The sequence below is a fragment of the Dicentrarchus labrax genome, unplaced genomic scaffold (assembly GCF_905237075.1).
Source record: "Dicentrarchus labrax unplaced genomic scaffold, dlabrax2021, whole genome shotgun sequence".
NCBI classification, from domain to species: Eukaryota; Metazoa; Chordata; class Actinopteri; family Moronidae; genus Dicentrarchus; species Dicentrarchus labrax.
In genome coordinates, this window is record NW_026136714.1 from 10,561,483 (window position 1) to 10,771,100 (window position 209,618).

General features: G+C 39.9%; 11 protein-coding genes across 29 annotated transcripts in view; 8 read left to right on the forward strand and 3 right to left on the reverse strand.

Moving 5' to 3' along the window:
* Positions 1-12,140: 12,140 nt before the first annotated feature.
* On the reverse strand, positions 12,141-21,382 carry rmi1 (RMI1, RecQ mediated genome instability 1, homolog (S. cerevisiae)). Of its 3 annotated transcripts, none has more exons than XM_051421620.1 (10): positions 20,481-21,382; positions 20,170-20,371; positions 19,663-19,875; positions 17,820-17,930; positions 16,887-17,036; positions 15,721-15,791; positions 15,477-15,600; positions 15,141-15,237; positions 14,714-14,903; positions 12,141-14,188 (listed from the first exon to the last, which is right to left on the reverse strand). In XM_051421620.1, exons 3-10 carry the CDS (start codon positions 19,822-19,824, stop codon positions 12,952-12,954), a joined length of 2,142 nt encoding a protein of 713 aa, XP_051277580.1. In that variant the 5' UTR covers positions 19,825-19,875; positions 20,170-20,371; positions 20,481-21,382; the 3' UTR covers positions 12,141-12,951. The 3 variants fall into 3 exon arrangements, with proteins under 3 accessions (XP_051277580.1, XP_051277579.1, XP_051277581.1); XM_051421619.1 differs by having other exon boundaries at positions 19,663-19,878; XM_051421621.1 differs by lacking the exons at positions 20,170-20,371; positions 20,481-21,382 and having other exon boundaries at positions 19,663-20,163.
* Positions 20,879-33,988, forward strand: hnrnpk (heterogeneous nuclear ribonucleoprotein K). Of its 2 annotated transcripts, none has more exons than XM_051421640.1 (17): positions 20,879-20,954; positions 21,883-21,956; positions 22,080-22,243; positions 22,703-22,800; positions 23,133-23,189; positions 24,134-24,177; positions 25,708-25,780; positions 25,951-26,064; positions 26,473-26,601; positions 26,894-27,225; positions 27,811-27,858; positions 29,659-29,698; positions 30,510-30,525; positions 30,841-30,873; positions 31,044-31,111; positions 31,599-31,768; positions 33,058-33,988. In XM_051421640.1, exons 3-17 carry the CDS (start codon positions 22,186-22,188, stop codon positions 33,086-33,088), a joined length of 1,311 nt encoding a protein of 436 aa, XP_051277600.1. In that variant the 5' UTR covers positions 20,879-20,954; positions 21,883-21,956; positions 22,080-22,185; the 3' UTR covers positions 33,089-33,988. The 2 variants fall into 2 exon arrangements, with proteins under 2 accessions (XP_051277600.1, XP_051277601.1); XM_051421641.1 differs by having other exon boundaries at positions 32,762-33,122.
* A 569-nt stretch (positions 33,989-34,557) lies between these two features.
* Positions 34,558-42,190, forward strand: qng1 (Q-nucleotide N-glycosylase 1). Of its 3 annotated transcripts, XM_051421652.1 has the most exons (7): positions 34,558-34,641; positions 36,054-36,247; positions 37,391-37,541; positions 39,134-39,246; positions 39,721-39,864; positions 41,238-41,451; positions 41,566-42,190. In XM_051421652.1, the coding sequence occupies exons 2-7, from the start codon at positions 36,062-36,064 to the stop codon at positions 41,793-41,795; spliced, it is 1,038 nt and encodes a 345-aa protein (XP_051277612.1). In that variant the 5' UTR covers positions 34,558-34,641; positions 36,054-36,061; the 3' UTR covers positions 41,796-42,190. The 3 variants fall into 3 exon arrangements, with proteins under 3 accessions (XP_051277612.1, XP_051277611.1, XP_051277613.1); XM_051421651.1 differs by lacking the exon at positions 34,558-34,641 and having other exon boundaries at positions 36,036-36,247; XM_051421653.1 differs by lacking the exon at positions 34,558-34,641 and having other exon boundaries at positions 36,037-36,247; positions 41,256-41,451.
* Positions 42,191-43,475: 1,285 nt separating this feature from the next.
* Positions 43,476-54,232, forward strand: LOC127375579 (kinesin-like protein KIF27). Its single transcript, XM_051421596.1, has 15 exons — positions 43,476-44,048; positions 44,436-44,636; positions 45,598-46,598; positions 46,990-47,133; positions 47,223-47,399; positions 47,558-47,769; positions 48,762-48,883; positions 49,007-49,144; positions 49,729-49,943; positions 50,463-50,525; positions 50,644-50,814; positions 50,922-51,110; positions 51,239-51,460; positions 52,088-52,286; positions 52,426-54,232. Exons 1-15 carry the CDS (start codon positions 43,748-43,750, stop codon positions 53,022-53,024), a joined length of 3,954 nt encoding a protein of 1,317 aa, XP_051277556.1. The 5' UTR covers positions 43,476-43,747; the 3' UTR covers positions 53,025-54,232.
* A 909-nt stretch (positions 54,233-55,141) lies between these two features.
* Positions 55,142-62,110, forward strand: gkap1 (G kinase anchoring protein 1). 5 transcript variants are annotated; one of them, XM_051421645.1, is made up of 12 exons: positions 55,142-55,305; positions 55,647-55,918; positions 57,051-57,209; positions 57,477-57,554; positions 58,232-58,370; positions 58,486-58,514; positions 58,697-58,858; positions 59,999-60,085; positions 60,726-60,789; positions 60,907-60,977; positions 61,088-61,165; positions 61,572-62,110. In XM_051421645.1, exons 2-12 carry the CDS (start codon positions 55,670-55,672, stop codon positions 61,611-61,613), a joined length of 1,158 nt encoding a protein of 385 aa, XP_051277605.1. In that variant the 5' UTR covers positions 55,142-55,305; positions 55,647-55,669; the 3' UTR covers positions 61,614-62,110. The 5 variants fall into 5 exon arrangements, with proteins under 5 accessions (XP_051277605.1, XP_051277608.1, XP_051277609.1 ...); XM_051421650.1 differs by having other exon boundaries at positions 55,152-55,317; XM_051421647.1 differs by having other exon boundaries at positions 55,163-55,218.
* Positions 62,111-62,619: 509 nt separating this feature from the next.
* On the forward strand, positions 62,620-71,032 carry LOC127375597 (ubiquilin-1-like). The gene is made up of 11 exons (XM_051421635.1): positions 62,620-63,002; positions 63,204-63,346; positions 64,978-65,075; positions 65,253-65,515; positions 65,628-65,861; positions 65,970-66,132; positions 66,376-66,497; positions 67,112-67,195; positions 67,404-67,519; positions 67,670-67,856; positions 68,787-71,032. The coding sequence occupies exons 1-11, from the start codon at positions 62,871-62,873 to the stop codon at positions 68,922-68,924; spliced, it is 1,680 nt and encodes a 559-aa protein (XP_051277595.1). The 5' UTR covers positions 62,620-62,870; the 3' UTR covers positions 68,925-71,032.
* Position 71,033: 1 nt separating this feature from the next.
* On the reverse strand, positions 71,034-78,338 carry LOC127375609 (probable gluconokinase). Its single transcript, XM_051421658.1, has 6 exons — positions 77,971-78,338; positions 77,784-77,863; positions 76,760-76,790; positions 76,572-76,658; positions 74,867-74,910; positions 71,034-74,304 (listed from the first exon to the last, which is right to left on the reverse strand). Exons 2-6 carry the CDS (start codon positions 77,819-77,821, stop codon positions 73,935-73,937), a joined length of 570 nt encoding a protein of 189 aa, XP_051277618.1. The 5' UTR covers positions 77,822-77,863; positions 77,971-78,338; the 3' UTR covers positions 71,034-73,934.
* A 504-nt stretch (positions 78,339-78,842) lies between these two features.
* On the forward strand, positions 78,843-135,856 carry frmd3 (FERM domain containing 3). 4 transcript variants are annotated; one of them, XM_051421625.1, is made up of 16 exons: positions 78,843-79,282; positions 95,041-95,145; positions 96,822-96,864; positions 100,746-100,827; positions 104,113-104,210; positions 107,104-107,227; positions 109,068-109,155; positions 111,043-111,131; positions 112,262-112,325; positions 112,749-112,784; positions 115,008-115,096; positions 117,257-117,331; positions 118,514-118,582; positions 118,836-118,960; positions 128,918-129,155; positions 130,387-135,856. In XM_051421625.1, the coding sequence occupies exons 1-16, from the start codon at positions 79,178-79,180 to the stop codon at positions 130,865-130,867; spliced, it is 1,911 nt and encodes a 636-aa protein (XP_051277585.1). In that variant the 5' UTR covers positions 78,843-79,177; the 3' UTR covers positions 130,868-135,856. The 4 variants fall into 4 exon arrangements, with proteins under 4 accessions (XP_051277585.1, XP_051277586.1, XP_051277587.1 ...); XM_051421626.1 differs by having other exon boundaries at positions 100,749-100,827; XM_051421627.1 differs by lacking the exon at positions 112,749-112,784 and having other exon boundaries at positions 78,844-79,282.
* A 218-nt stretch (positions 135,857-136,074) lies between these two features.
* On the forward strand, positions 136,075-145,201 carry LOC127375583 (F-box/LRR-repeat protein 2-like). Of its 3 annotated transcripts, none has more exons than XM_051421604.1 (15): positions 136,075-136,315; positions 136,500-138,087; positions 138,588-138,738; positions 138,940-139,097; positions 139,537-139,574; positions 139,750-139,897; positions 141,284-141,444; positions 142,098-142,252; positions 142,771-142,854; positions 143,062-143,128; positions 143,296-143,418; positions 143,549-143,676; positions 143,840-143,980; positions 144,183-144,290; positions 144,928-145,201. In XM_051421604.1, exons 2-15 carry the CDS (start codon positions 136,563-136,565, stop codon positions 145,022-145,024), a joined length of 3,084 nt encoding a protein of 1,027 aa, XP_051277564.1. In that variant the 5' UTR covers positions 136,075-136,315; positions 136,500-136,562; the 3' UTR covers positions 145,025-145,201. The 3 variants fall into 3 exon arrangements, with proteins under 3 accessions (XP_051277564.1, XP_051277565.1, XP_051277566.1); XM_051421605.1 differs by having other exon boundaries at positions 136,076-136,315; positions 143,864-143,980; XM_051421606.1 differs by lacking the exons at positions 136,075-136,315; positions 136,500-138,087; positions 138,588-138,738; ... (1 more) ...; positions 139,537-139,574; positions 139,750-139,897 and having other exon boundaries at positions 140,748-141,444.
* Positions 145,202-145,301: 100 nt separating this feature from the next.
* rasef (RAS and EF-hand domain containing) lies at positions 145,302-167,876 on the forward strand. Of its 3 annotated transcripts, none has more exons than XM_051421609.1 (18): positions 145,302-146,467; positions 147,634-147,963; positions 152,814-152,960; positions 154,532-154,622; positions 155,906-156,001; positions 156,922-156,999; positions 157,094-157,209; positions 158,296-158,364; positions 158,461-158,527; positions 159,014-159,102; positions 160,232-160,529; positions 161,424-161,564; positions 162,149-162,299; positions 162,517-162,598; positions 162,905-163,019; positions 164,636-164,743; positions 164,971-165,047; positions 165,959-167,876. In XM_051421609.1, exons 1-18 carry the CDS (start codon positions 146,154-146,156, stop codon positions 166,059-166,061), a joined length of 2,472 nt encoding a protein of 823 aa, XP_051277569.1. In that variant the 5' UTR covers positions 145,302-146,153; the 3' UTR covers positions 166,062-167,876. The 3 variants fall into 3 exon arrangements, with proteins under 3 accessions (XP_051277569.1, XP_051277570.1, XP_051277571.1); XM_051421610.1 differs by having other exon boundaries at positions 160,232-160,430; XM_051421611.1 differs by lacking the exon at positions 161,424-161,564.
* Positions 167,877-189,933: 22,057 nt separating this feature from the next.
* The window catches only part of LOC127375588 (transducin-like enhancer protein 1), a 21,255-nt gene continuing 1,570 nt past the window's right edge, over positions 189,934-209,618 (reverse strand). Inside the window, exons 3-20 of one of the 3 annotated variants that reach the window (XM_051421617.1) lie at positions 208,769-208,832; positions 207,932-207,976; positions 204,488-204,550; positions 204,271-204,345; positions 200,876-201,095; positions 200,529-200,545; positions 197,900-198,013; positions 197,630-197,683; positions 197,280-197,429; positions 197,023-197,161; positions 196,320-196,519; positions 194,637-194,713; positions 194,203-194,452; positions 193,726-193,973; positions 193,338-193,485; positions 193,064-193,214; positions 192,656-192,732; positions 189,934-192,141 (exon numbers count right to left, since the gene is read on the reverse strand). In XM_051421617.1, the coding sequence (XP_051277577.1) occupies positions 192,034-192,141; positions 192,656-192,732; positions 193,064-193,214; positions 193,338-193,485; positions 193,726-193,973; positions 194,203-194,452; positions 194,637-194,713; positions 196,320-196,519; positions 197,023-197,161; positions 197,280-197,429; positions 197,630-197,683; positions 197,900-198,013; positions 200,529-200,545; positions 200,876-201,095; positions 204,271-204,345; positions 204,488-204,550; positions 207,932-207,976; positions 208,769-208,832 (2,200 nt within the window). In that variant the 3' untranslated portion in view covers positions 189,934-192,033. Of the gene's footprint in view, positions 192,142-192,655; positions 192,733-193,063; positions 193,215-193,337; positions 193,486-193,725; positions 193,974-194,202; positions 194,453-194,636; positions 194,714-196,319; positions 196,520-197,022; positions 197,162-197,279; positions 197,430-197,629; positions 197,684-197,899; positions 198,014-200,528; positions 200,546-200,875; positions 201,096-204,240; positions 204,346-204,487; positions 204,551-207,931; positions 207,977-208,768; positions 208,833-209,618 lie in introns of all 3 variants that reach the window. The other 2 variants (XM_051421616.1, XM_051421614.1) reach the window with 2 other exon arrangements.

Consider the following 209,618-nt stretch of genomic DNA (forward strand, 5'->3'; position numbering starts at 1 on the left):
GCCTTTGAAAAGCTGAGTGTTTCAAATGTATTCTGCACACAAACTCATCAGAGGACTGTTCCTAAACCTATAGAGGCAATTAGATATTTGTGATTTAAATCTGGTGATTTTTGCTCTCTCTCCCTCTCATGCAAAGAATCGTGTGTTTTCGGTCTTGATCCAACACTCCTCCTTCCTTTTTTCTGTCCTTTTTTCATGTAGCTAGTTGGGTACCAAACTACTCATTACTCTAATTTAGTGAGCATGCCGCTCCCCTAATGGCCTTGGGGGCCCGAAGAATATCAAGTGCTGTTTAATTTTTTAATTCTATTCAGGCTTTACATTCGTGCCATCCCTCCACCAGCTCTTCTGTCCATCGTTCCATCAATTCGGATCCCATTTAGTGTCTTTCCACAAACAGCTACTAAAAGATGTCTTGTGGAGGAGGGGAAGGATGTGAGATTTAAAAGCATATCAAAGCACCATGTCTAGTCTCTGTATTTCATGCCGTCCGTTGTTCCAAGCATCCAACAAGTGTTTACGTGTTTTGCTGTTGTTCATGCTCTTCTGAATGTGTACTTATTTAACCCTATCGTTCACTGAATTAGACAGATCTCCATGGCGACAGAGGCAGCAGAGAGCAGGTGGAGGGCCCTTGAGGATGCATTAGGACCTTCTTGCGACGAGGGGATGCATCTTAGCTGTAAGCTAAACTGTGCATCAGGCCTGTCTCAAGGGCCAAGGCAGAGTTTGTTGGATCAGTGTGGAATCATCATCTCAATATTAGCTGCACTGAGAGCAATCTGAATGACCAGGTAACACGGAAACTTAAATGTAAAGCTGTAAAATTAAATTCAGTGAAGAAGAAAATTACATTGAAAGATACAGGGATTATTTTTTTGTAAAAAAAAAAGTTATTTGGTTTATTTATTTATTTTATGTCTTACATACATATAAAGTAGTTTCTAAGTAACTCTACATCAAGCACTATAAGCCTATAGCAGGGGTAATGACAGTGGAAGACAACAAGTCAGCGCCAGGCCCCAATGCAAGATGACCAATAAAAGTCTTCCCATCACAGTCAGATGAGACATGATACAATGTCAGTAGCAATTTAAAGAAGTGAAAGCATGCAGCTTTAAAACGTCCAGTGAAAGCAAAATGCACTGCACAATTGACACCCAAATTAAGTGAAAACAGATAGCCGTGCTATAAAATATAGTCATGAAAGCAAGGCTAAGACAGTTATAGACTAGACTACTTGAACAAATTGGTGTCAGAGCACCAGAAGAAATTAAAACGCACCTTCACACATATGACAAAACATAACCGGTGACAACGCACCTTCACACATATGAAAACATGATCTTATTAGTGACGGCGCACAATGATACATATGAAAAATTATGATGATCAGTGACGGTGAACCACATTAACATTACTGACAAAATGTTTAATGTCTGCGCAAAGGCATTATAAACACAAAACACAACTGTGTAGATTATTGTACAACATTAATGGACATGCTGTAGAAGTATGAGTCGATAAAGTGTTTTTATGTAAAAGTGTTTCATGTTATTGTATTGTTGTTGAAGGTGAATGACTTCAAGTGTGAGATGGAGACACAGCTCACTGACTTCTATAAATACCAATCACGATAACGTGTAATTTAATCGGCTGCATATGATGTCGGTTCAGCTCACGTCAATCAAGATTATAGCAACACTTTAGATACAAGTGATCTGGCCCCGAATTGCTGTGGGCCCTATGCAACTTAATGCTTATACGATACTTATACAATAGTTATGCCGCTGGGCAATGATAATTTGCTGGAGAAAGGGGACAAAAGAACATGAGAACATGAATTTACAGCTGAAAGAGCAACAAATGAGAAAACTATCATGGTGGTCAGCTCTATCTTCTGGAAAAATAATAGATATTACATGAGTATTGTCTTTCTAAAGCAGTAGATGGAGCATTAAATCAGTCTTCTTCTAAAACTAACATCTATTCCTTCTGCATGTTGGTCTGAAAATGACAGTAACTAACATTGGCTTGGTTAAAATCAAGAAAAAGGACAGACAACTAAATGAGTAATAGAGAGAGAATTTGAAAAACATGACACTGTAACAAAAATAAATGAAAAAGAGAGTCTGCATGGCAACAGAAACCAAATGACAAATCTGAATGAGACAGAAAAAAAGGAAAACTGGTTAAATTGAAACAGCCTTGATGCAGATAATGATATCAGTAAATTAGGGTATTTCGAGTGGGAGGGTGTGTGTCTAAAGACAGAAAGCAGTGAATACACATCTCATCATTGTGAGTACGTGTGTGTGTGTCAGGAGAGAAAATGCATGATATTTATAATAGATTCTTAACTAGTTTTTCGACCAGACAGATTGCCATTTGTGTACAAAGTACTTGTAAGAATAAAGTAATAGGGAAGAAACTCCCCTATAAGTGCCTGGAGTTGAAAAAATCTGATGAATCTTTAGGATTAATAGTTGCTTGTATGTATTTACAAATAAAATATGTTGTTGTTGTCTCGTAAAGGCCCATATGTGACTTTCAGAAAACCGTTGTAATGGTGGCACCAGTGCATAAATGTCACATCTTAAAATTAAATATCTATTAAAGTATTGGATACAATTTTAAGTAAGGAAGAACATTTGTATACATACATTGCATGCAGGTGCAAGACAAAATCAGTATCAACTGACTGACAATGTAATATATTATCTTTGGTATAGCTTCTTGTTGATAGTTGTCCACAGTCTTGATTTGTGTAGGTTAATAGTAAATTTTAATGTATGTGACTAACTACACCTGTCATCATGAGCCCTGCCTCATTGAGAGCATCTCAGTTCTGCACTGTACTGAGATTGTACGTAAAATGTCCTGTCACAGTTCCAGTTTTCCAAAAGCTGCTGGATTGGATGGAGCAGATGTGGTTGCTAGGTCAGCTACACTTTGTGGGCAGCGGAGGCTTAGGAGGTAGAGCAGGGCGTCCACCAATCAGAAGGTTGGTGGTTCGATCCTCAGCTCCTCCAGCTGCATGTTGAAGTGTCCCTGAGCAAGATACTGAACCCTAAATTGTTCTCAGTGCTGTGCTGTTTCTGTTTGAGATGGCCTTTGCGCTGTAGTGTAAAGCGCTTTGAGTGGTCAGAACAACAGTTTCTATTATTTAACTACATCAATTTTTTATTTAACCAGAAATCATGACAAATTAGCCCTAATTATAGTGAAGAACTAGACAGTTTTGTACAACAGATTAATTTAGATGTCTTGTCTAAACTTCTCTAATCCTTATTTAAAGTCTATCTTCGTGAAACTGCCTCCTGGGATCAAAACATTGTCCATTTAAATAAATTCGGGGTTTGGAGTCGTTACTCATTGAAACTGTACAAGCAATCAAATACTGCTTCAGATTTTCTGTCATCTATTTTCTTCAAACATCAAATCAACCAATGAGTCAAGCCTTTACTTACATATTTCATACAATAACTGCAGCTCAAACATAAATAAGAGAAATAGATGATGATATAAGTATATTCATGGTACAATTAAGACCTCTTCTCCCCCGACTTCTCCTGTCAGAAAACACCTCTCCTCTCTCCCTCAACCCCCTCTCAGCTTTGTCCATCATTGTTACCTCACCTTATAATTTCCTCCCTCCCCTTCCTCATTCTCCGTTCCCCCCCCCAACGTTGTATTTAGGCTTCATCAAATTGCATTTTTTTCTTCAGTAACAGATGATTGAATTGAGGAATGCTTCACCGTGAGGATGGGGAGGTGATTTCAAGGGGCTGCAAAAATATAAAAGGACAGCAAATGAATATAGAGACTGCAAAGTTACTTTACCGTTTACAATAGCTAATTATAGGATTGCAAACCCAAAAGTCAGCGTATTCATCCATGAGAGCAGACAGTGCTGATGCCTAATGTTTCATTTTTGGCCAGGCTTATGCAAACTGAGACTGAATATTTACTTGAAACCTTAAGAAAAACTGACACATCCCACCAAGCAGGAACATTTACCTGCGTTCTCCTTCTTCACTGTTGATTTAAAGGGGAAAAAAACCTAACCACTCCTGCTAATGTTAAAATTGAATAAATGCTCCATTAGATGCAAGATTAATTGTTTAACATTATGTGGAGCTCAATAAATAAATAAATAATACAATTAAGCAGCATTGGCGTCAATAGAAAAACAAACATGGTTATAGGACAAGACATTTGCAAGAGTGTGATAATGCATTCTAATGGACAAGCAATAGTTAGCAGCCAGCTGGACCATTTCTGATCAGGTCCATTAATAAGACTTGATAATGTCCCCATAGACATCCAAGACCTGTTTCTCATGTGTGTGAGTGTGCATAAATGAATGACTAATTTTGATTGTTTGTATAATTTTGTCTCCACAGGCAACATAACCCTGCTCTTTCCCAAGTGCTTCAGCTTATTTAGCTGTGTGTGTGTGTGTGTGTGTGTGTGTGTGTGTGTGTGTGTGTGGGGTGTGTGAGAGAGAGAGAGAGAGAGAGAGAGAGAGAGAGAAAGAGAGAGGGAGAGAGAGTGAGAGCATAACTACTTACAGTAAATACAATCACTGTGTACCCATAACCCCTGTTTCAGCTTTGGGTAACTGGGAAAGAGATGAAGAAAAGTTAGCACACACACACACACACACACACACACACACACACACGCATACACACACATAAAAATGCATTAGCACCCCACTGTTGCCAAAGAATGAGCCCACAATCTAAGAAAGAGCTGGAAAAACCAGTGTGGAAAACATTTTTTCAGATTGGCACCCAGGGTTTCTCACACATTTTCATGTCACTCACTGTCAGACATATTGGCATAGCAACAAAACCCCTTCAACAAGAACGTTTATTTTGTAGTATAAATGGGTCAATGTGGGATATTCGCCCTGGCTTTGTTAGTTTCTGCTTCCACGATGCATATACAGTGACTGAAGCGTTACTATAAATGTGTTATATGTTTAGGCTCCCTATACATTGTAGTTATTCCTTTATACCAATTAGCTACTGCAAACACTCACAGACATACATTTAAAGTATGATGGTTAATCTTAAAGATAACCTCAGATACGGAATAATAATTTGTGTCTGATATTTTTTCAATTACCTTGTCAAAAATTTTAATTATGTCTTTTTCTCCCTCATTAAAAAAAAATCTCTATGAATATGTATATATTTTTCTGTTCAAATGTGAAACTGGACACAACATTAAGTGCATTCCCAGCATTTGTGCACTGAATGTTTCATGTTTTTTTTAGCATAGTTGACAGTAAAGAGACAACCTAAAATGTTGCAGTTATATGGTATGCACTTTAACTTTCCAGCAGATGAATGTGAAAACAGACTTCTAGTGTTAAATTCTGCACGTACATCATTCTGCACAGTGAAGCTCAAACATCCAAGTGAAGTAAAAACAAGCAAAACATATTTTTTGAGTTGAGGGGGACCAAAGAGCAGAAATCTGCCTGATTGTCGACAGTGCCTGTCTGGAGTTAAGTTTGGTATAAACTGCTAAACATGTTTTAGCAGTGATGAACAAAACTACAGCCACAGATAAAACCTCTTGTAAATTCACTGCAAACTTCCACTGCCCACAAAACATGAACAGCTTTTTTAAATAACTAAATAATAACATTATAGTGAACATGTTTCTCAGCACGGATGCATTCCCTTTCAGTAGAAAAAAACAGTGACAAAAAATGTACGAAATACCTTTAACAAAGGAGAGCATGGTCTGTAATAAGATGCATGTTTTACACACATTAGTAATTTAATTTACCATCCCAGATACTACATGTAAGGAAATGTGGTGCAACATGCGGGGATGAGAGAAATAAATGAAAAAACAAATTACCTGTCAGTATTTTTGGACAATGCTATTTTTAGATCATTTGATTCTGGTGTTTGCTAACACAGGATCTGAATCCTTCACTCCCTGTACACGGATAACAATCTGGAGGTACGGTGCAACAAGGATTTTTTTGTATTTTAAAACACAATTATATACAGTGTGATAATGGTTAGCTGACAGATGCTGCATAATACTTTTAAGGCTTTTTCCATAGTTAATAGTCAAGCAAAATGGAGGAGAATGAAATACACAGAACATAAGTTTTTATAAACTAATACAGAGACTTAGACAGGGCAGAAAGCAAAGGAACCAGAATAGAGCGTATAGATTCAAGATTCAAGATTCAAGAAGCTTTATTTATCCCGAGGGAAATTACTTAGTATAAGAGAAAGAAGAAGGACAAATGACAGAAAGAGACACTGGAGGGTAAAGAGGAGATGAAAGCAGACAATAACCACACAATAACATAAGAGCGAAGGCTAGATGAACACTGTCTAGAGGTTTTTTTCTGTATGCCATTCACTACGGCAACAACACAGGCTGACACCAAACAGCCTTTCAGTCTGTGTGTGTGTGTGTGTGTGTGTGTGTGTGTGTGTGTGTGTGTGTGTGTGTGTGTGTGCGTGTGTGTGTGTGTGTGTGTGTGTGGATTCATGCTGATGAGAGGTCTGTCACTTCAACCTTTACTTCTCTGCCTGTCCTGTCTGTGCAAACGTGCGTAAAATACACTTCAGCATCCTCTCAGACACGAGCTAAAACATGACATTTTTGTATACGTTTTCTTTTTTTTTTCTGTACAGAAGCTCCTCATTCAGAGTCTCTCATTAACCTACATACCTCCTAATCTCTTCTGGTGGATCTCATTTCCCCTTAATTCCTTCTTGTCCCAATGGTTTCCTGATGGTGACCTTTCATTTCATATCCTGCTTCATGAATTAAAGACATTAACTCACACACACACAAACAGGTGCACACACTGATAAATTAACACCCTGTCGACATATACGGCAAATCACCAAAAGATCAACTGCGGTAATCTCCTTAATGAATAAAAACATAAGAGGAATTCAGTGCCAGTGTGTAAACTCTGAACAGCTGGCTGATGACTGCTTGACTGACTCAAAGTTCAAACAGCCACGTTGACCCGAGCAGAACAAACGTTTGACGCACTGGCTGTCATTTGTCTGTTTGTCTGTAGTCTTTTTCAGCCTGCGTATTCCCTTAATATCAACTGGGGGTACAGAACAAGGCTTCATGATGTTCAAGAGGTGTAAGGGCGCAGCAAAAGCACTCTGCACAGCTTGTCAAATTACCTTCCTAATGGCCAGCTTGTCAGGCTTCTTCGTCTCTGTGGAGAAAGAAAGGACAAGTGGGGGGGAGCGGTCCATTCTCTTCCTTGTCACAGCAAAAATCACTCATTCTTCTCTTTATGTGGTACCTTTGCTTTCCTTTCTTTTAAGTCCTGCTTCTCAAGTACATCCTGCTCGTATTCAAATGGTAGTAATGACTTGGTATGAGAGTAGGCTGCAGAGAGAGGCCAGCTGTATTGTGGGCCTGTCAATCGTTTGTCTGCACTCTTTCAGAGTTGCCTCACTGAGCTTTAATAGGTTTTCCCATTAAGTCTAGTTAACCATCATTCACCTGAGTCATCAGTAGGAGGTCAAAGACCTGGATTAATTGTTTCTCCTTAATTGCAAGATTACATCTTCAAATTCATTACTGTCTTTTCATATTTTACTCTACATACACTTTACACACACACACACACACACACACACACACACACACACACACACACACACACACACACACACTTTATTTCTGAATATTCCCTTACATCCATCATATCCATTCCTTGCCTCAGCCACCCGAGTTAAACACGCAGTATCAAGTGCATATTTTCCAAAGTTTCATTCTTTTTAGTACAAAATTACCTTTGACTATAAACCCCACTGCAGCTCAACAGGGAAACACTGTGCAGGGAACAGATAGAGGAAATGTAATACTAACAGGGGCAGATGTGTCTTTCATTGAAGCCTGTCACTTAATATGGACATAACATTTAATTTATTAATTCCCATTTTATATTATTATTCTATATTCTTATTAATTAATCTAAATTAATTAGTAAAATTTTGACAGCATCTGACACCAAACTGGTGTGGCCAGACATTTTTTACCCCTGCATACTAAAAAGACTTTAGACCCACTTAATTCGACAATTTACAATAAACTTAGAAAGGGATCTCTAGATGATCAATATGAAGAGGAGGAATGATTACAACAAGCACAAAATTATGACTTTTAATATGCGGATGTGATCTGGGCACCAACAGATATTTGAACAGGGGTTCTTGATGGCCTTTTAAAATGTGGCAACGTTATTGATCCTAACCCTTTGATGGCCATATTCATATTAAGTTACCCATGACTTAAAGATCAAAGCTAACCAAGCTATAGTTGTGGCCTTCTCTACACTGCTCGCTCAACAAATGATTCTCCTCAAATGGAAAGATACTGTGGCACCATCTCATAAAGGTTGGCTGTAGGTATAATGGTACAGCTTAAACTCAAACTGCTAACACTTATTGGTTCGACCAGGAGGTTTAATCTTAATTTCATTGTAATGTTGAGATACTTCCACTTTCCTGTTACTTTATACTTTTACTACACTGCATTTCAGAGGCAAATATTGTAGCCTTACTTTTAACTTTATTTCACAGCTTTTGTTGCTTTTCATATTCAGATTATTAATAGAAAATATAATATTATGTATTATTATTAATTAGGCTACCAAGCAGTGTATTTCCATCTTTACCAGCTGCAACATGATGCTTAGACATTAATGCATTAATAATTATAACACTATAATAAAACATATATATTATTCTGAAATGCTTTACTTTTTTTTTTTTACTGTATTGTTATTTTTACTTAAAGGTCCAGTGTGTAGGATTTAGTGGCATCCAGTGGTGTAATTGCAGATTGCAACTCCCTCGCTTCACCCTCCGCGTGCGAAGGAGAAACTACTGTTCTATAAAGCATCACTATGTAACATTTGGTATGAACTGCAATTTAGCAACCCCCTTTTTCAGAGTGCAATACCATTGTCGTAAGGACAGCTGTACACATGCATTGGTTATGATTACATTACTTATGAACGTCAATATCAAGCAAGTGCAACAAGACAAGGCGGAGCAAGCAGACCAGCTCACCGTCTGTCTGCAGCCTTTTATTTCACAAAGCTCTCGCTAACGACAAAAAGCAGCCTCAGATTTATTCTTGTTTGTAGGCTTCTCTCCCCTTTTCTCTTCCTAGTCTTTACATGTCTGCCATTATCTATGTCCGTAAAAGCTCCTGAGTTCGGTTACATTGCCCGCTCACCTGTCTCCACTATGACGTTGATCCAAAGCTCCCACTCACCAGTGTAAACACTAACACCCCCACGGTACTCTGAGCATCCAGCTAACAACAGCTACATTTCGCATGAGATACTTTATTGTCATCAGAACAGCTGAAAGTAATCAGAGGGAAAGTATTTTCTCCATAAATTATGAGCCAGTTTCACCAAAATCTGTGACATAGTTAGTGTTCTGTGACTTAGTGCCGTAAAGGTTTACGCTCTTGTCCTGACCCAAACACCAAAGTTATGTGTGTGATCAAAGATATTATGTGTGTGTTTGGCTGGAGTTAATTTTGGTTAAAAAAAAAAAAAGAACAGTAATAAAAATGTGTTAAGTCCTAATAAATAGAAATGTTGACACAATGTTGTTTTAATGGTCTTCCGTATAAAAGTACAATGACACCAAAAACTTTTGTTAGTCAAGATAAAAACTGCCTTAAAAACTTTGATATGAGCACAAAATGGATCCTCCCTTCATTTCTTTTCAAACCACAGTAATCATCCCCGCAGTAGCCCTCCATTCATCCATCCAGATGAGCCAAAACAAAGTAGGAAGGAACTTGATTGTTTCCTAAGTCCAAGTTCCTCATAATGTTCTATTCCTTTAATGATTCACATCCACAAGCCTCAGCAGGCCCACACGCCCACGCACACACACACACGTTAAGAGGTATGTTTTTGCCATGAAGAGAAACCATTTGCTCATTTTGATGGAGGCCTAAAAGAGAGGTTGAGCTGTCTAAGTGGATTTTTCATTACTAAATGCAATAGGGCAAAGAAAATTACAGCTGCTGCAGCAGGAGGGGTTTTAGGACTGCTCATGTAGTTTTTACATTGATATTTGTAATGACCAAATAGGTACAGTGCAGCTGTATGTGAGCATTAGAGAAATTAGCACAGTGCTCTCTCTCCCATGTGTGCGCTCTGTCCCTCCTGTCTCAGTCTCCTCCACTCGCCTGCCATCTGCAATTTGGAAAGGTACATCCAAACTCACAGGGGAATGAAAAAGCATATTTTTTCCCCTGTTGCCTCTCCGGACTGAGACAGAAGTGGAAGACTAACATCGAGGAAATAATATTGCAAATGGAAAGCTATTAGGGCAGTCGAGTACTTTCTCATGCTGCTTCTGGAATATGTCATTTATCATGTGCCACTGCATGACAAACTTTTAAAGACAAAATTTGTAATTTCCTCACAAGACTGTGTCGCCCAGCGTTTCAATGAACCCCAGATGACAGTGCACATGTAATACATTTATGAGGAAATGATGAAAGACTTAAGCTTCACAAGAGATCCCTTAGATAAGAATTCCTGCTGTAAGTGTTTGCTTTGTGTCAGCTGCACTGTATTTATCCCCTGTCCACTTCTGTCCTATTCATTTACTGGAACTAAAGCCTGTATTTATAGACGTAGTCAGATCCTTCACTTAAGTAAAATGTAAAAAGAAAAAAGACAGTAAGAGTAAATGAACATTTGTTGTTATCAGTAAAATATACTAATATATTAAAATATAAAACAAGAGAACTAGTCACTATGCAAAATGCCCCCTTTAAGTGTGTTTTATTATTTACCGTATAAACATTTATATATGTACATATATCAATATCATATAAATGTTACAGATGTTCAAGGTGGGGTTATTTTTAACTACTTTACATATTGCTGGTACTAAAATATTGAAATTTATTCATAATCATATGGTATGAGCTCATATAAATGTAAAATATGCAATGCATATAGCAACAGTTGGTAAAGTTGCCAAATAAACGTAGAAATACAAATCAAATATTTCCCTCTGACATATAGTGGAGTTGAAGTAAAACAATAAGTGTAAATATTCCCAGAATTACATGTATACAGTACTTGACTAAATGCACAATGTATACTATGATATATACTATCATGTAACATATTACTTTATCTTTAACATACCATCATACAGCTGGTTTTCTTTTTTTTTTGTATTTTCTCTTTTCTTCTTAGTTTCTTCTCTTCCCTACATTTCAACCTGACTGTAAACCTGTTGAACATGAAATAGAAACAACAAAATAAACACATTTGGGAGATTTTAGTATATAGCTACTCAACATATAGCCCGCAGTCCGCCTAATTACCAGATAAATACATTCAGTTTATACTGTATATAATGAGGTTTGACTGCAGCATCACTTCTGTACCCACTGAGACAGCACTCCCCTCATTTCATTTACTCTATCACCCAATATTTATTCCACTTGTATCTCCCCATGGGTTGCTTCTCTCCCCCACCCTCCATCGTAACCAGCCTCATTAGCACATAACAGGCTATCGACATGCATAGCAGGGTCCTGATTTAGACGTTCAACCTGATTAGCCCTTAATGATCTGAGATAAGCTACCTGAATGGAAGTGCACACAGTGGCATAACACAATAACATACACGCATGTGCCCTCCTGCATAAACACACAAATGTAAGCACACATACGTACTAACATACATTCCCCGTGGTACCTTTATTAGGCTGTCTTTTGCTCATTTTCACAATGAAGACATCGAAGTATGAAAGGCTGCCATCTAATTATACTGTATTATGGCAGACCAGACACAAATTAATTTGTGTTGTGCAAATCGTTGAGATGTTTCATCTTAAAGAGAGATTTTTAGCTCTACAGAGCTACAAGACCAGAGAATACTGCAAGGCTACTTTTAATTATCATTATGTGTGCTTAAACATTGCACATTCCATTTAATAAAACTATTACAAACCAAATGAAACACAGTGCAGCGGTCTAGTCTGTTGGGTTATTCACGTCATCTTGAGGAGTACAATACTCATTTGACAAGGAGAAATGGAAAGGTAAAATTAGCAGCGAGCTCTTACTTCAAGCATGTTTTATTGGTCAAAGAGAGCGAAAGAAAATTATAAAACCTTCAGAAACAATTTTTTTCAAAGTACAGTAAATACAGACAAACACCAAATGTGTGGTATATGTAATCATCAAAGACAAAAACATAGATGAGGCTCTATAATGAACAGAAATAATCGAAGCTCATGGTCTCTCCTTTATCTTCCTTTCCTCTCATTCTCCTCTGAGGGAGTTTATTAAAGACCCACGCTGCCCTTGGATATTCAATCATTTTTCAGTCAGAAGTAATGGATGTACTGAATGAATGCAAAGGCTGGCAATTCATTACAACAATCAGAATATGAACTATTTCTTTACCCCCATTCCCTTCTCTCATCCCACATGCTTCACTCTTCTCTTCACAGAGTTTTAAACGTTACATACAATTAAGGATAGATTGCATTTTTCCATCTTTAATCTGTTTACTTTGTCGGGAGTGACGCAGAAGAGATGAATGAAATCCTCTAATGAAAAATGACAGAATGTCACATTCACATATAGCAGATGGATGCATTGCAACACATTGATTGCTGATCATCAGACATCCAGTTCACACATTCTGCTCTCCAAATCTGAAGCAGAGGGGCAGGTTGATCACCAATCCTAAAAAACACCTTAGTTTCATCACAACGTTGTATGTTTAGGGCAATGCTGATATGCAATGTTATATTTGCCTCAGTTTCATTGGCAATTTTTCATTTTTCTGCTTAAGGGCAATATACTTCTCCACTGTCTGTAATCCTCTCATTATCACCCACATCCCCTCAACCAGTCCTCTGTGTTTATTTTCTCCTGTCTTTCACCCTCTGCTCCAGCTCCTGGAGTACTTTCTCATTGATGGGTTCTGCCTTGGTCACCACAGCTTTTCTGTCCTCTGGTTGGACCAGGATAGTCATAACGTAGCACATGTCCACCAGCTCTTCCTGACATCTCCTCATCCCAGTGTCCAGCTCACCTCTGCGGGCCGGGTCGCGCTTCAGAGCCCCCTTCTCCGCCACCGAGAAGCCCAGCAGGCCTGTAAGAACCTCATCGGACAGTTCCACGTCCAGGTAACCAGTTCCATCAGATATCGTAGCACAGACGCGCCAAAGGCCGCTGTTGCTGCTCAGCTTCCCCAAAAGAGTCACAATGAAAGCTTTGACATGGATCTTTGTGGTGTGGGGGTGTGGTTTGGACATCATCTCATCCAGCAAGCACAAATATGTAAACGGCGGAGAGGTCAGAGTGAGAGCAGGGACTGAGCTGTCACTCTGTGGATCTTTTTTAGCAGATACTCTATCAAATTCTGCAGCACTTGAGGTGTAGATTTGCCCCTGAGGTGTTACACTTCTTGATGAGTCGCTGCCAAGTCTGCGACATGAGCCTAAAGCTTCTGCTTTGTTGGTAGCGCTCTCTCTGTCTCTACATCCCTGTTGAACAGGGAGCTGATTTGGCCCTTCAATCCTCTCAGTTTGGAGTCTGTTAATTTCTACCTCTGCGAGAAAGCAGTCCATGTCTTCATCCATGAAATTACTCTCATCATTAGTAAGAAATTCTAATTCATGTGATGGCTCTAAAGCAGCAGGGGAAAAGAAGGGTGTGGAGGTTGCTGCAGATAACTGCCCCGTAGCTCCTTTAGTATAGCCTTGATAGTCTCTTTTCTCCGTGGGGGATCTGGAGTTGCTAGAACCGAGCCGTGACCCAGAGCCGTTCGAAGTTTGGGGTTTTGTTGCTTGGTTAGGATTTCCTGTTATCCTGCTGTTCTCCTGTGGCGTGCTTCTGTGACTGCTGTCCGTAACATTTGTACTTTCTTGAAAAATCACACTGTCACACAACTCATCCAGAGGAAGATCGTCATCAGGAAAGTCATCGTCTGCCATGTTGTGATCTGGGATCTCTGGCTGAATCAAGTGATCAGAAGGTAAGGGGTCAAAGAGGTCAGAATCCTCTTGTCCGTTACCGTGGCGACGACCTTGGGCTGAACCGCCTCTGTTGCTCTGGGTAAAATCACTTCTGTGAGAACGGACAGAGGCTTCACGTCTGCAAGAGAATAATGTTGGACTGAGTTAATTTAGCTTAAAACCCATTGTTGATGAAAAAAACACAAAATTCAAACACAGACCAGTTTCACAGACCAGGCCAGATCATTTTTTCCATGGTAGGAGTCAAACAAGGGGATCTAGAGAATTATATGTTAGATATCACTTAAAAGTGCTATGTCTTACCTTTGAAGTTGGTAAATTTGCAATAACTAACACCAGATAGCTGGTTTGAATTTTATATCAAATTAATGACCCGCCTTTAAAATCAAAACAGTCAAATTATGTAGCAATTTATTCTCATTTGTTTAGCTGCAAATGAACACCCAAATGAACACAATAAGTTTGTCAATATACTGTAGAATGAAAGTGCTAAATGCCTCCTAAAGTAGCTGAAAGATGAATGCTGACATTTTTCAGAAGACATTAAGCTGAAATTCAAAATGTCAAAGTATATTTGCCTGACGGTGAAAACTGAGGAGCTCCAGCATCAAAATGCCAAGACATCCTATTGTTAACCACCCACCTGGATGAGGCTGTAGACACAAGGCTCCTGACAAAGGAGCTTCTCGAGGATTGAGTGGAGGTCTCGCGGAGAGTCCCATAGCCACTGTCTCGAACAGGCCCAACCTGAACCCTTCCCACCTCTTCCTGGGCTTCCAGACTGGCCAACAACTCTGCGTCACCTAGTTCCAGATCCTCCACTTCCTGGTTGCCTAAGCAGAGAACATAAGGAGGCATGTCAGTCAAATAAAGAATAATATAAAGAAGAAAACAACAATTTAAGGCCTCAATTTACATTCTTAAACAGGCATTAATCTGTATGAAATCTAAATTTCTACTTAAATATACACCAAACTTTGTAGTAGTATTACAGTAGACATTCCATACTATCAGTGACCTTTGTAGCACATGATCCACTATTAAAGATACACAAATGATCATGAATATACCTTGTTGTACTGGTTGGGCCTCCTCGCCCTCCTGCTGCTGCTGCTGCTGCTGTTGCTGCTCCTCAGGAAGTCCCAGCGTCCTACACAGGACCCTGCCCTGTCAGAGTAGAACAGGAAATCACCACTTGATCTGTATAAATTATTGCATATACACTACTGTATAAGAACAGCTGGAATTATGTCTTTATTGTTGTTTCATAAGCAGGAAAAAAAAACACACACACACACACACACACACACACACACACACACACACACACACACACACACACACACACACACACAAAATATAAAACATGTATTGGTTCAATTTTAAAACAGAAACCAGCAGTTTACCTGGTTATTCCGGTCAACCAGGTCCTCGACCTCACCACCCAGGACTTTGATGTTGGACGGCCCCAGCAGAAGAACCCCAAGTCTGCAAACCATCTGCCCGTGCAACTGCAGCTTCACACCAGGCCTGAGGGTTAACGGAGAAAATCAATCATGTTAATATTCCAGAAACTGGCTGTTTTGATTTCATGACATCAACAACAGTCTAAAACACCACAGTTAAGTGTTTTACAGATCAGTTCCCAACCTGAGAGCTGTGCTGAGTGCAGGGATAGACTGATACTCCATGGCCTCCAAGCTCTGGACTCCATCTGTCACCTGTACAACAGAGACAGTGTATTTGCCTGAACAGGGATTGAATTATTACAGATTTACTTTCGCAAAATATTACAATGGAATTCAATTTCCAACATTATTGCTGCCTCAACCATGTTTCACTAAACTCTTTTAGGACATTTTTTAATTAGAATATATTAAAAATACAGAATATAAAATACATAAAAACTGACATGGAAACAGTGACATGCAGCTACTTGTTTTATCTAAGTCACACCTCCCAAAACTTTGCTTCTGGTTTAAACCTGGACCAAAAATTTAGAAGTAACTGTTTTGCATTATATATCCCGGCTGGCCTGAACTTATCTGAACATATCTGCTTTCTTACCCAGTGACTCCAGTGCATTTTAACTGCCATGGGTCTTTGCATCACATAACTTGCTCAAAAGGGAAAAACAGTAAAAAAGAAAAAGGAAAAAAAAGCCATTGCATCGTTTCTAAGCAACACCAGCACTATTCTTGAGAAACCATAGAGCAGTGACAAGTGTAATACTTAAGGTGAAAATTATAGTCCTGTGCCTTATATCCCAGCAATTTACTCTTTCATATGCTCTCAATGATTTCTACCTGTCCACTCAGATTCAGTTAGGAAGAGAAGCAGAAGTATTCTCTGTTCTACCCAACCAACACACAAAGATAAAGCCTCGTCGTAGATTAGGTTTAGACAGTTGACTGAGTCTAATTGTACACACTGGGAAATAGTGTGACACTGTATTTATAATGTAAAATAAACCATAGTCAAGTATAGCCTGTGTATAATGCTGTAACATAATTTTAACAAACTTTTTTTATTAACAATAATAAAAATACAGTTCCGTCCTTGATATGAAGAGTTTTCTACTAGACGTAGATCTCTAAAGGAAACCTTGCATACTTTTTTACTGCTATTTGTTGGGAGAGCATAAGTGGTAGGAAAAAATGTCTGCAATTTCTAAGACACACTCACAATGCTTTATTGAGTAGGTGTGCAGATGCAAAAGCCAGTAGTTCAAAATACACACACAAACACACTAATTAAAGTTAATCATAGATAGGAAGATTTTTATGCATCTACTACATTTCATAAATGCCTCTGACCTGCAATAGTAGCATTCGGGTTGGTCTGGTTTCCCAGGGCCTCTGCGTGGCCTGCGTGACTGCAGACTCTTCGTCATTTGGACAGTCTGTACCCCTCAACGCCTGCAGCTGAGTATACGCAGGCTGACTGATGTCCAGTAATGAGTCAACCTAAAACAGAATGGGGACTTTGGATATGATGCCTTTTCTTTGTATATTCCTTTTTTTAAACATCTAATGAAATAACACTTCAGTTATATTACAGTATCAGGAATATACAGTATTATAATTGAGAATTTCTTGAATTTCTAGTCATATTTGTGAGCTGAACATGCATCTTGTGGCTCCCATTATTGTATATTTGAACAAACTAACATTGAATTGCTGTCTCAGGGGTCGTGCTTTGTTGTACTCCAATCCTCTTTCCTTGAATTTGCACAACAACTCATATTTTTGCTACAACAGCTTGCTGTGTGATTTTCACTATTCTGTGTATCATTGGTCTATTGGATTATAATCTGTAACATGTAAAAGAACACATCAATTACAATAAAGTGAATAGGAGATATCTGAAGTGCCTTCAAATAAATATTTCCAAGATCTAGCTCCACAAACACACACAAACTACAATAAGAACAATATAAACTGATGCCTACAATAAACAAAAGCAATAGAAACATTCTGATTATTTCTTTGCTTGATTATTTTTACTGTTACATGATTTTTCTCATGTGTGTTCTGCTGTAGGTGTATATACTGTCCACAGCATACTGTTTGCTGTTTATATATGTAAGGTTTTTAGGGTGCCTTTTAGTATTAGGACAGACTTCTAGGCCAACTCTGGCTAATTTATCATTTGCTACTGATCAATCGGCTATTGTCCCAAACATAAAATCTAATAATAAACATGAGATCAAATATATAACATGAAATATATAATCAACAAGGCTGTACCTGGACACAGAAAGTGCCGCTGAGTTCAGTCTTCTGGGCCTGACTGAGCCCCTCAGGGAGAACAGGGTAATCCAGGTCCCTCAGGTCTGTCAACAGCCACTGGTCCAGCGCCTACAATTTCACATCAATCAGGGAGGCATATCTTACTGTAAGACCTATTTTATGACACCCTGTATTATTACACCTCTGTGACATGACATTAGTTACATTCACTTCCATGACATAAGTGGCCTTTACAATACACAACACAAAACAATATCATAGTGAGCGTATAAGAGCACACTACCCACACTTAGCTCTGGGTCTCATCCAATTTTGCCAATACAAAAATTTTAATTCTTCAAACAAACTTATTCAAAAAAATAGCTATAGACGTCACAGGCATAGTGACTCAGTAGTGTCCCTGCAGATTTTTGGTCATCCTTATCCTCATCGCTCAAAAAGTGCCTTTCAGTGATCTAGTGACCATGTGAGCCACTTGATCTGATTTCACTGTCTTGTTCCTGCAACCATCAGGATATCATATGTACCTTGAGAAATGACACATTATCCTGCAAAGACAGACTTTGGCCATGGAGGGACACAGCTGCTCGGCAACCATATTTAGGTACACTGTGGCGTAAAAAATTATGCGTAAATGCAGGAAAACATACCCCCACATGACGCCACCACCAGCTGGTACAGCTGACACTTGGCAGAATGGATTCATGCTGTTTACGCAAAAAAATTGCCTTGATATCTGCATGTTGGAACAGAAACCAGGATTTGTCAGACCAGGAGGTGTTCTTTCACTCCTCAATCGTCCACTTTTGCCGATCACTGCCCACAACAGTATGATCCTCTTGTTCTCAGCTGATGGTAGTACACAGTAGTCTTGGGCTTTTGTTGCCCGTCTGCTCCAGTGAGTTGTGCTTTCTGTGCGCTGCATATTTGTAGTTCGACAACATTTGTTTAGTAGGCCCACAGTGTGTATTGCATCTTTTGAGGTTACTTAGCATGCCAACTTAAATAAAACAGCTACTTAAATACTCTGGGTCGTTATGTCTCTTTTTGCATACAAGGATACTAGAATTTCCTTCCATATGATAAAGAAAAAAACCCATCTGTTGTGTTAAGGAGATTCTTCAGTTCAATCTGGTTTACTACTTCTATAGCGGTTCACCCTAAAGACCGGATCACTCGAGAGGGGTAAAGTGTCATACACCACACCACATATACCACAACACCGAATGCAGCAGCTGTGCATGGTGGCATCTAATGATTATTTTCATTATCGACCAATCTGTCGATTCTTTTTCTGATTAATCATTTAGTCTACGAAATATCAAAGAAAAAATCCGCAAATGTCTTATTTTGTTCAACTAACAGTCCAAAAATAAACATATATTTATCTAAATATTGTTTAAAACAGAGAAATGCAGCAAATGCTCACATTTTAAAATATAACAACAAACATTTGATATTTTTGCTTGATTTAAGGGCTTAAAAGAGTTTAAACACTATATAGGTTGAAACAGCAAGAAGATTGGACAAGAGAGTGAATGAACACTTATAAAAAGATCAGCTGTCTGTAACCACCAGGGGAAAAAAACAGTTACAGCATCAACTGGGAAGGGGTCAAAGGTCAGTGAATGGCTAAAGAAAGATCAAGGAGTCCATTTTGGAACAGAGACAGGAGTAACCATCTTCCCCTTCCATATACGACCACCTGTTATCACAAGACTTAAACTCCTTACTGAGGTCGTGTGATACTAACTGAGCTATTTCCATGACAGTTGAGCGAAGTCTAAGCTGTGATCATTTTGCATTCACCTGTGCAATTACAGTCCTACATCCTGCGTACCTGTTGGTTGATCTGCTGCTGTGACAGACGACCTGTTCCTCCCGCCTCTTCCTGCAGCCACTCCACGCAGGCCTCCAACCAGGCAAAGGGAACCTGGACGTGCCAGGAGGACTGCAGCCAGGCTTGGGTAGCACGCACCACGGCCTGGATATCAGGGGCCATCCTCCTCCTTTGTGTGTATTTCACTTTCTGCTATTTTATTTCCACTGTTACCTGCTTTTACATAAAGGCATCTGGTTAGTTGTTTTTTTTAAGCTGCTGCAGCCAAGTAATTGATTACTGAGTTTGAGTTATTCATCTTTAAATGCATTTATGGGTAATTCATCTACTCTGGATTACTCATTAGCAGTAAGACATTTAGTAAATTTAGCTTTCATTTGCGGACTGAATTGTTCCCATTTCCAATTATAATGCACCAGTATTAAAAAACCTAAACGGCAAAACAAGTGTCAAATGTCAGTGCTGTTGGTGTAGTATATACATTTAATTTAATTCATGGCAAAACACCTTGCAGTCCCTGAGGGCTTAAAGGGTCATCTTCTCTCTGTATGTCCGGAAGCACTTGACACCAAATCTTGTGGTGATTTATCGACAGGAGAGATTAGACTATTATGATAGAAGGACACATGATAATTGCTTTCTGATGTTGTTCTGTGATCATATCAGGATGGATAAGCCCTGTGGTTCTGCAAATGGTCACGTCTGGGCACTATGGAGGAGAGAGAAAGAGAGATTGAGTGAGGAAATACAGGCAGTATTATAAAAAAAACGGGACATAAAAATGTTAATGTTGAAGTAAGTGTTGTTATGAAGGTTACCTGAGAAGCAATGTCAGCAGTCTCATCCACGAAGTGTTGTGGAGAGCAGCCAAGGCGCCAAAGTTGACTCTACCAAAACTTATATAGCAATGTTGATGCTACTGTTACCTCAGATTTGTGCCCATACAACAGGACCAGATCATCTCTTTCATACAATGGCAGTTGTTAAACATAACAATTACAACTCCTTAGTCCTTACAAAGACACAAATTAACATTACCGCTGCAGATGACACCTTTTAAAAACAACAACTCTAACAGCCAGTAAAGTGGAATGTGTACCCGGAAACTGGGCTTAATCTTTCCGCTTTGGAAACGCCCCTGCTCGAGTGATTGACGTCTGTTCTAGCCAATTGCGACTCTCGCCTGTTTGATTTGCTCTCGGCTCAACCAATCAGCACACTTCAGCTCAACCAGTACATTTCCAGGTTAGGTAGAGAAGGAAGGGGACGAGCGAGGTGTTGTTGCACTGCAGGTTTGTGTTTTGACGATATTTTCTTTTTTCTGTGCCACATTTAGCCTAACGCAGTCGAGCTGAACGTATTAAAAAAAAAACACACGCTTTTAGTTGTGACTGCGCTGCTTATTTTGTGTCCACCGCAGCGCTGCCTCATTAGCTTGTCCTGCTAGCTCCCCTTGTGCTCAACCGAAATTATGGCAACATGGCGAAATTAGCTCGCCGCTAGCTCGAGTGACTCGGCCTGGTCTTTGTATTGACTGACTGGCGACATTTCACCAGCCCACTCGCGTTAGCCCGGGGATTACACCGCGATGCCTTCTCTCGTAATGCAATTCATAAAGTGCTTGTAGAGGAGTGCAGTCGATATTTTAACGCAGTCATCGAAAACCAAACGTCGTCGTAGCTTAACGCGTTTCCCTCCAGGCTAGTTAGCTTAGCTTAGCTCTCCCGGTGGCCAACGGTCGATGCGTTAGCTTCAGTTGAGCTAACGTTATCCCACTTTCGGTTTTGGTCATGGCACTGTTTAACTATTTATTTTCCGGCCTCAAATGATGTACTGCTTGGATTTGTCAGTGTGTCGTGTTATGTAGCGTTTGGTAGCATTTAGTCTTATGTCGGGTATCTTGTTAATATTATTCGTTAACGTGTTTTCCTTCATTACGAAACGCTACAAAATCCCTGTTTCTCTCTCCTCTAAACAAGCAGTTTAATGTTACGATGTGGTAGCTGGTAACATAATAATAATAATAATAATAACCTCTCCCCTTCGTATGATGATGGTGTTTAACATGTGTTGACCCGTGTTTAGTTGAATATCAACCGCAGATTAAATACAGTGTATGTGATCATAATCTGAGCGTCTCAAACTTTACCACTGAGCCTTTTTTATTTTCATATCAACGTTACGTTTCGATATTTCAACTAGCCTCTCCCTCTCCGACAGGTCGCAGCAGCTGTTTGGTCCTTGCTTATTTAGTTCCGCCTATCAACACGCCCTTGTGTCTGTAATAAATATCGGTGAGTGCCGGGTTTCTGCCACTTTTTCTTCACCATGTCATCCCTGGTTCTTGAATAGCCGGATCTCAAGCATGCAGTTTAAATTGTCTTGTTACTTTTTTCCACCTCTTACAATGCTGACAGACTACCACAGCTCACAGGGGCCAGTTTTCTGCTTCTCTCTCCCTGTTGCTGCCACCTGTTCCCCGGACCGAGGTGCCCAACACATCTCTTCCACTCTCAGAAGACCATGGAGACAGAAATTGAACAGCAAGAAGAAACTTCATTCAGCAACACAGAGACTAACGGTATAATTTTTTATATTTTTTGTCATGGTTAAAATGTTACGTTTATTAACAGGTTTTAACTAATCTATCTACATCAAAAATATCTCTTATGTTATAAAAAAGAGTGAGTGTTGTAGCAGATTACTTACAACTCTGATTTTGGAAATTAGATATTTATGATACAAACCTTTCACATAGTATTTTGTCTTCGAGGTTGATGTCCGAAATTGTGCGGTCAATTGTTAAGGATCTAAACCATGTATATTCATTTTTTTTCATTTTTTCATAGAAGCATTAAAAAAGTAGTTTTGCACACGGCAATCTATAGATTTATCTTATAATGTGAAAAACAGATTATTTCTCACAGTATTGCGATTGAGTGCTTCGCTGCTGTCTGTGGTCTTTTTGATTATTAAATATTATATTGCGGAAGGTGGGGGTATGCAGAGTTGTCAGTGCGTTTTTATCTCCTTATGCCAGGTAAGCGCCCTGCTGAGGATGCAGATGAGCAGAAATCATTTAAGCGCTCCAGGAACTCTGACGAGATGGTTGAGCTTCGCATCCTCCTGCAGAGCAAAGTAAATCAGCTCCCCGTTCATCTCACGTTTTATGTCGAACCTTTTACGTGATTGTTTGTATTTTTGTCTCTTTCTATTCTGCATGCGTTCAGTAAGACTGCCGATTTTTGTATTCCTTCCATTTTTCATGGTTTTCTTTTTGTTGCCCCAATCACATCTGTCTTTTCGAATAATTAAATGCCACCCTTTATTAGCGGTATTCATACATTTAATGAGATTTTCTGTATTTGTAATATTCTCTTGCACTGTCTGTTAATTGCAGTGCCAAAGTTCACATTTTCTCATTTATTTGTTATGTTTTCAGTCTTTCTAAGTATTCTCTGTATTCTCAGAATGCAGGAGCTGTAATTGGGAAGGGTGGCAAAAACATCAAAGCCCTTCGTACAGACGTGAGTACATCTATTTTATGCACCCAGAATTTAAATTTCGTTTCTAATTTTAATTTTGTATTCTTTATTTTTCCCTCCACTGGTGTTCAGCCTCTCAAAACTACCCAGTCTCCTCTATAGGACAGCAGTTCTTTTTACAAACATTTACCCTGGATAACTAATTTTAAATTTTGTTTTAGTATTTAGCAATGTGTTCTTCTATGTAAGCAAAGGGTGAGGTTAGCCTATGCCTGTGATATTAGCCTTCTGTTCATGAGATGTTCTGACAAACCATTTGGGGCTGGTTTTTATCTTTTTTTCTCACTCAGCTAAACTGGCCCCTGGACAAAAGTCCAATTTCCTGTCTGTTTCTCCATATTGATGATTTATTATAACAATGCTATTGTGGCAACACTGATGCTCTTGTTAATTTAAATTTATGGGCACAGTGCGGTGTTCACAAAGTCACCTGCAGCGCCAGCTAACATTTGTTAAGGCAACCTGAGCAATTCCTAATTCATTCAATGTCATTGCCTCTTTCTCTAGCCCTCCACAATTTGTTCTACCCCTCTTTCTCACTGTCTCTGGTCTATTCCCCAACATTGAACTCTTCATGTTCTTAATGTACCATTACCCATTTTCCAATGTTACATTTTCTCCTTTTCTCTCTTTGACAAACCAATCTCTGAGAGAATCAAATTAAAGTCACGTTTGAACAGTGTAGAGCCTGTATATTAAAAATGTATTCCTCTTCCCTCTCCCCTCTCCCTTGTTTATTATTTTACTGTTGACTTTTTTGCCCACTTCCTCCTCTGTTGCCCATGTTCTGGATGGCCCCTCCTGCGCCCGCCCACCTGACACCCTGGTTGGCCCTGTCCATAATCGTGCCCTGTCCCTAAATGGGCGCCTTACTTGATTGACATCTGTGCTCGAATGGCCCTGGCCCCTGCCCATGCCACGCCCAGTACAATGCCAGTGTGTCAGTCCCAGACAGCAGTGGGCCTGAGCGGTATGTCCCTAAGCTCCTCCCTCTCACTGCCTGACTACAGGTCAAACAAACAAGAAGAGATGAATAATAAATAGTCATCCTGCCTCTGTCAGGTCACTGTATTTTAACCTACCTGTTCTCACAGTATTGTAGCCTGAGTCAAAATGCCTAAATGCGTTCATGTCCAAATCTGCCTGTTGAGCCTGTAAAAGCCATGTCAACATCCTTTTATATGCCATTTTTAAAGTCACGTCAACATTGAAACATAGGCTGGTGTTGTCAGGGTTTTTCCACAATCTGCCACTGTCTTTTTAAATCTTTGCTATAATCTGTGCAATATGTCTGTGTTTTATGTCTTTAATTTTCATTGACGATTATCTATCCTCTTTATCTTTGGCGTTTTCACCTCCCTCCCCCCTCAGAGTGGATATACTGGTGTTCTGTTTTTTCTTTAGTTTCATAAGCTCACCTGCTTTTCGCACCATCCCATTCTTTCCTTGTGATGCCCCTCATTATACTGATAGACTCAGATCGTACATCCATTCTGAAACGCTAAAAGGCACGCTAGGATTCAATTTGTTTTTGTGTGTGTGTTTTTCCTTTCCTGTCTTCTGCTTCATCTGAATTTGGTTATTGACTGCTGGAGCTATTGAAAGTACAGATAATATCTCTGTCCCACCCATCTTTGCATTCTTTGGATTTATGTTTATCGCTTCTCCCATCCCCTTTAAAAAGCATCAACTCCAGTGGTGGCAAACTTCATTTTCCATGGTACAATCTGCTCTGTTACTTTTCCTCAGCAGCCTACCATTCTACTTCCATGTACAAACTGTGCTTAAGTTCTCTTGATCAGTAAATTCATTGTGATTATTTTATTACTAGGTGGGTGCAGACAACAAAATTTAATTTCAAATTTGTTGTATATATATGAAGCATCAAAATCGCCGTCCAAGCCAAATTTTTAAGTCAGGGCGCTTGGCAAATTATAAAATTGGAGAGAGAGTCTTCCCTGAGCTGTGTTGGGCACCTTATTTGGGGTCTTTGTAGTCAAAGTCTTTGTGGTGTGCATCCACCAAACTATGCTGTAGGACTTTAGAGTTCTCTCGGGCACTATTGGTGCTTATTCCTGCCAGATCCTCCTCAGGCTTCACCCTCCCCGTCTTTCCCCTTCAGTGGTCACCAAATGCAGTCACTTTTCTTTGGGTCCCTTTTTATTTTGTCTCTTTTCTTCCTTTCTCTGGACAAAAGACTTTTCATTGCATTGTTTGGGTACCAGCTTTTTTTCCAGTTACTGTGTTGAATTATCAATGACATACCATGAGAAGTTTAGAAAACACTGGATGTCAACAGTTCATTTAGCTGTGTTAGTCTCAATAGTGAGTTGGTTAAAAATGGGGTGTGACAGTTTATCTATGGCAAAAAAGGGGATGTCATGAATTCTCTGATCTGAAATGTTGTTCCCTCCCCCCTGGGATGCCCTGCTGGCTCCCCCAACGCCACCCTCTCTGCGTGGCTGTGCTCTGCTTTTTCACTGGTGGGTGAAATATGAAGCATCCTGAGTATCAGTGCCGACATCGAGACAGTTGGAGAAATCCTGCTGAAGATTATCCCAACACTGGAAGAGGTGAGGACGTGTCTTGTTTTCTTTCCCTTCATGTCAGTGGTGAATGTTAACAACTATCTGTTGTAAGTGTCTATTGTGTTGCAGAGATGCTTACTGTTCTATTTCTAAGTGTCTGGCTGAGAGCTAAATATATTATATCATAGAATTAACATGGAAAATGTCTTCCTCAGTACCAGCAGTACAATGGCATGGATTTTGACTGTGAGCTACGTCTGCTGATCCACCAGAGCCTGGCTGGCTCAATCATCGGGGTAAAGGGAGCCAAGATCAAGGAGCTCAGAGAGGTATGTTGATACAAGGGATGGGGATTGGATTTTTCTTTTTTGCAATTAAATCTGTTGCAAAGCAGTTTAGACTGAAATTTGTGAGTAATGTACAACATGCATTCCCACACAGCCTTCTGTCGCTGCCAGTTTTTCAGTTGTAACAAGAATAACTTCCTTAAAATGACTGGATTAAAGCCAGCTTGTGGTACCCAGGCCGGATATGATTTTTCTCGTCAATGTTTTGTTTTATATTATTTGTTGCATTCTTCTGGCTGTGTGGATATAGCAATAAAATGACATATCGATGTGATGTGTAAAATGTTTGGAGTTGGTTTTTCTACTGTAGAATCAGCTGCTGTATTATGTAGCAGCTTTTTCTTTTCCTGTGCCCCTCATGTGTTCCTCCTGTCTCTAATGCGTCTCCAGAACACAAAGACCAGCATCAAGCTGTTTCAGGAGTGTTGTCCTCAGTCGACAGACCGGGTGGTGCTGGTCGGCGGTAAAACGGAGAGGGTGGTAGAGTGCATCAAGACTATGCTGGAGCTCATTGCTGAAGTAAGTATCTTGTACAGAAGTTGAGACCTTTTTTTGTGATTTGAATTAATTCCTTTTCTGTTTTAAATGTAGCCTAGCTCAATGCAAAAGATCTCAGCAGCATGTCACGCTGCAGCTGCTTTCGAATTTCGCTGGAGATGCATCAGAACATCCTGTCCTCTCCTTTCAGAGATTTAGTTTTAAATTAGTACTACTGTATTGCAAGTAGATGCAAATGTATTCTCAGCACTTGTATATGTATTTCAAATGCCCTGAGCAGGTCAGTACATTTCCTTCTGTCCTCCTTTTTCAGGCTCCCATAAAGGGCCGTGCACAGCCCTATGACCCTAACTTCTATGACGAAACATATGAATACGGTGGTTTCACCGTGATGTTTGAAGAGAGGGGAGGCGGTCGCAGGCTTATGGGAGGGTTCCCCATGCGTGGGGCCAGGTCCAGCGGTGGAGACCGCGGGTTTGATAGAATGCCTTCAAGCAGAGGGGGCCGGGGACCCATGCCTCCCTCCCGCCGGGATTATGAAGAGATGAGTCCCCGCCGAGGTCCTCCTCCACCCCACCCAAGTAGGGTCACGAGGGGGAGTGGCCGTGGACGCAACATGCCCATGGGACACCCACACAGAGGAGGGTAAGATTGATGATGTACATTCTTTTCGTATTTTCTCCGATGTTTTCCTGCTTTGCTTATTTTATTCACTCATGGCCACTTCATTGAGTTTGTTGGTGTTTGTGATTTTTTTTTCCAGTCTTAAATTACAGTGGGCATGTTGTCTACACCTAGTGCAGATTAAAAAAAATGTGTTTTACTGAACATAATAGTGCTAAATGATTGCATGATCCCACTCATCAGTTTTAAGTTGAGAGTCCTCTTACTCCTCTTAACCTCTTGAGTTTAAGTGTTTGATATTTTAGACCTACTAGGCTCTGTTCAGTGCTAGAGCTCCTCTTCTTGCCTTTTTTTCCTGCTGCATATACAAAGTTTAATCTCTCTTCAGGTGCTTATTTTCCATTCAGGGGCATTCTTTTCAGAGATTACCTTACATTGTCGAATTCATAGGATAAACAGTCCAGTTAGTGCGTAATCCAGTGTCACATTGTGCACCCCTATGAACACATTTGTATTCATGATTATCATTCCATTAATTTTATGTGCTCATCAATGTGTGTCTGGGTGTGTTTGTGTGTCTTTTTCCCATCTCCATCTTGCCCACAGAGATGATCGTTACTATGACTCGTACCGTGGCTCTGATGACAGGTCAAAGTAAGTTTCTGTCCCTAAACCTTTGACTAAACCTCCTAACTTATCTTAACAGGGATACTTCCACATTCTTTTATTTTATGTTACTTGCACTTGCAACAATTCACAGAAGCAAAGATTCCTCATTGATACCATTGGGTGGTGCTTCCTCTAGAGTAGCAGTTTACCCTTTTGGTTTTGGTGAGGAATAAGTCATTTAGTAGTGTTGACAGGTGTTCAGCACCATTTCTATTCATAAATGTGACAAATGATTGGCCATGATGGATCAAAATTAAGTTGTAACTGTTGAGGTATTCCTATACATCCCACATCTCCCTGCCTTACTAATTTATTGTTGCATTTGTTTTTAAAATATAACTGGTTAGAACTTCTTCTCGTAGCTAGTGAGAAGAAAAAAAACCTCTTTTGCCCTCCTGTTTTATCCTTACCTCTTAATACTAACTACTGCCTTACAAATATCCATTGCTCAGTCAGTTTGCCTGTAGTACCCTAGCCTGCATTAGTCTCTTACCCTGATCCCCATTGACCCATTCACACTTATTTTGAGTGCTTTGTAAGGAACTGTAGTAGTAGTAATACTGTATGACCCTCTCTTCCCCGTGTTAATGCCCATCCAATGTGCTATTCATTCCCAGTATTTCCCAGGTTGAGAGAATGTGTTTGTGGTGGCGTGTATGAGGGTCATGTGCTGATGTGAAGCTGACATCCTTCTCTTGAGTCCCCACTTGAGCAAGCAGCATGCTTTTACACGCTGGCTTGTTATTAAATAAGTAATTTTACTAATGTGTACAGTAGGCTTGAGCCGACTACTTGGCTGAAACGAGTATCCAGTACAGATAATGTACATTTTACAATTATTGAATGAGTGGAATATTTGTACTTGTAAATATAGGAACAAAAAAACCCAAGCTCAATTCTTTATACATTTTAAAATATAACAACTTCAGATCAACCCATATCAGTTTCAGGCTTAAATAAACGATTTCCAGTTGCCCCACCCTTTCCGAGTACAGTACAGATACAAATACAGATAATTTAGTTGTCTGAATACATACAGATAACAGTGTACCCGCTCATCATCCTGTGCCCTAACAGATGCATAGGATGTATTGGGATCTAAAATTCTCTGCACTACTGAAAATCACAATAATGCGGTCATTACCGTACCTTAATGTCAGTTGTACACATGCAGATATTATTAATGTAAATCAGACTGTTATAATATATGCCTGATATTATTTGGTGAAAAACAATGTTAGGGTATCCTTGTGAGTTGATTTGATAATAAGGAGTTGATTTGATATTTATCTAAATTGGTGTCGTCCTTGCTCATGGCTGCAGAGAGACACTGCAACAAGTGATATGAAGTTATGTTAAGACTACAGTTTGACATGACATCCGTTCGTGTATGTATGAAGAGTATCAGATAAATCCAACACACATTTCTTGAGATAATTCCATAATTTGAGCTCAGTTTTGGGGGGAAAAAGCAGCAGCAGCCCTTGGCTCTGATCATCATCACCACCACCTGTCACTTCTCTCACTATAACACTGTCAGAGCTGTTCCTGTTACTGTGTGGGAAGATGGCTGAGAGGAAATGTGTTTATACTGTAATCTTGCTCAGCGTGTGTGTGCAGTTTGACCTAGACCAGAAATTTCCTTTGGAATGTTGTCAAGCTTTTTTTTTTTTGTAAGCATTTTCTATTTCTTTCCACCCCCACCCACATTTCTCTCTCTCTCTCTCTCTCTCTCTCTGTCTGTCTTTACCCCTCCCTCCCTCTATGGCACTCTTTCATCACCAGTGACAGAAGAGGCAGACCGGATCGCTATAGTGATAACATGGTTAGTGACCCTTTGCTAAATGCTCTCATTCTAGCAACTTATTGGGCGCCAGCATCCTCAGGCTAGCATACTGGTTGGACCTAGCACTAGCCAATATGCTTTGATTGTCCACTGCGTTGTAATGATAATAGAGATTAATTGACAATATAACCATAGCTGGTCAGTCATGTGCACATGCGTGTGCCACACACTCATCTGAGCCCTGGCCATGTAGCCAAGCTAGTTTTGGCATAGTGTAAGCCTTCCCACCAAATGACCATAATCACCACAGCCGGAGACACCCCATAATAATCAGCTATAATTGCCCTCTTACTGTGTACTTTTCACGGCCAGCCTGTTTTTCCTGCAAAGAGAGGGAGGATGTTGGGGGTGGGGAGGGTGGGGGTGGCCATGGTTGGTTGCTAGGCAATAATAACGCTTTGTTGACAGACTGGAAGGTCTCTCTCTCCCTCTCCCTTTCTCTCTCTCTCTGAGAGCTGGCAGGATACTGCCTGCCGTTGCTCAGCAACAGCTTTTTGAATTGCCTGTTGCCCTGGTGACAGCAGCAGCTGAATAGCAGGTGAAAATGGGGGCTGATGGAGATGCAAGGAGAGACGGGAAGGGGGGATGGAGGGAGGGAAGGAGGAGGAGTCTGGTTTATGGATGAAAACTGGGTGGCTTTTAGTTGAGTCTACTCCATGGATGAGGCTGCAGCATCGTCCATACATGTGTGCTTACAATTCTCCGTCCATTGATCCGGGATCTATAGAAGGATGAAAAGAATCGGCTGCACTGTATGTAACCCATTTGTGTTTCTGTTTGTGTTTTACAGAGCGGAGGAGGATATGGTAAGTACTAAGCCTTGTGTTTTTTATGTGTCATTATTATGGATGTTAATGTGTCTTAACGTTCGTCAGTGTGCAGGCCTTGGCCTTGGATGAAATTATATTTTACTTAAGTATCTGACAACAAATGTTAAAGATGGAACGAAGAAATAATTTCATATTATTCAGCACTTTTCTTCAGGAGGTCTGTTAAACATACCATACGTTTGAGATTAATATTGTGATGGGTCATTTGAATATTGGTAGTGTACAAATGTCACAGAAAAAAACGTAATGTTTATTATTGTGTCTGTGTTCCCTCTCGCTTTCTCTCCTCAGACAACAGTTCCTCCTGGGATAGCTACCAGTCAGGTGAGTCAAGTTTTTCAACGATCAATACGATTAGAAAAATTTGCTGAGCCATGTGTGATAATGTTTGCAGCCAGGTATTGATTTTCGGCGCTCTACTTACTTTCCTCTGTTTCTACACTCTGCTTTTTCCTTGCTTGTCTTCACCTCTCCCCCTCCCTCTTTGCCATCAGGTGGACGTGGCTCCTATAATGACATGGGCGGCCCTGTCATCACCACACAAGTGACGATCCCTAAAGATGTGAGTACATGACAGCAACTTCACATACAAACTGGCACACCAAAGCAAGATCAGTCTACGTCACCCCGTGTACTCTCATATCATAAGTAACATTCAGTCAGCCTACATTGCCATATGTGATCATGTTATCTACACTCTGATTATCCTTATATAAATGACATTTAGTCGTGTGTTCATCATATTCCATTATTTGTGTCATCAACTTAATGACTGGTACGATATTTGTACAGTCGTAGGGACCAATAAGTCTCCCACACGTGGACTTTTTCCATTGCACCCACACTAGACAAGGTCATAGAAGTCTTTCATTGTTGAGGCGTGTTTTTATTTATCATTTCTGTGCTTTTGTGTCTCTGTCTGCTCTTTGTGTCACATTTTTTAAGGTTCACACACACATTCCCAGTGCCTTAAATGTTTCTCTGCATGCTTTTCTTATTTTTCTTCCATCCCCACCCCTCTCGTTTTCTTCTCGGTACACCAACGACAGCTGGCTGGCTCTATCATTGGTAAGGGAGGCCAGCGGATCAAACAGATCCGCCACGAGTCTGGGGCCTCCATCAAGATCGATGAACCTCTGGAAGGTTCTGAGGACAGAATCATCACCATCGCTGGCACCCAGGATCAGATCCAGAACGCCCAGTTCCTTCTACAGAACAGGCAAGTTCTGACACAGCCTCATTGTATTAACACTAACTTTACCATCGTAAAGATGTAGAAATTCTTCATTCAGCACCCAAGTTATAGTTGAACCATTTATCCCATCAAATTGTGTTCATCAGGCCTACTAGCTTGAGTGGAACCTTTTGAAAACCTCTCTGAACTTGTTTTGTTGGCTCTTATTCTGGCCTCAGCTCATATCTGTTGGGTTGCATAAATAACGTTTTTATGATGCAACCGATCTTAGAAAGTGAAGACTTTTAAACTCATGCAAGCTCAAAAGAAGTAAACATATTTAGAAGATGCTTACTTTCCTTCCCTCTCTTTCCACCCACTGAATCAAACATATATATAGATTTTGTATTGTAAATGCATAATGTTTTTTTTCTGAAACTGCATCCTAATACTATTAAACCCACCAACTGTTGGGTTATGCATTTCTGTTGCCTGCTGTCTCTTCTTCACTAACCCCCTTCCTTTCTTCCCCGTGCAACCTGCAACTAGTTCAAACCTTCCTCTTGCATGAAATGGCTGTGAATGAGTAGGCAAACTTAATTCTTGTACATATTGCATAATGTTGTTTTTTTAAAAGGATCAATGTGATTGACATGTTTCTTTGACTGTCACATTTGTCCATTGAATATGATTGGTAGAAGAAAAAAAACAAAACATTTGCCATCAAAGCCGTTTCACTGTGAAGCAGGGAGTGGATTGATTCTTCCCCTGGCTGCTGCTGTGTGGAAGACTAGTGATTTTGTTGTTTTTAGTTAGATCAACCGACAACAAATCACAGTCTGCCAAATAGCACGGGCTCCTCCTCTTCTGTCTCCCTTGGCAACCAGTAGGCACGTATAATACACACTACTTCCTTGTTGATGCTATCCAAGCTTAGCACGAATGCTAATACAGCTGTAGACCTGCTCTCTTGAGTAGTGTAGTGTTGCCATGGTAACTAACCCTGCCTCCCTCTTCCTTCCTCTCCTCCTCCTTCAGTGTGCTGCACCTGCTTGGACACAAGGACTAACCACACCCCTCTTTCTCCCCCTCCCCTCCTCTTCCTTGCTCTCCTTCCGCCACTTATTTCACCTCTTCTTCTCTGCCTGTCTTTCTTACTCGCTGTCTGTCTCTCTTCCCGCTCTGCCTGCCCATCCTTTTCCTCCCAAGACTTCATCCTCCCACAGTTGCATAGCTATGTATTTATACTGTCATCGACTTGTGAATAGCATTTTTCTTCTTGTACATTTTTCTTCTTGTATATTTTATTTATTTTTCCACTCTTTTTATTTCAGTGTGAAGCAGTACTCTGGTCATTTGCTGTAGACCCAGGAGACTCAGATTGAAGCAGACTCAGATTGCCCCCCCCCCCCCCCACCCCCACCCAACTCCTTCAACCTTTCTGCCCCAGTCCAACAATATCCCCTTCAGACTATTATTCTGGATTGTGGGTGTCTTTTTTGAATTTTATTTTTGTATTTTTTAATGAAATAAATGTCCAACATTCCTGTGCATAAAAGAAAATGTAGATGTTCTGCATTTTTAAGAGTGTAGTCCATTAGTTTATCAGATATACTTTGCTTTTTTTTTTTTCTAACACTCACCTATATCAAAATATTCTTCAGTCTCCTGACAGACAAAAATAAACATAACCTTTATTTTTTGATGGTTTTGTTTTTTATGACTTGTATGTGTATGTTTGTGTCTCCGGTTTAAATCTGTCGTGTGTGTGTGTGTGTGTGTGTGTGTGTGTGTACGCGTGAGAGCATGTCAGTGTGTGGGTTGGTGTGCTTTCTGTTGTCTATATCGGTCCCTTCACACACAGTTGTACCACATTAACATTAGCAACATGCAGAATGTAAGCAATGTTTCTTTTCATATTGAACCATTTATGTTTTGTTTTTAGAGATGTGGAAAATTTTCCCCTTCAGAATGAATTTTGGGATGTTTAAGTTGGGACTCTGGTACACACAAAGATACAGGACAGTCCCACTAATTTGTAAGAATATTCATGGTAGTTGTGTGGTGAAATAAATCTGAATACGTGAAGCAACTCCTCACACATGGAAACATGTAGCTAGAAATTTGTTTTGACATTTTATTGGAGATTTGACAACTTGTATTGTCCTACAATTTCCTGTGCTCTACACTTGTTTGCTCTCCATGCTGTAGACTTCACATTGTCAAAATGTAAAATGAATAAAGATGGTGCCACTTTTTACTGAACCAGTCTGCATTTTTAATGAGTGAACTTAATGGATTGCTGATTGAACATTTTCTGTGCACTCACGGTAATCGGGCTAACAGTTGTGCGATTTATTTTTGGGCCATTTTATGCATGAAATTAGGACTAAAAATGATATGTTAATATAATTTACTGGACAAAGTGAGTTAGTTACGTGAAAAATAGCCATCACAAAAACCCAGAGGCAAGCTGCAAATTGTTTTGTCCACAGGCATTACATTATTACATTATTACTTCTTAACATTGAAGAAGCTGTATCTAAATAAATGACATTTATATATTATAATTAAATCTTTGCTTTAAAAAAAAACAAGTTATGGAAACCTGACAATCACTTACCTGTTTGTGTTAAACTTGAATTAATGCTCATTGGGTGTTAACTGGATACATTTGATTACTGACACTTATAAAATAAGACTAAAGACTATATATAATATAAAAAGTAATTTATACGCAGGAACGATACTGTATTTATAACGGCATGGATACTGTTTCCGGTTTCCTCTCCTGGCCTCTTGTGATTGGTCTATCAGCCTATGACGAGCACAGAACGGAGGCTCTGATTGGTCAACAGCTGGAAAAACAGGTAGCGGAAACACGACGAGCTTGCAGTATACTGTCCCTGTACTCATTGGTAAGTTCGGTTAAATTAATGTTTATGTACGAATAAAGTGGTACATCGTCGCTGAACACAAAGTTTGTGTTATAATTATATTTGCATTGTTGATTGACGGCGTGGAAAGCTCAGTAGCGTCGGTGTTATAGTGGAGAGAGAGAGAGAGAGCACCAGAGGGAGATAGGACGTGCACTTTGCTCGTAATAAAACGTAAAGACGTCTTATACCTGGGCTGGACGATGCTGCTATTTCCAAGAAAAAACACCCTGTTTTATTTCCCAGTGAAAAGTAAATGAAGCGACTCACCGCAGAAAGAGCAGAGAAAATGAGTTTCATTGAGTAGGCCACTGTGTTTGTGCGTCACAGTGTCCTATTATCAGTCTGATAGGAAATACATCATTAACACACTTCAGATTGATGGAGGAGAGGAGGCAGCTTTTAGAGGTTGACGGAGAGAAGGATGTAATTTAGTTCTTTTGGTTTTAATAATGGGGTTGGTCAGAGATGCTCCTGTGTGCAGGGCTTTTATGTTTGTGCTCTCTTTAGTACTTTTACAGTACCTACATGAGATGAGAGTGAAGTCAGACCCTAAAAAACACTGGAGAAGGCATGTAAGGTTTTTCTTTTAAAAAAAAAGAATTGTTCGTTATGTCTCTCTCATCTTGGTTATGTTTTGTTAATTGTGAATTACCTAATAAAGCAGGGACATCATCTTTAAAATGTCACTTCCCCTCGGAGATGTATGTAGGATATTGGTGTTTCAGTGTGAATAGGGCACAGACATTCACATCTGCCCCTGCACGCACGTACCCATGCATGCTCTTAGAAGCTGATCCTGAAGTCTGTAATGGATTTAGACTTCTTAAGGCAGGGGTCTCAAACTCAGATTGACTTGGAATCACTGCTGGTATTGTCATCTCATTGGAGGGGCCACTTCAGTGATCAATTACTACAAGAAATGTACAAAATAAATGCAAAAGAAAAATGCAAACAGCAGTTTCTACACATTTTCTTATCATCTTTGTTGTTTGCAGCCAAACAACATACAAAGGCCTTAAACTTGCTCTTCTTATCAACAGTTTCATGCATTTACATGAACCTTTGGAATGATTTTGCACTAAACTACCCTTTTAAATGTTATTTTTATATGAAGTGGATGTTTAAATGTATATGATACGAACGTAAAAAGTCTTGCAGCCCTGATTATTACATTTTTGACATAATGTCACAGGCTGGATGGATGGAGTGGATTTAGGGCTGGAAATGTTTGGTTTAAGGCGTATTTGCAAACTCACAAACATGAATGTGTATCTAAGAAAACATTAGTCATCTAGGGACTGCCGGGGAATGTGTTTGTTTGTATACATGCTCGTGTGCCTACCTGTTATACAAGTGTCCCGTCAGGTGTGTTTCCTCTGCATAAATTACAGCGTCCGTCATGGAGCCGCCTCTGTTTCCCCGTGAGTCTGGGCAGTTCATAGCAGAGCGGAGTCGCGATGTGTTTGTGGAGGAGGAGGGAGTGCAGAAGGTAGCAGAGATGCTCTACAGTCTCCGACACAGTGACGATCTGACCGCCAGTGGCTGGAAGAAGGCAAATCCGTTGGCTCCAGCGCCTACCTCTGACCAGGGGAGTCTGTCAACAGCTGGGACCACCCAGAGAACTAGAATATTTTTATAAATACACACATGTAGACAATCACACGGTACATAGAGCATGTTGTTCAGTGGCAACAGTAACACTGCATCAATGAGGTGATGACAGGTGATAATGATTCTATGGGCCAACTCTTCTCTTCATACAATCTTGAGTTAACAGTGAAACTTCAGATTGATTGAGTATTGTCTAATGTAGTCTGCTTTCTACATGCTTCAGATAGTTTGTAGATTATCACATAATCATTAGTAGTCAACTACTTTTGAGACGAACTTAATTCAGCCCGATAATTTGACTGAATTACTATGTAACTACTGTACTTAAGTACAAATTTGAGGCACTCGTACTTAACATTTTATGATACTTTATACCCATACTTTACTACATTTCAGATGGAAATATTGTACTTTTTACTCCACTACATTTATCTATCAGTACTAGTCACTTTGCTGATTAAGAGATGACATCAAAAAACATATGATACACCTATATGATACGATGCAGTACTGTTATGTGGTCTAAAATTGGATCCACAATGATGAAATACAATATTAAAATGCTTTCACATGTATTTGTTAGTGATATACTGAATAATAGAATATACTAGAATATTTTACACGCTTTTTATACTTTAAAGGACGCCATGTTTCTACAGTTGCCCACCCAAAAGGGACAAACCAAACACTGGCTCTAGATGGGGGTGTTCACAATATTTGCATGTTTCCTGGCCACCGTAGTTTCTCGTTCATGATTAAAAGGGGAGGGTGAAGCGACAGAGTTGCGATCTGCAACTACACCGCTAGATCCCACAAAATCTTACACACTGGACTTTTAAGTAAATAATCGGAATGTTTCTTCGACCACTGCATTTCAGTTTGGAAAATAACGTCATCACAGCTTAGACGTTAATTATAACTGGTTAAGACGTTTACTACAGACAAAGTATTTATTCAGGACAACATGGGGGGAATTGGACCATTTACCTTGAGCATCCTCTGTTTAGATCCCATGGTGGAAGACAGAAATGTACATCCCCAAATGTAGTTTTCACTGCTCAATTTAAGCATTTTGGTAGAACTCTCTTTTTTTCTGCTCTCTTGTTTTTCCACATAGCAGGCCCTGAACTGGGTGTTTGTGGTCGACACTATGAATTTCTCCTTTTGGCCAGAGGAAGAAACGCAACAGTGTGAGGTGACCTATAAAGGGACCACGTACACAGGCTATATGACCCTGTGTGCTGCCATCACCAGGGCCATGGAGGAAGGTGAGAGCATGTGTAGCACCAAATACACCAGAGTTTAGTTTATTGCTGGGTTAAAGGGGTGTTACAGCCATTTAATTAGTTCAAAAATAACATATTGTTTTGTTTAATAGTACATTGATTTAGCTTGCACTCAGCTCAGCTCCTCTCTCAGCTGTAAAGTTGAGTTGAAAACAGAAAACAAACCAGATTCTACCCAAAAAAAAGACAATCTGGGTGAAAGAAATGTCAGGATGAAGAAAAGGTAAGATGGTAATGTGTTAGATGACATTGTTGCCCTTTTTATAGATTTATCTTTTTTGTTAGCAGCTTCATCTCTGGAGAAAAAGACGTATATTCAAGCCCTATTTTATGTATCTTTTTGTTCTCCTTTTCTGTGTGCTTTTGTTGTGCACTCCTATTACCAATTATTGTGTATGTGCCCTTTACTTGAACTTGGACTGCTGGGAAATTGCTTGTAGCTCTGCATGCGCCTGTGAATCACTCATAATTAGCGTGAATGACTCCGGATATGAATCAATTATGTCTCATATGGAATAGTGCTCTCAATGTGTGGTCGCTGTGGCCTTTATAATTACAAGAGATTCTCTCAGAAAAGCACAGGTAGCTTTGCTCCAGAGTGTGAATCTCAAGGGTTGACAGCGTGAGATCAGAAAAAAATTGTGTCTTTTGAGCCTCTTGAGAGAACTGGCTACTGTGTAGTTATATTCCTGTTATTATACTACACTGTCATAATTTAGTTCCTTTGAGTGTCCTCTTTCTCTTTCTCTGTAGTATTTCCTGTCTAAAGATAACTCCTTCTAGCTGCTTCTCTTCTCCTCAGTGGTGGAATGTAACCAAGTGCATTTACTCAAGTACTGAACTTAGGTACAAATTTGAGGTACTTTACTTGAGCTTTACCATTTTATGCAAAGTTATAGTTAAAGTATAGTTCTACTTCACTACAGTAATAGACCTATAGTCTACCAAGTACTATAAAAAGCTTATAAAATTGTGTGCACATTAAGTATTTTACATTATTTTATATATATAAAATAGTATATAAGTAGTATAAAAAGTATGTAGTACATACAGAGTCTTATACAAGAACATTTTGCTGATATTGTTTACCTTTACTTAAAAAGTCCTTCAAGGATTTCAAGAGCTTTTCTTGTGATTGTTGTGACCTAAAATATCTGATTTCACAGCAGGTTTTCTAAGAAAATATTGTGCAATGTTTCTAGGTATTTTTTGCAATGAAACTGTGGAAGAAAGTGAAAATCCCAAAATAGTTTGCTTTCGAAGGTTTTGCATTTTCATTAGTTTACAATCACTTGAAATTGTTGTGTTTTCGCACCTTTAGAATTTTATCTCCTCTTCTATGGGGTCTGCCATGTTGAACCACCATCTTTCTACACTAGCCCAGAACTGACAAACCAAACACTGGCTGTAGATAGGGCCTTTAGACTTATTCAAATGGTTTCAATCTGCAACTTCACCGTTAGAGGCCACTGAATCCTACACACTGGCTACACAAAATTCTGCTTGTAAGGGGGTATTCTGAGACTTTTGGTATTTCTACTTTTACTGAATACTTCTTCTACCGCTGTCCACAGGTATACCCATCACTGATCCAAAGTACTTCTCTCAGATGAGCGTGGAGAAGTTGGCACACGTCCTTCGGTCAGACAATAAAACACCCATGCCCATGCTTCAGGAGCGCCACCAGGTCCCAACACTCTCATGTTAATGTCCCATATCTGTGGTACTAATCCACAAGTCAAACTTTACAAAACCATACTACTTGACTGCACATCCTTCACAGTACTTATATGTAACGGTGCTTTTTTAATTTAAAGACAAACAGATGTGGTGAGAAATACAAGATGTACCATCTCATCTCTCTAATCAATAAACTCAAGTCAATATAATACATGAGACACCAACCTTATATACCATGTTCCTTGACAGGTTATTTTATTCCTTTTTTACCACCTCTCTGCATTTATTTCCATATATACATTCATATACAAGACAAACTGATTTCAAAGCTCATATAATTATGATATCTATTAATGTTACATTACTGGCTGAACTCCATTCCCTTTATGATGAGTGTAAATTGAAAGTGTGCAGCTCTTAACCTCCTACTCATCATGAAAGTTAACTTTGAACACGTCACATACTGAATCTTCCTCACAAGGTGCTGACTGAAGGCGGCCGTGTGTTGCTGGAACACGGCGGAAGCTTCCGGAGTTTTATCAGCCGAGCCGGGAACGACGCCCAGAAGATGGTGGAACTGATCGTAGAGAAGATCCCATCCTATAGGGACGAAGCTACATATGAGGTTAGAGTTATAGAGGGTTGAGACAGTTTGGACAATTGTGGATAAAATTTCAGGTCTTCCAGTAAAGTTTTCCCACAAAACATCCTTGAAATTCTATATTTTTACTGCTTGACAAGCTCATGGATTAATGATTTCACATTTTTTGTTGTTTAGGTTTTATTTTGTCACCTATCTCACATGATTAAAACATTTAACACATCTCAGATAGTAAAATTATGTAGTAATGGATAGGCCAAGTCAAGTTCATTTATATAGCACATTTAAGACAGTGTGAGTGCAATGTGCTTCACACACAGCAAAAAGATAAAATAAAACATGAATACATTATAAAGTTATTTATCCCCTGCCCACCCACATATGCTGAAAAAGTGTGTGTGTGTGTGAGAGAGAGAGAGAGATAGACAGGAAGACAACCACTGAGATGGAGGCATTAGCCAGGCATAGTCCCGAGAGATGGGTTTTAAGCTTACTTTAAAAATGACAGCACAGTTGTGGTATTAAGTATTAGGTGATTTATAAACCATGAACAGTATTTTGAAATCAATTCTGTATTTTATCTGAAAGCCAGTGAAGTGATATAGAGTAGCATGTTCAGTTTTTCTTGTCGCAGTGAGTGCACTCTCAGGCCAGAGCCGCCGTACTGTCTTTGGGAAGTCTGGCAAGAAGAGCATTACGGTAGTCTAGCTTAGAGGGGATAAATGCATGAACCAGTTTTTTAGCGTCTGACTGAGACAAGATGGATTTAACTTTGGAAATATTTTTTGGTGGCAACATGCTGTCCCAGTATAGTATGCTTGTAATGTCACCTGTGAGGCTGCGTTCCGAATCCAAGATAACACCTAGATTTCAGCGAAATCAGTTTGGGGTGGGTCTCCTGTTTCTGACCTCAACTGCCTACCACAAGGATCTTTGGTCTTTGTTTAATTATCTATTGTCTATTATATATTACTATGTAAGCCAATTGTAACTTCCACAATATTTGGGGAAATAAATGCTTTAATTTTATGGAGTCAAAGTCATTGCTTGCTCCAGTTTTTCTCCAAAACTCATTGTGTATACAGTGAATGTAATGTACAATTGTGTGAAGACTTTGAATTCATAATCTTGTAAAAATATATACAATGTATAAAACATAGGAAATGCATGTGATCTGAGATAAATGTATGCATTTGGAGAACTTAAGATAAACTGTGATGTGAGAGTTCCATCTTCTGGCCAAAGACAGCGCAGCAAGATTTCTAAGTCTTCATATTATACAGTCAGCGAAGGAGTAAATTACTCTTTATTATGTTATCTTAGTTCGATAAAATCTGTCTAGTAATAAATAACAAAGGCTTAAGAACAAATGATCAAACAGCACATAAAGATTGTAGAAATGCTCTCTGTTTCAGGGGAAGAGAATCTCGTTCTACAAGCGAGCCCAGATCCTGGTGGCAGATTTCTGGGGCATCATGGAGGCCAGAGGAGAGGAAGACATCATTGACATTGACTGGCTCACCATGTTCGCAGACTACAGGGTCCCTCAGGTTCTCGTATACTTCGGAGCACTACGATACTCTGGCGCACTGATGCAGGCCCTGAAGAACGGTGAGACAGGAGTGTATGTGCACGTGTTTCTCTGGTCATAAAGAAATCAAACATTTAAAAATAGAAAGCCATAATCGCTCTGCATGCTATGTGTTTGTATCTTATTTCTCTCAGGCGAGCTGCTGAGTTCAGGGGACAGACGAGAGGTTGAAATCCGAGGTTGTTCAATTTGGTCTGTGGAGCGGATCAAAGACCGTCTTTGCAAGCTGGTGCAGGAGAAAGATGGACAGACCTGCAACATCAACTCCGCAATCATCGACTTCTACCTGTGGCCTTACGCCAAGCAGCACCACAAAGAGATGGCCCACATTCCCATACACCACACCCGCTGTGTTTACTACTGACAAGTTAGCTGGCAGAATTACTTACAGTAGGCTGCACTTCTCAATGTGCAGCCTTGGCATGGGTGCCTTTCCCTGGGATAAAGCCAAGCGTGTCTCCGTGCCAGATATATGTACAAATGGGCTTCTCACTCGCTGCAATGGAAGCAAGTGTCAAGCTTAAATGTAGCTTGTTGGTGTATGTGGGAAGTAGCACTGTTGGCCATTTGCAGGCAATTAAAATGTTTACTGTTCATGTGGAACATTTTCCAAGAAACTTCTCACTGTAATGGATAGCAACTGATCACATACTGTATGTAAATGTACCATGATGAACACACCTGTGTCTCTGCAGAGATTTTAACTTGTAAAGTGACACTGATCAAACTGTGAAAATAAAACATTTTAATTAGATATAATATTTTTTAAGGATGTTGCAATAGATTAATTTCTGGGGATCATCACATCCACTTCTTACCTTAAAGCAGGATGTCTGCACTGCCTAAAGAAGTCTTCTCATTTCAGAAGAGATGTATTATAATCATAGTGATGAATCTAGTATAACTTACATTTGAATATAATGAATACAAGAGTTTTGAGTAACAAATGGGTTAGTTCAGTGTTAAATGGGACAAACAGCTGGAACGTGATCTGAAATAATTTGGAAAATCATTTATGTCATTTTGTTCACGTTAATTTAGAAAAATATTGTATTGCTGTGGGCATTTAGTATTTGCTTGGAGGAAGAAAAGGCAGGAGAAGGAGCAGCAGCCTGATGTAAAGATGTAACTTTTCTTGGGGATGAACTGGAATAAGACATGTTTAACTGATGATAAATTTTATACAATAAAGTAAGAGAGATATCTTTTAGGAAGATGTGTTGGGAGAGGTTTAAACTGGATATTGAATATTTCATATATATTTATATAGTAGGCCTATACAGTATATTTCTGCAAGGTAGAAAAAGAAACCTATTGGAGCCTCAAAATGTTAAATATCAAATACATCAGTCATAAAATAAATAATGTGTATAAATAGATTAAAATAATCAATAAATAATTAATTAAATTGTTAGAGCTTAGATCATTAATATAAGATAAAATGAGCCTTTATTAATCCCCAGAGGGGGAATTCTTGCGTAGCAGCAGGACAGAAATAAGTACACATAAATACTATATTCACTATACAAGTGACAATTAAACTCAAAATTACCAGGCATTTAATAACGCTGTATCTCAGCCAAAGCGACAGATTGGTGTGTTAGGTAGCAGAAAACTGTAGTAATATAAGAGTAATATGATACCATCTACTATCACATACACCAGAATAGTATATAATGAAGTACTTGTTTTCTGTATTAATATAGAAATATGATGTTGTACATTATTTAATAAAACAGTATAACATAATATAGTATGTGATATATGGGATATATATTTATAATACAGTATGAATATAATGTGGTATAATATATTATAAATACATTCACGTATTTGTTGTGCATGGAATATGAAATGCTTTTTCATTTTCATATGATCAGATATTTTATTGGAGCTGGAGGTGAGGAAGAAACAGCACACTCACAAGATGGCGCTGTTGCCTTCAGGTACCACTCGGTTCCGTCCTCCACGAAGCCTCTTGAACGCATCCCGCTTTCATCGACTGCAGCGGCACCACGGCGGCGGTTTCCCGGGCAACCGAGGATCGACAACAAACGGGAGCTGGGACCAAGACAACAACAAGACAGATGACAACGAGGATACTTAAACACACCAATATACGGCCAATATCCGACACAATGTAACGTTAAATCGTTTTGTTCATGTTTATTCATCTTCTAACAAGTTGAAGAGCTCAAAAAAAGATGTTTTACCAACTCCGCTGTGAGTTAATGGTATGAAAGTTACGTTAAGTCACGTACGAGTAAGTTAACGCTACATTAACGATAGTGCTTCTCCGTTACATTTCCGTCCGCCATGAGTGAGGAGTGTGTCCGGGTGGCGGTCCGTATCCGTCCCCTGCTTCGCAAAGAAGTCCTCCACAACCACCAGGTGTGTGTGCGGGTGGTGCCGGGCTCCGCGCAGGTGATGCTCGGCACAGACCGACTCTTCTCCTTCGACCACGCGTTTGGACAAACAGCCAACCAGGATGAGGTGTACGAGTCCTGCGTCCAGCCCCTGGTGGAGTCCCTGGTCGACGGCTACAATGCCACCGTCTTCTGTTATGGACAAACAGGGTCAGGGAAGACGTACACGCTCGGAGGAGGGGGGAACCTGGGTAAGTTGTACAGAGCACAGATGGTAGTTTTTATCCCCAAAATGAGGTTAGAAAGATCCAGACATGGATTGATTAGTTAGGAAGATTGGAAATCTTTGTCCAAGGGGTTTGTATACGGTGGGGTATATGTAATATTTGAGTGTTTTAAGATGGCACCCAGGATTTCAGCTGGTGGAGCTGTGGAGAGTGTGTAAATTGCATGATTTTTAGAGTTTTGTTCAAGTTCTTGTGTTAAAGCCATGGAAGCAAGCTTTCCTGACCAGTTATCTGCTCTTGTGCCATTGTTATACTAGACTTTTGACCTCAAAGGTCCCTTTTAATGCTTTACTCTCGGGTCTTTGCAACACTTGCTTTATAACTGTGTGTCTCCTTCCAAAACCTTCTCAGATGAAGAGGGAGGAATTATTGACCGTGTGGCCCAGGATGTGTTCTTTTTGCTGGGGGAGAAGAGGAAGAACAGTGATGGTGTGGAAGCCACTGTGCGGGTCTCGTATATGGAGCTGTACAGGGAGGAACTGCGAGACCTTCTGGAGCTGCACACCATCCACAAAGAGCTTCATATCAGAGAGGATGAGAGGGGAAACACAGGTTATTAAAAAGTCTTTTTGACTGGTAGTTTGTTATTAGTTTTGACTCATTTTAACTTTTTAAGATGTTATCACCCTCAGTCCTGTGTGGATTTTGTCCTTATAAACAGCTGGAGTTTGGATATATTTTATCCAATCTCCAGCTGTTTATTTACCCCAATCCTATTTAAGGACAAGCCCACATTCATTGCGTCACAAAGTTGTCCATTCATGTGCTCCAGTGAATCAGTACTGCACTTCCAAAAAGTCGGTTAACTTGCAAGAGACAGTTTAAAAAGTTAATTGATACAACCAAAGTCAACATATTGTGGCTTTTTAGCCATTCAACCAGATGCAAATTCAACAGATGCACTGTAGATTTTTTCCTGGGTGTATTTGTGTATGTTTATGTGTATATAAATTACTATATATATTGTTTTTTTATTTTATTTTATGTTATTCTATGAATTTGATAATCTTTTTCTATGTGTGTAACATGAAGGAACTACAAACTTTAATTTCATTATACAGCCTTGTGTTGTATAATGATGAATGGATTTCTTGATTGATTCCTGACACACTGGATCCTACATTTCCCATTGAATTAGACCCTCCTCACTTTGTTGATGCACACAGCTGTCAAACTCCATGCCCCCATTTTATAACTTAGGCTTTTTGTTCTAGATGTTTAGTCTGCAAATCCAAGAGATAACACTTGTGACATCGCTGAAATTGCAGAAGACATAATATGTATCAGTCAAAATAGTATTTATGATTAGTAAAATGATCTTAATGTGTCAAATTTGTGGCTCTTCTGTTACCTGAGGGCCAGACATTATTACAGAGAGGATGAGGAAGTCATAGTAATGCAGTGAGATTTGACGCTATGTTGCACATTGGATTACTGCCCACTGTGGAAAATACTATTACAACTAAAAGTGTTTCATCAAAAAAGGTAATTGTGTGGTCTTTTTTTCTTTCAGTGGTGGTTGGAGCCAAAGAGATGGTTGTCACCTCCGCAGAGGAGCTACTTAGTGTTTTAGAGATGGGCAATGCCCTGCGCCACACTGGCACCACAGGGATGAACGAGCACTCCAGTCGCTCTCACGCCATCCTCACCCTTCAGCTTACTCAGTGTTGCCACAACAACAAGTCCTCCTTAAAAGCGGTCCGATCCTCTAAACTCTGTCTGGTTGACCTAGCCGGCTCGGAGCGTGCTGGAAAAACAGGGAACACTGGAGCACGGCTCAAAGAGTCTGTTCATATCAACACGGGCCTGCTCGCACTGGGAAACGTCATCCGTGCCCTCTCTGACCCTGGACGAAATCGCCGTGGTAACAGCTGCAACAGTGCACATATACCGTACCGTGATGCCAAGATTACCCGTCTCCTCCGTGATTCACTGGGAGGCACCGCCCATACGCTGATGGTGGCATGTGTAAGCCCATCCCACCACAGTGTAGCTGAGACTCTGAGTGTCCTACAGTTCGCATCCAAGGCTCGACACATTCGTAACCGTCCCGGAGCAGTATCTGCTCACCCAGACGTTAAATCGTCTCCCACAACCTGGGACCCTGGTGAGGCTCGACTGGGCGAGCTTCAGTATGAAGTGCAGACACTGAGAGAGCTACTGAAAGAGAAGGAGAGAGAGGTGGGGATGGAAAGGGAGAGGACAGGTGGAAGACTTGGAGAGGGGGACCACCTCAAACAGTCCAGTCAGATGAGGATATCTGATCCATATAAGAGGGTGAACCAAGAGGAGCCAACAACGTACCGCCTTCTGGCACAGGAAGCTGCAGCCCTTCTTGCAGATATCCCTGGACCCACTCCAAGTCTTTCTTTTGGGCAGAGACTGCAGGATTGGCAGGAGAGACTGACAGCCCTCAATCACACACATCAAGCTGATGATAAGGAGTGTTCAGAGGTGAATGGAGACCAACCCCACCTTATATTAAAGCTCAGGGAGGAACTCAACAAATGCAAGGTAATGATAAAACATGAAAAAGAAACATCACATCAGCAATAAAAATGTTTTATCCGACAGTTGATGGGAACTGGTCCATCATCTAAGACATTCACAGAATACATACAGGGAATGGATATCCCTTTTTAGCTGCTGTATGTTTTCTCTTTTTCGGAGATGTCGGTGATGATCCCTATTTTTATCCATTAGGATCATGTAACACTGTCCACTGTGATATCCGTTATTACCAGAGGAGATCATACTGTCAAAAGCCTTAGTCACACTGGAGGAAGTTAGTTACATGGACAATTAAGTTATTTTTACTTACTAAAAAATAAAAAGGAGGGCTGCTGAACTGAATCATAAGATATCCACAAGTCAAGGTAAAGGAATCTCTCAATGTGTCTCTCAGGAAGCTCTCACCATAGAGGAACAGCTACTGGAGCAGAAGGATGCAGAGCTGAGACAGGTCCAAAAAGAAGTAGAGAAACTTCTTCAAGGGAGCGAAACCCATCTTCGGGCCTTAGAGGAAGAAAAGGAACGTACTCGTATACAGGTGAGGAGAAGTGTCCAGCTCTATAACAGTAGAAAGGGATACTGACACCTTCAGCATTGTATCTGCAAATAAAAACTGAATCTTTTCAGACAGAACAACTTGTGGACCAGCAGATGCTCATTAATCGTCTTCGCAGCGACCTCTTGACCTTCAGGGGTACAACATCAAGAGCAACAGTGGAAGCTGGGGCTTCTGGGAACTCAGGCAAGAGACCCCACAGTGTCCCTCTGATCAGACACAGCTGTGGACCACTGCCACCCAGGAGGGTAGGTAGCTGCACTGTGTTGTTCTGTCTGTGTGTAATTGTTGTGACTTTAATTCTTGTTAAGTTCTAAAAGATGTTGCTGCATACATTCATACGTGCATGCAAGCACTCACTTCATGGCTGTGCATATTTCTGTCCTTACACATGTGTTGTTGGTAGATTCACTCCAGTCCCCCAGCCTATTCACTGGAAAGGGTGATAGCAGCCTTTAAGATGCGCGGTCACCTCCTGCTGGCTGAAATTGAGGAAAAGGATGAGGTGTACTGTCCGTTCATGAAACAACAGGCAGAGAGCAAAGACAGGCATCAAAAGAAGAAGGAGGAGGAGGAAGAGGAGGATGAGGACATCTTTGTGGGCAGAATGGGATTTAGGTGAGAGCCTGTATAATGTAAGCCTACTGATTCTTTGTCAAGCCATTGGTAATTCACTACATTTATTACAGTATCAACCAATAGCCTGTGAGTCACTAAGTTCTTGTTTTTATGTGGCAACTAAGAAGCCAATAATTTGGTTATTAAATGAAATGTAAACTAAAGTGTGAAGGATTAGCTTTGTGTCAGTAAAGTAGCATTTTCTTCAGGTGCTAACATTTATTCCTCACCTGCTGCCGCTTTGTATAGCAGTGGCCCTCCATGCACCAACATGGGAAGTGAGGCACAGTAGGGGGTTTGTCATTTGCAATCCAGTGACACATTACAATTATTGTGTCAAGGATGACTGCATTTTCTGCTGTCAGCCACCTGCCTATTCAGATGTGGTCCACACAGTGACTTTAGTTGGTGCATCCAAGTTTCCTTCATCAAACACACCCTGAATGCTTTTAATTTTTACCTTTTTTATGCAATTTTCAACTAGTAGAAAGGAAAAATACTCTTTATTGTGGTATGGTTCCACCTGCAGTCTCTAACTTAAGTCTGGCATTTACTTACAATGCATTACACATGGCATATACAGTCTATTTAATTAATTACATTTTGGGCAACCAGCACCAAGTGGTTGCAAAGTACTGTCTCAAAATAACATCACCAATAGCTTTACCCTTCTGCACCTCAATCTAGTCAAAAATAACTTCCCACAACCTCCTTATTTCTGCAGTGCAAATTTTGGAGTGTATAAAAAGGTGCTTTGTGCACATCTGGCAGGCAGCGAACATACCGCTTTTAAAGACGTTGGGAGCAGCTAATGTGATTGGCCATTAACAATGCCAGCCTACATTGTTAATGTACAGTTTCCAAGTGTATTGCAAGGCATGCCATGCGCCACAGAAATACAAACACACCAATAATCTTTCCTTCAGAAAATCCTACAGCAGTGAATTAATCTGAAATGATGTGCCTAATCAAATACTGTGACGTTACTCCAGACATTCTTTAAACCGAACATGGACCAGCCAGCAGAAGAAATCAGCTTTGAAAGACAAAAACACTGGACTAGACCAAACATCTAATGGAAACCAATTAGTACAGCAGCCTCAGCGAGCCACAGGTATACTATTGTCCTTTTTGCTTTCCTGTTTCAGATCTCTCATATTCCAAGTAGTTATTTTATATCTAAGAAGTTGTTTCTTTTTCATATTGTCAGCTGTCAGATTGTTGCTATTTCTTCCAGGGACCAAGGAAAACCACGGCAATCAGAGCCATTTGAGGAAGGCGAGATTAAGAGCCAGTGTCACTCAGAGAAGGATCCAAGATCTGTCAGTCAACATGCGCATGAAAGAGGAGCTCCTCAAAGAGCTGGAAAAAACTGGTGTGTTTATATAATAACTTGTGTATTCCTGTAGGTTTGTCGTGTTTACTTAACATGTTATAGCGAGTGAAGAACAGTGGAAATCTTTGGCTGATTTGTTTTTTGTTTCAGTGAGTGTGTGGAATTCTGTGTCAGCCAAGGTCGGTAGAAACATTCCTGCAGCTTCTAGAGGCTTCTGTTAAGTGGATTTGTGAATCCAAGGAACAGTAGCACAGAGAAAGACAATGTGTTAGTTTGATGATATAGTAGCAACACGTACACATGACCAGCCGATAGTGATAATGGGGTACAGAAGAAAGCACATAAAAATCAAGGCTTTTCAGGTTTGGAAATGTTGCTGTTGCAGTTTGAGGCCTCCCTCTGAACCAAGGTCTAAGTGAAGGACCAAAAAGGGAGAAAATTCAGATCTGAAGTCCCTTTAAAACCTGTTTTGATTATAATCCTGTACTGTTTACCACAGACTGACTAATTCTTATTTACCTTTGATCGCCTGGGCTTTTATACTGAAGCTCCAGGCAACAACCATAATTACCATTACCATCATAGTAGTATCAAACATCTGAATGTGTGTTTTTGTCTGACAGACAAGCAGTCTCAAGCAGTGGACAGACATGGCAGGCACAGTGCTGATGGCAGAGCAGCCGACGTGTTGGCAAGACTTTCCATGCAGAGCCAGCAGGTCCGAGCGGAGGTGTACCGCAGCCTGCAGCACATGAGACTGCAGAGAGCACAGCTTCAGACCAGCCTCAGGCAGCAGAGAGAGACCAGTGACAATAACAGAGGACTTAACCAGAATGGGGTTAGTTGTACAGATTTTTAAAACCAAGTACCAGCAAACATGTCTGAAAAGGGATAGAAATAGAAAGAAGAGAAAACATTAAACTTCAGTTTAGTCTTGTGCAAACCTGTATGTCAGCTTTGTTGATACAAACATTTAAAATAATTTTTTTGATTGATGAGCAAATTTACAAGAGAAACAAATGGTAACACTGTTGTATTTGTGATCACTTTGATAGATATTTGATATTTCAGATATCCCACAACCAGTTAAGCTAGTAAACTTTGTGGAGAAGCAATGTATCCACAAAGTGTAAAAGAACAGTTAAAAAATAACTTAAATTTCATTCTTAATTGATATTTAAGTTTGACATTTAAATATAAATCTGGTTTTAGCATTTTAATATCAGTGTGACTAAACTATTATTAACCCTGATCTAGGTGGAAGGGACCATGAGTATGTATATCATCCACACAACTCAGTTGAGAGACTCATTAATGACCGGTTGAGTAAACATGATTTGTGTTTTTTTGTTTATAGGAGAAAAGGGCAGGAGACATGACTGTGTGCAAAAGCAATTTCAAGAAAGAGTCAAAAGAAAAGGTAAAACATTATTGTTCAATATAGAAGCAGTATACATTCTTCAGTTTTTGCTTTTTCTCCCCCAACAATCCTTTTTTCCCCTCCTCACCCTACTTGCTCCTCCTTGTCCCCCCTGCAGCTGTGTGACAGAAGTTGGCTGGAGGAGGAGGAGGAGCAAGTGCTCCAGAAGAGAGCAGAGCTGCAGGACCTGGAGGAGGAGCTGACGAGGAGGGAGGAGGTGCTCCTGCACAGAGAGGCCTGTCTGCAACAGAAAAACAAACTGGAGATCAAGATGCTCCGCTCCAGTCAGGTCAGCCTGTATATGTGTGAACATACACTCGATGCCCTTTGTGATATGGTGTTCAATTTAATTTTGGCATCACATATTATTGAAGCTTTTTATCAATCACTTTTCAGGCTTTAAGTCAGGACCTGCTGCATGTGTCGGTGCAGTTGGAGTCCCTGGAGGAGCAGCTGCAGAGCAGCAGTGTGAAGCAGGCTGGAGGAGTCACCATAGAAGAACTGGAGAAGGAAAGAGACACACTTAAAAAGAGGAGAGACATTCTTGACGCCCAGCTGAAGGACAACCGAGTGCTCACTGTGGAGGTCAGAAAAAAGAGAACATTGTATATGTGTATGATGCACAGGCTTTGGTAAACTGTTCTAATATCAGACCCTATTTCATGATGCATGTTATTGTTCATCAGTGTGCATCTTTTTGTGTCTTCATGTAGGAGGAGCACTCCCTGCTCCAGCTGGAGGAAGCTATTGAAGCTCTGGATGCAGCTCTGGAGTTTAAAAACCACTCCATCCAGGATAAGCAGAAGAAGCTGTTGATCTCCTCTTCACGTCAGTCACAAAGCACTGAACCCGCCCACCTCTGTGATGTCATCAGGAAGCTGAAGGAGCTTTCACCACCTGAGGCTTCAGAGCTGCTCGTCAAATATTTCAACAAGGTAAGATCGAATGCATATGTGCAACATTTAGCTCTACATAGAAAGTCTACATGCTCTTCATTCTAGTTTCCTTACCAGTGCCTGAATTCTGTATATTTGTATTCACTTCCTTTACCGTTTTCCTTTTCCTTTCTCATTATTTCCTGTGTATAAGTAAATTCTATGTATGCATGAATGCTGATTTCTTCTCTTTTTGGAGATTTATGTTTCTCCTTGTCTCTTCCTCTGTTGTTTACCTTCCCTTGCTTCTCTCTCCAGGTGATGTGCTTCTGTGTGTCAGAAATGCAGCTGCCCTATTTTTGTAAAGCTAATTAAATTATACATCCAGCCTCTGTCTGCTCCCCTAATGCTCCCCACTGTGCTCTTTATTTTTCCAGCTGACACGTCTTACCGTTTATAATAACATTATAAACTATATCAACTTCTCTGCAGGAGGCCTTTAGCACCATGTTTATACTATTACACCATGATAAACTCCCTCCCACCTGTTTTGCGATGTCCTTGATTTTTCTCTGCAGGTGTGAGAGTAAACAAAGGTTCAGCCAATATCTTTGTAATTATATTGCATTATAATGTGTTTCTCTGCTATATTATCTGGCTCCCTCCCACCTTTATCAATCTGTCCAGGTTGTTCGTCTTCGGGAGGCGGAGCACCGTTGGCGTTTGCGTTGCGAAGAGCTGGAGCTGCAGGCTGGAGAGCAAGAGGTGGTGCTGAGGGAGCTGGAGGTCGCCATGCAGCGCCTGGCCCTGGATGCAGACCGCAGGCTCACCCAGCAGCACCGAGATCACCAGAGCAACATCCAGCTACTGCTGCAGAAACTTAAAGGTGAGGAAATTTGGTCAGAAGTATCTGTACAGAAATTGTTTGATGAATATTGTTGTTTATTTACTTCTCTTTACCATTTGTCTGTGTGTGTGTGTGTGTGTGTGTGTGTGTGTGTGTGTGTGTGTGTGTGTGTGTTTAGAGGGTGGTTCAGGAGAAGCACAGCAGGCTATCCAAGACAGACTGCAGCATCTGGAGAAAGAGCTGTTTTTCTACAAAAGCTCCAGCCGGGAGCTTAAAAAAAAACTCAAAGAGCGTCACAGTTACACCCTACACCCTGTCAATCAGCTTTCACACACACAGGAGGACAGACAAACACACAATATGCAGATACATGCGAGGACAAACAAACCCCAGATGTACACTGACGAGGTACAGAAAAAGACGCATATTGCAACAACATACACAAAGATACACACGGAGCAAACAGACAAAAAGACACACAATGATTCTCACTTAAGGAGACCATCCTCATCCTCTGACCTCCAAACATGCAATAAGATAAAAGTGCCCGAATACAACACACAGTCCCTCGGGGGGAGTGAACGAGGGGCTGGTCACTGTGGGGAGAGCTTAGAGATGACACCGGTCCGGTTGTGTCGCAAAGAGCTGAGACAGATCTCTCCAGGTAACCTGCAGGTCTGTGGCTCTGCCACAAGGAGGCTCCAGTCTGTAGTGAATACCAGCACAGAATCAATACTAGAGGACTCCATAGAAGTGCCCAGAAACACTGACAGATGATTTGTGGATCCATTCAGTGGCTTTACGTAGATCATAGAACCAACAAGTCACTCAGCAGCAGCAGTGTGTACTGCAGATTCTAGTTGCTAGTAAACAACGGAAAATGTGTGTCACTATTGACAAAAACTAATTTAATACAAAAGAATTGTTGTTCCTCTCATTGCAAGTATCTTGTGAAAATGTTCATATATTGTTTGTTGGATAATACTTAATTTAAGGACTTTGTGGTGCTTTGAGATCGGTAAGTACCCACAAGCTCATTCAATTATCACATAATCACAATACTGGCCTATATTTAATGTATGTCCATATTCACAATATACTAAAGAATGAGAAGAATGTGTGTTAAGCTGAACAGTTTTTGTTCTTAGTTTATTCTGAATTCACCTTTCACGCCTTCGATGTAACCACAGAATAGTGAAACCATGAAATGTGAATTTGAATGTGAATGTGAGGTTATACCCTGAGGAGAAGAAAGTGTCTTTTAGATAGACTGAAATGTGCGAAATGTTGAAATGTTTTGATAGTGAACCTGTTCAGTCTCTTGTCATATCACTGTCTTCCTATTTATCTGTTTTCCTTTGTGGTCACAGATTTCCCAGAACCTGGCTATGTTGTATGCTGTAGCGTTGTGGCCATTCGCTATAAGACGAAACACAAAGAAAGGCCAGTGTGTACTCCCAATAACTTGACAGTGTTTTTACACTGAAAAACAGAGTGAAACACACCCTTTTTAGATTTTTGTCTCAGCTCTTGCCACACCCAAATACAACACTGCACATTTCTTGTTTTCTTCCCCTAAGTTATTTGGGGATCTTAAGTTTCAAGCTCTTGTTTTAAAGTTTTAAAAACAATCTTTAAAATGTTTCTTTGACATAAATACATAAGGTACAACCGTATGTATATTGTGTGAGAATGAGGTATTTAATGTGATTCTCTTCCTTTTGCAAACACACACTAGTTTAAGAGATAAGGAGGTTATGCAAAACATGTTGATCAATCTGTTGTTAAATGGAATCAAATAGTTCCTTGGGAAGAAAAAGGCACTGTTCAGCACTTAAAGTGGTAGAATAGGTTTGTTTTCTGCACTAAAACAGTCATAGAAAGCTTGGTAGTGTTTTGTATGCATTTTATTTTTTGATACAAACTTTTTCTATTTCTCTGTGCACTATGTACCATTAATTAAATGTTGATTGCTGTGTAAGTTATTTTTTATATGGGTGACTCTTGACTCTACGGTCGAATGTGTTAAATTTACTAATATCCATAATTAACCCATGGACAGATTGGGGAGATTAAATCACTAGACCTACTTAAGTCTATTTAAATGAAATACACAACATCAATAAACTATTAAATATCAAGGGTTGAGATTGAATCCCCCCAAAAACATATTTAGGTTTTAGTTCAAAAGGCAGCATAGCAGCATATTAACTGTGGAAAGATTGTCTTTCATTGTCCCACTGTCCAAGTATACTTCTGCTTTGTGCTGCCTCTCTCTGAAGTCCACACTTGAATACTGGGTCATACTTTTATATACCGTTATAAGACTTATATATTTGATTCTGAATTTCTTTCACTTAGAAAATTAGAAATATGATTTAACATTCACAGGTTTAGTTTTCTGCTGTTATTGTTATTGAGCAACTTCATTTAAGACAATGGGAGACCTAAACGTCGTACTAATTTTGAAAAAGTGATGTATCGTGTTCAAAATCAATAAAGATATGTGCTACAAAAAAGAATATGTAATAATAGTAATAATATAATATTTAATATCATTTTTAACACAGAATTGTGGGGCCCTTGGCATAGTTGTTATATCAACCTTGATAATGGCCAGTATTTATTATTATTATTATTACCAACTAAAGGACGACTTACAGCTGCAGAAACGCGAATGAGTGTGTGATTTATTAGAAGATAATCAATCATTTGCCTTATAATCATCGATTTCCCCATAACATACAATAAACAACATGTTCACAAAACTAATTTGATAGCAAATAAACAAAGAAGAACAGCTTATCTCTTCTACATTAACAACCGGCACTTTAAACAAAAGAACGCGTGTTCATGATACGGAATCTCAGCCTCTATCCTTTTTGGCCCCACCGGGCAGCTGTACTCAGGCAGTCGCTGGTAGCCGACCCAACCAGCAGTAACCCCGCACACACAGTACCGCCGCGAACAGGTGAAACTTACTCTTTAGCAACTTTTCTCGTGAGTATCGCTCCCTTTCGAGACAAGTCAGCGAGTGTGCCCGGAAGAACAGCTCTCTGTGAGTCCTTTGGTGTGTTATTGACGGTCGTGCTTGTTTACTTTTGCACTTGTTTGGAAGCTAACAAAAAAAAAAAAAAAACCGGCTAAGCGTCGTACAGTTAGCTTGCTAACAACTTGCTGCTACATGCAATGCTAGCTGTGTTAACAACGACACAGTTTAATGAACATTACCCTCATCACGACCTCTGCTCGTTTCATTAAACATGTTTCCTCTTGCTGAGGGTGTGTTTTTAGTGGAAGAAGAGGCTGCGATCAGAAGCTAAATCGTTGTTTTATGTTCGCCTTTAAGTTGTCTTTAACTGTATTGTTCTCTATCTCCTCTTTTTTTTTGGTCATCAGTTAGTTTTTTGTTCCTCTTCGCAATGGCATCGTCTGCGATGATCACCGTCCCCACCACCGCCTCCCGCTTCGCCCTGCTCCAGATAGACTCGGATTCGGACTCCGACGCCTCCGATGCGGGGAAGACCACCACCAAAGGCGGACGGGACTCCTCCGGTAAGACCCGACAGGGAAAGGCAGGATCAGCCGGGGGGAAAGCGGGTCAGTGCAACGACAAGAAGAAAGACAAGAAGAAGAAGAAGAAGGAGCAGCAGCAGACTGAGGCAAACGAGGTGGGTGACAGAAGCATCTCACGACCCCTCTGCTTTATATTCACATCAGTGTTATTGTGCTGCATTATATGGCTTCCGTCTTGTGACAGACCTGAGTAGTGGCTGTGCTCCTCTGTTGTTTCACTTCACATGAACTGAAACTGCAGAGGGTGGTTGCCAGGTACATAAAAACAGATGCTTTGTTGTGTTTTTGCACTCAGCTTTGTACAGGAAGTGGTGGCATTTGTTCAAGTGAAGCATGTAACCAGGGTTTTTTTTTCTCTTCTATTTCTGTTGCTTGATAATGGCTCATTACTCTGATAAGGTTAGGGATATACGATGTTATCGTGTATCACATTCCTTGACTTGGAAAAGCTGTCTAGCTCGCCAGCATACATGCTATATTGAGTTCCTGATTTATTTTGAACAAGGGGATGAGGGGAGAGCTCACATCTTTCCTGTATAGATTACAAAATAAAGAACAGGGAGATGAGGTGTCTGTGATGCACTTTACAGTATTTTTTTAATGCCATTTTAAAAGTATAAAGTACATTGTCGTGGTTATCGTGTATCGCATTTATTCAGACCGAGATAATTGTGACATGAAACTTTCACCCATAATATTTAACAGATATTACACAGAAAAGCAAAAGCAACGATTTGTGTAGAAATAATAGAAAAACAACTTGAAGAGGTCACGTTGGAATCTAGGAACAATTTAAAGGGATTTTTTTGACACTTTGTAGGCACATCATTGAATTCATCTACTAACTGAAAAAAACCCTCAGATTAGTAGGGATTTTCAGTGTGATGAAGCCATTCTTTGGGCCGTTTATTCCTCTACGCCTTTATGTTGGACAATTGGAACCGGTTCTCGATTGCCATCCCTACAGATTAGTAGACAATTAAAATAATTGTAAGTTGCGGCCCTGTTAATATACAAGTGTACAGACCCACTAACCCACACAAACGCAGTAGACGTAGACATACAGGATTGGCATCAGTGAGCAGAAGGCCATAATAAGCCCCTAAACACTCAAAACTGCTATTGTTTACACATGTAGCTCACAATAGAGCATGGTAGTCAATAATAGTAGTAATAATACCAGCAATAATAGTAAGTGTCTGGATTAATCTTGTATCTCTCTATCAGTTACGTAATCTGGCCTTCAAGAAGATTCCTCAGAAGTCTTGTGCCCCACCTCCCTCTATGACACTATCAGGAATAGCCAGTGAACTTCTCAGTCCTGCATCAGGAGACCATAATATACCGCCAGAGGGGTGGCAGCAGTGGAAGCAGAGGGATGAACAGGTAAGAGAGAACAGCCACATAGTAAATATTTGAGCTGGCGAGCCATAATGTTCTCTTCATAGTCCATGTGCCCTTCAGGAAGCCACATTACTTCACGGTTGTTTTAGTAGAGCTGTTCAGAGGTCGCTAGTTGAGGGCTGCGTGCAGCAGCAGTATATTGTCTCTCCCTGATATAACTGCATATCCAACTGTTCGTGTCTGACGTAGACGGTACCAACTGCCTCAAGTGGATGTTCTTTCTCGTCTGTTTTCCTCCTCCGTCTGTAGATAACCTCTGAGCTATATGAGGCAGACTTGGAAAAGGCCTTAATTCTAAGTAAACTGGAGTACGAACAACACAAACAGGTACATTGCCCACACGCACACTAATATGCCTCTATTGAAGGTCAAATTTGAAGGGGGTCTTTTTTTTTGTAAAGGTCCACTGTGTAACTTTTAGGATGATCTATTGACAGAAATTAAATATAACATGCATAGGTATGAGTGTATAATGACCTGAAAAGAAGAGTTTTGTTACATTAGAATGAGCCGTTCTTATAAACTTCCATGGAGACCGTCATCTTTCTACAGTAGCCCATAACAGACAAAGCAAACACTGGCTCTAGATAGGGCCGTTTGCTTTTTTTGTGAGTTTCGCGGCCACCATAGTTACCTACACATTAGTCCATCACTTGATCTTCGGTCTCGACTCGACCTGCCTACATAAAGACACAGTAACCCTTTTATACAGAGTAATCTAAACTACAAGTGGTACACTGCTCACCCATCATGGATGTGAACACTCTCCCCTTGAAGCTGACAGCACTTTAACCTCATAGTCACTGTTCACTGCTCCAGTGAGCTGGAGTGGAGCCAAAACAATGAAAAACAAATCACTGTCCTGATATATTCAAACTGCATTGCATTCCTTAAAATAATTTCTAGCATGAAATGAAGCATGTATTCAGTTTTATTTTAAGTCAAAGTCTAGGTTTTTTTGTAAATGGTAATAATTATAAGTTGGATGATCTGCTTTCACTCAGCACAACAACACAAACACGTCCTCGCCAAAGTCACGGGGAGGAAAAGAGGGCGGAGGAAAGAAGGACAAAAAGAAGAATCAGCAGGCAAAAGACAAAAAGACAGTTTCCCTGCAGGACTTCCAGGCCGAAGGCAGTGCAGGTGAGCGAAACTTACTGATCTATTTCAAAAGTCATTAAACTAGGATCTTGCTGCAGTCTGTAGCTCAACAGGCTCCCAGAATAATATTTATTTCAGTGTACTTTTGTCTCTGCAGAACAATTGAGTCGGAAACAAGAGAAAGAGGTGAGCAAAGTCTCTGAGCATCTTTTATCTTTCTTAAGCTCAACTCTAACTCTTGTATGTATTATATAGAATAAATGTTTGAATTACCTGTAAATAATATGTACAGGGTTTTATTTGGGGTTAAATGGCATGTATGATGTGGCATATCCCCTTTTTGAAACATTGACACCATTCCCATCCAGGACGCCAAAGCGGCTAACCTAGCGCTGGGAGTCGGGCAGGAGGAGCGCTTTTTTAATAAGCTCGAGGATGACGTCACCCGGATTGTCCAACAGGAGAAGAGACGTGAGCAGTACTCTAACAACCAGGGACAAGAAGTCAACACCTCCACAGAACACGAACCGGTGAGTAGACGCTCCAGCTGTCTGTCATTGCTCTGGTGTCCACAGCTCATGAACGAATAAGCAGTTAGCTTTTTTTTATCTGGCCTGTTAGTAAAGACTACACGTTACATGCAGAATACAAGCAATACATGTTAAAATTAGTTGGATATTTTCTTTCCTGTTTTTCTGTCGCATTTCTTAGCCCGATTTTAGATACATTTTTTATCATGTTATAGTGTTGGGCGATATGTTAAATATACCAAACTAAGACCAATCTTAAAACAGACTTTGAACAACAGATACAAAATAAAACTTACTAAGACTCCATGTCTTTATTAGACTTTACACTGTTCCAACAGTCACCAACTCTGGTGTCTAACAGAGTGAGATATTAAAATATTCTGGCTCTACACGCTGTCGCTGCCTCTCTCTCTCTCTCTCTCTCTCTCTCTCTCTCTCTCTCTCTCTCTCCCTCGCTCTCTCTCTGATGCCCCCGACCCCCCCTCGCTCCTCTACCCGCTTCATGCCTCTCCTCTCCTGGCCTGTCGCTCTCCTGTCCCGGGCTGTCCCTGCTGTGTTCCCCGGAGTTAGATTCTTGTTTGGAGCCTCTGCAACTCACCTTCTTACTGTATTTCCTGTTGTTAAACTAGTTGAAATAAACCCTTAATTCACTGCATTTAGATGTGAAAATACACTGACTCTACAGCTGTTTTTCCTCCATGAGAGCCTCTGTGACAGCAGCAGACAGACTTTGCGGCTCTCACTATTCAGAGGCACAACGTTAAATTAACAACATAAAATGACAAAAACCATCCAAAAAAATGACCCGGTGATGGACTGAGCCAGTCGCAGATAGCCAATATATTCACCCAATCATCCAACTCTATCATGTTGTAAAAGTTCCCATTCCCAATCTTATCAATGGTCATCTGTCAGAAAAAACGGCGACTTATTTGAGATTTATAGTAGTTTTATTGTACTGTGAATTTTAGTCTGTCCATACAATCTCTGTATCTCCATGTCTCCATATTTACCAGTGATTGAAATAATGCAACATCAACCAAGTGAAGTTTGTGTTTCTCTACTGAGCTAAATTAGTGGGAAAGTATAAATTTGTCCTGACTTGCTCTTTTTTTTGTCTCTCTCTGTTCTTCCCGTTAGGACCCCCGAGCAGAGCAGCTGAAGTACGACCTGGAGAAGAAAGACCAGGAAATCGATAAGCTAAAGAAGACCATCTCACAGTGGGAGGTCAGCAGTCAAATGCAGTTACACCATTATTCTGTAATTTCACTGGAATATTATAATATCACCCTGATCTACCAGCAGTGTGCTAAAAATATATTTTTATTATACATTATTTACAAATGTATCATATATTTATAACCTAATTTGTTTCTACAAGAGGTTATAGTGTCCATGACTTACATTGACATGCAGTTATGATCATAATAAGACTACTGTAGACTACAGCCTTGTTTTAAAGTGATACTGTGGAGCATAAATAAGAATTCAGTGTAAAAATTAGTGCATGAGAATATGTATATATGTATATGTGTGCAAGGAGGGAATGAGATGAGATGGTGAGAGAGAAGCAGACTGTCTATGGAAAATTCAAACACAATTTCCTGTGGACTTAATGTGGCTTAAAAGTTTTCATCCCTGAAATAATTTCAGCTATGAGCAGCTTGAATTCCTGTTGGTTACAATGCAGTCCAATACTGACCACTTTCCAGAGTGAGAAAAAAAAATCATGAACATGTCTAAAGAAACTTCTTCAACCACAACTGTAGCATGAGCCACTTCTCCTCACTCTTTCAGTTGTGGCAAATTCTATAAATTCTTTAAAAAAACGACAACAAGTGTTTCTTCTTGTCTCTCAACTCTGCAGGGGAAGTACAAAGAGGTGAAAGCGAGAAATTCGCAGCTGCTCAAGATGCTCCAACAGGGAGAAAGTGAGTTGAACATTTCCGAAATACACTGCAGAGCCCTTTTCTTAATTTCTTTATCTCTCTGAATGAAGATGTAATGTGATCTGATGTGTTATGATGTCTCGAACCTCTCTCCTTCAGTGAAAGATAAAGCAGAAATCCTTCTACAGGTAGAAGAGCTACTACATATAAAAGAAGAACTGTCATCACAGGTGTGTTATATATGTTACATTGATATATGGATTATGAGAGAGGAACATGTGTGTGAGATATATTTGTACATTTATGTGCATTTAAATAATGTTTCTTTTTTGTTAAATAGGTAACATTACTACACGGTGCCCTTGAACAAGAAAGATCTAAAGTCAAAGGTCTGCAGACAGAACAACCAAAACATCAGGTGAGAGTTCAGATAATCCCTCGCTGTCTCAGAGTTGAGTTTAAAAGAGACAATTTGCTGTCGTACATTTTACTGTGTGTTTTAGCCGATGTTCATGTGTGTGCGTGTATATGTGGGTGTGTGCACTAGCATGCGTGTTCCCTCTTTCTCCGTCTGTAGACCAGACAACAGCAGTCAGTCAGGCAAAGTGATAAACGTTGCAGTGTAAGTAACAGGCCCAGCACAGAAGCACAATCATACAAGAGCATCATTTACTTTAGTACTATACCCAGGTCAGGTCAGGATAAAAGTAAGCTTAGTTGCCACAGGGAATTCCATTGTCTTTGACCTTTACTTCAATTATGTCAATAAAATACTGTTTTACTTGTAAATAATTGTGTACTTTCTGGTCTTTTCTGGTTGGCAGGGAAACAAGAAAGGGAAGAAAGCCTCGGAGATGGATCTATGAAGGTTTCAAAAGGAAAACACCTTAAAAGAAAAAATTCAATGAATGAACAAATGAAGAAAAACTTATCTGATCACAATCAGGGTTCTCTTTCCTTTTATTTCTTTTTAGCTCGGACTCCATGTGAGCATACAATGCATGCCCCCATAATCTCTCCACACACACACACACACACACACACACACACACACACACACACACACACACACAATACAATCCAGGCATTGCAGGATGTATTAGACCATTGAACAAGAATCACTGAAGCTTTTTGAAGTGACTAAGTTTAAAGTTTGTGTTGAAATGGTTGCTTGGCACACAGTGCTGCCCTCTGCAGGCACAAGCGTGCCACTTCATCTATAGTACTGCTGCAGGCTGTGTGCCTGATCTCTGTCTGTGGTAACGATGCCAAAATGACAGATGTAAAATGTATGGGTTTGTTTGTTTTTTCTTTCTCACTGTTAAGTAAATAATCAAATAAAATACTTTTTCAGTGAAAAAAAGCTTGATTTCTTTCGTGTATTGTCATGAATGAAGAAATAATAGTTATCTAAAATAATTAGATAAGTATGGTGTTGAAAATAACATAATTAGATTTTATGATATAATAGATTAAAAAAATTCCAGTTATGAAAGAGAAAATAAAAACTGGTGTAAATCAGAATACATCTCTGATAAAGGTGTTTTAAGAAGAGATTGTAAAAGAATTGTAACTGGCTGTTGATACACAATCCTAATCTTCATAATCTTGTGATGGGAAACTAATAATTTTATATGTTAAAGCTCAACCCTTACTCTTACAGCTTGTGCAGCATAATTAAGTTGCAAGAGCTTTTGAGTTTGGAGATTATAATATTTGACCTTGGCATAATGCAGCAAATTTTGAGATATTTTTGAGGCTGTGAGAGCATTTTTTAAAAAGTGAAATCAGAGCAAATATCAGAACTGCTGAATTTGTTACAGATGTTTTTGGGGTACTATATCTTTAAATGAACTCCAGTTATATAACTCTTGGGCATGAAATGATTTAACCAGGCTGCTCGCAGTGGCACCTATGTAAAGAACTGTACATTATAAAAGGGTACTTCATAAGGGCGTAGGACTGTATCTGCACCACCCTGCGCAGTCGGGTCAGAGCTAGCGCACATCCACACAACTTTCTGCCGAGTCATCGGCACAGACGCGCACCTCCGGCCCGCCACTGTGCGCTCCTCTCTCTCTCCAGGTCCGTTCATCTCCATCCTCAGCCCGGACACCGATGAGATGTCAGGCGCGGTGAAAGATGAACCGAAAGGAACGAGTGATCTTCGGAAGTCCGAAACGATCCACGTTGCCGTCAAAAGTCTCACGGAGAGCAAAAACTTGACCGTGAGAGGAGGCTGCAGCGTCAGGCAGGTCAGGAGACCAAACGCACTTATTTTGGGGTGTGAACTCCTGTGATTGGTTGCTATGTGCGGAATAAATAGGGCTTGATTTGCGCAAAGAGTTGTCTAATGTTTTTGAAAACCTGATCAGATGTGATGTTTGGGTGTGTGTGTGTGTGTGTGTGTGTGTGTGTGTGTGTGTGTGTGTGTGTGTGTGTGTGCGTGCATGCAGCTGAAATGGTGTCTTGCAGAGCGCATAGGAGTCCCGGCAGAGCGGCTGGTCCTGATCCACTCCGGCCGGGTCCTCAGAGAGTCAGAACTCCTGAGTCACCTTAAAGCACAAGATGGCTCAGTCAGCCTCTGCATGATCCAAAGGTACAGATGTACTGTAGATGTGCTGGGAGGAGAGGGTAGAAACAGGGATCGAGTGGAACATCTTTTACTTTTATTTCTCTTATGAGCTCAACTTTCTGTGTTTCTGTCAAACACCAATAATCTTCAGAGGATATTCTGTTACATGCACATATCAATATGGATTCATGTGAAGCAGTATACTAGTCTCCTGAGGTATGTAGATAATAAGGATGAAATCATTATTAATGAGCATTATTAGTTAAGGAAACAGACTCCAAAATCTATTACTTGTGATACTGAAAGAGGCTACACATCAAAATGCTGAGTAATTCTCTGCTGTTCTGTATTTCTGAGGTCAACCTTTGCCTGCGCACTGTCCATGTGTCTGCTGACTCATTCCCCAGCACATATTGTAACTAAGTAACTATTCTCTAACTACACTGTAAATATGGGGGTCACACACTAAAGATAATGTATGCTAATTTACCATAATGTACATTTTGTACCTTGAAATAGTATTCCACACAGCATGTGGGTATCAAGGGCAACTGTGAGGACTCCTTATTTATGTAAAAGTATGTATTATCAGCAGAATAATACAGTAAAATGGTTTAGGTCAGTGTTTTACTTTTATATATAATGTTTTTGACTGTTGACCGCTGCAATAATGTGTAGTAGATGTTCAAGGTTGTTTTTATTTTAACAACTTCATACTGTTGGGTAGCTTATTCTCCAGCAATGCATCATATTACATAAAGTTATCATATGTTTGTAGAGTCACTGTCCTGTGACTAAAAGCAAACAGTCCTGTTTTCAGTCACAACGCATTTTCCAGCTAATTCATCAAGTTTTTATTACATAAATTATTAATCTGAAGAAGTGGGCACGTTGTCTCAGTCAATAAAGTGAAACTTAAAACTTCCTTCAAATTTGTTTTAAAAAATAAAAATCAGCAACTTTGTAGATACGTGTTTTTCACTGGACAGGAAGGGAATGAAAAAATTTTAGAAAAGTAGCTGTCAGACGAATGTAGTGGAGTAAAAAGTACAATATTTGCCCCTGAGATGTAGAGGAGTAGAAGTATAAAATAAAGCATCTAGATGTAAAAGTATCTCATGTATTTTTTTGTATTTGACTAAATGTACTTGATTCTTGATACTTGTAGATTCCACCTCTGGTCACATGTTATTTTTGTGCGCAATGTCGGTAAACCAGGAGCATTTATAGGAGGATTATATCTGAATCTAAAAATCATATAGAAAGACAGTAAATGTGCAGCATCACTGTAGATGAAGATGCAGCACTGCTAAATATAGAACTGCACCATATTGTTTTGTTATTGTTCGTGTAGTAAGACCTGTGCGACAGTAAAAGACTACCACAGTGAAATTAAGTTTATATCTCTGAGTATGAATCAGAATTAAAACTCATATGGGTACAAAAAATGTCAGAGGTCAACAAGGTCAACAACCTTTTCAGTTCCCAAGCACTGTGACTGTTATCTTCTAATACTTAAGGCTTTTAAATTCAGCAATAGTTTAACATAATGGGCTAATTAAATAAAATATATATACATGCCTACATGTGTTCAACAGTACAGGAACTCTAGATTCAGATTCAGTCCGTCCTTCTTCGTCTACTGTTCCCACCAGTGATCCAGCTCCAGAAATGGTCCAGTCAGAGCTCACAGTCGTTCCCAGTCCTGAACCTGATAACTTCACACCGTCTCCCACCTCTCCCCTCTGCCTGGGTAAGAACTCCTCTCACCTCCAATTATCTTCTGCTTTTTCTCACATCATATTTGCATTTTGTCTACACCGATAAGCCATAAGGATATGTTGTAAGTATGTTTCAGTTACAGTAGTTTCCACCCTCTCTATCTTGCCTTACATGCTTTTGTTCTTTTGATCTGATCTTGTTTCCATAGTGGAAGGTCTGGACAGTCTTGGGCTGACAAACAGCGGGCCAGGCTTTTTCCCCGCGCTCCAGCAGCAGATGGAGAGCCAGCTGCTGGCTGACCCGGAGATGATGCGCCATGTCCTGGGTAGCCCCTTCGTGCAGAGCACCCTCTCCACCTCCAGTCCTCAACTGACCAGACAGCTCATTATGTCTAATCCTCAAATTCAGCAGCTCCTGCAGACAAACCCAGAGGTGGGAGATATGCTTAACAACGCAGATGTCATCACACAGGTGGGGATAAAAAAGGGGTGTGTGTGAGTGTGTGTTTGAGGAGGAAGCCTACAGATTAGTAAGGAATTGTGATTCGGTGTGTGTATCTTCTTGCTCTTGCTTCCCTCTCTAGGTGCTGGAGCTCATCAGGAACCCTGACTTGATAGAAGATGAAGACGAAGAAGAAGAAGAAGAAGAAGAAGAAGAAGAAGAAGAAGAAGAAGAAGAAGAAGAAGAGGAGGAATACCAAGAAGTGATGAATAATGAAGACAGAGCACTGAACAATTTGCCAGAGCAGGACAACCCTGAAACCACCTCTGTCGATTCTGACGGCCTTCAGAACACAAATAGACAAAAATTATCCCAGGTACAGGTTTGGAAATGTTTTCCTGAACAGTCTGTTAACACAATGTAAAATCTTGTGTTTTTGATCTGCTGTTTGTGGCATGTCTTCTCTACTCTCTTTCGTATTCAGATAGGAGTAGCACCAATGGTGTCTACAGCATCTGGGACTCAGCAGCCAGCTGAAAAAGAAAGCGAGCAGACCCCACCCCTCTCCAGTCCCACCACAGATCCTCTGAGAGAACTGACAGCCTCGCCCAGAGCTGATTCAAACCGCCAGAGCACCATTAGTGCAGGCAGGAAAATAACACACCCACACAATTTAACTAAGACAAAAAGTAAAAATAAATTCCTATAACTGAGTGACATGGGATAGGGAGGTAATCAGGGTCCTTTGATGTATTTTAAGTGAATTTAAAGGTGATCATACTCACTGCCATTTCCCCCTGAACAATCTAAGAAAACAGGTCATCAATTTTAATCGGCTAAACTATATCTATACATATATATTTCTCCCTGCTTCTTCCCTCTTTCCTCAGGCATGCAGTCACTGCTAGAGGAGATCATGGCCAGTCCTGGACTGATGGAGAGCCTGATGTCCGGACCGTATGTCAGCAGTCTCCTGAAGTGCCTCAGCCAGAACCCTGACCTGGCTGCACAGGTGACGCATACACAGTGGTGGAGGAAGTATTCAGATCCTTTACTTAAGTAAAAGTACTAATACCACACTGTAAAACTACTCTGTTACAAGTCCTGCATTGAAAATTATACTTAAGTAAAAGAACATAAGTATCATCAGGAAATTGTACTTAAAGTATCAAAAGTAAAGTACTCAGTGCAGAAAAATGCCCACTGTAAGTTTATATCTATATATATATATTATATATCTAATAAAATACCATATACAATATATATATATATAGTATTATGTATTATTACTCATGAATTAATGTTCATTTGTATAGTCTAGTAACTAGAGCTGTCACATAAATGTAGTGAAGTAAAAAGTATCCAGGTTATGGGTGGATGCAATTAGAATACCCATTTTCACTTGACAACTGCATAACATTTACTTTTTCCCAACCATGTCCTTTATTTTTTTAGAGTACATTGTTTATGGGCATCTGAATGGCTGAAAAATAATGTAGCATGCAATGCACAGGTGTGGAACCAGCCTACAATCTACTCCCAACCCCACTTCTTATATCCCGATCTCTCTACACAAATCCTACTCACTCAGACGGCCATATGGCTCTCATTTTCATCCTGTTTCAGATGCTGCTGAGCCATCCTTTGTTCTCAGGAAATCCTCAGCTGCAGCAGCAGATGAGACAGCAGATCCCTCTCTTCCTGCAACAGGTTAATTTACTCTCCTCACTATTAAACACTCTCACTTCTTCTAACTAGATAACACACAGTTTCTGAGTTACAGTAAAATGTGTTTTTTTTTATAAGTGGCCACTGGTTTTCCAAAGCAAACTCCACACAGTCTCTGCTCAAACTCCACCCAGTGCGTATTGTTTGTGATTAATATCTTTATTATTACTGGTCAATGATAAATATGTAGATGCAGAGTCCAGAGCTGCTGACGGCAATGTTGAACCCCAAAGCCATGGAGGCTCTGCTTCAGATCCAACAGGCCCTACAGACTCTGGCCTCAGAGGCTCCTGCGCTCATACCTATGTGAGCATAAATAAAACACTCACAGTACACCTCCAACCTGTAGATTACTCACAAGATAGTTTATTTTCTGGGTAGAAGCAGTACTTTTATGCGTGCGTTAAATCAATTGTATAATGGTCCATTAGTTACCACCATGTGTCTGTCTTGCAGGGCTGGACTCGGAAACATTGGAGCCAGCGTTGATGCTGCCCCTGAGCTAGGATCTGACTCTGCTCTTAACAGCCAATCAGGAAGTGGTCCAGGGGTTGCCACGGTGACAGAGCAGCAGCAGCAGCAGCAGCAGCAGCAGCAGTTTGTACAACAGATGCTACAGGCACTGGCCAACAGCAATTATGGGGTATCTCAGTATTTCCTTATAATGTTATCTGCTTCTGTAGTTGATCTGAACTGCTCCTTAATTTAAAATATCAACCGGTAAATACTTATTATTATTATCACAAAAGACAAGTATAGGATACATGTCCCCAATATTGAACTTATGAGTACCCCAGCAACAGTACCCCACTTAAGAGAGTAACTTCACTCGGTCTAATAATCCTGCTTTCACTGATTGTGGTGTGGCACCTACCTTTCAACCTATGGAGGACAGTGCAGCTATGTTTTCCTTCCATCTGGTGTTGAGATGCTCTTTAAAGTCACATAACTAGAACAGGAGTCAAGTGTTGCCACCTGTTGTTCCCACATGCATCTATACGAAACTACAGTAAGTATGCTGTGAACACATTTCTTGTCAAGATTCAGTCTAATTAAATATTTAAGTTTGTTTCATTTTTCTCATTTATTTAAATGTACAGTACGTAATTTCTGCTGTTAGGGGCTCTCTCACATTAATGACCCAAATCTTCATCCGGTTAAATACATAGTTAACAATGACAAAGATCTAAAAAAGTCATAAAAATGTCATTAAAAACTGGATAAAAAGACAATTTATAAGAGCTCAAAGGGGATATGACAAGTGAAACACACCATTAACTGAATAAAATTCCAGATTTCTCTGGGTTTAAACATTGTTGGGATAATGTTAGAACACAACTCAAGAAAATATATAACATTGGTCTAGTATTTTAGACATTTTAATGCAGAAATGTTACATATTGTATCTTTAAAAAAGGTTGAATGACAGTTCAGGAGAGACACAAGTGATGTTTTGTCAAACTTCACAGCACGTTTTCTCTCCCAGACGCACAACACCTGTTCACTAACTCTGTTTGATTGTGTTATTATAATAGGCAAGGCTTTAAATAACTCTCCTGTCATGTCCTGTCAGGTCCATGGCGAGGAGTTCCAGGAGGAGCTGGAGCAGCTGAGCTCAATGGGCTTCAGAGACAGACAGGCGAACCTTCAGGCCCTCATCAGCACAGGAGGAGATCTCACCACTGCTGTACAACATCTGCTCAGTCTCTGACGCACACAGATGTTGATCCGTGCACATATTACACAAGTGAATGAATGCACGTGTACTGACATTTACATGTAAGCACTTACACTCAAACATGATAATAATAATACAATTATGAATGATTACAAAGTGCTTTACAAATAAACCAACACATGAGACAATATTTATATTGTTGGACTTTCAAAGACACACTTACTTACATACTTAATTCTTTAACTTCCCACACTAACATCTGTCTGCACTAGTAAATTATATTCAGTCACTCTTACCCTAGTACACTTCTCCTTGTTATTGGGTGCCGAATGCTGTACAGATGGTTAAGCCCTTGCTTTGAGAACTGAGAAAACATACACATATACAGTAGGAGGACTTCCTTCCCTCTTGTCCTTCCAGAATGAGTGCTTTATGTTAATATTAGAGTAGAAACAAACACTTTTACTCACAGTGACATGCACTGGCACAGGGCCTTTAAAGGTACTTAAATCCACCTCACATATGTAGACTTGTAGCATACATATTCAGAAGCAGGTCATGTATTATTAATCTCTGTGCAACAAAGCTCAGGCCCCTTTTCATCTGGCCACCTGGACAAGAAGGAAAGCTTGTAACACCCAGAGACAGTCTGATGTCCTGGCAGCACACGGAGGATTCACACCTTCCGTCTCAGAGATTGAACCAGGTGCACAGTCCGATGTGTGCTGTTCTCACTCTCATTTGCTGCTTATGTGTCTTGTCCACCACAGGCTGTAGAGATCAGACACACCAGATAATTATGCAGTTTGTCTCCAAAGGTAGACTCAGCTCCAAAAGATGAATTTTAAATGGAAAGGTTGACTTTGTGCAAAGCAAAAAAAGGTGCTTGAATGTCAGTGTTTATCTCAAGGCCACACAGGCACAGAAACTGTGATTTGCAGTTAATCTTCTCTCCACACTCACCACAGGAGGAGAATCATATCAGGCGTAAAAAAATGGATTTGGGTCCCAAACTGAGAGAAAGGAATTTTAGGCCTTTTGAAACATCCAACACAACCTATGCTGATGATGATTATGATGAGTTACTTTACACTGGTGAGGCTGCTCTTAGAAACCCTTTGTGCCTAACTATCTTTTCACTGCACTGACTAGTAATACCTGGGATTTGTTGTTCATTCCTGAAGCTTATATTCAGAGGCGCTCCAGTAAATACACCACGCTACAGTGCTTTCGTGCCATAGGGAGTGGCTGCAGTGGCTTTTGTGTCCCTTTGGATTTCACTAAACAACTGACTGAGCAACATACTTCCACTCATCTAGCTGACTTGTGGATCTGATGTAATCAGGAAAAACTGTTGAATATTATTCTGTTATCTACTTTTTGTGTCAGTTAACATAATCCTGTTGTCCCCTAATCATGTATGTACGCACTATGTGTCATTTCACATGAATATATGATGATGTCGTGCTGTGTCATTGTAATGTTAACAGCTGTTCTGTGAAAAGGTTAACAGTTAATTACAGTTAATTACAGTAGTTTTTTATGGCTCCTTCAAGTAATTATTTACTTGAAGTTTTTCTTTTATATAATATGTCATAAAATAGGGGAAAATATATATCACAACCTCCCAGAGGCCAACATGGCGTCTTCAAGATGCTTGTTTTGTTTAACTAAGTTAAATGTTCAAATTACAAAAATATTAAACAGAGAAACGCAGTAAATTCTCACATCTGAGAAGCTGAAAACATGTAATGCACTTAGAGTTGGTGTAGCAACCACAAGCATCACCTCATGAAAGTCACACACAAACTGGTCTGCCATCTCTGACTGATAAAAACACATTAATTTACTATATAATCACAAACAGTGTAACTATATTTATACATATAATCCACCACACCTTTCACTGAATTTGAGAGAAAAACCTTTACTCATCAAAATTAGTTCAAACTGTTTTAAGTAGGTATTTTCCCATGCTATTCTATGTACTACTTACTCTACTCAACTATGAACACTAGATGGCAGTTAACACTTAACCTCTTCACTAATATCAGCTCTTTTGGTTTGTATTGCAGGAATTATGCTGGCACAAAATATTTTTGAGTGACCCTGAGTGTTAAACATTAAACATGACATACCAACTGGCAAAATTGTCATTTATTTTTTATAAATTAACACCAAACAAGCTCAAAGTCATATTTAATAGTGATTTTCAGCCGCCTATTAAAGTACATAATAGGATGCGTGTGTGTGTGTGTGTGTGTGTGTGTGTGTGAGGGTTGCAGTTTTCCATTCCTGCTTTTGTGTCCTCGCTCTCAGAGACCGTGTGGATTAACTGACACACTGGACGCATACTTCAGCATCAGATCACATATGTGTGTATGTGATCCACTTGACAACCTGTGTGTGTCTGTCTGTTGCTGCCAGACTGAGGGGTTTTAATCTCTGGTGGTGTGTATGTGCGTGTTGCAGAGTGTGTGCAGCCGTTCATCTGGATGTGTGAGATATCAGAGTAGCCAAGGGGTTTTTTTCTGGATTAGAAGCTCCTAAAATATTCGGGTTGAGGTTTTGAGATGAGTCACACCACAAAAACAGCTCTACAGTGCTGAGTGGAGGCGGTGTGTGTTCAGTAGAGAGTATGGGGCGTTGTGGTCGTGGTCACCTGTAAGTGTGGGTGTGTGTGTGTCTTCTAAAGATGCTTATACATCAGAAAAAAGGGATCGCACAGCTATACCTGATCTGACTTTTAGTATGTCAACAGCTGATTGTCAGACGAGCTAAATCTGCCTCACAGCAGTGTGTATCAGCAAGGTGTTCAATCTAAATCCCTTTAATCGTTTTACTTTATTCAGTGTGAAGATTGTACTTTAAGATTTGTTGGTGCATTTGGCAGGTGATGTCAGTGCATGAAAGATGGTTTGACAGATCAAATGATACAAAAACATGATTTGCAGTAGCAGCTAAACTAATCCATTTACTGATGCTAAGTTGTCAGGAACTCCAGCAAAGCAGCTTAGATTTTTAAAAATCTATTCAAGAGCAGATTAGAGAAACCTGTAATTCTGAAGGGAAAACAAAATCCCCAACAAAGATCATCTGGAGTCATCGGAAACAAAAAATAAAGTAGAATTTGTCAAGGAAGTGGTAAATCATTATAGTTTCCACAGGCTCTGGATTCTTCTGTCCACCAGCTAATTGTATCTTCCAAAACAAATTAAACCTAAACTATATAAATTAAAGTTTCTGGGATTTAAAAAAGTATTATTTTCTGAAATATGAATGGGTTCCCTGTAGAGCTGAAAGCATTAGCTAATTGATTGATTGAATCGACCCAGCTTCTGAATTGTGAGGATTTGCTGCTCTTCTTTGTCTTACTCTCTTTGTCAACTGAATACATTTGGGTTTTGGGCCGTTGAATGTCAGCACATGCAAACATTTAAATATTAATGACAAAGAAAAATAAAATATTAAACACAGGATTCCAAAACTTGAGGTATAAAATATTCAACCAAAACCGTCATCAGTCAATCTTCATTTCATATCCCAGCTGTAATGCAACTGTGCAAAGCCAAATTTCCCCTGTAAATGTTCCACGTCTGTCATAGCCATGTAACCAAATACATAAAAAATGATTTTCACCAACGTTAAATCTTCAAAGTGCCAGATTTTACAACGCTACCACAATCCAGTTCACTTAGAGTTAATATACTATCCTGTGAACATTTGGCCTTTTTCTTTGTTGCATACTATTGGAGATTCAGGTCTTATTCACAAAAAAAATATTTGCAATATCAAATCAAATACCAGCATTAACTGGAATGGCACTTCAACTGTGTTTGCTGCAGTTTTCAGAATCAATTCCACCACAGGATGATTCTGCACTGAAGCGCTGATGAGTAGATCAAACCAAATATCCCACTACTGTCTAGTATGTCTGTGGTTTTGTACCACAGCTGGGACAATGCTTTATTTCTCACCTTCATTTAGATATAAACTGGATATGGACTGCGGATCATAACAAGATTAAAAGGCTATGGTCGTGCTAGCAGCTCTGTAAGGCTCAACTTACTGTAGGCACAGTGAGCTAAAGGTTAACTAGTTCACATTTGCATGCAAACAATGGCAATATTATCGTACTGATGTTGACCATGTTCATAACCTCTTAATTAGGTGTGTTAACATGCTGACATTTGCTAATTAGCACTAAACACAAATTACAGCTGAGGATGATGGGAATGTCATTAGTATTTGGTCATAAACCAAAGTACTGGACAAATTATAAATTGACCCGAGGATGCTGCTAGATCAGGGGCCAGCAACCTCAGGAAGGCACGCAGCTTAACGAATGGAGCACTTTTTTTTTTAATGCCCTTTTACCTGCATGCCAAATTACCTCTTTCGCAGCCATTGGCAGTTGTGCTCCCTGTCTTATTAAAGCCTCTCATGGCTGTATGTATGATCTTAACTCAGATGTGGATATTTTCATAAGGATTGCAGCCTTCTTGTATAGTGCTCTTATATACAATTACAATGTCCTTATTATTAAATGTTGCTATGCATGTTGCCTATAGGGATGGACTGAAATTCCAATTAAAATTTTGATGGGGTGTCAAAACTTAATGTTAATCTTAATGTTTATATGGCACACTGGTTAACAAGAAAATCAAAAAATGGCACTTCAAAAAGATTGTCGACCCCTGCGCTAGATGAAAGGTGAGGGCATTATGGGGTTATTACAATTCACTCTGTGGGGACCCTGAATGTTTGTACAAAATTTGTGCCAAACTATCAGAAAGATGTTGAGATATATCACTGGATAAGTGAAAACTCTGAGCTGCTGGTGGCACAACGGGAAAAGTCAGGGAATCATGGAAGTGGTCCTGCAGGGACACTGAATATCTGCTGCAAATTTCATGGAAATCCATCTGATAATTGTTGAGATATTTTAGTCTGAAAACAGAGTGGTGGACCGACTTACTAACCACCCCTAGAATGACTAAAAACTGATGATTTCTCTCTTTCTCGTTTGATCTGCGGCGGTGGTCAAGGCATCGGTGACGACTTGAGACTGATGACGTGCTGCTCGACCTCCCTGGCCATATCACTGATGCTCCTCCTGATGTCCAGAAGCAACACGTTCTCCTCATCCAGTGGAGGCTCTAAAACATCAAACTGGGAACGCAGCAGGTCTGCTCCCATGTAATGTCCCCTCCGGGCCACCATCCTCTGGTGAAGGAGATCGTAGTCACCATGCAGGTAGAGGAAAAAGACATCGGGACAGGAGGGAGGCAGGACATTTTCGTCTAGATCGGAAGAGGAAGAGAGGGCTTTGGAGCCATAGAGCAGGATCTGTCTGTACAGGCGCTTTAGAGCGGAGCAGACCACAAGAGCATCAGAGCCTGAACACCTTTCTCTGAGATGGGAAAACACATGTGCACATAGTTAGACTGAAATGTTGTGTGGATAACAATAAAAATTTTAAAAGCAGTAATGAAACAAACTTAAAAAAAACTTAAAGTGAACTCTGGTGACAGACAGCCAGAGAGCAGCAGGAGGTGAAGAGAAAAGAAGGGACACATGGATGAGCTGATAGAGAGAAATAAGTGTGACTGTGTGTAGAAGAGTTTAGGAAACGAAGTCTTTGATGCTGCCGCAGACATTTTAAGAAAGAGATGGCATACTTTTCAGCTCTCCCTCACCTCTTTTCTCACTCACTTAATCTGTCTTTACTCTCCCTTTCCTCGCTCTCTGGTTTTCATGTCAATTTTCAAAACCATCTTTGATATTTCTGATCTTTTTTTGACAATTTCACGCCCGCATATCCTTACTTCGCTCCTCTGCTCTTCAGCTCCCTCTCACTCTCTAAAATCATCATCTCCGCCATTTCTGTCATTACAAAAAGTATGTTGTGTTTTCAGTGCATGTGGGCATGAGCATAATATTACTGTGTGTATAAAAGGTTTGTTTATTCTTACCTCTCAATGACTTCATGTAGTTTGAGAAGCCAAGGAAATCTGTCCTGCAGAGACAAACATAACAACTGGTTATATTTTGGTTAGAAAAACAGCTTGTTGCCAATTTTTTTTCATCATAGTTGTCATTGTTAAGAAAAGTTTTTAATCTTTATGATCCATATTTAAACTATGTTTATGAGAACTGTGTCTGTCTGGTGTTAGGAGCTGAGCAGGTCATGTGCAGTGGGTTCAGAGGTTTTTCACTAATAAGCTGCCTGCCGAGAGTGATGAATGAGAATGAGTTTTTTTTGTCTACAGACACCGGGGGTCCCCTTCAGTGGAGGCCGCCAGAACAGACAAACCAAAAGCTGGCTCTAGATAGGGCATTTCACGTTTTTCACACATTTTATGGCCACCTTAGTTTCTCCTCTGTGCTTGGAAAGGGAGGGTGAAAGCGAGTGAGTTGAAATCTGTAACTACACTGCTAGATGATACTTAAATCCTGCACACTGCAACACAGCCTCTGGCTTTTCCCTTAATAAAACTGGGTGGGTCACATCACACACACTCCTAGCTTCGGCATATCATCGGCCATCAGAGGGGAATGTCGTGTACTGCAGAGCAATGCAGGACAGTTGCAGGGTGAGCTGAGCCTGCGATTGTGAAGCCAAACTGTGTCATCAAACTGAGGGTTGTTTCATAAATCCACCAAAAATATCCTCCTCTCCTCTGAAAATAAGACTAAATCATATATGGAAACTAAGTACACTCATAGCAGCAGTGAGCATAATGCAGCAGAAGCTGTGGAGAGTGTTTAAAGAACTCAAAGAGTCTTTTGAAGTACAATCAGGGAATAAAACAAGAATCAGACCGATAGAGAAGAGCACAAACAAATCTTTGATTACACTGAAATCAGAAACAGAATCTTAATTTGGTTACAACTGAACTGGAGTCACATTTTTCCTCACTGCTGTGCCTTTAATTTGAATGAGAGGAATCACATTCTCTCATGTCCTGTTTGGTTACGCCAACCTCAACCTGCCAACTGTAATACTGGCATGAAAGACACATTTTTGCCACAGCCTGACAGTAATCCCAAATTTACATTTCTGCTTCGTCTCATCATAAATTCTCAAACTGCCAAGCGTCGAGTATTTGTACAACATGCCAAAGCATTGGACAGAGCAGGTCCCAGAGTAATTCTCTCTGCCGTACAAAGCAGATTTCTGAGTGGGAGGTTATCATCAGCCACCAAACACTGCTACCAGCAAACTGCTGCCAAATGCTGGCAGCAGCTTCTCTGCCTGTAAGTGTGTAAACTCAATTTTGGAAGGTAGCCAGTCAATTACTTGGAGGTCTCCCCTTTATTTCAAAAGTGAAAATGGACAGAGAGGAGATAAATGTTGAACAAACAAGAAAATAAATTCCTCTAGTGAACTTAAGGACTGTGGGCTGTGATGAAATGCTCAGTTTCCCTCCCTGCTGCTTTCACTTGTCTGCTCTAGTGAAGCTTCCTCAGGCCACTTGTTGAGTTTGAGTCTGTGGCTGCAAGTCTGAAACAATGATTTACTCATGAGATAAGAGAAATGGCTCACTCCATAAATGACTGACATTTAGTCCGAGCTGACAAGACACCTCTAGCAGATACACACACACACACACACACACACACACACACACACACACACACACACACACACACACACACACACACACCTGGGCTGACCTGGTCTGTGAGCGGTTCACCACGAGTCATCTTCTCAATGTTCTCCTGCGGGTGGAAGTCATCCCCTTCATGCATGGGCCAGCCCAGCTGATGAGTGCATACGAGTGAGTGTTAAGTCACACGGTGTGCAGAAACATGATGGAGGTGTGTTTGTGTGTGTGTGTAGGGAGGGGGATGGATCCAATTACCTTTTCTGATAGGAAGGCCCCTAAAGTGCTTCTGTTTGAGAAAAGACGAAACAGACAGAATTGATTAAGTGCAGTTATGATTGACCTAAAACCACTGATCTGTTCGCCTGCTTTAAGCCAATACTTTACTGTCAGACAATTTAGTCTGTTTGTGACAATGAGTCAGCAGCTATAATGATAATCAAGAAATATTTTAAAACTTTTTTTAAGCAAAAAGCTCAACATTACCTCAGTTATGACGAATTATTTAAGTTAAACGATAAGTTTAAGTTATGGTTATTTGAATGTCTTTGTTCTTTTGGATGACAAAACAATAAATTGAGGCCATCGCCCTGGGCTTTAGGACACTGCGATTACCATTTGTGACTTTTTTCTTAACTTAATGTACTAATTTAATTAATATATTAATCAAGAAAGGAATCAGCAGATTATGAGATATTGAAAATAACTATTAGTTGCAGCTCTGCTGTGTTATTTTGGTGTTAAATTATAATTCATTTACAACCCTTACAGCACTGTGCTGCAGTTGGTTTACTGTTAACACTGCAACCAATATGTAACATAAATAGCTGATAAACTACCACCTAATGATCACTCAGCAAATATCTAATTTATTTTCTCCAAAGCATTTACGCATCTTTTTCCTCAGGTGACTAATCAACTAATTTAAATACTATGTGCCAAAATTATTATAGTTAACTAAAACTAAACTAAAAAACGGTGTAAAAACATTTAGTTAACTGCACTAACAATTTAGGAAAAAACTAAAAACCAGCTGAAACAATACTTTTTACTTACAAAACAAACTAGAATAAAATAAAAATCATACAGGAAATGTCTTTAGTCTGTCAGTTTGGTCAAATCAACACAACAGAGGAGGCATTGGTGCATATGTTTATTGTGACTGTGAGTCAATGTGTTTGTATTACAATACCTATTCTGACAAATACCTCTATATTATAATAAAAACAACTAAAACTATAACTGAAACTAATAAAAACTAAAACTAATACAGTAAACATACTTTCCACAGCCTGAGACTCCCATTATGATGTAGATCATCCTGTCTGTCTGATCTTTAGACACCTACAGGCAGCTCCTGTCCTGAAATGGGATTAAAGAAGAAGAAAATTAATTTTATAAATGCTGACATGGTCAACAAATCGCCTCTGAAACAGGAATGTGTAGTAATAGTATCAGTGCTCGTGTACCGTTACAAATGAACCGGTGGTGCTTCCGTAGATGCTGAGCTCTTACTCACACAGTCGTTAATTCACAGGTGTAGCCTACCATAGTTTATTATAGTGCTGACATGTAAACAACTCATAACTTTTCGTGACTACGAGAATACGAACAGAAAAAATTAAACTCTAATTTTCAGTAAAAACTCAACTGAACCATAAGAAACCCTGAATAAGTCCAATGGAGTCAATATGCTTCCTAAATGACTTGTTCCCATTGCCAGCTTGTACCATACGGATGTAAAAAAAATAAAAAAGAGCACCATGGCCGCAGGTTGTTTTGCTGCAGTACGTGATGACGCACGTAGCACGTCGGCTACGTTCACACTTAAAGGGCCAGCGTCGCTTTTCTGTAACACTGGTCAGATTACGTTGAAGGGAAACGGTCGACGTCATTATTGATGAGAATAAAATGATCTCACAGGTCAAGTGAGTTTTGACCGCGTTTTTTTGACTGTTTTCTGACCACGAGGTTCGATCACTTTATGACATAATTTTCTCAAAATCTCACAGGTGAACGCAGATATTTACACAAATTCACATTATGCACAAGTTAAAGGCAGTGTAATATGACTGTTATATGCATCTTGGAATCTGTATATATTAGCATGATCAGTTGCCCCTAAAATAATGAGTTCAGGGAGCCCTTAAAACTTTGGAAAACATGAAATGAGTCAGTGATTTTTGTTTTTTTCTGAATTATGAAAACCTGACATTGTAAAAGGGTGTTTCAAATTCTACAGGGCGGGTGATCTGTCACCAAACACGTGGGATCAATAATTACAATGTGAAGGTTCATGCTGAAATTTGGAAAGAGAGAGAAAAAAAAGTGGGGGTGAGCGAACCAGAGAGAGAGAGAGAGAGAGAGGGAGAGGGAAAAAGCCATCCTCCCTCCTGTAGATCCATCAGTAGGCAGGCAGGAGACGGATGCAAGCTCTCCTCCCTCCCGCTCTGTTGCATTCATCCATTCTCTTAACCCTCCATCCATCCATCCCTCCATCCACCCATCTCTCCATCCACCCATTCACTCCCAAGGGCGTCACAAGGGGGTGACACAAGACCCGACCGAAAGGCGCATACATGTATGCGCGTGTATGCGTGAGTCCTCCGTGTATGTGCGTCTGGTCTGCCCGTGGATCCGCTGACATGAGGAGCTGAAACAGAACCGAACAGGAGGATGAAAATGCTCCGGTTTCGCAGCCCCAGCATCCGCTCCTTGGACCAGGAGGTCCTCTGCACGATCCGGTTACTGGACGACTCCGAGATCTCCTGCAGCATCCAGGTAGACTCATCCACCTCATGCATTGTCCTCTGTTTATTGCACATATCACGTGGACGCAGCGGATGAATTTCCTTTAATTATACGGGTGAATTTAAAACTATTCTCGATTTAATTCTGTAACAACCCCTAATTGTTTGTTATTATTCTGATCATATCGTCATTTTTGTACAAAACAAAGAGCATTTGAACACATTGTTCCTCTAGTTTCCACGCTGCTGTGATTTACGGGAGAGGTTGCATGCTTTGCTCTGTACTGTGAGATGTGACGAGTTTTTTATTATTATTTTTTATTTAAAAGCAACCCAATAGTGATCCCAGCTGAGTCCAAGCAAGATGTGACCCACATGGACGGAGAAGTTAGGATGAAGTTTTTGTTCATAACAGAGGAAATTGCTTGAGGTCCATGGGTGTGGTGGTGATGATGGTGATGATGATGAGGACAGAGAGGACTGCTGTTTGGGTTATTGATTGCAATTACTCATGTGAAGCTGTGTGTGTGTGTGTGTGTGTGTGTGTGTGTGTGTGTGTGTGTGTGTGGGAGAGAGAGAGGGAAACTTCTGTTTCTGTTTCTTCTGCGTATAAAGGTGATGATACATGCTGTTTCCACGCAGCCGGCTTCAAGTGGCCCTGCCAGACAACCAAGAGTCTCTGTAGCACTCAGCTGATAAGAAGCTGCATTGTCACACAGACGTAGACTATTTGGAAATCAAAAGATTTTAGTGTAAGACGAGGATTTACTCTACTCAGGAAAAGTTTCAGCTTTCAATTTAATTAGCAATTTCCAATATAACTTTGAAGAGATCACAATCTTTCTTTCTTTCTAATCACAGTCCTGTACACTTCTGTTGATTACTTGTCTTTTCATGTCAAAATCTGTCTCATTGTGCCACCAAATGAGTGAAACAAGCATGATGAGGTGTTTTTTCTGAGATGTTTGCATGTATATGAACTGCGGTGCAAATATAGAAAAAAAAGGTTATATCCTCAGTCTAAAAGCAGATTGATGATGATGACTTTACAACATCCTGATCTGTTATCTCAAAAAAATGCCACAGTCAGCGGCATCAAAGTTTGAGCAAAAGAGTTGATCTGTGAGTTACAGCTTCATAATTGGTGTTTTCTCTTCATCATTTATCAGGTTTGAGAGGTTTTTGTGTTGTTGCCTTCCCAGAACTGTAGCTCTGAACTGTAGTTGGAAGGCCTCTGGTTTTCTGATAATTTGTAGCTGTTAACATTAACTTTAGCTCAGTGTTTCTGACCAGACATGAAGCCTTGGATTTGTAATGCAGGGGTTAGTGAGAAGGCTTTGGGTTCAAACCTTCTGGCTGTCTTTCTGTGTGCAGTTTGCATGCGCTCCTTGTGCCAATGTAGGTTTTTCTCTGGTGCTCCGGCTTCCTCCCACAGTCCAGATACATGTAAGTTAGGTTAACTGGCAACTCTAAATTGCCCGTATGTGTGAATGTGAGTGTGAATTGTTGGCCATCTCGACGCCAGCCCTGTGATTGACTTCCGACCTGTCCTGGGATCGGCTCCAGACTCCTGCAACACCCCAGTGAATAGTGGGTATAGCTATGGATATATGGGTCGATGGGTTAACGCCAACAAGGAACTGATGCACGAACCACCACGTAAAACGAAAGAAAACTGAACTAGAAAACTGACATAAAAGGAATAACAAGTGATCATTGGATCCAGTGAATTGATAGTGGGCTCTAACTATTCTCATTTGAATACTGGAACCTTTTTGGGCTGCCTGAACAAAGCAAAATAAGTTTCCCCTGTTTACACAAACAAATTAGATCCTGTGTGGCTCATGGTCCCCTCCAGCTCTGAGCTGCAGCTGTTGCCAGAGAGGTAGAAGTCAAATCCTGTGAATCTGCCAAATTGTGACTCATAATTATACAGCACACACGAGTTTAATGGAGAAAATTCAGTTAAAAAAATAGATGCAATGCTACAGTATATACTATTCTATTCTATTAAATTATTTCCAGCATTGCACCAAATCCTTTGAAGCAGCACCAGCTTGTTGACAACCCAGAGAGTTGCACAGAGTTGAGAGCGCAGTGAGTGAACGCAGCTCCGAGCAGCACCTCGTCTCATCCTGAGCCGCCCCCAGAAGAAGTTGTCAGCTGCCCCGGCCCTGTTGTCTGACCCTGAAAGACTGAAAACACTCGCAGCATGTCAAACTAAATGTTTCGCTGGTCTTCCACATGTACCCAATCAATGATTTACAAAACACCGTAAAGTGCACTAAGAGAGAAGGAGAAAGAGAAGCAGAGAGAGGTTGTGTCTGTTTCTTTGTGTTGCACATGCATGTATACCTGCGTGCTTGTGGCTTTGAGAGCACAAAAGTGTGTTAAACTCTCTGTACACGTCTGAGAACATTCAAGTGTGGCTTCTCAGCTCCAAGACAGCGAAGGTGTGTAGGTGCTTTTAGCTGTGTGTTTGCGTATCTATACACGATAAGGAAATGGACATTTATATTTCTAGCTGACTGCATTTTCCAGGGTTTTCTTTAATGGCTTTGTGTTCCGGTGCTGAGCTGCTCCTTCCTACATATTTCATGACATCCTGTGCTCCTCATGCTAACAACAGCACTTCTCCTCTTTCCACTGTACAGAGACTTCCATCTCTTATTTTATCTGCACTGTCGCAGTCTGTCTTTCTTATTTTGTCCTTTCTGCCTCTCTATCATCATCAGGATGAGATGCCAAAGACAGCACTAAATTGAATGCCATTGTAAAAGTCGTGTGATAAAAATGTTCTCAAGTTGTGCTTGTGAGCAAATGCATCACAACTGAATAGTTTGTTTAACATGAGCCTGCAATGTCCGTATTTCCTTTAACTTCTCTCTAAGGCGTCAGTTCTTGACTTTGCATTAAACATGGGTGCATTAGCCTTGTTCCCTTGGGGCACAATGTTTGGCACCGCTTGGATTATCCTGGTTAAATGAAGACTATAAAATACCAATTTTACGCAGTTTTGCCTAAAAATGGATGAATATTTATGACTGGAATGGTCATTGCGTAACATATGTCTCATTACTGTGAGCACAAAAATAAAGGAAAGGCTTATGTTTGAATAGCACCTTTCAACAACAAGGCAATCCAAACTGCTTTGCATAAAACATAAAAGACACAATATAAAAGAAACACAATATTATATAAAAATACCCATATCAATAAGATATTAAGAGTAAAATAAAATGAAAGATAAAAATGAGTTAAAGTGAATAAAACTGAATGCAATGAATTGCAGGGCAAGATATGAATGAATTGCCACAAATTGTATTTAATGAAACTGCAAACAAACTCATTTTAACTTGGAGCAGATGTTTTCTGGGGGTTTGTTTAAGGATATTTAGTAGTTTAGTAGTGCTAATAGTTGTTTTAATTGCTACAGGGTATGATAAGATTTAAATTATTTCTTACTTTTAGAAAGCACACACAGTGACATTGCAGCCCAGTGTGAGTTTCAATGCATGTTCATCAAAATTAAAACACACCATCAACGTTTTTAACTATCTCAAGGTATCTGAGTCTGTTTCCTCATATACGATTCACTGATCAGTCATGTGACTGATACATTTTCATAAATACCAACTATATAAAACAATAATATCAACATTATTTTCTTCAAAGATTCTATTTATAAAATATTTTTAATCTTAAAATTGCAAGAGAAATATAAATAACCATAAATACAGAACATATAATACAATCATCTTTACAGTTTTTATCCTAACACACCAAAATCCATTTTCAACAAATGTTATATTCTTTCAACCACGTTTTTCTAAGATGTTTATGTTTGTGTATCAGGGAGAATGGATGTGTTTTCTTTATCACTATATACACATTTAGATTGATAAATTTTGAAAAGATTTCAGGTTCTGGGTCACAACGACAAGATGACAGCCTACAGCAGAGAATAATTATTTTTAAGTTGTTTACTCTGACTCTAATAATAGCTTGACAGCAGACTATAAGGCAGGTAGAGAGGGTATGTGTGTGTGTGTGTGTGTGTGTGTGTGTGTGTGTGTGTGTGTGTGTGTGTGTGTGTGTGTGTGTGTGTGTGTGTGTGTGTCTACAGCCTGGGGGGTTGAACGTGTGCAGCCTGCTGCTCTCATGTTCAGCGGTAATGTTAAGTCAGACCTGCTGCAGGAGAGACATGTCAAGATCAAAACACAGTGACCTCCTCTGCTTTTCAGTTCCTCCCATCTGTCCTTCTCCTCTTTCCCTCCCTCGTCTCTCTTTCACCCCACTTATTCTCTGCTCCACTTTCAGCTTCATATTTACTCCTCTGGCCACCTTTTCTCACTTTCTATTTTTACATCTCTCATCTATATCTTCTTCCTCCCTCCATCCTCTCTATCTCTCTCTTCCTCCCTCCTTCTTCTCTGTGACACATCATGTATAATTAAGAGAGATCACTGTTCTCCGTGAGGCCAACATCAGTCAGCTGTCAGCGATGCGCTACACCACGAGTGTGTGTCCGTGTGCACATATATTTGTGTGAGCTTGGAGGGTGGGGTAGCCATGGCTCACTTGCATGAAAGATTTAAAAGTAGCCAGTGAGCCAAAGTTCTGCAATTACGGACATTAATTCACCGCACTTAGCAATAAATGACTGCATGGCACAGAAATAGCTTGCAATCAGTTTAAACCTGCCGATTGGTCTGTTTCTATTCTAATGGGAGACACCTTATCAATAATGGGAGATGACATGACTAGTACAAGCTATTTAAAGATGCATATGGAAGCTGGTATTGTTTTTCACTGCGTCTGCCTTTTACCCGGTCAAGGAGAGGTGTGTGTGTGTGTGTGTGTGTGTGTGTGTGTGTGTGTGTGCGTGCGTGCGTGCGTGCGTGCGTGTGTGTTTAGCTGAGGTGGTGCTGGTGTTTTATTTACTAGCTTTTTTGTGGCTGGATGTGTGTGTGTGTGTGTGTGTGTGTGTGTGTGTGTGTGTGTGTGTGTGTGTGTGTGTGTATTAACGATGCTGAGGCAGTGCAATTGTTTCGGCTGGTAGGCATTCTTTAGAACAAGTTATAAATAGCATCAGTTTTCTATTCTTATCCCGCTTGCCGGGGCCTCTTTGATGCTCCTCCGAAGATGACTAAAGAGAAATAATCCTTTTTCTGACTTGTGCTCACAACTGAGAGGAAGCACAGAGAGATGAGACGGCGGGATAGAAGGGAGGGAAACATCAAAAGAAAGAGAGATGGTTGATAAGACAAAATATAGGATGACATTGTCGGTCACATTACGTGAGGTGTGAGGATGACGACAAAAACTCAACAGGGTGTAGGAAGGAGTAGGAGAGGAAATGAGCGGCTGCGGAAAAAACAGATTAAGCAGATTAAAACATGAAACAGATTTGAAATGAGACTGGCAGACATGGGCGGATTTTGAAAAGGGAAGGGCAAACCAGGAAAAGGAAAAGTGTGAAAATGCCAATTGTTGATGGAAAATAATCTACAAAGCTGAAAAGAGGAGAAGAATAAAACAGAGAAGAGAAAGTCTAGACTTTATAGGTCAGAGGTCACACACAGAGCTGATTTATATTCATTGTCTTGCTCAAGGGCACGTCAGCATCGGATCATCCCCTTGAAGGACTCGGTGTCACCATGCTGGGTATTAACCACTACGAGCAACAAGCACACATTTGACCACTACTATAGTATCCATGCATCAAGCACATTTGTAAACTAGGCCTACTTTATCAGCTCATGTTAATGATACATTTATATGCAGCAGAGAATACATGGTCATTTGTTTGAATGACATTTAAGATCATTTTATGGGAGGTTGACATTCAGTCCCCTCATGTCAATGTACTGCTTTAGAATTAGGCAATTTTAGTTTTTAAAAAACTTAAAAAAGAGGCAATAAAGAGTTGTTTTTTTGTTATAATGTAAACTTAAATTCAGTGTAAGAAATAGCAGGATGGGGGAAAAGGAACATACAGCAAAACCTGTACCAGTTTTTTAAAAAATGGTTTGAAAAATCTTTATGACAGTTTAAACACATTAGTCTTAAGCATAGTTTATATTTTCTTCCCTTTTTTATTTAATAAATAGTTGTATCTTGGTGGTGGAGTACTGTGCAACACAATATCTGGAACATGTGGTTGGAGACACTGTCTATATTCGGGTGTTAAGAATTGTTACTCAGCTTGTTGGGTTGCTTCTGTCCTGATTTCTGATGAAGTCTGTCAAAAACAGCCCAGCCAGCATACTGAATGTAACAAGTTTAATATTATTAGATTCAATTCATTTTACGTTAATTGGTATCAACACAACCTTGCAATGAGTCCTGTGTACATATTCTGAAAACAAACAATTAAAGGTCCAGTGTAAAACATCTAGGAACATCTATTGGCAGAAATGGATTAAAATATTCATTGGTATGTTTTCATTAGTGTGTGACAAACCAAACACTGGCTTGTGCTTTAAGTGACTTTTACAGCCACCATAGTTTTACATGATACACGCTTGGAAGGCTGAGTTGCATTCAAATCTGAAATTCACCGCTAGATGCCACTGAATCCTCCAAACTGGTCCTTTAAAACATGTCAAACAGGAACGATCTACACAGTCAAGCATGTATTGTCATGTAATTTCACCCTACACCACTGCGTCTTTGCTGTAGTTTAAACATCAGTGCAACCATGTCTGCATCTAAACATTTCGAGCTGATAAAGAGAAAACTGTTGATATGTGACTGTGAACCTGAACATTACATTATTAAATTACATGGCTAGATCATCTTGTTGTTAAACATATTGTCAAATTATATATACTGTTTGTCAACCATACGGTGTGATTGACTTTGAATCTCGCTAGCATGGCGTTAGCTTTCTGGCTAGTTGCCGAAGGGTTCTTTGAGCAGAGGGACCCTGGTTGGGTATTATCGCTTACGTATAGCACAGAATGTTCTTTGTGTGACGTCATCGTCATAATTGTGTGAGTGCACATGTGATGTACGAATGAATCCCTTTTCCTGCAGGATGTACACATAATTGCCCATTGCTTCATATTGTTAGACATCAGAAAATGAGGGAGAGGCAGTGGCAAGCACGCACCGACAGAGACAAGCGCCAAGAACATGCAAATAAGCACAAACAAACAGACTTTAACCATTAACTCACAGGTTCAAACTGTCTTTTCTACAAACACAGTCTCTCTTTTCTCTGTCACGGATTGTTTGTATGTCTGCCACAAAATTTTGAGCATCCTGCAGTGCAAAGATAAGACAGCTGCTTCAATGCACCCACCATGTGCACACACTTATAACAGTAGTGTCGCAGTAGTATAGTCATACCATCATCATCATCACACTTTTCTCTCTCCTGCCATCCAGCTGTTCACAGAACAAGAGTGATGAAACTCCATTATAATAAAACTGGATTCGGCTCCATATATTGATAATTTATGGCTCTACCTCTAAGCTTATTAGGCTGTTTGGCCATCCATGAATGGGAGCACATGACATGTTTTATATCATGTGTGTTAATTTGTGCATGCCTTTGCGCCAATATATGTGTGTATGTCAGCATCTCTGCACCATTGCAGGTGATGATAAGGTAATTGGTTTTTCTCCTTCCTCACTGGGACAAGGTCGCAGTCACAGCTGAGCGAGTGCTGCTCAGAAGAATAGGGAGGATTATAGGTTTGAAATTCAGTAGTTTAAACAGTAAGATTACAAGTGGAAGTGTATTTGTATACAAAATGATTTGACGCATTATATGACAGAAGATTAGTGTTTCTTACATTTATACTGACATCATCCATTTGAACTTTATCCCTTGTAGACTAAACAAAAGCGATCTTTTAGTTAATGAGCGGCTCTGTTAGGCTACACTAAATGCTAACATCAGCATGCTAACATGCTCACATTGTCAATGATGTTTAGCAGGTATAATGTTTACCATGTTCACCATGTAGCTGGTCAGCATGCTAACATTTGCCAATTATCACTAAACACAAGGCTGAGGCCCATGGGACTGTTGTTTGTTCCTAAATCCAAGTATTGAACAAATAAAATATTTGACCTGATGGTGCTACAGCAAAGGTCCACGGCCACTTTTGACTCATAATTGTGAACCTTATGATGGCACTAAAGGAAAAAAGTTAGGGAATAACTAAAGTCAGTAGGATTAATCCTCCGAGGACCATGAATGTCTTTTGTCTAACATTTCATGCCAATCCGTCCATCACTTGAATTTGATGACCTAAACTATTATTACACTATAAGTGTTTAAGTGTTTTTTTTTTTTTTTAATATAGGAATATTTACTCACTCCTATTGTATGCTGATGATAAAGGATAAAGTCCGTCCATATGCCAAGTTTGTAGCTCAAGGCAAGAGTCCATTACTGTTGTAGGCCAGTGGTTGCAGAGGTTAAACCGAACATACTCTGTTATGCAGCTCACACGATCAATACTACCCGGGAGCTGTGTGGGTTTTATTCTGATATATGACATCGTCTCTTCCTTATACTGCTTCTCTCAGTTTTCCCTTTCACATATAAAACATACAGACAAGCCTGGATTTACTAATCAAACCTTTTTCTGATGAATAGTGTGATGTTGGGAGGCTTTTACAGAGATGGTGGCGAGGTCAAGCATCTCTTTCAAAAGCTTCTCTCTTCCAGTCTTGTAGCGTCAGAGAATCATTTGTATTTGTATGCTGCCTCTGAAGCTTACTTTAAAAATCTGTTTTAAGATATTACTATCCCAGCTTTGCCTGTGTTCTATTCCAGCAGTCTAATCATTAAAATGGTCAAAAACAGTCTTTTATAACTGTGTGTGAGTCATATAAACTCATGCTGTACAACCACATATTGTTGAAACCCACAGAACTTGTAGAGCCCCAGTGTTTCCAAGGATCCCAAATAAATCAGGTTCAATTTTGGGAAAAATATATATAAAATAGTAGAAAAGACATCTAGACTATTTCTATTTGCTGTAATGATGTTCGGGGAATAGAATATGTTTTGGGAAATGAGCAGAAAAATGTGTTCCTGCATCCTGATAAATAGAAGGAGAAGAAAGGTTTTAACTCTCTTCTACTTTGATCCTCTACATTGCTTTTCCCACATCCCGCGTCCACCACATTGATTTGTCTCTTTTGTATCCTGGTCAAGCCTCTGGATCGATCCATTCGTTGGCTCAGGGGGTTGAGCTTTGGGTGGTTAACACAAACTGGCTTTGGAAATATTGGCACTGTTAATAATTGGAAGAAAATGTTGTCACACATGCACAAAAGCCTGCTTGCACACTCATCCTAATTGGCAAATGAATTGGCAAATTGGTCCACTAGCATCTTAAATCTCCATTTCCCTGAACGTTTGCAGCAGTGACAACAGAAAAAGCCATGAATTAGTGTAGCATTTGTCTTTAAGGCAGCCACCAGGCTTTTAAATGGGTTTGTGTGGAGGTAAAGAGGGGCATATCATTATCTAAGTCCCACCACTCTCTCTCTCTCTCTCTCTAGTCTCCTTCACTCCCTCCCTGTGTCTGCAGATTAAGAGTGTGTTGGTGTGTTGGTACAGGGATCACAGGAATTTAACGCTCTTTCTCCTCACAGCATTTCAACTCAGCCAATTAGGTATGCCGTGTCATGAAATGAATCGCGCTGAAGTCGATAAGGACCACTCATAATTGAGCTGGCATGCATATTAATTAAACAACAAGCGGTGTTTAACTGGGCCAGGGCACCCAGGGTCCTAGTGCTTGACTTGTAGTGGTCTCAGAGTCATGATCAGAACAAATCATTTACCTGCTTTAATTGGTATGTTATTATCTCTGAGTGGTTTAATCAATTCATCTGAATATCTAATTTATGATTAAGAATAGCACTCTCACTTAAACATAGGACATAAGTTTATTTTTATTGGTAATTTCTACAAGTTGAATATCAGTGGACAACTATTTTGGTTTGATCTAGACCCAGTTTGTTCCTCACATGTATTATCATTGCTTTTTATTTTTTTCCTAAAGATGAATCCCTGGTGGTCTGTGGAAAACCCAGACAGTTGTTGAACAACAAAGTATTTCCATAATCCTCAAAGACTCTTCCATCCATCTGGGTAAAATAAGGATGATAAAATGAATTTAATCCAAGTTGCTACTTTATTTCCTAATCAAAATATGGTAGCTGGAAAGAACATAATAAATGTCCAGTCTCAATTTGTAAGACTAAAACAAAAAGTTTTATTGCAAGTTATATGCATTCTTCTGTCTTCTTTCCATTATTTTCATACACAATACATCCGTATCTGTATCTGTTTTTGTCCTCTACATAACAAATAGGTAAGGACACATATCAACGCAGAGGAGGAATTACGTTGTTTTCAGACAGAATGCAAAGTGAATTTGAGAGGCGTCATGACGAAATCAATGAAAAGAGTTGAAAACGTGACTGTGAATAACCATGTCTACTATAAATGACCTTTATACATAACTAATTTATAATAGTAAATACATTTTGAAGGAAACGTAATGTAACGTAATGTAATTGTAATGTATTCAATTATTTCAATCCACCGACAGAGGAATGAACAATGGTGATTTGGAGCAAAGACTAATGATAATAATAATCTAAACAGAAAAATAGAAATGCATGGCAAAACTAGAACCTCCAAAAAACTATGTTTTCAGGGAAGTTCATGTCTTATTAAAAGGAGCCAAGCTCCCCTGGTCCCCCTGTAGTTCGCAGTTTGCACACTGGTACAATCTATGTTATTGTGAAGTGTACCAAACATTTTTTTTTATCAAGACAGACAAGAGAGTCTTTAAAGTGGCTATAATTTGACAATGTGAAAGGGTTTGTCACAGTGAACATAGAGAGAATTATCACGTGAATCTACAGCTCCTCTTAACTTTACAGAGATTTATAGAGTTTCAGTTTATTGTTTGCTGTCTGGCTACCACTCTTGGTTTTGGTTCACCCTCATCACTCTCACAGCATTCACTTCGATTTTTTTTCAGTTGAACAGGGATTTATTTTTCAGGGAAAAATCATTCTTAGTTGTTGGACATGAAATGTTACATGACAGGCACAAAGTGAGGTTTAATTAGATCTTTAGTTATTAAAGTCTGCAGTTTTTATGGAATTGTGCACCATTGAGGTCAAAACTTTACTTGAGTTTAACAGATGTTTTTTGACCTCACAATAGATGTAAAAATCAATAATTGATTGAATGTTTTTATACTCAGTATGGGGATATTTTTTCCTCCTCATTTCTGTTTGCTCGGACTGTCTGGACTCGGCCGGCTCTAAGGAGGTTGCTTTAGCGAGAAAAAAATGGTAGAGGATAGATAGACACACTGGAACATACACGTCAAAGTGCACTTTGCTTCTACTAAACTGAATACACTCTACAGTAAGGCTCTATTTAAAGTGTGTGTATGTGTCTGTGTGTTCGAGCGAGGCAGAGAGAAGAGCACTTTGCTGTCATTAGGTGAGATCATGTAGAGACGGGATGACCGGGTTAATTTTTAATGCCCAGCCTTTGGATATATAAAATATGTATTCAGCCCTTGTTGGACATGAGTCTTTATATCTCTCGTCCTCTCTGCCTCACTCGTCTTACTCAAGCCTCCAATTGCTCTTTTATTCACTCTTTTTTTAGCTCTGTCTTTGCCTATACTCTCTCTTTCAGCCTCTCGGCGTGTTTGGCCCGTGTTCACTCTCTGTCTGGTCTGTTTCTCTCTTGGCGTCAGTCCGCCTCTCTTCTCCCCACGAGTGTCTGCCCTGAGAACCAGACAGAGGAAAGGTGCCGTTTGATGATCCGGCTAGAAACAGCTCGCGGCGTGGCTGTTTTTCATTCTTTTTCTTCTATTTTTCTCCTCCCCCGGTGTGTCTCTGTCTGTTTGCTCTTCAGATTTAACAGCTTAGTAACACTATTGTCACAGATCAGCCGAAATCCTAAAGAGATGAAGACAGCCCACACACACACACACACACACACACACACACACACACACACACACACACACACACACACAGTGATGTTTTATCTAACACACACACCACAGGCAGGCCACCATGGAGACGATCACAGCTACACCCACAGGGAGACACACTTGATTTACAGCTTACACTTGTGTCACAGTGACATAACAGTAAACCTGAGCCAGCCAATAGGGACATGCTGTCTCAGAGATCACTGACAGCCGTGGTGATGTAACAAAGGTCACAGGGGACATCCACCTTACTGTGCTGTTTTTGAATACAGTGTTGCTAAAGTTACTTGAAATGTGTAATTAATTACTCATTTGCACATTGATAATTAAAATGAATAACTCAACAGCAAAAGTAAGTTAGTTTTGTTACTCAGCCCAGCTCCTCAAAGGTGCCTTTAAAGGACCAGTGTGTAAGAATTAGTGGCATCTAGCTATGAAGTTTTCCGTTTGCAACTAACTGAACGCAGCATCTGTATTTGACCTGAGAATGTGAACAGTCTGTGAAGTGTGTAGGAGAAACTACGGTGGCTGCGAAACTTGCGGCGTCTTTGGTTTATCCGTTTTGGGCTACTGTAGAAACATGGTGGTTCAACATGGCGGACTACAAGGTCTTTAGATTATTCTAAGGTAACAAAAACATAATTCCTATATTCAGGTGATTGTACACTAATGGAAACATACTTATGACCATTATATTACATTTCTGCCAATAGAGCCTCCTAAATTTTACACACTGGACCTTTAAATAACTCCATATCCTTTATACACATACCAAATGTTGTTTCACCAGGTGATTTGTGAATATAGGCATACCAGTGGCTAACGTTAGCAAACCAGCTAATAAATCACAACATTATAAGACCTTTTTTTCTGGTAGAGAAACTAACCGCCTCCCTACACCTCCAACTGTAACACGTTGCTATGTTCCTACTCAAAACTGAACAAAACATACATATGCTGATAGCATACTATGCTATTCTGTTTGTGTCTGGCAGTAAAAATGGCTGAACAACTGGGGATGGTGGTTAATTAAATATTGATATGATAATATGCGCTGTGTAGTGTGTTTGTGTGGTTAACATATATCTGAACTCCTTCTGTGTATCATGTAGTTGTTTCATTTTTAATTCTTCTTCATTGGTTGTTGCACTGACCTAAAACAGCGTGAAGTCCTTTATGCGTTTACTGAAATGATGTTTGATCGGTGTGTGACTTAAAGGCGCTCGTATTGTGGGCAGTCAAGCTCAAAGCCAAATCTTTCTATTCACGGTGCTGTTTCAGTTTTCACTGTTTTTGAGTTGTGACATTTACAGGAAATATCTGGTTTTGTGGCTCACCTACAATATACTGCAATTACCACACAGAAGAGATTGTTTACTGAGAAATGGAGCATGACTCACTAAGAAATGTATTCAAGCTATTACAGTGTTTACCAAACACAACATATGCACAGGAATTCATGTTTATGTAAGATTACTGAAGACAAGAAGTGATTGACAACCTAACAGGGTCATCTAAGGTGCCGATTTCATAGTCAGTATCATATTGCAGTCACAACTGACTCTTAATGAACCTAAAATAAAGGATAGGAAAGGATAGATGTGACTTGTACTTAGCGATATATGCTATTTGTACAAAATAAATGCATGACTGCTCTGCCTCAAAAGGAAGTTATTTTAAGAAAATTATCTTTGTTACTTCTTTCTACCATCAAGGCGCATGTAATATTTAACACAAAGGAGAAATTGTTGGTTTTAAGAGTTGCAGATCACTTGGAGATGAGAAAGACTTGGAGAAGAGAACCAAGAAAGACTTTAGGCTCCACTGACTTCATTAAAAATAGGCCCATTAAGATAAGAAAAAGGACAGGAAGTGTAGACACTGTTGGAGGTGGAGTAAGGAATGGTGGAGGATAGAAACTCTCAGGTCAATCTCCGCTAACATCCAGAAGACTATGGTGATGATGGGGGAGGTGTGTGTTGCACAATTACAGGTCAGAAAGGATTTCAATGAGCAGCATCCAACTGAGAGGGACATGATGGTGGTGAAGTAATTTGACTTAAAGAAATAGCAGGAATATTGCTTTATGTATTGTTTACTTGAGATGTTAACTTTCTTCTCTGCTGTCAAACTGATTTTTATGAAGGACCAAAAACTGACATAAACATCAATAAATAAATAAGGTAGAAATAACCCTTAACCCTAAATAAACACAGAAATAAATTTATAAAAACACAAACAGCCATTTTTGTTACTAAAATGTATTTAGTTTTTCTTTTATGTATGTATTTATTTATTTATGTTTATGTGATGTTTTGTTCTTCATAGAGTATGAGTGTTGCTTTAACTGAGTGCATAAATAGAGTATGGGCACGAACATATTGGACATCTGAGGTTCAAGGCCTTTAGTTTGACAGGCAGGAGTGCTGGAAGTGTCCTTCTGCTACGACCACTCAACTGCACAGTCAGCTGCTGTCAGTCACTTACCTTATGGTGCGTCTCAGCTGCAAATGTATGCACATAGAATTAACGAACAAAGCTAATGACTTGAGCTCATGACCTTAGCTTGTTTGCTGAGGAAGACTAAAACATACTAACCATTGCTGATGTGCCAACCGTTTGACGTGTCGGATGCATCTCTGCCACACTCGCAATCCTTTCCAGCTCAAACTAATGGGAAGTGAGATGCTGTTAGCTGACAATTTGAAACTCCTTGAGAGCAAAGAAGTGTGTGAAATGCTTTCATAGACAATAAAAACTATCAGGACAGCTGCGTCCTGCCGTGTAAAGCGCATCCACAACAAACCAGGTGCCATAGAGATGAAACGTGAGTTTATGGCGTACTGACTGATTAGTGTTGATTGGCAGTTTCCCATGTGGTTTTCCTGACAAGATGTGGCCAAAGAGACCGCTGTAGTCCTGTGTGTGTGTGTGTGTGTGTGTGTGTGTGTGTGTGTGTGTGTGTGTGTGTGTGTGTTTGTTTGTGTGTTGATGTGGACGCTTACGTGTGTCTCCAGTGGGGAGTAAATCACAACAAGGACAAACAGACGATTTCCTACTGAATCAATCAGTCTTGCTTAACTGAGCACAGAATCCACCTCCGTCAGCAGGTTATAGAGCAGTTATGGGACACACACGCACAAGCACTCACACATGCACATAAACACAAGCCTTGAGGGGATCTGTGATGCATATAATATGACAAAATGGCAATCTAGGGAACATTGACAGCTTTAGTCAATAGGTTAGGAAGGTGCAAATGGAGAGGGGATAGACACATGCAGCATACATGCATATATTTATATTTCCTTTTATATGTGTGTGTATGCATTAGTCACACCTTACATACATCTGAAAGTGTTGTTTTGTGCCCAGTTACGTACACTTAAGTATGAGAATCCTTGTGTGCATCCGCTTGTGATGAGTAGGTATTGATTGAGGAGCAGGTAATAAATGCAGAGTGATTATTGATCTCTCTGTGTCTGCACTGTGTTTATGAACTGCATGCAGACTGTATTTACTGGCATGTTAGGAGGATGGAATATAACCACAGCCGTATATCATCACCAAGAGACCTAAATGTTGCTGACGTATTTCTTTCCATTAACATGTCTTACCATGATAAAACTGCGCATGCATCACAGAAACATTACCCAAGAGGGGATTGTTTGCTGTGATTATGGCGCAGTGCTGCAGCTGGTATCAGATATTTATGTGATAAACATGGATGGAACGATACCTACCAGGATTTTCATTTTAATGTGTTTTATTTATGTATTTACAGAGAGACACCAAAGGCCAGTTCCTGTTGGACCATGTGTGTAACCACTACAACCTACTTGAGAAAGACTACTTTGGTATTCGATATGTGGACCCCGAGAAACAGAGGGTAACTATCCCACTCACATGCACAAGAACCAAAAGCATTAAGACTGAAGCTTACAACTATTTCTGTCAATCATTTAATCATTTTTAATGGAGTTATTTAGTCTACAAAATGTGTATAAAAACTGAAAATTCCATTCCCAATTTTAGATTTGCTTGTTTTGTCTGTCCAACAGTCCAAACTAAAAGATAGGCAGTTTAAAATGATATAAAAAGAGAAAGAGTAAAGCTAAAATCAGCAATTGACCCTTCCTCAGCCCCGCCCCTTTTTGAACCTTGGTCAACTGTCTCCTTTCCTGTACTTAGATATGCTATGTGCTATGCTCGATTATGTTGACTAAATTTTGAAGATGGTTAAAAGATAAAAGCCACATATATAGACAAATCTTAAGTTAGGAGAGAACATGCAAACTCCACACAGAAAGGCCCTGCGGCAGCCCAGATTTACACCCAGGACCTTCCTGCTCTGAGGCAAGTGTTAATAGCGCTAACAGACAGTGCTAACCAGTGAGCTCATACAAATTTTACCACATCAAAAGTTAGCAGAATCAAAACAACAACAAAATAAAATTAAAGAAAATAAAGAAACTGATGATCACACGTACTTACAGTAAACAGCTCCTCTGAGTCAGCATGGCTAAAATGGGATTGTTGGATATTAATCAGGAGGCACTCGGTACATTTTATTACAAGTTCAAGTGACAAATAATAACAAGAACAAGTCTCCATATTTCAAACATCCCACACACAGAAGAGACCAGATGCTTTGTCTCAACAGAAACTCAGTCAGGCTCTAGCTGCATTTAAAATGCAAAATGAGAAAGGAAAGGAAGCAAGCAAATATTAGCGAGACGTGTTACAGCACAAAAGGCACAGGACAAAAGATTGAGGTAAATAAAACTCTATAAGAGAATAAAGATTACAAACTGCAGTTTAAAACACTGCAAAGTTGTTGAAGTAACTAGTGTAGCAAGTGTTTTTATGTAATTGGATGGGTGCAGCCAATTTATGTTGTAATAGATTTGGAAAAAAATGTCCAAATGTGCCAAAGGGATAGAGGGCCAATAGGTAGCTTTCCTTCAAATGTTTAAAGGTCACCACTTCTCCCTTATAAGCACCACTGAGACGTTGATCAAGGCCCTTAACCCCCAACTGTTCCAGTGGAGCTGCTCAGTGGCCCAAAGGTCAGACTGTCGTACCGCCAATACAGCTTTACTCTTAATGAAACTTCATTAAATAAAAAAGTGTCATTATAAGAACATTGTATACTGTAATATAAATACAAATGTTAAGTTCATCCAGCAGGGTCAGAACAGTCAGTTTAGACAGTATATTGATCTTCTAATGACCAAAAATAGAAATACATCCAATGACGCACTTAAATGCATGTAATTTTCTGATATGATATTCGTCTTTGATGCACTGAAATTGCCTCAAATTGCTGAGGTTAAGCATTGTGTCATTCAGTTATTTGTCAAAAACATAATGAGATTTTTGATTTGGAAAAACTTGTGTTGTTGGATCTCACTGAAATGGTGATACACACTCCTTAAACTGATCTGCTCTAGAGGTCAGTGTCCTTACTTAGGGGTAACATTTGTCTTTTTTCCTCTTTCTTTCTCTCTCTCTGTCTCTCTCTGTGTCTCTCTCTCTCTGTGTCTCTCTATCTGTGTCTCTCAGCACTGGCTGGAGCCCAATAAGCCCGTGGTGAGGCAGATGAAGTGTAAGTGTCACTTCTGATCCCTCTGGTTTTCTGTGCGTTTTGCACTCGTGCGTACACATTCCTGTGTGTACATTTGTGTGTGCATGTTAGTGCCTCATTTGTCTCCAGAGAGATGCTCCAGTGTGAGGGGGTCAAGCTCTACAGCAAACGGACAGCACTGCAGGGACTCAGACAGAGTCACTCACGACAGCACACACTCACACGTGTTAAAGCCAGAGGATATTCAAAAAAGTCACAAAAAATTAAATCTGATGATCAGCATGAAACCTATTGCAGGGTTGGTCTATTGCAAGTCACACAAAAAGTCACTACCACCGGCTATATCCCTAGGGAACAATGCTCACATTACCATTTGCCATGAGTAGTGACAGAGCCAGACAATGTCGGACAGCATCTTTTTCTCAGAAACACCACAGGGAGACAAACAGAGACACAATAAATACAGACAAAGTGACAAGACCAGGGTTTCTCAGACACACAACAAACTGCCAGAGGGACAAGTGGCTCAAAGAGGAAATAAAATAACACACAAAATAAAAACACACAGATGTGGCAGGGGAGAATAAGACAGAGAACTCGATTGTCAAAGAAGTAAGGAGGTTGCCTGTTTACTTTTAAAGGCTCCTGACTCTTCTTCAGTGGTTCATTTTAAGTAGGTGGTGGATGTCACGCAGGTTGGCGTTTATGTCGGTTCGGTTGAGTTGTAAATGCTGACTAAAACTAAACAAAAAGCTACTTCAGGGAGAAAAGACAAACTCATTGTCTGTTGACCGCTGACTTTGTTGTGTTTTCCATTCTCTCTTAATGTTTACCTCTACTCTACTCTCTCTTACATCAATAGCGGTGTAAGATGTACTCCAACCTTTTACTTACATAAATAGTTTAAATAATACTCTGTTACAAGTAAAAGTCCTGCATTCAGAATATTACTTAAGTAAAGGTATTAGCATCAAAATATACTTAAAGTACGGTGATAAAAGTACACGTTGTGCATAATGGCCAATTTCAGAATCATATGTATAAAATCTAAGGAAAATAATTATTGATACATTAATGTGTACATCACTTTAATGTTGCAGCTGGAAAAGGTGGAGCTAATTATACACAGCTACATTATACACTAGAGTAACAGTATAAATGACCATAACATGAAGCTTTTTGTTGATTCTGGCGGCCCCTGTGGACAAAAATGGTAGTGTTTCCACCACGTCGTTTCATTGATTTTAGGAGGAATCCGGCCAAATACGACCCAGTGTCAGGCATGAAGAATAACTATATAGAAACAGACAAGACAAAGAGACTATGCTCTTGTTTGTTTGTCCTGTAGAGGCATCAGTGTTAAATTGAGGCTGTTTTAATAACCGGTTAAAAACTACTTGTACTTAGTTACACTCCACCACTGGCAGTCAATGTTGACAGTGACATACTCTAAGTAATGAAACATTATGGCATTGCATTGACATATTGGTGCGTTAAACCTCTTTGTGAATTATTGTGATTTATTATTTAAATCAAATGTTGCTTTGTCAGCCACCTTTTATACGAGGTGGTTGTTTGGAACAAAATCAAGAAGCAAACATTTTACTTGGAAGCTAATGAACTTATCCATCTCCTCTACATCTGCTTTCCAATTTTTACATTCTGTCTCGCCTTTCATCTTTCATTCTAATAAACTGTTGCCAAATCCTGATGTTGTTTATTTTATTTACTTAGCTGTAGTTAAACATTATTCTATCAAACGTCTGATAACAGTAATACTTTGCTCTTCGTCTACCTGTGAGATCAGCAAAAACGTGTCTGTGTCTGAAGTTCGGCCCCCCCTTTTAATGACTGTCCTGTTCTTTTTGTACTGCTATAAATTAATAAAGGAGCTATTAGCGGTGCATTCTGCTTCATCAGAACATGTGCGAGAGGACAGAAGGAGATGAGTGAAAATGAGAGATGGAGGAAGAGAGAAGGAGGGGAAAAGAGTGATTAAGAGGAAATGTGTCAGGGGGAGGTGGGGCTAATTCTGAAGGGACAGAGAGTAGATAGTGATAGATCATGTAGCTAAAGAAAGAAGTCAGATTCAGTGAGAAAAAGATGGAGAAAAGAAGAGATTGGTGAGACAGTTTGAGATGAGAGACGCTGACAGAGAGTGAAAGAAAGAAAAAGAGATGAGAGAGAGGGATGGAGGACGAGTGTTGAATAGATCTGAGTCGTACTGACACATCACTTCTCCCCATGGCAGGATTTACGATCAAATTAGGATGTGTTTTATTTTCTCTTTGTGCGTCCCAGCTTACGTGCATACGCGTCACATTTTATACGAGTGTGTGCACATACTATTGTGCAATTCACTTTCTCTGAAACCTTTGAAAAAAAAAAAAAAAAAGCATCTCAGTCCCTTAAGCCTGAGCAAAAAAAAAAAGCAGCTCGAATTCTTTGGGAGCGAGTGGGAGGATTGCGTCTTTCATATTGCTCAGCATGTATTATGTAGATGTGTGCTGTTTTTCATAGCTGGATAATACCGCAGAGGATCCCGCCATTAAAGACAGAGTGGTGAGGGCACTCTGTAAAGATTTCTGCTCCCATGTTAGATGATACTTTCTTCCGCCTCCTCTGCTGCGTCCTTTGTTTCTTCTCTGTCTCTTTGGTTTAAGTTTATGCTTGATGCTCCACATCAGAATAATTTCCTACATCAAATGATCCTTTGAAACTAATCCTTATCATAATTACACTCAAAATAACCCATATGTGTCAGTGGTGGAATGTAACTAAATACCTGTCGTACTTGAGTGTCTTCTTCTGAAGCCACTTTATACCTCTACTCCAAGACAATTCAGAGTTAAATATGTATACTTCACAACAATTATCTGGCAGCTTTAGTTACTAGTTATGTTATGAATTAAGATTTTTGCACACAAAACACATGAAAATACATTCATCCTGATTATGATTTAGATTAAAGACCACATCAGATGGCCTTTTTATCACACATTTCTAAAACTATCTATGTGCCACTGAAGCATGTTGACAGTTACCATAAAATCAAAAAAATTCTCCAATCTAAACAACAAACTACGTCAGTGTTTTTGTAATCTGATCCTCCATTTCAGTCTTCATCAGTGCCACCTATAGATCTGTGAATTCATAATTGGCTTATAATAGTTTCTTCTGATTCCTCTGAGGTTTCTATGCTATATATCGTTACATAATGCAAATGTGCTAACTTGAATGAGTAAACTTGAAATGTTTGTGTGTGTGTTTATGCCATTTTGTCAGATCTGTGAGACCCCAGGAGGGAGTTTAAGCTATTGCTGTCGTTTGATCCGAGCCCCACAGCCTATCATTGACTCTGTGTGTGTGTGTTACTGTTCATATTTAAATACCACTCTCAGCTCAAATTCTCTCCTCACACACACACACACACACACACACACACACACACACACACACACACACACACACACACAGAAATTAAATGCTTTAGGACTCAGATCAAAGGACCCCAGTTTAAGTGAGACTCTTTGTGCATGTGTGTGTGTGTGTGTTTGTGATGAGTAATTACTGTAATTATCAAATGACTAATCAGTATTAGAGGCATACCGCGATTTCTTTTTTTGTCTCCAACTTCTTTTTCTCTCCAGTTTTACATAATCCTCAATGTTCTGCTCCATTTCTTACTCTCTTCTTTTCTTTTATCTCTCTCCTCTCCTTTTTCTTCTCTTCTCCTCGTTGAAATCAGCTACTTTCCTTCTATAATTCTTCTCTCATCTTTCTCTTATGTTTCACTTCTTCATTTTCAAACTACCTTCTGTCTCTCTTCTTTAACTAATTTCTTTCTTCTTTTTTGCTTAAACTCATGAGTCTTCTCATGCTTGTGTCTCTCTTGTGTTCAGCAGCTCAGCAGCCGTATACGATGTGCTTCCGGGTCAAGTTTTATCCCAACGAGCCAATGAAAATCAAGGAGGAGCTCACCAGGTGAAAACAGACACAATGGGTGGTTTATGTGTGATGGAGTAAGAAGTTAGTGATAGAGAAAGTGTATAAAAGAACAATACACAGGGGAACCCAAATCTAACAGAGCTGAGTCCTTGCAGCAGCAACTCCGACCTGTGGCCCTTTGCTGCCTGTCGTAGTACTACTACAACATGTACTTACGGTGATTTCATGTTAATATGTTATAAGTTACAGCTTACTGAGTATCACCTCTACACCCATTTTTAGTAATCTCAGGCTACTTGTAATATGTTGCATTGCAAATGCATATATTATTAAAACAGTATGGTATCGTCGGTATGTCATTACATTATATATCCAACTTGTGGAATAACTGTTAATACAAACTTTATAATAACCTCCCTCTCCCTCCTCCCCCCAAAGACACTCACACACACACACACACACACACACACACACACACACACACACACACACACACACACACACACACACACACACAAACACCTTCTCTCGGGCCTGATAATTAGAGATGCACACTCAGCGGGGACTTTGTTTTCATGTTCTCCGTCCCATCTGAGCTGTAATGTCTCACTATATCTACGATCATTTCTCTCGTCCCTTTCTCCATCTCTGCTTTTCCATCTTTCTCTCTCTTTTCCATACTTTTCAGATCTCTCCGTCTCTACATAATTTCATCCCTGAGGTGTCTCCTCCTTCCCTTCTGTTAGTCTGTCTCTCTGTCCTCCTTCTTCCTCCCTGTAATCACAGCTCTTTCTCCACCCTCAGGTGTCTCTCCACATCTCTCAACTCATATTGGCATATCTCCCTGTCCTCTGCAACTTTTATTACTTAAAGGTGTTTTTGCACATCATCAATGTCAAAAACTTCCCTCTCTGTTTCCCTGCTTCCTCTTTCCTTGAGTTCGCCTTCAGTTTCTGTTGTGTCTCTCTAGAGTTTTCATTTATCATGCTTTTTTTACAACCATCTCCTTGCATTTCAACCATTTGACAAGACTGCATTTTTATGTCGTATCCATTTCTGTTCATTAGCTTGTCTCAAAGAAAAAAAACCTCAGAGTCCTCAGGGAGCACCATTGCACTACATTACTGCTGATGAGTTTGGAGTGGACATAGTAGTTAAAGTCGAGCTGCGTTTGGAAAGTTCAGAAGGAACTGCAGTCAGTGATGAAATCCAATGGAGTGCTCAAGTCTTTTTTGGGCAGGGACTTTTTTCATCCTCAAAATCCCAAAACTATTATGCTAATGTGTGTGTGTGTGTGTGTGTGTGTGTGTGTGTGTGTGTGTGTGTGTGTGTGTGTGTGTGTGTGCTACATGTGCTCCAGTTTGCAGGATGTTATTTGAAGTCTGCCATTTTCCCTCTCAACTTTTTCCCCCAAATATCAAAAACAGTGAAAAAACAACCCGGTATTTTTAGCAGTCCTATCTGTATTAGGTGATCCTGCACCTCACAGAGGGTAATTTACGTTTTATGTAGGGTGGCAGAAAGTATGATTGGGGAGGGCACTGGATGTGTGTGTAGCACATCTGACTTTCATGCAGGAGATTGTAGTTAAAGTCTTATTACAGACATACAGGTAATATTTGCCTTTTTTTCACCCACAATCTTTCCCTAACATAAACCATACAGTGTAGTTTCCATGTGCATAATGCTGAAAACAAGAATTTTAAATACATTGGCATTGAACGTACACTGATCAGCCATAAAATTATGCATCCCCATACGCAACAAGCTGCGATGCACAGTGTGTTCTGACACCTTTCTATCAGAACCAGCATTAACTTTTTCAGCAGTTTGAGCTACAGTAGCTCGTCTGTTGGATCGGACCACACGGGCCAGCCTTCACTCCACACGTGAGCCTATCAATGAGCCTTGGCCACCCATGACCCTGTCACAATTTGGCCCTTGTCACTCAAATCCTCACACTGCCCATTTTTCCTGCTTCTAACACATCAACTTTAAGGACAAAACGTTCACTTGCTGCCTAATATATCCCACCTATTGTGGTAGAATTAGCTCAGCTGTGAAACTGTTCTGTATGGATGTAACCTGCTCGGTGATCCCATAGTGAACAGTCAAAGTACTGCTGACCTACACTTATTACTAATTACTCATACGGTAAAACATAATGGGAATAACAAACCACAGAGTGGCAGAATAAATTACCGAAGGGGAGAGAGGAGAGAGAGAGAGAGAGAGAGAGAGAGAGTAGAAAAAAAATGTTTTTTCAAAGTTAATAGTGGGGACAGAAAATCAAATTTAAGAAACTGACAGTTTGGGAAGATTGAATACATTTTATAAAACTCAGTATTTTTGAGTCGTTATGACAGCTGATTTCATAAAGGCTGTGTTCATTGATTAAACCAGACAAGTGAGTGTGTTTAACACCTCTGATGAAGGACAGACTGAACTTCCTGTTACATAAAACAAGAAGCATATAAGAGACACTGTAACTGTAAGATTGAGGCAAGAGTTCAGGGAAGGAAACAGAAGATGAGAAGAAGAAGAAGAAGAGAGGAGGAATCTCTGCATGCGACAAAGAAGGGAACAGACCAAGGACCAAATTAAAAACAACCGAGAAGGTCATGTAATTATAGATAGCTGTGTGTTTTAGGCCAATTTGAGGAACCTCCACGAGGCTACAGTCTGCCTCTATAAATAAAACTATTTAGCGACAGCAGCAGGCACTCCATTCAATCTTTCATGCTTTCCTTCTGCTGCTCACTTGAGTTAGAAAACTAGTTTAATGAGTCCGTTGACCGCGGTGTTTTCGTCACCTCTGGAAACTCATCTGTATCCACGGCAACACATGTCCCCATAGTTTCAGCACCACTGTCGCTTCTCATCTCCTTGGTAACACTGGGACAAATCAGCATGTCAGCAGCATTGCTTAAACTTGCCTCCACTGAAGCCGTTTCCATGGTAACTACAGTACCAATCGCTGCTGTACGGTAGTTGTTTCCATAGCAATAGTTTCTCTAATTACCATAGTAACATAGCTAGATCATTATGAAAATCAAAGACTGTGGCTGTATTTGTTTCATGAATTTTACCCTTAATTATATGGAAATATTTGATATGAATACAACATGATATTATAATGATTTGTGTTACTTTATTGTATCGAACATCATGTAATTAAGACTCATTTTATCACAATAAATACTAAATGTGCAGCCGTGCATTGCCTTAACAAACAAACATTCACGTTGAGTCACAAACGTAAACAACATTTAGGTTAAGTCCGTTTTTTCTTTCTTCTTAACTGTGTGTCTGTTTGTCCAGGTATCTCCTGTACCTCCAGCTGAAGAGAGATATCTACCATGGTCGTCTCCTCTGTCCTTTTGCTGAAGCTGCATATCTGGGAGCCTGCATTGTACAGGGTGAGGTCTAGTGACAACCAGAGGATTTTATACTGACTCACTGACAGTGAATTTATTGGTGATTTAGCGTGTTGACAGTTATATTTGATTTTTAAGAGTTATACATGGGTACAAGCAGCAGCTCTACAGGTTTTTCCCCCTTGTTTTGCTGCATTTTCACTACTTTGAACAAAGTACAAACATTACTTTACATGGTATTGGTGATGGCCCCTGGCAGATTCATAATCTATAACTGTTTTTAATACTTTAGCAGTTTATCAGTAACTGCATTCTTACTGTAAATCTCTTGTCCAACATGTTAAAGGAGTTATGGCAGATGTTGGTAGCACATGGCCTGTTTAATTTTAGTGCTGAAATCATCTCAAATTTTGTCCTGGGGATGTCACACCTTCACATTTGACAAAGAAAAACTGCATATAGAAATATAAATATATAAAATCTGCATATATAACACACACAACACAACACATTACAAGTTGTAACATAACAGCCAAAAATTGAATAAGGTATTCAATTTACCTGGTAATCCTTTGTAGATAACGGAAGCCCTAAAGGGCCATGCATTCATACATTTTATTTCCTCCGTTTTCCCGTGATAACGAGTTAATTAATTTGAGATCTCAAGATAATGACTGTGATATGATAACTGCGGTCAAGCAGGCCGTTACTCTGATCTCCGTGGTCAAATCAGCCGCACTTAAATTTACAGCGTATTCACTTCAGATTTTCAAAATAAAGGTATTTAGAACAGTAAGCTATAATTCGAACCTACATTTAAAATAAAATATGTTACATTAAAGTGTTTCATGCGCCCATGATGAATAAAAAACATACTTAATATCAAGCATGTCTACTGCACCAATGTGAAGAAATGCCAAAACAAAAGTTGCATATTTGTATCTCCAAGTGGCATATTTTCACATATTTGAGGTACTGTAAAAACATATTGCTCAACAATTCCTGGCTATGGATGGTATATCTGACTTCTATACATATAAGAATACAAGTATACTTAATATCAAGCATTTCTATAGCACCAATGTGGAGAAATTCAATAATAAAAGTCCCATATTTGTACCTCCAGATTCAATATTTGACCATATTTGAGCTACTGTAAAAACACTTTGCTCAATAATTCCTGGCTATGGATGGTATATCTGACTTCTGCGCATCTAAGACTACAAGCATACTTAATATCAAGCATTTTTACTGCACCAATTTGGAGAAATTCAACAATAAAATTCCATATTTGTACCTGCTTTTACTGTACCTCAAATATAAGAAAATATGCCACTTGGAGATACAAATATGGAACTTTAGTTTTGGCATTTCTTCACATTGGTAGTAGATGTATTTTTATATCGTTTTATTTATATACTTGAGGTATACGTGGATACCTTTGTGTTTCACAGTTTAGAGTTCTGCATTTACATGTTGTAATTTGGCTATTTTGTGTTATTTATAAGAAATATAATTAAAAATCTCCCAGCAGATCATTGTTAAACAGCATTATGATCATGTGTCAAGCCTGATCTGTCGACCATGTTTCCTTTTATTTCTTTTTGGCCTACTCTTCCACCTAAACTTGTCATATATTAGTAAGTTAACAGTTAGGTACAGCTGCCAGTTACAGGGTGTAAATATTTAGTGCAACTAATTTGGTCCGAGCTGTTAAGATTTAGTGTTGTGTAACTCTAAATCTCCGCTTAATTATCATTTAAAGAATATCATAATTTAGTGTGAAAGAAGAGCTAGTGCAACCCGGCAATCTGGCAATCAAACCAATCAGTCCATTTGTCTGGTCTCTGCCTCATCAACTGACTACATTTCAACTCATTAGACTGGTAATCCTACATTTTAAAACACTACAAGAAGAAATAAGTAAGAATTTCTCTTCAGTTAATTAGCAGTAACAGTGCAGAGCCACTTGCTTTATTATGGATAAAGAGCTAAACTGCTGTATCATATGAATGAACCCTTCTGGCTCCCACACAAATCACTGAACTGTGCAAACACTCTCCGATTGGCTCATATCCCCAGAGAGCAGAGTGTGACTGGCTGCGTTATCTCAACCCAGAGTGTGTCTGCGTCGTATCATTGGCTGCTCTGATTAACGTCGGCAGGTCCCTGTCCCACTTTGTCAGGGTGTTGATTACGGAGCTGGAGAATAGGTTGAGGATTACTGTTTAATTAAACTCCAGGCAAGTATTTGATTTAACCTTTATTATGACTGCTAATTAAGAACGGGTTTAACCAAGAAATTAGTGTCTGTTAGGACTTTGTACTGGATTCAATAAGGGACATATTTATCTCTCAGGCTTTTTGGGTATATTTCCCCTGTGGAAACAAAACTATTATCAAAAAGATCTCTCTTTAAGCCTTTGTTTGGGTTTGAGCAACCAGCAGGTTTGCTGATGACAAAAAACTGTTACAGGAATAGTTTTGAGTTTTTTGGATGTTACGTTTTTGCTGTGCTTTTTTCTGGTGGAAAGTTAGATGAGAAGATTTATACCACTCATGCAACCAGCAGAGACTCCAGGAAGTTGCTGCTCCCGATATTTGTATGGATTAAATAAACAAGATATATTGTGTTAATTAATTAGCTTTGGAGGTTCTGGTAACTAGATCTTGTTGCCTTGGACTGAGCCAGGCTAGCTGTTTCCCTCTGTTTCCAGTCTTTATGCTAAGCTAAGCTCATCGACTGCTAACTCCAGCATCTTCTTTCCACCACAAAGCAAATAAGTATATTTCTCAAAATTGAACTGCATTTATTTAGCATGTTTAATTGCTACTGCTTGAAAATGTTTATCTGTTACTTTCAAACAGATATACACACGCACATTTAACCAGGGTTGTAGACCATTTTCACACTAATGTCACCCTCTGTCTTCAGCTGAGCTCGGGGACTACGACCCAGAGGAGCACCCATCAGACTACATCAGAGACTTCAAGCTGTTCCCTAAACAATCCCTCAAACTGGAGAGGAAGATTATAGAAATACACAAGAACGAGCTCAGGTAAAAGAGATGTGTGTGCATGTGAGTCTGCTGCGGTTGTTTGTTGTCTGCAGCGGTGTCTTTGTTATCACTTTACTGTTTGATTTTGGTGACAGGCGTGGATGCTCACTTCTGTGATCTGTTTTCAAAACATACAATTTCCTACTCTACAAACAACAAAGCACTTTCTGTCTTTCTGGCTAGAGACAAAATTGGATGATACCCAGACATTCGCAGAAGGTATTTCAGTTTAGATTCAGCTGAAAGTAAATGAAAACTGAAATTAATTTGCAGGGAAATGAGCATGAATTATTTATTTCAAGCTTGTTTTGGACACCTTGCTCGTTACTGCGAGATCTTTTCAGAATTTAAATTTGGATGAAAATCAACCTTACAGCATGGATGGAGTAAAACATGAGCTTAACCCAGACCTGATAAATTAGATGTCCTCTCCTTGTTCGAGGAGATAAATTGGCTGTGGAATACATTGCAATATAAGGAAGAAGCTGAATAAAGAAGAGCGGGACATTAATGCGTTTAGAGGTTTCTGCATAGATATACAGATGATTGAAAATAATCATAAACATGTGTTAAAGTTAATGTCCCACTCTTAATCTTAAACTGTACTCTGCACAGACAAAATAAGTTCCCTAAATCATAAGATCACATGCAGTAATGTACATGAAACCCCCTCCCTCGGGTTGTGTGTGTGTGTGTGTGTGTGTGTGTGTGTGTGTGTGTGTGTGTGTATTTGTATCATCGCTGCGGCTCATGAATCATGTTGTTAGGTTTGCGACCGTCACACTTACAGCGATTATAGAACATCAAAGACAAATCCTCCATTTCCCACAGCACAGAGGCAGATGATGCTCAGTGCCCTCCGTCTGCCCTGATGGGTCTGACGAACGGGATTAACAACATGTAGATTACTGCTGAGCCGCAGAAGAAGACTTCAGGTGGTTTACAAATAGGATGGGGTGGACTGTGTGTGTCTGTGGGTTGTACTCAAGCAGTTCTTTAATGGGTTTAGCATTTTACCTCTATTTGCATGTAGACACGTGTGTGTGCAGTTTTAATGTTGATTTATTTGTCTGGCGTCAGGTTGAGCAGCAATGTACATCATTCAGTTTCTTGACTTTGCAGCACTTCCACACTCCCACTGAGCATGTGACCTATTTTATGTGTCTGTTTGTGCAAAATGTTAAAAGACTATCCAAATATGGGCCAAATGTAATGATAGTAATAATTTAGTGAAACACACAGAAAAACTAAAGTTTTCATTGAAATTTGTACTGGAGAGAGCAACAAGAGTATTTATCTAATCTCATGTGGACATTGTGGTTTTCTCTCACTTTAAAGCCTATTGTCAGCTGTTGGTGTCAGTGCCCTCACCCTTCAGGCCATGAGTCCATATTTAGGATGGACACAAATCATTTGAGGACACGTAAAAGACACATAAGAAGTTCATAGTCACTCAATGCTGCTATTGTATGTACACACAAAAATAAAAAAATATATGAACTGTAGACTATAAGTGCCCTTTTTGAATTACCACAAATGTATTACCATACCTTGTATTTGTAAAGCACCAAATCATAAGACAAGTTATCTCAGGACACTTTTCAAATAGAGCAGGTCTATACCGTACTCCTTATAAAATGATTTACAGAGACCCAGTTCCCACCATGAGCAAGGACTTGGTGACCATGGCAAAAAAAAGTTGCTTTTACGAGGCAGAAACCTTGAGCAGATGATGACTAGAATGAAAACATCCATAATAATGATGATTTAGTTTCATAAACAATCACAACAGCACCAACATGTTGATTTTTGTACAAACTTCTCCTCTCCTCTCTTTTAGGGGCCAGTGTGCTGCATTAGCAGAGTTGAACATGCTCCAAAGGGCTCACAGCCTTGAAACGTATGGAGTTGACCCTCACCCATGCAAGGTAACATTAGTGAAGAATGTACACTTTAATCCAGTCTGGCTGTAAAACCTGCTGCTGTTGATATTGACACGGTTGCACTGATCAAAGTGATCCTAATTCACTCAAATTATTGTTGCATTTTGTTGATCATAGAAATATATCTCACTGTCTTAGAGACCCTCCACTTCATGTTTCCACCTTTGTCACAAATTGTTCACTGTATACGCAGTATGTACTGTGTGCTGTACATGTATGTTTACATACATAATGCTTTCAAACATAACTGCTGGTATATAATAATTTCCACACAGACCTTTAACTCATTTATTATACAAACTCATTGGGGCAGTTGCTCTGATCACGTGATACTGAAACTTATGGTTACGGTTATAGCAATTATTATTGCAGTCCTCTCGTAAGTAAGAAGTTACGCTCTCTGTTGTCTGTTTTCTGATGTTTTTTTATTTTTAATCTGCATCATTATAGATAAAAAGCTTATTTCAGTTGCAGCCATTCATGCACGGATGTAAATATTCACCAAAGTTGTTCATGCAGTTGTGTGGAAGTACAAGTACTAGCTTGTTGGTCTGTGTCACATACACACATATATACTCACTCGCCCTCTTTACTCTCTGCTTATTTGCCCTTAATTTAGATATTAAACAAACTACTATACACATGATTAACTTTACCGACAGCAGCCTTTCAGCAAACCTGAGAGTTCACCAAGAGAGGAGTGAGGATAGGTCAGTTTCCATCATCAGATCCAAGTCAGCTGCTAGTTTACATTTGCACCTTCGGAAAACATTATCCTGGTCAACAAAAGAGATTTGGTTTGCACAGAAACCACCACTTTCAGGAGTCAATATTCTTACTGACTGGTTAGAGAAAATCCTCAAGTCAATGTCATTAAATTTTTATCGTGAAGATCTACAGTTAGTACTATGGTTCCTTTGATAAAAATACAGCTTGTGCTTTATTCTTTTTAAGTATTTTTTGGGGCTTTTATTGCCTTTATTTGATAGGACAGCTGAAGACAGACAGGAAAGGGGGGCAGAGAGAGAGAGAGAGAGGGGATGACACGCAGCAAAGGGCTGCAGGTCAGATTCGAACCCTGGGCCACTGCAGCAAGGACTCAGCCTCGGTACATGGGTCGCCAGCTCTACCCACTGAGCTAACCAGGCACCCCATTGTGTTTTATTCTTAGTGTTTCTCTTGGACTGTTGTGACAGATGAGACAGACTGAATCTGATAAAGAAAATATTTTACAATTCCCTCATTCTCACCGTCATCCTTGAAACAGGGTCACCTCCTATGGAAAAGCGTGTCAAAGCATGCTGCGCAGATAAACAAGATACTTCAATTCTGTCTATTGGAGAGGACCCCCTTTATCTGCAGTGGAGCAGTGTTTTCAATTTTGTTTGCTGGAAATGGCTGTTATTGCTGGACCCGAAACATCATGCACGTGCAGATACGTGAAGATCAAGAATCAGAGAAAGTAAGCAAGACAATGTGGAGAATACAGAGTGATGATAGAGATACAGAGAGGCATGCCTGCAGAGGAAAGGAGGTCTACAGATGATGAGCAACGATGCGGGAGAGTGACAGGAACATATTATTGTGTTCCGCTCTTACTCTGTTGTTGATATTGGTTTCATTTCACCTCAATATATCAAACTGAGTGTAGCTGTTCTGTATTTTCTGTGCCTTGTTCTTGATGCCAGTTACTGCAAATTGGGGGTTGAAGTTTGAAGCAAACAAGTGATTTTGAGTAGGTGCCATTACCATGGAGATTATTGATGGCCCACTTGCCTCCCCGCTGTTAATCCACCTGTATCCTATATTGCCATGTGCTGCCTCTCACTCTGCATGTTGTGTGTGTGTGTGTGTGTGTGTGTGTGTTTGCAGGATTTTACAGGCTCCACAGCCTTTCTTGGGTTCACAGCCACAGGGTTTGTGGTCTTCCAGGGAAACAAGAGGATCCATCTCCTCAAATGGTACATAATTGTCCCTAATTCTTGAATATAAACCTGTAAGGATGGAAATTAAATGTGTAGCCTATATGAAATGTAATTATAACATACTCTCACTCTATGCTTCATCTCAAATAGAGCTAAATTTAATATTCACTTTTAGCAATTTAAAATGACTGAAATTGTCATGGCGGAGCTTTATTCTCTTGCACCCTGAATAAATCAGTTACTGTTAATATGACAGTCAAGTGTGTAACATTTAGGAGGATATATTGGTAGAAATTGAATATAATATCCATAGGCATGTTCTCATTAGTGTATAATCCTCTGAAAATAAGAATTGTGCTGGCCACCGTAGTTTCTCCTTCACACTTGGAAAGGGAGGGTGAAGCGAGTGAGTTTCAGTCTGCAACTATACGGCCAGATGCCACTTAATTCTACACACTGGTCCTTTAAACTCAATGAAACTTCATATTGAGATTATCATGATTCAATAATAACATTTAGCAGCTTCTGACAATGTTTTGGTTGTATGTTGTAACTGTTAGGTACATGATGACGTTCACTAATGCACCATGTATTAGAAGTGATGCCTTTGCACTCACAGCTTTTCTTAAGTAAAAGAACATAAGAATTAAGAACAAAATGTATTTTACGTATCAAAAACACTCGTTATGCAGTGTGAGCCTTTCTAGAGTGTTATACTGTTACATATGTTATGTAATTAGATTATTACGAATGTGTTAATGTTTGTGGGCATTTAATGTTGCAGCTGGTCAACAATTTCTTACTATTTATGTATTGTTTGGTAGTTTAATCTATAACAATGCTTCATATTTTAAGATGGTTATATGCTTTAATAGAAACTTAAATCTGAAATTCAACTAGCATATACGTAGCTGTAAAATAAAAGGTAGTGGAGTGAAAATAATAGAGTATTAATACCATAATGTAAGTACAAGTAAAGTACCACCAAGATTGTATTCAGCAGGTGTAAATGTAAACAAGCCTAAAAATGGTAAAACTCACTGTATGTCATGACTTTAAGGACACAGCTTTGAATTAAAAGTAGAATAATAATTTCCTTCAGTCAAATTTGTTTTTATTATTTATCTTTAACGCTGATCATGTTTTTAACTAATTCTTCTTTGCAGGAATGATGTTAGCAAGCTGAAGTTCGAAGGGAAAACCTTTTACGTCATTGGGATACAGAAAGAGGTGAGTGCAGTGTCCTCCCTCCTGCATCCACTTTCTCCTCTGAAGGGTAAAACTGAACAATAAAATGTGCTGTGTAGTTTCCTCCATCACGATGATGAATTGTGTAGTCTTGTGTACTAAAGCCGTCATCGTCATACTGACCTGTTAGATCTCAACCTCTAATATTTGTGGAGAGGAAAAAAGACTTTGATGTATATGCACAGTTAGTGTCTGTGTTCATTTGGATTAAGTTTCATGTTAGTGACTGCTTTTGACATCCAAGTGTACTGTACATCCTTTGTTCTCTTTCCTCCTGCCTTTCCTTTTCCCCTTTCTTCATCCGTGTAATGGTTACATCAGATAAATGTGCTATGAAACTGTACTGTTTGTCTATGTAATCCTGTCCACCATCACACACACTGTATATGTGTGTCGCTGTTTCAGATCTCCTTAACAGGCAGGATTCACTGTAACAGGATGGTGGGTGTGTTACAACTAACCTCCTCACTCACATTACGTGTCGACTGTGGCCCAAATATGAGACTCCTTCACTGCATACACGTTAGGACTTGAACAAATATAAATATTTATGACGTCTCTGCTTGAAACTTGACACAAACAGCGAAAACTTAAAGGCTTAAAATGTGTGTTAAATTACAACCAGAACAGGTGTCTTGCATTTGGGACACATGTTTCATCTGTATGCTCGATGTTTGTCATCCAGTCCGGAGCTGTGGTAGATTCTGAGCGATCTTTGGGTGCATTGTGTCTCAGATATGTACATACCACCCTTATTTTGCAAGAACAACAGCTGATTGTGTCCCACGTTGCTGTTTGACACATTAACTCATTAACTAATACTTTGTCTCACTGTAGTTAAAGCCAGGCTGCTCTTTAATCTTCCTATGAGCCAGTCGATCAGTCTCATAACTATTCTCTTACAGAAGTTCAAACCAGCTCTCTCATCTCTGCTTAACTTGTCGGTCTGTCTGCCTGTTTGTCTGTTCGGCAACTCATGAATGGCTGAAGATGCAGTTTTATCTTTGTGTTTCTGTCTCTTCTCTCTGTGTGTAAACATAGTCATCACTGGTGAGTAAATACAAGTAATAATAGCAGCACAAAACATTCTTCTACTTAAATCCTCAATTTGATGCCTCTCCCCACAGTCCTGCCCTCACCTCACTTTATGATTGGAGGAGCCTTTTTTCATCGTCTTTTTTATTATTTGTTTTTTCAGCGTTGTTTGTGTCATTTTGTTTTGTTTTAAAGTTGTCTGCATTGTCAGTTCATTCAGTTTATTTATTACTTTTCAGTTTTTAGCCCATTTATTTTGTGTCTTTGTCGCTGAAAATATTCATTTTTATGGTTTAAATTTAGATTATAATCACCATTCTGTGCAACTTTCCCCCATAAACTCATTGTCAAAATAAGCTTCACTGCTCCATTATCAGTAAACTATAGATTATGATGTATAATCTATAACTCTGTCCATTTTGTGTATTTATTGTCAGAAAATTTCATTCAACTTCCGTTTGACTGTATATGTGTGAGTGTGTGTGTGAGTGTATTCTAAGATTTTTCACTGTATTTTATCAGGATTTGAATCGTGTATTGATGTGTAGTTTGTTCTTCCACTGTGTGACAGGTCACTGCATGATTTCACTCTTTGCCCTCACCTCCGTTATTTAGCCTGGAACACATTAACTTAACACTCCCACTTTGAGCTGACGGCAACTTTTCATGGCTTTATGACAGTAACACTTGCCTGAAATGTCTTTTAAACAGCACTTTATCTATTTTATCATATTCTCTAGTCACCTATTGGTGTGCCAGCTTAGAAACAGATGTTAATGGTTGATTTAAATGGGTTTAACCAGGAGATAGCAGTTGAAAAGTCACCAGCAGATGATTGTATCCCATTGATTGAGTTATTGGAAACACAAGATGAAAGTTATTTCCATAAGTGCTGTTACTACAGTACATAAAAGCACCTTTGCATGTCAGTCAAAGTGGGACCAAAGGCAATTTGTTAATAAAAGTTTAATATGCAGTTCTGGTACACACACACACACACACACACATGGCCACTGCAGCACATGTGTGTAAATCACAGCTACATACCTAATATAACTGATGTGTGACACTGAGGGGGTTGAGCAATAAAGCTGACTTTAGGAAAAGGAAACAAACTGGATCAGTGCACAGCCGTAAACTGTGTGGTGAGGTTTTCTGAACCATTTTATGATCCAATCTTTTTCTTTTTTAAGATTTATAGGTATTGCGTACCATGGTTGTTGCTGTTTTACAGTAACTCACTCCCATGTTATTGATCTCAGTGTTTCCTCTCTCCCTCTCTCGCTCACCCTCTATCCTCGTTGTAGAGCAGCATTGATCCCGTATCTCGTGTTACCAGACACACAGGAGTGAAAATTAGACATTTACAAGAATATATCCCTCCTCTTAGTCCATAAAGACCTGTGTTCTGCAAGCTACAAGCCCTTTTTACTGCTGAACGCTTTGGCCAAATCACTATATCTGTCTCACATCTTGCTAAGCTTACAGCATTGGGTCTGTGGGTCAGCATTTTGCACAGCTCCCTCTTATCGTGTTCAGCACTTCTCTTGTCCTTATTCACACCTAATCCAATTTCTCATACTCACTGTCTTTCTCTCTCTATTTGTGTCTTTGTCCTTTTCTGTGCAGAAGAAACTGGTGTTGACATTTCACACCTCGACCCCTGCAGCGTGTAAGCACTTATGGAAGTGCGGGGTGGAGAACCAAGCCTTTTACAAGTGCGTCTACATACTCACACACACACACATACACACACACATTCAGGAAATGTATTGAGCTGCTCTTGAACTCAGAGACTCTGGAGACTGTGCAGAATTATTCCACCAAAAAATAAATATTTAATGTTGTAGGTAAAAAATTAGGAATGTGAGGAACATAGAATTATCATATATTATAAATCTCTTTATCACTTACAAGTGGTTAAATTGGCTTTCCTCCATATTCCTCCATGTTTCCTTTGATTTTCAGCACATTATCAGTCTTTTCACCTTATGTTCCTGCCTCTCTGTTGCTCTGCTTTAATGTGCTGCTGTCCTTCTCTGGGGAGCAGCTGATCGCTCCGAGGCCGTCGCTCTAAATATTGACTGACTATTGACACTGCCGGCGTGACAGGAATGGAAACAAGCTCGGGGTAAAGGCAAAAGTGACAGAATGGAGACTAAACTTTATTTTTGTCTGTGGTCGTGGTTGTGACGTGGTTGTGACAAAACACCACACATGAGCTCTTTGCCTCAGTCAGGGTTCAGTGGGAATATCAGCAAAGCAATATATTCCACCTGAACTCTTTTCCTCCTTGAACTACTCCTCGAACCACCGTGAGGGATCAGATCACAATGGGACAGATCGCTATAATACTGTTACGTTAACAGTCATTTCTACGGTCAAGAAGGACCTTTCAGTTTCAATCTTAAAGCCAAAATGTACAGCTGCAAAAATGTGTTGATTAATCAATTCGTTCATCAACAGTAATTTAATCGGCAACAATTTTGATAATCTGTTAACCGTTTTTGTCTGTTTTCAAGCAAAAATGCTGAACATTATCTAGTTTTCCTTGTCGTCCATCATAGTAAACTGAATAAATTTGGGGTTTTGATTGTTGGTCAGAGAAAACAAGACATTTAATGATGTCACAGTTTTCTGATATTTTATAGACCAAACAATTTAGTTAAAAAAAAAAAAACAATCTGCAGATTAATCAATAGTGAAAATAATCATTTCAGTGTTGGAGGGCAACTACATCTGCTGAGGAAGACTGTCTGACACAGTCCTTGAGTGGACGTTGAGTGGTGAAACTGACAACTGACAGGTTTAATTTTCGGGTCTCTCAAGACTTTAAGTGTTTACTCAGGAGTCAATGAAAATCATATCTGGGGACACAACATTTCCCACAAACACCCTGGATTATAAATTAACTCTGAATCATTAAAAATATGCATTTAAAATCTGAGAGGACCTCATGTGAGCCCAAAGGAAGACTGAAATAATGAAGACTTGGGGGAGCATTGGAAACAAACTACAAAGGAGGCAGTGTGAAGAAGGAACGGGACGAGAGGAACCACTGGCTTTAAACAGCGGCTCAGATGTAATGTGAAGACGTCAGGTTGAAGGAGACAAGATTTTCCAAGGGAACACAGAAATTTAAGGTTGCCTTGTGATTGATTTTGTCATGGTGCTCTTGCTCCTTCACACTGTCAATCACTCTGAAGGACCACCCCTCCATCTTCACTGCAGCCCTAATTTTTCCATACTGTTCACTCATATTTTCTTTTAATCTTTCCACATGATTTTCCTATGTTATATTTGCTGTATACTCTTTTATATAAAAAATAAATTACATGACATGTATGAAAGCTTACAAAAGGAAGACAAGGTTATGAAGTTATAAAAGCTTTCCGATAATAGCCCTTGCCTGTGTAACCCTGGGTATTGACTTCTTAATGACAGCAGCTCATGTGTCTCTGAGAGGCGGACAGAGAGGGAGTGGATGTCAGCTCGGATGTCAGACAAGCATCAGAGCAGCTTAATCAAATCAGAGTGAATTGAGTTTGTAAATGGCAGACAAGCAGAGCTTTGAGAACGTACCTCCCTCTCTCAGTCTGTCTGGCTCTGTCACACTGAGCAGAGCAGAGGTGTACGTTTGCACTCTGGGGTTTGGTTTCACATGATAAATGATCCTGAACCAAACATGAAGGTTTGACCTACAGCATAAACTTTAAAAATGGTGCACCTTGAAACACCCCCCTCTTTGTCACTCACTGCCAGCCTCTCACTGTTGGTACATTACCTAAAAGTAAAAAGACTTTGTGTCGCAGTTGCTTTGTAATAATGACGTTCTTTGTTTGCACCTGTTTTTGTTTCTTTCTCCCTCTCTCTGACAGGTGTGCAAAGTCAAGTCAGATAAAGACTGTTTCTAGCAGTAACATCTTCTTCAAAGGCAGCAGGTTCAGATACAGGTGAGACAGCATTCAAGTTAGTTTTCATAACACTTTTTCAGACAATACAGTGACAGACAGGATTTTGACAGTAAAAGATGCCTTAAAGGAAAGTGAGTGAGATTGAGAGTGTATGAAGAGAGCTGCAAAACAGAGACAAATAACTACAGTGATGCAGAAAAGGGGGAGATACAAAGATACAGAGTCAGCCACTTGAGATGTTTAATGTACCTTGATCCCATCAACATGCTGCTTCTCCTCTTTGCACATCAGCACCTACATCCAGCGTGATGGTTTCTGTGATTTACTGACCCTAATATTACAGGAAAGCCTCTGTCTAAGTCTGTTATTGAAACCATGTTAGCCCCGATTCTCCTCTCAGACAAAGCTCTTTAACAGGCTTACACTACAGTCCGCTCCATTTCATCAGCTAGCTAAAGCAGTTTGGCTTAAGGGCTCAACCATGAGTAACGGCATATGGTGGAATTTGTTATGAAATACGGGAATTGGTGCAATTTGTCCAAATGGAAACAGGAAAGAGATTTGTGGTCCACAAACGAAGGCAATTTTCATGAAGCAGAGTAGATCGGATCTTTATCAAGCTTGTGTTGGTTTAGCTGATTGCTGTTCATCGTACAGCATTTGCCAGTACAGGCCTATGTTTGCCAGCATGCAGTATTAATGTCCCTTGTACTATCAAGTGGATGCCTACCACCCCAGATGTATCATTTCACCCTCTAATTTACGACCTAACCATCAATCTCAGCAACAATAGACTAATGTGTGGGATGGTGGAGCCTGCTGGGTTGAAACCGAGTGGTCAGAGTCGCCCAACAATCAGACTAATGGAGCTACTGACACTTCCTGCTCAGCAGCACAGAAACAGCACTGATTATTAGCAACAACTGCAAGACTCTTCTGACGTCATCCTATCAGTCAGACTCTCATTTCAATTTGAAAATTTATATAAGTGTTTTAACACATAGACAGGTTTAGCAAAAAGTATTTTAAAACCATGCGAGTCTGACTGAAAGCCTGAGGAATTCAAGTAAATGTGCACAAGACAAAACAAGAAGTGATCGACTCTTTACTTTGTAAAGCTATTTGTGATTGAGTTTTAAACATGCAACATGGTAAAAGATAAATTACAGTAATTGTACAGCTTTGTCTTTGTTGTAATGAATGTGTGTTTCTCCCTATTAGTGGAAGAGTAGCCAAGGAGGTGATAGAAGCCAGCTCTAAGATTCAGAGAGAGCCACCAGAGGTGCGCAGGTAAGGACAAGTCAAAAATCACCTGCACTCTCTCACACAGTTAGAAAACTGTTATTAAAAATTAAGTTATTGCTTATTTACAATAATACCGCACTACTGATAGATATTACATGGAAACATCTTATTATCACCCATTTATGGGGCTCAAAATGTGCAAGGAAAGCTAGAGCAGACATACTTTCATAATGCAAGACAATACACACCTCAACGTAACGCACAAAGCAGTCAGTGTAGTTGATGTTTGTGTTTTCAGAGCCCAGTTTGGTCAGAGTCGAAGTTTTAACTCTCTGAGCCATAAAAACCTCATCATGAACATGGAACCGCTGGTACCTGCACTACCCTCCACCAACGAGTATGAAGAGACAGCCACAGATAATGGTAGGATATTACACAAACACACACACATGCCCTCCTGCTACGAACCTCTGGATAGTCACATGGGGTATCCCTGGTGCAGGAAGAAGCACATGCACAACCGTCAGACAGAAAGCGTTAATTGAGCAGCTGATGCTCCAATCCCTCCATCAGTCTCGTCTCCCTGGAGACACCAATCGCAGCATACTAAAAATACCCTTGCCATGATCCTCCATGAGTTTACCACCATGCCTGTGTGAGTGTGTGTGTCCATGTGTCTCACTTAGTGTGTGTTTTACAGAGGAAGATACACTTTGTGACCTCACAGAAACAGAGCCAGCTTATGTTATCATTAAGGAAAACTCAATTAGAAGTTATTTGTTTGGCTCCAAGGGGTCTGTCTCTGTTTAAGTTCTTGTATGCTTCTGTTCAGCTACATCAGCTGCAATGTGACTGTGAACCTTAGATATACTGTGTGTCTATGCATAATTGCCCTTCTCCACAATGTTTTTTTTTCCCAGTGTTTAGCTTTATTTCACAGCTTTTTCCACATTTAAATCATGTCTTTGATTATTTATAAAGCACTAATGCATACTCATAAGTTCTGCGCTATATCTTCCTTTTAGGCAGTGTAGCAAATTGAATAGTCTTTCAAAACAAGGTTTATGATGCAGAACAGTCAGCCCACTAAGAACTCAGAGGTCATATTTATCATATTTATCACATATAATATATTTCAACAGTTTGTTATTTCCTGGTAATTTCCTTTTTAATTCCTAGAATAGGTTTCCAGCAAAAACATCTTCATACAAATATAAATTATAGAGAAAATAATATAAAAGAAAAACTTAATTTAAATCCAAATGAATATATTAATTTACACTGAATTGCATTCTTGCTTGTAGACAAATTCACACGTTTTCATTTTATTGGCTGACTAAAAGACTCCAGGTTAAGCTAGCTTCATTAGAATAAATGAATGGAAAGTGTACTGTGTATTTACTCTATTATTAGAACTGTATTACATTATTTCTCTGAAGGTTTTAGGAGATTGTTTAAGAACTTATGCAGGAGTATGTAGCCATAGTGGTATAATGAGGATGGTTGCAGAGGGATATTTCAGTTAAGTTATTCATCAGCTGGCCTGTTGACACCTGGCTCACAGCTGAACTTGGATCAGTTCTCTCCCTGTGAGAGGGTAAAAGACTAGGGTCAGGTTTTTTCCCTTATGAGGTGATGTGGCTGAGCAGAGTAACACTGCCCAGGAGAAAACCCAATAAAGCAGCACAGAGTAGTTGGTATTTTAAGGTTTTATTCCCCAAACACTGTGCGATTCAGCTTTCCCTTGCGACATTTTTTGCATGTTATCGTTATTCTCTGTCGCTTTTTCTCTCCTTTATTATTCCTGACACTCTCCACTGCAACCTATTATCTGATTCAAGCATACATCTTGTGGTAAGGGAAGTGGACAGGGTTAAGGTTACACAAGACAAAACGAGAGCAGCGAGGAGAGAGAGGAGTTTAAAGAGATGGAGACAATGTGAGGGAGGGAGAACATGGACTATAGGGCTGAAAGAATAAACAAAGGTTAGGAGGGATGTTGGATGTTGGATGGGAGGAGTGTGTGTGTGTGGCAAAGCATGAGAAGGAAGTGAGGGTTATTATAACACAAAGGGAAGCTATGGTAGTCGGGAAGATCAGTCATGAATGTGTGTGTGAGTGTGCAGTGTGTATAAACGAAGCATAAAACCTTAAACCAAAGTAGCTGGTGGAGCCAGAAAGAGAGAAAAAAGAGACATTAATTGTGAAGCCATTTTAATACACTAAAGGTAACATTATACTTTAGTCTCTCTAATATTTGCACCGACTCCCATTCACTTCTATTGAAGCTCATACGACGGACAAATTCAAGCGTCCATTTCCTGTGTCAGCGCTATCTTGCAGGTCAGAGTCCAGCTTCGGCCAACAGAAACTCTGATGTACTTTGAAAATGAAGAAGTTATTATGAGTGCAGGGAAAGTTTGTTGAATGGAAATGTAATGCAACCGTACCTTAAGGCGCAATCTACTCTGGTACCGACCATTTCCTGATGGAAGTGGCAGTAGTTTTTCAAGCCCTGCATAGTTTCAGAAGATTCTCCTCTCAGGTTGAGCCACCACCAATCACAGGGTTAGAGCAGCTTATATCCTGAGAGACAGTACTGAGGGCAAAAAAAAGTGCTTAAACACTCACTGTTGCTTGTTTCTTTTTACAGTGTGCACTCACAGTACTATAGACAAGTGTATAAACCTTTTTATCAACTCAGTTCAGTTTCTATCACCTGGATTTTGGCAGCTAGACACAGTTTTGAGAGATTTTAGTGCGTAAATCCAACTGAAATAAAAGTGGAGGGTGAAACTGTAAATTATGCCCACAGAGAATAAAATCCTCACCTTGCAAAGAGCCTCTCCATACTGCTGAGTTATTGCTACTGGGTTGTATCTTTTCTTTTTCCGTCATCCATCTATTCATCCCCCCACACACCACAGGACACAAACCTTTGTCTTTCACAGACATTGAACCCTTCTTCTCCTATTACCTAACTCTTTCCTTCCATATTTTACACCCCATCCTCCTTTCTCCCTCCCTCCTGACACAGCGACCCGAGCCACGCTCTTTAGGCCTTCGCACATGTACAGTACAATCACGCTGTTGTGCCATCACTCTCTTTAAACTGCTGATGGACTTCTCTCTCTCAAGCCCCTCCTGACAGAATTTACAGCCACCCCCGTCGCTTTCTCCAGCCTCTCCTCCTCTTTCTTGCTCTCTCTGTCTGTCTCTCATCTTCCCTCATCACATTTAGAGGAAAATCAATTCTTCTTGGCTCAGGGTCAAAGAGCTGCAGCAGTGAGCATCTTGTCTGTCTCAGTTGGTTAGTTTGGGAGGGGCAGGAGGTAGTCATCAAATGAAGGGCCTCATGCACCACAGACAGGATACAGGCTGAGTAATGACACTAGATTCAATTTGAAAATGCCTTGTTTCCTACTGCAGTTACCGCTTGTATGCTACTAAATAAAATAGAAAACATTTTAGTTGTTTATTATTTTAAAATTTGTTTAACCCTGCAGCAGTAGAGGGTTAATAGGGTTAATCTTACATTTGTCTCGATTTGTGGCTTTGTCTTTAGTCTACAATCTCTAAGTTATTTAAAACAGAGAACAACTCACTGCTCTGAAAAGATACTAACATATTACTACATAATTACAGTTGAAGGCAAAGCACAAAGCCTCTCATCATATTCAAGTGGTGAGATGGAATGAATCGAGCCAACAAGGTTAATGGTGCACACTTTTGGACAGGGTCTCTTCAAAGGTATCCGTGGTTATTGTGTGAGGAATTGTTAAAAGCTTGAAAAGAGTTTGAGAGAGATGTTCAGATCAATCTTAAGGCCCAGATATTGTCCCAGAGTTTCACTCAGTGTAGTAATATGTAGTGGCTGTGCGGAGTAGTCGACGCAGTCACAACAAATTTGTGGTATGCGGATGTCTGCTCGAAATTGACCTTACACGGACCCTTTTGAATCCTTATGTATTCACAGATGCGCTAAGTATAATTCCTGCTTGACTGCGTCACCTTGTTACACCAGGCCTGTTGTTCTTCTTTCTCTTCTCTCTCTTTTTAAATTTGTTACACAAACGCTTCTGTCACTTTTTGTGTGTACAACTAAGTGGAACACCATGAAACAGATGGTCGTCCAAACTAGTTTGTTTCGAGGATATCCCCACCTTTAATCAGTCAAATGATGACTGTTTAAAGAAGTCTGCTGCAAGGACTTTGGGATAAAGTGTCCTCGAGATGGTCTAGGATCACCATCTATATTCAGAGCACTAATCTCAGCCATTAGAGGGGAAACAGGAAGCTGACCCAAGGTCAGTGCTGACCTTGTTCTGTTTGTACAGCCTGTCCCCTTCTTATCTACCAAAATCCATGCACATACTCACACACACACGCACGCACACACAAACTGGTCATTCTTTGGCTAAGGCTATAACTCATGGATGTTTCATGGGGATTAGACTTCATGGCTCACATTTGAGGCTACATCCACCCTCCTGCCACCACTAAACATGACAAATTGGACCCTGGGAGTGATGAAACAAGTATTCTTGTTTCATCAAACAAACTACTGTACAGTTAAATTCATCATCAAAAATGAGCCTGAAGGAGTGTATTTCAATGAATGAAGTCTGTCTCTGCCTGCCAGTGCCTAAGTGTAACATATTTACTGTAGGGCAGCAGAAACAGAAATAAATGTGACTGATATGAAGACAGAGATAAAGAAAGACTAGCAGAGAGGAAAAGAAAGTGATCCCCATCCCATCCTGGGTCAGGCCTGCCCCTCTGTAATCAGAGTTAGATTAGCTGCCCCTCTGCAGTCAGGACCACCTGGTTATATATAGAAACTGCAGCTTTGGGCCTGATCCTCCTCTAATGCCCCTCCACTCTTTGTTAACATCGCTGACATTCACAGGAGGGTCCGCCATGTCTGTGCATCAGAGAGAGAGAGAGAGAGAGAGAGAGAGAGAGAGAGAGAGAGAGAGAGAGAGAGAGAGAATGCGTCTGGTGTATGTCTCTCACCATCTCTCTCAGTCTGTGTGTGTGTGTTTGTACCCATCTCAGCCTCAGGGCTCAGCTGGCAGGCCGGTCAGTCAGGGTGTGGGGGTCTTACCGCAGACAGCTGGGTTTGAGGTTTGTCATCAGACTGAATGATGGAGGTTCTTGAGCACAGAAATGGCAGCGATGTTGGAGGTGGCCTCATGCAGAGCAGTTTGGAGTTAGGAGTTAGCGACCAACCCAACATAGGCGGTGACACCCTGAGTTGTGGGAGCCAGGGCAGGGCAGGGGTACTCGGGCTGGACATGACCCCAGAGAGGCTGGAGAGTGAGGGAATGGAGGAGGGACAGGCCGGGCCTCTTGAAGTATTCCACCCCGGGGTGTCCACAGATGAGCGGGCATCATCGATCGTAGTGGCCGAGGCCTTGAGGTGTCAGGTGAAGATAACAACACGGCGAAACCTTCATCTACGTATAGCCAATCACACGGCCCGGGATGTTTATGTACGGCTGGTGGGACATGGGGGCCGCATCGCTGAAATCAATACTGGACTTCCGAGAAATACACTGGAACAGAGTAAGAGTGGGTGACAGAAATTTGTTAGAAGTACACTGAGACACGTTTATTGTAGCATCACTTTAGTTATTATTCAGTTTAGTTGCATTCAGTGATGTTTCATTGAACTGTGCGCTTACTCAAGATTTCACATGAAAACTGGACTCAATGACAAAACCTGCTTTCCATCTTTCTGCTGTGATGCAGCTTTAAACATGTATTTATACATTTAAATCAGTATCAAAGAGGTGAAATGTGCAGGAAATGTGGGAGCTAGGTTAGCCCAGTATTTGGGTTTCCAGGTTTGTTGTGGCAACTGCACGGTCCAAACTGCAAAAGTAATCTGTCAAATATGCTGAGACTCTCAAGAGACCTCTTCAAAGTGTGTGTGTGTGTGTGTGTGTGTGTGTGTGTGTGTGTGTGTGTGTGTGTGTGTGTGTGTGTGTGTGTGCATGTGTGTGCATGTGTGTGTGTGCGTGTGTGTGCGTGTGTGTGTGTGTGTGTGTGCACAGCATGAACAAACGTGTTGAAGGAACTACATATAATTCACTCTATTCATTAAGAAACCATTAATAGCTACAGTATAAGACAATGCTTTAGCATATCATGTGTTCTGTCTGGAAGTGTAAAATATAGTGAGAGAGGTGGCAAACAACAACAGACTGAGGGTTTCAGAAACACATTTTGAATATTTGGATGGCAGATTTGTGAATGAAAGTTTGAATGGAGCCCCACGCTGTTACAACACTGAATAATCAGCTCAAATGTTGGTTAATTTCATGCTTTTTAAGTTTTAAGACTGTTAATGAGATGGAAAAACTTTTGTGACTCAAAACAAACAAACAAATTTAAGAATAAAGGTTTGAGAAAATATGATACTGGTTTTGTTCAATATCAGAAATAATTAGATTTTAGTAACTGCACTCCCTCTATTCTATGTGAAATATGTTTTAAGGAATATTTACAGGGGCTTCAGTGTCACTTACTGGCCTTGTTTGGTAGTACCCGTGTTGGCTGACCTCAATCCTGTCCTTGCCCCCTGACTCTGAATCTTCATCAGGGTTAGGAGTGATGCAACTGTACAGTGAGGACGCATATTAGAGGTTAGTCCAATGTAATTAGAGGTGTACATAAGTGGAGAAAGTATGCAGTTACTGTGAAATATCACTGAATCACATGTTTACCATTGTTGCATTGTTGATGCCAAAGCGTTCTTAACATGTAATACAGTGCATCCTTTAACTTTATAGCCTCTTTTCTAACTTGACTATCAGGAATTTTGCTTCAGTTGCACCAGAAATCAATCAAATTGACAAGAAGAGCTGAGTAAACACACAGTACAGTAAATGATGGCTCTATTCTTGCCCAACATGCAGAGTTGTACCGATAAATATACTTTAGAGGTGTTCTGGTGTTGATGATGCGGCTGCATGATAAATAGGTCTGTCAACACTTGCATAACATGGGAAAACCCTGCTCAGTGTGTGTATGAGTGTGTCTTTTCCTGTGTGTGTGTATGGGGCCGCACAGGAATCTAGCGCCTCTTAGTGTGAATCACCTCATCAAAGTAGAGGCTTATGTCTGAGCTGACGGCACAGAAAGCCAGCAGTATTATAAATGAGAAAACAGCAACAGCAAAGTAACTAACTCTTTTTTGAAATATAAAAAAGTTTGTATATGAGGTCAGGTTTATCATTATTATTATTCATGATGTGAAATCAACATTGTTACCATTTTAATATATATTATATATTCTGATACAGTGTAATTTTAATTCTTGGTAGCTGGACTGCACATATGTTGTGAATGATGTGTTTCCTTTAACAGTTTATAGTGAGTTTAAAATGGATTTTCTCAACAATCATAAGACTGACTGAATGATCATCTACAAACAGTCTGTGATAAGGTGAATATGCAAAGGGAAGAAGGACTAATTTAAAAAATATTTTGCATTTACATCAACTAGCTTCTCTAACTCAATTCAGTAGCTATAATACATTGAACTGATTAAAAACAGTGTTTGCTGCTCTCTGTCCTGCTGTTATTACACACTTGTTTGAGTGAGCCGCGAGCCCTCGACTTGCTCATAAACTCCTTCTGTCGAGCCCTGACGCTCAGCCCTCAAGCGACCAGTGTAGTCTTTGTTAAAGGCAGCTAAAAAACATAAATACTGAATAAAAAACAATATTAGATTGTTGTTTTTTAAAATGGTCGTCTTCTTCTCTAGACATGTGAAGTAAGCCACACAGCAGACTGTTGGGAAAGGATCTGATCCAAGGCTGGAGTTATTAGCTTAATTACAAATGTTAATTTGGCTCTCTGTCTTTTTTCCACCCATCATCCACTTATCCTCGAGGGTCGCTTGTTGAGATTGGGGCAAGAGGGGGGGCTACACCCTGGACAGGTCAGGTTACATTAATTGGCAACTCTAATTTGCCCGTAGGTGTGAATGTCAGCGTGAATGGTTGTCCGTCTCTGTGTGACTGACCTGTCCACAGTGTACCGCACCGCTGGCTCAATGTCAGCTGGGATTGGCTCCAACCCAAGTTTTTTTTAAAACATGGAGTAAAATTCTTTTTATTCTTCTTCATTAATGCAGCAACAATAACACATTAAGCATGGGCCCATCATTTTGAGGAGGACCTGAGACCCAAGGGTGAAGATTTTCCTTTGATTTGTATATTTTAATAAATTTGTATTCTGTTACAGTTAGCTCCTGTATGTGGTGTGGAACTGTGAGAAGGTGAATTGTGATAAATTCAGGCTATTACTGATGCAATCTTTTACTGAAGCTGCAATCAGTAATGTTCAAATGTTGAATTTTTATGTTTATTTTCATCCCTCTAGTTCCAGCTTCCTCACTTCTGGTTTTGCTCCTCTCATTTTTTTCCTGCTTCACTGTTTTCAAGTTTATTGCCCCTCTCTCTGAGTTCAGTCGCTCGTTGCCTTTTTGCTGACTCTGTTTCCATGGTAGCTGTCACCACTCGCTCCTCAGGTTTTCCGCTGCCTCCCCCTCTGTCCTTCTTTAATTTCTCTCAACTCTTATTTGAATCAGTTGGCATGGTAACTGATTAGTCAGTTTGGCCTTGAGTTTCTGTGGCTGATTTTATGACTGTTTTGATAAATGGATGAAAAGAGAATTATGAGGTTGTGCTTCGCAGCAAAACAAACACACGTCAGTATGACTTCAATATTTCAACCTCTCTTTCTGATCGACTACAGAAATAAATCTTTAATGTTTGATTGCCGTTGACTTTGGTTGTGGTTTTACATTTAGTTAGAAAGAGGACGACTGTTTTACTTCATGCACTTAGACCTGTTGCCTAATAGAGTTAAAATTATGCAATGAAACGTACTGTATTCTGAAAAAAGGCTATTTCTGTGTGTGTGTGTGTGTGTGTGTGTCTGTGTGTGTCTGTGTGTGTGTGTGTGTGTGTGTGTGTGTGTGTGTGTGTGTGTGTGTGTGTGTGTGTGTGTGTGTGTAGGTGTGCATGTGATCACGAGTCTGGATTAGAGAGGTGTTGACAAGCTGAGTCATATGTCACTGGACATTTACCCCCCAGCTTCTACTTAATCCATAGCAGGAAGACAGCTGGACTTGTTTTTTAACATTCACACATACTGTACACACACACATACACACACACACACACACACACACACACACACACACACACACACAGTTCATATGCAGATTCATCGTGTGCACTGGCACATCAGTGATGTCTAAGAAACTCGTCACTAAATCAACACCTCAGGGTGAAGTGCACGCTGCATCGTTCCCTCTGTCGTCAGGCTACGTCACATCAGTGGGAATGACTGTTACACCGCAGCATTTTTTTATTTTAATTGAGATAAATGGAAAACAAACACAATGATAGTTCAAACTGTATCATGAAGTCCGTCACAGCCTAAACTGTATTACTCCCACAGTTAATGTCCCCTGCCAGCATCCGTATAGGACGAGTCCAATGACTTAAAGCTGTGACACCACATACACTTGCAGATGAAAAAACACACACACACACACACACACACACACACACACACACACACACACACACACACACACACACACATAAACATCTATAACCATTTTAGTATCGGTCAACTAATAGTAAAATTGCCCTCTCATTTCAGGGTTGAAGTAAGGTTGGGTATTTACTGAGCAACATTAGACTGTTAATATTTCGCTTTCAGTATGTTGGGTGATATCTGTGGGTGCTCCATCCTTAAGAAATACAGAAATGCCATCATGTGGCTAATGTGTTCAACTGCAGCGTAAAAAGCTGTAGGTTAGAGTGACACATTCACTCTGAACGTGGACACTATTGTCCCACACTGGAGAACACAACAGACATTAAGAAACATGCTGATAATTTGAAAAAGTCAAGTGATTGTTGATAAAGGTGCAGCAGCTCAGAAACATATAGTAATAATTTCTTACTATAAATAAATAAAGTCACAGTTAAATTTACTTCTTACTTCTCCTTTAGCTGTGTAGCATCCTGTTTAAAAAGAAAGACGTGTGATATTGTGGTAATTATTTGCATACTGTAAACTGATGTACATTATACTATAGTATTAGTTGGAATATGAATGTGGGACAATGTAGAAATATTATCACTAATGGCACATATATAAATAAAGAATACATTTTTTACCAGTAATATTTAATCCCTTCAGTCTGACTCATGATAATGCTGTTTCACCGTATTTTGCTTTCTCATAAGAACTCAGAAACTATTTTTGATTGGTTTTATTCTCACATTAATCTAAGTTGTCATTGACTCATTAAACTGTATGATCTAATGTTTCTTCTGTCTTCACCAGGTGTTGTTGCTGTGAAGGACTCTGCCCCCTTGTCTCCTCTCAAACCTTCAGCCGGAACTGCAGACGCAGAGCAACAAGGTACTGAACGAGGAAACTCTGCTGTAGGCAACGACCTGCAGCCTCCCCGTGTTTCCATGGAAACTTCAAATCTCCGACCTCAGACGCCCAAAGCTGAAGATGAAGTGGAGGAAGATGACGAGGCCAGCGGCCCACTCACCATTTCTGAGCTTGTCTACAGGTCTGTAGAGGTTTTATAACAAATTATTTAAAGCAGCTATAATCAATATTTTTATATTAATTTGCTTTGTAGCTTCTACGGTGGCCCTAAGAGCTCAAAGCACTGCAACTTAAAGAAAACAGCAAACACAATCAAATATAGAAAACAAACTGCAAACACGCAAATAGCAGAGACAACAATGAAAACTGTTTCCAAGGGACACTAAAAAGTGATGGGATACACTTGTTGTGATTCATGAAGTCTCTGTTCTGCTTTTTCTTTTGGTGGCACAAGCTTGTCCCTGCTGTGCCCAGTTCCCTGGAAACCACTTCTGTTGTTGTCTGAGCGATTTGCTTTCTGTATTTTCTTGTGTTTTCTCACTTTGAGGCATTTTTTTTTTAATGCATGTCGCCAAATTTGTGAATATGTTTGCTTAATTTGCTTTTGTTTTGTCTATTTGCCTGTGTTTTCTTAAGCTGCTGTGTGTTGAGCTCTCAGTTCATTGTTCTGGTTTTTCCAGCCTGCAACTTTACTGTTTTGGTTTACTTTCACTGCTCTCATAGTGTTGGGTTTTTTGGCCACAGCAGGCAGCTGTTTTCTGTGAAGAAGCTCAAAGTGAAACCCCACTGTACACTACCTGCTCAACAGCAAACAGAAGACAAAGACAAAAGTTATAAACTGGTGAACATAGTGAAACATTTAGCAGCTAAGAGACAGATATTTCCCTCAGGAGTTGGTGGAGACTGAATATTGGAGTCCCATTAGTTGGGTGAGAACAAACACGGCTCTGATGTTGCACCATATCTGCTGGGTGTGTGAATAAGCCACTGCTTGCAAAAAAATTCACCATATCAGTGTAAAGTGTGATAATATGTCAGTGATGTGTTTACAGCTTGTTTCTTAATTCATAATTAAGTCATTTCTGGTACTTTGATGGAAGAGAGAAGACCGAAGAAATAATCTATTTAATACATAAACCACCAGAACCACTTCTCTGGAGGTTGTCAACAGCCCTTCTAGAGCATGAAAGCACATTGATGCTTTATTTACTAGAAATCAATAAAACATAGGTTAACAGTGGATATACCACAGAAGTGGCTTCATGTTTATCCCCAGTAAATAACAAATTAATAGTTAACAGTGGTAGATAACAGTATAAGAAATAAATTGACAGTCACTTATAAAAGTGCTTTGATATCTCCCTTTGAGAAATGACCTAAATGTCTTTAAATATCTTCCCTCACTTCTCCAGCCCCTGCGCCAGCATGCTTCCCACCCCAGTGGATGACAGTCAGGGAGGCGTCGACTTGCTCTTCTCCTCTCCAGTGCAGAGCCCTGCCAGACTGCTGAGGGAGCTCCATGCAGACCCTGACATCCAGGCCCAGCTGGAGGCTGAGAGGGAGCGAGATCGGGTCTATGAACGCACCCGACTGGCTGCTAGAAGTCGAATGGGTGGGGTCCTGAGCAGCAGCCTGCGCCTGCTGTCGTCCAATGAGAGAGTCAACGCATGTGTGCTGAGTGTGGCCCGCTTCGTTGCCGTGGTAATGGGCGTCCTGCTCGTCACTGTACCCACACTGCTGCTACTGCTTGAGTCAGACATCGACGTGTCGTTCCTCCACGAGATCCGCCAGACGCCAGAGTTTGAGCAGTTTCACTATGAGTATTACTGCCCACTTCGGCGCTGGATCCTGTGTAGGATCAGCATGGCCATGGAGAACATCTGGTCAGACTGAAGAGGAGAAGGAGGAGAGGGGAAAGGAGAGAGTGAGGAGTCACAAAAATGCCCAAATGTCTGTCTTAACATGTAATTTCATCTTGTCTTAACAACTGGTGTCTCTTGACATAAAAAGAGCCAGTCTGCCAATGGGATGAAATGAATTCACTTGTTTAAGATCAAATTCAATTTATTTTATGAGCGGGTACACAAAACTGTGGTAGGCTTTATCATAAATAGTCAGCGTTCCCAGGATGAGGACGTCTCTGTTTGAGTTACATTGAAACAAGTACATTTGTTTCACCTGTTTGGCAGCATAATTTACTGTCTCAAAGAAGAGAGAAATAAGATTTTAAACATAGGATCCAATCACTTGTTAAGATAGACACTTCTGGCGGTGATGAACTGAAAAGAAAGAGGACAAGAAAAGCTGCAAGTGCTCAAGGGAGAACCTGTTGAAGGGAGAGATTGCCAGGGTCAGAGAAATAGTCACGACAAGATTCGGAAAAGAAAAAAGTGGTTGGTTTGGTTTTAATAGAAGTTTTAATGGTCTGTTCACTCCTGATGCTGACAAGCTGTTGCAAAGACTCTTTGGTAAAAATCACCAACTATTCTGATTGGTTCTCGCCCTCAGAGCGGAGCACCTGATTGGTCCCAGAGCCTGTCAGTCATGACGGAGTTGGCAGGGACAGAAAGAGAAATGATTTATTTGTCACTGAACGCAACAATAGCCACAGTCAGAGGTACAATATATATATTTAAAAAGAAAAGAGAAATATTGATAATTAATACCGATCTTAAATAAGTTGTTTTTAACGTTTTGTACATTTTTATGTGATCCAGAACTTTCAGGAATTTTTCAGTCAGAGGATCTACTTTGAGCTTATTTTGAAATTAAGAGTTTACAAAAGATTACAAAAAAAAGCAAATTTATTGAAGTTTATCGGGGTGATGGGTGTTGAGAAAATTTTAAGCTATTTTTTAAGACTACCGTCAGCGTTTGTTGACTCGGTAGCACCCTGGGTTTTTCCTACAGAGGCTATAGCACAAATATTTTACACAGACCACAGATTACAGCTGTTTCAGATTATGTGATGTCATTTTGGAAACAGGAGGGTGGCAACAGAGAAACTTTAGTCTGTTTGTGATGATGTGTTTTGTTGAACTTCTAAACGTCTTCAGAGCTAAGTGTAAACTCACTAATCAAGGCATCTTTCAGTGTGTTTTAAGACAGTTTTAACATAAAGCGTATAGGGAAGAAAAGGTTATTTGTGGGCTTATGAGAAGAAGTGGAAAATAGTGTTGTTTGTCAATGGTGTGGAGCTCTGTGTGTGTTTCAGATGGATTTGAAGTGATGGTGTATTCAAAATGCCACCGAGGAACAGGTGTCCAACCACACTGCTGGTGCGTGTCACACAAATGGACAAGTGATGCGTTTAATGGTCTAAATCTCTCATACAGGTCGCTCTCTGGTCGTTGATGTTTTGATCAGACCGAATGAACGTGGTAGGAGTACAGTTGCAGGTATTTAACTTCAGATCAGCATTTATGTCACCAAATCAAATTAGAAATGATTTGTAGCCATTTCCAAGAGGATCTGTGATAACATTATGTTGAGCATCCTGTGTTTATCATTTAAATGACTGCAACTGTTTACACCCTTAAACAGAGTACAGGACGGTAATTTTCTCATTTTTACGTCAGTGACCGACAAGTTGTCAGGAGTTGTGGATGGGGAATATGTTTCAAAGTTTGAGTAGATATAAAGATGTGTTCATGGACATTCACTGTTGATATGGTTGAGGTTCCTAAAAAGTTGGGAGTCAAAGATGAACAATTTCAAACACAAAACTGAGAAGGGATGCAAAAACAAGATTTAAAACATCTTTATGTGGTACACAAAATTAGAACAAATAATGAACTTTACATTGTCACTTTATAAAGTTAATTTGTGTCAAAATATGTTGGTCTTTGTTTTACAGTATATAATTTTTATCTATTTTGACAATACACAAAGGTCACAGTGTGAAACTGAGACGTAACCTTGTGACTTAATCAGACCTGTAGCTCTGATGAGAAATGCATCAGTCACTTTTGGGAACTGACAGCCATCGCCATGTGATTGTTCATCGTATAGACAGTGCCTGTCAGTTGTAGTATAGAGTGGCTCTGAATGGAGAGGAGAACAGAGAGGTGCAGCAGTGAGAAATGACTTGAGATCAAATGAAAACAGATGTTTTATTTAAAAAAAAAAAGTTTTGTTCAAGATGTAGTTCGATTTGGATCAACTTCTCAGGAAAGGGCATTAGCAGTTTATGTTCAAAATACAAATATATGTCTAAAGAAATACAGAAAATATATAAAAATAAAGAATATCACAGCATACACCATATAGTTTATCCATAACATGCATACATGTCTTGCTATTATGAATATCCAAACACTGTATGTATTCATACTGAGTCTGCAGCCAGACGTAAATATGCCTGCAGACTGTCTGTGTTGCTGTAGCCTCATTTGACTCAACTACGTATACATCCATGTCATTATAATGAAAACAAAAAGTCTTGACTGTTGAGAGCCAGCAATCGCAGTCTGGTCATCATAGCTGAACCTCTATAACTGCACTCTGGCGCTGAGCTCTCACAGTATTTAGGCTCTTATAAAGCACTAACTTTATTTTCAGACTCACTGTCCACACTCTTTGGCTGCTACAGAGGCTTCTGCAGCGCACCTCACCACCAACGCCCTCTCATTATAATCGATCAAATGTTGCTGCCTCATATTACCAGCTGTGTTGTCATATAACTCTGTAGACTTTATGCATTAACAAGCTTTATGCATATAGAAAATATGCAGTAACGACAGAAACACGCTTATTTGGGACAAAGCATTTATTTTCCTACTACAGTACATGCACTGAGTTTCGATGATGAAACCAAGCGAAGGGCCAAACCACTATGATGACGACGTTTGCATTTAACATCACAGACTCTGAGATAAAAAACAGCTTCACTGTAGTGGATGGAGCTGATTTGTATGCACTGCTAAATGATCACCATCATCATGATAACTAACAGAGGGGGGGTATCATCATGAACTGTCATCCTCGTCTTAGCTGTTGCTCCTCCACATGCACCAAAATGCTTGAGCGATTCACTGTAGATTTAAAATAAAAAATACTTTGTATAGACTTCCTGTACACAGCTGTACAGACATAGATTGTCCCCGGCTTTTGGTCCTTTATTTCTGTGCTTCATCCTCCTCTTAACTAACCCGGGGTATCTCTCACTCGCCTCTTTTTGCTGACCTCTCAATGCAAATTGTATGACCTCATCTGTAAATACTGTGTTTATAGTTGTGGCAAGAAAACCCAATCTGGGTAAAGATTTCCTTTCTCTCTTCCCTCTGCGTGTCTTGTCTGTGTAAAGCAATTTAGATATAGGCTTGGCTGTCTTGACCATCTTAAATGAATGCATGTTCTCTGTGTTTTTACCAAGACGAGGAAGGGGAAAAAAGATAAGAGTTTGAGACATTAAAAAGGCTTTTCTCTCAATCAACATTAGGCATTTAAAAACCAAACACATCCTTGCAGTGTGCTTTGGACTTCATTTTAATTACTGATTTTACAAAACTGAATAAATGTGGTTGCTAATTCTGTTAGCTTCCATTCGCTTGATCCAAAAACAAAATAAGATTATGAATTATGTCTCAGCACGAAAGGGAAATCTTCTTGACGGCTGCTTGGAAAAGATCACTTTACAATCTTTTAAAATGCAGCTCTAAAATGTTTGACTAGTTAGCTTCATTGTGCTTTTATTCTGTGTGTGTGTGTGTGTGTGTGTGTGTGTGTGTGTGTGTGTGTGTGTGTGTGTGTGTGTGTGTGTGTGTGCGCGTGTGTGTGTGTGTAAATCATTAAAGCCAGACGCTAAATGCTAACGCTAACATCTAACCTCATTACTAACAGAGCATGCTATTAACTGAATCAATTTAATTCAGAAGCATTAATTGTTTAGATGTGCAGTTTTTAAGATGTTTAGAGAACACTGAACCGAGAATACACCTCAATTCATCGCAAACAACTAAAGGCCTTTCGGTTCTGTGATAAAACAGACCTTTGGCCCCATACGACACTGTAGCATTATTATATTAGTTTGTAGCTCATTTATCAGTTAAGCAGCCTTTATGAGTTTAAAAGGGACTTTCACCCCTTTGAGATTTAGCTCTTGTTTTGAGCTACTGAACTTGAGTTCCTGTGTTTTACAAACAGCATATAGATGGACCGAGAGTACAACTTTTGTTGCCTGTACTTCAAAAAACTGTGATTAAAAACATCGTCCAGATCACGCACCAGTTGATGTCATATCTGAGGTATTACTTCATACAAATCCAGAAGTTTCTGACATGAGTCAAGTATTTACAAACCTTAAATTTAATTGCCTGCCTTTAAGTATCAGTGAAAATAAACCCAACAAAAATGCTTTAAAGTCAACCAACACCTGGAATTCAAACCTGTTTCAACCTAATACACAAATACTGCTTTTAATTAATTTATTTAAGATTTTAAATATTTGAACTCAGGTCTACTATATGCAAAATTATTGGACATCACATGGTATAAGAGAAAAATAAGCTGTTGTTTAGTATATTATTTCACTGTTGTGTGGGCATGTACAGTAGCAGATTCTATTGCACGGTCACTTTGTTGTTTTTGATTGTTTGTCAAACTGATTGTTTTGTTGTTTTTAGTTAGTCAGATAATTTTATTTATTTTTTTGTCATTCAGTCTCTTTTAATAAGAAACTCTGGGAGATTTAATTTCAGAAGAATCAGAAAAAATAAAAAAAATCCCTAAAGTAATGACCCCCTTTCTTCTTCTGGGACAACCAAGCCTTATAAACTTTGTGAAGTGAAAATTTTGAATGTTTGTATGTTATAAAAGAAAACATGGATTGTTTTATATGTTAATACTGCCACAATAAAGCTCCCTAATGAATATATATTGAAATATGGCGCTTAAAGTGTGGATTATTTTATGACTTTATGACTTTGTTTATTATGGTTTTTAATGGTTTGTGTGTTTAGTCTCTGAATCATACCTGTATAAGAAAATAATTATTCTCTTTCTCAGTAATCATCAGTACACATTGAAGTATGAACCTGAGATTCAAGAAGTTTCTCAAAGCTTTGTCTCCCTCATGTGGTGTGAGTCAGATTGCTCACTGTTGGCGTCTCTATGGTGATGTTTGTGTGAGCAACACAAGATTTCTGGGATCCAAGGAGCTTTTACTATTAGGAGCTGACTGCAGTAGACTAGAATCTATCTATCTCTACTAATCTATCTCCACTGGATGAGAAAAAGTCATGTCTTTTTCAAGCAGAAAACTTCTTCATCCACGTCAGCTCTACTACACGACTCTACAAGAGGGATTGTGCTGAAATAAATAGGAGAGAGGAAATCTTTAGGGTAAGACTGGCGGTGGTGTAGCTGTTGTTTTATGATTTTAAAAGACAGTATCAAACTCTCAGTTATATTGAGAATAATTACATAAACAGGAAGACATGTCTGAGACAGCAGGTGTTGACTATGCATGATTATTATTTTTGTGTAATTCATTTAAATGGTTGTTTTGTTTCTGCTGTTTTAATAGGGCTGCGTTGTCAGGAAGGAAAATAATCCTGCTGCACAATTCAAACATTAAATAAATGCATCTATGACAATGGATAAATCTAAAAATCGTGAGCCACAGATGACTTTTCAAGCAGTAACACCAGCTGTGGACACACATCCTATCACGAGAGCAGGACATAGTGTGGCTGAGCTCCTAGAGGATTCTGGGAATCGTAGGCAGCTCATCAACCAGGAGCTGAGCCTTCATCTTCTCAATGACTCTCACTTCAGTGAGCAGCAGAAGCTGAGACATGTGTTGGACTGGGCTCACAGTTTCCTCAGCAATGGGTCAGAGATTCACCATGAATTCTGCAGAGCTGACAGCTTGATATTAGCTGACGAAGAGCAAAGTGACACACAGAATAATTCACCTGTATGTAAGCATTCATCTGCAGCTAAATACCATCATCCTGTTTCCTGCACTGCAGGTGGTAATGAGGTATTAGGAGGAGAAGGAGGGAGTATGGAGGTTTGGCAACTTGAACCATCGAATTATGAGAACAATGAATCAAACAGTCACCTCTGTGCGTGTAAACCTCCTTTCTACAGAGAATCTCCTGAAAATATGCAGCTTCAGGATTCCACCAATAAACAAACTAACAGGCAAGACATGAACTGCAGAAGAGGCAGTCTGTTCATGTTTAATCAAAGACAATGTACCAGCTCATCAGAAAGAAACACAAATCAGTTGCTTGCATTAGATGGTGCAACAGACTTGATTCAAGGCTCCACATCATGCTGGATGTTTGATACTGCGAGGAACCTGAAATTGAGTTATAAAACAGCTGCAGCTTCGACAAAAAGAAACATATCAGGACTTCAGATGGAGCAGAGCAAATCGAAGGTTGAGGGGAAGGTGGAAACAAAGCAGGAAGTTGTAAGGAAGATAAGTAAAGTTCAAGAATCTAGCTCTGCTTCTGTGTTGTATGCAAAGAATAACATAAGTGACAGTGAGCCTGAGAAGACACATGAATGGATGGAAAAGACTTCAGACCTTAGTTATACTCGTCATTTGAAAGTACCGCCAACGTTGACTGTATATGAGCAGTACCAGCTTTGCGTGGATCGATTGCATCACCTCAGAATAAGACAAAGCCAACATGTCGAACCGGGATGCTTCATGGAGTCACCTGCAAAAGAGAGAACAACGTTGGAAGAAATGGCAGCACCAGTTGAAGCACCAGTCCTGCTGCCTACATCTGGCTTTGAATTGACCTCTTCCCCCACAAATCCTCAGACTAAAAAACATCTTAACAAAAGGGTTGAAGAAGCAAAAATTACAAAGGAGAAGAGTTCAGACGTGATTTATAAAAATGAGGACAGATCTAAGTACAAAAGAAATACGGCAACAATAACTGAACAGGGACAGACCAAACATTGTGTCAAGAAAACATGTGCTGCCATTTGTGCTGAGAGTAAAACACATTTGGACCTTGATCACAACAAATGTGGTGAATTAATAAAGGGAACTGATAATCTTATTAACACATCTATGAAGCACCTGGGGACTGCATCTGGTGATAATGTTCCAGCTGTGGAGGAGAGTGCTGCACTCACCCCAAACCCAGGTATTGAATATCATATATGAAGGCAGTTAAACGTTGTACAAATGCCACCTTACGGTCTAGGGTTGTGGTTCCCAACCTGGGGCTCAGAAATGAAATATAATATTCATATGTTTTCATTAGTGTATAATCACCTGAATATAGGAACCGTTGTGTTTTTTATTACCTTAGAATAAGACGTTTTTATCTACAGAAGGGTTGCCTTCCATGTTGAATGGCCATGTTTCTACAGACTAGCCCAGAATGAACAAAAGAAACACTTCCCAGCCCGTTCTCATTCCCACGTACAGGCGCGAGTGGTGTTCAGTTAGTTGCAATCTGCAAACTTCACCACTAGATGCCACTAAATCCTACACACTGATCCTTTCTACTGTTGTCATTTGCCCTTCTTCACACTTCATGCCAAATAGGTGATACAATTAATTACGATAATGATTTGTATATGTGTGTGAGTGTGCATGAATATATTGTTTGTATTTGTCTGTGTGTGTCTTTTTGTTCAGGTTCGTTTCCAAAGAGAATCGGATGTAATGCAGAAGTAAAGTGTTATCGGAGTCGTGTCAAAGGTCAAAAGAAAAAAGCTGGTGGTAGAGGTGCCTCATTGAAACTCTGTGAAAAGTCCCTGTCTTCTCCCAGTAAAGAAATATTACAAAGGTATGCTATAGATAAAGTGCCAAATGTGTCCATGAAGCAACATAATTTACCAAAACATGAAAACATATAGGCCTACATTTAGGGGTCGAGTGCACTCCCCTGATAGGATTAATTATTATCTTCTTTCAAAATCAAAAGCATGACTCTTTCAAATTAGCTCTGCAAAAATTGAAGCTGAATCTGCCCCTGTGTCTCCTGCAGACCTCAGTCATCAGGAGGCATCAAACACACAAAAAGACACATACCAGAGGACAAAGCTAAACGTACTGCAGCCTATAGAGATACACCCAAATGTCTGCAACTTACAAGGACACACACAAGTCTTCATGATGACCTACGACCAACCTCACCAGCCTCGGGTGAGTTCAACAAGAATATTAACACATTATGGAAAGCTGCAAAAAAATGGATAAATCAAACAAGCAAAATCATCAACAAGTCATATGAATAGCTAGATTTTAAAGGGTTTACACTTGTGGTAAACATAACACAGATTTGCTTCTGTTCCTTTTGAGTAATCTTTGTTTGAAATTGATTTCACTCTTTATCCCACATCGTTCAACCAGCAAGTCATAAGTTGAAGGGTATTTTTCATTAGAGTGAAAAAAAGAGTTCTGTTTGTGTACTTGTATTAATCTCATTATAGGGACAAAAATTGGTCCGCACAGTCTCATAACAATTTATTAGACTTATTTAGTAAAGTCATGCAAAAGTAAAAGTTTAGAGAGACTTAAATAACAGCTATTGATGTTAAAATATATATAGAATATCAATATATAATCATTTTTTTCTTTACAGGTGAATGTCAATGTGAACAAACTGACTGCAAATATGTGGTAAGAAATCTTTGTTATATATATATTTATATTATGAATCTACATGCAATATGACTCTACAATGACACCATGGTGTTACAGAACAATTTGTTATTCACAGAATGCTTTGGCTTTCTTTGAAATATCTGTCTGTGTTCACTAAATCTGTCTGTGTGGTTGTCATTACACCTGTCAGCCAGCAGGGGTCCCTGTATGTGACAGCTGGCTGCGTCTGCCTGATGAGGTGTGGCTGTCCATCCTGTCTCTGCTGCCTCAGAGAGATCTGTGCAGAGTGCTGCAGGTCTGCAGCCGCCTGCACACTCTGGCCACTGATCACACACTCTGTGAGTCAGCACTGTGAACATTCCTCACTTGAAAGAAAGAACTGGACTATAGTTTGTGTCAGATAGCCTGTTTTTGATGTTTGGCTTTTTAAGGTTAACACTGGAGTTAATGACTGGTGGTGGAAGAAGTATTTAGATCCTATATTGACGTAAAAGCAGCTGTGAAAATACTCCACTACATTTAAAATCCTGCATTTAAACCTTACTTAAGTAAAAGTGTTTAAGTCTGTAACTATTAGCAACAACATTTACTTCAAGTACTAAAAGTAAAAGTACTTATCATGCAGAAATGAGTCAGTGTTTCATGTATATGTTGCAGTATACTGCCAGGTTGAGCTCAGATTAACTATTTTATATACTGTGTCAGTTTCGGTCAGCAACCTCAGGCACATGGTAGCTTAACGAATGGCAATAAATGTGCAAGAGAGTTTGGAAAAGGTAGTTGGAAAGGTAGAAGTGCCTTCTCATCCTCATGCCAAATGACCTCTTTCACAGCCATTGGCAGTTAGATCACAACCTGGCTGTATGATTTCAACTCAGATGTGGATATTTTCATAAGGATGGCAGCCTTCTTGTATTTTGCTCTCATATATAATTATAATGTCCTGATCTTGGGAGAAAATGTTTTTTTTATGTTGTGTTAAAATAAAAGTAGAGTTCCGTTGGAGAATGAATCTATGGTGTAATAATTAAACTTAATGTTAATTGTTGATATGGCATTTAAAAAGGGCACTTCATATTTAAAAGGTTGCTGACACCTGATCTACAGCAAAGGATCATATTCTATAATATCATTGTTGTGTCCTGTGAGAAGCGCGTATATCTCTAAAAAGTTAGCTTGAAAGCTGAGAAAAACAGCCCTGTTTTCAGCTTTGTGACAGTGTGTTTTCCAGCTAATCCAAGAGGATAAACTGTTTATTTAGCTTAAGACGAAGGATATTTCTCTGAACCTATGAGGGAACATTTAATCATTCAGTTTAGCAGAATATTTTATCTTCAAAAGTGACTAAAATAACTAAAATTGTCAAACAAAAGAAATGTAGTGGAGTAAAAAAAAATACTTAATTACATTTTACTGCTGTTGATGACACAAGTGAGTGGGATGTGTGTGTGTGTGTGTGTGTGTGTGTGTGTGTGTGTGTGTGTGTGTGTGTGTGTGTGTGTGTGTGTGTGTGTGTGTGTGTGGCACAGCACATGGTGTTGTTCCCATGATGTAAGTACTTCCAGAGCTGTGGTGTACTGTACCACTCCCTGGACAAACATACAGTAAGATAACCCAGACCTGCATCATCATATGCTCTCATACCTGTACACAAACTGTAGGTCATTGAATCGCCCACAACAGGTCTCTATACACTGAACACTAAATCCTTTCTCTTTCTGAAGGGAAAGATCTGAGGGTTGAAAACTCCAACCTGACAGAGCAGTGGTTACTCTGTGCGAGCAGACGTCGTCCTCGCAGTCTGTGTCTGTACAGCTGCGGTGGCCCGTCTCTCACCTCCTGTGGGCTGGAGATGTTTTTCACTCTGTGCAGAAAAACTCTGGAGGTAAAACAGTGAATCAGAACCTGTCGATTCAAGTCAAGAGATTTGTATTTTACTTTATGGATCGCTCAGAGCAGGCGTGGAGGATGAGAAGCAGCCAATGGAAAGCTGTTAAGAAAAGGACATTTGATGAAAGCTTCATCCCATGACTTTACAGCGTGGCCTTTGAGTTGTAGGATTAGATCTTCCTAATCAATGAGCCACTGTGCTGTCTGTGTGTTATGTGAAAGATCCTCCACTTGGAAGGCAAACATATTTAAAGTGAATCTTCTGCCTTTTATTTTTTTTTCATTGACACTGAATTTATTGACCCTACATCCTGAATCCATCTGCCTGCTGTCAATGTCAACAAAACAAGAGATGAGATGAAGAAAAGATGCTGATGATACTGTTCATACTTCGTTTTTTAGAAAATCTTTCTTGTTGTCGCATTTTTAAATTTTCCTCTTATGCGATAGGTTCAAAATACATTTTAAAATGATCCAATATACAGTACAAACCTTGAAATCTGCAAATTGTATTAACATTTTCAGCATTTTGCTCTGCTGTGACTAGAGTTTATTATAATAACTTACCATAAATGACAAGGAATTAATCTCTTTCACCTCTGTGTGCCTCTGTAACAGTTAATTTATCATGCCATTTATTACTCACAGGAACTACAGGTCACAAGTTGTACTGGTCCTAGTCTCCATGGGGACCAGATGCTGCCTCTGATTGGTCAGTTGTGTGATCATGTGATCAGTGTTGACGTGAGCTGGAGTGGAGCAACAGACACAGGAGTGAAAGCTCTGAGTGACTGCTGTGCAGGGTCAGTTTCATAATCACACAAACACACACACAGGACTCAGATGATGTTATGTCTTAGACTTAAAATGTCATTGAATTATTTAAAACATGCACTTTTTTAAATCATCAGCAATAAAATGTTTAAGTTTCCTCCTTTTATGAATCAGTGTCTGTCATCAAAAACTCCCAAGCTGCATTAACATCCACCATATAAAATATCTTGACTGGATGGCAGGATGTAGCTTAAACCCCCTCATGCTGCACTGGACAACTAATGTGTCTGATTGCTGTTCAGCATTAAAGCAATACTACATAAGATTTGTTATTTGTTGAAATTTTCTACCTGTTTGTCGTAAATATGCTTTACAGCTGCACACATGATTATATTACTCTTTCACTTGTCCTGACCTGAAGATCAAAGTTACAGAGTACAAGAACAGGCCTATGGAGTGCAGAGTGGGAATAACAGAGGCACCATTCACCCGACAAGTTACAAAGTTACATAATGGGGCTTTAATCCTTTATTTATCTTTCATGTAGGTTGCAACTTAAATCTGTTGTCCTGAACGGCTGTCATGTCACTGATGACCCCCTAATAAAACTCGTCAAGAGACACAAAGAAAGGTGCGTAAGTGTATTTAAGTACTATAAAAACATTAAGTTACTATAGCTTGTGTGATAGTGTTTGAGCAAGTCAAGATGTATCATAAAAAGCATTTACATGTGTGCGTTTGCTTTTTCACCAACCTTTTCAGTGGATAGGCCATCCAGGTATATCAGGATGTGGAAGCATTTTCTGTTTAAATCTGTTTGCGTGTTTTTTCCCATCAGTCTGTACAGATTGGAGGTGTTTGGCTGTCAGTTCCTTACTCCATCCTGTCTACAGACTGTATATGAGGTACTTTATTTGGAAAATGAATCATCTAAAATATGTCTCAAACATACTTTAGCATGTGAACATACTCGTTGCTCCGTCCTTTTGCATTATGTCTCATTTCCTCTGTATGTAACAACACTATAAGTTTTACACTATATGTGTACAGTTTTTCAGTTTCTGTGTTCCAGATGTGTCCTGGCCTCCAGCATCTCAACATCGGACAGGTGCCAAAAGTCAACGCACAGAGCCTCACAGTGTTGACATCACAGCTCAAATGTCTCATTTCACTAAATCTCACTGGACTACAGGCGGTGAGGTTCACGTTTTGTCACTAAAATTTACAGAAACTTCAAAGATTTGTATGGTGGAGAAATTCTAGTTGTTAATTTTCCAGTGCAAAGTCCGAAAATTTAGATGTACTCTCTGTTTTTACTGTAACAGGTTACTGATGCCACAGTGGACACGTTGCTTCAGAAGTGTGTCAAACTTCAGAGTTTGACGTTCAGTTCCTGTCCTGGAGTCACTGACCAGACACTGCACAGCATCAGCAAATACACACCTTGTATTAGGTACACACATGCATACACACACACACACACACACACTAATGCTACCATACCTGTAAGGAAAATGATTTACATGAATTAGCACTTTTTCTGGGTTTTCAGTTACATTATATGTGTCAGGTTTTGGTTGGTAGTTTTAACTAATGTGGTTTTGACATCTTGACAGTCAGAGTGTGCGTTTGTGCGTCAGATCCCTGGATGTGAGCGGCTGTAAGGCAGTGACAGATGCAGGAGTTCAGTCTCTGGCTCTGGGGTGTAGAAGACTCCAGCAGCTGGACCTCAGCTCCACTGGCACAGGAAACAGAGGGTACAACACACGTCACACAACTAACTGAGGCGTAATTTTCTCTGACTGTGTGACTGTATGAATTCATGAAGATTTACCATCCACTGTATCCCAGACATCAGCAATGAAAGTGATGGGCAAAATGTTATAACTTACAGTAATGATGGGGTGTGTGTGTGTGTGTGTGTGTGTGTGTGTGTGTGTGTGTGTGTGTGTGACACAGGGTTACTCTGCTGGCAAATTACTGCAGCGGACACCTCCATACTGTGAAACTCAGTTTCTGCCACGTCACCTCAGAGAATATACTGAAGCTCTGCAGACGCTGCAAGAGGTAAACACACACATTAGCACAAATACTTTTAAATATTTCTAGAGTTAATTTCACAGAGCAAAATAAACAAAATGAGACTTATAAACACTTGAAAGTGACTGTGAAGGTTGGAAAATTGACAAGCTAGCGGTAGATAAAGTAATTCAAACTTACCAGCAAACGGCATTCTTCCACCACTCGTATAATACTGCTTCTAAAACCAAAGTGAACATGAATACATCATGTGTTCAAGTTAAGCTGTCTGGAAATTATGTTCAAAGCAGATAGCAAACTGCTGTATAGATATACTGTATCTGCCTTATAATAACAATATAACAATATTTTAAAAGTCCCTACTCATATAAAAAACATTCTCTCTGTTAAGATGAGCACAGTTTAGGAACCATTCAGTGGTGATAAAAAATAAAGCCTGTCAACACTGCCAACCAAGAATACAATGACTGACTGTTTGGTGTGATTTCTTGGGAAATAGAAACAGATCAGCTGCTAGTGGTGTAATTAAAAAGAGTCAAACTATCTCTGCAAATCTATCCAACTGTTTGGTGACTTTCCTCTGTAGCTAGGAAACCTATAAAAGCACAACAACATAACATATTAGCACACAATTACACTTATTTCCATGTTTCTCTCTCCTTAGGTTGAAGGTGCTCCATCTCTACGGTTCTGCTCATCTCCCCACTGAGAGAGAGATCAGAGAAGTCAACACTGCTGTTAAAGTTTACCCTCTGGCCTGATTCACACACAAACATCTGCACACAACTGGACAGATATACACAACATATAATAGTAGACACTAAGCAATGTCATAACATTCCTACTTTTATATACATATTTGTGATGTTACAGTAATGGGCTGAATGAGGTCTCAAAGAGGATTATGTTCAGAGATTAATAAAATCTATTTGAATTTATCTTCGTGTGTGTTTGGAGATGGATTTCAGATGTGCTATGACCTCCCATCCCGAGGCTCTGTTACCTGCAGGGCATCAAGTGTTTTATCTCAATATAATTCAGCTGTGTTTAAATCTTTTTCAATCAGGCTCATTAACTTGTTATCTTCACCTTAACTGATTAATTGCCCTTGTATTTTTGTTAGAAAAGGGCTGGATTACTCTCTAAAACAAGGCAAGATGCACTGTAGTGTGTGTTGGTTTCCACCAGCTCTCTGTTACATTCAAAATGCATACAAGCATCAGTCACAGTGTCTTCCTCTAGTACAACTACAGAGATACACACAATATGGATGGTATAGTATAATGACAGATAGATAGATAGATAGATAGATAGATAGATAGATAGATAGATAGATAGATAGATAGATAGATAGATAGATAGATAGATAGATAGATAAAAAGTTATTTTATCTGTTTTCTACTTTTGCAGACACTTTTATATTTGTCTTTTTGGTTTCCCTGGAGGGATTCTTCCACTTTGATGTCAGTCATGGCCTTAACAGCATTTGCAACACCATTTTTCAGGATCCTATGAAAAATTGTTTTCGTCAGGAGTGCACGTGTATCAAAAAAGAAAAGAGACAGAGGAGGAGGAGGAGAGGAGGAGAAGATATAAAAGTGAGGTAGCAGAAGGAGTGAGAATCATCCTGGAGCCGTCTTTCCACCTTTATCAATGGCATTTTTTCAGACATGGAGCAAAACGTTTTATTTGCTCCTACCTAACCGGTGGCTTCCAACCAGCTCTCATTCTCACCAAAAGGAAATACAATGTTAAATTTAACTGTCTGACTTTGCTGCACAGTTAAACTCCAACTGGCTCTGGCTGTTTTTATAGCACTTTTATCTGTTGTTGAGTTTCGAGACACTTTCTTCTAGAGCCACATTAACAAAGTCATTCAAAATCAAAAATATGGCATCAACAAGAGGCATGAGTGAGGAAGAACAAACTCGCCTGAGTTCACTCTTTCATGCCTACGATGTGGATAATTCAGGGTGTATTGAAAAAAGTGAGTTCTCCACTATTTGTCAGGAGCTTCATGTCCCGTCCCAGGAGGTAGACGGCATATTCAACCGCCTGGACGTCAACAGAGACGGCACAGTGACCTTAGAGGAGTTTATCAGTGGCTTCAAAGAACAACAACAGGAGGAAGAAGACACTGAGTCAGAGGTGACGAAAAATAGTGAGAGAGAAGTTTCAAACAAGGAGGAACATGTCATATCCAGGTGAGATATAAATTTTTTTTTTAACATTTACTGATCTATTGGCAGAAATAGAATATAGGTATGTTTTCATTAGTGTATAATCAGCTGAATAAGGTAATTGTTTCCATTACCGTATAATGAACTGTTTATACAGACACCGGTCCTCTTCCACAGGGTCCGCCATGTTGAACCACCATGTTTCTACAGTAGTTCACAGCCACCGTAGTTTCTGCTACACGGTTAGAAGGCTGAACTGTACAATTCAAATGGTTGCAATCGGCAAATTCACCACTAGATGTCACTGAATCCCTCACACTGGTCCTCCTACAGTGTATAAAATGTGAATAAATGTAATTCAGATAAAATAAACTCAAAAAGAATAAGGCATAAGGATGACATCTGTTTTCTTAATAAAATTCTTTCTTATAAAAATTCTTCTTTAAAAGTTTTCTTAAAAAGTACATGGTGCTCCATGTAATGCAGTGAATAAGGCCTTTTGAGAAAGTAAATAATTAATCAAAATAAAAAGTAATTTGTCGATTTATAGTCTAAATTTTAATTACAGAGAGATGTAAATTGCATGGAGTATAGTATAATGTGTTTATGTATGCCTCATGTTCTTGCTTTTCTGGTAAATTATACAAGTTCATGATCTCTGGTTCTATCATTTATAAAGTTTATTCAACTACATTACAGACTATTAGCCTTTCCCCACAATGAAAGCGCTTTCATTTGGCCTGAAGCCCAGACTTCTATTGTTGAAGTGAGAGAGAGGAGTGGACACACCTCCCACCACACACACACACACACACACACACACACACACACACACACACACACAGGTACTGATGGTTAGTGTGTTACCTGAGTCAGACACAGTCTCTCTTCTCTGTCCGTCCGTCCGTCCGGCTGCTTGTTGACTCGAAACAAACCGGGATATTATTTGCTGAAGAGAGCACAGGAGCACAAGTGTCCACGTTTAATTCATTTAAAATCACTTAAAATGGATTAACTCGATTACATTTTAGAGTAAATGCCTAACAGCTGTCGAAATGTTTGGATAAAAGCGGACAGTTTGGAGTTACACTTTGTTTGCAGGTGTCCGGAGAATAAAACACTGGCAGCTCTGTAGAGTTTCTGGCTTTTCTCGTCGCCACAACTTACTGAAACGCCTTCTTTTCTTCCAGCCAGCCAGATCCCTCCATCAAGGGTATGAGCGCAGAGGAGCAGGACCGGCTGCGCTCCCTTTTTCACGCCTACGACGTGGACAACTCCGGGCGCATCGAGAGAAACGAGTTTCTCACCATCTGCGCCGAGCTGCAGGTGTCCGCGGCCGAGGCCGACCGGATATTTAACCGGCTGGACGTCGACCAGGACGGAACCGTCACCCTGTTGGAGTTCATCAGCGGCTTCCACGAACGCTACGGAGAGGACATGGAGCAGGACGGAGGAGACGTGTCCGCCGCCTGGGAGCGCTTCCAGGGCAAAATGGGCGAGCAGGCCAAGTTCATCCCCAGGTGAGAGAGTCAGGGAGGTGGCATTGTGCGGAGGGGTGGATGGATGTCTTTAAAATATGGAACTGTTTAGATGATATCAGTGTTTGCAACAGTGAAACGATAGAGATCTCCATAGGAAGAGGCAGTATTTAGAATAAAGTACAGGTGCAGTCGACTGTGTGAAGGGTCCATAGAGCCATTTTCAAACTGCTCCAATACAAAACACTCATGTAACAACTAGTGCACCCTTGTTATTTGAATAACATGCAAATGCTGTGACTTTATGTCAGAAAAGGAGCGACAGCGGTCTGTTATGAGCTGGTGCAAGTGTGTCTGAGTGTTTTATGCATATCTATTTGAGTGTGTGTGTGTGTGTGTGTGTGTGTGTGTGTGTGTGTGTGTGTGTGTGTGTTTTTTTTTCCTGAAGGCATCTAATTTCAAATTGAAGATGAATAAATAAGTTTCCATGTTATGTGTCTGTTCCAATGGATACAGCAGATCTTTTACAGTATAGTGTTAAGAGTTAAAACAAGTTCAATTATTATTAATTATTAATCGTTGAGTCAAAATGTTAAACATTACCTGGTCCTAGTTTCTTAACTGAGAGGGTTTTATATAAAGGTAATCTGAATATCTTTAGGTTTTGGACAGTTTATCAGTACAAACGAGGCATTTTGTTCAATTTTCTACAATTTTATTGACAAACAATCGAGAAAATAATGAAAAAGGACACTTTTGGATCTTTTATTGTTAATATAGAGAATAATCATTAAAAACAAATCCATTTGTCCTTTACTCAAGTCCTCTAACTTCTGGTAAACACATCATTCGCAGCAACAGTCTGATGCTGTGTAGCTTTACTGAAATATGTTTTCTAAACAGAATCTCTTTCGGTAAAGTTATATCTATCTATCTATAGGCTATGTTAATTTAACACATTTTAAACTGTTTTGTCGAGATTCACATCCAAATACTTTCATAAATTGATTTTCTCAATGCCAGTAAAGGAGGGTGAGATAAAAACCTCTATTATGTTGAAACTGTAACCGTACCAACAACAGGATTTGTCATTTGTTTAAAAACCTGAGCCAAGTAGAGATATAACATATTATTAAGTGTGTTTCTCATTAATTCACTTTTTCCACTTGAAAAACTTGCCATTACATTTTGGATGATAGCACAGAGTCTAACTATTAGGACTAATATTAAGAATATTGTGACTATATCAAAATTTGGCAAAATTAAACAAAAAACATTAAAACAACCAAAGTGACAAAACTAATGAAAAATAACAAATTTTATTAGTTTTTTTTTACTATAGTTTGCTGAGAATCATTGACTTGAATAACACACAATAATCATTTGATTACAATATGAATCCACTGAGATACAATTAATGATCAATTAATTACTGTATATGTTTCACCAAAGGCAGGCAAAAAAAAAAATTCTCACGTGTTTCTATATAGAGACTTTCCACACTGAACTTAAATTAAAGAAAACAGTGGAACATTGTCAGTTAATATCAAGTCCTTTTGGTAACATAACTGTACAATGGGCTAATTTTTATTGGATAACAGTGTTAATAACCTGTATCATGTGTTTCTCCACCCATATTGCCTTCTTTGTGATTCCAGTGATGTTTTTCTTTCCTTATCAAAGTGAGATGTGGCCTTATGTAAAATGTAAACCAATGAGAAATAGGTTTTATAAACAGTTACATTTTCGCTTGACTGTCAAACTTTTTATTTATTTCTAAACTGAGATGCTGTTTCTTATTAATGTCATTAATCATTCTTTGTTTCACCTTTGCACAACTTAGGGTGTCTATTGCTTTTTGGTATTCGAAAACATATTCTATTAGCCTTAGGCAGAATTCAATGATGAATTAGTTTCCAGATTATCTTTTAAGATACAGTACCTCTTTGAGATCTGCGTTTCTCAGAGTGTCATCACTTTGCGTTTCTTCTGTTGAGAGTTAGTGTTTGCCTCCCATGATGCCTTATTGAACTTTCCATGAAGGGACCTATACACTGTCAAAATTACAAAAGGAATATCAGCAGTAACTAAGATCAGTCCTTTCTGACTTTAATGTTATTCAGCTTATTAACTTTTAACAGACATCTCACATTTTTAACATTCCAACCTCAACACTTGTTTGGTTTAACCGAAATGTAACAGCACCAAATAATTAGCCAGCTTTGTTCACTTATGCCTTGACCAGATAGTTTCCATAATCCTAATTTAGTTCAATTTCTTACTCTTTAATTTTAAGTTCACAGCTGCTTCTGTTTAGACAAAACAGACAGTGTTTCAGCTCAGGTATCAATTTGGTATTAGTATAGACTGCTACCTATGCCCCCCTCTATAATTGTGTCTCTACATCTGTGTTTGTGTGTTTATAATTGTTTATATAGCTTCAGTGTGTGTGTTTCAATGATGTAGATGTGTGTGTTGGGGGGGGGGTGACCCCAGGCCTTGCATGGGACTCGTCCTCGTGCTGCTGTTCTGTGGCATTGAGACATTGATTGTCACAGTGGTGACATCTGCTAAATACACTCTCTTATCTTCAAGCAGTTACAGTCACTGTAACAGTAGTCAGCTGAGAGACGACAGTTTGGAGAGTGTCTGTTTTTCCGGGGATGAAAGAATATTTTGTGCAAATATGAGATGGACACATCAAGAGCAGAAAATCCGTTATGATCCTATTTATAATTTTATTGCTGACTGAGGCTGATGTAACTATTCTCTGAATCTCTCAGCTGATTGAGACAGTCGCTAAAATTAACAAGACGGCTTCTCTGCACAACATTACTTGTACATGTCCTCTATGCTTTTCTCCTTTGGTTTTCGTTTTAAATGCTTAAAAGTATTTCTTTTTAGTTTTGTAAGTGTGGATACAATGGATGCCGTGTCAGAAGCACCCTGACTTGCAGTGGTTTTCTTGAAGATGTTTCACTTCCCATCCAAAGAGCTTTATTTCTGAAGAAACTCCACTTGGCTTTGACTTGATACTTCTAGATGTTGTATCCTCCTAAGTTGGATGAATGTAAACAGATACTTTGGTTGAGATGACACAATCTATTCTCTCTCATTATGCAGCCGTTTAGGAGGTCTGAATTATTTAAAAAAGGTCTAAATGAATCATACAGGTGTAAATAGTTACTATAATTTCTGTGCCATTTCTTTGAGACGTGCATTTGCTTGTAGCATTTTCTGTCTACATAATATCTTCAGATTTTTCCAGGAGCAGAGGTGTTTTCTGTCACTTTAGATGGTCAAACTGCGATCCTGAACACATGATCATATCAACCTAACAACAGTTTCTATGTTTTTGCTTGTTTGTGAGTCACTATGTGTGACGGAGCGGCGAGCTGTGTGTCACTGTGAGTTATTGACAGACAGGCAGCAGTGTCTATATGCTTTAGCATTACAGCCAGTCCGCCCAGTGAGAAGGTAAACACACACACACCACTATACACTTATATGACCCACTTTTACCATCATGCTGTGTCAGAGGATGCGTTATCACTGTATAATGACCTCAGGGCAAGATACATAAACTGTATGATTAGGCTGCACATGTTGGCGTTAACCTACAGTGTACATTGACACATCCCTCTGGTCTGGTTTCTGTTTTTATACCGTAAAGAAGTGTGTCAGCTAGTCTCTCCACTATTTTTTGTCTTTCATTGTTTATTCGTCTTCTTGGTCAATCAAGAAACTGTGTTAATTAATATATCAGGGACACTCAAATACTTTTACATAGTTATTTGCTTTCTTGTAGAGTTACATAAGAAGACTGATACCACTCTCATGTTTGTATAGTAAAGCTACAGGCAGCTGCTGATTTGCATAGCTTACCTTAAAGACTAGATACGGGGGGGCAACCCGGCTGTGCTGTTATGTCTCTCTCTCTCTCTATTTCAGTTTTACTAGTTGGTTATATGCTGGAATAGTTCTAGTATCTGAGACCTCATCCATCTATTTCCGAAGAGCCGTTGTGAATCTTAGAGTGTGCTCGGCTGTGGCTGAGGCGGGCTGAATGAAGCCTGGTTACTGAAAACAGCCTCAAAGCAGCCATGAGCTTAATTATGCATCACTTTAAACTTTCATATAATTTGAACAGGTGAATTCAACCCTGTAAAGTTGTCTTGAACGTACAGACCGAATAGAAGCTATTTTTTCTATCAGGCTGTAAACACAGTTATTATCACTTCTGTAGCCAACCTCAAGAGGCCGTTCGAGGAACTGCAGTTTTTGGCACTTTGGTGTTGGCCTCATTTGCCAGCTACCAAGGGACCAGTACCTTACTGGAGTCTCCGATGGTTCCCTGACAACTTGTCCCAGCCAAGAAATGGTCCAGAACGTGTCCCCTATAAAGCGATGAATTGTTGTTTCTGACGCGTTTTTGTTTTACACAGTTTTTGTAGAGAGTGAACAAATAAGATATAACATTGTAATTAGATGGGCTAGTAGGTGGATTTTGTCATCTAAGTTTAGCTGTTTCCCTCTGTTTTCCGTCTTTTTGCTAAGCTAAACTAACCAGCTACTGCTCGTGGCTTCATATTAAATGGACATAAATGGTTGGAGAGCGGTGTCAGTCTTATCTAATTCTTGAAAAGAAACCAAATACATTTTTCTTAAAATTCTTTAAAAAACTGTCTACAAATACTACCGTTACTGTAATTCACTGTGTTTGACTCAATAAAACAACTGACTCACAGATAAACTGTTAAGCTGACATATTGACAAGTTGACATACTTACAGCTGACTCATGTTTATTTTATGTTCAATATATAACAGAAAAAACAGGATTCTTGATCTCCTTAAAGTCCAATTTTGATGTCAAATTTTGATTGTCTTCCAGGAACGAACAAGCAGCTACGTTGTACCAGAACATCAGTCTCACTGAGCCTAGACTGATACCTCAGCTTGAGAAAGTCATCATAAACTTCATCAAAGAGATCAAACAGCAGAACTCAGAGATGGAGAACCTGGCTCTCGCCATCAAACGGTGGGAAACACACACATGAGCAAACACATACTTGTCCCCTCGATGACAATGGAACTGCAGAAAATTAGAATATGATAAAACATTATAATATCCTACTGTAAGAGAATAACAATGCTTAAACCAGATATTACTGAATAACTGCATGTTGTGTTTCAGATATAATGACTCATGTCCGGCTGGCATTATATAGTTTAAACATAATTTCCAATAAGTTGTAAATGCTTTTGTCTGCGTCCAGATGTCAGGGAAAACACACAAATAAAATTTGTCAGGTCAGGTCAATTTAATGACTCTAAATTTGCTTCAGGTGCCCTGTGACCACACACAAGACAGTCAAGTGAAGTCCATTTTATTTATATATGTCCAATATCACAATGATAAATCCTCTCCACCATGCAGACATGGAAGAGGACAGATTACAAAGACACAGGAGGCAAAGCTTAAGCACACCATTAACACAGGGAGGAAAAAGGAAACAGACACAGAGAGGGAGAGGGAGAGAGATATCATGCACACAAGGACTCTCTCCTTGAGAGAGAGATTGGAAGATGGAGATCCAGATCAAAAACATCTGGAATGAGGCACTGACAGCCAGGAAAGGGAGAGACAGCTGATGGTCCAACTCAGAGAAGCCAGAGTGAAAAGAGAAGACAAAGAGGAGGAACTAGGGAGAGCAAGAGAGGGACGAGAGAGAGGTGCAGCAGTTTTCAGAAGGTTTACAGTATTTTCATCAGTAGGACAAACATTGACTATAAAGGGTTTATAGATTCACTGAGACCGACAGATAATGGTAACGAGTACATGGCCTGAAGTAATCAAAGAATTAGCAGCTAACTGAAAGTTAAGGCGAAAACTTTTAAGTTTTGATTTAAAGGCTGTCTGATATCAGCAGGGAGGTTATTGCAGAGAAAAGGGTCATGATAGGAAAAAGCGCTACAGCCTGCTGACTTCATTTTAATTCTGGAGGCAGAAACGAGCAGAGACAGGGAGGGAATGTAAGGTTTAAGGAGATCAGACAGGTATGAAGGGGCGAGCCCATTTACAATTTTGTAAGTCATCCGATGTGACATGAGAGACAGAAATCACTATCCCGAGTCAGAGGTTTTACCACTGCAGTGAGTAGGTTCATGCACAAACTGTATGAAACTGAATAAGTATCTAGAAGCGGCTTTACTTGCTTAGAGTAACTTGGTTTTCAAACTTGGGGAATAATTTAACTTTTAGTTGGAACAACGAAGGAAGAAATAGTGGTTTATTAATTATAATTTATAGTGATCCCAGTTTGACCATTGAAAATACTCTCAAATTGAATAATTCATTCATCGTTCATTACTTTTATGTATATTGAATATTGTATGGTTGTCATAAAATCCATGCCTTCTGAGAACCATTGGTCTGTGAAGTACCCTGAACAAAGCAATTCATAGTTGATGAAGATGGTTTTAATACAAGAGGCAATCTGTATATCTGTATAACCAGAAGATGATGTATCAGTTGAAACAAGATACGTCTGTAGACAATGAATGGAGGTTCCTGGCGTGCAGTGAAATAATCCTGTTGTTGTTTTGCAGAGCACAGGACCAAGCATCAATGCAGCTCAGTGAAATGGAGGAGGAAATGGACCAACGCATTCAATTTGCTGAGAGAAAAACACGAGAGCAGGTTGGACAAAGTCAGACACGCAAACACATAAGACCTCCTAAAACACAACAACATGACTTTTTGATGTTGTTTTAAATATTCCAGGCTCGTGTTTTTGTTCCTCTGGAGTTGGCGTAGGCATAGCGATAAGCAGAGCGTGTTTGTTCTGTTCTTCCCTCATGTCAAACAAACGGCTGAATATGAGATCCAAACTCAGACACGCCTGCTGATCGGTGGCATTTCACAGCTCTGTGGATCCCAGATATGAAACAGTAGACAGATAAAGGTGCTGGAGCATGTTTTAGCCATTGGTGTTTAAAGTGATATGGCTGCATATATTATTGATGATAGGAATGGGTGATGTGTGGATGAAAATAATAATGTATAAAGAATAAGACATAAACATGTAACTAACCTGAACTCTTAAATATTGTTTAACCTGTTTGCAGTAAAGGATAAGTTGGGACTTTTTTGATTAAGTAAAAAAGAGTTATTTAATTTCTGTCTGAAAATGAATATACCTGCGATGTTTTAACACAATTTCTTTCATTCTGTGATTCTTGCAATCTTCAACAATGAGGCTGAAATATGTTACTGCAACAGGAGCTTTTGGATAGTTGAATTAAAGTTATCTAACTTTTCCATGAATTATAAACTCCTGGACTGTGAGTTTTATGAAAGCTGGACATATTTCTCGGAATCTGGTGAAACACATTAAACAGTGTGTGAAATGATAAGAATTGATAACAATATTTAGCTTTCCGTGACATAAAATGAAAAGTGAAAACGACGAAGTGACAGAACAGCACAGATCACTCGCCACTTCAAGCTTCAGACCCTCCGATTTACTTACCTTGTATTCATTTATTTTTATCTTTGATTATCTTTCAAACTTGCGCGGAAACATAAACTCTGTCTTATCACTGCGTGTGTGTGTGTGTGTATCAACTTATGTAACTGTACTCCACTGACTCAGAAGCTGCTGTTTGTTTTGTGTAAGAAAAGCACACAGAATTAGAGGGCACTCGTCTGTATTCTCGCACACTGTAACGTATGTGCACACAGTCGTGTTCTGACACCTTTAAGAGAGGTTTTTATTTTTGGAAACTGTAGACAGACAGTTCCTGATACACTTATTGATTCCTCAGCAGCCTCCAACCACAGTTCAAAAGCTGCCCTAAATTCGCTTCAGATTAATGCGTCACAGAAAAAACTGTAGAGAGAGCAAACACACATATACACTTTCATAAAATAATGTCACAAACTGTTAATGCAATTCATTTTGTGTTGGTGTCTGTGTGCAGGAGAAGAAGCGAACAGAAGCTGCACTGAGTGAGTTACGAAGAAGTTATGAAACTGAAGTGTGTGAGCTGCAGTGTAAGATCCAGAGGATGCAAATGGTAAATGTTTCACTCCGTTTTCATTATAACACACCATTAACACTGTAAGTCACTTGTTCCCAACCTGAGGATCCAGATCCCCACAAGGGGCCGCCAGAACTTGACAGGGTGTCTCGAGGTTTTCTTGATTTAGAGGGGGGTAAAAAACTATTTTTTATAGATATACTCCTCTCTGTGAAGAACACTAAATTAAATTGTTATTTTTAAAGTTTAGATTATTATTTAAAAGGATAAGGGCAAGACCTGAACAAAAGTTAACATAGCCTTCACTTTCTCCAAAAGAGCTTTATCCTGCTTTAGAAAAGTCTGCAGTTAAAAACAACCAAAGAGCTAGTAGAACAATGGCCAAACAGGGAGAAGAAAACACTGAGTTTGTCAAAAAAGAAATAAGGTTTTTATCTCTGATGCTCACAGGAAATAATCTTCTCGAAACTAATTTAAAAAAACTATTCACTATTTGGGTTAATTGTACAGTTTATCAGTTATTCTGTGCTGTTATTGTTTTGCATTGAATATGATATGAAATCGGTCAGGAGTAATCAGTTTACAGTGATAGAAAAGGGGTCCCTTAAAGAAAAGCACTAATGTGAGTCAATACTGACTTCTGTGTTCATATTTACAACCCACTTATTGTACGTTTCTTCTCAGTGTTGTATATTTATCTTCAATGAATCAACGTCATATCAGCCCCACTTAAGAAACTTAAATCATAACCCGTATGTAAATAATAGGCAATATGGTAAACATAGGTAAACATGAAAACTCTTTCAATTCACTGGACACTGATTGAATCTTCAGAATTACAATGAATGTGTCTATGCATGTGTACTGTATACGCAGTTTTAACAACAACAATGTGAGTACAATCTGATTTAGGTAAAAAATAACCTTAATCCTGAATATGTGAACTTGTCCATCAGATAGAAGAAAAGTACAACAACATCACTGTGAAAGATGAGAGTCCAGCCTTGAAGAAGAAGATCAATGAGCTAACCCTGGTGAGACTGAATATGCTCATTAATAACACGTTTCTGTACTTCTTCCTGCTCCTAGTTTATAACGCATTCATATTCTTCCATTTTCCGTCTGCAGGAGAACCAGCGGTTAAAACAGGAGCTGCTGAAGTCTCAGACCAAAGTTGCCTGTCTGCTTAGTGACATGGACTCGCTAAAGACAGAGCTAACTGATCAAAGCATCAGCTCTGAAAGGTGAATTTAATACAGTTTGGTCGGCTTTATGTTTTCTTATGAATGCTGAGTCTCTTTATGTACTGGTTCAGTTCAGTTTTGGGTCATTTAAGGAAAGTATTGTTACATAAAACACACATCATCTTCCTCTCTATATACATACACACTCATCACTTCCAGTGTTTACTCTAAAAGTCTAAACCTAGAATTACTGACTTGTAGAGCAGGTTTTTGCCACCTTTTTCTCACTGCACTTAAAGCTGAACGTGAACTTGAGAGTAATAACTACTTGCACCCTGTTCACCATCATATGTAGCTCCAAATACTCCAACTTAGATACATTTCAAATAATTTTTTTATATTAAAAATACATTATATATAAAATAAATGTATTTAGCAGGGCAAATGCACAACACATGTATTGTACCAGATATAACTAAAAGCTATCTCATCTGGAGTCCTTGGGAGGAGGCCACTAGTGATGCGAAGGTTACAGAGATAAAAGATGAATACTAAATCAACACCTTACAAATCAAAAAACAGACAAAATAAAACACCATATGAAAAACAAACTAAGAAACAAAACCCAAGACTATCAAACTATCACTGTTGAGAGGTTTTGTTGCAGAGACATGAAGAGAGAGGGAGTCCACGCCCCCTCCTGGTGTTCCCGGGGGGGGGGGGTGTTTTCATTTTGTCACAGCTGAAACAGGATATCCTGGAGTGACTTCACACACACAATAACTTCTTCAGAAGCGTTGCTTAGCAACAAAAGCAACAGGGTCACCAGCAGGATAACTCTCCAACTATCTCAGCAATGTTAACATTGTTGCTTCTGTGTCTCTGAGGTGTCTCATGTTAATCATAAGTTAGGTTTAATGTCTTTGAGTTGAACTGGTTTCACTAGGTTACAGAGGCATGGAAATACCTCTCATCCTATTTATTGTCAGTTTTTCAAAGTCAGCATGATTTGATTATTGTTAATTTCATCCTCATGATGAATGTGTAGTTCTGTGCAGGATGTCCTCTGTGACAATACAAACACATGTTCACTGGCACTAATTCAGGTTACCGTAACTGTGACTGATAGACTTTGTTTTGTCGCAGAGACGAGGAGCTCATGAAACACTTCACTGATGAGCGAGACCACCTGGAGGGTCAGATCGAGATCCTGCAGTAAGTCAGACAGTTTCATACAGTATTGCTAAGGTGTTCTACTGAAGATGGAAAGAGTTGCTGTACTAATGATTATTTTGCTCTGTGTGTGGATAGGGCAGCCAACAGGAAGCTTCATGACAGCAACGATGGCTTGAGGGCCGCTCTGGAGAGGATCACCAGGGTAAGGCTGCACAGTTAATCCTAAAACAATCAAAACTGAAAACTAGTTCAGTTTCTAAATTGCAAGATGCTGAAGTTATTTCATGCAATTGGTTAGTGACTCTATATAATGTTGGTATTCTCGCACTTCTTTATGAAAATATTCAGTTCACTTTTGGGTCATCAGACTGGATTTATTCACAAGGCCTCAGCATCGTATTTGATTAATCAGGTTTTTCACCGTAAGAAGTCGTGAACATATTTGATATTCTGATGTCTAATCTATGTAAAATCTTTACACTGTTTAAAATGCATTCATTGGAACAGCAGATGTTAAACAGTAACATTCAGAGTTTGGTTAAACAAGTTTTGTCAGCTGCGAACTGTATGTTGTGTGACAATGTTCAGTAAAACAATCACAGTATGACGGCTGATTTCAGGTCATTAACACAAACAAGGGAAAGCTCCTTTTAATCTTTTTAACTCTTTTAATTGTTGTGTGTTACAGTCTGGTAACGGGGGCTCACCAGGAGACATAAAGGACAGAAGCAGAAGTAAAAGCATCTGCTACACATCACCTTATGCCTTAATGGATAGGTAAGACCTAAAGACAATGGGTGTCAATTATCCCCATACCTTCTTTTCTTTCAATATATGATATTATATTATTCCTCAAGCAGTTTCATTCTTCCTTTTAGAAACAACTCAGTAGGGAAACTCACAAGAGTAACGGGTTAAGAGTAACGCTTATATTTAATGATTTTCGCTTTTTACATCAAGACCAGACATTTAAGGTTAAACAGTAGATTTATTTCAGAACAGGTTGAACCAAGTGCATGTACACTGAAAAAGGGATTTTGCTTAAGTACACAATGACAAACATTATATCTAGTTGATGCTTTTGCTTGCAATTGAAGTTTTTTTCTCTAAAACACATAGCTGCGTATTTACATAGTAGTAAAGTAAATGTTTAATGTGTAATGTGCTGTGGGATATATATATATATATATATATATATATATATATATATATATATATATATATATGTAGACAGCATAAAATGTATTACACAAGGTCAAAAGGATATATATCTACATACCCAAAGTAACACAAAAAGCAAGACCAACACAAGAACAACCACAAAAATTATTGAAAGTCTTGTCTAAGCTGAAGTTGACCCACATAATTCTATATACATTTTTACATCTTAATGAGTGGGTAAATTATGATACTTTCTGTTGAAGTTAATTATTTCTCCTTGTCAAAAAAATAGTATCTTAGCATTAGTACATTTACATGTATGTGAACAGGTGCACAAGAAATCCTACATACGTATTTTAGTCTTTTTTCAGCAGTATACAGTGAGGAGTCAGACAGGAAGTTGATATACAGTGAAAAAGTCCCCAGCTGGATATGAACATGGGATGTTGCAGTAGTTTTTGGTCTGATTTTAACATCCTCGCCTCTAAGATTTCTGCTTACACCTCAAATCAATGGAGGTGAAAGGTGGTGGACTATTTTCTACAGAAGAAATAGTAAAAATGGCTCTTGACCAATGCTGCTGCTTCATTGTACTGGGGAAAGTGGCAGAACTTTCACAAACAAATATCTCAAAAACAATGCAAATAAAAACAAAAGTATATGAGGGGCGAGTTACTATGAGATAGGGTTCTCTGTCATTTGAACCGTGTTTATGTCATGGATTATTTCCCGACCTCTTCCTCAGGTTCTGCCAGCGTATGGATGATTACCCTCTGTACAGCCGCCGGCCCAGCTGTGACACTCTGGCCTTGGCCATGTGCGACCCAGGCCTGAGGCGCAGACACAGCAGTGAGTGCGAGGAGGACAGCCTGCCTGAGATCTACATGGACAGCGGCCTGTCGACACTCAGAGGTTCTCATGGAGGCTACGACTCAGAGCATGAGGTAAAAGGTCAAGAAGAGGAGGAAGAGGAAGAGAGAGGGGAGAAGAAAGTGGAGGATGACAACAATGATAGCATGATGGGAGAAAACTCTGACATTGAGGTGAGACAATATGAAGGTCAAGCACATGGACACAAATGTGCATGTTTACCAGGTTCACCATATTAGTGTAGCATGTAGCAGGCAGTTAAGTAGCACTAAACATAAAGTATAACTGGGGCTGATGGGAAATCAAGGATAAGGGATAAAGGTAATTTATTTGTCATTATAAAACACAAAGTTGCACAAGGAAATTAAATTATGACACATAGAACATAACAGGTAATTAAATTCATATTAGATGGATTTAGAAGTCATAACTTATCATCTCGGGACCTTGAATTTACCAGATTTCATGGCAATCCATCCAATAGTTGAGATATTTCACTCTAAACCACAAATGTTAACCTCATGGTGGTACTAGAGGATCACCAAAGTCTGTAGAATTCATCCTCTGGGGACCATGAATGTCTGTACAAAATACCACATGAATCCATTTAGTAGTTGTTGAGATATTTCAGTCAGGATCAAGATGGTGAAACAACTGCTGACAGCACCTGCTGCTGGGCTAACAAGGAATGTGTAGAATATTTCAGATGGCTGCACAGATTTTTAGGTCAAGTGAGTCATTAGACCCTAAATAATATCTTATTTGGTGGTTGATCTGCGATTCTGTGAGAGTTGACACTCTGCTTCAGTCCATAAATGTAAAAAAAACCCTCATAGAAGTAAATCATTGAAGTTAAGAAACCATTTTGAAAAGCTTTGCCAGAAAGAAAATGTTGGTACATCAGATGAGAAATATTAAACCTAAGATGTTTTTGTGTAGCAGGACACCGGTTTCTAGCTTTCAAAAACGTCCTCATGTTCACAGTTTCTGTAAAGGTTGTAAATAAGTGGTAGTGATAGTGTGAATTATGTGTTATTAATGTCCGCTACTGTGTGTCTACATCACAGCCAGCAGAGACACAGGACGGTGAATCAGCAATTGGGTCAGACAGCAGCTCAGTTTTGGACTGGAAGCCATCTGAATCCATAGGTGTGTCCGAACCCCCCGCCCCAACTACAAGAAAGGCCCTCAGTGCCATCAGTGTTCAGGTAAGAGAGAGCTGGAGGGTGTGTAATGGAAGAAAATTCAGTATTGATATTCATGGTCATTAGAAGATCATTCCCAATGATTTTGGTGACGTTCAGACTTTTTTTTAGAGCAGACAATACAGCAGATCTGTAGCCCCTCTCCAGTAGCTCCCTGTGGCTTTGACAGAAAATTATATAAAAAATAACATTTTCATTATCATTGTTGAAGACCTAAAGTCATATTTCCATTCTCCAAATGAAAGATTAATCCAATCACCAATGAGCTGGAAATATGTTTTTGAAACTAGCACCTTCCTCAGAACAAAGCAGCTAGCATTGCTGTAGCTGCTAGTGGATCTTTAGAGTTTATTTTATGTATTTCTTTGACATTTACTGACCAGTGCTGAACAGAGCTGATGATACAAATGACAAAAGTAGTGGTCGATGCTGAGGACTAAATATATTTAACATGAAGTAAATGTGCAGAAAGTAAACACAGTCAGCTTATCACTCTCTCTTACTTATTATTATTATTATTATTATTATTATTATTATTATTACTATTATTAGAATATATCTTATTCTCTCACTTGCTTCCTCTCCAGAAGGAGGACAAGGACAGCGCTGACCTGGGCTACATGACATCAGAGAAGGCGTACAGGATCGTGTTGGCTGGAGATGCTGCTGTGGGGAAGTCCAGCTTCCTGCTTCGCCTCTGCAAGAACGAATTCAAATTAAACTCCAGCGCTACGCTGGGTGAGCGCTAAAGCCAACCCCTTGTCAATGTTTAGACAGAATAACAACCTTTATTGTCCTGTTCTTTCAGCAGACTTATTAATGTTTAATTTCTGTAGATATTCTGTTAATCTGATCAGGTTCTGCCTAAAAATATCTAAAATGTAAAATGTGTCTCTCTTTTTTTCAACAAGCCCAGTAGTGTGACATGTTGGTTGGTTCTTCTTTTTGTTTTCAGGAGTGGATTTCCAGATGAAGACACTAATTGTGGATGGAGAGCCCATTTTACTACAACTGTGGGACACTGCAGGACAAGAGAGGTGTGTGTTGGTGTGAATATTTGAATAGTGCGATTCACTTTTAAATAATTTCTTTGTAAAGCTAAAATGTTGCTGTTTCATCGGATATGTATGCTGTTTTTAATTATTCATTTATGGATGTGTTGTGTAAATAAAGCTTATTACTTAATTTATGTGGCTGCTAGATAGTAAAATCTATACACACACAACAGTGCATAAGCAGACATATTGTAGTCATCCTTTCACAACAAGCAGTAGTTAATTATGTTTAATTTTCTAACTTGCTGTACATGCGTTTGTGTGTGTTGAACCAATTTTTCATCTCAGGTTTCGCAGCATTGCAAAGTCTTATTTCCGCCGGGCGGATGGTGTGTTGCTGCTGTACGACGTCACCTGTGAGAAGAGCTTCCTTAATGTTCGAGAATGGGTGGACATGATCGAGGTAAAGCACAATTCTCCTCTGCTGTATTACAGTAGTTAGCAAAAAAGTTCCAGACTTCAGCAGAATATAGGAAAGGGAGATTTTCTGTAATGGCAGCATTTGTGTTTTTGTTTATTTGAAGGGCTGCATGATATGTTAATAACATCATTGTCATCACAGTGATTATTTTTGACAGATGCTGCGATTGTGATATGATTCACAATTAGCGGGAAGGATAATGTGATGTTGTTGGGTTATGTATCAAAGAAACATCTTCCTACATGTGGAGAACAAGATTTGTAGGCCAGGGAATCTCTGCAGCACAACAGTACTTCCCTATGATGCTGTCTTGACACACACTTTATCCTTATCAAAAAATTGCAGCTTCTTGCGCTTGGTCATATTGCAATTTCAATAATATTGCAATTAATTGTGCAGCCCTATTTATTTGTTTATTTAAAAGATCTCCATTTGCTGATCTTCCTGAGGTCCATTCCTAACACATTACAGGGTTGATTACATGAATTAAAATTACATCAAAGCTAACATTCATGTACAATTCAAAGTCGGGTCAAAACTGTACATACATTTATGGGACACTAATGAGATAATAATAGGGTGATTTATTTTTAATTAGGCGGATATTAAGGTGTAAATTATTCCAGTTTGTTATGGCTCTGTCAATTATGTTTGTCCTTGAGCTGCATAACACAATATGGCCGTTACCGGCTAATCTAGTGTTGTGGTTATGTGTGTTATTACAGTAAACTTGTCACATGTTTTATTGAATATCAAACTAAGTGATGTTGCTTGTTTCTCTTTTTGACATGCAGCAGATATGTAAGTGTTGCAGGAACATTGTTTGGATTGTTTTCTGCTGTTAAACTGTGGGCATGTTCACATTTCTCTGACTTCTTATTTGTGCATGCAGTGTGTGGTTTGTAACATTATATCTCGTGTTGTCTGATATAATGCATGATGCACACCAGTGGTGGAATGTAACTAAGTACATCAAGTACTCTTCTTAAGTACATTTAAGTTTAAGTTTGAGGTGCTTGTACTTTACTTGTCTACCGTATTTCCATGTTCTGCTACTTTCTACTTCTGCTCCTCTATTTTGGAGGCAAATATTGTAGTTTTTACTCTATTACATTTAGTTACTTTGAAGATTTAGATTAATAATACAAAATATAAATCAGCCATGTACACATTAATGATGAATAATTATAATCCAGTAACGTAATATATATGATTCTGAAATGGGACTTTCTGTATAATGAGTACTTTTCCTTTTAAGATAAGATAAGATTTTCCTTTATTGGTCTACATTCAAATTTACTGTGCTTTGATGCCTTTACTGTTGTACTTTTACTTAGGTAAGATTTTGAATTCAGGACTTTGATTGTATTTTTACACTGTGGTGTTGCCACTTTTACTTATGTAAACTTGAGTACTTCTTCCACCACTGATGTACACACTGTGATGCTTAATGTAAAAGTAGTTTCAGTCATCAATAATTTGTTTTTTACATTTTAATCACCACGCTGCAAGTAATGTACAACAATATAAGTTACTTTGTAATATTTTGTTCTCCATTTAATTTTTTTCTTGTTTTTACCTTCTTCTTTTTTTGGCAGGATGTGTCCTACGAGGATATTCCCATCATGCTTGTGGGTAATAAGTGTGATCTTAGACAAGATGGAGTTAACTGTGTTCCTACCAGCTATGGAGAAAAACTGGCCATGGTAATGACAAATAAAAACCCCACTCACCTTACTATACCTGTGAGGACATGTTAATGACCACATAACTCACAACACATTTGGTATATCTGCGAGATATCTACACCGGACCTTGATCCTAGTTTAATCCAAGTATAAATCCAAGTAATAACGCTCAGTGTGGGTTAATGACTAATAGTAAATGAAAAAAAATTATTATGGATTAATGATTTCCGGTCTTTACCCAACAGACATACAACACTCTGTTCTGTGAAACTAGTGCCAAAGAGGGCTCCAACACCCTGGAGGCTGTGCTGCACCTGGCCAGGTGAGACAACCGCTTCAGTCCGCTGAATGTGTAAAACAAACAAACAGCAGTTTTAATTTGGTGTATTTTTGAGTCTGATTCAGAAACAAATTGTCCTCATGAGTTAGGAAAAACTAAGGGGACTATTACTTGACTTTTCACTTGTCAAACACAGGTGTGATTAAAGTGTTCTGTTGCATTCAATTTTGTTTTAGCTGTTCCCGGACACAGGTGTTGTATATGCAGGCTAATTGTTATGGCTTAGTGGGACACTAAAATCTAACATTGTTGATGTCCTTTAGTTACACAATTGGAAATTTTGCCATAGGAAGGTAAAGTATCTGATGAAAGGTAAATTTGCCAAGGTACTATCAAAAACAATCAGGATCACCTTATATATAGTACGAACAGCAAATACTTTCCATGCCAAGCTCTTAATTGTGACCTTTGCTGCCCTCTGGTGTGTAAAAGACCAGAAAGGTTGCCCTGTGGAGTTTTGTTTTAATAAACACAAAAGTTATGTTTACATTCAGTGTTACTCATAAGAATGAATTGTATCCTTGAGGTCCAAGGAATGTTTTGAATGCAACTAGTAAAGGTCAAAAGCTCGACAGGGAACATTTAAATTGATCTACATACATGTTTTCATTGGAGGTTGCAAGAGCCATGTCTCTATGGAGTGACATATCATGAAGAAGAATAGAAAGTGAAACACATGCTTTCAGTCTCATGAACAAATTCTCCTTGAGCACTCATTACGCTCATTTGATTGAGGTCTGTATACTCCAGCTTCTGTCCTGCTAAACCCTATTAGCTGTACTGAAATTGGGGACAAGTGGCAGCTATCTTTATAAGGTGATTCGAGTATCGTTTCAAGTTTTTCTTCCTTGATTTTTTTGTTCCACCTGTTAATCTTTTCTTTCCACCCACAGGCAAGTAAGGAAACAGGCTACTTTTAATGAAAAAAGTCATTACCACTCGCTGCCCAGCTTAGATGCTCCCAGGAAAAAACCCAACTTCTCCTGCTGCACCTGATCAAATTCATCAGAGCTAGACCTCCACATCTGACTTCATGTGAACTCAGCACAGGTGGAAAAGAGACTACAGATGCAGAAATGAGACATGCATAATCTCTACAGCAACCAGCAATGGGAACAAATCATCATCGTGAATGACCAGCAGCAGACTATCCACAACTTCATGCATTTCAGCCACAGCTTGAAGTCTTATTGTTCTGTATTTTATTAATCTGAGAATGTTTAATGTCTGTGTAAACCTCTTGCCATGTGAAACTTCATTTTTTCATTGTACGCATTGGATACTCCAAGCACATCGTGAAAAGAGGAGGACATCTGTGAAAGTGAAGTGAGAAGGAATTGGAAGTGAAGCCAAGCCTATGAGTATGTTTTTTAAAGTGACATTAGTATGTGACGCTGACAGATAATTGCATGTGATGGAGGAGAAAGAGTTATTTTAGCATATTGTTATGTGAGAATGGATTTTTAACTAGTTTTGCTATTAACTGTGGCAGTTATCCAATTACTTCTGAGCTCAGTTATCATCGGTGGAAGTGACGGTTTTGAAATGGCGTCTGCAGCGTGTTGGTGGCCTGAAAGGAAACAGATGTTGCAAGTGAACTGCGTTGATTGCCGACATGGAGACACTGAGAATTATGGGAGAACTCGTCTTTGTTTATATACGATGAACCCTGGTGCAATGTGTGATTGTATAAGTCTTTATGCTAATGTCACAACCCATTGTCTTTTACTATTTTACCCCACAGTGTTACATTTGACGTCCCACTGAGGATGACTTTGTGTTATAGAATTTATATTTTTGGAGCTGATCATACAGCAGATAATTCAGTTTGCACCATTTAAACACTTACTGTTATTTTATTATCTGGTATTAGTAATGAAAATTAGGAATGCATAAAAGAGGGTTCCCAGGAAGCAGAGCCTTTATTTGTATGCCTCAGATTCAGTATATGACACTAATTCTGTATAAATGTGTACATGTGATCTTGAGTATGTCTTATTATTATTTCTTCATTATCAGCATACTGAAGGGTGGTGTATAAAGGTTCAGTATGCTTCAAATGAAATGCTTGTTGGATTCTCAAAAAGTGTCTGAAACCCTTCTACCCAAAAAATAAAACCCCTCCAAATTGGGGGACTGGATATATATATATATATATATATATATATATATATACACCTGTCAAACACGCACACAAAAGGTAATGCTTTTTTTTCCTTAATGCTTTTGCAATATTGTCTTTGTTACACTAATGCCAATAAAGCAATGAATATTGAAGTGATACATATACATACATACTTTACATACACATTAGTTTACTTAGCAGCAGCTTTTGTAACTTATTGCCACTGACAGTGTAACAGCCACATAGTGATTGGCCAGGTTTTATTTATTATTCACACCATTACTTTGTCACTCGTGGTGCTGTACATACAAGAAAGTGCCACCAATGTCTCAAAGGAGAGACGAAGTGTGTGTCTATCTCCCTTCATACAATTTATCACATTTCTTTATTATAGCAGGCTTTTCGCCACAACAAGAATAAACACTTCTGCCTTTAGACGTGTTCGGAAGTAGAAACTAGTTTGTCAGCATCAGACTGTGTCCTTAATTTTGAGTCTGAAAGTTATCTTAATGTGCATGTAGCACATAAGTTATTTATTTCACACCGATTGAACTTTTTGCATAAAAGTCTTTGCTAATGTTGAAATAAGTGCAACTGCAAAGTTACTGTCTTTGCAACTGAGGTATCTCTGTGTTAAAAGTTCTTGTGTCAATAAAAAATATAATGTGAATGTCACAACATCACAAGACGGGTATCATCCAGATGAAACATTAGATCTGTATTTGGAGGTTTGACAAATAGTAAATAGTCCATACTTTTAAAGCCACTTAGAAAGCTCAAAAGCTGGTCATGTCCAATATTGCAGTACTTCTTGATACTTTAACTACATCTCTTATCATCAAAACATACATAGTATCAAAAGTTTACATCGTGCTGAATGGCTCTTTTAAAAGTGTTAGATTATTATATAATGTATATACTTTGTATTATATTGTGTTATTATGATTACTGATGCATAAACACATGCAGCAGTTTAATGTTGTAGTTTAAGATATAGAAATTTTACTTACTTTATATGATGGATATTGTGCCATTAAAACCATAGTTCCTCAATATAACCATAATTATATAACTTTATAGGCTATCATAGGTTATTCTTTCTGTAATGACCTTGAGCATTTTCCGTGATCTCTCCTGGTCAAACACAATATACTGATTGTTTGTCATCATCACCACCTTTAAACACTGTGAAATTTATAGTCAAACATAAGTATAAAATGAAAATAGTAAAAGTAAAATAGAGTAGTAAAAGTACAATTAACTGCAAATTATATTTTAAAAAATACTCCACAGATTTAGCATTATACTGCTACAACATTGTCTGATAGAAATTGATGCAGTAGAACCAGTGATATTGTATTTCTTATTCCATGCATTCTTCTTCATTGCTAAAACCGGGAGCCTACATTACCCACAATGCAACTCGACCACCGATTATTCACGGAGGGCTTTGGGTGTATTATGCTAGAAGCAGCTAAGCCACCAGCCTCAGGTAGAGATGAGGAATGGACTAACAGAGGTCTGGATTTCTCACTTCTTTCAAACGCCACACTCCCAGATTTGTTTAATTTTGAAACTCACAGTCTTCACACCCAACCCCCATTATAAAGGCACAAAGGAGGAGTCAAATCAATAAATCAGATAACTTCTCCTTGGTTGCTGCTCTAAAAGACCCTCCTGTTAGCCATACTCCCCGAGCGTCTGCAAGTGTCTCGAGCATAGCTGTTTGAATAACTACAACATATGTTAGGGAGTTTTGTGCGTGTGTGTGTTGGTGTGTGTGTGTTGATGTGTGTGTTTGTGTGTTGATGTGTTTAGAGCTGGCACGGGTCCCTGTCTCCACCTCCCATCTGTTTACATTGTCATGTGCTTGATGAGGCGAGACCACTCATTTGTCAAACAACATGTGGGGTAGCGGAGGTAGGGATGGGGTGCGGGGGGGTTAGCAGCTGAGAACTGTGTGTGAGGTGTGTGTGTGTGTGTGTGTGTGTGTGTGTGTGTGTTCTGTGGTAACAGGGGGATAATTAGATAAGGGGACTGTGTAGCAGAAAGGTTAATGACAGTAATGAATATATTAGTGTAGAGGAGAGAGAGCAGGTTCTCTTTGCTGTTCTGCATCTGCAGGTTCGAAAAGCCAAGAAAACTATAAAACCTAAAAATTCACATCAACAATCGTGTGCAGTTCTGTGAAAATGAACTATTATTTCCAAATGCCCTCGAAAAAAGACAATAAAGTCTCATATATGACATCTGTTATCAAATATAAACATGTTAAAGCTAAATTTATGAATAATGCTTTTTTTTTTGACTACAAAATTCAGTGTCGGAAATTATTTGAATGACAAAAATGTTTTCTTGCTTTTCATGTTCCAGATTTTTGCCCAACCTTTGCTAAAAAAAAAGAAGTAAGGAAATCTTGAAACAAGATTAGAACCTTAATTAATTTAAACCCTTGTGGCACATGCTTCAAACCTCATCAGTCAGTCTTTGAAAATTTTACACACACACACACACACAGACTGATGAAGGGAGCGGGGTGTCACCATCTGGAAAGGTCAGAGGTCAGAAAATGGGACCACTGGTCACTCAGATGACATCTGGGACAGCAGACTGTCTGTCTAAATCCACCTTCATGTCAGACACACACACACACACACACACACACACACACACACACACACACACACACACACACACACACACAGACACACACACAGTCTGCTGCACCCGATGGATATCTGTCATATTGTTTGTCATGTCTGGTTTTGACAATATCATCAAAGCAAGCAGCCATGTCTGGCAATCTGGCAATCATGTCATGGTTGAGGAGGGAACTGTAAACATATCTTTTAAGCTACTGTATAAGAAACAAAGAGATATATTGTCACAGGGTCTTTGGCTGAAAATGAAATAAAATATTTAAGTTTATTTGATGTAAAGAAGCTAGTTGTCAACAACACAGTGTGCTATTCCACCTCTGCAGGCAAGAGGGCAGCAGCCTCCTATAATTGGCTTATTGTGTTTTTCCTGTGATATGTTGTCTTGTAGCACTAGAAACAGTATTTTCTTTTATGTCACACACATATACATTAAAGGTCTCTCGTTATCAGAATGTGTACATAACTTATGAAAAAGATGTTTGATTGTTCGAGTGTCTGACGAGTTAAAGTTGATATTTCCTGAAAAGAAACACCAAATAATACACACTATTAGCTTCTTGAACCTATACACTGACGCTCTATCACTCAAAAAAACATTATATTAGAGAGGAAATTCCTAATATCTTGAGCTGAGTTTGTGATGTTGAACTTGCCAAAGAGTCTGTGAACTGAAATACCACTTAACTCTGTCTAAATGGACAAGTTTGCAGGTTTGAATCAGAGAAAGTGCCTCTTTTCTGTGTATTTAGAATACCAGCACTGCATTTCAGTTTTATTTTGCTTTTATTTCCTGATTTAAAAAACAAAACATGTTACATGGTGTATAATACTGCAGTAAAAGTCCAATAGTTTCAGTAGAAATCTTGCCCAAGAGACAGATAGGCCACACTGTGCTCAACTTGTCAAAGCTTCAGGAGCATTATAAAACAGTAAAGCAACAAACATTTTTGTTCATGTGATTCAGTCAAATGACGGACGAGACGCCGTTGTTCTCAATGACCGCTCACTCAGCTCTGTAGAAGGACGAGCAGGGATTAGGCCTAGTTGCCGTTTTTATAATGTGTGTTAATCTGACAGATTGGCTTGATTAGGTTAATCTGAAAACGTTTGTGTGTGTGTATTATGTGTAATGTGTTATCGTTTGTGTATCTGCGTATTACAGTTTGGCTCCACTGTAGAATCATTCAAAAAACACATGCAGTGCATCTGAATGAAGATTCAAAGTCGATGTGATGTTTTTGGCGGGTGATGTCGGGGGTTGCTAGGCTGTATTCTTCACTGTGTCTAAACAGCGTTTTCTTGATATCTTGTCAATAACCTCCAGCTGTAGTCGATGTCCACAGAGTCCCTGTCTATAAACTGAATCCCCTTCAGAGAACAGACATCAGTAGTCTGTCTGAGGCAGTATCCCCCACTGCAACTTAAGAATGACATTTAAACCACTAAAAATCGGATTCCATGTGGTTTATCTGAGTCAGAGAGAAAAAAACAGATTATTTACATTCATCTATCAAATCCACTCGCAGTATGCTGACATCTGTGTGTGTACGTGTCTTCACACAAAGACATAATGACCCCCTCAACCCAAACAACAATACACCGATCTTGTCTAAAATCTGTATTGACTTATTGACCAAACTCGTCACACGTGAGAGCAGCCGATATCGACATGTCGTTCACACAGGAATGTAACCTAGATGTAGGTCTAGGTTCAGAGCAGCAGCATCTAGTTTATCACTTATACTATAACTGAAGGTAAACATAAGCAGAGGTGATGCTGTAGTTTTATTCTATATTTCTATTATTGCTTACTACGGCAGTAACGTGTAAATACTCTCTTTCAATAGTTTCCAACTTCTCTCCCCTGTCTCTGGCACTCAAATCTTTTCATTACTGAACATTTAAACATTATAAACAAATATGCTTTTAGCACACGCTGCTGGAACATTGGTAAATGGTTTATTTGTTGGGGACTATTCGAGCCATGTATTAATACACATTTGACGTACTCAATAATTTGTTTTAATCGTTTTTAGAAAACAATAGAGGTCTATGGCACAGAGGAGTAAGCTATAGCTTTGGATAAACAGACATTTCTTACTATTAGGATTAATATATAATGTCGGTTTTGGTGTTTTCATGGGATTTGTTGACAATTAAATATATACAGAATATTGTCAGCCTGTCCCACTTTCTTCCCGACAACTGTTAACAGCTTGTTAGTTACAGTTTTGTTTTTATTTTTCATCCATTACCAATGTAAAAAAGAAACATGTTTTACAGAGATCAGTAGGCACATTTTACTTTACTGCTACAATTGCAGACATCTTACAAACATGTGAATCATAGCACATAAATAGTATCGCTCACTATGCTAATTTAGCCTCTGATCATATGTTCATTCTTCAGGGTGATACTCTAACCACACAACACAACCTCATACTGTCTTTGGTTTATGCAAAGACTGACATTCAGATAAAAACTCAAAGAAATTAACTATATGCTGTAACCCTTACTATATATATGTGTTCTCATTACAAAGATACAGACGGATAGACATGCCCATCAATCGTCTGAGACACCACCAAGGTCAGAAAACATCCGCATCTTAACCCCCCCCCCCACACACACACACACACACACACACACACACACACAGACACACAGACACACAGTGCTACTTCCATTTTGCCTCATGGTTTGGTGGCCTGCTGTTTTTCTGTATTCAATTACACTAAACAAGAAACAATAGCTTACACACACACACACACACACACACACACACACACACACACGACACACAGACACACATACACACATACACACATACACACATACACACAACACACTTATCAAGTGATTAACTGTCAAACTGCGCAGCCAGGGTTCAGCAAAGGTCAGGATTGATTTACATAGACAGATGGAGAGTCCTATTAGTGTGTGTGTGTGTGGGTGTGTGTATTCATCCCCTCCCCCCTCACTGATTGCACCCACACACACACACACACACACACACACACACACACACACACACACACACACACACACACACACACACACACTCACGCTCACATGCACACACTCCCCCTGTGGTGCTGCTCTGTGCAACTAGTTCATGTTTCCATGGAGATGATGAGCTTGCTGTACATCATCATGATGGGGTCGTGGCACAGTGAAAGGTCAAAGGTTATGGGCGGCATGCCATGGGGTGTGTTTGTGTGTATCAGTGTGAGGACTGCCCTGAGGGGGGAAATTCTTACAGTGGGAGCGTTTTGTGATCAATCAACCTAAAAAAAAAGCAATTTGAAATCAAAGATACAGTTAGAGGTTATGTTTAGAGAACTTTATGTATTAAATTGGGCAGAATGTACAAATAGAGGCATCCACACCATCCATGCGTCTACACAGTGAGCTTTTAATTATAAAGTTCTATCTAGTAGACATAAAACATCATTAACCAATTACTGACTCAAATTCAGTGCATAAATCACATATTTAAATGTTTTGTCTTCAGTGCAGATGTTCAGAACCAGTTATAAGACATGTCAAGTTGTAGATTTTGTCAATAAAAATGTGGAATACAATTTTCAAGACACTAGGGAGGCAATTCCAGTAAGTATGTTTAACTTCTATAACTTAAAGGAGGAGTTTGGTTTACTTCAAATTATATATCTTTTTGGATCTTTGTTTTGTAGTTTTGACCATCATACCTATTGTTAATGATAATTGTACCCACCAGTAATTGATAGCTCACCTGGCACAGCTGGGTGAGGCTGAGTCTAACCTGTGACCCTTTGCTGCGTGTCATCCACTCGCCTCCAGCTTTCTGGTCCATCTTGAGCCGTCCTATCAAATTAGTTGTAATTAACTGAAGAATCCTTTAATATCAGTTAGCTTTGATTTCATTTGATTTATTTAACATCAAATAGATACACACTCACACAACATTGCAACAAATACATACGTATTCATTACAAAAGTATCGAGGACAAACACAAAAAAAACATATTTCTATCGTGGTTTCAACTTTCAACTAATATTTTAACTTGCAATGTTTTCCCAGCTCTTTCACAATTTATTTTATTGCCATTATTGATGTTGTTCTGTATTTATTTAATGATTTTGTGAAACCATTTTCTCAGTTTCTTAATATTGTGAATCACTCTGAGCTACATTCTTTCTTCTTCCTTTCCTTCATTATCTTGTTGGCCTCATATCGTGAGTCTGTATGTTCTAATGTCACTGTAGTACATGACTTGTCAGTATTTCTCTTCTTCAGCATGAGCATCCTTTGCTTCTGCTGTAAATAAAGCGATGCTGATGTGACTCTCATGTGGTGCTCTGATGTGTGCATGTGTGTCTGTGTCTGTGTGTCTGTGTCTGTGTGTGTGCATGTGTGTGTCTGTGGTGCAGAGTGAGAGAGAATAGAGAGCGAGAGAGAGATAAATGCTGCTGTCGTGCTGTGCGGTGCGTTCCGTCACTTTGATAAATCTCACAGCGAGCTGACGACACCTGCTGACAGCACACTAAAATCTGATTGGCTGGAACAGCTCCAGGTCAGGAGGATGCTAATGGATATGATGTGGACAACAAATTGCACACGGTAATACACACACACACAAGGACACACATGAGGAAATAGGTCACACGCACATACACACATGTGAAGAAGATCCAGCACACACCTAAACTGTATGTGGACACCCCATGTCTGACTTTGTGTATATCATTAAGCAGGCCAATTACAGCTAACGATGGAGTCTTCACTCTGTCCCACCTGATAAGCCATTAACGCATTTGCAAATTATTTTACCTTACAAATATTTTCACATAGACAATTAAATAATGAGTCCAGGAGGCACACATGTTCACATAAATGTGAGCATTAACATACAGTATATATACATATATAATACGCACATATGTCAGGCACATAGCAGATGTCTTCTCACCTTTACACCCACATACACACAGCCATTAAATCCTCCTCTGATCTCTGTTTTGATTCGTGGTTTATCATGTAGGTCAGGAAGGCGCATGCTCTTCTTCTCTCGACTCTCTGTATCCGCTTCGCTTTGTGCCTCTTCTGAGCATCACAGATCGGTCACCAAGCATCAAATATGATTTGATTTCAATTGATTTGAGAGAAATCACTGGTGACAGAGAGAGGGAGAAAAAAAAGAAATGGGGGGGGCGCGAACAGAGAGAATACAACATGAGTGAAACATCAGTGAGAGAGTGGTGAGGAGACGGAGAAAGTCATGGTGTGATGGGGGAGGAGGGGGGATGATGAAACGCAGTTGCAGTCTCGACCTTTGAAGAGCCAGTGGAAAATGTAGGGACAACTTCAAAAGAGCACCATGAAATATACAACACACCAGCACCAACACCACTATCACCACCACCCTGGCTGCTGCTGCTGCTGCTGCTGTGGCTTGAAAACCTTGTACCTCCAGGTGTGGTGTTTTTCAGGTGGTTGTTTTCTACTCGTGCTCACCTTTGATATTTTCCTTCACAGGTCAGATAAGAGTTGCTTCCCCCAGAAGCCCCTGTGAAACACAAGCTGTTGGAATACAGATTGTCTGTCTTTTCCATCTCTGTATCTGCTGAACTTTGCCTTTGTCAGGGCCGAAGGTTTTTATCTGTTGCTTTGAAAGAAATATGACAGTGAATCAGACGCGGCTCTTCTTTGTGTTTCCAGCCCCCCCTCAAATCTATCTCCCCCTCCAACTCTTTCCACGCTTCACATCCTTCACTTGCCCTATCTGCTATTCCCTCGCTCTTACTGTCTCCATCTCCCCCTGCAATGCTCTGCATGTGTGTGTGTGTGTGTGTGTGTGTGTGTGTGTGTGTATTTTATCTTGATCCGTCCATCTATCTTGTGTGTGTGTGTGTGTGTGTGTGTGTGTGGGTGTGGGTGTGTGTGCCTGGCTGATGCAGATGAGACAGTGATACATGATTTGCTGCGAGTCTTTCTGTCAGAGGACATCAGATCATCAACCACACACACACACTTTTACACACATGCAGGCAAACACACACACACACACACACACATACACACACAGCGTCTGAGGAGATAAGGGAGTCTTTGAAGGTGGAAATTAGTTTTGGCGCCTGGTTGCTCCTGTCTTGCAGGTCATGTGACTAAATCCTCCAGTCACACCAACATAAACTGATAAGACAGCTACTCTGTGAGTGTGTGTGTGTGTGTGTGTGTGTGTGTGTGTGTGTCCTGCTCGCTGTATGACTGTGCACATTTACCTGCATGCACTGAGCGAGTGTGTGTGTGTGTGTGTGTGTGTGTGTGTGTGTGTGTGTGTGTGTGTGTGTGTGTGTGTGTGTTTGTGTGTTTATAGATTCCATTTATCCAGTGAGCGTCTCTTGTGGCAGGGCGAGGTAATTGGTGGTAGATAAACAGCGCTTAACACACACATACACAGACACACGCACACACACACAGTAATCAGAGGGGATTTACAATGTGTAGTTTGGAGCCTAATTGCTCTTCAGGTCCCTGTGAGAGTGCTGCCAAAGCCATTAGCCGCTGCTATTCTCAGAGTGTTCAGTGTGTGTCGCTTTTGGTGTGTGTGTGTGTGTGTGTGTGTGTGTGTGTGTGTGTGTTTGGTCTCTTGAAAAATGAGCGTGCATGTCACTTCAGTGTATTTATGCATGTATGTGTGTGTGTATCCTTTTGTTTCAAGCATTTGTGCGTGAGTGTGTGCTTGTTCTTCTGTGTGTATGCCCTTATTTGCTTCTCATTGGCACGCGCGTGCCCGTAGCTTTAGTGTTTTTCTCGTCGACTTGGCTTCCCTCCAAGCCTGAAGAGCTAATTGGAATTAGAATAACATTCCTCAAAGGCCGCTCGTTTAGTGCCTGTGCTGAGTGCTAACGACGGAGTAGTGGGTGAGAGAAAGGCGGGAGAGAGCGCCCTAACGATCTGCGCTAACAATGTTTTATTCTGATTTTTAATGAGGGGTAATCACTCAGCTGGAGAGGAAGAGCAGTGGAGAAAAAAAAACGAGAAAGTGGAGGGGGGTTGGAGAGGAAGAGAGGTGAGGAGGAAACAGTAATTATCTTCTCTCTGAGCTGTGAGTCACAGCCCGTCTTGCGGTTTCTCCCTGGGAAATTAGAGATGCACACTAACTGCTTTTATTCAGAGTCAGTGCTACCTGACAGCACCATGATAACAGAACAGAGGCCTTTTCTGTTCTGTTATCCTCATATATAGGAACACTGCAGTGAGTTTCCAGTGGTCTGTGGTGTGTGAGGCGTGTCAGGGCAGAGGTAGCACTTGTAAGGGAGATGGGTCACAGCTTTATTGCTGGTTGAACCCCTAACTGATCCTCACTGACACCCAGCTCTTGTCTACGGCTCCAAGTAGCAGAGTTTGGTGGCGACAGTCAACCGCTCTGACCAGTGGGCTGAATTGGAAAAGGATAAGATGATGAGAGCTTGGAGAAGCTTTACCATCTACTACTAGGCCAACTACTACTACTACTACTATCTACATGCCACATAGGATCCAGGGGGTCTAATGCAAGTCTCATGAAGGTTTGTAGGCTGCCGTGTAAATTCAAATATTAAGAAATATGACTACAAATATGGATATTTAAATATTATTCAGCAGTTGAGGAGTGAAGGGCATCCAGTCTAGTTACAGTTTCATAACATTTGACCTTAATATCCCCAAGGAAGAGCAAAATGTTAGTGTGAAAGAAGTACTGAAAGTTTGGTGACATTGTGATTACTTGTAGGCCGTGCAGTAACACTGGTTGTGGGTTTTTTTCACAGCTAAATGAATTTAAAGAGGACGAAAGCTCTCGTGCTGTTGTTTTTCACTCTCATGCTGAGGATGCCATGAAGTATGTGCACCACAGTTAATGTACATATAACATGGAAGCTTCCTCCATTATGGTCTCTCAGGAGATTGGATAAACCATTTGTCTATCACTGGCAAACATCAACCAATCAGATCAACAAACCATAAAACGTAATCAAACCTTTTCCATTGAGAAAAGCCTTCAGTGCCATTCTTTGCTCTTATAAAGAAATACTCACCAGTTCTGATACAACTGAGACTGGCAGCATGTACGCTAACCTCTTTAGCAGCCACCATTGTTGTTTTTCAGTCACTTTTCACACATGTCACACATACACCACAGTAAACCACGCCCGTAGCTCATTCTGTATCTGCCACTAGTTCCTTAAAGGACGCTGATGAGTATAAACCACTGTTGTTCAGACACAAGTGCAAAGCTTAAAGCGGGGCAAGATGGATTCTCATGTGATCTTGTTAGTTCAGCTGCCTCGCAAACTATCAAAGGTCGGTACTACCAAGACAGTTTAGACAGTGAACATCCACATGTCAAAGTTTACCAAAGTTGAATTCTACTTGACACTTTAATCCATTTAAAGTTAATTCATTTCTGTTATAAATGCAAGTGTGATCGAGTCCATAAAGCACAATATAGCACAATAAGAAGTACAGTCTCGATCTGTGTGTTGAGATAACTTCTGTTATGAGTTGGCGCTATACAAATATAATATATTTGAAATGAATGGATGCTCCAAATGTTAATTAACTTCATTTGTTTTCCCCACAATATCCACTCACAGCACTTAAGGTTAAGGTGAGGGACAGATAATTGTTCTGGTTTAATCGAGAAGAAGTCAACAGTGACCTAAAGCAGGTAACATGACACGTGTAATGTACTGACATTTAATGGAAACCACAATCTTTCCCAGCTGGCAATATAGACTAGATTAGTCAATCGTGGGACCATAAACCATTGAGCAATTAGGCTTTTTAAATCCAAAATCCCACCAGGGTGCCATCAAAACCTTCAGTTAAGCCACTTTTATCGATATACTGTAAACTCTTAAGATTTTTCACTCCGTCCAACTGAGCATTAATCAATACGGAGCGTGGGGGGGAAGTGAGGGAGAGGGCTTGAAAGAAATCAGATTTGCAAAACAGAGTGTGAGAATAAGGGAGGCACTAAAAGACAAAAGAGAGAGGACGGACAAGGGCAGAGAGACATATGAATACAGAGAGAGAGATGGAGTGGCAGCGGCATACAGCAGTAGTGGAGTGTGAAACAGATGCTGCTCAGTGGAGAGTGAGAGGCCAATGGTGCTTGTAGAGTGCGTAGAAAGGGCAGAGGCTGAATCGATTCACACACACACACATTGTGCGTGTGTGTGTGTTTGTGAAGTGGGAGGAGTGGGTGTGAGGGAGAGTGAAAAATAGGGGAGAGAGAGCTTGAGGGGAGGGGGTGAGTGATGGCAGGGGAGACATAGAGGTGGAGATGGATCAGGAGTGAGATAGAGGCTGATTATTGCTGAGCACTGACAGAGTAAAGGCCCCATGGGTGTGATACTAACACACTCGCATTTACACACACACACACACACACACACACACACACACACACACACACACACACACACACACAGAGAGAGAGTCTTCAAGTAAACACATGCGCTTACACACTCACCCACAAAGTGATGGAGATGGAGCTGCCAGAGTGTAATACAGTTAAAGCCCCATTTCCACCTCCATCACCACTGAACGTCTGCACTCCCCCCCTCCTCCCTCCTCCCTCTCTCCTCCTCTCGTTCTTCTCCTCCTGATAGACTTTCGTCTGTCTCTCCTCCCCTGATCATATTCAACTCCCAGCCTAATTCTCAGTCTTCTTCTGCGTCCTCACCTCCTCCCCCCTCTTACCCAAACCTCCCCTCCTTCTCTTTTCCCTTCTTCCTTTCCCATCTCTTCTTCTCCTCCTCATCCTCCTCCTCTTCATCCTCCTCTTCTCCCTCCCTCCCCCCACTTCTCTCCTGCTTACTTTATCATAGCTTCTCTCCACATGAGGGGATTCTCCGGACCCTCGGAGCAGAAAATGGAGGCTAGTGGAGAGAGACAGCAAGAGATAAAAATATGTTGCACAGACACACATGTACACACATACATATGAACAAAATGTTGTTTTCAAGGAGACAAACTGAAAGTTTACACATGTTTATTGTTCATTTAGTTATTATTCAGTATCATCCTCATAGTCGGCATTATGATCATCAGATGTGATACTGCACAGTTTAAAACATGTAGCTTAAAAATAATACATTTCATAAAATCCACTGTTCAACGCTGAATTTTTTGTGTAAATGAAATCACTATTTCAGGCCTTAAAACGTGTTTCAACACATACAGCTCAACACAAGTTGCATATAAGTTTCAACTCTGACACATAAACAATTAACACATCGCTCACTTATATCGGTTCCAACTCTTAAGTGTTGTAATATTTGTCACCTTCAGCGAGATTAGATTACGCCGTACTTGAGCTGCTGAAATGTTCAAACTGGTGCTGTGAGCTAAACACAAATGTCAGCACGCTAACACACTCACGTTGTCAATGTTATGCTGATTTTTAGCGGGTATGTTGTTAACAATGGTCACACTTTTAGATTAGCATGTTAGCGTGCTGACACAAACTATAGTTGAGGCTCATGAGAATGTTGTCAGTTTTGTAGGTATTTGGTCATAAATCAACATGTCAGACAAATAAAAGACCTGATGATGGCGATACATAAACTTTCTAAGCAGCTGCACTTATGACATCGAACAAACTTGAGAATCCATCTTGCCATGCTTCCAGCTAGGCAATTGTGTCCAAACCATGGTGGTTCGGACCAACGAGCGGCCTTTGAGGAACCACTGGCAACTACTTCATGAGTTACGAACGTGGTTTAACGCTAGGTGTGTGTGACGATGAGCGGATGACTGTTCAAAAACAACAATGGCGGCTTCTAAAGAGGTTGGCATCAGTGGTGCTATACCATCAGTTATATCAGAACTGGAGAGTATTTCTTCAGCACTGAAGGCTTTTCTCAGAGTTTATATGGTTACATTTGTTGATCTGATTGATTGAAGTTCGCTCTTGATATACAGTGATATAGGCAGATTGTTTATCCAATCACCTGTCGAGTATTTTTTGTGCCTTTCCCAAACGGTTTCCAAGGATGACTGGTGAAAGTATAGGATCACTGAAATAATCCCTTCTCTTCCTAGGGGAAGATAAACGTCTGTTTCATATATCATGATAATCTACCCAATAGTTGTTGAGATATTTCACTTAGCATAAAACTACAAATGTCAACCTCTTGGTAGCGTTATTGGAAATGTCAGGGGACCAGCTGCTGTCGGACTGATTCTCTAGAAATCTTGAATACCTACTACTAAAATGTGGAGATGTTTCTCTGCGTACAGTGTGTCGAAACTTTGACCTGCTGGTGGTGCAAGAAGAAAAGTCATTTGGATTCATCCTCTGGGCACCGTGAATATCTGTATCGGCTCTCGCTGCATGTCAAAGTGTCCTGGAGCAAGACACTGAACCCCAAATTGCTCCTGATGTATGAATGATTAGTTTCCATTCTGGTGAGCAGTTGGCACCTTGCATGGCAGCCACTGCCGTGTGTATGAATGTGTGTGAATGGGGCGAGCGTGGCATGTAGTGTACAGCGCATCGAGTGGTCGAAAGACTAGAAAGGCGTACAGTCCAGTTACCCTTTACCATTTCAGGACAACACAATAAATAGTTGTTGAAATATTTCAATTTGGATCAAAGTGGTGGACACTATCTCACTAACAGGGCTAAAAAGAGATGGGTGAATTTATATATGGGTCAATAAATGTAGAATTGCTGTCCCATCTATTTTACTTTAACTTCAAATACTCATATTTTTTCATATGAATAAGCACTGACTTCCTGTTAGATCAGACTCGAAGGGATCTAAGAATTACGCTGTTCTGGCACATAAAAGGTGATTTCATCATGAACTTCATTAATAACTTTGATTTGTGATTTGTGTAAAAACCTTAAAAACACATTTCTTTCACTTCATGGTGCATTTTTTTTCTTTTCTGCACATTTATACTGATGGAAAAGTAATCTGAAAGTAATTAGAACGTGGCGTTTATCTTTCATTATGATTATAATTATGATGAGGTAAAAACTGACTGTCATAAAAAAAAACATTTCTACATTTATGTACCAACCATTTCATCCATAATTCTTCTGTTGTTTTTTTGCATTTGATTGTGAGTGAGACATTGAGTTAGTCTAAAGAAGAAAGCCTTTAGAGTTACTATACCCAAATATCAATGAAATAAATTGGTGATGTTTCACAGTCTGACAAAAGGACGGGAAGGGGGACAAACAGAGAGTTTTATCAGAAAAGGAGGATTATGGAAATCAGGTTGTGATCTGTGGAGCGGTAATCCTTGCCACAGCGAGCAATCCCATAAAAAGTGTTAGTGAGATTAACCAGCAGATTAGCCACGTAGCCACGCACATATTTAACTGATTAAAACCCTTGAAAATCCGGACTCTGGGGAGGACCCACACCGTTTAGGATCTGTATCCGCTGTTAGCTATTTCCTCAGGCATAATTATGGAAAATTTTGTGCGTTGCCCTCTGAGTGTGTGTGTGTGTGTGTGTATAGTCGCAGAGCCAAGGCTAAAGGAATAAAGACAGAGGTTTAGTATGACCCAGGGGGTGAAAAAGGAGTTTTAATTTCCCTTGCATCCTGATGATTGATGAGAAAGTCTATTATTCCTTCTTTTTCAGTCCAGTTGTGGAAGATAAGCATATGGATTAAAAGTGAGACAGTCAGAGAGAGAAAAGCTTGTGTGTTCAATTGCTTGCGGTTGGCTTTAGTTGGAATGATTCATAAAGGAAATCAATGTCTGATCAGCGGACCCTAGTTTATAGCTATCAATTGGACGATCAATAGATGATGGGTTTTCAGTCCTCGGGGGGAAAAGTAGCCCTGGAGCTGTGTGTCCGATCAATACCACCACAACTGGGTGAGAGAGTGTTTGAAATCATCCTACTTTCAAAAACAAGTTTAAACTCATGAATCTCAATTATTGATGGGACTGCAGTACGATAAACGCAAAAAAATAAACAGTAAATAAAGTGAATGTAGTAGGACAAGATGGGATTTTAATGCACATATAAATATGGGAAAAATAGTGAAGTGTAGTAAAATAATAAAAGAAAAATGTACAACACTTGATCCAACCGTACACCTACTGTGTTTACACTGAGAACCACAGTAAGTGTCAACATATTGTATTTAGTTTTCTAATTATACGGATAATAGTTCATATTAATAGTTGCTGTTAAAAATTAGACTTCAGGGGCGACTGGATGGCTCACCTGGTAGTCCTGCAGTGGTCGAGGGTTCGAATCTGACCTGTGGCCCTTCGATGTGTGTCATCATCCTCTCTCCCCTTTTCCTATCACTCTTCAGCTGTCAATGTATTAAAATAAGAGACTTTGCTGTACATTATTAATAATGATAATATTAGTTGTTCTGTACTGTTATTGTTATACATTCAATATAATATGAAATATCAGTAAAATGTGTCACTAAGTCAGGGGTCGTCAGTTTACTGTTAATGATAGAAAACATGTCCCATGAGGAAATGAGTTATGAGTTGGAGATACATACGACAGGCACAAGTGACTTAGATTCATGACAGTGTGAACAGCACAAATCACTTGGAATCTGATCATTTCGATTCTTTCGGCCACTTTCATATGTGGTCCAAATCAGATACAGGTATGATTTTTCATAATTCTCTACCTAGAATTCAGCACACTGTAGTCTAATGAGCACAGGTGGATTTCCTTTATCTCACATCCTAATTCGACTGTGACACTGAATCCACGCTGATGAAGATGTGTTGGAGGCTCTCTCCTCTCGACAGGTAAATGCAGTATTCTCTGGTGTTTCTCTGAGTAAATGAGGCTTGTTCTGGATGTAGTTCTTAATTAACACTCTGTCAGGGAACGTTTCAAACAGCTGCAGCCTCTCTGGAAGGGGGCTGGGCTGATGTTTAGCTGCTGGTGTCGACTGATGTGTGTTTTTTTTTCAGTGGCTCCAACTGACAGTCAGCTTCAGGTGAAGATACATATTAAAGATGGAAAACCTTCGCACACACACACGCACACGCACACACACACATGCACACTCCTTTATCTCTGTCCTATTGAATAACTCTCTGATGCTTTCCATATTCCATGCGAGGGATTATTACAGCTTACCCACAATCCCCAGCAGCTGATTATCCTGCATGTTGACAGGACAGAGTTGTGCTATCGCCCTTGTGCAGCAGTCAGCTGTGTGTGACTGTAGGTGTGTGTGTGTGTGTATGAATGAGAGAGAAAGAGAGAAACATACTGTATTTAAAGTGTGTGTGTGTGTGTGTGTGTGTGTGTGTGTGTGTGTGTGTGTGTGTGTGTGTGTGTGTGTTTGTATGTGAGCGAGGAAAAGTCAAGATTTATTCTGCATTTATATGTGTACGAGTGTGAGAGAGAGAGACGGGGAGAGGAAATGATTTTCTTGCGTGTGTGTGTACATTTGAGAGAGGGAGAGGAAATTACTTTTGTGTGTGTGAGTGTGAGGAGTGTGTATGCATGTGTGTGTGCTCAACCTGGCAGGTGTTTGTGGTTGATACCTGCAGCTCCAGCAGTGCTGATCACCTCAGCATGGCACCTCACCTTGGGAGGGAGACAGCCCTAAGCTCATTAGCACACAAACACACACACACACACACACACACACACACACACACACACACACACACACACACACACACACACAGGTGCAAAGCACAGTGGGCTACCTGGGGAGGCTGGGGCAAAAAAAAAAGTGTGAGGAAAAGAGGAAAAAAGCAAATAAGCTCAAGGGAGATGGAGGAGAGGAAAGGAGAGTATATTTTCTGTGAGGGGTGGAGAGAAAATCGGTTTACCAAATAAAAGATAACTAGGAACTTGAGGAAAACAAAGAGAAAGATGAGGGAAGGAGGGAGTGCGGGGCCTGGAGGGACAAAAAGAGAAAAAGAAATAAGAAAAGAAGAAAACATCTCGGTAGACGAAGGCTTTGGAAGAAGGTAGAACAGAGAGAGGAGGGAAACTTAAATGAGAGTGCGAGGAGGAGCAGAGAAAGGTAGAGAAAGGAAAAGAGGCGGAGGAGGCTTGAAGAGAGCATAACAGGATGAGATGGTTTTTAAAGACCTGGTTTTATTCGTGCTGCCAGCAGCTGCACTGTCATTATCCCCTGCTCATATGTGTGTGTATTCAATTTAATCTGGGTGTATTGTAGCTGGTCATCCTTCCACCGTTCTGCTGTCTGACATCCACAAACATTTAAACAGCATTGCAATGATGGTTAAGTCTCACTTTCACTCTGAGTGATGAAAAATTAAACATCTCAAGGTTAAGTACACAAGACAAAAAAACAATCGAGAGACGGAAGAGATCTAAGATAGCTTGGTGATCAGAAATATATATATAATATAGATTGTATACTGTCATTTATTCCCTTAAAGCTGCACTAATCAATATTTTTTATAACGTAATGGTGTAACATACTCCTAGTGTTAACTATGAACTTGATCATTACTGTATTAAAACTAGCATCTGGTTGTGGCCAAAGCAACATCAACAGTAGGACAACTGAACACCAACCAACAACCAGCAATACATCACCTCACTACCTTACATCGTATCACTCCGCCAAACTTCATCATCTACATTACAGGCAAGATGCATCATATTATGTACTTCCGCATCTAAATTATAGAACAGAATACAAATATTTATGTATGTAGTTACTATGAATTACATTATGCCAATTGTCTCAATAAACCTGAAGAAATTTATCATTTCATGTCATTTATCTTCATAAAATAAATCTTACAGTAACAATGGATCAAACAACTACTGTAAGTGTAATGTAGTGAGAATAACCACCTGTCTTTGGAGTTTCTCCTAGCTCTGTGGAGTTTTTATTAGCAGATTTCTGGTTGTTTTAGTTTTCCACTCCACAACTTTACTGTTTTGGTTCACTCTCACTGCTCCTTTAGTGTTGTTTTTCTGCAGCAGCAAGCAGCTGTTTTCAGCGAAAAAAAAAAGGTTCTGATAAAACCAAACGACAAACAGACAAAGTCAGTGACTAGCTGGTGAACACTGCAGAGCATTTATCAGATAAAGAGACAGAAATTTAAAACAGGAGGGGACTAGTAATCTGGCATAGTGGGCATTTTCCCAGAGGGCCGACGCACCAAAGGGCCACTCAATTTATATATACAATATAGGTATATATATATATGACGGGCCTATAAAGGACAGCAGCCCAATCACATCCTCTCTCCTTTGCTGATGCTGCCAAATGCAGCAATAGCTTCAACATCCACAGCAACAGCAGTACGCGCCATTACGCAGCAACAGGTTGAAGGAGGAGAGGTTGGCTGGCTGTGAGGAGCAGGTGTAGTTGAAGATATGTCAGGGAGTAGCATGCAGGGAAACATGAGCTCTCAGGGAGGGTGCAGGGAGGTGTGTGCCATGTCATGATAATGTCCGCAAGAATGGTGAACTGGTGGGTGGTGAGTGTAGGGGGGCTGGTCTGGGCCAAGAATGCCAGGGCTGATATTTTGTGCCAGTCCAGCCCTGAATTAAAAGAAGAGTGACTATTTGACTTAAATTCAAACATGACTTTGAAATGAATGTGTCTACAGGAAGAAGGCTTTTTTTTTATAAAGGATATGTGCCTGCCCCAGGTGGCCAATACATCTATTAATTCTGCTTGAAAAGAACGTAAAGCATTTTATTAGTTATTGTGTGATGAATTGTGGAAATCATAACTTATTTTTATCTACTTCACCTCATCGTGCAGTAGTAATTTCCACTTAAATAAGGAAAATGTCCTTATTTAATCTATCCTTTATTTTATCCATTAATTGTTTTTGATATTTAGGTTGTCCCAGACTCTAGCAGCCTTTAGGAAGAACATTTGGAACAAATAATGATGAATGAATATTAGATGAAATAGTGTCACTAACAATATATCGTACATATACACTTCATCACACAATAATTTGTATTTCTGTATGCGTCTGGATCCCCAGCCTTGAATAACTAAAAGGAGTATAAATCGAAATTCTACCTCTGTATTAAAACCTAGTCTTAAATCTAAAAACAGAGCCTTTTCAAAGTGGGCACAGCCTGAAATGTCGCTACCTCCTGAACTCCTGAACCGGTCCTCATAAATGTAGAAATACAAGTATACTCACATCCATACTGTACACATAAGCTGAGCAGTGGGAAGAGAGCACCTTTTTGTGTGGCGTTGAGATAAATAGGATTAGGGATTTGGGAGATTTAGGGGGAATAATCCGTCTGTGTATCGGAGAGGCAGCAGCGGTGATGATCAAAAGAGAACGTTGTGATTCAGAGCTCAGAAATCTCTGGATAGACTGAAAACTTGGAGTGACATTTCCTCCATTTTTTCTCCAAGGATCAGCTTTCATTTTGTCACTGTGACTGCTGTAATTGCCACATAATCACCTCATACTGTACAACACTGTCTGTGTGTGTGCGTGTTTGCACAAGTGTCTGTGTACGAGAGCCGGGGATAGACAGAGAATTATACATTCACAGTAATTAATCAGATTTACAGTTTACATCAGGGGAGAGAGAGAGAGAGCTAGTCTGTTTGTTGTGGGTGTTAGTATTAAGCAGGGGATTGGACTTGGTTATTTAACACGCAGTTCATTTGAACAGCTGCTCTGTTCTGCTACTATCTATACCTCCATATCAATACCACATATGCTAAAAAAAAAATCCACAAAAACACTGCACACTCGTAACTTCTCTTTTCTGCAGACTGAAACATCCCTTTTTTTGGTTGAGTGGGCCACCCAGCTTCTTCATTCTTCGCCGTTACCCACTTAAAGCTATTCAGGAACACAAGAGGCCAGAGCTGACCCTAGAAGCATTGGAGAGGAAGCAGGAAAACAGTGTAGACGGGCCATGTGTTTCACAGGATAGACAAAGATACAGTGTCACTACAGGACATGTAGGAACGAGCAAAACCAAGTCGTTTAAAAACCCAACTGAGATAGATTTCTGCTGGAAAAACCTGATTGCTGTGCACAGTGCAGAATGTTTTGAGACCCTAAGTTTCCCAGATTTTTCCGCTCTGGTGCATCCGACTTCTACTAATGGTCCTTGAGATGCTTCTACAACTCGATTAGAGTCCACCGATGCCTAAATTAACTCATCAGACTTCCAACTAGGAAAGGCACCTGTCTATAAGGTCTGCCAGCTGATGATGTTTGGCAGAGTGAAAAGCAAGCCATGAGGTTGAGAGAACTGTCCACAGACATACGAGACAGGATTGTGTAAAGCAGAGGACTCCAGTCTTTTTGAGAGTGAGGGCTGCTTAAAGGGAGACAATCTGTATACGTGATATACATCCAGGTTAGACTGACTCAGAACTCATAGGTTATTCGTGGGCTACAAGGCGCCCTCGGACACTTTGCTGGAGACACATGGTGTAAAGATAGGTTCGCTTTGTCATTTTTTGGGGGGAAAATTAAAGTCTGAAACATAACTAAATTTGTAATTTGAATGGGTCTGAAAAATTCCTGTGTGCACTGTAAACCCTCAGCTGGGTTCTTTCAAGTTTGTGCAGTAACACTTCAACAGGGAAAGTAATTCAATGTTGAATAAATGTGTTACACCGTCTCCTTTTGATTTGCAAGCGAAAACTGTTTTAGAGTCATCACACTGCTGCAAAAGTGTTATATCCAATTTCCCAGTTAAACCTGATTAGTTCAGCCGTCACTAACAATCAGTATTCTGATTTAGGGACCAGGAAGTAGCTGATTTGTAGTAAGTACACAAGCTCTTATGCTGAGAAAACGTGACTTTCTGTGGTTCAGATAGATTTCTATCTTGTCCTCGTTTGACCAACTAATGAGACCCGTTTCATGTTGCAGCATGGGAGAAAACTCAATTACAGACATAATTTTACCGCCAGAATAAATGCACAAATATTATGCTTAATAACATACAGACTGTAGCAGACTTGCTGTCTAGCTATGTTAATTCATTAAAAATAATGTTACAGTAGCAGCAGCCAACCACCACACACGCTGCTAGAGCCTTTCAAGCTGCACACACTCAGCAGAAATCATTCACAGTCAAGTGGAGTCACACACATTAATACCTGCAAAGGCTGGATGCCATTCAGGTAAATTTCAGCCCTTACTGAAGCACTCGCTTTACTGGATGCTATTAAACTCACGTTCAAAGTGTTAATCCAGTAATACATACATAATGTATTATACAGAGCACTTTCAAACCAAAATATCTTTGCATAACTCATAATGCCACATAAATGTCATGTCATTTTTATAGAGGGAAGCTAAATTTTAGTCACTAAAGTTGTGTTTGAGTTACAGCAAACATTTCGCTTCAATAAATAACTTGTGTAATGTTGTAGGAACATTTTGGTCTGACTCACTTCAGTACAAATCACCAAAATCACCTCCACAATGACGAAGGCTGTTGACGTTTTGTAAAGGCAAAACAGGATTCAGGGACACGTCTTCGCATCTTTGGAAAAAAACTGGAGGAGAAAACACACACACACACACACCCACACACACACAGTGAGGTGCAGACTTGTGTACGCCTGCGTACTCCAAAACTCTTCTCTAGTCGTAAATAAAGCATTGTGTACTGGAGAAGAGCTGCCTGAAGAAACCAAAGGAAAACCAAGTAAATATGTTTTTTCGAAATAAAATAACATAAAAATGAAATGTGTCCTTTATATTTCAAGTCGTTTCATCAATCTTTCCTCTATTAGTGTACATGAATAAATAATAGACCCCAGGTGACTTATTTGCATTTTTCTGATTTTCGGTTTTAATTGAAAACATCAATAATGTACCAAAGCATTAAACCTGACACTGTGATGTATGATGATTTTACACTGTAATAAGTACATTTTATTTCCAAGCTTCAACCACACAAAGCCAAATGAGGGCAACCATTATCCTCTGCTGGCCACGGAGCAGTTTAGAGTTTCAGTAAAATATACCTTTGAAAATACCTTCCAAGGCTGATTCTGAAAGCTTCCATCGCAATTACCTTCAATGGATCAAAAATATTTCATCAGTGAGGTGATAATGTGTTCCCAGAAAGTCAAAGACCACTCCAGTTACAAAAAAAACCACATTTATTGTCTAGATATTTCAATCATTTTAGATAAACTAGCATTAAGACCATTTAGTATTTCTCCTGATTAGACGTTTCTTTTCCATGTAAAAGACGTACAAAAACAGTTTGTTATTTCTAAAGCATGTCCTGTAAGAAAAAAAAAACAGATATATACATTTTTACAAACATTCAACAGACAAAAATAGATTTAAAAAAAACGAAGCACAATGTCATGAAATTAACGAGTTTAAAAATGGCTGAAACTGACTGATTCCTTCCTGAAGCTGAAATACAACTGCACCTTCGCTAACCTTCTCTATGAGACTATCTTGACAAATAATTTAATCTAGCTGGTATTCTTAAATCTTTTGTGTAAGGTGAAAAAACAACATGACACAGTTGTACTTTTCAAAGGCAATTGTCCCACATTCAAGAACATTAGCAGAAATAAATGACCATTATTTTGTAAAAAAAAAAAAAAAAGACAATTCTGATTTTCAGATGTTTGTTTAGTGAATATGGTAGAAAGGTCTTTTCTCTTGTTTGACACAAGATTAATTTATTTGTCAAGATGATCTTTTTTTAGAAGTACAGTTAGTCCCCATTTATGAAGCGTGATTAACCATCTCATACAGTAACACATCGTGTGAGAGAGTGTACAAAAGGCAGGGCCGGGGTGAATTTACAACAGTGAAGACAGAAACCAAAGGGCTGTTTCAAATTAAGGGAAAAACATTTAATTCAAGAGCATTAATTGTAATCATTAGGACCTCAACCAATGAACTTACTGTGAAAGAGACCACAAGCAAACAAACTGCATTAACATTATCAGCAGGGGGCACGCCTAGACTTCAACAAGACCACATGGAAAAGGCCATGTGACTGATTACCAATACTAATGTCAGTTCAGTAATAGTCTGAGTAAAGGTGGGGCTCGCTCTGCCAGTATGAAGGCTTATGTTGCTTGTGGACTGTGGAGTACAGCCAAGTATGGAAATGATTGGCTGCAGGTACAGTAGAAGAGGTTGATCAATGGAATTTGACGATTAATTCAATCTCTGAAACTTATTCCACCTTCACCAATTGGTCTTTCAACCAGAATCATTTGAAATACCAGAGAGGGAAAAAAAGAAGAAAACAACCAACACGTTCTGTAACAGCATTTAAAGTGTATGATCCTGCCCTGGGTGCTTATTTGGTTTTGGAAAGCAAATCTTTCTACCTTTTAAATGCACTTTGCTTCACGAGGATCAAACTAACCCATCACAGAAATCAACAACAGCATGATGCTAGACAAATCAACACAGCCTTCATTATGTTCAAAACTGTCATTGTGTTGTGTGTGTGTGTGTGTGTGTGTGTGTGTGTGTGTGTACTAAGCGTGTAGGTGGACAGCTACCACTACAGTGCAGTTAGTGGGGATAGGACTTACTGTTAAGACAGAAAAGGTACTTTTTCAGACAGTGTAGGCGTATCAGAACAGCAAGCTGAGGTTCTAAGGTCAGAGAGTCAGAGCTGAGAGATCAACAGGCTGTGGGCACTGTCTGTCTGGAACAAAATAAAAACCAACATGTTCTGCACTCAATGTGTTGCTTTCTCCTCCTCCGTCTATGCATTATTTTATCAGTTTCCGTCCACATACATATTCAATATTCAATCATCTGGTTTGAGTGTTCGTTCTAGGGTCTCTGCCCCCTGGTTGTCACACTCGAAGTGTGTTTTAAAATCTGACGTTCAGTACAGTGTTCTCCCTCTGCCCCCTTTTGGTTCAGTCATTGTCTGGTCCCTGTAACTGATCCCTGTGCAGTCCATAGCAGAAAGCAGTCGAGACACGAACATCCAAATAGTTCCTCTCCTTCCATTAACATCCAGCTGTTCCAGTTAATTCCCAGCTGATATGGAGTCACGTATACATGCACAATAGATGTGTGCGTGTAAAATGTTTGTCTCCTTTCTGTGTCTCCTCGGCAGATGTGACAGAAAAAAAGAAGGTGCCATCAAGGTCACTCTTGCCTGCGATTTCTGACTCCATGCGAAAATCTCTAGAAACATATCGGGTGTGAGGGAAAGTACAAAATGTCCTCCCTTTCTTTCCATATGTTTAGTAGATGACCTCGTAAACAGTGGCCTTCTTGTCCCCTGAACCGGTGACGATGTACTTGTCGTCCACAGATATGTCACAGCTTAGTACCGAGGATGATTCTTTAGACTGAAAAGAAGGGGAAAAAGTCAGTTACAAATAAAGAACAACTTCTAAGAAAATCACATCATCACTGTTTCTGTGTGTGGGATCCAGTACCTAAAGGTTTTTAAACTATGCTCTTAGAAAATATAATTATGTCTGGTGCTCTCATTTCAGTCAATATTGCTGAATGGGTGTAGCCATGATAACATGTTTGATAATGTTGTCACAGTGAAACATGCTGATGTAGCATATGAGACAGGATGTGTTACCACACTATACCACAATATTTCACTGCACACTCCAACAGCAGGCATTTTTGCAACTTTCATGCGTCATCAAAACTGTAAATGCACAGTAGAGAGTGCTGTTTTTGAGGACACCATAACCACGTCATGGTAAGTAGTCACTGATGCAGTGCAGTGCTGGTGGAAATGCAGCTTGGCCTGTTAAGCTGAAGCAGCAACTTCAGAGGCAGCGGCTTTATATATTATCTGTGTTAATGTATTGTATAATGAATGTAGTGATCTGTTGTCCCAACCTGGAATATGCTGGCTCCATACGGTGTTCTCCATGCGTTCAGTAAGTTATCCTTCCCTGTGCTCACAAACCATTTACCTGGGCAGAGAAACACACACACAAACAATAAGCAATCTCAGGGGAAACAAAAAGTTAGACAACGACATCATTATCAAGACATATTTAAACAGTGAAAAGAGGAACGCCCTATATAGAACAGACAAAACCAATTAAAAAGATAAAATGTAACCTGTGTTGCATATCACCCCCCCTTGGTTTTCCCTTGTTTCCTGTCTACCTCTATGGTGTACTATCTAATTAAGGAAATCAGTCATTTTAAAAGGTAATAATATTAAGATAGACTATGAAGCCAGCAGGGGAAAATTAATAAAAATGTGGACTTAATAGAATAAGACAGCCAGTTTCTTACCACAATAGGCAAACTGCAGGGAGAGCACACAGCTCTCATGTAGATGAAGCTGGTATTTGTCAGGTTTGGTGACATGAAGGACTTCAACGTTGCTGCTCTCCATTCCCACAGCGAGCCACTCTCCTGTTGGACAGTACCCGAGAGAGAAGATCTGCAAAGGACAGACAGTAAAGTTAGTCTTACTGGGGATACTACTTTTAATACAAAGTTTTGCAACTAATTAGTAAATGCTAAACGGTATTTAGAAACACTGTTTGCTGAGATAGGTGTGTACCTGTGACGTAAAGTCATGCTGCTGCAGCTGCCGTCCCTCTCTCAGATCCCAAGAGCGGACAGTGTTATCGAGGCCTCCGGTCCACAGCTTGGTGCCATCATTGGAGATGTCGATACAACTGGCTCCATCGGTGTGGCCCTGGAACTGCCTGCAGGATACACACAAAGACACGCTTTGCAGTTAGTATGCATCACAGACTAGCAAATCTTGTAGTGCTACTGCTTAATATTCTGCCTCTTTGTGCTACAACTTGTTATCACAAAGGTTAAATCAGCAGACAGCTAATTAAGGAATGTCAATAATGTGATTGAAAGGTGGTTAGAGAAACTAGGCAGTAATTGTAGATGTCCTTAAAATTCAGATTTATTTATGCTAAAGTCTGTCTTACCTAACGAGTGTCTGGTTGTGTAAATCCCAGACTGCGATGTTTCCATCACTGCAGCAAGAGAAGCAGACCTTGGAGTCCGGGCTGATGGCCAGAGCGTAACATGCAGGTGCTGATGATGTTAACTCTGCCTTAATCCTGGGAGTAGGCGTGGCCAAATCCCATATTGACAGCGTGCTCGCCTCACCTCCAACAATCAGCGTCCGACCATCAGGGAGGAGACGACAGGAGCGGATGTAGTTGTCTCGGTTCTGTCGTGGCAGACACAAAACAATATATTTAATGTTTTGCATATATACAATATTATACTTCTACATCCGTTTCTGTGTGACTAATATATCACAAATATCTTTCTTTTCAGACATGCACAATCACTGCAGAAATTATAGTTTTAATAGTTTTGACAAACACTTAATACAACACTTAACACTCTCACACAAAAAAGCCAATTTGCACTGTATACCACAGCGACTCACTCACCAGACAGTCAAGCTGTGAAACCGGGCTCTTGTTTCCTGGGTGACTAATGTCCCAGACTTTGACACAACCCTTCCCTCCAGTGTAAACGTGTCGGGTGGGGTTACTGATGGTAACGGCGCACACCACCTCTCCGTGGTTCAGTGTGTTGATCTGACGGGCGTGGCGAGGAATCCCTGGGCCCACCAAGGCGTCCGGGGGGAACGGCACCGGCTGCATCTGTCCGTCGGCTGCCACGTGAAAGGAGTAAGCACTGATGATACAAAGAAAGACGGGAGGAGGTTAAACATGATGGTAGAAATAAAGGAGAGAGGTAAAATAAGTAGTGAAAGTGTCATTATTTTTAGAGGGAGGTTTTTCTAGGACACATCAGTCGTTCCACGGAGAAATTCAGGTGATGAGTCTTCAAACATACAAGCCAACGAAAACACACTTACGGTTTGCCACCAGGGATTCCCGTCAGACTGGGAGGCATCCCAGGAACTCGCATGTGAGGATGAGGATCAAAACTAACCTTGAAGAGAGAACATAGACATTATATGAACACAGTGCAAACACACACCCATGGGCAATGGCAAAATGCACACAAGTCAATACTAACCTGTGGAACACTACACAAACACTCATGAGCACAAAGCAAACAGACACTCTCAAGCGCGCACACGCACACACACACTCCACATCTGAATGACAAGTTTAAGAGTCAGCAAACAGACAGAGGCAGAGCTGTCAGTACTTGTGCTCCCCCGAATCCAACACAGACCCACAGACACACACACAGCTGTTGAGTACACAACCTGAGTTTCTATCAAGTGTTGCCCAGACACATTCACAGCTGTGAGTCTACTAAACCTATTTAAACAGTGTAATGAACACTATGCAAATACAGCCAAGACTGATGAGGCGATTGAACGTAATGCACACCAGCGTACCCACTGTATAAATACTATCACACAGACAGGAGAAATGCAGCTGTGCAACTATTGACACTTTCCACACATTGCAATATAAAATATACAGTGCTTATAAAAAGTATTTACACCCCTTAACTGCCCATATTTTATTATTTTAAAACACTGAATTATAGTGGATGTAATGCTTATTCAACACTGATTGACAAAAAAAATAAAATATTCAAAGTATAATATTTTAAAGTACAAATTCCACAAATATATCTAAATTAAGTTCATATAAAATAACTGACTTCATAAGAATGCAGAACAGCTGCAGCCGTAGCTTTTTTAGACATTCCTTAATAAATTGGATGGAGATTACCTGTGATTAATCAAAGTGTGACAGGAGATTTTAATTTAATGGCTAGAAGCCACAACTGGTGCAACCGTTACTGCTGAAATTTTCCTGGCAAAAACTAAATTTTTAGACAAAAGATCAAATCAATCTACTGTTACTGAAAAGTACAAATACAAGGAAGGACACAAGAAAGTCTCCAACACTCAGCATATGTTCCCCTCAGAGTAGTGCAATCAATGAAAATGGAAAGAATATACTGTAGCACAGCTGTAAATCTGTCTAGAGCAGGTTACAAGGTTTCATGGCTGAGTTGTTTGCACTGTGCATATACAACAACCGTTGCCCAGGAGAACAGCAAAGAGGAAGCCTCTGTTGAAAAAACACTCTTATAAAAAGTCAGTAGAAGTAGAAAGCAGGATTTGAAAATGCACTCTATTCAGTTGACTCACAATCACCATGCAGTTTCACAGAGAATGAGAAGTTTCACAAAGAGTGGGATTTAAAAAAAGCATCCAGATGTGCAAACCTGACAAAAGTCCTTCTACATAGATTTAAAGCTGAAATTCCTGCCAATGAGCCTCTACTTAATACTGCTAGAAGGTGATATGCAATAAAGAGTGTTTAATATAATTAGTTCAGATTTATTTGTAGAGATTTTGTTAAATTAACTAAATTACCTCCAACACAAAATATGAAAAAGAATTAAATAACAATTAAAAACAATTAGTACAATATAAAGTAAACTGCTTATGTTGATATATATATATATATATATATATATATATAAAAAATATACTATTTTGCAGACACACACACACACACGAAATACCACTTTGCCAGAACATAAGTCAAGTCCCCTTTCCACTCACCATTGGTGAACGGCCATACGCAGCTACAGCGGCCGCAGCAGCAGCACTCATTTGAGGTGACATGTTGTGCAATCCGGCAGCATAGGCCGCAGCCCCCGCTGCTCCGGCCAGCTCCCCATTCATCCCTGCTGCGTGGGGCAACATGCCAAATGCACCCGGGTATGGGCCTGGTACAGCCAGGGGGGTCCGCAGACCTGCAGCTGAGGAAGAGAGGAAAGAGTATGGCACATTTAAAAAGCTGATAACAACTAAGAGTGTATTCAAGTTAAAAATCCATTAAATATCTAATTGCAGACTTATGATCACTACACAATCATCTGGCATTACTACTAACTCTTGGTTAGAATTTTTTCTTTGACTGGGATGCAAAGTTAAATTAAGCATAAGCAAAAGGAGATTTCTAACCCAAACTGTGATTTGCTGTCAAAAGATTTATCTTTCATATCAACCAGACTCTGGGGAACTCCACACATGCATGAGGTTTTTCCAAAGTAAATTTGTGCCGTGAAACATTGATCGACTACTGATTAAAGGCTTACAACAGTTCTTCTGAAAGCAAGCAAAACGTCCTAAATCACCCAAAGTCCCTCTAATACAGGTTAAATTTTCCTGGAGGTAACTTAGACATCTAATTACTTCTGGCAAAAATTAGCATTAATAACACAAAGTATCATTTAAACAATTTATAGATGTTTATACTTACTAGGTGGATGTGGTAACTCCATGGAGGGGGGTTTTGACAGACTGGGCCTGATTCCAGGAGTAGAGCTCGGACCTGGGGTGGAGTCACCTCTTGGTGTGGGTGTGCTTGACTTTAGTCCAGGTGTACCTGCCTTGTCTCGCTGCCACAGAGAGAGAGAGAGAGCAAAAGAGCGACACTTTAGAAATATGTAACTATCTATATCTATATCTAACTATATGCTAAAGCAAGTTAAACAAATGTGTCTTGTCCATCCCTACCATTGACATCTCTTTGGACTTGAGGGAGGAGGAGCTAGCTGATGATGCAGTAGAGGCTGGACTGCAGGGGTCTTTCTTGAGAAGACGTGCTTTATCCAGGCCATTTTCTCTTGGTGAGGGGAGAGGCGTGCCACGAGGGGAGGCTGGATCCTGGTGAAGGAACAAGGATTCAGTTAACTACCTGAGAACAAAACTGCTGCACAAAAGTGATGTTGGCATTTTGCTGGATACAAGACTTTACTGTGAATATATTGTGGTTCATTTCAGAAGGGACTGTATACATTCCACAAGAAACAACCACAGTCCTCACGACTATTAATAAACAATAACAAACAGCAAAACATACTGACCTCATTCGAGACATCCACCACTAAATTATCATCACTTTTCTCCCCGTCGCTATCCTGCAAAAGAGGACAATCACTTAGAACACCATTAAACACTGTCCTTTGATTAGCTGAAAGACAGTTACAAGGAACTTACAAGTAAATAACCAACTGGAAATATATATGTCACTCTTAACATTCAATGTGTGACTGATACATCTGTACAAACACAAAAAATGCATGTGCAAATGACCACAGACAAACAAACATACAGTTAGAAGAACCATTTCTTACATAGTGGCTTGAGTCCTTGTCTTCCACCTTGCGTTTTTTGGTGTCATTTGGAAACTCTGGTCCGTTACGTCGCTTATCTGAGTTCCTAAGACTTTCTGGCAGCAAGGAGTTACTCTGTAGATGAAAGCAGAAAGGAGTAGAAGGACAGAACACAGAGGGATAGGAGAGCAGAGGAAGTGAGATTAGAGAAATAAGATAGGTTGTGTAGAAAGAAAATAGAAAAAAGAGAAAGGAGAGTTTGGAGGACAAAGGAGGGGGGGGAAACAAGAAAACGGATTTGCAGAGGTGAGACAATGTTGCCATTTACAGTTCAGATTGTGCTTTGTTGTGTGTGCATTCTGCATGAGCTCACTAAACCGTCTGATCCATCTACCACTAATTACAACAGCTATTCAGCCATGTGTAGAGCAGGTTAGAAAAACAGACTCTTACTCGCAAATAGGTTAATAGTTCACAGAAGCATGAATTAGGCAGCACTAACACTTAAACAGCAACCTCTTTTCTCACTTGACCAAAGTCAGTCGCAGCCACACACAACCACACACCTCTGAAGTTGATGATTACATTAAGTGGCTCTCAAAATCTATCAGTGCTCCCTCTCCTGGCTCTGACAAGCTGCCCTGGCTGCAGTTATGCGTGTGTGTGTATGTGTCAGTGTGTGCGTGTGTGTATAATGTGTAATTGACTGTAAAAGCCGGTGTGTATGATCAAGTGTGTAACAGACTGTGTGTGTGTGTGTATTACTTGCATAACACTCCTGTGTCCCTGTGTCCCAAGACTACACACACACACACACACACACACACACACACACACACACACACAGCGCCCCCCCGGCCTCCTGACCAACGGATCCTATTGTTAATGGATTAAAGCTTCATGTTGAGTCCATTATAGTCTCAGCCTGTCAATGAAATGTGCATCCAACATACACAAACACGTATGCGCATGCACACATCTAGCGAGCAAGCGCTTGGGCTTTGAGGGGGGAAAGGGTAAATGAAGGAGGAATAGCTACGAGAGGAGGAGGAGGGTGAGAAAAAAGGGTAAAGGGAGGGGATGAGATTAGAGGACAGAGAGGATGGAAGGAGGGTGTGAGAGTGTGGAGGAGAAGAAAGGGTGACAAGAGACAAGGGAGGGAAAGAGAGGGTTGGGGGGGTGAAAATCTGTATTCTGCCAAAGGCCCCTTCCTTCACGCCCTCCCCTCTTCCTCCCTCCCTCCCTCACATCTCCTCCCCTTTATTGAAAGGTTTTAGTGAGCTGAGCACAGGAGCACTGACCCGCAAAACATAAGCAATCCCTCCCTCCCTCCCCTGTTCGCTTTTAGCATGGTCTCTCTCTCCCTCTCTCTCTCCCTCTCTCACTCCCTCCCTCTCTCTCACTCACACACACACACACACACACACACACAAGCTCAGTGTCATATGACTGCTGCCCCCCTCCCCTCCCTTTCCCAAGCCCTCCCCTCTCAGTGGTGGTGATATTAAACACAATGAGAGTCTTTAAGCGCGGGATCAGGGGCGGTGGGAGGGGGGAGAAGGGGGTAATCTGCTCACTGAGGTGTTAAATAGGCACAACAATGCAGGCTAGGCTGGAGGAGTGTGTGTGTGTGTGTGTGTGTGTGTGTGTGTGTGTGTGTGTGTGTGTGTGTGTGTGTGTGTGACCATGCTAAAAAGCTCATTTGGAGGAGAAAGGAAACCTAACAGTTCAGAGCAGATCTGGGGCAGAACTAAACAGGCAGGCCAAAGCTCTACCCGAGAGAGATCCCCAAACACACATAAACACACACACACACACACACACACACACACACACACACACACACACACACACACACACACACACACACACACACACACACACACACACACACACACACACACACACACACACTTTAAAACTGACAGTCAAAAATATACAACTTAAGGATGAAAGCTATTTGGGTGTGAAACAGAGGTAAAAAAAAACAGCACAGTGCTTTTATGCATAATGACATGGAGAGGTGAACTTCATTGATCCCTGAGGGGAAATTGGGTGACTGCAGCAGCAAAAAATAGAAAAACACAAGTAATACTATAAAATGAATGCCTGCCTCAGCAACAGCAAGACTTTACTGGGATATAAGTTTAAGTTTCAAGTCTTAGTTTTAATGGGACTTAAGAAAGAGTGCTGTGACTCTTTAGATACTACATTCTCAATAAAATACCATTACACGTGACATAACTGCATGGTTGGCCAAAGATGACCTTGGTTGAATAGAAGGGATTAAAGCGATGGAATGTTTTTTTGGGACTGTTTTTCCTACATAACCAACAGTAGATAATTCCTTAAGTACAATTCCAAACAATTAGATTTTTTGGAAATTCTATATGTAAACTCACTGTAGTTTACTTAGGGCAGACAGTTTAAATATTTTTTTTCCTACAGCCTGAGTAGAGCTACTCGTCCTGTAGATGTCTATCAACGGAGCTAAGACGGACTAATCTCACTGTTGAGCTAAAAGTCAAACTGCGCCTAAGAACAACGTCACATTCCCCAAAACCAAACTATCCCTTTAAGAGAGACAAGAAAATAAACTGAGTGGTTTGTCAGAACAGTAAACATTGCTGCAGAAAGAGGAAGTACTTACTGTGCCGGGCTCTCGCTCTATTGCCATTGGAAATGCATACATGCGGTTGAGGTCACAGGGTTGGGTGTTCAGCAGAGCAAAACGCAAAATGAAATAGACAAGAAGGAGAATGAGTTAGAAATTCCACATTTAATTATATGTATAAATAAGAACGTTCACACAGAAAACTGACTCTGAAGCAGCTCAAACAACTTTGGTCACCATTAACCATTGGTTTAAAAGTGAACTGTACTTTTTTTGTCATTCATAAACTTCCACGTCAGCCAACTGGGGGGTTGGCTGACGTGGAAGGATGGGGGATAATTCCTCTTTCTATTTCAGGTGGTGGAGGGTGTGTGTTTGTTCACCTCTCAGGTGTTCAGGTCCTGCAGGGTGAGAGTCTGGTCCGGACATGTGGGGCTTTTTATCACCACCATCTTTTCCCACCAGATGGGGAGGAAGAGTACCAAGTGCTCCTGATAGAGCCAGGAGACCAGCCGAACCACCCAGCTGAGAGGGGTGGAGGCCGGCAGGGTGAGGGGTGAGGGGCACAGGGGCACCACCGTGGTTATGGGATAGGTGCTGCTGCTGGAAGACAAGAGATAAAATATAGAAAGAGAACAAAGTTGTTAGTTGAGTTGAGAGAAAAAACGAGGAACATTCAGGGATGTGTGTCGCAGGCCTAAAGCTGGTAATATATCTTAAACTAATGGAGTAGTGCATTTTTGATTCAGTCCTCAGTATATGCTGACTGACCAATAGTGGTCATATTCACCAGCAGTTTTATCCTAAAAACACACCAAAGTTAGTTTTGCTTTGGCCCGTGTAGCCAAAAAAATGACACCTGACACTTAAAACTCAAGCATCAGTGAATGAAACTGAGACACCAATAGGTACAAATCAATAGCACTCTGTAACCTAATCAATAGAGATTTTGGCCCTATTCACGTCTTCAACAGATGGGGCAGTTTCTTTGGTGTCTGGGTTTACACCACCTCAACAAGCTGCTGCAGTCTTCAAGGCGGTGAACACCCCCCACCCCCCCCCACACACACACACACACACACACACACACACACACACACACACACACACACACACACACACACACACACCCCCTCTGGGGTCAAACACTGAACAATACTGACAGCTGGGATCACAGCCCAGAGCCTGAGGATGTGGTGGTAGAAGAGGGGGTGGGGGGAAACGGGGAGGAAAAGGAGGAATGACGGAGAAGTGGGGGGAGAGAGCTGAGAGCCCCAGCTGCTGCCTGCACTGTCAGGTCTTGTGAGGGAGTGAGGTGGCTGAGGAGAGAGGGGAGGAGAGAGGGAGAGAAGAGGGTCAGAGAGAGAAGAGGGAGAGAGAGTTTGGCTGGCAGCCCTGCTCTCTCTTTCACACCAAATCAGGCGCTCGTCTGAGCGTGAAATGCCTTTGTGTTCCAAAACATCATTATTGCCTCCTCAGACAGTAGCCGCGGGAATCCAAGCTCACTGATTCGCCACCGGGAGGGGAGGAGGAAGGAGGGAGAGGAGTGGGGAAGGGGGGGGGGGCACAGGAGGCGACTCTGCAGGGGTGGAAGGAGTGCTGAAGGTCAAACCGACTTTTATCTCACCTAATTGACTAACCCACTCCCCCTCTCCTGAGCCCCCACCTTCTCTTTTCCCCTCTATCCATCCTTCACTCTCTGCGTCCTGCCCCGATGAATGAAAGCAAAACAACAAAACAGTCTTTTAGCCTCAACCTCCATGCCTGCCTGTACACACGGACACACACTCAATTTCCCAGAGTTGGCTCGCCTGCCAAACAATCAAACATAAACACACCCACACGTCACACTTGATCACACTAACATGCGTACACAGAATCTAGATAAACAAGGCAGGCACACACACCCTCACTCAACCATCCTATCCCTGCCTGTTGTTTTCTGGGGAGAACAGAAATGCACGCTCTGCTACACCCAGACGCACACACAAACAGATGCAAAAACACACACACACAAACAGATGCACACACACACACACACACACACACACACACACACACACACACACACACACACACACACACACACACACACACACACACACACACACACACACACGACCCCTGATGGGAGTAAATGGAGGGGAAGTATTGGTGGAGGAAAGGGGAGCCCAGTTTATCATGGGATGTTAGTGTGTGTGCTTGTGTATGCGTGTGTGTGCGTGTGTATGCATGTGTATGTGTGTGTGTGTGTGTGTGTGTGTGTGTGCGCGCGCTGAGGTAGGGGCAACATGCTTCATTACACTCATTTAACTCACAAACGGGGTGAATGACAGGCTGGCGTGGGAGACGGGAGGAGAGGGGAAGAGGGGAGTGTAAGGGCAACGCCGTGACCCCCCCTTTTACAAACACTGAAATCCCTGCAATTAAGACTCAAACAGCAACTGCCAAATCCACCTCTCCCCCATCGCCACACACACACACACACACACACACACACACACACACACACACACACACAGACAGACCCCCCATCAGTCCACGCCAACTAACAAGCCCACCTCACATTTAACTCTCCAAACCCATTGCCCACTTTTTGCTAAGCTAAAGCTATAAAGACCCCCACCCCCCCCTTTCCCACATTCCCCTTCAACTCAACCCCCTGGCCTCACCTCCCACCAGTCAAGCCCCTATGGGCTCCTATAAAGCAGGGTATTCTCAACTACCACCCCATCCCACCCAAAAAGTCACCACCGACAGCTCCACTCTGTGTCTCTCTTTACCTAAACATCAGAGCAAAACCGCGAAAAGCGAAAAGTTTGTTTTTCTAACTTCTTTTCACACTCACCGTGCCAATCCCTTCTCAATCTGAAAAGCCAGTCAGTGAACATCATTCATCACAGGCTGACGACATCTTTTCAATAAACACCTCCCATCACACTTCTCCCACCGATTCAAATCCTCTATTCTCTACTGGGTTTAAACACATATATATATCTCCATGCCCTTGAGATTGGTTTAGTGATCAAGGAATAGAAATAATTACATTTCTTATAAAACACAGTGTGCTTGTCAATTCAATGTAGTTTTTTTGTGCAGGTGTGTAATTTATAACACCAGAACCACAGCTTTACTTGCTTTAGTAGTGATTCTAAAGGTTTCAAATAAAAGCCGGAAAAAAATATTTAATTACTTTGATTTGCTCGGCTGTTGTGTTTGAGTTATTGAATTGAATTGAAATGTCTTTAATGTCCCCAAGGGGCAATTTGGTTCACAACAGGTAGCCAACACATACACATTCGCATAAAAACACATAAAAACATGAAATGATGAATAAATAAAAGCATAAATACACATGTACACTATATATATATATATATATATATATATAAAAAAAAATAAAAAGTGAAAAAATGTATGTCTTTGTTCCTATTTATTACAATACAAGCTAATAATGAAAAAAAAGCATAGACAGTTGTGTGTTTTTCAGAGTATCTTATAGTATAGTATTCTCTCACGTTTACCCTATCTTTTACTGCTGTTAGTGAACTATGATACGCTCTTCCAATCGCAACACTAGCCCTACGACTGTGGCCTCACATTCCACTGTGTCGCATTAAGCATCTGAGAGGTTAAATGACACTACTGACAAAATACGAAAGAGATGCTGGACCGAGAGTACACACAGAAATACAGATACAGTTGATTTAAGTACAGTTTAGTAAAGAGTAAGTAGAGGAATACACACGCTGGGTGGAAGACCTGGCAGTCCACGTACCCCGATAACGGCATTGAGCTCTGCCATGGTCACCTGTTTTGCTCGCTCCACGGCTTGGACCACCTGCTGCTGATGCTGCAAAACACGCAGACACACACACAATGTTGCTAAAGACAAAAAGTAAGAAGGCTGATTTATCAGTAAAGCTAGCAGAGATAGCCGTAAGTATATAAATGGCATAAAAAACAGTCTGTAGCTCAAAGTCACACATACTTACCTCCTGTGAAAGGAAGGGAATGACTTGTGCACAGATGGTGTTTAGTCTCTTGGCAATCTCCGTCTGATGGAGGAAGAGACACACAGAGACAGAAAGAGACTTAATTGTTAATAACATAATTACATTCATTTAGAAAAGACAGCTGTTCAGTAACACCAATAAAGTAATACAAGCACACACAAACGCGCTGGAAACTGCCGCCTCCACGGCAAGCGGACAAACACGTACGCACACAATGAAACCCCAACCAGTCTATGATACAATACCCATCCACTTCTCTCTACACACAAATCCAGTGTGTGCCATTTTCAGCATCACTCACGCACACACACAGTACAATGAGATTTTCCTTTCTAATCATCAGCATGAGCTCAAGTTTCTCTCTTGCCTGTTGTATTTCTTTTGCTCTCTCTCTATCCTCTGTGCTCTTGTCCCTCTTCCCATCAGCACTTCACCATAATCTCATCAGCAACTAACTTCATTTGCTCTCCCCCAGTATCCATGCCAACACATCCGCCTGCCCCCCAAACCCCCGGAGGTGGCAACAATTGGCTGAAACCAGATACCCCCACAGTGGCACCAAATCAGATAAGGGGACTCATATTACATATCATCCAATCAAATTGATACGAAGAAGGCCAGGGTGAAGAGGGAATTGGAGGAGCCATGAAACGTAGTAATGGCTCATCAGACACACACATCCCACATAAATAGATACACAGTGAAGGCTTAAAAGGGCTATGTGTTGTTGTTATGCGTATACCTTGGAAAAAGTTGTAGGATTTTCATCATTGTGTTGAAAACTAATTACACTTTTCAAAACTCAGTGAACAAGAGCAAAACACAGTTCTCAAGCTGAAGGACGTTCGGCAATCTATGGGGGTTTTACTGTCCCAACAATTACGTCACCGGATGTGATAATATACAGGACTTCCTCTTTTCAGACACTTTCGAGTTACAAATTGCCAAACAAACTTTACTTACTTTGTCAGTTTCCTTCCACCATCAGCTGCGCAAGAGACTTGTGGATATTGCTGCAATTCTTTTGTCATTAAAAGAGCCTACAGCCACACTAGCGGTTCTTTAAGGCATCATGCTGCTTTGAATTAAACGCTAACACATCTTAGTTTAGTCTGTTACTATGCTAGCATTAGCTAATTAGCAGCTAATGATGATGGGAATGTATTTGATCAAAAACCAAAGTATTGGACAAATTAAAACATTGACCTTCATGATGATGCTAGATGAAAATTCTGGGATAAGTTATTACAATTCATCCTGAAGTGGGAATGAAATGTCTGTATGTACAGAACATCATCTCAATCCATCCAGTAGCTGCTGAGATATTACAGTCTGGGCCAAAGTGACTGATTGACAGACCGATTGATATCGCCACTATACATTATTTTAATGAGTTCTATAACTCATGAACAGCTCACATGATGGAGACGCCCTCTTTAGCACGTAGCATACTTCCTCTCACTGGACCTCTCTGTCAAACACATACAGACCTATTAGCTTGCTGAACTACTGATCCTGATTCAGCCAATTATGTACTTAGATGAGCTAAATAAAGTACTAGCCCATCCATAATGAGTCTCGAAGTTAAAACAAGTAACTGCTTCGCCTATAATAGAACTATAATAACTATAATGTCAGGCAGACTTTACCTGCAAGTCCTTTCTCAGAATCCTGAGTTGTAAGCCTATCATTAGTCTTGTATAAAGGCTCGCTGATTAGGCCGTCTGAGAATAGTCTGAACAACTACTATCAGGTCAGCTCAACCAATCTAACTAAGCTAACTGACAAAACTAACAAGGATCAAACAGATAAGGCCACAAATACCTGAAGCTGCAATCCCCGAGTGAGCCATCATTACAAATTATGACTCAAGAATATTTGGAGGAAATAAAATAAAGGTAACAAAAGCGCACAACTCATGTGTCCTGAATAACAACATTGAAGATTTGCTATGGTGCGACACCCACACTGTGATATTGATATAATTGAGAGAGTGGGTAAAGAAAAAGTTGAGGAGAGACGATGCAAGTGTACACACACACACACACACACACACACACAGTGTGCTAACAGAACAGGCTTTCCATTACACATATAATTGGAGCATTATTGGCACACTACATACACACAAACCCGTACCTTCCCAGCAGGAGGTGGGTTGTTGTGGATCCCCCGTACCCCCCGCCCACAGAAGCTTGTTGCTCTGACAACTGCAGCCCCAAGCTAATGACCTCCCCTGGAGTTTTAGTGTGTGTGTGTGTGTGTGTGTGTGTGTGTGTGTGTGTGTGTGTGTGTGTGTGTGTGTGTGTGTGTGTGGACAATAGGAAGAGATGCATCTCCCTCACAATGAAAGAACAGTAGCTTCACATGGACATAAAACGAAAGAGGAGCCAAGAAAAAAGAAACGATGGTGGGGGTGGGGGTGTAGCACAAGAAGGAAGAGATCCCATACTTTTAAATGGAGACTGAGGAAGGCGGAAAGAAAGGGACAGAACTTGGGGTGTAAAAGGGCGAGAATAACACAAGAGGAGAAGGAGAACAAAAACTAATGGGAGGGAGTATGAGAGTCGAGGAAGCATCCCCACTCCTCAGTGAAGCAGCCAGGCCAATCCACCTCCAATTTCCTCTGGTCTGACTGGTCGATAGCTGTGGTAATTACTGGTAAACGCTCTGAGCCATGCACCACTCCTGTGGGGAAATGTGTGTCTGTGTGCATGAGAAAGAGAGTGAGATTTTTCCTCCCTCACCCATGTGGCTACACTGTACGCTTGCCTTTCAATGCGTCCACGTATGTACTCATGTATAAACATGTTTGACTTTCTGTGTTTGTGTGTACATTACTGTGAGTGTGTTCAATTGTGCCATCCTTGTGTTTGGATACATTATTTATGGCTGTACATAAACGTCCTTGCCTTACATTACAATAGGTGAGTGTCCTTTCTGCATTTTGTGTTTGCACACTTGTGCGCCTGCCCTACTAAAGTGTGTGCTGGTGTGTTTTTCACCTCCCTGCTTCTAAAAGGGAGAGCTCCACTGTCTCTCCTCTGCCGGTCTCACCGTGATCGATTCCTCTGCCCTCCCCAGCCCTGCCCCTCTAATGTAATAAAGCAGGCCGCTCCCCTAGACAGCACCAATCAATCTACAGAGCCATTCATCCTGCCTCTGGGCTCAGGCGGCCGGCCCTAACTGGGGAAATGGAGACAGAGCCCCATCGATCACGAATAAACACACACACACACACACACACACACACGAATACAGTAGAACACACACAAATGCGAGGACACGTCAACAGGCACACACACCAAATACATCAAAACCCTGCCATGAGAAAGGGAGGGAAAGAGAGAGAGAGGAAGAGAGACAAACAGGAAGACAGAGAGAGAGAGAGTAGACAAGAGGCAGACAGATAAGCATACATACCTGTTTGTGCATTTCGATGTTGAGGCCATAGGACATCTCGTAGTACTGCAGAGGACAGAGTTGTGTTAGATTAGTAAGGCATTCTGAACCTTTTAAATAAAAAGCGAGAACGTGTGATCTTGGAGACAACAAACAGGCATTCAGATATTTTGAGAATAGAGTGTCACACCAGGTCAATCTCACAGAGCAATCGAACTTTGTTTAAAAGGTACAGCACCCAAATCAATTGCTTTTTACCTGTGCAGGAACGTCACCATAAAGGAAAAGTAGACAAGTATGTTTGCAAAGAATTCCGAACATTTTTTTTCTTTGTTTCTCAAGACTAAAGGCCTTAGACACACACACACACACCTCTTTTGACCTTATGAATTTGCATTTATCTTTGGAAAGGAAAAAGAAATACAGAACCTTGTCCATTCAATCTAGAGAAATGATGGGTTTGCTGAAATACAGGAGCTTGGTTTAATCAAAATGAAAAATCAGCCAGCTCACAAATTGCAAAGTCGTAACAGAGTCTAATCTGACACTCTAATCATCTCCATTAGCATGTCTAAGTAAGGGAAACGCTGTGTGTAACAAAAACAGGTGTAACATTAATTTTGCTGTGCAGTTTTCCTTTTATACCTCTTCCCTTTGTTCAGATGATACAGCAATTACGTAATCCTCAAATAAAATATTTCATTCATCAGCCTTTAGAAAGAGGAAAGTTCGGCTACAGAACATATAAAGCTGGTGGGGACACAGCATCCTCCTCAAGGACACTTCAGCAGGGCAACAGCCTCACTATGTGATGTTGTGTGTGGTGGGGGGATGAACTGAGTATCACGCGGATCTCACCATGACATAGTGTCTCTGCATCTCCGTCTTTTCACTGGCCAGCTTCTCACACTCCAGCTTGAGACTGAAAAACACAACAATACACAAACTTACAACTCAACTCAAGTTAAGCAAACTTGATCTCATTCAAGCCAAGCCCATAAATGTAAAGTAGCAGCATATATATATATATATGAGCCCTTGTGGGTGGTTATTTAGTTGTTTTGGTTTTACAGTAAGTTTCACTGCCGATGAGTGAATATCAGCAAGTATTTAGGACATAGACAGATGTATGACTGTCTGCCTCCTGTCTAAAACATCTGCTCGCACTGAGAATAAACAATGAGGATGTTGAACACACACACACAAGTTTTCCTACAATACATATTTAACAATGGTGAAGCATACAACTTAGTAAACAGGTTAATGTTCCCTGTGATCCCTCTTTTCCTTTTGCTCTTTTAAATTAAAGCATCCAAAAATGCAAACACAAAGCTTAACAGAGCAGAGCACAAGGCTGTTTTTTAAGAAAAATGAAAGTGAAATGGAGAAGACGGTGCTTTCTGGCGAATGATTATAACCACCGTCTGTTGGCTGTAGGATGTTTGGTTTAACCCTGCTCTTTGCATGTGTGAATCAGGATGTGACTTGGAAACAAAGCAGCCTGTTTTTAGGTCGGTAGCTTTTCACCTGTTGCGGCCAACCCTCCCCGACAACACAAATAAGTAAAAGTAGTACATATACACAAAGCAAAGAAAAACACAACTGCACACGTACTCAGGCAGACTTTTCCCAATACACAACCACACACACACACACGGGAAAATAAGGAGTGATTTATGAAACCCTGAGCCCACACGCCACCCTCTGG

Excerpts from the sequence above, each read along its gene's own strand:
- rmi1 (XM_051421620.1), bottom strand. The coding sequence starts at position 19,824 with ATGGCCCCTGATATCCAGGCCGTGGTGCGTGCTACCCAAGCCTGGCTG. Across the intron at positions 17,931-19,662 it reads AGCAGCAGATCAACCAACAG|GCGCTGGACCAGTGGCTGTT; the intron begins GTACGCAGGATG and ends GTGAAATTGTAG. Across the intron at positions 17,037-17,819 it reads GCGGCACTTTCTGTGTCCAG|GTTGACTCATTACTGGACAT; the intron begins GTACAGCCTTGT and ends ATTCTGTTTTAG.
- hnrnpk (XM_051421640.1), top strand. The coding sequence starts at position 22,186 with ATGGAGACAGAAATTGAACAGCAAGAAGAAACTTCATTCAGCAACACA. Across the intron at positions 22,244-22,702 it reads CAGCAACACAGAGACTAACG|GTAAGCGCCCTGCTGAGGAT; the intron begins GTATAATTTTTT and ends TCCTTATGCCAG. Across the intron at positions 30,874-31,043 it reads CTGGGATAGCTACCAGTCAG|GTGGACGTGGCTCCTATAAT; the intron begins GTGAGTCAAGTT and ends CTTTGCCATCAG.
- qng1 (XM_051421652.1), top strand. The coding sequence starts at position 36,062 with ATGGAGCCGCCTCTGTTTCCCCGTGAGTCTGGGCAGTTCATAGCAGAG. Across the intron at positions 39,865-41,237 it reads GGGACGAAGCTACATATGAG|AAATGCTCTCTGTTTCAGGG; the intron begins GTTAGAGTTATA and ends TAAAGATTGTAG. Across the intron at positions 41,452-41,565 it reads GATGCAGGCCCTGAAGAACG|GCGAGCTGCTGAGTTCAGGG; the intron begins GTGAGACAGGAG and ends TATTTCTCTCAG.
- LOC127375579 (XM_051421596.1), top strand. The coding sequence starts at position 43,748 with ATGAGTGAGGAGTGTGTCCGGGTGGCGGTCCGTATCCGTCCCCTGCTT. Across the intron at positions 49,944-50,462 it reads GAGGACTTAACCAGAATGGG|GAGAAAAGGGCAGGAGACAT; the intron begins GTTAGTTGTACA and ends TTTTGTTTATAG. Across the intron at positions 51,461-52,087 it reads TCGTCAAATATTTCAACAAG|GTTGTTCGTCTTCGGGAGGC; the intron begins GTAAGATCGAAT and ends CAATCTGTCCAG.
- gkap1 (XM_051421645.1), top strand. The coding sequence starts at position 55,670 with ATGGCATCGTCTGCGATGATCACCGTCCCCACCACCGCCTCCCGCTTC. Across the intron at positions 55,919-57,050 it reads AGCAGACTGAGGCAAACGAG|TTACGTAATCTGGCCTTCAA; the intron begins GTGGGTGACAGA and ends TCTCTCTATCAG. Across the intron at positions 60,790-60,906 it reads GATGCTCCAACAGGGAGAAA|TGAAAGATAAAGCAGAAATC; the intron begins GTGAGTTGAACA and ends TCTCTCCTTCAG.
- LOC127375597 (XM_051421635.1), top strand. The coding sequence starts at position 62,871 with ATGTCAGGCGCGGTGAAAGATGAACCGAAAGGAACGAGTGATCTTCGG. Across the intron at positions 66,133-66,375 it reads CCAGAGCACCATTAGTGCAG|GCATGCAGTCACTGCTAGAG; the intron begins GCAGGAAAATAA and ends CTCTTTCCTCAG. Across the intron at positions 67,857-68,786 it reads TGGCCAACAGCAATTATGGG|GTCCATGGCGAGGAGTTCCA; the intron begins GTATCTCAGTAT and ends ATGTCCTGTCAG.
- LOC127375609 (XM_051421658.1), bottom strand. The coding sequence starts at position 77,821 with ATGATCTACATCATAATGGGAGTCTCAGGCTGTGGAAA. Across the intron at positions 76,659-76,759 it reads GGGCCTTCCTATCAGAAAAG|CTGGGCTGGCCCATGCATGA; the intron begins GTAATTGGATCC and ends TGCACTCATCAG. Across the intron at positions 74,911-76,571 it reads GTGAACCGCTCACAGACCAG|GACAGATTTCCTTGGCTTCT; the intron begins GTCAGCCCAGGT and ends TTGTCTCTGCAG.
- frmd3 (XM_051421625.1), top strand. The coding sequence starts at position 79,178 with ATGAAAATGCTCCGGTTTCGCAGCCCCAGCATCCGCTCCTTGGACCAG. Across the intron at positions 115,097-117,256 it reads GAGAACCAAGCCTTTTACAA|GTGTGCAAAGTCAAGTCAGA; the intron begins GTGCGTCTACAT and ends TCTCTCTGACAG. Across the intron at positions 117,332-118,513 it reads GGCAGCAGGTTCAGATACAG|TGGAAGAGTAGCCAAGGAGG; the intron begins GTGAGACAGCAT and ends TCTCCCTATTAG.
- LOC127375583 (XM_051421604.1), top strand. The coding sequence starts at position 136,563 with ATGACAATGGATAAATCTAAAAATCGTGAGCCACAGATGACTTTTCAA. Across the intron at positions 138,739-138,939 it reads AGTAAAGAAATATTACAAAG|ACCTCAGTCATCAGGAGGCA; the intron begins GTATGCTATAGA and ends TGTCTCCTGCAG. Across the intron at positions 142,855-143,061 it reads GTCAAGAGACACAAAGAAAG|TCTGTACAGATTGGAGGTGT; the intron begins GTGCGTAAGTGT and ends TTTTCCCATCAG.
- rasef (XM_051421609.1), top strand. The coding sequence starts at position 146,154 with ATGGCATCAACAAGAGGCATGAGTGAGGAAGAACAAACTCGCCTGAGT. Across the intron at positions 147,964-152,813 it reads CAGGCCAAGTTCATCCCCAG|GAACGAACAAGCAGCTACGT; the intron begins GTGAGAGAGTCA and ends ATTGTCTTCCAG. Across the intron at positions 165,048-165,958 it reads GCTGTGCTGCACCTGGCCAG|GCAAGTAAGGAAACAGGCTA; the intron begins GTGAGACAACCG and ends TTCCACCCACAG.